This window comes from Stenella coeruleoalba, assembly GCF_951394435.1.
Source record: "Stenella coeruleoalba genome assembly, chromosome: 6".
NCBI classification, from domain to species: Eukaryota; Metazoa; Chordata; class Mammalia; order Artiodactyla; family Delphinidae; genus Stenella; species Stenella coeruleoalba.
In genome coordinates this window covers 117,137,290-117,425,647 of record NC_137151.1, presented here as the reverse complement: position 1 = coordinate 117,425,647, position 288,358 = coordinate 117,137,290, and the positions used below count along the sequence as shown (strand labels likewise).

General features: G+C 38.9%; 2 protein-coding genes across 8 annotated transcripts; one reads left to right on the top strand and one right to left on the bottom strand.

Moving 5' to 3' along the window:
* Positions 1–62,112: 62,112 nt before the first annotated feature.
* Positions 62,113–190,944, top strand: SPHKAP (SPHK1 interactor, AKAP domain containing; the record flags this gene model as incomplete). Of its 3 annotated transcripts, none has more annotated exons than XM_079924947.1 (12): positions 62,113–62,144; positions 95,499–95,604; positions 114,676–114,783; positions 150,585–150,644; positions 152,618–152,752; positions 156,853–157,108; positions 159,051–162,819; positions 177,264–177,449; positions 179,260–179,346; positions 181,582–181,634; positions 181,722–181,906; positions 190,801–190,944. In XM_079924947.1, the coding sequence occupies 12 exons, from the start codon at positions 62,113–62,115 to the stop codon at positions 190,942–190,944; spliced, it is 5,121 nt and encodes a 1,706-aa protein (XP_079781073.1). The 3 variants fall into 3 exon arrangements, with proteins under 3 accessions (XP_079781073.1, XP_079781074.1, XP_079781072.1); XM_079924946.1 differs by lacking the exon at positions 62,113–62,144 and adding an exon at positions 82,185–82,261; XM_079924948.1 differs by lacking the exon at positions 179,260–179,346.
* A 33,492-nt stretch (positions 190,945–224,436) lies between these two features.
* Positions 224,437–286,279, bottom strand: DAW1 (dynein assembly factor with WD repeats 1; the record flags this gene model as incomplete). Of its 5 annotated transcripts, XM_079924093.1 has the most annotated exons (14): positions 286,264–286,279; positions 279,162–279,227; positions 250,704–250,776; positions 248,782–248,926; positions 247,358–247,416; positions 244,914–245,036; positions 244,188–244,287; positions 240,275–240,382; positions 238,647–238,753; positions 237,634–237,736; positions 236,721–236,835; positions 229,265–229,341; positions 227,009–227,171; positions 224,437–224,816 (listed from the first exon to the last, which is right to left on the bottom strand). In XM_079924093.1, exons 3-14 carry the CDS (start codon positions 250,769–250,771, stop codon positions 224,782–224,784), a joined length of 1,203 nt encoding a protein of 400 aa, XP_079780219.1. In that variant the 5' UTR covers positions 250,772–250,776; positions 279,162–279,227; positions 286,264–286,279. The 5 variants fall into 5 exon arrangements, with proteins under 5 accessions (XP_079780219.1, XP_079780217.1, XP_079780218.1 ...); XM_079924091.1 differs by lacking the exons at positions 279,162–279,227; positions 286,264–286,279 and adding an exon at positions 255,430–255,836; XM_079924092.1 differs by lacking the exons at positions 279,162–279,227; positions 286,264–286,279 and adding an exon at positions 255,430–255,836 and having other exon boundaries at positions 224,437–224,812.
* Positions 286,280–288,358: the final 2,079 nt, after the last annotated feature.

Sequence of the window (288,358 nt, the reverse complement as noted above, 5' to 3'; positions counted from 1 at the left end):
ATTTGCCCTTTTCAATCTCTTGAGACAGAGCCAATAATTTTTCCTCTCTTCTCCCATAATACATATGTTACTTCCCTGCTTAAAAACCTGCCTTTATTTGTAAATATTTTCTCCCATTCTGTGGGTTGTCTTTTCCTCTTGTTTATGGTTTCCTTTGTTGTGCAAAAGCTTTTAAGTTTCATTAAGTCCCATTTCTTTACTTTTGCTTTTAGTGCCATTTCTATAGGAGGTGGGTCAAAAAGGACCTGCTGTGATTTATGTCAAAGAGTATTCTTCCTATGTTTTCCTCTAAGGGTTTAATAGTGTCTGGTCTTACATTTAGGTCTTTAACCCATTTTGAGTTTATTTTTGTGTATGGTGTTAGGAAGTGTTCTAATTTCATTCTTTTACATGTAGCTGTCCAGTTTTCCCAGCACCACTTATTGAAGAGGCTGTCTTTTCTCCATTGTATATTCTTGTCTCTTTTATTAAAGATAAGGTGACCATATGTGCGTGGGTTTATCTCTGGGCTTTCTAACTGAAAAAGGATTAACCTCCAAAATATACAAGCAACTCAAACAGCTCAGTATCAAAGAAAGAAACAACCCAATCCAAAAGTGGGCAGAAGACCTAAATAGACAATTCTCCAAAGAAGACATATAGATTGCCAAAAAACACATGAAAGGATGTTCAACATCACTAATCATTAGAGAAATGCAAATCAAAACTACAATGAGGTATCACCTCACACCAGTCAGAATGGCCATCATCAAAAAATCTGGGGCTTCCCTGGTGGCGCAGTGGTTAAGAGTCTGCCTGCCGATTCAGGGGACACGGGTTCGTGCCCCAGTCCGGGAAGATTCCACATGCCACAGAGCGGCTGGGCCCGTGAGCCATGGCCGCTGAGCCTGTGTGTCCGCAGCCTGTGCTCAGCAACGGGAGAGGCCACAACAGTGAGAGGCCCACGTACCACAAAAATAAATAAATAAAAATCTAGAAACAGTAAATGCTGGAGAGGGTGTGGAGAAAAGAGAACCCTCTTGCACTGTTGGTGGGAATGTAAATTGATACAGCCACTACGGAGAACAGTATGGAGGTTCCTTAAAAAACTAAAAATAGAACTACCATATGACCCAGGAATCCCACTACTGGGCATATACTCTGAGAAAACCATAGTTCACAAAGAGTCATGTACCACAATGTTCATTGCAGCACTATTTACAATAGCCAGGACATGGAAGCAACCTAAGTGTCTATCGACAGGTGAATGGATAAAGAAGATGTGGCACATGTATACAATGGAGTATTACTCAACCATAAAAAGAAACGAAGTTGAGTTATTTGTAGTGAGGTGGTTGGACCTAGAGTCTGTCATGCAGAGTGAAGTAAGTCAGAAAGAGAAAAACAAATGTCCTATGCTAACACATATATATGGAATCTAAAAAAAAAAGGTTCTGATGAACCTAGGGACAGGACAGGAATAAAGATGCAGATGCAGAGAATGGACTTGAGGACACGGGGAAGGGGAAGGGGAAGTTGGGATGAAGTGAGAGAGTTACATTGACATGTATACACTACCAAATGTAAAATAGCTAGTGGGAAGTAGCTGCATAGCACAGGGAGATCAGCTCAATGCTTTGTGACCACCTAGAGGGGTGGGATAGGGAGGGGGGGAGGGAGGGAGATGCAAGATGGAGGAGATATGGGGATATATGTATATGTATAGCTGATTCACTTTGTTACACAGCAGAAACTAACACACCATTGTAAAGCAATTTTACTCCAAAAAAGGTGTTTAAAAAAAAAAAACTTGCCTTTACAACCCACTGCACTTAAGATTCCATTGCCTCATGAATACCTACCTAGTCCCTCCCCAACCTCATCTCAGTTCCCTTGTTCCCTTGCCCACTGGAATTCAGCCATATTCTGCATCCCAGAAGAGAGTCATGCATTACATCTACTCACCAGATGGGCCTGCTTCTCTCCTCCATTCTCCTATTGCCTTCACAAATGTACTGCTCTGCCACAGCCCTAAAATCTGTTTAATCTGAAGCACAGTTAGAAAAGGTGGGCATTGAATATTAAAATTAATCTCCAAATCTGGATGCTTTCTTCATAATTATTTATGAGCCATAAGAGATCTAAAACTAAATTCAGCTGGCAATCCCTTTATGAACTGCTGCCATTGGTATGATGTCTGCCAAAATGTCAGCATTCACAGTTTTTATCAGTTAAGATTTGTTGACTGAAAATGAAGGAACACCTGACTCTCCGTGGCTTAAACCATAAGGAGAGTATATCTTACCTACCATGAACTCTGGGCCAGGTGGTTTCCAGGTTTCTGAGGAGCTCTACAGTATCAGGCCACTGAGCTGGTACTTCTGCATTTCTCTTAGCCTTCCCTTTTTAGCTGCAATTAGGCAGCTGCTATCCCAGACACAACTATATTCATGCAGAAAGCAGGGGGTAGGTGATGTGTTGGTGGTTAAAATAGCTTTTTCTTCACAGGGCTGACTCTCGCTTTTATCAGGGAGTAGAGTCTTTCGCACAAGAGAACAGTCAGCTTATTTTATAATGCATTGGCTAAAAGTAGTTAGTCCCCTACGACAATCCTGCCAAAGATAAGTAGCATGCACAAGAGTGGCTTAGACCAGTCAGGACTTGTCTCAATGCCTGGAGGAAAGGCCTGAGCCTGTTGCTACTGAACAAAGTAGGAATTACATTAGCAGTAAATGTTGGGCAGGTCAGTTGTTCGGACACCATCTGCTTCATGATAGTCATCTGGAGTACTGATTAAAATACAGATCTTGGGCCTTAATCCCCAGAGTTTCTGCTTCAGAAGGTCTGATGTGGAACCAGAGAACCTGCATTTCTAACTACTTCCCAGGTGATGCTGCTGTGGCTGCTCTGGGGACCACACTTTGAGAACTACCGAAGAAGACGAACATCAGCTTCTACCACAAAACTCCATACGTTCCAGGTGACGTCAAGTTTGACTGCTGGCTTATTTACAGTCATAGGTAAGCATTAATGCTGATCTCATTTGTAGATGTAGACAAGGTTTATCACTGGCCTCACCTACAGTTGTAGACAAGGGTTGATACTGGCCTCACATTCAGAGTAGAAACATGCATTGAATCAATGCCAATCTTCATAATTTTAAAATCAATTTTTTGATGTGTTTCATCATGTCAAATGTATAGGGAAACAAATTATAAAGTAACAAACACTTTATTTGTGTAAAACACATCAACTTTAACTCAAAATGCTGGCCAGCCCAGATCATTCAAAAAATCAAGAATTACTTTAAGAAATGTAAATGCAATAAAATATTGCATTTTCCCAAACTCCTGAATATGTAAAATGAGAAGGATAATAATGTTTTACATTTTCTAAAAATATTACATCCTGGAAAATAGAATCTTAGCATGGATTAACAATCTCAAAGCAATTACAGGAGTAGAAAAATCAGTTTAGTGAATACACTTTTATGGGTAGAGTTTAGGGAAATTGAAAGAACATGTCTAAGAGACTATATAACCTATGCAAATAATGATTTGGATAAGTTTTTTTATTATAATAGGCAGATATGAAAGTGGTAGGTAACATTATTAACGAATGTCTATTAATACCATAGACTATCATCATGTATTTGTTGATTATGTATTATGTATTATCCAGTGTGGCAATAATGTCCTGTTATGTGTGTGTCTGGACAGTCTATAGAGGCAAGAAGGTTTACCCACATGAAGTGTCTAAGCAACAAGCAAAGTTACAACAAACAGATATTTCAATGGCCATAGGCCCAAGTACTATGATAAAGGGTATGCACATCCCTTGTAGTAGATGGAGAAGTCTTCACAGAGGAAAATTTTGCCTTAGATGGGATAGAATATTTAGAGTTAAGGGCAAGAGAGGAAATACCAAGTTAGGACAACAGAGAGGCGTAAAAGTATGCCCAAAAAAATGCAAGAAGAAACCACTTTCTCTGGATAATAAGGATGAAGTTTGGCTGATTCGAGGATGAGAATTATAGTTATTAAGAGCACACTGGTTTTTGAACACAGTGCTTATCATGGTGAGCTACATATGTGAGTAAACAAACCTATGGTGAAAATCTATTCAACTAAGCATTGTCACAGAGTAAATTTCTAAGGTTAAAATTCACAATGAAGGAGCAATTAAATGTGAAAATAAGTTCTATATAAAATAGAGATATTCTTTTCCGTGCCATAAGGGATTATCTTATAAACACACATCACATTTTACATGGGTTATAGGAGCCAAGTAGTCCCATCTGTGCTCCAGATATTATTAACCATGTTAGAAAGAACTCAAGTTCTGCCTGAGCCCTATATTTGGATAAACACTTATGATCCCATGTAACTAATTGCTCTTTTGTCATGGATACTTTTATCTTCCTCCTTATAAGTCCCATACTTTTGTTAATTTTTACTAGCACTTCCTACACATTGCCTGTATTCTTTACTTAAGAAATCTAGGCTAATATTATAAAATTGGTTTACATCTTATCATTTCAAAAGTAAAGAATCGTTGGAGGAGTGAGAGCAAGGGAAGTAGGGCTTTCTCTTTTCACTTTATGCATCTCTGTATTGTTGGGAAATTTTAACAAGCATTTACTATTTTTGAAATTTTTAAAAATATTATCATTTAACTGCGGTAAAATGTACATAACATAAAATTTATTATTTAACCATTTTTCATAGTACGATTCATTGCCATTAAGTACATTCACATTGTTGTGCAACCATCATTACTCTCCATATCCAGAACTTTTTCATCACTGCGTACTGAAACGCTATACCCATTAAACAACACCACTTCATCCCCTTTCCCCTCACCTGTTAGAAACCATTATTCTACTTTCTGTCTCTATGACTTTGACCACTCTAGGTACCACAGATAAGTGGAATTGTACTGTATTTCTATTTTTGTGTCTGGTTTATTTCTCTTATCATAGTACTTTCAAGATTCATCTATGTTGTAGCATGTATCAGAATTTCACTCCTTTTTAAGGTTGAATATTCCATTTTATTCCTACACCACATTTTGTTTATCAATTCTTCCATCAATGGACACTTGGGCTGCTTCCACCTCTTTGGCTATTGTAAATAATGTTATTAACATGGATATACAAATATATGTTTACATCCTTGCTTTCAATTCCTTTGAATATATATATTTAGCAGTGGAATATCTGGATCATATGGTAATTCTATGTTTAATTTTTTTCAGGAACCACCATACTGTTTTCTATAACAGACACACTATTTTACATCCCCACCAGTAGTGCCAAGGGTTCCAATTTTTCCACATCCTTCCTCATCAACACTTGTTATTTTCTGTTTTATTTTTTTTAAATAGTAGCCTTTCTATTGGGTGTGAGGTGATTTTATTGTGGGTTTGATTTTCACTTTCCTAACCATTAGTGATGCTGAGCATCTTTTCAAGTGTGTATAGAGCCATTTATACACCTTCTTTGGAAAAATGTCTATTTAAATTCTTTGTAAATTTTTTAATTGGATTGTTATTTTGTTGGTCTTCATTCTTTTGCGTATGGATATCCAGTTTTCTCAACACTGTTTGTTGAAAAGATTGCCCTTTCCTCACTGATTGGTCTTGACAGCCTTGTCAAAAAACATTTGACCACACATGCAAAGGTTTATTTCTGTTCTCTCTATTCTATTGAGCTATATATCTTTCCTCATGCCATTATCACACCATTGTGATTACTGTAGCTTTGTAGTAAATTTTGAAATCAGGAAGTTTGAGTCCTCTTACTTTATCCTTTTTCAAGATTGTTTTGGAAAGTAATTACTTCTGTATTTTGCTATTTGTTTTCTATATACCTTACAGAATTTTTTGTCCCTCATTTCTTGCATTACTGTCTTATTAATGTTTATTCGATTTTTTATCATGAAATTTTAGAATTCTCTTCTCATTTCCTTTTTCTGTATCTTCTCTAGCTATTTTCTTTGTGGTTACTATGGGAATGACACAACAGCCTAAAGTTTTAACACTCTTATTTGAATTTATACCAGCTTGATGTCAATCACATACAAAAGAACTGTACTCCTGTACAGCTCTACCCAACTCCCTTTCAGCTGTCAAAGTCATAAGATTCCACCTTTATGCTTTGTGTGTCTAAAACAGATACAGTAATTTTTTTAATGTATTAAGTCTCTTTAATTATGTATAAAACAAAAAGTAGTTAAACCAGAATTACACTAATTCTAGGGATGTACTAGTTGACCCTAATATTTATGCTGAGGATAACTATGTCAGCACTTATAAACTTTTTGACCTAGAAAATATGGTATGAGTATGTTGCAGTTAAATATGAAATGGCAGCTGAAATTTATAGTTATTTAAACATTGAATTATTCCCTCACTTGAAATCACATACTTAGTCAAAAAATTTTTAAATGTATTTAGAGGGCTTCCCTGGTGGCACAGTGGTTAAGAACCTGCCTGCCAAGATAGGAGACACGGATTCGAGCCCTGGTTCGGGAAGATCTCACATGCCGCGGAGCAACTAAGCCCATGCACCACAACTACTGAGCCTGTGCTCTAGAGCACACGAGCCACAGCTACTGAAGCCTGCGCGCCTAGAGCCAGTGCTCTGAGACAAGAGAAGCCACCGCAATGAGAAGCCCATGCACCACAACGAAGAGTAGCCCCGGCTCGCCACAACTAGAGAAAGCCCGAGCACAGAAATGAAGACCCAAAGCAGCCAAAAAAGAAAAAAATGTATTTAGAATATTTCCTTAGAAAAATGTACTTTTATTTCCATACAAATAATGGTTAGGTCAAGTCACTCTAGCAAAGTAAATAGCTATACCTTAGTTTTAAATCTCTTCTCATAAAATGATTAGATTTTATCTTTAAAATTCAATAGTAATTTAAGACTTGCAAAATGTTTTCAATTTTATGATAAATGTTTTCAATATGTCTTGTGGTCTTAAGATCAAATTATAGGAAAATATATTAAATAAAAGTCACACACTGAACTATATATCACATTTGGGCTAGAATTCAGAAGGACAGTTCTGCTTCAAATGAATATTTTTCCACCTAAGAGTTACAGTGAGCAGTTCTTTGTTCATCAGTCTCCAGCTTTAATTACTTGCACCTGTTAAAAAGCTAATTCATTTCACAGTTTCCTTCTTCACTGTATTTCAAAACATAGGACAATATCAATAACTTAAGGTGTTTTTATGAGACTTCTGGTTTAAGTATGTTCATTTACACAGTTTTTATTTCAGAAAATTGCATATTTTGGGGGCAAGTAGAGAATCGCGTCCTGATTTTTAATTTAAGCATTCCTTACATGAGTATAAATGGAAAGTAGACTAGGAAGAAAAATCCTAAACCAGGATTAAAGAGTATTGTGTCCTAAAGGGAAATGCATCACTAAATTGAAATACAAAAGTCAAAAAGCAGCTACCAAAGTCACATAATTTTCATAGATAGTATTGAAATATAATAAGATTAATTTCAAAAACTCTTGCATTCCAGAAATTTTAGATCAGCAACACTTATGGCACATAAAAGAGATTGTTTTCAAGGCCCACCATTAAAGACAGTAATGGTATGCCAGCCATAGCCACAACCCCTTTTCTTCTGAAAGCTGTGTTATACATGGAGGGGGAGATGCACAAAGGTGGTACTGCATAGTGTTGAAGAGCAAGCACCAGGAGCCAATGCCAGGTATGAGCCTTTCTTGCTCTATGACCTTGATCAAAGTTCGTAACCTCTCTGTGCCTTAGTTTTCTCCTTTGTCAACTGAGCATAACAATAGCGCCTACCTCAATGGCGGTAACAGTTAATTGGTCGCCATACGTAACACACTTACAAGAGTGCTTATTACATAATAGGTATTTTTAAAATGTAAGTTATTGTTATAGTTATTATTATTAATTATTATTATGTCTGAGGCAGGGGAGAAACACTTAAGAAAGGAAGGATGTCGACTGTAATGGGTTGAATTCTGTTCCCTAAAAATTCATATGAAAGTCCTAACCCCCATAGCTCAGAATGTGAACTTATATAGAAACAGCATTACTGCAGATATAATTAACGAAGTTGAGTTCGTATTGGAGTGGAGTTGGCCCCTAATTCACTGTAACTAGAGTCATGAAAAGGAGAAATTTGGACACACATATGCATACAGGGAGAATGCCATGTGAAGGTGGAGGCAGAGATTCAGTGATGGTCTACAAGCCAAGTCAGCCCAAAAATTGCCAGCAAAGCGTCAGAAGCCGGGAAAGAGACATGGAACACATTCTCTCCCACAGCCCTGCTAACATTTTGATCTTAGACTTTTGGCCTCCAAAACTGTGAGACAATAAATTTATGTAGTTTAAGCCACCGAGTTTGTAGCACTGTGTTATGACAGTTCTAGCAAACTAATATGCTGTTCTAAAACTAGTAATATATAAATCCATCCATATTCTTAATTTTCAAAAGTAGAGGTATAGAGGGAAAAGGAAGACGTTCCCTGCTGTACTCCTGCAGTTTTACTGTTTGGTAAGTGGTTGCACACGCCATTTTGCTTTGTGAACCTTACCCAAGCTAGTGAGAGGGCCTCCAAGTGAACCCTTGAGAGAGACTGGGGTTACCACTGGGCATGGAAGAGGAGCCTTTGTCCACCAGGTGGAATCTTGAAGGGCTCCAGAAACTCATATCCACCACTTGAGGCTACCATGGACAGAGCCCTGGGTGTGAGCCCTTCTGAAAAGCCCATACACACCTCCTGGGGTTTGAGGATGCTCATGAGCTCTACACTGGCACCTCCCTCTCTGGAGAATCCCAAGATGTTTGACTACTTTGACTTGTTTCTTAGGAAATATATAACAATGTTTTAAAAAAGCTGGCTCTGGAGTCACATTACCCAGGTTGAAACAATTGTTTCACTTCACCCCACTTACTAGAGATGTCCTTTGGGCAAGATATTTAATGTTACTGTGTATCATTTTCCACATTTTGTTAAAGTTGGAATGATAATAATTGTACTTCTTTTATAAGTTTGCTGGAGAAATTAACTATAATGAAAGTGTGTAGGATAGTGTCTGGCATACAGGAAGCATTCAATAAATTCTAATTATTATTATTATACTGTAATATAATTTTCTAAACATACCTGTATTCACTGAAATGTGGAAAAACCATCGAAGCTTGCTCAAATAATTCTCATGTATATCTTTTGTGTTCAATAGTATGGCTGAATAGAGATATAGTCTTATGGCAGAAAATATATGTCTACATAGTTTCAAAAGAAGTAAGGAATTTCACCCCCAATCCTTCTCCTCACTTTATCACACAAGATTTATTTTTCTAATGTGATCTGGAATCAGATCAAGTAGCTGGGACTGAGCAGTGAACAGTGAGGGAAGAAGGGTTCTATTTAGGGCAGAGGCCAGCAGTGACTCAGTTAAGGAAGATGAAAACTGAGCCTTCAGAGGCAGGTTGTAAAAAATCTGAGCCTGAGAATCCCATAATGAGTCACAGTGGGGAGGGAGGTGGAAAAAGACCCATATTGGGGATGTCCCTTGGCTATTGACAAAGCTGGGGCAAACCCTCTTTAGAAAAAAGTTATCCCAATTAAAGCATAATGATCTTCCACAAATGAGGTCCAAGCAATAAGTCTGCAAACGTCAACAAGCACCAAAAAAACCATGAGACCCAATACATGAGAGAGCCAACAGCAATATAAAATGATATTCTTATTTCTTCAAGGATCAAAGGTATTGGAATTGTCAGGTCCAGGATATCAAACAGCTATGTGTGCAAGTATTACAGAAATAAAGGGTTCGAAGATGAGCATGCAATAAGAGATCATAAGAACAGATAGAATTACTTAAAAATAGAATATTTAGTGACATAAAAAATAAACGTTTGAATTAAAAAATTCAGTAGATATCCTAAATATCAGTTTAGAAATAGTTGAACCATTTAGTGAAATAGAGGATATAGAAGATATATCAGAAATTACAGAGAGAAAGATAAACATTGTATAATCTCTCTTATATATGAAATCTAAACAAACAAAAACTCATGGATACAGACAACAAATTGGTGGTTGCCAGAAGTGTGGGGTGGGAGTGAGAGAAATGGATTAAGAGGGTCAAAAGGTAAAAAGAAAAAAAAAACATAGTAGATGGAATAGAAACTTAACTACGGACAGCACGCAGCTAACGTGATATTTACTGATGTAAAAGTAGTATTTCCACAAAGACAGGGAAAACAGGGCGTTATCTTCTACCTCTGCTATCATTCTAAGGTATACTAAAAGTCTTACTAAATCAATAAAGTAGTAGAGAGACTGAAAGGAAGGACTCAACTGTCATTATTTTTAAACAATATGATCATCTGAATAGAAAATGCAAGAAAGTCAAATGAAAAATTGTCAGAAATTACTAGACTTATAAGAAAGATACAAAATCAATTCACCAGGATTCTATTCATTATTGCCACACATACAAAAATAATAGTATACTTAGACATAAATATTATCAGAAATATGTAAGATATAAATAAAATTGTAAAAGTTTATCGAAGGACACAAAAGAAGAACAAAAGAAGTGGAAAGACATTCTAGCTGTTGAGAAGGTTTGTTACTGTATAGATGTCAATTTTGCCTCAAATTAATCTATAAATTCAACTCAATATTAATCAAATTTTTATTGAATTATTTGATTATTAATTGAATTCTTAATAAACTTATTTTAAACTTCATATGTATGGACTATTTCTAGAAGGGCAGAAGAAGCTGGTAACATCAGTCACTTCTTGAGACAGAACTGAATGATAGGTTATAGGAGAGACTTATTTACTCATTGTTTACCTTCCTGTGTCTTTTGCATATAGCACCAAGCGTATTTGTTCCCTAGACAACAAACTAAATAAAATTAAAACATAGGTTTCATATGGGGAAGGTCTACTTAAAAAAAAAAGATGTTTTTTAAAAAAAGTGTAATGATATCAAATAGAAAAATATCCAATAAAAAAACTCATAACAAAGGCTTTGGTATTGAGGCAGAAATAGTTGACACATAAGTGGAGCAGAATAGAGAGTTAAAAACAGAACTGATGTATATATGGAAATTCAGTTTATGTTAAAGGTGGCATTTTAAATCAATGGGTTAAAGAATGGACTATTGAATAAATACTGAGCAGCATTCTTGGGAGGATTAATTGAAACAATGTTTAAAAAAAACAGAAATTATACAGAACGTATCACATACAGAGTGGGGAAAATGGCAAATGTGAACAAACTTTAAGAGATATGAAGGCTAGAATGAGAATGGGGTATGTATATCTGAGGTTTCTTAAGAAAAGAGAAAAATGAGGCAGTATTTGAAAATATAAAAACTGCAAATATTCTAAACTGATGAAAAACATGACATATATTTATATATATATATATACATATATATATATATATATGCTAAAACCCACCCATGAAGATAAATTAAATCCTCAAACTAAAAGCATAAACATTGGAAAAAACAACTGGAAGCTAAGTAAACTTTTAATCTGCAGATGATATGATTATGTACATAAAACCCCACAAAAATCTACAAATTAGTAAAATAGTAAAGATCATTTAGAAACATGGCTGGACATAGGATGGATATACAAAATTCAATTGCATTTCTAAATGCAGCAACAAACAGAAATTTTAAAAAATATATACCCTTTATAATAAACAAATATTGAAATATGTCAAAGCATTCATCTAATAAAAGATAAGCATCACCTATATCAAGAAAGTTATACGGTACTGATGAACCTAGTGACAGGACAGGAATAAAGACACAGACATAGAGAAAGGACTTGAGAACACAGCGGGAGAAGGGGAAGCTGGGATGAAGTGAGAAAGTAGCATTGATATACATACACTACCAAATGTAAAATGGATGGCTAGTGAGAAACTGCTGCATAGCACAGGGAGATCAACTCAATGCTTTGTGATGACCTAGGGGGTGGGATAGGGAGGGTGGGAGGGAGGCTGAAGAGGGAGAGATATGGGGATATATGTATGCATATGGCTGATTCACTTTGTTGTATAGCAGAAACTAACACAACATTGTAAAGCAATTATACTCCAATAAAGATGTGAAAAAAAGTTATATAGTTTTATTTAAATATATTGTAAGACCTTAACAAATAGGTATTTTATTTTATTAGAGAGGTAGAATCATTTTTCCATTCTCCATAATTTGATCTGAATATGCAATATAATTTCAGTAAAAATCCCAATAGCATTTTATGTGAAATTTGACAAAATTATTTGAAAATTTATTTGGAAAAGCAAAGGGCAAAAGTATACTCAAAACATTCCTAAATTAAAAAAAAAAGAATAAAATGTGGCTCTGTCTATCAGAAATAAAAGCTTATAAAACTATAATAATTAATGTAGTTAATTTTGGTATAGGAATTCCCAAATAGTTCAAACACAGAGTCTAGAAACAATAATTATGATATATGATAGAAATAGCATTGAAGATCATTAAGAAATGGAACAATTATTCAACACATGAAAATTAGATAATAGGTTGCACAACAGAAAAATGCACAAAAGACATGAAAAAAGCTTTATACAGAAGAGTAAATAGATATGGCTGACATATGAAAAGACATTCAATCTCATTAGTACACTAAGAAATGTGAGTCAAGATCACAATGAGATATGGTTTTACGTTCATTAGATTGACAAATACTTAGAAACCTGACAATGCTGATAAGGACAATGGAGCAGCAAAAACACAGGTACTCGTGGAGGTTGTAATCAGTACAACCACTTTGGAAAACACCTCATTTTCCATTTTGTAGCTGTGAAGACATGTATATACGTGGCCCAGGAAATTCCTATCCTAAGGAAAATCCTGAATATGTTCGCCATAAGAAGGGTACAAGAGTGCTCCAAATGCTTAGGTGGCAAAAGCCCATCCACAGGGAAAAGAAGCAAATAAATTTTGTATAATCACCATGGAGTACTACACGGTGGTAAAAATGAATGGGTCTCATGTACAAATGACTTAGAGGAATTTTAGAAATATCATACTGAGTTAAAAATGCAAATCATGGGAGACTACATATGACTCATTAAAAAAAGAAAAATTAATTGTCATATTGTTAGGCATAATTATATATATGATAAAATTATTTTTAAAAGCTGGGAATGGATAAATGTAAAATTAACGATATTGCTTACAGCTAAGAAAGAGGCAGGGGGAGAAGATGAGGAACCCATGCACAGGTGAAAGTTGTTGTTCAAGGAGCTAAATTATATAATTACAAGGAAAGAAACCCTCTCACTTAAGAAACCTACATATTGGATTCCCATCCCTAAACACAGAAAAATTGAGCTAGTGGTTGGTTTCCATTAGGCATATTGGTAAACTCAGCTAAATGCTATAAAAATAAGAAATTATCCCTGGAAGTAGACATATCTGACTAGCCTCATGCTCTACCACATGACATAACAGTATAAAAATGCCAGTAAAATTCAGGGAAAAAAGACTTGCCTTCCCAGAAAACCTACTTAAAATGATAGTATTTTCCTAGTGTTTTAGCTGGCTTTTTAATGGAAGGCCACATGGTTTCAAAGGGCAGCTAGTCCACTAAAAGTATGCTGGCTCAAGGCTGCCATTATAAAGGATTGCTTTAGAATATGCACACTGTGATGAAAGTCAAATACAAAAAACATGTGATGACTCACTGGGTTGGCTAGAAACATCTGTCACTGAAATAATAGAATGTGGAAAGATGGAGTTCCTCCAAAGATAAAATAAAACTTTCTGTGGCCTTAAACAGGAATGTGTTCAGAATGCAATTGAAATGTCAGAATTTTTATGAGCAAATCTGCTAAAGCAACCTATAAATCATTTCCCAGGTTCAAGATTAACATTAAAAAACTTGAACTGCAGAAAGAGAAAGGGAACAAGGGAGTAAGTATTTACTTGCTAGGGGTCACTGGTTAAACTATCTTCTTTGTTATTTCTCTCAGATTTAGGTCAATGTTTTTTCTCCTGTTTTTGCTCAGAAAATCATAGGAAATTATCCTTAATCTACCAGACCTGGGATCATGACTATTCTTTTCTCCAAAAATATTTATTTTAAATCACTTAGTGAAAATCCAGGCAGGTATTTTATTAGGCAAATAAGCATAATAAAAAAGTATTATTAGTCTCAAAAAAAGCACAAAATTCTGAACAAAAGTCAGAAGTCATTTTAATTTTTAACTGTATATATATATGTATGTGTGTGTATATATATATATATATATATATATATATATATAATTTAAATCTTTTATGTTATCAATTAGCTCCAGTGAGAGTTCCAGTGCGCTCAATGCTACTAAAAGACCATACAGAATCTGTGATGGAAATCTCTGCAGAAAATACATCAATTTCCTTCCAGTTTTAAAAGTCAGCAGGTTATGGGCATTTATTGACTTCATAGGTCAAAACATAACCATGAACATAGAGACCACATTTTGAGAAGTTATTTATGTTAGGCAGGCTACATAGGCTGATTTTTTGTCTATAAAACAACGCTTAAGTATCATTGTTATTAAGCCCACTTACAGATTAGGAAGCCCAAGCTCAGAAAGCTAAACAATTTACATGTACAGAATCTATGAGTATAAGCATGTAGATTCAAACCAAGACTGGCCTTATCTCAAGGCCAATACCAACTGAAGGGGTAGGAGGTGGCTCTGGAGTTATAAAGGTTGGGTTTGGAATCAGAGCTCTGCCATTCACGAGCTGTGCAAACTTGAACAATTAGCTGAACCTTTGCATGTTTGTTTCCTCAACTCTAAAACAAGACAATAATAATAACACTCAATTTCTTGTAAAAATTAGAAAAAATCATATAAAGTGTCAGACATACAGGAGATATGCAAACAGTACGACTACTATTATTATTTTTACTCTCCCTAAACTTTCCAGTCATGTACCTAAAACTTCCTCTAACATAGCAGAACATCATTATCCACTCAGGTAAAGGAAGAAAATCATAACACAACAAAATAGTTTCAATATAGAATTTTCATCTGGGGGAATGTATACCTAAAAGGAATTTAAATTATAAATAAACGTTTCCTGAACATTTTTCCTTTTACGTACTGAAAAACATGATAAATACTTTTGAAGTCAGTTATTATCTTTTGAAAAATGTAAGAGCTCAAGTTAAGTGGATTTTGTTCTTTTATTTGGTTAGTCATTAGTCTCCACTGGGTCACCTTCAAACTATGATGTGGAGCCTAGACCTCCCTCTTTGCTCTTGCCAGGAATCCTCACAATTGGACTCTCACTGAAATCACCCACAGAGCTTTAAAAACTACTGGTGTCTGGGTCCTCATTCCCAGAGATTCTGTTTAATTGTCTGAGATTAAACCCTAAAATCAGAATTTTTAAAGAGGTTCTATGTGCAGTCAGGGTTGAGATTCACCACCTTGCCCATCCCTAAATAGCTTCATGATACACTTGCCATTGACTAATTAAAATTCCATGTGTATGTTAGAGTAGAAAAGAAAATTAGTCAACTGTACACTATAACTGAGGAAATTAACAGAATGTAGCACAAAAAGAGAGAAGGAAAAAATGAATGCAAGACTAAGAAACACAAAGGATAGAATGACAGGTTCGACATGCTCTATATTTCAGAATAAAAAGAAAAAGATGTTAAGGCAGGCATCAATATGGTTAAGAATTGTTGATTCTTGAAAGAAAATTAAAAATCTGCAGTTTGAAGAAGCACATCAAGTTGGGAGGGAGAATATGCTCTAAAGGACAGGATTTGACATCCTAAGATACATGTATACCCCAAAGGGGTCAAGATTTAGATAATAGATGGAATTTAAAAATATATATAGTTAACTTACAATATTTAGTTTCAGGTGTACTACATATAAGTGGAATATGTTTGCAGTTTAGTTACAAATAGATAAAATACCATTAAATGCAGTAATAAAATGGTAACATCTGTACCAACCACTACATTAGGTATTTATATTTTCACGTCTGTTAAAAACCCTACAATAATATCATTGTTATCCCCATTTACAGTTGAGGGCACTGAGATTAAGCAGCATTAAGTGTAGGTGATAGAGGTTGAACATGGCCGAGGCATAATTTGAACCTAGATATATATGGCTACGGCAGCAAATGAGCCAAAGAATTAACTTTACTCTGAGTCAATGAGTGAAGAATGTCCTTTGAGAGATCACTGGTTATATAAAACAAAGAGAAATTGGATTTCTCTTTAAGTCACCAGTGCAACTCTTTGTTAAACTAGTGGAAAAGCAAACTTCTGCTCTTCTTTTCACGTGTGCTAATCTCACATATGATTGCTTAAAAGCTCTTTCATGGAAGAGCACACATCAGGCAGATAATTTCGGGAGAGAGTAAAGTTGAGATTACGTCATCTTACTCTGCTTATTTACTAGAAAGTTACATAACATTCAGGAAACACATGTGGGTTTTATTATGATTTTTTGGCAATATTTGTAAGGAAGGTGAGAGGCAATAAAATGGTTTCATTTTAATAGACCAAAAAGAGTTGAAAGTGAAGCGTGAAAAAATATTCTCAACAAAAAAATACAAAAAATAATTCAAAACATTACTGGGAGCCTTGCCATTAGTTTGTAGCAGTGCGTGTAGAATGGTTTTATTTAGTTAGTTACTTTTGAGAATTCATTGCACCTGGACACTTGGCATCTTGTAGTCCTGAAAACTGGATGGCATACATAAATGCTTCTGTAGGTATTAAAGTAAATTACATGCGTTGACGTTTCCTGGCAGTAGCAATTGCTAATTATGTGTGCATTCAGAATGGATAAATGGGTCAACGGCAAACAATGATGGGTATGGAAAAGATGCCCTCAGTAGCCAGATGAGATTTCCCTTGCAACAAAGATCTCTCTGCCTCATTTCCTTGGGTCTGGAAGTAACCCGGTGCTCTTCCCCCTTCTTCATCCCCTGTCCCAGGTAGGCTGCATTACACAGCCCAGAGGGCGCCATTCACAGTTGAGTTGTGCTCCAGCGGTGCCATTTATATAAACCATAATGTGCAAGGTCCTTCCTGCAATCATGCCACTTTGTGACCCTGACCGAGCTTCCTGCTCACCTTCCCAGCCTCTTCTGGCACCACGCTGGCTCTTCACATTCTCACCATATTGGCCTCTTTTCAGGTCCCCAAACGTGCCATGCTTGCTCTGCCCTAGAAGCTCTGCATTTAAGCTCCTAACTTCATTCATTTAACAAACATTTAAAACAGGTGGTTGCTGGAGGGTAGGAGGGGTGGGGAGGATAAGAGAAACAGGTGAGGGAGATTAAGAGGTGCAAACTTCGTTATAAAATAAATGAGTAACGGGGATGAAATGAACAGTGTGGGGAATACAGTCAAGAATAATGTAATATCTTTGTATGTTGACAGACGGTAACTAGATTTATTGTGGTGAACATTTTGTAATGTTATAGAAATAGTGAATCCGTATGTGGTGCACCAGGAACTAACATAATGTTGTAGGTAAATTGTACTTCAAAATCAAGCAAACAAACTTGTAGAAAAAGAGATTAGATTTGTGGTTACCAGAAGCAGGGCATGATGGGAGGGGAAATTGGATAAAGGTATTCAAGGGGTACAGACTTTCAGTTGTAAGATAAATAAGTACTGGGATGTAATGTACACCATGATAATATATTTGACACTACTGTATGTTATATATGAAAGTTGTTGAGAGTAAATCCTGAGTTCTCATCACAAGAAAAATATTTTTTTCTATTCCTTTAATTTTGTATTGTGTGTCCAGATGTCATCATCCACATCTGTGGTAGCTCAGCTGCTGAAGGTCCTGTTGGGGGCTTATCATCAACAGATGAATTGATAAAGAAGATGTGGTATGTATACACTGTGGAATATTACTCAGCCATAAAAAAGAATGAAATAATGCCATTTGCAGCAACATGGAAGGACCTAGAGATTATCATACTAAGTCAAGTAAATCAGTAAGAGAAAGACAAATACCATATGATATCACTTATATGTGGAATCTAAAAAAATGATACAAATGAACTTATTTATAAAACGGAAATAGAATCACTGACATAGAAAACAAACTTATGGTTACCAAAGGGGAAAAAGGGGAGGGATAAATTAGGTGTTTCGGATTAACAGACACATACTACTATATGTAAAATAGATAAACAACCAGGACTTACTGTATAGTACAGAGAACTATATCATATATGCAAATATATAACTGAATCACTTTGCTGTATACCTGAAACTAACACAACACTGTAAATCAACTATACTTCAATAAAAAAATAAATATATATATATTTTTACCAAAAATAACATGAAGAAGCAACTATGGTGAGGAGACCCAGCATATTTTATATTTATTTATAATAGAAATATTATTTAAATTAGGCTATAAATAATTTTATTTATATATACAATAAATATACATCATTCTTTCCTATAAATACCCGGAGTTGCTAGGACAATCTGAGAGTGGCCAATCTGGGCAAGGCCACCCTTTGCTGATCTAAACAGCTCTCTAAAAACCTTGCATTAGCTCCCGCCGTGGTAAAAGTGACTCTTTTACCAGCAGTGGTGAAAGCTGTGCAGCAGCCCCATGAACCATGAAGATCACCTTGCCAGTCAATGCCCATGTCATTGTTCCTTAGCAACTTTCTCTAGCGACAGAAGGCTCTTCACTTTCCTTTCCCGACAGCTGGATGTCAGCTTTTAGTTGGTTAAGCTGCCTCTCCCTAGTCTCAACTCATATAAAGATACACCTCGAATTCAATTTGGGCTGTATTCCTTTCATCTTCCTTTGCCTGGAACAATAATAGCATAACTAATCTATTATTTGTTTGGAGTATGTTATTTCATTATGGCTTAAGGACCATCATTCTGTATGCTACTGGCTTGTGAAATTATTATAATTCCTTCAGTGAACCTGTGTTAAATAAATTATTGGCAAGAACAATCTCAGTCTCTGAGAATGTGTGTGTGTGTGTGTGTGTGTGTGTGTGTGTGTGTGTGTGCGCGCGCGCGCGCGCGCGCGCGCGTGCGTGTTTAGGTTCAGAAGTTCAGCACCTGGTACGAACTATAGTCTGATCCTTGCCATTTTTTGACATGAAAAGTAAACAACTTTGTTTTTTCATTTAATTCTATTTCAAAGTTATCTCAGAACTCAGACCAGTAGCTAGATAAAGTGAATTCTTGTTAAAAAGAATGCTTTGTCTTAGAAAAGGAATCTCATAAACAAATGCTCTGCATCTATTTATGTATATAATATAATTGTTGATTCATCAAGTCTCAGTAGCAGGTAGATCAAAATAATCAGAAGGTGATTGAAATAATCACCTTCAACAAAATGAAAAAATACTGAAGTACTTGCATTAAAGAATTTTTTTGCACATCTCAAACTTACAACTAGAAAAGCACATATGAATATAGGTTGAAGAAAGGTAAGAACTAAAAAGGAAATGAGGAGGAACAAGCAGTAAGGAAAATTTATTGGAAGATAGGTAATTATTTTCTGATTCTTCCAAAATATATTCAAATATGTTCAGCTGCAGCATTAAAAAAATTTGCATTTCAAATTTGAAAATCTATGAAAGGAAATATATTTCTTTTTTCATACACAATTTTTGATTAGTTCAAATACAGGTGTTTTCATTAACCATGAGACAAGACTTAATGGGCATTTAATGGAACTGTGATGACCCAGAATTGGTACTCAGTAGCATTAAGTGAACTGAAATGGGAGCAATCTAATGGTCATAATAAATAAAAATACTCAGAGGAAAATTCAAAAGAATAAGACTGCACTTGGACAAATGTTTAAAATCTTAAATATTTGCTTAATAATTAGACAAATGTTTATCATCATTCACAAATAGGAGCAGTGATAGCTGTAGTTTCAACAATCAGCTCTATTCTCAAATCAACATGTGTCTAAAACTATTATATTTGGATATTCAAACTACATTTTACAAGCTTTCTTACTGTGCAATGAAACTGTATTCAGATACCCTTAATTTTTGTCTTTAAAATAGTGGTCATTGCTTAAATGTCAAGAACAACATTTTAAATCCCCTAGTAGAAATATAGATGAATATCTTTTAGATTTCGGGTAAAGAAAGATTTTTTTAAATATGACACAAAAACATTCACTGAGTGGGAATAGCAATCAATTGTTTGCATTAAAATTAATTTTGTGCATCAAAAATGCTTTAAAGAAAATAAAAAACATGACTTACAAGCTTGTACACACAACCAGAAAAGGACTAACTCCAAGAACTTTAAGAACACTAAAACTCAATTTTAAAAGCACAAATAACACAATAAAAAGAAAAGTATTTCTAAAAAAAATCAGTTCCAGGAAAAAATAATTCCATTAAGCTAAGAAACATCTCTAAGAAGAGATGTTTAACATCATTAGTGAAAAACTACATTATGAACACAATGACTTGTTATCATTTCATGAGATATAAGTACATACCATTCAGTTGGTAAATTTTAAGGCTGACAAAGCCAAAGATTGAATGGGATTTTGAATCACAGAATCTTCTGTGCATTGCTACTAGAAGTGATAATTGGTGCAAGTACTTTGGAAAATATCATGTCAATATCTCCTAAAGTTGAATATTCATATACCTGAGGCCCAGTAATTTCACTGTTGGGAATACACTAAGAGAAATTCTTGCACAAGAGCCAGAGGAGTCAATAACAGTATATCAATAACATTACTGTTCACAACGATAAAAACTTCGAGACAACCCAAGTGTCCACCCAAAGAGAGTAAATGAATTAACTGTTCATACTCTGGAATGCTGCATAATGGTCAACATTTATGAACTGTAATGACATGCGACAACAAGGAAGAATCTTAGAAAAATAAAAGTGAGTGAAAAAAAGAATCTGAAAAGATCAAAAGATTACATACCACATACTATTTTTATAAATTAAAAACAACTAAAATAAAATATACTAACTTTTTCAGAAGTATATATAGATGTACTAAATCTAGACAAAAGTGGAAGCAAAGGAATGATGGATTTTAGACTCAAGATGATGTTCATATCAGGTGGGTGGAAGCAGGATGGACTAGAAGGTTAGATGTATCAACCGTTACATCAAGAACTTCACTTTTGAGTGATCAGCTTAAGGGTGCTCATTATACCATTAGAAGTAACTGATTAAATAAATACAAGGAGGCCATACATTGGCCAAATGAAGACAGTGTGCCATGACCATGAAATTTATAATTACCCAATTCTTGTGCACCTCAATTCCAAAGAAGAAACACTATGATCCTTGTAGGGACTGAGGGAACTAAGACTCAAAACAAAGAAATGGAGTAGGGTGTTTCAAACTGAGGACAACGTAAGGTATTGAAGATGGTTCTTTGGGATTTTCTACAGTAACATTACCAGCTAGCTTTCCTCCACCCCCAGGACCTCTGAGGTACCAGACACACTGATAGATGTGTTTACATGCATTATCCGATTTAATCCTTGTTACTTGATACATATCACTTTTTCCATTGGACAGACTAGAAAACTGACATTCAAAGAGTTTATTTTGCCTAAGAATCCAGCCCAGAATGTAGCAGAGATGACATCTAAGGGGAAGACAGAATAGCTATAACTGAGAGACCTTTAGGCAGTCAGATCAGGGGTCTTATAAAGGGATTGCTGAAAGGGAACAAAAGGCATTGCATTAATCAGAGTCCCAGCAGGAGACAGAAGATGTTTTCAGCTGAGATCGTGGCTCAACCTTAAGGAATGGAGTATTAAAAGAGTTATGGGCAAGCTCAAAGAAATCAACGTGGGATGCTGAGAAAGCTCCCTGGGTCAAAGCAGGGCCATGGGATCTGGATAAGTTGATATGTTTGGGTCAGTCTCCTTGGGGCACTGACCAGGGCAGAGAAGGATGGAGAATAGATCTCAGGGAGGGGGGACAACAAATGGAGAGTAAACAGCACAGGCACCTTTAAAAGTTGCTGAAGACAACTTGGTTAGAGATTCCTTATCAGATAACTATTATAAAAATACATATTGTTTACCGATAAATCAGTCATTGGTCAATCAATCTTGCTCCTTCTCTTCTTTTTTTCTCCCAGGCACATACATAAATATTATGGTCCATTATTTGAAAATACATACTCAGTTTATGGTGCACATTAAGCAATACTTTCCCCTTTTACTTTTGATCCTGACCCTAAAGATCTAGAAAGCTCTCTAAGTTCTGTACTTATATCTTATTATTAGGCAACCATACGATGATGATTTAATAGTATGGAATTAAGAATGGGAATACTAACATTCCAGTTAACATTATTGATGTTTTAATTTTGACATTTATTTTATGCTTCCTGTGGGTAGAATAATTGATATAGGATTAGAAAATACTTTGCAACTCTAGAAAATAGTATAGTTTTGTAATCATTTTATTGAATAATAATAATTCACAGGAAAAGCCTTCATTTTTTCCCTTTCACTACATGCATCACTGCTCTATTGTAACTTTCTTCTCTATCTCTTGAATACATCTCAGGTAGATGTTATAGCTTTTTGATCACTCTAAGTTATAGTAGTCTCATTTTTGTGCTAATGCCAAATCTCAGATATAAAAGGTGCATTTATCTAAGTCAAAACTTCCTTTACACATCCAGTCCAAATCCTCCACCACCTGCAGCTCAAGCTCAATCCAGCACTGGGACCAGTAGTGAGCTGAGGCAGTGAAATACTTTGATCAAGGAGATGAGAACAGTATGCCCAGGATGCAGGCAATAACACAACCAATGAAAATTCAGTTTTCTAATCACCGTCAATAAGCAATTTTAAACAATACCAGTAATTAAATATTCCTGTCCCCAAAAAATCTACCAACATGTAAACACTTGCCAAGGTTACTGGCAAGTTTTAATAATACACATATAAGCTTCAAATGAGCACATGTGTCTTACTTTCCTTTAGTGAATATGGTATTAATAAATGTAGTATTCTACGCGGAAGCTAACTTGGGGAACTTTCAGTTATGGCGTCGACTCCTAACACACACAGCCTCAGAGACGCACATTCGTTACAAGAGTAAGTTAGGGAAGTTTTGCCAGCTCGATTAGGCACAGTTCACGTCTCCAAACCCTACATATTCTTGGGTGTGAGCAGGAGATTCAGTATAGTGGTAGCTGTATACTACCATAAGTGGTAGCTTCGATTTTTTTTCTAAGTTATTTTTTCTTCCAATGTGACGTTTTAGATGAGGCTATTCAGACACAAATTTGCAAACAGCCAGAATCAAACTTGAACAATGTACAGTGATACATTGGGCTTTAAAAATGTTCCTTGTGGAGAATGTCACTGACTATGTAACAAGAAAATGTAAGGAAACAGAATTTATATACAGAAAATAATTTCCAAAAATGCCTGGAGAAATGACAAAAGGTGCTGGCCTTGCATTGCCAGAGATATCAAAGAGACAATGTTTAAATGCTTTGATCATTTTCACTAAAACTGGACACTTGTTCTCAATCAATGAACCAAGTAAAGTCATTTAGCCATTTATTCTGCCTTTTGCAGGAGAAAGAACAGGTGGAGGTTTCTTCCAAATATAACAGAAGTGTAAAATGAATTTTTGGCTAAGATATTTTAGTGGAAATGTTTCAACTATAGAGATATTCGATTGCTTCTAGAATTGACTCTGATGAAATAAAGATCTAAATAGCGTTGCGATTTCTGGAATTTTTATGAATTTCTGTCAAACATACTTATGTTTAAGACTTTTGTTAACTATTTTTAGATGTGTTGCTATGTGTGAAAGAAACATTTCATAATTAAAGTGATAAAATGCATTCATCAATCAGATATGAGCATATCTATGCAAAGAATAATTTTAACAGTCATTGAAAATTTGGAGAAAACTGAAATTATAATATTATTCATTACGGTGATAGACTAACATATTGGTGTAGGTTTTTTTCTTTTTAAAAATACAGTAATGTAATTTAAATGTATCAATCCATTACTTTTTCCTCTTTTGTATCTTAACATTTATTTTATTTTTAATTTCTTTATATTTTTTAATTGGCATGATTATGTACATATATATGAAATTCAATTAAAGAATATTTTCACTTTCTGCATTTCTTTTCTTGCCATATAATTTTTTTCAAAAGTATTATTACTGAAAACAACGTTTTCATTTGGAGGATGGTGTTAAAAAACGGATCTGATCCAAGTGTCACTATCAGTTATATCATAGACAAAAATGTGCCTCTTTTTTCTTGAATTATTCCTCCTTGTTCTGTACTTCTTCTTCCATCTCATTACTTCTAGTACCTCCAAGGGGCGAGAAACAAGGTTAAAGAAAAGGACCAAAATTCCCTGCTTCCTGTCCACCTGTTGGAGTCTGTGCTTGATGTTTGATATCCTCTGGGAAACAATGATGTTTCATGGGCTCCAGGACTAAGTTCCTTTGAGAAGCTCTTCTGGAGCTCTGATCTGGACAATTTTCTGATGTGGCCGACGTGATCTGTGACCATTATTTTATCACTCTCCCACCTTGACTTGTATTTGGAAGTATATACCACAGCCTTCCAAGCTGGAGTCTCCTTATGCTGGCAGACAACCCTCTTGGGTAGGGAACCAGCTGTAATTTTTGTGTCCACTAAGACCAAGGAAAATCCATGAATTTTTGCCATCACAAATAGCAGGAATATGGGCTGCCTGAATGCTATTTGCTCTTCCTCTCCTGCTTACGGAATTCTCCAGAGTATCAGGTACCTGTCTTGGTGTTCATGTACGCCCCAACTCCAGGATGTGCCTATGAGGCTCTCCCCAAATTCCATGCACAGCACTTCGCCCCACAGCAGGCCCAAATATGCATGGGTGATTTTCTACAGCATGTTTCTATCCAGTAGTACAGGACTGGTCTCTTATTCTTGCTTGGAATCTCAGTCTTGCTCGGGGTTTTTCGTTTTTTTAGGGGGGTTCATCGTTAGGCTGTTTGTTCTCTACTGGTTAAGTCTACTGGTTAGGCCAGTAGGGTGGCGAGTCTCAGAACTGGTATGATCAACTTGTAGTATGCCGTGGGGTGAGCTCTTATATGGTCACATTAGCAGAGAGGAAAACTTCTCACCTTTTTTAGCATTGGAAGGAGGAGAGAGGCTTGTCCCATAGGGACAAGAGTGGCAGTGACTGTTGGACAAGTATGAACTCAGGAAGACTTTTAGGATGTTTAGGCAGGAATGGAGAGAGCTCCAGTTTCATGATTTCTGTTCTCTCTGTGGAGTAAAAGATGAGACTTTCTATGAAGGGTACAAGTGGAGATGGGAATGGGTGGTAGATTTAAGGAGAATGAAGAAGTTTTGAAAAAGTTTTTTTTTTTTTTTTGGTAAAATGTGTAAAGATTGGGAGAGCAAGTTTATATGGGAGAACACATCTAATTATACAACTTGCTGAGCATCTATGTACAAAATACTACCTCCAAAGAAGGAGGGTGCACAGGCTGAAGGGCTGACAAAGACGAACCTCAATTACCCAACAATGTCACTTTAGCTGGGCTGAGTGTTTATAGTTAGATACATGAAATTCCTGAGATTTTTCATTCAAATTATCCCAGACACTTCATTTTTGAAATTAGAAGGGTAGAAAAGAACATGATATGGACAATAAAATGAAGATATAGTTGCTTGTATTTAATGCACGTGTTCTTTATATTTTGATAATAATATGGCCTCTTAGACATCTTTATATATGTATGTGTGTATATATATATATACACATATATTCATATATATTTGTACATTAATATATGTTTATATATACATAGATATTTATTTATATTTATATATGGTTTTCCTATACTGCTTTTAAAAACTAAAGCTATCAATTACGGTTTAAGGAGCCTATCAAGTCTCTTGAAAACATAGGTTAAGTATATCTCAGGTAGATAATTTGAAGGAAATGTTCTAATTTTTCAAGTCCAAGTAATCAATTTTCAGACAGACCTTCCTTTCTATTGTTTCTATTTACAGACCACATCATGATCTCTTCTTAAATGCAGAGCATCACCTCTGCTATTTTTAATCTCCTAATTCTCGTTTCAATTGCTCAGTCCACAGCTTGACACATCTTTGGAAATGATCCCCTTGGTGGGCTTAGTATATTTTATAAAGGAGCAAAAAAAAAAGGCCTTTTATTTTCACACTTCATGTGTGTTTCCCACTCCTAGCTTCACAGTAAATAACAACCACTTCGTGTGCTATGAATGTAATCGATAGTCAAAGTTTTCCTCATTTGCTTTTCATCAACAAGCAGCAGTGCACGTTTGCAACAGCAGAAATATCTGATTTTCACGCATAGGGAGGACAGGCAGAACTTTCATGTTGCTTGCTTTAGTGACATGCTACTATTATAGAAAATCTATTTGTTTCTGGTTGACTTCATTTGGTTTGCGGGGAGAATTTTCCTTTGTGAGTCATCTAATATGACTCGCACATTACTTTCATTTGACATCTCATGTAAAAGACTGTAATTCCCATTTTCATGGAGGAATAATTTGCAGAGCAGCTTCCTGATGGTAGGTCAGCAGTTCCATTCTAACCCTCCTGCCTACAGGTATATTTTCGTTTATGTTTGGCAGAAATATCACCTCAATTACCCATCGCTGCCCTATCTAAACTTGTCTGTTATATGTGTCTCCAAACAAAAAAAGATAAAATGAGGGAGCTTATCTCCTTTTTTAATTTTTTTTATTTATTTATTTTTTTGGTGCGTGGGCCTCTCACTGTTGGGGCCTCTCCCGTTGCGGAGCACAGGCTCTGGACGCGCAGGCTCAGCGGCCATGGTCACGGACCACTCCGCGGCATGTGGGATCTTCTTGGACCGGGTTACGAACCCGCGTCCCCTGCATCAGCAGGTGGACTCTCAACCACTGAGCCACGAGGGAAGCATGGGAGCTCACCTCCTTTTAAGCAATAGGGTAACCAGGGTTATTACTCCATGTGGTTCTCAGAAACCTACATTCAAGCACTGAGTTCAAGTCCAAGAGAGGACAGTGGGAAGGCTCAAAGATTAAAATGTGTCCTATATTTTACACCGTGATTTAAGAGGTGGTTAGATGCGTGTGTATACATTTGCCAAAATCCATTGAATTTTACCCTTTAAAGGAGTGTTATATTATCTATCTGTTAGATCTCAATAAAGGTAAGTTTTAAAGTTAAGAAAATTATTAGCTATAAAGATGACAGATTCTATGGAATATGCTTGTGTTATTTTATGAAATTTATTGGGGTTTTTTTACCTTTAAAATAAAAAAGTGTGGCTGAAAATAATTGTGCCTGAAAAAATACCACATTCCTGATGTAACCTAGAGTAATATAATTATCTTTTTGTAATTAAAAGAATTAATATTAAGATTTTTTTTTAAAAAAAGAAAAACTAATGCTTGGCTCCAGTTCTGGTATCACCATTAAGGTTAATTTCTCTTTCTTTCCTCATCCATAAAATAGGAATTATATCTGTTTTACTAAGATCGCAAAATGGTAGTGAACATCACAAGAAATCATACGTATGAAACAACTTTATAAAATGACTCATAAATGTTCAAATCTTTAACTCATTTAATGATCTAATTAGATTATAAACCCTTTCTTGTCTTGGACTGTATCTTATTCACATCGTAGTTTCCAGCAACTCTAATAACACAGTGAGTATATACTAGATGCTCAATAAATATCTGTTGACTGAATAAAGAAACTGACCCCCCCCATCTTTTTACCACAGAATGCAATTTGAAGGAACCCCTTAGTTACATCTGCCTTTAGAAATGTATAAAATTTTTTATTAAAGTTTGCATATCAATCAGAATTTTTTTCTGTAAACCAGTGGGAACGTTTGTTCATTTCTCTGACTTCTTTCTATATAAACTAAAATGCATCCTTATTACCAAGAAACTATCTAGCAGCAGTGCCCAGGCTTAGCTGTGATATGAGCAGACCTTTCAATGTGGAGCACAAATGTTTGTATGCTGGTCTTCCAACAAAGAAGTGCAGGGTATGAAGTTTTATCACTGTTGACTCAACAGACTACCATCTGTACTAAAAGCTATTTTATGTTGGTCAGCAGGTTGTGTTTCTGAGACATCCTATTCATGTCACCACAGATATTAGGAATATCTGAGAGCTACTGAAAAATCTGAAACTGCATTCAAGATGAGGGTGGATCCACCTGCCTCATGGAAATCAGCCTTCTGAGTCATCTTGTTCTTTAGCCGTAGAAGACAGTTTGATGCCCTGGTGAGTATTGCTTTGCCAAAAAAAAAAAAGAAAAAAAAATCTAAATCCGGGATTTTACAGGTTGTTCTTTGAAGCAAAACTAAGTTGTGAATTAGGGAATGAAAGTAGTTTACAAATATACTAGAGCTGGCATTGACCTTCAAGTTTCCAATCTGGGACACTGGGCTTTATGTTTCCCATGGGTGCATCTGCACATCTTCAGTAAACATAAATGGCTCAGTTAAAATGCTCCCCAGTCAGTGCTTAGACTAACAAGAGTTTCTGCTTGAGTGAAGTAGCGCAACGTCTACAGACCTCTATTCCCATGTAACTCTGCTATTCATTGAGATTAATTCCTGCATTTTGTAAAGAAATCTGGCATGATCAGTCAGAGGATGTTTTAAAGTGTCAAATATGGTGATTTACAAGCACTATCCACTTAAAATCTCCTCTTCATCACCCCCAAATCGCCAACAAAAGACACGATGGCAAAAGTGAATGCTTATTGGCCATGTGACAATTTCCTGGGAGTAAATTTGTTTTGGTTAAAAGCTCATGAAGCTGAAAGTTGCACACAATGAAATAGTTTTTCAAACTAGGCCAGAAATCTTTCAAGGACAGGTTTTTGGAAAGGTCTCTCACATTTCCAGATTTGAATTGGGAAAATCTTGACAGGCAACCCTTAAGCTCAGCATCATATGTAAGAACAGTGCATTGTACTCTTTCCTCCCCTGTGGAGTCCAGGTTGGTTTATAGACAAGTATATGAATTTCAGAGTGAGCAACACATTCTGCTACCTTCACTGTCTGAGAATAATGCTTTCACTCAGTGTTCCAGTCTGAAGACTTGAACTGTTTAATAGATAATATCTCATCAATTTCCTTTGAGGGGGAAACCATTTAAAGGAATTTGTGGGTAGTGCCTATTGTACTAATTTGAGGGGGAGAAAGAATTGAAAAAAAGTATTGTGCTAAGCGTTCGCTGAGACTCTTGTTGTCTCCATGACTCTTTCTAGTCTATTCCTGTGCTGGATAGTCTAACAATAATCCCAACTCAAGCATTTATCTCACAGGAATGTCTCTAAACTCTTTCAGATCATCCTTACGTCACTGACCCCTTAGCTATACAGTACAGTGTCATGGAAATAGCATTAGATTTAAGGTGAAAAGACTTATTTTCTTATCCCCACCATTTACCAGATGCCAGACCCTATGCAGTTCACCTAAATGCTCTGGTATTCAGTATTCTCATTGATTCACTTATTGAACAAATATTCTTTGAGTGTCTTCTCCAGGCTCCGTACAGTGCTGGGTACTAACAATACAATGATTACCCTAAACAGATTATGGTAGCTGGTCTTCAAGATAGCCATCATCAGTCTCTTCCCTCCCCACACGTTCATTTTCCCCATTGCAAGATGGAATCAATTTCCCCTCCCCTTGAATATAAATAAGCTCTAAATAATTGCCCAACAGAATATAATAAAATTGATATGGTGACAGATTCTGGGCCCAGGCTTTAAGAGACTGAAGACTTCTGCTTCCTGCCTGTTGGACCACTGGCTTATGGAATCTTGAGCCCATCATGTAAGAATTCCAACTATCCTGAGGTTCCCATTCTTGAGGAAGCCCAAAGCTAGCCATGTGTAGAAACCATGGGAAGAGAGAAACAGAGAAGGGCAGGGATGGGGGTGGCAGGGGTCAGCCTTGGTCAGTCTCTGGCTACCCTAGCACCAGCACCATACTGTGTGAAGATGTCTTCAGATGAGTCTGTCTCACATGACATTTGACTTCAACTATACGAAGGGCCCAAAGCATGACTTTCCCAGTGGAATCCATCAATTCCCCAGACTACAGGGAATAGTAGTAAATTGGTCTTCTATGCAACTAAGCATTCAGAGGATATTTCCACAGCAATAGATGATGGAATACATACTTGCTGCCCTCCTGGAGCTTAAAGTTTAGTGAGGACAGTGGGAGACCAAGCAAATGATCGCAAAAATGAGTGTCATTGAGGGAAGGTGTATGGGCCTGGAACATACAAGAGGGGATCGGGACCAAGTTTGGGGTAAAATGTGTTACAGAAAAAGTAAAGCAACACTACAAGTAAAAACATTTTCTTTAATAATGTTTTCTATTTGGTATGGTATAGCCAAAAGCATAGGGAATTAGAGGTCAGAAATTGTGAGTTGTTGTGTCACTAATTAGCCCTGTAACCCTGGGCCCGTCTTTTGGGCTCTATAGATGTCAGTTTCCCATCTGAAAATGAAGAGATTATACTAACTGGTCTCTTTCCAGTTCTATGATTTAAATTGTATCTATTGCCTATAAAATTATTCCATGTTTAAGGATATGTGAATATATGAAGGGAAAAGGTATGTATCATATTTTTTAAATTTATGAAAAATCTTAAGCCAAAATTGTATATTCATGACATTCTTTGCAGTAATTTATCAGTCATGAACTATGTGTCTTTCAAAGACTAACAGACCATTCTTGGCAAAGTTACCAGGTATTTTGTTCTTTAATTTTCTAGGCAATATGTAAGAACAACTGATCACTCTGAGTCTTATCAGAATAAACTGTTAATACATTCTATAAAAGGTTGATTAGTTCCATTGAAACTAACTCACTGTCAGTTTCTGAGCTTCATTTCAAAAAAGGGCCTTAAAGTAATTATTGTTTTACACCTACTTATATGCAACTTCTATCCATCCTATTTAGAGATCTTTTCCTGAAGGAAGATGAATGTTATCAAGCCACATTATGTAAGGTTTTGTAGCCTCAGTTTAGGTAAAATTTCAGGCTCACCTAGATCCAACCATTATTAGAATTTACACGGATACGTATGAATAAATAGAAATGGATTTCTGCAGCACCATCTAATTTAAAGTCTTCTTGCTAGATGAAAGTGAGATACATATGAATAACACTTGGTGTCTATCTCAAGTAGTCTGCAGTTCACTGAAAATTCAAAACACTTATTCAAATAAGTATTTTGTAAATCTGGTAGTATTATATCATGAAAAGAATGAAGTGGGTTTCCCAGCAAGATGGCATAGTAATGGTAAAGTTCCAAATCCCATTTCCCAGGCATCAACTGTGAGACATAGCTTCAGGTTTAAACAAATGAAATCAGATTGAAGGAAATTATCAGAGGGGATAAAACAGCATATCAAGGTGGTAAAAAAAAAAGCACACAAGTTTTGTATTCATATACAATTAGGTTAGTGTTCACATTTTATATCCGTGATAATAATAGCAAGTTATATAAATCTTCTGTGTCTGGTCCACATCTGTAAAATGAGAATGATATATACCTTCTTCACTGAGTTATTTGCAAATAGTGTTGTTGAGAAAATATCTGCATCATAGTTATCCTAATGCCTAGAATGTAGTACTATATAGATATTACCTACCAGGAAGATAATGTTGGTAACATTTCTAAATGATGAAAATTAACCTATGGTGGTGTCTGCAGCATTACACATAGGCAGCTATACATAAATAATCATGTCTTACGGACAAACCCAACATCTCTGTTCATTGGACAGAAGAGACCTCTTGAAGTAGAAATTCACCAGTAAATTATGAAATAGTGAAGATTGCATTCTGGAGTCATCACCTGACTGATTTGGTAAAAAATTTTCTTCCAGTAGTCAGAGAACTAGTCCACCATTCTCTGATGTCCAGTATCTTCACACTAGTTCTCCTTTTCTCCAATTAAAGCTTACTCTCAGGTACAAAATAAAGAATTTTAGCACATATAGAGCTACCTTCCCACAGAGATTTCCATTTTAAATATCCCAAAATTCTAAAAGACATGAGCAAATCTCATGTAGGCACCAGTTATTGAGCAAATAAAGAATTGTCAATGCTGAGAGGAAGGGACATTCTTCCCCACACACCCTGAAAATTACATCTAATCATCTATAATTAAAACCAAACTTACTTCGAGACTTGTGTTTACAATAACTAAAAAATAAACTGTCAATATAGTATGAAATATAAAGACCACTTAAGTTAATTAATGTGTAGTTAATGTATAATATTGTCTAGTTAATAAATTTTCATTGATAATGCTTCTGTTATTACAAGGTGAGCTCTTAGTTGAAGGGAAACAATTATGCAAGTAGTACATGTTTCCTGATTCTAAAACTAATCTAAAGATAGAAATTCCAAAACCTTCTGGAACTTTTGTCTTATAGTACACATTTTGCATCATTAAAGAGATGAAGTCCAAAAAGCTATACAATAGGTGTTGGATTTCACATCTCTCTTCTTTTTAAAAGCCTAACTTTTATAGAAGTGACAACTGTGTCTTCAAATGCTGGAAAGAAGATGTAAATGTGTGTACATGCATGCTAAGTCATTGATCTCACGAAGAACAAAACCTGAGTGTTGATACGTGTGTGTGCATGCACACAGAGCTGCGAGTAAATGTGCACAAGTGATTGCTAACCTGATGGTTATAACAATAGGAAACATGCCATTTATCCATTCCCTAATGGTTAACTGCACTACGTTAGCTTTTTTGCACACATTCTTTCTCTAATTTACAAACCACCTGGAGAGGCAGATATTATCTAGAAGGAAACTGAGAATAAGAGAAATTAATGAACTCCCCCCAGAATCACACAGTAATGAGTTGCATATCTATGACTTAAATCCAGTGTCTGAGTTAGGGCTGCTATAAGAAATACCATAGACCAGGTGGCTTAAGCAACAAACACTTATTTCTCACAGTTGTAGAAGCTGGGAAGTCCAAGATCAAGGAGCTGGCAGATTCAGTTTCTGGTGAATACTCTCTTCCTCATTTGCAAGTGGCCACCTTCTCACTATGTCCTCACACGGTCAGGGGTAGAAGGGCTCAAGGTGGTGTCTCTTCTTATAAAGGCATTAGTCCCATTCATGAGGGCTCAACCCTCATGACGTACCTAGAGGCCTCACCTCCAAATATTTCACGTTGGGGATTAGGGCTTCAGCATATGAATTTTCAGGAGTAGGGGGAGACATAAACATTCAGTCCATAGCACGCAGGTTTGACTAATTCCACAGACGTCCTTCTCACTCTGCCATACCCTTTCTCATTATTCCCTTCTGTTAATTAGTTTGATTATAACAAAAACAATTATATATTTTTTCATTTAGAAAAATATACATTCCTCATAATTGTTTTTTGATATCTTAATGATAAGATTTCACCTTGCTGTAGTTTTAAAAAGCCAAGTATGATTTCCATTTATCTAGAAACCATGCTAATGCTGACATTAAGAATCTGCCTTATATTCCCAGTTAACTTTCAGTACTTTGTATTTTGTCATTAAAGATCAGTCTGAAAACCATTGCATGGGAAAAAAAAATGCAGAAGTAGACTTATTGACTTAATACAGTGAGAGAGGACACTCCAGGAAAACCTCAGTGTTACCCAAGACAAAAGAGGGAAGGAGGTATTTTTTGTAAAGTTTGAGTTCCCCTGAAAGAGTCAGAAGGAGAGCAGGATCCATTCTTGATTCATTGTTTTTTTCACTCATTAGGTCTGACGTTGATTAAGTGCCCACTGCATGGTTTAATATTGGATGAGACTTAAATTTTTTAAAGGCAAAGTTAGAGCAGCAATTGCATAATGTCCCATCGCAAATATGATAGCAATTTCAATCACACCATATAATTTTTAAATTTTTCTACTCTGTTTTGGGAATATAATTGCTATATATCACATTGGATTAGTTTTAGATGTACAACATAATGAATTGATACATGTATATATAGAGAAATTTCAATATATACAATATGGCAATAAGTCTAGTTACCATCCATCACCACACATAGTTAGAAAATTTTTTCTTGTGATAAGAACTTTTAAGATCTGCTCTCTTAGCAACTTTCAAATATACAATAAAGCATGGCTAGCTATAGTCATCATGCTGCATGTCACAACTCCAGGGCTTATTTAGCTTATAACTGGAAGTTTGTACCTTTTGCTGGTTACTATTTCTGAGGCAGCAATAGATGCGGTTCTAATTAGGAATTGGATACCAACATGTGAGAGAAGTTTAGCAATGGTATTCTAGTAATTATGGGAAAGTAAAGCAGGTCTGGGGGCATCATTGACAAGAAAATAGACCCCCAAGAGAAGTTTAGCAATGGTATTCTAGTAATTATGGGAAAGCAAAGCAGGTCTGGGGGTATCATTGACAAGAAAATAGACCCCAAGAGGGGGTCATCATGGCATTTCACAGTTGATGCATGACCCGTGAGAAACCATGTTTCTTGTTAACTTTGCAGCTGGCTTTATCTACATCTGTCCTTTGTAGCTGGCTTTATCTACATCTGTCCTTTGCAGCTGGCTTTATCTACATCTGTCCTTCGTCCATCCAACCTGATTTTCACTCTTTTAATATAATATAGGTATTTGTTCTTTCTGATTGTTGAGGTTATAGATTGTTTCTATTATATTGCTCTATACCTTTTTTAGCATGTTCCATATTTTGTACAATTGCTTTTAGGATTGGGAGAAATCCAAAAAGTCTTTGTGAAGGAATAGTTAACCAGCAGTAATGAGCATAAAATGAATTTTCAATCAGCGCTCCAGAAAAATAACTGTATTTACATTTATTAGTTATTCAGGTCTGCTGTTTGCACTATTGAGTAATAAATTTACATTTTAGATAATGTTTGATATGAACTGAATGGTTCATATATTTCGATCAGAACATTTTTCTAGGTTATTTCATTCAAAGAATCCAAATATTTAAAAGGAAGATGAAAAAGAGGAAAGAATGTAAAATAATAAGGTATAATGCTTTGCTTATTAGCACAGAGATGGTGTGACTCAAGAGCCATCATGGTGTATTTTGTCAATAAGTCCAACGTAAAAGACTTCTGCATAGCACAGTCCACAATCCACCTCTTGTTACTCATGACAATCAGTAACCTTAAGTATTTAGCAGCACATTCCAAATATCAGGGTGACTGCAACTACATTTTGAGGAATTCCCAAAAGATGTATAATCCAACTTTCTTTCTGGATGTTAAAAAAAAAAAATGGACAGAAGCAAATCTGTTTTCTGTATTAGTGACTAATAAATTGACTTAAAATTCAATTTGGTTGTTTTAGGTCCTGAACAGAGCACTGAAATGTCTGGGGTATCTGGTGTGTCCATGTGCTGAGTAGACCTGTGAGTTCTGGTGGGCAATTCTTCTTATGCTATGTGTGGTGTCAGCAGGCAAAACTCTGCACCATCAACTGCTTGATGTCACCAACACCATCACTGATTTAATACCACCAGCTAAAAGACAGGACCCCGTTTGTTTTCCATGACAAAGCAAAGCTAAAATTGCCCTCTTTAGTGTGTTAAACCATCACTCTCTTTTCTTTCATCTATTTTCTCAAATGTTTGATGTATGAAGTAAATTCTGACTGCGGGGCTTTCAAGAGTTAAGAAAATGACACAAATCTTGTTACCAAGATATTTATCTAACTGGCAACTTGGCAGGAATACATAAAGTCCCAGTTCTTTAACTCCAAGATTTAGGACGAGGAAACGTAAACTTAACTATTTTTTATTACAAACTTCAGAGATGGACTCAGGCTTATTTTCTTCATAATATAATATTATATTCCTCTTTATATTCATATGCCTGTCAATAATGAAGACTTCTTTCATACTAATCCATTTAACTTTGAATCTTTGTTTGAAGAGGTTATTTATCTTATGGGTTCCTGTGTTAGAAATGTCTTGCTCTCTTCATCTTCATAAATGCATTCTGTGTTTTCTAACACTATAGAATATATACAGAGGTCTTGCCATTCTGAAATCTTTTATTTACTTTGCATGTTTCAGAAACAACTCCTAATATCAGTCTTCCAAAAATAACAAAAAAGAATTATTCTCCCTTTCATGTCAATCTGCTGCATCTTCCTTAGAATCAATTTAAAGTTTGCATCCATTCTAGAAATTCTAGTTCACCGTTGAAAGTCACCTTCAAGTATTTCCTATTTCCACTATTGTTTTTGTTCTGTTTCATGTTCTATTCAGTTTTTATTCTTCCTAGAGACAGTCTTAGAATGCTATTTTTCTCTCACCATTTTCTGTACCTTAAGGAATTAGATTTGAGTTAGAGAAACTTCCAAGCTTTATCAAATGAGTTGTTTTGGAAATAGATAAGAATTTTAAACATTAACTTCCTATTCCTTTCATGGCATCACCTTAGACTCCTTCAGCTATTAATAGCAGAAGGTTTATTTGTACTTAGCCGATGCACACACTAGTGCAAGCAAACTCAAGTCGTTCCAATGGTACCCTGTCTTCTTTCACTAGCTAGCACACTCACTACTGGTTTCAGAGAAAAGAAAACTGAAATCCTAGATAAGGAAAAGCATTGAGTTTTTACCTAAGCTATCTCCTTCATTTAAAGCTATTTGTTAAAACCCCAATTTTTTACTTCAAAGTTAAACTGGCATGGGCTCAATATTTTAAAATATATTGTCATAGTTGTTAATTCGCTATCTAACAGAACTTCAGCCTATTCTCCATTGTCTTCACTTTAGAAGGAGCGATAGAGGCAGCTAAGAGTAGAGGTAAAAGAAATACAGAATAGTTAGAGAGGTGGAGGAAATAATAAGAACAAGAGGTGAGAATGGGAAAACCAAACATGACTTAGCCACAATTTGCCCTAGACTGATTGGAAGGTGTTAACTGCAATAATATGACTTACTTTATACACTTTTATAAAGTAGTGAAACCATCAAAACATTTTCTTTGAGCAGAGAAACAACAACAAATCATTTCTCCGGAGCAACCCTGATTTTCCTGCTGTCATATATTGATACAAAATGATTTAATCCCATTCAAATCAGTTGTTCCTGGTCAAGCACCTCCTCCACTAGGAGCCTTGAGGAGAGGAAGAAACAACAAATAGGGGCTGCAAAATCCCACTTGCTCTGTGGGATTTTGAGGATTTAACGATCTCTAATGTCTCTTTTTCATACTTAATCTTTTACTGTCTGATTTGTTGGTTTTGACCAGCATGCTTTGACTCCCACCTATTAACAGTAAAACAGTCAATGATCTTATTCTACTTCTCCCTTCACTTTCCCTTTTCCTCCTATGTTTTACTGCATTCATTCCACTTTTTCAGAACATGTATTTACCTGGCTGTCTCCCAAACATGTCACCAACCTCACTGTAGTCATAATTCTACAACTATGTATATTAAATCCTTTCCATTTGTCTTTTAGCTGAAGTTTCTGCAGTTATTTCTTGGTAGGATGAAACTCACCATATAGTAGAATCCTTGGAAAAGGCTGATGTGTTTAGTATTCCTTGAGTTACTGAATATTTAAAGCTGCCTTTCTATAGCCTCAGTATTTCAAATACAGCTTTACTGGTATGACATTGTTGGCTCATGCTCTTTTTCTCTGTGTATCTTAAAAATGCTGCTCAGGGCTTCCCTGGTGGTGCAGTGGTTGGGAGTCTGCCTGCCGATGCAGGGGACGTGGGTTCGTGCCCCGGTCAGGGAGGATCCCACGTGCCACAGAGCGGCTAGGCCCGTGAGCCATGGCCGCTGAGCCTGCGCGTCCGGAGCCTGTTGCTCCGCAACGGGAGAGGCCACAACAGTGAGAGGCCCGCGTATCGCAAAAAAAAAAAAAAAAAAAAAAAAAAAAAAATGCTGCTCTACTGTTCCTTTGTCTTGTATTCAGTTCTTGAGAAACCTAATGCCAGCCTAATTTTTTTTTTTTTTTTACTTTATGAGTAGTTTGATCTTTCTGTCTTAGGCCCTGAGGATTCTTTATGCTTTGCTCTTAAAGACTATGAGCTTTACTAAGAAAAGTCTTAGAGTTTATTTTCTCCAAGTCAATTTTCTCAAATGAGCTCTTTCAATATTTTATTTCCAAAACAAGTTTTATTGGATTATAGTTTTGAATATTAGTTCTGGTTTATTTTTTTTATTTATTTGCTTTTGCTTTTTTTCCTCAAGGATTCCAATTTCATGTATGTTGGAACTTCTTTTCCTGGCTTCCATTTTAACCACTTTTTTTCTGAACTTTTTTGTTTCTCTCTTTAATTTTCATTCTTCTGGCTCTTTTTCTATGTTTCTTTGATATACCTTATTAAATTTTCCTTGGAACCTGTTTTTCTTTGAGCCTTATGTTTCTGATATAGTTTGCTTTCTTTTAATCTTTTTTCAAATTATTCCTTACAGGCACTCTAAGTGATAGGGACAGAGTAAAGGGACAAAGTTGGTGATTAAATAGTTAATCCCACTAAGGCATCATAAGGAAAAAGTATGGGAGACCCCTGTAAGTTAATGATCACTCAAGAAAGCAGGTTTGCTTAACCACAACACCAAGCAGGCTTGCTTAGCAACAAAACCATGCAACAGAAGCATGAGACATGCCCCAGAACATATTGTTCCACGTGGTGGAATGAGACCCACGTCCTGCCCAGTGAGCTTAGTAAGTTAGTTTCCCAGGACATGCTCCTCTGTGCACAATAAAAACAAAAATATAAGGAAAAGGTGACATTGTACTGAAACCTGAAATGATTTACCATATTTTACTATATGTTGCCACCTTTTTGCTCATTTCCATCATGCCATGACAGTCCCAGTTTAACCATGTAGGGACAGGAAAACTCCCAGGCCTGACTTGGAGGAGGAACTAATGATGTAAGCCTTGATGTCTACTCAAGAATGAGGACAAAGGCGGTCTTCCCCTCCCCACTTTTCCTTTGATCATAAAACTGTAGCCCTTGGGGCTTCCCTGGTGGTGTCGTGGTTGAGGGTGCGCCTGCCGATGTAGGGGACGCGGGTTCGTGCCCCGGTCCAGGAGGGTCCCACGTGCCGCAGAGCGGCTGGGCCCGTGAGCCATGGCCGCTGAGCCTGCGCATCCAGAGCCTGTGCTCCGCAACGGGAGAGGCCACAACAGTGAGGGGCCCGCGTACCGCAAAAAAAAAAAAAGAAAAATCTGTAGCCCACTAAGTTCTTGGGATGACACTTCCTTGTCCGCCCACTTGTAAGCCTCACAGCATCCTATTCTAATAAATCACTTCTTATCTATCACTTTACCTCTTGTTGGATTCTTTCTGCACAGAGATAAAAAGAACCAGAGCTCCTTGGAGCACCCCCACCGTGAGACGCATTTCTGTGGCTTCATAAGGACCCCCTGAAACAAAGGGAAATGTAAAAGAAAGGTAGCTAGAGTGGAGAGAAATAGAAGGCAATACATTGCAGTTAAATATTTTACTTTTACTTATTTTATCCCAAATATGACGTCATAAATCTCTACAAGGATGTGAAAAGGACCACTAATTAGCGGAGACCTGAAGGCTAAGATTTACTAACACCACAGTAATTCCACCTCTGGTGACAGCTGGTTGTCAACCACATGCAAAGTGCTTTGCATACATTCTCTCATCCGATAATTCTACATAAGAGAACAATCGTTTGGATACATAGGGTTATAATCCTCATTTTAGGATGAGGAAAATGAGGCAACTAGTGGTAAATCCCAAGTGCTAAACTTTGGCTTAGAATGCAATACCCCATTACTGGAAGATATGTGTGTCTTCAGCCGCTCTTCTCTGATGCCTCACTGAAGTAGACACGAAATCACCCCCACTCTATCCATTTATACCTCATTCAGCTTTTTCTGCCCTATTTGTTTCCAACTTTCACAGATTCTCCATCAATACTTTTTAAAAAAATCCTTTCTAGATACATGCATTGATTGGTCTGCCTCTGGTTCTAGTTCAATGTCTTGCTTACTCATTTTGTTGCAATACATTAGAACGGAAAACACATAGGACTTTTTCCACCTTCACAGCCTTCATCATCATATTAAATATTCCTAGAACACATAGTAGAGCTGTAAGAGATTATTAAAATGGCATAGGAGCCAGCAACTCTTCAGCATCTCTCCCTGTCCTGAACCACCTTGCCAACTTACTGCCCCCTCTCCATGAATATAGAGGCTAAAAAAATAGAGGGAGAGGGAAAAGGATCAAGGATGATGATTAAATTGTTATTTCAAACTACTGGGTAACTTTAGTATTATTTTCTGAGAAGTGGAAGTTTGGAGAAGGTGACTGGGGTGTTGGAAATCTCTTAATGCCAGCACCTTCTCTTTAAAATGGAAACATCAAAAAGGAAGCTAAAAGTTAAGACAGGTATCTTGCAAGAATTAATACTTACAGCAAGATTTAATTTCATGCTTAATGGATGAAACAAAAAGAATTAAGGGAATTTTAATGCTTTCAATAATCCTAGCAACTTAATATTTTTTAACCAGGGAGAACATGGCAAAGGAATTTTAATCATATAACTTTTATCAATATATTTATTTGTACATAGAGACACTTATTTGATCATAATTGGTGTTGGTTTGTTTGTTTGTCTGCCTCCCAAACTAGGACATATGTTCCATAGAGAAATGAATCATGATTTCTTTGTTTACTGATGTATCCACAATACTAACTGCAATGCATCTGCATGTATTAGTCACTGTTAACTTATATTGAATGAGACTAAAACAATAACTTCAGCTATTACATGTTATAATGAATATAAAATGTTTGTCAAAAATACATTGGATTCTGGATTATTTTAATATTGAAATCAGTAAGCACTTTTTTTTAATTAAATTTTATTTTTTTAACATCTTTATTGGGGTATAATTGCTTTACAATGGTGTGTTAGTTTCTGCTTTATAACAAAGTGAATCAGTTATACATATACATATATCCCCATATCTCCTCCCTCTTGCATCTCCCTCCCACCTTCACTATCTGACCCCTAGTAAGCACTTTTATTGCTGAAATTAACATTTAAATTTAAAAGTCCATTTTTCAGAAAAAAGTTATTCTTTTCTATGTCTCCCTTTATACTTACATAAAATGCAAATTAAGAGAGGCTTCTGAACTGCTTGGTGACTAGAGTGAGCAAAGGTCTACTTACAAGTGAGGGTTGAAAAATTACTTTCTTAGCATTATAGAATATGTGTTTGTACCACTTATTTCTACCTCTTGAAAAATCTGTGAGCCATTCTGGGCTGGGAAGTGGATTTATTCAACCAATGGCTCTACAACAGTGAAAAGTTGCCAGCTTCTTAGTGGTATTTCAGGTGTTCACCATACTCCTCTCTTCTTCAAACACATATCCTATAATGCCAAGAAAGCAATTTTTCCACCCTCACCTGGTACTTTTTTCCTGAGAATGTCCTGTAAGTAGACCTTTGCTCACTTAGCCTACCATTAATTTCTAGCAGTATCTAATTTCTTTTTCTTACAGTATTTATTTCTTCATCAGTTGTGTTATACACACAATTGGGATGAAAATTAAAACCTATCCTGACAGTTATATCTAAGAAAGAAGTACACTCAGCTTGCCAGATCACAATAACTTTTAAACATTAAAGTTCCTGAATCTGAAGTGTTTCAGGCAATATTGTGATTTATTGGTATATTATATTCCTACGACTACTGTAACAAACAACATGAATTTATCTTACAGTCTGGGAGTCAGAAGTCCAAAATGGGTCTCACTGGGCTAAAATCAAGACCTGGAAGGGCTATGTTCCTTCTGGAGGCTTTAGGGGAGAATCCATTTGCTTGCCTTTTCCAGATTCTAAAGGGCACCTTCATTCCTTGGCTCAAGACCCCTTCCCCCACCTCCAAAACCAGCATTTTAGCATCTTCCAGTCTCTCTCTTTCCTTTCTGCCTCCCTCTTCCACTTGTAAGGGTCCATGTGATTACACTGGATCCACTGGGATAATCCAGGGTCATTTATCCATCTCCAAGTTAGATTATTAGCAACCTTAATTCCATTGCAAACTTAATTCTCCTTTGCTGTATAACCTAACATATTCACTGTTTCAAGGGATTAAGACATGGGCATCTTCTCTGAGGAGGGGATCATTATTCTGCCTATCAGAATTGATAAGAATATTTACTGGAATTTTAGTCATATCCTGACACTACTTAGCTGTAGAAACTTTGAAAAGCTAGTCCTTTTTTGTCCCATATGGGAAATTAAGAGTTCTGAACTAGCAACTCTTCTGGATGAAGCAGTGAAAGATCTATTTGTATTTGAAAGATGTAAAAAATCTAAAATAGATTCCATGCTATAAGCAAAATCTGTTTGGGGGAAAAGTCAGTTTCCAAAATATTCTGAAATCCTACAAGGGACAGTTTACTTATAACTAAAAGTCTAGAAGAATTCTCTTCTGAATAAAGGCTTCTCTGAAAATGTGAAAAACACATCCGTTCATACTAATAGCCAATATCTTTTAAGCTATGTTATTTCAAGTAGTCAACAATAAAAACAATAACTAAATTATTCACAAGTTACAGTCATTGTTCATTTGTCAGCATGCAAATTATTTTCCAAATCAGAGGGGGTTAAAAACACTACACAGAGTCTTTTTCAGAACTACTCCATAAAAGCAAACAGCAAGGCTATATAAATTTCTTTCTCTCTCTGTCTCTCTATAAAATCTCTCTGAACACCTACCTCAGAGTATTGTTACCAGGGTTATATTTGTCCAAGGTCACCCAGCTAGCAAGCAGTAAAGGAATGAAGCTCGAGCTTCGACCTTCAGAACAACACTGTTTTCCCCACAACAACGTCCCAAACATATTTCACTCTTTCATTAAAAAATGGAGAGAAAAAATCTAAAAGAATAAAAACAGGTGTCCATTGCCTTGATCGGTTAGGAGAGGGCCTCATCTGACCATTTCATTGATTATGAATCTTCATTTTGTTTATGGATTTCTGCCTCTATTTTAAGCCTTAGTCACTCATTTCTATCATCTGCACAACTTGTACAAAAAGGCTGGTAAGGGGCTTCCCTGGTGGCGCAGTGGTTGAGAGTCCACCTGCCGATGCAGGGGACGCGGGTTCGTGCCCCGGTCCGGGAAGATTCCACATGCCGCGGAGCGGCTGGGCCCGTGAGACATGGCCGCTGAGCCTGCGCGTCCGGAGCCTGTGCTCCGCAATGGGAGAGGCCACAACAGTGAGAGGCCCGCATACGGCAAAAAAAAAAAAAGGCTGGTAAGGAATGATGAGAATATACTTCACCAAGAGCTTTTTAATGGGTTGAGAGGTTCTTTGATTCACATCCGCAAATGAGTTTGTGTTGATATGAGAACTCAGTTTACTAGGCCAATATATAAAGTTGTATAAAAAGATAGTAAACAGGATGTAGTAGATGAGGAATGTAAGAACTCATATGAGATTTTAGCCCCATGAAGCTTCTTTCTTTATAAATAGACTTGACCAAAAAAAAAAAAAAAGGAAAGAAAAAATAAACTAGGGAATAATTTTTAAAGAAGTTATTTGATTCCTGAAATTTATTTTATTGTAAATCAGTACATAAGAGTTGCTAGCCAAATTTTATAATAATGATATATTATGTTAATTAATCTTAAATTTTATCAATTAATAGTAAATAATAATTAAATTAAGCATACATTAAGTACATGAGGATCTCTGAGTAATGGCTTTATTTGTCTGAACATGGAGAAGGTATTCCAGAGATGTTGGGTCTTAGACCTGAATAATGACGGAAGTGATGCCTGGTAAAAACAAAAGGGGTAGAGGATGGGAGGGTCACAGAGGCATGGAAGTAAATGAAAAAATTGCCAGACGCGTATTATTTTGTGTCATCTTGGCCTGCTGTGCTTGTCGATCAAGCATCTCCCAATTTGCTGCCTCCCAAGTTGGCCTCCAGGACTTAACTCAACTTAACCAGGAGGAAACTGACCCAAGTACAACCCATGCTTCCAGGGCATGGCAATCACTAGCCTTGGGGTAGGGAGAAGACAGCTGCTCAGTTTTAAAACACCCAGACTGCATGGTTAGCTAACCAGTACATCTAGGAGCCAAAATTTGACTCATCCTGTAAAATAAATTCACAATCTCTTATTTATAATTTTCTTTATTTTTGCATTAAAATAATGTTTCTTAGTCTTTTCTGATTAGAAAAAAATTTAGAAGGTACAGATCAACACATAGCAAAATAAGTTGCCTATAATCCCACTACCCAGAAACAACCATTGTTAGCATTTGTATATAAATCATTCTAGTTTTCAGACATATTATTTCTTTAGAAAATAATAGTAGGTTTTGTTTTTTTTCACCTTGGGATGTAGCAAGCTGAAAATGTCCTCATTCCCACTATAAAGACAACAACAAAAGCAGTGAAATAGCAAGTTTATAACTTTCATTAAACCCATCAGAGATCTAGAGCATTGGGTAACCAACTAGCCTAAAATCTAGGAAGAGACAGGTGCCTCAGAAATATACAGGGAAAAAGTATTTGTTTACCTGAGGCAGAAGCTGCCAGACACTAGTAGGAAAAATCCAGCTGGAATAGTTAAGGCATTGGTGGAGGCCAAGTGAGGTCTGGCAAGAGAGTGTATAGCCCCAAGAATTGTAGCTGTGTTGAGAGTTCTCACCCTCTTGCAGGCTATTCTCTATGGATCCCACAAAAATGTTTTGTAAGAGTCTGGAAAAATGTCCCTGTGGTACAGGCCTGGGGGAGAGGAACAACAGATGTCTGCATAAAAGGCATGAAACCCACCACACCTGACTCAGAGAACAAAAATCTTAATATTGAGGGGAAGGAAGGAGGACAAACCTGCTCTAACCTTATGCCCTATTGTAACCCATTGCAGCTGGAGAAATGAACAGAAAAAGTTTCCACCCCTGAGGGAGGAGCAGGAATACCATGATGGGTCTCAGAACTACAGCTGGGGGAGGGAGCCATGACAAAGTCACAGCCAGGAGACCCAGGGCCACAATGCGTGCTTGAGTCTGAGGCTTAATCAGAAGTGAAAGAACACCCCCTGCCCCTCCCTTCACCACCAGAATAACAAGTGTAGAGTACCAAGGAATGTGAAATACTGCTGGGGTAATTGCAGTAGCAAAGAAGCAGGTCAGTAGGAAGACAGAATAAAGGGAAGATGTAAAGGTGAAGGTGGAAGAGGCACCGAGTAAAGCCACCTGATAAACCAGCCCTCGCCCTAAACACAAGGCATCATCACAGGCATTTGAAGACGGATGCTCCAGCAAGCAGGGTGCAGAGGAAGGGGAAGGGTCTGCAGGACAGGGCCAGCTCTCTCCTCACCTGACAAGTTCCCTCATGGAACTTGGAGACGTATAAGAACCTGGCCTCCAAGGCATTATGAAAATACTTTAATCAAATATAGAGATAAAAACCTGTTTTATTTAAAGCTTCTTAAGTTACTTACTATTGGAACACAGGGCCTGGGGGCCTCCACTGGGGCACTGTCACAGGTACAGCATATGTCAGCAGTGTGCCTGGGCGGAAGGTGGCCTTACATAGGCTCATTCATCATGTTAGACAGAGAAAGACAAGATCTCCCAGCTTTGATCTTTTGGGTTTTGTTCTGTACTTTTTCTACAACACCATTCACTCTCCCAAAATTCACCTCATCTATTTTCAATACAAGTAGAATGCATGGTTTTCTTTCAAGGCATCTTTCCAAAGGGAAGATTTGAAAAATCAACAAAGGCCAATATTTTTCACATGACATATGAAACTTCTGTAAAATAGTGCACTAAATCTAACAAAGAGACGATAAAAGACAAGTGTCCAATTGTTGAACTTTCACCAGAGCAGTTTTAATTATTTTGTATAAATAAAAAATACGATTTCATAAACACACAAGTATTTTTCACCATATTTTCTGTATATATCAATATCAAGCCCTGCACATTTTTTCTGAGTTGGTCCATAATATCATGTGGTAATGATTTCACAGATATGGGGGCTTTGTTACTCACTGCCAAAAGCCACCTTAGCTATTCCACATGTATATGTTTTTCTAATACTTGGAAGTTATAAAGAATTAAACATTCAAAGTACATTTATCTCTGGTATAAGAAATACAATATTCCAGAAGGTAAGAAAACAACATCTTCCTTATGAGAATGAGTAATTCAAAACCATATTCCCCGAACTGATTTATAAATTCAGTGCAATCCTAATTATAATTCCAGCAAAATTTCTTGTAGATATCTGTTATGGACTGAGTGCATACGTCTTCTCAAAATTTATATGTTGAATCGCCAGCCCCAATGTGACTATTTGGAGATATGGGTCTTTGTGCAGGTAGTTAAGGTTACATGAGGTCATAAGAGTTGGACTTTGATTCAACAGAACTAGTGTCCTTACAAGGAGAGATAAGAGATATCGCTCTCCTTTTCTCTCTCGTGCCATATAAGAGCACAAATGAGCTGGCACCTTGATCTGGACTTTCTCGTCTCCAGAACTGTGATAAATAAATTTCCATTGTTTAAACCATGCAGTTTTTGATACTTTGTTATGGCAGCCTGAGCCGACTAACATACGAGTAATAGCTGACTCTAAAAATTTGTATGGAAAGCAAAGAAACTAGAATAGAATAGCCAAAGCACTTTTGATAATGAAAAGCAGTGTTAAAGGGTACACAGTATACTTATTATTTTAAGACTTATTATGACTTACAGTAATCCAGACTGTATAGTACTGACAAAAGGACAGATACATAGATCAATGGAGCAGAGCAGAAAGTACAAACATAGATGTACACAAATATGGTCAACTGTTGACAAAGGTACAAAGGCAACTCAATGGAGAAAGGACAATCTTTCAAACATGTTGTGTTGGAACAATTAGAAATCATTACTGAAAAACTTAACATTGACCAATAGCTTATTCTTTATACAAAAATTAACTCAAAATATGGTTATAGACCTAAATGTAAAACATTTAATTAGGAAACTTTCAGGAAAAAAAAATTTAAAATTGGGTTAGGGAAACTGTTCTTAAATATGACTCCAAAATCATGGCTCATCAAATTTAAAAGATTGATAAATTATACTTTATGAAAATGAAAAACTATCTGTAAAAGATTCTGTTAAAAGAACAAAATACAACCTATAAACTGGGATAAAATATTCATTAATCATACCTCTAACAAAGTATTACATCCAGAATGTGTGTATGTGTTTATACAAATGCAACAACATTCCAATAAAAAACAAACCAACAAACAAAAATGGGCCAAGATTTGAACAGACACTTCATTTAAGTGGTGTGGACGGCAGTGAAGCACAGGAAAGCTGTTTAACACCACTTCACTAGTTAAATGCAAATTAAAACCGTGTTGACATAACATTACACACTCATTAGAATGGCTAAAATAAAGCAAAACTGACCCCACCAAGTATTGATGAGAATGTGGAGAAATAGAACTCTCAAACATTTCTGGTAGGCATGCAAAATGGTGTGATGGGTCTGAAAAACAGTTTTCAGTTGCTTATAAGGTTAAACATAAGCACACCCATATGATCCAGAAATCCCCCTCCCAGGTATTTACTCTAGAGAGATGAAAACTTATATTCACAGAAAAAGTGGTGTGCCCATTTTATAACAGCACTATTCTTATTCTTCAAAAAAAGGGAAACAGACTAAATGTTCCTAAGTGAGTAAATAAACTGGGGTACATTCATACAATGGAATATTACTCAGCAATAAAAAGTAGTGAATTAATGATACATGCAATCACATGGGTGAACCTCAAGTACATAATACTAAGAGAAGGAAGTCAGACAAGTGATTAACATACCACTTCCATTTATGTGACATTCTGGAAAAAGAAAAACTTGGGAGATGGAGACGAGGTCAGTGGTTGCCAGGCATTCGGTTTGGGAGGAAGGTTTGACTACAAAGGTCTGAAGTAAAGGAAGTTTGGGGGTGGGGGTAGGAAAATGTTCTGTATCCTGATCGAGGTGGTTGTTACCTGACTTGATACATTTGTCAAAACTCATGGAACTGTACACCCTCAAAAGAAAGGGAATTTTACTGTATATACATTTAAAAAACAAATTTTAGAACTGTACCTAAAATCAAACCAACCAAATCACAAAATATAGTCAGAATCCCCCTATTTCTCACCATTGCATTGCTACCACCATAAATCAGGCAACTGCTTTCTTTCTTGCCCCTCTAGACTCTATTCCCACATCACAGACAGAATAAACTTTCAGAAACGTAAGTCAGATGTCACTCCTCTGCTCAAAACCCTCCAAAGACTCCCCATTTCATTCAGACTAAAATCAAAGTACTTAAAATGGCCTACGAGGGATTTTTTATGATTTGCTCTTCCACACTTCCTCTCCTAAGATGCTCCTGTGTCCTATCCTACTCGGGTTTCACTGACTTCCTTACTGACTCGTCTTCAACACACACACTCTCTGGCCATGGGGCCTTTGCCCTTTTTCCTCCAAATATTCACTCTCCAAATATTCACTCCCATTCAGGCTTTCTTCAATGATCACCATCTCAATAGGGCCAAATTTGAACACTTATTTAATGCTAGAAGGTGCCCCTACCCAGTAACTGCAATTCCCCTGTTCAATGATTTTTCCCCTAGCACTTATCATCTTCCATTAAACGAATTTATTTCCTTCTAAACTAATTTATTTCTAAACTAATTGATTTATTTCTGTTTATTTCTATGTGTCAATCGTCTGTATCCTAATACTAAAATGTAAGCACCAAGAGGCAAGAGTTTGGGTACTTTTTATTTACTGACGTAACCTAAGTATCTAAAAAAGATTCTGCCATTTCATAGGAGCTTCATAAATATTTGTGGAACAAATAAATAATTGAAAGCTATGGAAGTTTGTAAGACTTACTGGGAACTCTTAAGAATGTATAAAAGAATATGACCCATTATACTATGTAATGACTTATATGGGAAAAGAATCTTAAAAAGAGTGGATATATGTACATGTATAACTGATGCACTTTGCTGTACAGCAGAAACTAACACAACATTGTAAATCAACTAGACTCCAATAAAAATTAAAAAAAGAAGAATATGACCCATTAAAAGCAAAATTATATTTGTTCTACATGACCTGGCACTTTCACTAGCACTATCATGGCTTTCTCAAATGACAAGCTTTAGAACAATTCTATTCTAAGCCTGGCTCTATATCTAACTCATTATGAAAACTTAAGCAAGTCATTTTCTCCCTAGACCTGTTTTCTGTTCTACAAAATAAGGTGTTTGGAAAAAAGCTTTTCAAGAGCTGCTGTAGAGTTAGTAAAAATTCTTATAGACTTAGCACATTAGAATCATATCAGAAACTTCTATAAAATGCAGATGCCTGGGAAGGCGTCATCTCCAAATGTTCTAATATAATTGATCTTTGTGGAGCTTAAGCATAGAGGTACAGCCAGGATTGGAAGCCACTGACCCAAAGCTCATGGTTCAACCATGTTCAAGAACAGTCTTCCATGGATATGTTAGTGTGTTCAGGTTAAAGTTAAATGTGCATCACATTAAGTTGATCATATTGAGATGCATCTTGCTGAGTTGATCAATATCACCAATGCTGCTGCAGACACCAGGGAGGGATACTAAGAGGCTGCACAGACAAGAGTGGCTGAAGCTGGGCTCTATGGGGGTGTCTTCCCATTTTACTGCTGCCTCTCCAAACTCCTTAAGCTGCTAAATACACCTCACATCTCACTTGCTTCCCTTCTAAACCTATATCCTTAAAGCTAAGTAGGTTGCTTGCTTATGCCAACACAGGTGGATATTCGTTATTTTCATGCACTCTTAGGAACTGTGCAGAACTTGAACAAAATCCTTTCAAGTTCTATGACTACCATGGATCGAATCTTGAATCTGAAACTTCAGAATCCTCACAATTAGCTGCTCAGACTTGTTGCAGAAATCTGAACCAAACCAACTGATTTCTGAATGTGTTTTGAGACCACGTTAAAAGAACAGCGCCTGGCGCCCTCCTACACCCTCAGGAGCTCAAATTCTGATAGCCATCATCCAGCATCATATGCCTAATTGCACCTCGTTTTTCTTGCTCTCAAAATTGGTAGAAGCCTACATTTTGGAGAGCAGTGCCTCAGGCACCAGAATTGAGAACACTGGCAAAGCTAAGAAACTGGAAATGAAAATTTCAGCCAAACTAATGTTTTTGAGGTTTCCATGATGCCATATCTTCCATTTACATTTTTTTTTAATATAAACTGCCCAACTATTTGTTTTAACAGGATGCACAAAAAGTTACAAATATCCCCCATTAATTATTTTGGAACTTCATTGCTTAGTTGTTGTTGTTGTTTTTTAATTGCTTTACAATGGTGTGTAAGTTTCTGCTTTATAACAAAGTGAATCAGTTATACATATACATATGTTCCCATATCTCTTCCCTCTTGCGTCTCCCTCCCTCCCACCCTCCCTATCTCACCCCTCCAGGCGGTCACAAAGCACCGAGGTGATCTCTCTGTGCTATGCGGCTGCTTCCCACTAGCTATCTACCTTACGTTTGGTAGTGTATATATGTCCATGCCTCTCTCTCACTTCTTCCCAGCTTACCCTTCCCCCTCCCCATATCCTCAAGTCCATTCTCTAGTAGGTTTGTGTCTTTATTCCTTTCTTACCCTTAGGTTCTTCATGACATTTTTTTTTTCTTAAATTCCATATATATGTGTTAGCATACGGTATTTGTCTTTCTCTTTCTGACTTACTCCACTCTGTATGACAGACTCTAGGTCCATCCACCTCATTACAAATATCTCGATTTCATTTCTTTTTATGGCTGAGTAATATTCCATTGTATATATGTGCCACATCTTCTTTATCCATTCATCCAATGATGGACACTTAGGTTGTTTCCATCTCTGGGCTATTGTAAATAGAGCTGCAATGAACATTTTGGTACATGACTCTTTTTGAATTATGGTTTTCTCAGGGTATATGCCCAGTAGTGGGATTGCTGGGTCATATGGTAGTTCTATTTGTAGTTTTTTAAGGAACCTCCATACTGTTCTCCATAGTGGCTGTACCAATTCACATTCCCACCAGCAGTGCAAGAGTGTTCCCTTTTCTCCACACCCTCTCCAGCATTTATTGTTTCTAGATTTTTTGATGATGGCCATTCTGACTGGTGTGAGATGATATCTCATTGTAGTTTTGATTTGCATTTCTCTAATGATAATGATGTTGAGCATTCTTTCATGTGTTTGTTCGCAGTCTGTATATCTCCTTTGGAGAAATGTCTATTTAGGTCTTCTGCCCATTTTTGGATTGGATTGTCAGATGCCATGATCACTTGCAATTGCAAAGCAGGAGAATGATGTTCTCCTTTGTTTTACAAATTAAGACTCTGAGTCTCAGTAATCAAGAAATTTTTAGGACTTTGAATGCACATAGATATTTTCTTTGTCTCTGAACAAGTTCTATACCCTAATGTGGGACATACAAATTACACACTGAACCACTTCCCTACAACAGTGATCTCTTTCCTGATACTTTAACTTTTTCTTTTCTCTTTATTTTTAAATGGAGAAATGTATATCATGCTTGTCACGTATCTTGGAAGAAAAGCCTCAATGTTAGTCAGTCAGTAATAAGTACAATCATTACAGATATTCATGCAGACGTGAGGAGACTCAGAGGAGAGTGGGGGGAAGAGGATGCTCACTTCTCAGATTTTGCCTTTGCCTTTGTACTCAACCTGGGAATGAATTGTGAAGTGCAAGATTTAGCGGGGCAAATCCTGCCTAGGGAAGAGGGAAAGTCATCACAATGAAGAAAATGTGCTCCAACTTTCTTTGTACTCCCAAGCCACTAAGTTCATTGTCATATTGGGACTGGGTCAGGAACAATGTCAGTAACAGTTCCCTCTGCCTCTTGCCCAAGCTCTTCCTCCTAGATCTCTGTACGTCTGACTCCTTCTGGTCTTGTATGAGCTTAATTGTTCCCTTTTCAGAATTATGTTCTCCAACCATTCAATCCAAAATTACCTTGATTAATTTATACTGTGTATCATTATCTAAAAGTTTCTCATTTAGTCTGCCTCCTCCTTCAGAATATAACCTCCACAAGAGCAAGCAGTAACCTTGATATTCCTGTTACTCCTGAAGACGTACATTACCTATAATAGTACCTGGTTCACAGGGTATGCACGGTGGGTTTTTACTGATTAATGGGAACGTGAATTGTCAGAGGAAAGAGTGAAAGTGTGTCAATAAGTACAGTCCCTTAGAATCTCCATAATAGGGAGGGGCGGGGGCAGAGACAACCTGGGGATCACTGTAATAGTAAATCATGTCTCAGAAAGGAAGAACCTGGCAAGCCACTGCATTTGAGATGCATTTCCCGACCCACCACTCCAGCCCACCAAAACAGCTGATTATGGTAGGCAGAATAACAACCTTCCAAAGATGTTCGTGCCCCAATCCCCAAAAACCTGTGAACGTGTTACCTTACAAGGTCAAAAAGACTTTAGAGATGTGATTATGTTGAGGGTTTTGAGTTGAGATTATCCTGGGTTATCCACATGGCTCGATCTAATCGTGTGTGTCCTTAGAATTGGAAGAGCAGTGCAGAAGAGTGGGCCAGAGAGACGGCATGTAAGAAACACTTGACCCAGCATTACTGGCTTTTACCCTCCTTTTATGATGGAGGGACAGAGCCACAAGCCAAGAAATGTGGCAACCTCTAGAATTAGAAACACCCTTGAGTTTCCAGCAGAAAGAAAATGGAGACATTGGCCCTCTGACCATAAGGAACCGAATAACTGAATTCTACAAATAAGCTGAATCACCAGGAAATAGATTCTCCCTTAGAATCTCCAGAAAGGAGCAAAGCCTGCCAACACTTTAACTTTAGTTTAGCCTGATGAGATCAACATCTAACCTCTAACCTCCAGAACCGTGAACAGGTTTTTTGTTGTTTTGTGATATTTTGCGATAATATTTTACAGCAGCAATAGAAAACTGATCACAACAGCCCTAAATCTGAAAAATATGGCAGAATGAGGTGCAAGTGAAGTAAGTGTACGCATGTGGTGGTGGAGTGCAGACACTTAGCCCCTCATCCATTCCTCTGATGTGTCCTTTGATCTGTGTTTCAAGTTACATGGAGCTGATCTTTCAGAGACCTTCTTCAACAAAATATTCCAAAATTATTTTATTCAAGTTTTATTTTAAAGCATTGAAAGAATTTAAAGAGCAAAGCCATGATAGCACATCTCTTTATTCCACTGTGGTTAAGAGGGTCTCTCTCTCTCTCATCTCTATCTCTTTCTGTCTCTTACTCTTGCATTGCCATTGATTATGGACACTGAGAAGGCAATTTTTTTCTTTCTTTAATGGAGACAGTAAAATCTAGAGGAAAAGTCTAAATTTCCCTATAGGATCTATAGTAGTTACTCCATGTAATGTACCAGTTGATAATATTAAAACAATATTTTCTAGAATTACCATACGACCCAGCAGTCCCACTACTGGGCATATATCCCGAGAAAACCATAATTCAAAATGACACATGCACCCCAGTGTTCATAGCAGCACTATTTACAATAGCCAGGACATAGAAGCAACCTAAATGTCCATCAGCAGAGGAATGGATAAAGAAGATGTGGTACATATATACAATGAAATATTACTCAGCCATAAAAAGGAATGAAATTGGGCCATTTGTAGAGATGTGGATGGTCCTAGAGAGTGTCATACAGAGTGACATAAATCAGAAAGGGAAAAACAAATATAGTATATTAATGCATATATGTGGAATCTAGAAAAATGGTATAGATGACCTTATTTGCAAAGCAGAAATAAGAGACACAGATGTAGAGAACAAATGTATGGATACCAAGGGGAAAAGGGGGGTGGTGGGAGGAATTGGGAGCTTGGGATTGACATATATACACTACTGATACTATGTATAAAATAAACAACTGAGGGGAACATACTGTATAGCACAGGGAACTCTACTTAATACACTGTGGTGTCCTAAATGGGAGGGAACTCCAAAATGGAGGGGATATATGTATATGTATGGCTGATTCATTTTGCTGTGCATTAGAAGCTAAAACAGCATTGTAAAGCAACTATATTCCAATAAAAATTAATTTAAAAAAACAATATTTTATTTTGTTAATTAAATTTTTATGTTTATATAACTGTAGCTTCACATAGAGTGGTAAGAAAGAAAAGAGAGTTATCCCATATACTCTTTATCCAATGTTTGGTTCACATCCTCCAGAGCTTCCCAGATGAAATCTGAAACTGGCCCCTACACACAGGGCAAGGAGAGACAGAGGAAGGAGGCAGACCGTTATAGATTGGTAGGTGGCAGTGTTAATAAGCAAAGGAAATTACATATGAGAATTGTTTTGGGTGGGCTCAAGACTAGATCTCTGCACCTTACCTCCAGAATCTTAAAACTTTATACAGAAGCCTTAACTGGGTTCATTCACATATTCAGTCCAGATGGTCTCAACAATACCTTTCTCTCTCAAGGCCACATCCTTCAAAGGCTTTCACTGTGACATCAGTGGGCAGAGTATACATTCCAAGGACAGGGGAGGGGGTGAGGAGGGTTCGATTGCCCAGGTCAAGTTCTCAGGTTAACCGAAGGTCAGGTCTTTTTGATAACCTCCTCCAACACCAATTTACTCCAATGGTAACATCTTGTAAAAACTATTGTTGGATATCACAACTAGAATATTGACATATATACAGTAAAGATATACAATATTTCCATAACATCAAGGATCTCTCATGTTGCCTTTTTATATCCACACCCACTTCCCTACTGCTCCCATCTCCTCCCTGGCAACCATTAACCCACTCTCCATTTCTATAGTTTTGTTATTTCAAGTATGTTATATAAATACAGTCATACAAAAATGTAACCATTGTGATCGCTTTATTCACTCAGCATAATTCTCTGGAGTTTTATCCGGGTTATTGTCTATATTGATAGATTGTCCTTTTTTAATTTCTAAGTATTATTTCATGGTATGGATATACCAGTTTGTTTAGCCATTTACCCACTGAAGGACATCTGTGTTGTTTCTAGTTTTCAATTATTATGAACAAAGCTGCTACAAACATTCAAGTAAGGATGTTGTGTGAACCTAAGCCTTCATTTCTCTGAGATGAATGCTCAGGACTGAAATTGCTGGGTCCTGTGACTCTAGCATGTTTAGTTTTTCTAAGAAGCTGCCAGACTTCTTCCAGAGTGATTTCTTACAATTTGCATTCCTACCAGTAACGGATGAGTGATGAGTGACTTGCTTTGTCTGCATCCTCACCAACACTTTGTCTTGTCACTCTTTTTTATTTTAGTCATTCTGATAGGTATATAGTGAAATACCATTGTGGTTTTAAATTGCATTTCTTTAACGGATAGTAAGATTGAACATCTTTTCATGAGCTCATTTGTTATCTGTAAATTCTCTTCAGTGAAACACCTGCTTCTGTTTTTTGCCCATGTTCTAGTTGAATTGTCTATTTTTTTTAAAGTTGAATTTTGAGAGATTTAAAAATGTATTCTAGACACTAGTCTTTTGTCTGATATCTGGTTTGAAAATATTTTCTTCCAATGTGTAGCTGATCTTTGTATCCTCTTAACAGGGTCATTCACAGAACAAAAAGTTTTAAAAGTCTAAGAACTTTTGCCTAGCCCTAGATCCCAAAAATTTCCTCCGACGTTTTGTACTAAAAGTGTTAAATAGTTTTATATTTTACATGTCAGTCTGAGATTTGTTATGAGTTAATTTTTGCATGTTGTGTGAAACTTGGTCAAGGTCCATTTTTTTTTTTAACATACGAATGTCCAATTGCTCCAACATTATTTGTTGAAAAGTCAGTCTTTCCTCTATTGAATTACTTTTGCAGCTTTGTTAAACATCATTTGGCCATATTTGTGTGGGTATATTTCTGGGTTCTCTGTTCTATTCCATTGATTTATCTATCTATTTTTCCACCCATACTACAGTCTTAATTAATATAGTAACATGCTAATTCTTGAAATCAAGTAGACTGATTTCTACCACTTTATTCTTCTTTCTCTAAATTGTTATAGCTGTTTAATTCCTTTCCCTTTCTATATAAATTAGAATAATTTTGTCTATATCTACAAAAAGAAACCTGCTGGGATTTTGATAGGAATTGTGTTAAGCTTACATATGAATTTGGGGTGAATTGACCTTTTTACTATATTGAGTCTTCTAATTCATGAGCAAAGTATGTCTCTCAATTTATTTAGAGTTCTCCTGATTTCTTTCATCTGTATTTTGACTTTTCAGCTACTATTCCTGTATATGTTTTGTTAGATTTATAGCTCAGTGTTCCATTTTTTTGAGTAAATTTAAATGGCATTGCATTTTTAATTTCAATGTCCATGTGCTCATTACCAGTAAATAGAAATATAATTTGTTTCTGCATGTATCCTGCAACCTTGCAAGTTTTTATCTCTAGGCTTTTCAAATTTTATTATCATAAATTCCTTGAGATTTTTTACATAGACAAATTAGGTATTCTGCAAGTAGGATCAGTTTTATTTCTTCCTTTCCAATCTATATGCCTTTTATCTCCTTTTCCTGTCTATTGCACTGGCCAGAATTTTCAGTGCTATGTTGAATAGGTATGGCAAGAGTTGACATCTTTGCCTTGTTTTTTTATCTTAGGGAGAAAGAATTCAGTCTCCCATCGTTAGACATAGGGTTTTGGCATTCATTTTTATTCAAGTTGAGGAAGTCCTTCTCTATTCCTATTTCTCTCCAATATTTTTTATCATAAATGGGTGCTCAATTTTGTCCAATGCTTTTTCTGCATCTGTTGATATGATCATGTGTTTTTTCTTTTTACTTGTTAATATGGTGGATTACATTGATTGATTTTCCAATACTGAACCACCCTTGCAACCCTGAAATAATCCCCACTTGGTCATCAGTGTGTAATTCTGTTTACTTGTTGCTGAATTCTGTTTGCTAATATTTTGTTAAGGATTTCCACATCTATATTCATGTGCTATGTTAGTTCATAGTTTTATTTGTGTCCCTCTGATATGGGTATCAAGGCATACCAACCTCATAAAATAAATTGAGACATATTTACTCCTCTCCTATTTTCTGGGAGAGATTATGTTTAATTAGTGTTATTTTTTTTTTCTTTAAGTGTTTGTAGAATTCTTCAGTGAAACCATCTGGGCCTGAAGATTTTTTAGGGAGGGATTTCTTCTATTATAAATTCAATTTCCTTAACATTTATAGGGCTATTCAAATTATTTGTTTCATATTGGGTCAGTTTAGGTAATGTATTAGTTTCCTATGCCCCCCATAAAAGAATACCATGAACTGGGTGGCTTAGAATCACAGAATTATTGCCTTCAGGTTCTGGAAACTAGAAGTCCAAAATTAAGGTGTCGGCAAAGTCATGTTCCTTCTAAAACCTGTAGGAGAAGGATCCTTGACTTTCTCAGCCTCTGGTAGTCCCAGACATTCCTTGGCTTGTGACCATGTAATTCCAGTCTCTGTTCCCATCATCACATGGCATTCTTCCTGTGTCTGTTCACATCATCTTTGCTCTGTGTGTCTGTGTCCACATTTCTCATTGTTATAGGGACATCAGTTATATTGGATTAGGGCCCACCCCAATGACCTTATCTTAACTTGCTTAAACCCACTAAGACTCTATTCCCTAATAAATTCACATTGTGAAACACTGGGGTTAGCACTTCAACATATCTTTTTGGAGAGGAGGCAATTCAAACATAATAAGTAGTTTCAGTTTGGGGAGGAATTAGTCAATTTCATCTAAGCTGTCAAATAAAATGTGTGCAGAGTTTTTCATAGTATTTCCTTATTAATCTTTTGATGATTGCAGGATCTGTGGTGATATTCCATATGGTGACTGGGATTGGTAATTTGTACCATCTCCATTTTTCTGTCTATCTTGCTATAAATTTGTCAATTTACTGATCTTTTCAAAGATGTAACTCTTCATTTCACTGATTTTTTCTACATTTTGTTTCAATTTCATCGATTTGTACTCTTATCTTTATTATTTCCTTCCTTTTTCTTACTCTAGGTTTATTCTGCCATTTTTTTTCTAAGTGCTTGAAGTGGGAGCTTAGATTATTGACTTGAGAATTTTCTACTTTTCTAATATATACATTTATCATGATAAGTTTTCCCATCAGGACTGGTTAATTATCTCTCACAAATACTGATATGTTGTATTTTCATCTTCATTGAATTCATTGTGTTTTTTAACTTTCCTTGAGACTTCCTCTTTGAGCCATGGATTATTTAAAAGTATCCTGTTTAGTTTCCAAAGGTTTGGATGTTTTCCTTTTATCTTTCTGTTCTTGATATCTTTGTTTCCATTTTGGTTGGGGAATGCTCTGTGTGTGATTTCAATTCTTTTACATTTGTTGAGGTTTGCTTTGTGCTTCAGATCTATCTTGGTATATGTTTAATGAACACTTTAAAATATATATATTCTGCTGCTTTTAGGTGGAGTGTTCTGTAAATGTTCATTAGATCCTGTTGGTTTATGGTGTTGTTAAGTCATTCTATATCCTTTATGGTTTTCTGTCTAGTTGTTTTATCAGTTGTTGAGACAAAGTGGTTAAAGTCAGCAACTATAACTGTAGATTTGTCTATTTCTCCAGTCTGTTCTATGAGTTTGTTTCTTCACAGGTTTTGAAGCTGTTTTTTGTCATGTACACATTTAGAGTACCTATGTCATCTTGGTAGATTGACCTTTTTATCACTGTGTAACCTCCCTCTCTGTCTCTAGTAATTTTCTTTGCTCTGAGGTCTACTGTATCTGATATTAATATAGCCACTCATGATTTCTTTTGAATAATACTAGCATGATATATCCTTTTCTAACTTTCTTATATAGCTATATTTGAAATGAATTTCTTATATACAGCATATAATTGAGTCATGTTTTTAATCCACTCTGCCTATTTTTGTCTCTTAACTGTTGTATTTAGACCATTTAAATTTAATGTAATCATTGATATATTAGAACTTAAAACTGACTTTTTTTGTTTTTTATTTGTTTTATCTTTTTTGTTTCTATTTCCTTTCTCCCTGCCCTACCATGTGTTACTTAACATTATTTATTTCAATTTGATTTATCTATAATATTTTGAGCATATCTATTTGTATAGCTTTTCTTAGTGATTTTTCTACATATTGCATTAAATACATGTAACTTATCAAAGTCTTCTGGTGGTATTAATTTACCAGTTTGAGCAAAGTGCAGAAACTTCATGTCTCTTATGTCCCTGTATCTTCTGTCCTTTATAATACAACTGTCTTAAATATTTCCTCTACATATATTTAGAAGTACATCAGACAATGTTATAATTTTTACTTTAACTGTCAAATATGATTTAGAAAACTCAAGAGGAGAAAGGAAACCTATTGTTTTATCATATTACTGCTCATCGTGTTTTGTTTTGTTTTGTTCCTGATAGTCCAAGATTCCTTCCTTATAGTTTCTTTTCTGTTTGGAGAACCACCTTTAGCCATTCTTTTAGGGTAAGTTTACTGACGACAAATTTTCTTACTTTCCCTTCATCTGAGAATGTCTTGATTTCACCTCCATTTCTGAACAATATTCTCACTGGATACTTGATTCTGTGTTGATAGTTCTTTTCCTCAGCAATGTAAAAATGTTACATCACTTCTTGCCTCCATGGTTTCTGATGAGAAATCTGCTATTATTTGTACTGCTTTCCCTTATAGGTAAGGTGATGCTTCTCTACAATTGCTTTCAGCATTTTGTCTTTGTCTTTAATTTTTAGACATTTGACTATGATATGTCTTTGTGTGGATTTCTTTGGGTTTATTATGTTGGGATTTTGCTCAGCTTCTTGAACCTATAGCTTTAAGTCTTTTGACAAATTTGGGGATTTTTTTCAGCCATTTTTCTTCACATGTTCTTGGGACTGTGTTCTTTTCCTTTCCTACTCTTTTTTTTCTTTCTAACATATATTCTCTCCTTTGTTCATATTGGATTATCTATATTGCTTATATTCCAGTTCACTGATTTTTCTTCTCTGTTCACTTTATTATGTTATTGAAATCATCCATTAGTGTTGTATTTTGATTACTGTATTTTCCAATTCTAAAATTTCCATTTTTTTCTTTATGCATTCTATTTACTTGTTAAGACTTTTTTCTTCCTTTTTTCCTTCTTCCCTTTCTTTCTTTCTTTTTCTATTTCACATTTGTTTCAAGTGTGCTTTTAATTGCTCATTGAAGCATTTTTATTATGACTACTTTAAAATCTTTGTCAGAAATTTGTGACATCTTTGTCATCTTAGTTTATTGATTTTTAAAAAATTCCATTTGAAATCTTCCTTGTTCTTGGTAGGATAAGTAATTTTCTGTAAAGCCTGCACATTTAGGGTACTATGTTAGGAGACTGTGAATCACATTTGTTTTTGTTGGCTTTGGTGACACCAAGGTAGGGAGGGAAGGCTGATACTTCCTGCTGGAGTTTTCACTGATACCACCTGGGCTGGGGGTTTGGGATACCTCCTAAGAGCCTAGAAATGGTATTAATAGAATGAATCTAGGTACCTCACTTGGCCTTTGATGGCATGGGTTGAGTGGGGCCACAGGACTTTTTTATTTGATGTTCTGCCAGACTGAAGCTGTTATTTTCTGCAGAGTGTCTATCTTTCTGAGCTGTCCCTTTCCTGGTCCTTTGGCTAAAGAGAAGAGGCTTTTTTTGTCTGCATTCTCAGACATTTCTGGCTTTGTCAGCTCCAAGTCTGGGACATCTGAGGCCAAAAGAAAACCCCAGGAACTCACTATCTTGTCACTCTTGGGTCCCAAGGTCTCTAGCTTGCCCACCTTCTTCTGTCCATCCTTCTGTCTTCTTATGCTTGTTTTACAATCTCCAGAGCTTTTTACCAGGAGGAATTACCAGGAGGAATAGGGCCAAGTGCATGTCCTCCATCTTCCCATTTGTGGAAGTCCCATAGTTTTCTTTAAATTTTATTTTTATTGAATAAAAAAAGATCATAATCAACAGCACCCTCATCTTAACAGTCATTTGCTATTATCAATGTCTTCCTTCTAAAAACAATTGTCATTTTTGCCCAAGGAGACACTGAAGCAGAAAATACAGATTTTTTTGTGACAGCCCTTCCTTCCAGGGCCTGGTGCTGGCCTCTGATGGATGACCACTGTCATAGGTTCTGAAATCTCTGTGCACACAGGCTTCTAACAGATGAGGTATGAGTAAGTCACAATTAAGCAAAATGAGTTTGTTGCAGAATTGTGAGAACAGAATCTAGTCCAAGCAAAGGCAAAATAGTTGGCAGATCAAAGAGCATTGCTCTGAGTGATGAACCATTACATGGTAGAAGACAAATAAAAATAAAATTGAGGGAGGCAGCCAAAGGGGTGGTGCACGACCAGTGGGGAATGTACGCATTGCCAGGAGTAGAGCCTGAATGTGGGAAAGTGGGTGAACAACTTCAGGGTTCAGACTGCTTTCCCAGAGAGAGAGACAGAGATAGAGAGAAGGGGACGAGACTTTGAGGCGGGGAGAGAGAAATTCTGTCGGAGTCACCTCTGCTGGGCACCGGGAGAAACAAGGAAAACTCAGAAGGGGCCACTGGCAACGAAGACTGGAGTTGCCTTGGAGGAGGGCAGGAGCCGGGTAGAAGGGTTGGAGCTTTGGCCAAGCGCACTCGCAAGATCAGAGCGGACTCCTGGGAGGAGACTATCTGGCGGTCGCAGGGTGCAACGCTTCCCCGCCCGGGAGGAGCGAGGCTCAGACAGCACCTTGCCGCGGTGGTCCCAGCCTGCGCGCCTCCGTGCCCGCGCGCGTCTGTCTCTGCGCTCTGGGAACCGGGTCCTAGCACCGAAGACTTCCCATCCCTCGCCCGCACTTTCAGTCTTTCTTCTCAACGCGCCCATAGACAATGGATGGCAACTCCCTGCTCTCCACACCCAGGTAAGACCTGCTTCCCCCTCTGCCCAACCCAATGCCCATCAATCTCCGTTCTCTGCTATCAGTCGCTCGCGAACTTGCCCTGCGGGCGCCGCGGTCTGTGCGGGGCTCGCGAGGAAACCGAGGACTCTGAACTTACAATTAAGTCCGGCCGCGGCTGTGCGAGGAGCTCTAGGGAGATCGAGGGCCCTGTCAACTGGCCCACAGGGAGCGGTGCTGGGTGAGCCTGCGAGCCAGAGCAGCACAGGGTGGGAGAGAGCTCGTGTCGGTCTCTAGGGCGGGGGTGCTGGGGAAGCCTGGAGCTTGGACTTTCTGTGGACCCAGCCTGGAGAGGTTTCGCGCCTTGTAGAGAGACAGGTTCCAAGGTAGAGATGAAAATAGGAGGGAGCAGGACCAGGATAAAGTACCCCTACATCCCGTCCCTCTGGACCTGGGCGAGTGTCTGCGGTTGCTGGGCTGGGGAGACAGAGATGAGAGCGATTGCCCCTAACGCCCTACCGACCGGAGACCCTGGATAGAAAAGACCTCTGTCTGCCCCAGTCCCACCCGCCTCAGCTGCCCCCAACCTCCTGCCAGGCTGCGAGTTCCTCCTTAGCATCTCTGGCCTCCAGCGTTCCCTGACCACACCAGCCCTGGGGTCCGCACACGGGGGAGTCAGGCCCGCCACCTTAGACGCTGCCAGGGGGCAGCAACATGTTTTCCCTGCTTTGCGTTTCGTCCTGTCTCCTTTCCCTTTGCCTCTACTCCGCGGTCCTTCCAACTCAGTCCTTTGCGAATTGAAGAAACAGATTTTAATATTTCTACCCGCATAAACCTCAGGGGTGAATTGAGGCGATCACTGGTTGGGTTCCGCCAGCCGGGCAGGTGGCTTTTGCGCCCTTTGTGCTCTGCGCGGAGCGTGCGCACCTGAGAGCACAGGATGCTGCTGCCCAGCGGTGAAGGTGTCTCACTGCCGCCTGCACAGCCCCACCTTTCCTAGGCAAAAGGGACTTCGTGTTGGCCGTTCTTTTCCCCAAGCAAATGTTTAGGCAGCTTCCAGCCGCGAATCAGGCACTGGGATAAACATATGAAGCTCGAATTCTTGGAGAGCACTTAAATCCAACATCCACAGGCTGAAGCACACACGGAGCTGATACTATTCTGCCGAGTAGTCGAGCTGGCGGTGGGACTGAAGTGGGGAGTGGTAGAGGAGGATGGACACCGCTTATCAACCCTGTTAAAGACTGCCATCTAGAGGCTTGAAGTATTTATACTCCGTAAGGAAATAGAGCTTTCCCAACTCCACAGGCATTTCCTCTTTGAGCATCCCTTCCCTGGCGGGCTAGCAAAGGGCTCTAAAAAGATTTCTAAGCATGGCCTGAAGCTGCTCAAATCTCTGTGAAGCCAAACACGGTCAAACTACCACTAAGTCATTCCATTCCATCCTAATGTATGAAAAGGACAATAAGAACCACAGGAATACTTCTTAAAACTTCAGATAGATGGATACATAGATGATAGATAGATAGATAGATAGATAGATAGATGATAGATAGATAGATAGATAGATAGACAGTCATTATTTTTAGTTTAAAGTGTGAGGCATTTGAAAGTCAAGCAAACTGGGGGTTCACTTTCTGCACTGTCTGTTCTACAGCCTGAGGTCTTTAGTATTGAAATGGTGAGCTGTGTGGTACCAACATCCCAATAGAGACATTTTCGATAGGAGAGTGCTTGCTCTAAATCCAGTTTTGCTGATCAATACTGTCGTGCTCGAATCGGGATTATATATCTATTCAAATGCTGAGACATTTTCTAAAATATTAGAAACACATTATGCCAATAACTCCTTAAAATTATTTCTATTGCAGTACTCTAAAATGACCTTCTAAGGAGAAAACCAACGGCAATGAAATTGCTCTGTATCTTGGAGTAGCCTGTAAAAATGTTAATATAGAATTAACATCAGCTGCAGCAAATTAAACCTTTTGAATATTACTATTTATTCACCAAGACATGTCACATTTCTACAACTCAGTGTAATAATTCAGCTACTTTATTAGGGTCCTTAGTCATATAAAATGATTCAGTTCATTTTATCGCCTATTTCATTGACTACAAGAAATCCAATTTTCTTTCTATAATATTTAATTGGTATGCCAAAAATGAACTAGAATTTTAAAAAAGTAGAAATATTATATTCATTGTACCACTTGTCCACAAAACTTTGAAATTTAGATAATTGATGACGATACTTTATACAAACTTTTCAAGAAAATGGCAGTCAAGGGGAAAATCAAATTGTTATAAATCAATATCTGTGCTGTCTAAATCTGAAATGTTTTCAGTATCTAATAAAATTAAGCTGGTGATTATAGATCACTGTTTCTCTTAAGAATTATAAAATAATTTGACACTCTAACAGTTGGGCAGATATGACAACATGATTTTGTAATATATCAAGTTAATTATGGAATATATTTTTGTGTTGGATTTTAGATTTTAAATTTTTTAATGAATCAAAGATATAAATTACTGAAATTTTAATCACAGTATTCTGTGGAGATTGATCTTATAATTTTATTTGATTCATATACTTTAGAAATTTTGAAGGATGGTTTTTTAAAAAGGAATTATTTATGTTTTTTTGAGTTATCCCACTATATTACCTTACCTCTGTGAAGGCTCCAATGAGGTTTTACTTTGAATATTTTCATCTTTAAATGTGCAATGTTATGTGGATTACATTACAGATTTCTTAAAACCACTGTTTATCAAAGCTGGAAGGTGTCTCAAAGAAGGAAGCTGAGCTGTGGAAGGATGAAATTTTCCTGTGTTAGTTGCATTGTAGACCCAGAACCCAAATGTTTTCTGACTAGTAGTCTAGTTCAAGGAAGAAAAAAAAAAGAGGGATTTTTTTTTTTGTTTTGTTTTTTTAGATCTAAAAGTTTGGGTAAAGATTCTTTAGTCATCTCTTTTACAAAAAGTTTATTTGATTTGCTAAGGTTACATAACTGGGAATTATGAAAATAAAACAGAATCCAGGATTCTCACCCAGTGTGTTCTATTGCTGTAGTACATTGTACTACAATACATAGTTACCTCTTACAAAAGGAAAGTCGATCTCACTTACATTGGTAACTAGTGTGTGGATAGTAAAGTTGGTATTTTATTAAGTGTTATACAGTATATTAAATTATTTGATCATCACATCCCTGTGCGTTAATTATGACAGACATAATTGTCTCCACTTTCTTGTTGAAAAAACTTAAGTAAGAGGAAATTAAATGAAGAAAATAATTAGATTTTAAATCTACACAGTAGTATGCAGCAGATCTAGGTTGTCTACAAAGTTCTTCTGACTTCAAGTTCAGTTTTCTTTTTTGTATTGATTGAAAATCCACACTTTATTTTAAATGGGGGTAGAGGGGAAGAGATCCTGGTGCACAGTTTGGACAAACACTGATATCATTAGAACACATGGGGGCAGTCTAAAAGCCAGATCTTCCTTTAAAGCCAGCAAATGCTGAAAATACCATTTTTGCAAACAGAAATAATTTGTCACCTTGACCATATCTAAGCTTGAATTTGAAATTTAAGAAAGAAGTGATTTATTTTCTAAATCACTTGCATTTTTTATAATTTAGTTTTGTTCTTTTTATTCTGTTTGGCTTACTGGATTCTATTTCAGTAATAATGTCAGGCTTTTTATTGGAGAATAGGTGATTTACAACGTTGTGTTAGTTTCAGGTGTATAGCAAAGTGATTCAGTTATACATATACATATATCCATTCTTTTTCAGATACTTTTCCCACTTAGGTTATTGCAGAATATTGAGTAGAATTCCCTGTGCTGTACAGTAAGTCCTTGTTGATTATCTATTTTATATATAGTAGTGTGTATATATGCTAATCCCAAACACCTAATTTCCCCCCACCATGGCACTCTGAATGAAAAACACATTAAAGACAGACTTTTGAAAAATAGCTATTTTGATTTAAATTTCCCATCAGTGGATTTTAACCAAGCCTAGGTGTAACCTAGCAATAAAGCTAAAGCCCATCAGAATCAAAATTTTGTCTCTAAGAATGTTAGTTTTATGGGAAAAAAACAAACAATTTTTTTAATGGGGCAAGCAACCCAATGCTATAAACTAGACTAAAGTCCTCCATCAACAACTTTTTATTGAAAGATTATCTGTTTTCAAGTTTAAATAAACAGAGAAATTCAAGAAATACATTTACATTTCTATTTATCAGAAACTCTCAGAAAAAAATTAATCTATCACTCTTAGCAAGTTGGGGATCAGGGACAAATATCAGATTCTGTCTTAAATCTAAACTTGAGATTATTCTCTATCTTGGAATGCATGTTCTTTACAAACTCAGGGCTGATGTGGCCACATTCCCCAATTTCTAATTCTCAGGGCAACACTGCCCAGGAGGTGTTATTTATTATAGAGAAAGAAACTAGAAATTAGAAAGTCCTGGCGCTCAGGACTCTGAGATCCTACATTGCTGAAGGTTAATAAACATCTGAAGAAGAGATGGAAACTGTAAAGGCAGTTTCCCATAGAAACATTATAAGAAGTCTTGAAACCCACCATGTATGCTACTTTTCACACCCTGACACTTTTAGGGGCCCCTGATCTCCATCCCTGTGGTTCCTTTAGTAAAATGTGTATCTGCTGCCAGACACTCAATTTGCAAATGAACTATTAGAACTCATCTCATTCACAAAGGGCACCTTCATCTCGTATTATTCATTTGAAGGGAGTTTTACTCTGTGATTGAAGGTTACGGCTATAAGGAATTGTAAAGAGGGGAAGAGGAAAAACTGGTGTATTGGATATTCGGAGACCATTGGGAGATGTAGTGATTAATTCTGTTCTGAACTTAACGGTTGTGACTGTGGAATTAATTGCTTGACTTGTTGATTCTCCACCTCCTCCTGTTTACAATAACGTATGCCCTACACATACTGACCTTCCGGGTCCCTTTCACTTCTAACCGCCTAGAATGCCATGACCTTTATTGTGGCAGTGACTCTCAACTGGGCATGATACGGATGAGCATCTCATTCTCCTGAAATATACAGGCAAAATCAAGGCATTAAAAAAAAAACAAACGGGGCTTCCCTGGTGGCGCAGTGGTTGAGAGTCCGCCTGCCGATGCAGGGGACACGGGTTCGTGCCCCGGTCCGGGAAGATCCCACATGCCGCGGAGCGGCTGGGCCCGTGAGCCATGGCCGCTGAGCCTGCACGTCCTGAGCCTGTGCTCCCCAATGGGAGAGGCCACAACAATGAGAGGCCCTCGTACCGCAAAAAAAAAAAAAAAAAAAAAAAAAACCGAAGCAACACTCACCCATCCAAAAGAAAGCCCAGTTCAGAGAATGGGTTAGTTTGTTTTTAAATCCCCATCAACCTGAGTTTCAGAATGAGCACAGCGTGGAGCACAGCCCTCAGCCAATCCATGATGGACACACTGGATGAGAAAGAAATAGACCTTTGTCATTTTAATCCCCTGGGATTTTGGAGTTGTTTGATTCTGCTGCATCAGCTAGCCCACTGTGCCTTAGCCTGTCACCTTCAGTGTTGAAATGGTAGGTGGTCTGATGGGCTGCTGACTCGCTTGTGAAGGTTTCCAAAGGATCTCACAGCTTCTCTTCTTGCTCTGAACTTCAAAAATCCTCATCACTATCTAACAGTATGTTCCTGGTATAGTGATATAAGGATGGGGTTGGAGAAAGGGAGGAATGGAATTCACCCTAATTGTTGAATCAGTCAGGAACCAGGCCTTATAGACCAGTTCTAGGCAATAACAATAAATACAGTGACCTGTAGGTCTCCCCTCCTAAGGACATGGAGTGTGAACTAGGAACCTCACTCATCCTGATATCAATTCACACACCACCCAGTTCACAGCCTCACACAGCTGCTGCTATTTAAGCACATAGTAGGGCATCATCTACACATTTAACTTGTGCAAATTCAATACTACACGTTCAATTTCCTTTTTTATTCTTCCATTTCTCTGCCTCTCTTTCATTATTAAAAATATGGTAAGCTTACGTTTAACTTGTATTTCTATCACATATAGAAATCTATATAGTATGCACACACCAAAAAACAAAACTTTATTAGACTTTTTCACAAAATCCAACATGCCATGATTTCTAAGCTTCTTAAAGGATTTTCAAAGGTTATTTTGACTCCACACAATTTTCAAGATAGACTATGACATTAGACCTGAAATCCCACATTAGCTGCTTCTCTGTTTCATAGTGATTGTCAAAACACTGATTTTGGTAATATGTCTCCATGAGAAGAGGAGGACTGGAGAGTCAGTCAGGCAGCACTCCTGACACCTTCATGATTCTGGGATAGAGGAAGACCCAGTTCCTGCCCTCCTTGCATATCATCTTTGTGGCAGTTGGGCTTTGTGAGGAAGGAGACATACTAGGAAGTTGATACCCAGCACCCCACGACTAGATTCTCTTTTCATTTCCTGAGTGACCTCTCTCAGGCTAACCAAACTGATCAGTTCTCTTTCTGATTCTCAGCGCATTGACATGAAGGAGAGTTGACCCCTAACTTCTTAAAACAAGTTTTCCCTAATGAGAAATTTGCCTACAAGATACGCCCTTTGAAATATCACATCCCTTTCTCTCTGTGCTGAGGAAATGGGAACCCATCGAGCATGGGATGTTGGAGCTCCAGAGGACATTGGTAACGGCCACCTTGCTCAGCCCTTTTCCTTTACAGATTAAAAAACTGAAGTCAAAAAATGTTAAACGAATTAATCAAATCATACACATATTTATAGATGGGGCCAAGAATGAAATCCTGACCTCCTGATTCCTATACTTACCACTGCATTGGGTTTATTTAAAATAATAATAATAGTTAGCTCCAAAAAGTAGTTGGAAGCTCTTGGAATTTGGGGGTACAATAGAACTCGTTAATCACCTATGTCTAAATACCTTCCTTATTTTTCCTTAAGAAAAATAATATTTTTATGATTGCTCATGTCTCCATTTCACTTCAGCTGCCAGAAATGCCAGAAACAAGTTAAAAGTTTAATTATGACAACAGTGTAGGGGTTTACAACTTAAATATCTATGCTGTTTTTCACCATGATACTAACCTCTTGCCATAATGTCTATTTTCCTTAGCCCTGAGTTTTAACTTACGTTCGACCATTTTATTGTGTTTGTATTTTCTGTCAGCTGTCATAATTTTTTAGTGGAACAAGATGGATATCCATTATTAAACCCATCATGCAGTCAATCAATCAGTTTCTTTCTAAGCAATGCAAAAGAATAATGTTCCTCTGTATTAGAAGAATTAAATTGATCGTGACAAATTGGAATTCATAGGGATCAATGGTCTATTCATATTTAATTAGACTTTCTTTGATGACAGACTGTATCTGAAAAGTCATAAGCAGTTTCTTCAAAGTGATTATTAAATTATTAACATTAAAGTAAAACCAGCTGTTTTAGAATAAATGTAAAATAAAATGTGAAAGTTTTGAGGGATGTAATTCTCAATTACTTATTAAACATGATGTTACACATTTATTTGAAATGTATGTGGATACGTCATGAATATCAATTTGTATCAAGGGTATTATTACCTAAAAGTGCCATTTTTAGTTTGTACATTTTACATTTCGGACTACTTTGCTCAGGTATTAAAATGCATTAAATAAAATAATAGGAATTTTAAAATATTTAGTTTTGCTTCCAAAGATACAAGGAGAATTGATCATTTTCTCCCATACTTCAGTATTAACATAAGTTAAACAACACACTTAGTTGTTTCTGTCCTAAAAATCTATAATTTTGAACATAATAAAAAGAACAGAATAAGAATTCAATAAATGACTTCTGATACATTGTGCCTATGGATAGATTATCTGTTCAATTACAGTTTGATCAGCCAGTTCTTCCACTTAATTTATGCAGACAAAAAATTTCAATCATTTATCTGGGTAATTCAGACCAAAAATCATATAAAAATAAAAAATACTTGTTTACTTGAAAGGAAAGAATGAAACCTAGTGACTTGAATGCCATTTCATCATGTGAGGATAATTGGAACCTGGAAAAGGGCACATAAATTTCCTACAAAGAAGACTAAATGTCATTAAATAGTGAACAAAATATGTTTGATTAGAAATTTATCTTTAAGAATAATAAAATTTATAAAAATCAGTTCAATTTATCAATATTTTAAAAATAGAAAGTGTGAATTATGTAGTAAACAAATAATGAATCTGGTGTTGATCGTATTGGAAGATCATAATTTTTCCTTTAAAGTTGTATGTTAACGGGGCATTTTCTGTCACAATATCATAAAGAATGTCAGTTCTGTAAATATATTCAGTAGTCTCATCAGTTGTGCCAATTGGTTTGTTGGTTTTTTTTTTTTTTTTTTTTGCGGTACGCGGGCCTCTCACTGTTGTGGCCTCCCCCGTTGCGGAGCAACAGGCTCCGGACGCGCAGGCTCAGCGGCCATGGCTCACGGGCCCAGCGGCTCCGCGGCACGTGGGATCTTCCCGGACCGGGGCACAAACCCGTGTCCCCTGCATCGGCAGGCGGACTCTCAACCACCGCGCCACCAGGGAAGCCCCCAATTGTTCTTTTAAGTCTGATTCTCAAATCAGTCCCCTGTGAACTATCTGTCATGTCACGAACCTCACTGATTTTCTCTTCTTCCGATTTTAACTGATCTCACTCAGACAGACTCTCATCTGCCGACAGTTTGATATGTGATAAAGAGTTCTCCCACATCATATTCTTCTCCTTTCTGAAATCCTGCATTTTATACGAGATTTGCCATTTTGATTTATTAATGTTTTATTTAAATAAAACTCACAACATCTTAAATCACCAACAGGCAACTACCAAAGACGTTGATGCCATGGGCAGAGATAAACACTCATGTTAGGCGGGGAGGGATCCTCGCTGGAGAGTAATTGTGAGCTGTCAGTCCATTCGTTAATGAAACTTTTGCTTTCTTATACAAACTTTTAACTGAAAAGACTGGAAAATGAATAACAAGGACACCTGATCTTCGGGGGGACAATTTCCAATGACTTTAAATTTACCAGATTTTCTCCAGTGAAGGCACTGCTGAAAATCTTTTCCATTTTTCCAAATATTATCTTATAGATGAGTAAATTTTCTAATGAAGCAATGCAGGTAGAATTGACTATTTCAAAAACCTGAAACAATCTGCTGGAAAATTATCCACTGTAGTTAAGACTGAAGAGGTCTTTCTGTTTCCAAAATATCTCACAATTATTAGTCCATTTTTAATATACAGGAAGTAATTTAAGTTGAATGAATGAAAAACACCAAACAGTGTTCCAGGATAAATGTCAATCCTTTTCTTCTCCCTTTCTATAAGACTACCGTGTTGATTAAAGTCTAAAAGGCAACAAGTATATCAATTGGATTAAAACCATGTGGTAGGTCTTCTGATGGTGTCTGTGGTGACCAAGGCTTGGATGAAACAGATCCACATCTAATCCCTCACAATCACCGAATCACTAATCCCTATAATGGGTCCCTTTATGCCTCTGAGGAGGGCAAAAAAATGCTACCACAGAAACAAGCTTTTCTTGTGGAGGATTAGAGTCAAATGTAAGACAGATATAAGCCTTTAAAAACAAAATACATTCATTAATGTATTTATTTAGTACAGACAGTCCACTGTCTGCATCTGTGGCTACTGCACCCTCAAATTCAATCAACTGCACATCCTGTACTATGTTTATGATCCAAAGCCTGTTGAATCTGTGGATGCAGAACCCACAGATAAGGAAGACCAACCCTGGGACCTGAGCATCTGTGGATTTTGGTATCTGAAGTGGGTCTTGGAACCATTCCCCCCTCGGATAACGAGAGACAACTGCATTGTATATTTGAAAATTGCTGAAAGAGTAGATCTTAAAAGTTCTCGCCACACACACACACACACACACACACACACACACACACAAAATGGTAATTATGTAAACTGACGGACGTGTTAACTAACCTTATGGTGGTAACTATTTGTCAACATGTGCATATATCAAATCACATTACATTGTACATCTTAAATTTACACATTGTTATATACCAATTATATTTCAGAAAAGCTGGAAAAAAATACTGCCCACATTTGAAAGCACTCATGATGACTGATTATATGCATTATAATTAGGTATAGTTGTCTGTTCAGTATCTCTTATTCAATAAAGGAAGGAGAGGGGTATAAACAGAGAGAGAGAAGAAACAAATGTAAAAAATGGGGAGGGGCAGTTAGAATATGTCACTTAGGTACCTTAAGCTGCATCTTACATGGTGGGCACAAAAGCTGATGGAATTCAATCAAAAATATTTTGCCCCTAACATGTGCTAAGTGTACAATAAATACAATTTTCTTTGTTTTTTAAAAAATTCAATCCCTATCTATCTAGTCTCCATATGACTCAATCAGCTTAATAATCAATCTCAGTCATTAAAGGGACTCTCTTCCCCTCTCTATGATCTCACAAGAATCCAAACCTACCAGAAAAAATTGGGTAGTGTCTGTAATTCCCCAATCTCTCATTGTTTCTGATGATATCTTGTTTTCCACTGACATGCAATCACTTTCTGTGCACTTTAAAAGTGGGACAACAGGATCTTTGCTTTATCTCTGAGCCCTAATACTTAATGACTCAGTTTCTGTCAGCTCAACATAGCCATTCCTTCCAGAGTTCTACCACATTCTCATGACACTTACTCTAAGAAAGGCTGGGTTCCCTCTCTCTGTGGTTTCTACCAACCTCTATACCCTTCCTAACTCCTGTTGCTTCTCAAAGTCAAGTTAGTATAGAAATACGTGATATATGTGTGCAACGCAATCCCCGTTGTCAATATTAACAGTAAACAACTATTTTATTGAATTCTTTCCACTAAATATTGACAACTTTTGAGTGGTTGCGTGAATATAATTTATTAAAAATGGCCCATTTAGTGGTCTTGTTCAAGCTTAAACTAAGATAAAACTTACTAGTAGATAATCAAGGGGAAGAATCTGACTGATTTGGTCAATTAGTATAATTCAAATCTAAGAGACTTTTCCATAAAGTAGTACCTATGTCATAATTAATTACTGAAATTCACCTAAATTCTCCAACTGAACTCTTCTGATTCTCAAATGCAATTTTTAAAAGGCAACAAGCATGAAAAGAGTTTCTCATTCTGGGGACCTACTTTTTTCCCCTAACCTCATCTGTTTGGAATTAAAGTGCATAGAAACAGCCAATCCCAGGCTCTGAAGAGTCTGCCTGACCCTACATGGCTCAAGAGTAATTTCTTAAAGAAAGAATATGAATGGTTTACAACCAAAGTCTATCAAAAATAAAAACAGAATTCTGAGTAATTTTTAAACATCTTTCATCTTCTACTGACTCCTTCCCCTGGCTCACCATTTTTGTTCACGGATTGTACTTCTGAAGGAATATGAGTTTGAACCATGCTCTGATTTAATACAACACAGTAAATAGCAAACCCAGAATCATTTCTGCCTATGGTACTCGCTACCCTACAAACAAGACATTGCAACTGATGAACACATACTTAATAGAAGGACACAAAAGCTTGGAGGTAAAGGTGGCAAGAACAAAGAATCAAAGGTTCTAATCAGGTGAAGTTTGTAAAATTGGATTAGGTGCCATGAGGATTTGTGCTTCTGAGCAAATATCTCCTAAACCTTTTTTGTTCTCGTTGATGGCTGAAATTCATGTAGCAGGTGACAATTCAATCACTATCATTCGGAAGCAAAATAGCATTGTTTCTAGATTGGACCAATTCAGTAGCCTCTCACTTACATCTACTGAGAATGCCGACCGTGTCTCACATAGACTCACCCTTACCTTCCTATCCAATCTTTCCTTGGCTTACATTCTCCCTCACTGTCTAAGCACCAGCTGCGTTGATCTACTTCTGGTCATTCCTACACACCAGGTCTCTTTGCCTGGATGCCTTCCTCTTCTTTACCTGATTAATTCCTAGTCATTCTTTAGAAGCCAGATTCTCAGTGAAGCTTTCCCTGGGCTCCCTTTACTAACTCAAACCTTCCTCTAACGATCACAGTTTACACTATAGTCTATTAAGCGTGCGGTAGCATTATGTCTAAAACAACAATGTACACACCTTAATTTAAAAACACTATTGCTAAAAATGCTAACCATCATCTGAGGCTTCATTGAGTCATCATCTTTTTGCAAGAGTAAAATCAAAGATCACTGATCATAGATCACCATAACAAATATATTAATGATTTAAAAGTTTGGAAGATTGCAAGAATTACCAAAATTTTACAGAGACAAGAAGCGAGCAAGTGCTGTTAGAAAAATGACACCAATAGACTTGCTTGACATAGGACTGTCACAAACCTTCAATTTGTAAAAAAATAAATAAAATAAAATAAAAAGCAATATATGCAAAGTGCAATAAAATGAGTATGCCTGTATATTACAATATTTCATTTAGAAGGTTCACACAGATCCAGCTAAAGACCATTTGAATGTCATGATTATGGAGAAAACTAACATGATTAATACAGTATTCCACCTCCCCTACTTCCAAGCCCACAGATTCCACTGACAGTATCAACTCTCAGATTCATTCAAAACATCACACTAAGCTGAATTTCCTCCTCTCCAATCTATATTTTGACTCATTTCTGTCTTCCCTAAAATCATGTTTTTCATTAAAAGCCTTATCTTGCAGCTGAAGGTAGTGAATGTCACTTCCCTTTGCTTCCTTTCCTAATGAACAGGACTCTAATGGCTTCAGGCTCCTAGCTCCAGAACACATTCCCAGCAGCAGTCTCGAGAGAGATTTTAAACGCACACTTATTTGGAAATTATTTCCTCAGATATAGTGAGGATGGCATAGAAGTGAGGCACACGGTCTGTGATGAGAAATAAGGATGGAGAAGAAGCCAAGAGCTCGACGATGAAAGACCCACAGTCCATTGACCAAGATGGACTTAACATTTCCCTCATCTTGACTAAACTTTAGTCATCATCTTTCTGACTCCAAGACCAGACTTATCTTTCCTTAGAGGTTTTTTTTTCTAGATAAATTATACTTTTAAATTCTTTCTCTGCCCCTCTGAGATATAAATCTTTTCAAAAGCCTCTTGCCAGTTTTACAACCCAGGAATGTCTTTCTTAAGGACCTGGAAGACTTCTGTTTGAAATATAAACTTCATGGGACATAACATGTCTATCTTCCAATTTCTTTGGGAGGGTAGGAGCCTGAATTCTGTGGGTACCTTGCTCCAAGTTATAAAACTATCCCATGTCACGGAGATATGAGAGTTTCTTTTTCCTTTGGGTAAGGATGATTAACAAAAATGATGGCCTATGCTCCCCCCACCAACCACCACCATCCCTGTTCTTAAAAAATCTCCACGCTTTGTTTCAATGGAATTGAGTTCACACTGAATTCTGGTCTCTCTCCCCTATTGTAATCACCTTGAATAAAGTCTTTCTTACCTGTTTAACTTTGGTACAAATTTGCTTTGAGATTATGCTTAGGAATCTTGATTATGTCTAAGTTGTTAGTAGGACAGTGGTGGAGAGCTCAGACTTGGCGGTCCTACAACCTAGACTAGAATTCTGACTCTTCCACTGCTCATTTGTAAATTACTTCACCCCTCAGTCTGTTTCTTCATCTATGACACACGAGAAGGCATTGAATTCTTTCAGAGATAATAAGACTGGAAAGAAGGGGATAGGATGCAAGAGGTATCTAGAGAGTAAAATTGGAAGGATTTGATAATCGATTAGATATGAGGGGTGAGAGGAAAAGGATTCAGAGATAAATTCCAGGTTGTTTTAGCTTGGAAATTTGGGGTTGATTGTAACAGAAAAAGCTGAGCTGAAAATTCATGGGGAAAGGCAGATCAGGTAGAAATAAGTTGACCTTGAGATAGGTGCAGAACATATCGATGGAGATATCCCACAGGCTGCTGAGTATTCAAATCTGAAGCTCGAGGAGAAGTCTGGAGTGAGAGAATGAATCTAGACCAATGTATCAGAGGCATGAGATCTCTTGGGTGAATTGGTTAGGTAAGAATAGCTCTCCTTTTCTCACTCCCAATTCTCATCCTCCTGAATTTTGAATATCTTGTTAAATATATATACTTTAATTTTCCTGGTGGGCCCCAGTTTCACACTATAGAAATGGCAATAGAATTCAGTCTCTTGGACTGACTTTTCATGTTACTTAGGACATACCTTAAATTGGCCTCTGGTTCTTCCCACTCCTGGCTACTCTCACCACCTCCAGACCGGGACTGACTGTGTTTGATCTCTTGGTCCTATTTTAAGGGGTAAAATAATACAGATTATGCTGGAAAAGAAGGAAGTAAAATACAATCACAATGATCTTACTTGTGCATATTTTATTTCCACATAGCCATCTGAAGTCTGAAAAAGAAGAAAGTAGGTGAAGAATGTAGTTAGTGGACAATCTGGACAATAAATAGGAAGTTGCCTGGCTAATCAACACTGAACATTAGCACTGATGAACAGTCTCCCTGTTGCTTTGCCTTTGTGCAGTCACAGACAAATCCGTGGGTGTGTTGTCCATCCTATCGCATAACTCCTGACCTTTTGCAAGCACATCAGTCATAATTAGTTTCAGTAAGTTTGGCATTTTATTGTGCCCTTGGCATTTCCACATCAGTCTTGTGCATTTTGCAGCAGATTAATAACTATGGCTTAAAAAAAGGCAGCTCTATTTAAAATTCGGTTTCTCGTTTTTCTTGGCAATTTTACTTTCCTTTCAAGAATCATAACTATTCAACCTAGACAAAACAACTACTGCCCATCTGTGACCATCTAAATAGTCTGTGAAAATGTTTCAGCCTATGTGTTTAATTCCAAGCCTACCCAATGAAGCTGTCCTAGCAATTGTAAAACAACCAAACTCACCCAAATTCCAAGGGTCTCTGTTGGCTATCCCTGTCCTTACATACATATACTCCTCCTGAGCTTTCTTCCATTGCCTTCCCCCCAAGTAATACCTCCTTATCCCCCATATTAATAGGCCTATGTAATAGAAGCATATGCAATGAGGCAAATAAACTCAGAAATCCTCTGAAAGCAATTTCCATTAAAAAAAATGTGAAAAGAGGATAACAGGTGTTTTATTGCAAGTTATCCAGCTGCTTTATTCTTTTCTCATTGTCCAGCTTTCTTTGAGACAGTGAGTGGAGAGCCCTGAAATATTCAGATATATATTCAATTGTTCAGTTCATTTGGCTATTCTCTTTCCATGATATTCAGTACACAACTCTTTGTGAACATTTAATTTACTTTTTTGTTGTTGTTGCTGTGTAGACAATGCTTCATAATGGAAAAATCCCAAGGTGTGGAATTGGAAGACTTGGAGTTAAGAGCATATTCTTTGATATACTGTGTGACTTCGGCAAAATTGTTTAACTATCCTGAACTTGTGTATTAATGTTTCCTGAATCACTTCTCATTATTTGTGTGCAGAAAAAAAAAAAAAAACTAGGCAAGCTGTGTGAAAATATTCACTATATAAAAGTAATATTCAAGTGTGATTTTTTCAGTCTCTTACATATTTTTACTTCTATATATTGCTATTTTTTTTTTGTCTTTCTCCTCCAATACAGCATAAACCCCAAGGTGGTGAGGAGTCTTGTATGTTTTATTCACTGCTGTATCTTGAGCACTTCTCACAGTTCTTGGTGCTCAGCAGCTATTTGTTGAAAGAATAAAAACAAGCGAATGCAGATTTGTACTTAGTTTTTTAATTGTTCAGAATGAATATGTTCCTTCTGCTTTTTCTGCTTACAAAGTGGCTAATGGAACTGTTAACATATCATTAGAAAGAAATCTCATTTTGATTGAATTTCAGAAGAAATTAAATGTTTGTGTGTTTCTAGAAGATCTTACCTTAGAAAATGAGAACTTCCGAAGTAAATCTGAGTCAATGACCAGAAGGTCTGGAATAGATAACTATAAGTGTTTATTGATGTTAATTAGCTCTTGCGCTTGTAATTTTGGTTGGTGGGATAAGCTTAAGTCCATGTGCAGTGGAGAAGAATATATCAGGAATACCAATATGAGTAAAGCTTCTTCATAATTCCCATTTGCAGTTCTCTCACAATCGACATGTAGCTACATTTGAGACATGCATGTCAGATTCTTTGGGAAATCATACTGTAGACTCTATGACAGCACAGATAAAAGAGAGTAATCTTATTTCAAAGTAGGTCTTGAGGGGGAAAAAGAAGTCTTATTCTCTTAGTTGGCATATCTTAGCTTAATTCTTTCACAAGGGAAGACATTCCTCGCCGTGGTGATCTTCTATATAGGACACGCTCAGTTCTGCTCTGTCAGGAAACTGACTGATGAACTGGATGGCTTGCTGAGTTCCCTCCCTGAGCTACAATGAACAAGTGCTCCTAAACTTTGAGCCTTTGCTTCGCCCTCTTTGCGTGTACCACATAGAAGTCCTATTTCCTGTCTGCAACTAGAATTTGCTATGAATATTAAATTTACAGGATTTCTCTCAGAAATATGTTTATAGCACTCTTGAACACTTTAGAAATAGGGACTAATTGTTTTAAGCCCCTAAGCAGCCTGGACGTCTCTTTACATAACCTCTCTAGCTGGATTTGCTCACTGTCTGCTCTCAGCTCACTTTTCTCAGTGGCATCTAACGAAGCAATAGTATAAATCTACTGTGCCAATGGCTATATTGTCCTAATAATGAGGAAACTTGTTCATCTGCTCAGCTTCACTAGAATTCTGTGCTCCACTTCCCCTAGAAAGGATGAAATGTGATTTCTAAGAACAAGCCACACTTTCTTGAATCTTGGTTATTTGAGCATCTACAGAGTTATAAAATCTGAAATGCATATTTGTATATATATCATATTTTATGGTCTTTTTAGTGAACAACCTTTTTATGCTGCTATAATTCATATGTGGCCTAATATTTGAGGTTCTCATTAATAATAGTTGCATATAGGTTATAGCTATTTAATAATTTGTGTTCCAACTGCTTTATTCTCATCATCTACTTTTAGAAAGCAAAAAATTTTACTCTTACCAAGTTTTATCTCAGAAATAGCTACCGCTGAATGACTGAGAAGAGTATTCACTGCTAACCTTCAAACAGAGATGCTGGTATAATTGGCTTCAAATTTTATCTATAAATTGTGCAAAGATATAATTTAGCCAGTAATATCTGTTATTACAATTTCTGAAGTGTTGCTTAAATTAAAACTTTAACTAAAAATTTCCTCTTAAATATAAAAGCTTAGAGGTATACTATCAAAATCTCCCTAATATTCTTTGCACATTGAGAATGGTTTACATGTCGCTTGGCTCACATACTATTTTTCATGAAGTGGAAAATGTAGACATATTTTTTTCTCTTGAAATCTCAATGTATTTAAGCATTATAGCTTGGGACCTAATATAATGAGCTTCATTTTTCTGTTTATATTATTTCATTCACTATTATTTTAGTTGAATGAACCCATGAGAAAAGAGAAAATAGATGTTTGATTATTTCCTCCATTTTTACATCTCATTCTAAAACCTGATGATTTTGAAGTTGCTTTTTTAAACTGAACTAGAGTGAAGAGCCACCTCTAATATGCTGGGCTGTGCTACTCAGCTTCCATTCGGGTAAAAACGTTTTTGTGGGGAAAGCAATTCAGATCTGGCGGGGAGGCCTCATGCATGCTACTTGAATTTTGTATGTGAGTCACTTTATTAAGGTTTTTCTGCAAAAAGAAATCTACAAACACAATGACAAAGTATTGTTATAATGAATTTATAACACAAAAAAATAAGATTTAATAAGATTATTAATAAATTCACATATTGTGTTTTCTCTGCCTGAGCAGTTTGATATATCGTGTAGAAGTAAACCTCTAAAGTATGCTTGCTTTCCAAGAAAGAGATTGTGTGCTATTCATAACTATATATAAGTACCATGTTTTTCAAACTAAGAATCAAGACACCTACTCTACCAAGTATGTGGTTTTGAAGTACAGTTCAGCAAATGATTTGAAATCAGGTCCATCTTGAAAAACGGAAGCCATTTTAGCTATACACAACTTTATTTTAAAATGAAGATGGTTTTATTTAACTTCTGAGGGGAACATATAATTATTATTACCTAATTATAGTATTATATATTAATTATCCGTGGTAATAATTATTACCATTGTTGTTATTTTTATTGCTACAGCTTGTTGCTATCGCGTGAAATGTTTAACTGAGTAAGTAGGTACATTTGGGTCACTTAATTATCTACTTCCTTCTCCATCCAACTGCTTCTAATTCTTTATGAAAAGCTTTTCAGGAGATAGGTCAGTTTTTCCTAATTTGATCTTCTCGTCTGCTCACAAACATTATTAGATCTCTCTTGTCCCACTCTCATGTTTCTCAACCTTGAAATCTCTTGGTAATACTTTTCTTTCTCTGTGTCTTTCCCAACACCATGAGATAATTTTCAAGGCCTATCAGTTTTTTTTTTTTTTTTTTTTTTTGCGGTACGCGGGCCTCTCACTGTCGTTGCGGAGCACAGGCTCAGCGGCCACGGCCCACGGGCCCACGGGCCCAGCCGCTCCGCGGCATGTGGGATCTTCCCGGACCGGAGCACGAACCCGTGTACCCTGCATTGGCAGGCGGACTCTCAACCACTGCGCCACCTGGGAAGCCCAAGGCCTATCAGTTTTAACTCCAGTGATATTTTTAAAATTATTCATCATTGCTCTTACTTAAAATGACTAAAATCGCTTTAAAATTTATTAAAGAATTGAAGAGTAGATAACTTAATAAATTATTAGCTAAATATCAACAGGCCATCAAAGATAGACAGAAAATCTTAAAAGCAGGCAGAAAAGAAGATACAATGCCTTTAAATGAAATTGACAATTAGATTGACAGCTGACTTCACAAAAGCATAACTGGGATTCCCAAGATAATGAAGTGATAGCTTTGATATATAAAGGAAAATAATGGCCAGTTTAGAATTCTATATTCAGTGAAAATATCCTGCAAGAATAAATACAAATATTTTCTTACAGACAAAAACTGGTAATGCTATTTCTCACTAAAAGGAAAATTGTAGTGCATTTTAAATATATCAAGCAGTTACATTAAAAGCGGGATGGGGGCGTCCAAGAGGGAGGGCGTAACTCATTCACGCCTTTTACCCCATGCCCCCAAATCAGGTGTCTCCTGCTGTGATATCTTTGATGTTTTACCGCCTTTGTTCTCTGGCATCCTCATCCACACAGGAAAATTTCCTTGAATTCTAATTATGTACCAGTAACTACCAGCAATGGAGATGTGACGATAATTTCACCGACTCCTTCTGGTTTATTTTGTGCTCCAACATATAGTGATATTATTGGTTTTTTCATAGTTATAATGGCTTTATAGCCTTTGAGATTTGAGGTAATATACTATTCATTTTGACTGAAAAACAAAGAGCTAGAGCATGCCTACAGGTAAGCATTGTACAGAAAATTAATTACAAGGCTTTCAATGAAGCTGTAACAAATGTCCATAAAAATCTGTTGCCCCACTATTCTCTTAATATTAAAATAATAAGTTTGAGTAGCACAAACTGAGCTCCTCACCTATAGATACCCATAAACCAGGTTGGAAGTCTCTGAAAGTCTTATCTACAAGATTAATTTACCTTTTGGTTCATCCAAGATGTGGAGCCCAATCTCAGACACACATCCAGGGTATTACCCAGGACAGACACTACCTGAAAATATGCATGCAACCTTTGAACCCTTTTCTGAGTTTCTAAAAATTATTACAACTTCATCATCTAGCTATTTTTGTTCTTTTTAAAGACAGCTTGCTCTGCTGTGTCTTTCCCCTTCAATGATACTAAAACTGGCTTCTTTTCCCCCCCCATCCTTCTCCTCTCCTGCTTCCTCTCCAAATCTGCTCCTGTTTGTAACTCCTTTATTGTGGGTGTGGTCCTCTCCATCAGCCATGTGGGTAGTTGAACCAAACTCACCCACCTACCTCTCTGCTGCCTTGTCTGCCAGGAGACACTCCCAGGAATCCAGGTTGGTTGTGGGGGGTGGTGTCCAGGAGGACATACAGCCAAGTCATGACCGGGGCCTCTTCTTTCATGCCAGCATTCCATCCGCCCCCTGGGCTCCCAACCCTCAGATTTTGACCAGTACTTTGCAGGCTTCCTGGTCCATGGTGCCAAACTGCAAATTGTGCTGTGCACCTGACCTCTTTTTTAACATCAAATTTCACCCTTTCTGTGCCCCATCCCTTTGGGTTCTTGCTATGCTCTTCTAGTTTAAATGACTGACTCCAAGTCATTAGTAGGGATTCCATCATCAAGATTAGACAGGTGGTGGATATTTTCAGTTGGACAGTTTTCCTCATCCCTCCACTCACAAAAGGGGGATGTTTTTCTATTTCATTTTCAGGGAGGTCTAGGCCTGGTAGTGTGTTTGGTGATGTTCTCTATGATTCAAGTCCCCCTCTTCCCTCAAGAGGACCATCCATCCAGTCTGGTGCAGCAGCGCATCTCCTCCTGCAAACCCTCACCCCTGTCCGCATTGCTCTTCTCTGGACCCCAGGGTCCCCATGAAATGAGAGCACCCTGAAAAAACACAGTTCTCAAGGAAGTTAGCATGTGACCAAAGCAAGCGGCACCATGTGAAGACATCAGGCCTCGGGGAAAGAGCACAGACTGGGGTCAGGTTCATCTAGGCTTGGATCCCAAATTATGCCACTTAACTCTGTTACTCTGAGCAAACTCCGAACCTCTTTGTCTCAGTCTTCTTATGAATACAATAGGGTAATAACACTTCCCCTACTCTGAAGATATGAAGTGACAAATGTAAAGGTCCTGTCACAACAACTGGGATAGAATGGGTGCTCAGACAAGTGTACCTATTAATATTGACTGAGATTTTCTCCTTTCATTAATAGCAAACCTTGTACAGTAAAGTAAATAATATTAGTCCCATTTAACAGATGAGAAAACTGAGGCTCAGAGAGATTAAGTAACTTTCCCAAGATAAAGCTAGTAAAGTGACAGTTGAGACCCAAATTCAAGTTTTCCAACTTCCAGCACATAGTAGTATTTTCACTACCTCACATGTCATAAGGATATTTTTTTTAATTTTGACATATATATTTATATTAATCACAAATCTTCTCATATAGCGTATTGTTTAGTGTGTGGATGTTCTTATATGTTTCTTCATTCTCTTGGTTTCAAATATTGCAATTATAATTTACATGAATTTTTTCTTGATAAAAATATGACAGTTCCACTTATGGTGTATATCCATTATTTCTAGCTAAATGTTAGTTTTACTAACATTTGTATTTCAGGACTATAGACTCTCACAGACAAAAGCATAGAGATAGAATTAAAAGATCATGTTCACCTTTATCTGACAATTGGGGATAAATCACCAAAGTTTTGGGGGTGCATTTATTGATCCTGTCATACTATTGAGTGCTGATTAATTGGCAGACATGGTGCTAAGTATTTTGTAGGGTTCCATAGTGACTTAGATGTATAAATCCTATTGTGCTTACCACATGTCCGAGAGCAGGAATGTTCCGGGAAGTGTTATCCCCCCTGCCCCTTTGAAAGGAATGTTATTCAACCTCATTCTAACACATGAGATGCTTCCTACAGGCTTTGGATATTTTAAAAGATAATCTAATATACCCAAAAAAGACCTCAATAAAAATTCTTTAAACTATTAAGATAGTTTCAGAAAGATGAAGCCATTAGCATTGGCTGTCCTTACGCATTAGGAGAGCAGGAGCTACTCCTTTTGAGGTGATCGGTATGTTGGCGTGATGATGCTATTTTAAACTGTGCAGGTCGTGCCATCCAGCAGCTTCCAGGATCTTCTGCTCCTGATCTAAGTAAAATCTCATTATCCAGAATCAGCACTTGCTCCATAGGACTGTCGAAGTTTAATTTCATTTGGCCAGTTGCTTATACAGCCAACTATGAAGCCGTTCAACAGCCTTATCCCCCAGAGATATAAGGAAAACCAGATGTAGGCTCATATACAGCAGACCATGACAAAGGACTCTTCAGCATAAAAGCTTTGCCATGGAGGTTACCTTTGGTTAAAGGCAGCATTTGCTTGTTTTGTTGTTTTATTACTTCTAACAGTCACATTAATCCATTTTCACTGTAGTAGCTTTGGTGGAACCCATGAGAACTCATCACTAAAATGGTAACCTATATGTTAAGATGGCAAATTTCATTTGATTTTGAAGGAAAAGAATTATTTAATAATCGGGGAAATTCCTTATGACTGTAAGTATAATAGATTTTGCATTTCCAATTTTTTTCATAAGCGCTAGATTTTCAGAGTTTACAGAGATCACACATTTTAAAATAAAGAATTATTTTGAGTCACACACACACACACACACACACACACACACACACACACACGTGTGAAGAATGTAAAGAATTTAGAAAATGTAGAAAAGAACAAGAAAGAAAATGTCACAAGTAATCCCTTTACCCAAAGATAAGTTCTGTTAACATTTTCATATGTTTCTATGCGTATGAAACTATGTATACATTTGTTTTAATTAGCTCATTGATTTAACAAACATTTACTGAGCTCCTACTATATGCCAGGTATTATGTTTGGCCTGAGAATGCCTCATGAAAAACCGAAAAAGATCCCCACATTTTTGGAGTTTATACCCAGCAGGTAATAAACCTGCAGGGGAGCGCAGGGAGGAGAGACCCACAATAAATAATAAACATAGTAAATAAATACATCCTATAGAATGTTAGAAGATGATGTTGATAATGAGAAAAATAAGGCAGGGTAGGAGAGATGGAAACGCCAGGGATGGGGGGCCTGGGTGACAACAGGATGATCAGTAAAAGCCGCAGTGAGAAGGGGCATTTGGGAAAGACCTGAAGGAGGTAATACGAAGGGATTTTGCAGACAAAGAGCAGAGGGGCAGCAGTGTGTCTGTCCTGTTCTAGGACTAGCAAGAAGGCCAGTGTAGCCAGAGTGGAGAGAGGCAGGAAGAGTGTGAAGGGCACAAGGTCTCAGAGGTCATGGGATTTCAAGCATATAGAGCCTTGTAGTCCGTGGCAACGACTTACAATTGTACTCGAAGTGAAGTGCAAACCCATGGCAAGGTTTTAAGCATAGAAATGACCGGATTAATCTTACATTTTAAAAGGATGCCACCTACGTCAGGAGTCATACTGTATAACATTTTGTGTTCAACTGTATTCATTCAACAGGGGAGCATTTTCCCAAGTCATTTTGTATTTATGGGGAAGAGGCATCATCTTAATATCTGCATACTAATTCCACCAATGTACCTATTAGTGAATGTATTATTTATTTTCAGTTTTTCTCTACTTATGATATTGAGTTGAACATCCGGTACGTGAGTCTTTATCTCAGTGCCTGTTCTTTAGAATACATTCTTGTAAGGGGCGGTACTGAGTAACATGTATGAATAAGAGTTGTGAAACATATGTCCAGATTGTTTTTCAAAAAAGCTACGTACATTTATACCCTCAGAAGCAACATGTAAAATATGACATATTATCTTGATTGACAGAATAGTACGCGAGTTTTCCTAACTTAGGAGACCAACAAAACTCATTCACTCACTTATTTATCAACAAAGACTTCTTAAAATCTATACTGTACAACAATCACTAGACACATCAGAATGACACAGGCCCATATTTTTCACACACAGCTACATTTCTTATCTTTCTTCTTTCACTCCTTTTTTCTTCATTAACCCACTTTCATATAACTGACTTTGAATGTAAAGGACCAAGATGCATGGCTCAAGCCAGGATACATCCCTTTTCCTCCCTCTCTTAACATTTCTTATATCAGTTCCTCAATGTGATTTTTGATGATACCTGAAGCAGAGGCTTCACAGAAGCCTAACTCCCAGCATCTCAGAAGAAAGGGTTTGCCAAGCAAATGAAGGGGGCAAACAGAAACACAGAGGAAAATATATATTAAACGCTTTAGAAAAATCATTCTTATGTATTTATTAGTCTTATTACATTTTTTCAATTAAAGTAGCATTTAAGCAATACAACTTCTTTCCTCAGGAAACACTTTCAATTCAAATTTTCACTGAAGTCAGACTAGTCCTCTGTAAGCTTTGGGGCTTTGCTTCAATGATCTGAATATTTCCCCATGTTGACAAACATAAGACTGTGTGTCTGAACAGGCCATATATTTGTACAGCCTTAGACTAATTGAATGAATTTTATGTTCTCTTGGATTTAAAAAAGTTTCATCATTCTTTATTTTATAACCTCATGGTAATAGTCAAGAGTCAGCATAAGTATATATATATTTTCGAAACTCAGAACTGAGAACAGAGAAATGTCACTATAACAAGTATTTATGCATTTATTCAAAAGGCCTGCATGTATTATGTTTAACTTACTATCAAAATGTACTTAAAATCTAATAAGGAGACTCTTAAGAGTAAGTAAATGTACAGGGCTTAGCACGGTATCATTTCCCAATTTAATAGTGAGTGCTTTCCCTATGCCAACACTATGCTACTGCTTTACAAGAAGAACCCCATTTAACTACCAGAACAGTTCCATGACACAGCTTGCATTATAATCTGCATCTTACAGATGAGGAAACGAATGCTCAGAGAGGTTTAAGTCACATGTCTAATTTCATCCAGCTAACAAGTGGTAAAAAATAGAAACTTGAACCTACGTTTCTCGAATACTAAAGCACTAGAATTTGGCTACTTCGGGACTCATTTAGAGGTCATGGTCATAGAAGCAAAGGATTAGAAGGAAAATTAGAAGTTACAATGGAAAAAGCATGGTGTAGAGATAAGAGAAGAAGGGCAAGTCTCAGATCACTTATTTACCAGTGAAATAAACTTGGATTACATTTACCTCTAATCCTTGATTTCCCATCTATAAAACAGATATAATTAAAAGACTGTGTAAAACACTCCATAGATGCTAAGCCCCTGCTACATTAAATGATGGTAATGTGTTCAGAAGTAACATAGAGAAGATTGCATAACAGAATGAGGCACTTGCCCAGGTGGTTTGGTGGAAGAACAGAAATTAGCTGGGAGTGGAGGTGGTTACTGTAACATATATTATTAAGTATCTGAACTAAACTCTAGATGCAGCAGACTGCAGTGACATATATGATGTGTTTTGACCCTCCAAACAAATATCACCTAAATCATTTTTTTAGAAATAAAGCACTTTGGGATAAATATATCAATAGTAAGCGTCTAATGGTCTTCATGTATAAATGCATGTTCATGCAACACTAACTTAGCAACACTTTTTGTCTGACATTAAAATAATATTTTTGCACACACCATTTGTAGGGCATATGTTTTCAAAAGTCTCCCCCTAGCCCTCATTAACAGAAGGGGGGAAAAAAGCTAAGCTATCTTGTTCTTTCACTTGGCTTGATCCTCTTTTCTGAACAACGAGTTATATTTCAAAATTATTTCTTGGGCGTCTTGGTGAAGGCTGAGATTGTGAAACCACCTTTTAAGGTACAAAAATAAGCTCCTAAGGTCGTGATTAAATTCTTGAGGCCAGGGCTTCCCTGGTGGCGCAGTGGTTGAGAGTCCGCCTGCAGATGCAGGGGACACGGGTTCGTGCCCCGGTCCACATGCCGCGGAGCATCGGGATCGGGGCCCGTGAGCCATGGCCGCTGAGCCTGCGCACCCGGAGCCTGTGCTCCGCAACGGGAGAGGCCACAACAGTGAGAGGCCCGCATACCGCAAAAAAAAAAAAAAATTCTTGAGGCCATTATTTGTTGTCACCTATTTACTCAGAGATAATATATGAATTTGCAAAGCACAGTATTCTGACCCACAGAATATTGTTCAGTTGAGCCCCTTGTTTTATGATTAATAATAAATGATCTGTTTATACTCTTTTTATTGTCATTTTTTAATAGTACCTCACAAAAAGTACACAAACTCAGGTCTGCCACATTTTCACTGATCTGAGGACAAAAAAATTATAGTGAAGTTTGTCAACCATCTTTTCTTAAAAAGAAATATTCTTCATTCTTAGATAATGTATCATAGTATCGTTACATTGTTTAAATGTCCCTTCTTTGAAGAATGAATGTGAGAGAGAGGTAGTAAAGGATTTTCTTTAAAGGTCCTTATTTGGGAAAATAAAAGCTTGGTTGCTTTATAATATTATTGTTGTTGTTATTGTTATTTTACTGGTCCAGGAGATCAAAAAAGTCTGGAATTCACCATTCTACAGTTCTTTGGTCACCTTTAAAAATTAAAACAGGGCATAATGGTGGTTTTAAAATATTTTCAGGGTTGAATAGTCATTTCCTGTAATACTTTTAGTAAAATCCTACAAAATTAATGAGGAGTTTGTAGGTCTGCTAGTCACTGATAAGCTGGTGACATATTTAATTCTCATGGATGACATGATGAGAAAGCCATGCTCTGATGTCTCCAACCCAGAAAAGAAAAACATGAGTACAGAAGGAAAAACATGTGAATTTCTTACCAGAGATGGAACAGAAGGTTACACGGCGTAGAAGAAAAACCTTGCACCAGACACTTGTTAGAAATGCAAGACATTTTATTTGAGCTACTGCAGTAGGGGAGAGAGATAACTCTTTATAGAACTGAGCTCAGCTCCAAATACAATGGGGACAATTGGGGATTTATAACAATTGCGCAGGGTGGGGGTTCATTGGATAGAAAATTACTAAGAGGAGATATCAACGGGAGGTGGATCCTTGCTAAAATGGCCTGCCAGGATTCTTGCTAGAGTCTGACCAAGGACTTAGATATTGAGGGTGAAGGATGAGGAACTTAAGTAGATATTAAGGGTGAAGGATGAGGAACTTAAGTAGATATCAAGGGGGGAGAATTTTACTAAACTGACTTAGCAGGATTCTTTGCTAAAACTGGGCTCAGCAGACTAAGGTCAAAATCTAGTTGAAAAGATGGTTCAGAGGAACTTGACTAGAGTTTGGTCAAGGAGGGAGTGTTTGTCAATAGATTGGTCAGAAGATGAAGGTAAAAGAAACTAACATATGTGATTTTTAATACAAATCATTTTTTAATTAAATTTATTTAAAATTTAAAAAACAAAAACAGTTCACCTATTTCTCCCACCTACCTCTCCCTCTTGTTTTATAGATAAAGATATAAATATAGATATAGATATACACGCACATATGTATATGTTTTTAGATTCCACATATAAGAGAGATTGTACAGTATTTGTCTTTCTTTGTCTCACTTATTTCACTTAGCATAATGCGCTCAAGGTCCAGCCATGTTGTTGCAAATGGCAAGATTTCATTCATTTCTATGGCTGAATAATATTCCAGTGTGTGTGGGTGTGTGAGTGTGCGTATCCACCCATCCATTGATGGACATTTAGGATGTTTCTATGTCTTAGCTATTGTAAATAATGCTGCAATGAACATGAGGTGCACATATCTTTTCAAACGAGTGGTTTTGGTTTCTTTGGAGAAATACCCAGAAGTGGAATCGCTGGATTGTATGATAGTTGTATTTTTAATTTTTGAGGAGCCACTAAACTGTTTTCCATAGTGACTGTACTAATTTACATTCCCACCAACAGTGCACAAGTGTTCCCTTTTCTCCACATTCTCTCCAACACTTGTTATTTTGTCTTTTTACTAATAGTCATTCTAACAGGCATGTGGTTATAGCTCATCATTGTTTTGATTTGCATTTCCCTGATGATTAATGATGTAGCGCATCTTTTCATGTACCATCTTTTCATTGGCCATCAGTATTCAGATCTTCTGCCCACTTTTTAATTGGGCTGTTCAGTTTCTTACTATTGAGTTGTATGGGTTCTTTGCATACTTAGGATATTAGCCCCTTATCAGATACATGATTTGAAAATATTTTCTCGCATTCAGTAGTTTGTCTTTCCATTCTGTTGATGGTTTCCTTTGCTGTGCAGAATCATTTTAGTTTGACACAGTCCCATTTGTTTGTTTTTGCTTTTTTTGCTTTTGTTTTCGGTGTCAGATTTTTAAAATTATCTGTGAGCTTACTGCCTATATTTTCTTCTAGGAGTTTTATGGTTTCAGGTCTTATGTTCAAGCCTTTAATCTATTTTGAGTTAATTTTGTGTATGGTGGAAGGTTGTGGTCCAGTTTCATTCTTTGGCATGTGGCTGCTCAATTTTCCCAACACCATTTACTGAAGAGACTGTCTTTTCCCCATTGTATATTCTTGGCTCCTTTGTCATAAATTAATTGACCCTATATGTGTGCATTTATTTCTGACTCTATTCTATTCCAATGATCTATGTGTCTGTTTTTATGCCAGTATCACACGATTTTGTAGGTTTGTAATATAGTTTGAAATCAGGGAGTGTGATGCCTCCAGCTTTGTTCTTCTTTCTCAAGATTCTTGTGGGTTTTCAGAGTTCTTTTATGTTTCCAAAAACAAATCAGTTTTTGAAAGACTAACCTAAACCCCTGAGCTTCATCTAACAAGTTAATCCCTTTAGCTGAGGGTAAAAGAAGGACATTCACTTTAGCAAATTTTCATTTTGAACCACACAAATGTGTATTTTAAAATCCTCTAAATTCTAGGTTGTGACACATTGTTAAACTGGCTTTAACAAGAGCAACTTGATTCTTTGCTCAAAATTCCTTCTGACAGATGTGAGCTTTTATTTTTTTTCCGAGTGTCGCAATTAGAGGATTTAGTATTAAAGCTCAAGAGTGGATATCCTTAACAGAACTGAGACAGTCAAACCAATTACTATATTTCACTGAAAGCATTCTTTAACTGGGGAAGAAGATAAGAAATCTTACCTTTTAGAATCTTACAATTGTCTAACTTTCACTGTGTTTACTAGACTCTCGCAACAATAGCAGCAGGACCCCTTTTCGTTAGAATTATCCTGGGAAATACTTTAGGTTATCTTCTCAGGTGTGGCTTATCTCACCATATGTCACCACTGCAGAAAATTAAGCATTGAATTCAAACACTCTTTTGTGCATAATCTTTTGAGGTCAAACAGGATGCTCAGAAAGATAAGAAAAAACAACATTAATAAATACTAATTGAGCACCCATCACTGCACCAGACACTTGTTAGAAATGCAAGACATTTGCACCGTCCTAGGTTGTAAGGGGTCCCTAATCCTTCAGTATTTACAGCCTAAAGGGGGATACAGACAAACATTACATAATTATATATCATTTTGACAAAGGCTAAAACAGGATAAGGTTCAGGGTGCTGTTGGGACACACAAGAAGAGTATCGATCTCATTTCTTGGGTTGGGTTGAGTGTTGGGAAGAGGGTGGGAAGAGGTGAGAGTGTATGTTTGTGTTTGTGCATTGGACAATGGAGGTTGGAGAGGAGTAGTGGCCTCTTTGGCAGAAAGAGGGAAGGGAGAAAGTGCAAGAAGTGATTTATAGACTGAGACTCAAATGATAGAGAAGGAATTATCCAGGAAGAAGAAAGGGGACTGAGAAGAGTGTTTCTAAAAGAAGTAATATCATATGCAATGGCTCAAGGGCAAAAAAGAATGTATATTTAACTTAATACATTAGATAAATGCTTCTCAAGCTTTAATGAGAATACGAATCACCTGAGTTTAATGTCAAGATACAGATCTTATTCAGAAGTTCTAGGGCAGGACCTGAGCTCCTGGGTATCTAACAAGCTTCCAAGAGATATCAATGCTGCTGGTTCATAGACCAAACTTTGAGTAGCAGCATATAAACAACTCAGTTTCCAGTAACTGGACACTTCACTCTGGTGAAATAACTGAATATTCCTTAAGCTATTTTCTGATGTGACCTACTTATTCACACTGCATGAATCATTAATGATTGCAGTGTGGTGACAGCTCAGGACTCGGGCAATTCATATATAACATTGCTCTACAAAGGAGTCTGCTTCTCTTCCTATAATATTTTTAAAGTCACTACTTTAAATTCTGCTTTTGTACCTTCTTTCCTACCTTCGTCTTCCTCCTCACTGAAATGTATTTAGCAGTTTCAGCACGAAACCAGTCTGAAAGGATGTGCTTAATAAATACTGTCAACACTTGTCAAAATCAAATGAAAATGTCCCAGGAAAGTATTTGCAGCCATACCCATTAGGAGCAAGGTATAAGGCTGTACTGTATCTTGATAGCAGTTCTTTTAATGTCAGTTTGAACTCATTTTAATAACTGCATGAGTTTCATGTTCTTGCCATCTCTGTCTCATCCTGTAGCAGCAAATGTTCTGCTTCTCTAGAGACAACATTTTTGCAAATACTCTAAAAATTCCATTTCCATTCCAAAGACATGGGAACAGATTGGGCTGTGTTGTAGCCACCTACTGGAAATTTACATCCATGTCACATGATTTAAAAGATATGCCTCTCTAGATATATTTTGGATATAGGTGTCAATAAATTGATTCATAATGTGTTTCAGGAGAGTGAAAGATGCATTGGCTTTGGTGCAAGGAGTTGCCTCACAGTTATTGTGAAGTAATGCACAGATTTTAGTCCCACTATGTGACTCTATTGCCTCATTTAATTCTTATAACAATAAACAAATATATATATATATATATATATATATATATTTTTTTTTTTTTAATGCTATACATGCTTAGCCTTAGAACAAATGGAGTGAACCCTACAGGCAAGCAACAGTTTCAAATTCCCTTCTTCACCTTCATCTCAGGCCAGGATCTCACAATCATCTTAAAGGCAGAAGGGCTTTCAGGATACATGTGGGTAGACTTGTCATTTCTTCTTCCCATTAGACTAGCTCAGCAGTTAAACTTTTATGTACATAGTAATTACTATAGCACCCGCGGCTACTTGCAGTCATATACATTGTGCTTCATGGGAAAACAAGGAACTTCCATGGGTGATCTTTCACTTTTCCCGATGTTCCCATTACTCCCTGATTTTGGAGCTACTCTCCCTAAGTTAGATGTGATCCCCCTTTAGAACGATCACAGATTGTTGAAGCTCTGTTTCTACTCTGTTTTATATCAGGCTTGTCTCCACCTTACTTCTCAGTCTGCCTACTTCCCACTCTCAGGACCGATAACCCTACAAAGAGACATGGGAGGTGTCCTAACAGTGAACCTAAGTCCTTTGGTGGCCTGGATGGAAGTGATCCACCAGCTCACCAGAGTTGCCTAAGGGACACAGTAGCAAACAGGACATGTAGCTTTGTAGATTCTTCAGCCTGAACTCCTGCACATGGAGCTTTGGCTCCTAGAAGAAATACAATTTCTCTGACTTATGGGCCAAGTTATTACAGCCCAAAGTTAGCTTGGTCTGTGGTCCTGTCTTCCACGTGAAAATGATTTGGAACCTCACCTGTTTGGTGTTTGTGTAAAAGCCAAACTTTCCTGTGGCCAAGAAAGCATTCAGAGGGACATCTGCAGTTGCGTTTGAGGGAGAATCACACTTAATAGCGTAAAAAGCTATAACCTCATGTATGGGAAGCCTGTAAAAATACGGCTGAAAACTCAGACTCTCTATGATATTTTGAAAGTGATGTCCATAGCTAGCAGGGACCACAGACTTTACTCCAAACATGTCATCTATAAAAGAAGAGACAGACCCTGAAAAGCTAGGCAGTATCCTGGCTAAGAAGTTATAGCCAGTATCGGGAGCCAGTTAGCTTTTGCATCCTTTCCCCCTCCCTCCCTCCCCTCACCTTCCTTCCTTTCCTTCCTTCCTTCCTTCCTTCCTTTTGCAACCTTTCACCAGTTCAACAAAAATAACATGGGTGCTATCTTTTCATTTAAATTATACTCATTCTATTCCTCAAGGTGGCAATTTCTCAGAAAATAATACCTAAAGTTTAAAATAAAGCAGATCTTACTTGAATTATTCTTTGAAATTTTTACCCAAATTTCTGATCTGTTACATAGCACCATCAGCAGTCATGTAAAAATGTTATAATTAATAATAGAAATACAAACAGACTACATACATGCAATATTTGACTTACGGTTAATTGCAATGCAGTGAAAGTTGACTAATTCAGAACTTAAAGCATGAGGGTTATATGTTATTCAGAAATACATTGTTTATTTAACTGATTTTCTATTGTGCTTCTCTTAAGAAAAAAATTCTATATTTTGGGTTGATAATTGCATAAAGAATCATTAGACAGTATTCCAAAAAATGTATTGCAATGAATTGTATATATTCTATGTGGCAAACAACCATGAAAATAAAATGTGTAGACGTGAGATAACATTTTTTTAAAAACCCAAATTTGCATATTTTCAGAAGAAAAATATTTAGCCTAATTTAAATACAAAACAACCCTCTGAATCTTAATATTTATAAATATTCTAAAAATATTTTCTAAAAATAATTTCAATTTATATCACATCTTGAGGCTGCAGAAATAATTTCAAATCTTTTAAAATATTTATACAGCCCCGTATATAGTCAAGCCCACCAAGATTCGACAGAAATAGGGGAAAAGGATATAAGTCTAGAATAATGGAGACAGAGAAGTTAAGATACCATCCCCAGCCACAGAGATTATAAAGAGATGACCTGTGTTTTCTAAAGCTCATGTTCGTTTCATAGTACCACCCTACCTCCCAGTTAAAATTATGTTTTTCCCTCATTTTAAAAAATAAAATGAGTTGGGTTTGTTTTTTCTTTTGTTTTGTTTTGTTTGTTTTGGTTTTGGTTTTTTTTGCGGTGCGCGGGCCTCTCACTGTTGTGGCCTCTCCCCTTGCGGAGCACAGGCTCCGGACGCGCAGGCTCAGCGGCCATGGCTCACGGGCCCAGCCGCTCCACGGCATGTGGGATCTTCCCGGACCGGGGCACAAACCCGTGTCCCCTGCATCGGCAGGCGGACTCTCAACCGCTGCGCCACCAGGGAAGCCCAAAATAAGTAATTTTTATGTGTCCATTTTGGCCGAGCAGAATTAATGTGAAAATTGAAAGGATATTACTTGGGTTTTAAAACTGCTTGCTTAAGAAAAGATGTCAACCCTGCTAGAAGTCATGCAGATGCACTGTGTCCATCCACCTACACTGGAAGGTGATGGGTCGCAATTTTATATTCACAATGGAATAGGTCATAGTGCTTCCACCAATTACAAAAGTGGAACCAACGAAGAGGCAAACATCAATGTCAGCAGGAGGGTTCGCAGTGTTCAGCACAATCTGAAAAGATGATTTTCCATAAAACCACATCATGCTTCTTTCTTTCTGAATATGGAGATGATTCACCAGAATGTGTTCTCTTTTGTGTTTTGGGGCACAAACAGCGAGTTGGAGTCACCCCTGATGTATGAGGTTCCGGAACTGCAGCAGGGCAGCGCCAGCGGCAGCTCGGGAAGTAGCTTGGGTAGCTCCATCACTGCGTGTAAGAAGGTAACACTGCTTAACACCACTCTCCTCTCACCGATTGAACTTGAACACTACTTTAGTTTGACTTTTCAAGCACTTCTTCTAAAGCAGGAACAGCAACAAAAACACACCACAAAATCACCCACAATTTGCTCCCCAGGACAACCCCCTGATGACATTCAAAAATCTAATTCATGGAAATGATCGGAAAACTCAAGCATTTCAGAAACGTCTGATTTAAAAATTCTAAGCCTCCAGTGCTTCACCACACCTCCAACTTTTTCTAGTAACTCTTTCCAAACATAGCCATGATTGACGGCTTCTTGGATCTCCTTGTAGAAAAATCTTCACAGGTTTTGAATGGCCCAACTTATTATATTAAGCTCCTAAGTCTATATCTAAGAAAAATTCATGGCTCCTCTCTTTTTGCTATTTTCTTAAAGGGAAGGGTATGCCTGATTATTTTATTAGGAACAGAATTGCATTTCCTGGAGTATAGATTTTAGAACTGATAAACAAGTCTTGCTTTAAGACACTTGCAGAAAGTTGTCATTTGAACAACATAAAATCATCTAATTTAATTGTCCGATTTTTCCAGCCAATCCAACTTCAGGCCCAGAAATTTAAAGCCAAATGCCCACTTCCTCATCTAATGCTTTTATCACTATTTGATGCTGAATTCCAGAGAAAAGTGTGTTCCTTTTCGTGAAAACTTAGAGGAAATTACACTGGATTAGTTCATTTATTGTTAAAACAAAGTTCAATTATAAAAAGTACTTATAGCTATAAATTAAGATAAATTCTTTTACTAATCATATGGTATAAGTATATATAATTACGTATACATAATGTGCATTATATATGTATATATATTTCAATTTATTGATTACTGTACCCAGTTAAGCAGCCTTATGTATTCTCTGCTTGTGTGATTTTGTATAGTTTTTAAGTACCAAAGAAAACAAATATCTTCATTAGAAAACATATATTGATTATAAAAAATGTAGCATTAAACATAATTTTACAAAATATTTTTATGCATATATTCATAACCAAATATAAAAATATACCTGCCTGATTAATTAAGGATTCTTATTATCATGTGTTATATGATCCTCATAAAATTCTTATAGAGGATTCCGTACTATGAATTCCAGTTTTTAATGTAGAAAACTGAGGCACTACAATTCAAAATGACTTTGAATTACTTATGAAAGAACTAAAGCAGCAGGTTTTCAAGCCCTAGGTATGGTCTATTCAACTCTGTAACTCTAAATTATAAAGTCTTCACTGGATGCTATGTCTTTCATAAGGCTAAATGATTTTTAATTTATTCTAATTTTTAAATAACTCTATTTCTACTGATTAGAATTCCAGCGGCATTTAAAAGAAAGATTGAAGCCAGACTGCCTGAATTTGACTCCCAGTTCTATAATTACTAGTTGTGTGATTTCAAGCAAATTACCTCTTCATGACTCAATTTGCTCATCTGAAAAAAGATAATATTACCCACTTCACAGGGTTGAGGTGCAGATTCAATGAGTTTATAGACGTGAAATGTTTAGAACAGTGCCTGGCATATTGTAAGCACTCAAAATGATTACCTACAACTAATATTATTCTAAAGAATGATTTTATCAACAAGTAAGCAGTGCCAGAAAAAAAATTCAATATTGGCATTACTGTGCTGAGAGAGTTAGTACTTTATTATCTGTTATCTCAATTATGCTTATTTCCCTAGAAAATAGGTAGTCATATTCATTTTTTAAAAATCTTGTCTGGAAGTTAATGAATTAATAGAACTGTTTGGGACTGGACAGCTACTAGAAAAAGTAAAATAAAAATTCAGTCATCTATTCTAAATGATTTCATATATATATATATACATATATATATATATATATATGAATTTAAAGTTTTAAATATAATTCTACTCATTCCACAATTATTTCTAGAACAACTAGTATTAGGTTGAACCATATGAAACTGACTTTTTTATGGATCAAAAATGATCAAATGGGGGCTTCCCTGGTGGCACAGTGGTTGAGAGTCCGCCTGCCGATGCAGGGGACACGGGTTCGTGCCCCGGTCCGGGAAGATCCCACATGCCGCGGAGCGGCTGGACCCGTGAGCCATGGCCGCTGAGCCTGTGCGTCCGGAGCCTGTGCTCCACAACAGAAGAGGCCACAACAGTGAGAGGCCCGCGTACCACAAAGAAAAAAAAAAATCAAATATGGGTAATTCCATACAGTCCAAGCCAAATACTTTTAAAACTTTGTTACATCCTGAGGAAAGATACAAGATCACAAATGGCCCCTGGTCTGGAAGAATTTACAGTCTAGTGTGGGAGATAATACTGGTTTCTCATGTGAAAAGTCAAACAGTAATTAATAAGTTAAATAATTATGTGAGGTAACTACACAGGCATATCTCAAGATAGACGAGTGCATCTTAATTTGGACTTTGAGGTACGATTAAGATTTGAATGAGTAAAGACATTATCCAACTAAATTTAGGAAGGATTGTTACAAATTAATGCAGAAGTCAATACTTTTGAGTACTGGCAATATTTTTCTAATATTCATAGCACATTCCTTTCATTTTAAATATTCTCTTAAGCTTACATACTAATTGCATTTTAAGACAATTTAGTAGCCATATATGCCACGTGTCATACACCATGTGGGCTATAGCTGTTTTCCTTGCCTTCAAAAAAGTAGCTCACCTGTGTTTCTTCTCTTCTTTGTATCAGGAACATGGGCCCTCAGTGAAAGGCATGAATATTGAGACTTAATTCCTTTATTTTATTATTATATATTACTGCAAGCTGATTTAAGTGATCATGATTATATTTTTAATTGCATTAATCACAGATAATGGGATTGGGGAAGTGAGGATCTATATGTTCACAAATGCACTATACAAAAGTGACAAAAAGAATAAGGGCAGCTCTGTCTTAGAAGTAGCAAGGCTGTCCAGCTGAATCACCACTCTTCACAGTCAGTCAACCTTCTATAAGAGAAATATGGATAATTGAAGTCTATTGGTAATTCCCCAAACTCATTTCATGTAATAGCTTCATCTTCTTCCCCATCAAACCTTCTTATCAGAACTGATATATTGTTAAATTAATCAGTGGAAGAAATGAAACAAGACTCCAGAAGATAATGCATTAGTTGAATAATCAGCCTCTGAAAAATTGCAAATTGACCGAATGTATTTCATGTGCCGTGTGCTTCACAGTGAATCTCTAAGGTTTTTGGGAATCCTACCCAGGTGCAATTTTCTTGTTAGGGAAAAATGGTCACTGGACACCATAGCAGTGAAAAAGCCATATCATCAGGAAAAAGACTTTGGTGGTCTTATTTGAAGGACTTATTAACTCCTTAATATATGTTTTTATCAGTAAGTCTTTCCCCAGAGCTAAGATTACCATATCATCTAGTCACAGTCTATATATACTCTCCTGGAATTTTGTGGATAGACTCCCCTTTTGCTCTCAAAAGTTCCCTGGTATGCACAATGTTATACCGTTATCCCAGCTCTAGCTTCAGAATTATTCTTTCTCTTCCTTCTCCCCTTCCTCTAAGCGCTAAGAAAGTTATCAGATAAATTCACACTGAGGTGTTAGTGATTGCTTAAAATAAAGCAAAAAAATCGCAATCACAATAAAATAGTGACTGCAAAAATAAAATCTATTTTTATTTAACTACTACTACTGCTAAACTAGTTCGATTGCCCCCTCCCTTAACTGACATTGACAACTGAGCTCATTGAGCCTGGACATGATTTCAGAATTCCATTCATCACAAAGCATCAATCCATCCAAGTTGGGATGTAAGCTAACCCCTATGTCACCCTAATTTAATGAGCACCAAGACCCAGGGGAAGTTTTAATATATGTAAAATAATGCATTTAAATGATAGTATTCCAAATATTGCCAGAAAAAAATTGAGAGAAAGAAAGAGCTGCTGGTGGAGAGGGAATACTGGAGCTCTCCGTGGCATCTCTTAAAATTGTATCTCACACGGACATTCCCTGATGTTTCCTCCTCTCATAGGACAATTCTTCCTTACAAGACAAATGCAACCACCTTTGTGAAACTGAATCATAGGGACTTTCCATTAAATGAGCTAAATTATTATAAATGTTATCCTTTTATGTCTGTTAAACACTAAGTGAAAGGTCCCTATATTGTCTCTATAATAAATCAAAATCTATCATCTAAAGGGAGGTAGTGAAATGTTGTGTAACAAAGCTGGACTTGGAATCCAAAGTCCTGAGTTAAATTCCAGGTTTCTCTTTTTACTGTGTGATCTTAGGCCAGTGATGTAACTTCTCTGAGTCAGATGTCTTAGGGTTGGTGTGACGTTTATATACAGAAAGTTTTGTGTAAGTCCTTGGCACATAGTTGGTGCTCAATAATTACTAGTTCCAAGTAAATAATCTTTATACAAGGGCAAAATTTATGTAAGTAAAATTTAAAAACGAATCTGAACGTAGCATGCATTGTGCCTTCATTGTGTTGAGTATCTGTTAGACTTTCCTCTAGTTTGAAAGCATTATAGTCAATGCCGTATTTCCACAATAGCTGACATTTTCAATGCATGCTTTACTTGATGGGCTGAAGATTTGTAACTTGGGCTATAGTGGAACCAAGTCTCTGAATAGGATTCATGTGAGGAAAGAATTGTTGGAGAAGAATCAATACCTCAAAAGCCTTCTCTTTTTATGTCATGTTAATTAAATCCACCTTAAACTTTGACTTATCAAAGGCAGCAGGCTGATAACATTTCAGTTTCCCAGAGGCAAAGTTTGATCTTAATATGACATCTGATCAGCTCTCTGAAGTTTCAAGAGCATTCTTTGGTGTGACTGACCTCCTTTAAACTGACTTAAATTTGCTGTCGGGCTTCCCTGGTGGCGCAGTGGTTGAGAGTCCGCCTGCCGATGCAGGGGACACGGGTTCGTGCCCCGGTCCGGGAAGATCCCACATGCCGTGGAGCGGCTGGGCCCGTGAGCCATGGCTGCTGAGCCTGCGCGTCCGGAGCCTGTGCTCCGCAACGGGAGAGGCCACAGCAGTGAGAGGCCTGCGTACCACAAAAAAAAAAAAAAAAAAAAAAAAATTTGCTGTCAACAGTGGCACAGATACATCTGAAGAACAGAATAGAAGCTCCTTGATGTTTCATCCTACTCTGTAATATACATTTTCATCTAAGCCCATATCATTTTGATGACATGTAATTAACAAAAGCAATTCAATTAATGTGTGCAGGCATGGGCATACAAACTGAGAAGCTTTTTCAGAATCTGATCCATATCTCTAAAGACATTTTTACTAGTCAGAATTATACTGCTCTTGGCCAAAAGGCTCAGTATTAATTCTAGGAAGTACATGATGGAAAATAGCTATAATATTCTGTATTTGTAGAAACTGTTTCTTTTTTTTTTTTTTTTTTGCGCTACGCGGGCCTCACTGTTGTGGCCTCTCCCGTTGCAGAGCACAGGTTCCAGACGCGCAGGCTCAGCGGCCATGGCTCACGGGTCCAGCTGCTCCGCGGCATGTGGGATCTTCCCGGACCGGGGCACGAACCCGTGTCCCCTGCATCGGCAGGCGGACTCAACCACTGCGCCACCAGGGAAGCCCTAGAAACTGTTTCTTTAAAGGAAGGAAGGGCTTTTAAAAATACATAACTAAATAAATAAAATTTAATACAAAGCCAGCATAATTGAGCCATAGCCACCTTTCTATAGAAGGAAGACACAAGGCTTTTCCCTCTGAAATGTAAATTACTCAGAGCTCTATAAATACTCTCTTCTGATCAAGCAACCTGGTAGTGTTTTTCAGGCTCAGATTTTTTTGTTTGTTTGTTTTGTTTTGTTTTTGTTTTTGTTTTTTTTTTTGCTGTACGTGGGCCTGCCTCTCACTGCTGTGGCCTCTCCCGCTGCGGAGCACAGGCTCTGGACGCGCAGGTTCAGCGGCCATGGCTCACGGTCCCAGCCGCTCCGCGGCATGTGGGATCCTCCCGGACCCGGGCACGAAACCGCGTCCCCTGCATCAGCAGGCGGACTCTCAACCACTCCGCCACCAGGGAAGCCCCAGGCTCAGATTTTGATACCAGAGAATGGCCTATCCAAATATTGTTAAACTGCTAGGTGTCTTGTTTTATTGCCCTCCTGCAGGAGTAATCAGGGGCATTGAATAAACAGGGAGATTTTTAAGAAAAGAATTAGACAGTATGGACTTCCCTGGAGGTCCAGTGGTTAAGACTCTGCACTTCCAATTCAGGGGTCGTGGGTTCGATCCCTGGTCATGGAACTGGGATCCCACATGCCACGTGGTGCTGGGGAAAAAAAATATGTATCTATTATATAATATGTATATATAATACATATATATACGTTTTTTAGAAAGAAAAGTGTGCATTGTCCAGCAATAAAACGACCTAAAAAAAAAAAAGAAATAGTTGTCTTACTAAAAGTGATATTTGAAGATGGTTAATATAGTAGTTCCAAAGATAATTCCTTAGAGCAAAGGGAGAGTGGAGTCTGGGATGCCAGGGGAAGCATAGCTGAAGTGGATAGGGAAGCAGGGAACAGAGAGGCAGAATCTGTATACAGGCAGTGGGAGGAGGGAAAAACGAACTCTGATGAGACACATTTGGAAGTCAAGGTCAATAGGTCTCCATGACATTGAGAGTTGAACAGAACCACGAACTCTGACTATTTGAACCAAGACGTCCATGAGTGGTGGTGTCATTGAGGTCATTAGGAAGAAGAGCTAAGAGACAAGGTAACGAGTTCACAGGTTCAGATTCAGCCAAGCTGCATCTAAAGAGCCAGCCACAGAATTCCCTCTGGGGGCCATTTCGCTGACTGCCTAAGGAAACTTCCTCATGTGCTGAGCCACACTGACATCCCGGAGGCTTCAAGGTTGCACTGAGGCCAGAACAAAGATGATGCGGGCCCTGGTGGGGACTAATTTCCTCTGCCTTCACCAAAAGCAGGTTGAAATGATGAATGTCTTCTCTTGCCTTTAAAGCAGGCTGGTCCACACTGAACTTTAGAGAGGTGGGGCTATATGTGCTACATGGCGAGTTTATTCTTTGGAAAATGTCAATTCAGTAATCTTACGTGGGAAACTTTATTGAAAACCAGCAATTATGGCTCACTTTGCAGTTTGAATATGATTCAGCTTCTTACTTCAAAAGTCAAGACTTCTATTCAGGACTCCACACCACCTCTCTTTCCTGCCAACAATTGCTATATAGAGTACTTGAGACTCCAATATGCTAGTCTTATTCTGTTCTCTACAGCTCCGTTCCTTGAGCGTCCTTTTTGCTGTGTGTGAAGAACTCCTGGAAGGATTTTGCAGTGCCTTTCCTTTTCTTTCTTTCTTTTTTTTTTTTAACCAAAAAGTAGGACTCTGAAAACCCAGAATAGCTGAAAACATTTTGTGGAATTGAGAGTGATGTTGCACTATTGAAACTAGGCAAGTGATCTTTTTTCCTGAATTATTGCAATTACACCAAACCTTTATATTAGGTATTCAATATCTCTATCCAAAACTGAGAGGGGATCTCAATTTTTTTAAATATCTAATCTGGCATTCAAAACTCTCTTTTCTCTCTGTGGGCCTTTAGAATATCTTACCATCCCAGGGTTCCCCGTCACTAGCCTTAAGGTTCTCATCTCTTTCCCTTCCATCCTCCATGTAAGCAACCCTCTCAGCCTTGTAGCCGGCAGTAAGCACCATGTTCCCCACCAGTCCTAACAGCATCCACCTTCCCTGTATCTGGCCAGGCTCACCCTTCTGATAAAAGTGCCCACTTTTCAATTCTGCCAGAATGGGACGGAAAGACTTGGCTCAGATAAACTTGAAGAGTCCTCCATAGGGGCCTTCTGGCTCATGAATCTCTGAAAACGAGCCCTGTCATGTGCATGCCCACATTTACCAGGCTTATCTCTACATGTTGAGAAGGAGACCTGCCCTAAAAGGTCCAGATGAGGGCTCACACGCTCCAGAATGAGGACTATCCAAGAAGCAGGTGTGAACCTTAGCAAATCATGTGTCCACATGCTGACATCTTAGAAGGTAGTTGTTCCCAGCAGCTTCTTCCAAGGAAGAGTAAAGACATGAGAAATGTCACTTTCTTATAATTGCCAAAGGCCAAAGGTACACATCAGTACTCAAGGGATAGGTGGCCAAATCCGCTGTCCCTTTGATGAACAGCAAAATCCGCGCTACTTACACTTTGCAGAAAAATCATACAAAGTCAATGGTAGGTCTAGATACACATCATGTGTTTTCCTATACGTGCGTTTTTTCTTATCCTTTGCTTCTCCTAACATTAAAAATCACATTTCCATCACTGGTCATATCAACGTGACAGCATTATACTGCATCTAAATAGCAATTAAATAGCAATTAATCAGCTGTCCTCCATGTATGTCTAATTTGACTCTCTTTAAATCAGACCATTCATAAATTATACTATAATAGCATTTCCTGAGTATATCTGTGTTTGAAACTCTTGTATTTTATACTTGAGACTCAAACTTGGTTTTCCTTTTCATGTGGAGAAAGCGCTGATCAACTTTCAAAGCATTCTTCAGCCAGCCAACTGGCTGAAGTGTGATGTGGCAGAAGTAAACAAGCATGGCTTGATACTGCTGAATTGCCCTCTGTGCTCTTATACCTTTCTTGTGATTGCATTGATATACAATGTAGCTTCCAGGACAGAGTAATTGTGTGGCACAAGAAAAGCAGGGAGAGATCTGAAACTGTCTACCTAGTTCATTTCTTGCCACATTAGGATAAACTCTGTGCCTGGTTAATATACAAAGTCTTCAGAGTACATACATGGGGACATTAATTTCAAAGAAGAGAGCCCTTTTGTTCGTGAAACATTTCCATTTTATACTCAGTTACTTGCATGTGTGACATTTGTCAGAAATATTTATAAATCAGTATATTTCATATTTATTTCCCAGAGGCAAGCTTAGTTCGACCAGGATTGCTAAAAGCATCCCATAGATAAGGACTCTCTCGCTATAAGAGTACAGTTTATCTTGAGGTTAGTATGTTTATAACGAGATATGAGAATGTCACCTTCTTTCTTCTCTGGGGGTATTCCCTCCCACCATTCTCCACAGTAAAGAGAGAAAGAATTGCAGATCCGCTGCTAAGCATTTCCTTCCCAAACTTCCAAACCATCTATGCCTTTGATCTGCTCCTTGACAGAGGAGAATTGCTAGTTCCAAGGCCTTAAAAGAACTCCATTGTTTTCCAATACTTTTGTAATAATCAATTACAAGATTTCCAAACTGTACTGGGTGTCATTCGTGTAATGCAAGAATGTTTCACATCCAACCAGATGATCATTGCAGAATATGTCCTATGAATAATCAAACATGATTATTCATACTTTGGAAACAGTTTCCCCCTTTTGTCAAAGGAGGCTAAATACATAAAACGTCAGGCAGTCAGCCAGAAGAATCATCATTAAAAGGAAAATGTTATCTTAACATTTAATTCAACCTTCTGAGAAACTGAGACGAAACCACTGAGTTTTCTATGCCACTTTTTTCCCTCCACACAATAATTTAATTTCCAGTTTGTTTCCTTGTCTCTTTTTAGGAGTTCAGTTTGCTTTAAATAAGCAATAGAGTTTCGCTGTGAGGTAGTGAAAAGGTATCATATCCCAGAGTGGAAAACAAAAGATTACAGAGTTCTCCAAAAAGTTCGCTAAGGCACAGATTAACTCAACATAAAATAAGTGTGTAAAATTACACAAAATGATCCTTTGTACTTCTGCAGTGTCCATTGTTACTTTTGAAAACGAAATGAAAAGTTACTTTTTCATTTCTAATTCTGTTGATTTGAGTCTTCTCCCTTTTTTTCTTGATGAGTCTGGCTAATGGTTTGTCAATTTTGTTTACCTTCACAAAGAACCAGCTTTTAGTTTTATTGATCTTTGTTATTGTTTCTTTCATTTTTTTTCATTTATTTCTGATCTGATTTTTATGATTTCTTTCCTTCTGCTAACTTTGGGGGTTTTTTTGTTCTTCTTTCTCTGATTGCTTTACATGTAAGGTTAGGTTGTTTATTTGAGATATTTCTTGTTTCTTGAGGTAGGATTGTATTGCTATAAACTTCCTTCTCAGAACTGCTTTGCTGCATCCCATAGATTTTGGGTCATCGTATTTTCATTGTCATTTGTGTCTAGGTATTTTCTGATTTCCTCTTTGATTTCTTCAGTGATCTCTTGGTTATTTAGTAGCGTATTATTTAGCCTCCATGTGTTTGTATTTTTTACAGATTTTTTCCTGTAATTGATAAAAGGGTGAATTTTATAGGGATGTGATATCTCTATGAAGAAAATGTTACCAGCAGTAGAGATGCCACTGTTTATTGCAGAGCAAATAGGTAATAATGTCTGATGAATAGCTGCCTTCGTTCTTCCCTAACATCATTCTTATCAACTCTCTGCCATCTTTACCACTCACTATGCAAATCTAATTGCCCTGCTCACATTACAATCTCTTTGTGTAAGAAAAATTTAATTGAGTTTCCTAGAAAACGGCTAGAACAGCAATAGGGGCCTGGAGATTCTTCTCTGAGGGTTGCTCAGAACTCTATTAATGCACTTTTCTGGCTTCCTTCATTTTATCGCTCCTCTTGCTTTTTCCTTCCTCATCTCCAGCACACATTCATGAAAATGAACTGCAACATTTGAAAGGATGATTTCTTTAGACGGTGTTTCCAAATCTTTTCCACATTATTATACGTATTTTTAAAAATAATATTTGTTTGGAACTCTTGAATAAGCAGATGGCCAGAGGCGCTTGCCCTGGAACGGACAACCCAGGTTCTCTCCAGCCTCCAGACAGCTGAGAGAGTCAATGTCTCAAAATCCCAACACATCTTAACTTCTCTGAGTCTACCTGTTTGGGGTTGGGGGAACAAAAAATCTCTGCTTTTGAAGAATGAGTTCATTGTTCTGATGACATTATTCAATTAATTTTAAGCACCATTCCATCATTAATCATGATACATACATTAGGCAAATGTAGCATTTTGTGTTTGAAATTTTTCTCTTTAAGGGCTTTGATGCTTCTTAACATCGTTATACTTACAATTATCAGAAAATAAAATCTGACAATATTTGATAGTACAGAAGTAGAAAATGGGAATTTGCTCAACATAAAAATTCTTTGTAACCTTTCCATAAAATCTCTGAGGAAAACAAAAGCCTTGCAGAAATAATACTCATATCATCTAATGGGAAGGACAAGACATGCATGCACATTCCAAAATTCTGAGATAAAAAATTGTTTTCATCATGAAGAAGAAACATTTGATAGGGAAAAGGGGTTGGTTTCAATTATATCTTGATAGCTGGGAAGGAACTTCTGGGAAAAAGTTCAGGGAGCTGGTGGAAAGATATGAGGAAAAGCATGTGCATTATAAAGTCTAGAAGTTGGAGCTCTTTTAGTAAGTGGGAGATTCTAGCAGAGGGTGTGTGCAGAGAAAGTATTGGCGACAAAGCCGGGAAAACACCTAAACTGGGCATAGTTCAGTATCCTGAGCATTGGAGCTTAATACCTATTCATGAAATGACTAACAGGTGGGAGCTGAATTAGGTTCTGTCTTGAATACTAGGCCATAGTTTGACAATAAGCCCATAAAATTTGGGGCTCACTGAGCAAATATGTCCTTCCTTGTTCCCCAGGGCCTGGTTTGGTTTCCAGTAGGAATAGATGGTACAATGCTAATGTTTATTGGGTCAATTAATCAATTGAGGTTAAGGGCTTGGGAGAGAATTACATAACAGCAGTAATCATATTTGTGATAATAATAGCTATTTATTATTCACTATTCACTGTTTGTGAACACCTAAAGTAGTCAGATACTGTGTGTGTTTCGTATTTTTTTTTTTTTTTTTTTTTTTTTTTTTTGCGGTACGCGGGCCTCTCACTGTTGTGGTCTCTCCCATTGCGGAGCACAGGCTCCGGACGCGCAGGCTCAGCGGCCATGGCTCACGGGCCCAGCCGCTCCGCGGCACGTGGGGTCCTCCCGGACCGGGGCACGAACCCGTGTCCCCTGCATCAGCAGGCGGACTCTTAACCACTGCGCCACCAGGGAAGCCCTGTTTCGTATTTTTAATGTCTACTAAAAAAATTCCTCATTGTGAGTGCAACACCGACCTCATTTTGTAGGTGGAAAAACTGAGTCTCAAAGAGGTTAAGTGACCGCCTTAGGTTGCACAGTTAATTAATGGAAAAACCGGAATTTGAAACCAGGTTTGTCTTCAAAGCCTAGAACTTATCTCTGATTCTGGTTTCAGTAAGCTAGATGGATTTGAGAGGCAAGGGGTGAAGGAGATAGAAGAGACAGACCATTATAACGTTAACAATTGTAATTGTTAAGGACCCTGTGGGTGTCCAGCCTTCCCTAATTGCCCTTCCCAAGTATCATCCCATCTCTTTTATTCTCTATCGCTCCACCATGTTGAATTTCTTTATACTACCTACCACGATTTATAATTAAAAGTGTATGAAGTGTATTTCAGTGCTCCTTTATTTACTGCTGGGTTTCCATGCCAGATTTTAAGTTCCATAAATGTGGAGATCGGGTCTGCATTATTCACTATTGTATTACCCAGAGACTAGTCTATAGCATGTACTTAAATGTTAAGTGAATTAAAGAAAAAATTAGAGCAAAATATAAGACTAGAAACAGATAAAGAGGCGTTCCAGATGGCACAGACGTTTCAAGCCAGGGTAGGAGAGAATTGTTCTTCCATTAACTGCAAATACAGAAGTCAGGGAGTCAGGTTTCTTTTAAGGGCTGGAATTGGGGTTTAGACACAAAGAGTCCAAGGTGACAGCAGGAGATCCAAGAAAAATAACTAACAGCTAGAACTGTGAAAAGCCAAGCTCTAGAGAAAGGTCAAAGATGAAGTCGTAGACCAGTGAGTCATCCCCCCAGGCGGGAATTAGTACCCAGAGAGTCAATAAGATCTCCGAGGAAAAGGGTTGTGAGGGGTGGAACGAGCAACACGCTGAGGCCCTATGCAGAGGGGATACTCCCTTTTAGGGCATCAGAGAGGAAAGCTAGTTAGAAAGAGAGATATGTTCTCCCAACCTTCTCCAACATCCCCAGACAACTCAGACGCATCTTTCAACTTGACATGAGGGTCAAGTGCACAGTCTCAACCTTCCACAGGTTGAACTGGCTACTCCATCCTGGGTGATCTCTGACACGGATCGTCCTGATCATAGCACCTGCTTTCTCTATCACGGGCCAGTCAGCGCTTGTTCTCCCCTCTTAGAGTTTAATTCCCAAGGCACAGCAGTCATTTCGTTCATCTTAATATTCCCAGTGTCAAACATCAAAAGAGTTCAATGAACCTCTGTTGACCGAATATTGAGTGAAGGAGGAGATGAGAGAAGCGAGAGGGGTAAAATACGAATGCAGCCCCACAAATACAAATGAAGAGAAACCGCCAGGTGCTGTGCGGAGATCAAGAAAATGCTAAGATGGAAAATGTGTTTTCTAAACTTTATTGCATTCTCATAATAAAAGCCATCCCCTATCAATTGCCTACTCGGGTAAGAGGGTAGATCCTTCATGAACCTTCTCTTATTTGAGACTGGGAATAACTTTTTGAAGTGCCTGTAATCATCCTCCTGTAATAAATGCAAAAACTAAGTCCTGCAGAAGCTAAATGACTTGCCCAAGATCACTCAGTAAGTGATGAGATGGAAGAGAATATCAGCTCTGCCTCCAAACCTCTGTGACTAACCTTAAATTACTGTCTTCTCCAATCTAATTACTATTATTTTTTTCTGCCCAGCAATGTTTAGAGCTGTGTCCAGGTTACCAGGAGTCCATTTTCCCCTCCCCATGCCATATCAATACTAAATTCCTACAACTTGCTTCTCTAGATAAAAGAGGAAAGTCACTGTAGAAGAGAGCAGAACACTCTTTCTCCATCGCTTAGGACACTCATGAAATTTTAAGAGAAAATGTGCCCTTGTTATTTCAAACTATTGAATGCACAGCTTGTTTGTTATTAGCTCTTCATCTGAAATAATTGAACCTGCAGCTAAAAATAGCAGATAAATGAATGAGCCATTGAGAGCCTGGTGAGTTTTTCTCTTTCCCTCCCCGCCATCAGAAAGTGACTGTCTCAGCAGGGAGATAATATTCATAAAGCTTCAAAATTATTAAATTCTCAAGCACATGTTCTTCTTTCAAGCATCCCTCTTTTTCTAATGGCTTGGCTAAACCATTACACCGAAAGCTTTTCACGGGTTAAAATTGCTTAACGTATGATTCTAAGTGGTTTATTGAAACCTGCATTTTTATTTTCTTTGCTTATTTGGCTCTTAATGTATTTGGGAGTTGGAACAGCAGAAGGAATGAAAGGAGTATGAAGGCAGAGAATTACTGAAGTTCCATGTAGAATATGGCCCTTCAGATCACAGGATTTAATTGTATACAAAGGACAAACGGAGGCTGGGAGCTGCTGGGTAGCCTGACCACACAGACAGTAGGGTCAGGCTGGAGCTCAAAGCTCCTGACCACCCAGTCCAGGCCCGTGAGGGAGAGGTGGATAAATGCATAGACATGTTTGGTAGAATCCAAGGATGAGAAATTATGTGATTTTACCACCTTGCAATGGAGCCATGCCTAATGGGGGCTTTGGGACCAGAGGGCCTGGCTCAAATGCTAGCTCTCCACTAACAAGAAAATTATTGACCCCTCTAAGTCTGGGCAAACAGAATAATAATTTTTATAATAGCAAATGTTTATTGAACACTTGCTATATGCCAAGCACTGTTTTAAGCGCATTTCACATATTAGCCCTCAAATTCTACCTCGTAAGTCTAGCAGTTTAATTCAGATAACATCTATTAGGGCCTTAGCCCAGAGAGTTCTCAATTAAATGTATTATTTTTTGGTCAATAATGAAGGAATATAAGTATTAAATAATTAATAATCTCTAAATATCAATGAAATGTATTTTAATTATTGATAAGATCAAATAAACTATTTTTTAAATTATGATGAATAAAATTCACATTTTAAAATTACACCGTGAATGAATATTCTCACGAAAGATGTTCTCCTCAAAACATTTGTTCTTAAGCAATTGAAAGATTTAGGTGGCACTTTAAATTTCACTTCCTCGCTCTGACATTTCTGTTTCCTCTAAAGCAAAGATGGACCTTTGAGAAGACACTCAGGATCCAAAGGATATGGAATAGCCAAGTGGGAAGTCTTTCTAGCATTTTCCACTGAGTAAGCAGGTCCATAAAGCTGTCGACTTTTCCCCCCTCTTAGGATAGGGCAGAACAAGATCTTTGTATATGTTTAGTTATTATTTATGTTTAAAATAGGTGCCAAAAATGCCCTTATAGTAGAAGACTCAACATATTAATCTTTCTGTGCTATTTCCCTATATCAGAGAAGTTCAACACGGGAGAAATCTGTTAGGTAGCTGACAGTTCTCTCAGTCAGCCTCACCATGAGACAGTCTTTTTCATGGCCTTGGGAATCTTGCAGTGTGGAAGTGTCAGGGTGATGCCTTTCGGCATTTGCATCTCTGACTCTCTGCGTTTCACCTGGAAAATATGCCAGTCCAGCCCACCACTTTTCTGGAAGACCTAAGTGAATTGTGTCTGAACTCTGCCCCCCCTTGGGGCTGACTTAAGACAGGAATAATTCATAAGCTCCGATCAGGGGCAGTTGTTTTCTCCTGTTGACACACAGGTTGTTGCAACCATGCTACATGTGCCTTGAATACGTTAGAATACAGAAAAGGTCCAGGGCCTAATTTCTGTGGAGTGAGCTTTGAAATGGCTAAGAAGGGATTTTTAGTCAGAGGAGTTATTAAACTGCATTGCAAAGTATTCTTAACTGGTATGTTCATTTGATGCTTCCATTTAAAATCTCTAACATTATTATGATGCAGAGTAAACGTAGTTATGTTTACAAAAATTAGAGGCACATGACGCTTCAGAAACATACCCCAAATCACACCCATCTGTAGCGGTTATGCAAGGCAACATTGTTAAATGATTTCACTCACAGACTTGGTACCTTCAAAACCGAATTCAAAGTCCAGCTCTGAGCAGCTTGGGGCAGGAACTCAAATCTCTCTAAACCTCAAGGTCTTCATCTGCAAAATGACAATTGCCATGAAGATCCTTCTCTTTAATTCCTACCTTATAGTACTGCACTAAGGACTAAATTTAAAGGTAATAGATAAATATATGAAAAATTTAACACATTTCCCAGCACATTCTAACCACACAAAAAATAGTAGCTGCAACCAATAATACTACAAAATGTTGAACTGAAGTTACACCTTAGGTCAGAATATTTGCTGAAGAAAATTTGTCTTCATCCATCTGAAATGCTTTCAATCCACTAATTTCAGGCAAAGGCTTCCAATTTTCTATTTTCCTTTGAAGTTCGTATCAAATAGTAACAATGAGAACCATGTATTGAGAGGATGACTTGTCATCTTGCATGCTGAAGTGTTTGACACTTGTCATCTCACTGAATACCCCAATGATCCCACCACCAGGTGGGTGTTACTCTCTCCATTCACGGGTGTAGAAACCTAGACTCAAGATTTTAGGCAACCACCTAAGGTCTTCCTGCTACTAATGACCAGGTTTAGATTTCAACGCAGTTAGATCACTAATGTCCAGTCTCTTAAATTCTATTCTAAATATGCTGAAAGTAAAAGTGAATGGCAGTGGAGGAGGTGGACTGAGAAGCTTTTTCTTCTTTAAATAAAGTTAGTCTAGATCAATGGTTCTCAATTTTATTTTTTTGGAATCAAAATTCCTTTGCACTCTAAAAATGTTGGGGGACCTCATGAAGCTTCTGATTGTAGGGTTTATACTTATTGATATTTTCCATATTATAAATTAAAGCTAAGAAAATTTCCACACGTACACGATATCATATGATATTTGTCTTTGTCTGACTTACTTGCAGAATCAAAAAAAAAATGATACAAATAAACTTATTTGCAAAACAGAAACAGACTTAGAGAACAAACTTATGGTTACCAAAGGGGAAAGGTGGCAGGGAAGGATAAATTGGGAGTTTGGGGTTGACATATCAATACTCTGTAATAACATAAATGGGAAAATAAGTTGAAAAAGAATAGATACATGTAAACTGAATCACTTTTTTGTACACCTGAAACTAACACAGCATTGTTAATCAAGTATACGTCAATATAAAATAAAAATTATAAAAAACAGCTTTTGCTATATACTAAATTGTATTTTCAGCATATTTTGATGAAGTCTGAAGCCACATAGAAAGAAATGAAAATACTGAAACTTAAAGAAGCTATATAAAGTTATAATTCATAGAAAAAAAGCTAAGAAAATTCTAAATATGTGTAATTTTAAAATAACAGTAACAATTTAAATAACCATAATTTATTATTTTAAAATTATTTTAAAATAACAAACACATTACATGTTAACATACATATTTTTATGGAAAATATCTATGTTTTCCAAAACAAAACACTTTAATGAGAAGAGTAATTTCATCTTACATTTTTAGCAAATCTTCTTAATATCTGACTTAAAAGAAGACAGCTAGACTCTCCTATTTGCTTCTGCAGTCAGCCTGTTACACCATCACACCTCGTGTGGACCCTGGAGAACTCCACTGAGTACTCGTGAGATAATTCGAATGAAAAGGGTGAATAAAATCTTAGTATTATAATAAGTATAGTTTGACTTCTGGACTCTCTGAAAGATCTCAGTGACCCCTAGGGGGTCCCAGCTCACACTTTAAGAACCACAGTTTAGATAAAATCTTGGCATTGCCAACTTGAGTCTGCACTGATAACTGAAGTTCGTCATTCAATTACCTTCTCATCAAAGTGTCTCTTTGTACTGTTCTGGAAAAGAATGATGAAAATTTGTCATCTCCAGGAATAATAAACATTGAGTGGGAAAAATATTTTAAAAGTAATAATATCACTTAGCTGAAACAAAAATGTTATAGAAAAATGTGTCAGACATATTTGGTTAACTCAACATGCAGAGACAAAAATTAATGTACTTTTATCTTTATAGAACAAAAGAAGACAATCCTTCACTGTGCAAATGAAATGTAATTGAAGTGTCATTCTATTTTTGTGGCATTAACCAAACTGATTAAATGTGTTATATTAATTAAGTGAAGGTAGTTGTCAAATAGTAGCGGACATGTACCTTAATAAAGCAGAGGGTACCAGGAGAGCATTGGAGATCTTATATAAGATGAGAAAAATCCTATACAATATTTGAATAGAGTTAAGGCACATCAGAAGTTGAGTCATTTGTTTGTTTATGAGATTGAATCTTCAGAATGTTTTGGCTCAGAAATGCAATTTTTCTTCATTGCTTTAAAATCAAAGCCCAGAAACAAGGCATTTGTAAATCACAGTCGGTGTTGTTCATTTATGTATTGAAATTGATTTTGCTTTACCATACTGCTTCTACAAGGGAAAGGGTTGTTGTAAGACACTTACTTATTCCCAATCATTTTAAAATTTAATATAGTATCCTAAGTGCTCTAGAAGAGCTGTGCCCTATTTCACAGATATATTATCAAAGCTGAAGAACTAAAGAATCATAATTTCGGTAACAGTATTGCACCAAATGGAGAAACTACATTTTTTAATCGAAAATGTTCATATTGTAGAATGTAAAAGAGTTCCAACACTTCAATGAAGTTTGATTCCCTATTGCCAATTGAACCATACCCCAAAAAAATCACTTGACTGCAAATTATGCAAAAGTCACAGGTACACTGAAGTTTCCAGATGTTGAATTAGATGAGAGAAGAAACAACAGTATTCACTTCAATGTATCCCTCTAAACTGGATTCCTGGTTGAATATTTTACACCTTCTAGAGGTGCTGTTATCCTGGAAGTTTTTTCTAATATCCAGATGCTCTGAGGCAAACAAAACACTTACAGATTCTTCAGACAAGAGTTCCTCGTTTAAATAGAAAATCTTGCCAATAACACTGAGAAGTTTGTCTTGGTTCCCTCAGGTTCTCCGCAGCAACAGCCTGCTGGAATCTACAGACTACTGGCTGCAGAATCAGAGGACGCCCTGTCAAATTGGTTTTGTGGAAGACAAGTCTGAAAACTGCGCTTCTGTAAGTAAACACAACTCTGGGGATGCGGGCTGAGAAAGTGGGGAGTCGGGCGTATGTACTCCTACCAAGGACGTAATCATTAAGTACAAGATTTGGAAAGCATCCTTTTGAAAATACATAACTGGTTTATACAGTGTTAACAAAATAACAGGCAGAAGCTCATGATTCTTCTGTTTTGCTCATTTCAACAGGTAAATTAATCTTATCATTTCTCTGAAAAGGAAAAACGATGTTTTCATTTTCAAAACTGACTGTGTAAAAGATTCAGAAATAGCATCATATGATGAGAAATAAAAGCCTATTCAAGAGCGCTCTTGGATTCTTTTCAATATATTTTATAACTCCTACTAGTAGGTATTTTTCAACATGAAAACTGTGTAAAAATGTTCTACCATTCTTATAAGTTATAGTCATTATTTGAAAACATTTTCAACATAAGAAATATACAGGCATGCTTTTTAATGTTATATACTGGATCTGAGCTTTACGTATAAAACCCTCCTTTTCAAGGGAAGAGACGTCCTTATAGATAAATATTTCTTGTGGCTTAGAACGTAAGGGCGTATTGTTGATATGAGAAATCAACAACGCGATTTCTCCTTCCTATATGAAGTAGTCTGCTTCCTATATGTTCTACAAAACTATATGTTTCATTTTAACTGCAATCGCCTAGCTCTTATGGGGTCATGATTACAGAGACTGGGGGAGAATATTTCCAAAGAGGAGAGAAATGTAATTCTCATGACTAAGTTGAGAGCATCAGCTCTGAGCTATTCCTGGAGTAAGTTGCATGCCAGCATTTCTGTTAAAAGAAAAAAAAATAGGGCTTCCATGGTGGCGCAGTGGTTGAGAGTCCGCCTGCCGATGCAGGGGATGCGGGTTCGAGCCCCGGTCTGGGAAGATCCCACAGGCCACGGAGCGGCTGGGCCCGTGAGCCATGGCCGCCGAGCCTGCGCGTCCGGAGCCTGTGCTCCGCAACGGGAGAGGCCACAACAGTGAGAGGCCCACGTACCGCAAAAAAGAAAAAGAAAAAGAAAAAGAGAAAAAAGGAAGCTGAAAATGCGATGGAGGAGCTTTTTATATATAATGAGCAGAACCAGAACTGGCAGACAGAGGATGTATAACATTTCACACTGCAGTCTCATAGCACAAGGAAAGCAGAGTCCATTCAACAGACTTAATTCAATCTCTTTGTTTAGGCAAAATGATTTTGATCCTGCTATTTTGGGGACTTTTCAATCCCTTGTCCAGAAAACCAGTTGATGCTTAAAAATCTTTGGCGAAAAACGAAAAAGGATTTAGGTGGCAAGTAATTTAACAGCGATACCTTCTTTGCAAATTCAATTCTGAGACGAGGTGGAAAATTCAGGCATTTGCTGATATGGATCTCTAATTACACAGCTTTGAATTGTAAAAGGAAGAGAAATGGAGAGTAAAAGCTATCAGCATCTACACTCTAGTCAAAGTTGTCATCAAAGCGGCTCCTGTATTAAGGAGTCTGCCGTTTGGAGAAGGCACCAAAGTTGGGGCACAAAAAATGGTGTAATAAAGGGCAAAGAGGTCTTTTCTAAACTTTTTATTTTTGGAATCTATATTGCAGATCTACAATTAGAAATGGTAAATTTATAGCCAAATTTAAGATTACCATTGGATTTTCCTAAGTATAAGAAAACTCTACTCACACGCCCCCAATCCCAATGAACTCAAATTTGAACTTAAAACTGTATGACTTTCTTCCTTAATTCTTTGTCCCTTTATAGTTTCAGATGACATCAGTGAGCTTGAGCTAGCGGATTCATACTGCCCTTATGGTTCTTTCTATACTTCCCCAAAGGGGAAAAATCTAAACACAAGTAAAAGGCATACTGGAAGGTTAGTTTTCCTGCAAGAGTTTATAATAAATGAAACTGACACAAATGTTAAAAATTGTCTATGACTCTAAACTAAAAAAATTTCAGAATCCCTATGAAAAATGAACACCAATCTCTCAAAAAGTATCTTGTAGTTACTTTTTCTTAGTTTCTGAGTCCTTTCTCTCTTTCTTACTTGGCACAGATTTCTAGGGTGAGGAGAAGAAACAGAATCCAGAGCTGGACATTGCTGAGGGGAAGCTATTATCTAGAGGAAAATAGAGTTGATCAACAGCAATGCTTGACAGGACAAGGATCTCTTGATCAAAATAGCCAAACACAAGGAAGGAGTCACTAAAATGGTCAGGGAAAAAGTGCTTAATTCCTTTTCAAAACAAATTATCCGCAAAAGGATAACAATGAAGTTGTAATTTAAATTTAAAAAAATAGAACTGTATTTTAAAATAATATCTTCATTAAAGTTTAATTTAAAAAATTAGTCTTAGGAAATAATCCCAAATCTAAATCTATTAACAAAAAATCACAACAGATTCTGAGGAAACTGTAGCAAAGCTTTCCCATATTTTATTGCTTTATACTCTATTCATAACTCTGGGGTACCCCACTCTATGTTCATTGTTGCTTCTTTAACTCATTTCTTCCTGATCAAACTTAGTAGCCAACTTTTTTATATCCAATTTTGATTGGCTTGGTATCCATCATGCTGAACTCCAAGTATCTGGATTTGCAGTTTCTTAGAACTAAGTGCCTCCGAGGACCAATGTTTTCTGAATTCAAGATGTTCATTTAGAATTTTTATTGAGGGACAATCTCAGGCATAGAAACCCTTCAGGGTGTTATGGGCATGGGTCAGTACAGCTGTTTGTTCTCAAGCATCAAACAAGCTTCAAAAATAACTTTTGGTCATTATCTCAATAAAGAACTGCTTTCATTTCACAGGTAAAATGAGGTGTCTTAGTGAAGAGCAGTTTGAAGCTGTCAGAAATGGGCACTCTGTAATGGCCTGTATGGGAAAGAATCTAAAAAAGCATGGATATATGTATATGTATAACTGATTCACTTTGCTGTACAGCAGAAACTAACACAACATTTTTACGCGGGCCCCTCACTGCTGTGGCCTCTTCCGCTGCGGAGCACAGGCTCCGGACGCGCAGGCTCAGCGGCCATGGCTCACGGGCCCAGCCACTCCACGGCATGTAGGATCCTCCCAGACCGGGGCACGAACCCGTGTCCCCTGCATCGGCAGGCGGACTCTCAACCACTGCGTCACCAGGGAAGCCCTAACACAACATTTTTAATCAACTATACTCCTATAAAAAATTTTTTAAAATAATAAAATTTTTAAAAAAGAAATGCTATAGGCCAGCCAAACATGAAGTCTGACTTAGAAGGCCCCTGAAATTTACCCTTAAATTTTTTTCAAAAGATATCAAATATGAAAACTGTGGTTTTGTTTTTGTAAATAGAGTTCTCCAATCAAACTATACAATTTTATTTCTGATTTGCCATTCTGAGAAAAAAATCATATACCAACCTTCACCGTGTTCTTTTTTTAACCTAATTATTTAAAAGGGAAATGTGGAGGAGGATAATGAAATTGGAAGCCATTGTTCAAACCCAACAGCAGAAGCATTATCTTAGTAGAGGTCCTTAACATGAGTGGTAGGATTTGGACTTTTCAGGACCCTTGACTTTTTTAAATTAAAAACTAATTTAGGGCTTCCCTGGTGGTGCAGCGGTTGAGAATCCGCCTGCCGATGCAGGGGATATGGGTTCGTGCCCCAGTCCGGGAAGATCCCACATGACGCGGAGTGGCCGGGCCCGTGAGCCATGGCCGCTGAGCCTGCGCGTCCGGAGCCTGTGCTCCGCAACGGGAGAAGCCACAACAGAGAGAGACGTGTATACCGCAAGAAAAAAAAAACAAAACTAATATAATTACTTTTTAAGCCCCTATTGCTCTTTACCAGAATTTAATTTTTTATATTTCAAGAACCATCTTTTGGTTTAATGCTTCATTAAAATTACCTTGACAATTCACATTCTTTCTTTTTTTTTCTTTAATTTGAACAGACATATTTTAAAAAGAAATTGAACATATAGTTTTCTTTTTTTTAAAATTGGGGTATAGTTACTATTCATAGTTACAGTCAGACTCTTTCCTTACTGATCATTTTAAGACTTTTGGCTGTCATCACCCCACAAGTAAATTATAGCCTCTAGACTGCATTTTAATCGATGAATCATGGCATTTGAAAATGTGTTACATTTACCATAAATTTGTAAGTAAATGAATCAGATTCTCAAGCAGCCTTCAACATTCCATACATGATATTGTAAAACTACGAAGATATTTGACAGCTGTTCAGTGGGACCTAGTCTATTCTGAAACATAATAGAAAAGTTAAAGAAGAGACAAACACCCCACTTGATAAGCTGGTCTATGGAAAAATTTAGATTTACATGATTAAGGAAATATATAATTATAGAACTGTGAAGAGACATTTACATTATCTAGTCCAGATATTTACCAAGTTTTCAAACAACTTTTAAAGTTTTTTTCCTTAAAAAATCAACTTTTCTACTTATTTTTTAATTCTTTAGACTTACAGAAAAATTGCATGAAGAGGGCAAAGAATTCCCAGATTCCCTAAATGCTCAAATATTACTGCATTAGCTTTACCCTCTCCTTTGTGCATGTATTCATTGATATATCTGTGTGTAAACACACATATATGATTCCTCTCTAAAACTTTTGAGAATGACATGATACCCCTTTATCTCTACATACTTCAATGTGAAATGTAAATATTTTAAACTCAGGTTGAGCCCAGAGTTGCAGAAACCCTTGTTTAGGCTACTAATTCAGTTCATTGACTTTGTTTACTGCCTCAAGGAACTACAATGTAGATCTAAGCAATATTCTTTAAATATTTATTCAACGATTTTCAAAGAGAAGCTAAATGCTGCCTGCATAAAAGTGAAAAATCAAACAATGGTGGCAGAGTCAGCCAGATTGAACAAAACAGAAGCTCTAGATAAAACAGACAAAGCAAGTCTGCACTGAGGCAGTAGAGCTGGTCCATGTGACCTCATCTCACCCTGGGCAGTAGCTCTGGACACATTTTAAAAATCCAAGAGTTCCAGAGAAAACTTTTGAGTCTCAGTCAAATGAGAGTTCCACTGAACCTTCCCAAGCTTCTAGAAGCCAATAAATTAGAAAGGACACTTTATTGGGAAGCATGACACAGAGGGATGGTAGAGCAAAGAGTCTGCCACCAAAGAAACTAGGTGGCTCTATATCCATGAAAGCCATATGGAAGAAACCAAAACCTAGAAAAGTGATCAATAAAACTGAGAAGGAGCTTTTGATAAATAATTTGAGGGCTGAACCTAAAGTGTGTGGACAAATAGTACAGTAGTAATTTGGAGGTAGGTCTTAGACCTAGTCCATAACATTTATCAATGTCTTAGATCCTGAAACTATTAAAGAGAAACATTTTATAAGTTTATTTTGATTGAAAATTGAGTCCAAATTCTATCTTATAAGTTGTAGGTAAAATGTTACATAATAAAAATTAAGATCATTGACTTTGTTTACTGTCTCAAGGAATTACAACGTATATCTAAGCATTAAGTAAGTGGATTGAGACTTCCAACAATTTATAATAGAAATGAAAGCTCACAATGTAATTATTAATTTAAAATATGCTTCAAAACTGTACATATTGTATATTAAACAGGACATGTTCTTAGAGGAAAACATAGGCAGAACACTCTATGACATAAATCACAGCAAGATCCTTTTTGACCCACCTCCTAGAAAAATGGAAATAAAACCAAAAATAAACAAATGGGACCTAATGAAATTTAAAAGCTTTTGCACAGCAAAGGAAACCATAAACAAGACAAAGACAACCCTCAGAATGGGAGAAAGTATTTGCAAACAAAGCAACTGACAAAGGATTAATCTCCAAAATATACAAGTGGCTCATGTAGCTCAATATCGAAAAACAAAAACCCAATCCAAAAATGGGCAGAAGACCTAAACAGACATTTCTCAAAAGAAGATATACAGATTGCCAAGAGGCATATGAAAGGATGCTCAACATCACTAATCATTAGAGAAATGCAAATCAAAACTACAATGAGGTATCACCTCACACCAGTCAGAATGGCCATCATGAAAAAATCTAGAAACAATAAATGCTGGAGAAGGTGGGGAGAAAGGGAACACTCTTTCACTGTTGGTGGGAATGTAAATTGATACAGCTACTATGGAGAGCAGTATGAAGGTTCCTTAAAAAACTAAAAGTAGCACTACCATATGACCCAGCAATCCCACTACTGGGTATATACCCAGAGAAAACCATAATTCAAAAAGTCATGTACCGCAATGTTCATTGCAGCTCTATTTACAACAGCCAGGACATGGAAGCAAGCAACCTAAGTGTCCGTCGACAGATGAATGGATAAAGAAGACGTGGCACATATATACAATGGAATATTACTCAGCCATAAAAAGAAACAAAATTGAGTCATTTGTAGTGAAGTGGATGGACCTAGAGTCTGTCATACAGAGTGAAGTAACTCAGAAAGAGAAAAACAAATACCGTATGCTAGCACATATATATGGAATCTAAAAAAAAAAAAAAAAAAAAAAGCGGTTCTAATGAACCTAGGGGCAGGACAAGAATAAAGACACAGACATAGAGAATGGACTTGAGGACATGGGGAGGGGGAAGGGTAAGCTGGGACAAAGTGAGAGAGTGGCATGGACATATATACACCACCAAATATAAAATAGGTAGCTAGTGGGAAGCAGCTGCACAGCACAGGGAGATCAGCTCGGTGCTTTGTGACAACCCAGAGGGGTGGGATGGGGGGGTGGGATAGGGAGGGTGGGAGGGAGATGCAAGAGGGAGGGGATATAGGGATATATGTATATGTATAGCTGATTCACTTTGTTGTACAGCAGAAACTAACACACCATTGGAAAGCAATTATACTCCAATAAAGATGTTTAGAAAAACAAAACAAAACAGGACATGTTAATGGATTGAATGAAGGAAAGATAAGTCAAGGATAAGTCCTACGATTTTGGCATAAGCTCCTAGGTGGATGGAAGTTTCATTTACTGTGATGGGGAAGACTGAGGAGGGGGGGAACTGGTTGGAGGTAGGAGGAGGGGGTGATGCTGGGTGTCTCTCACTCATTCAAGTGGAAATCCAGCCTGGTAGCTGGATTACAAGTGGGAGTTTTTGGCAAGATCAGGAGGAGGGAGAAGAGATTTGAGGGTCTTCAAGGTGACCCTCAGAAAGTAGAGAAGATCAGTCACACCAGGAAGAATGTGTGGATGAAGAAAGGAGCTTCGGTGCTTTGTGACCGCCTGGAGGGGTGCGATAGGGAGGGCGGGAGGGAGGGAGACGCAAGAGGGAAGAGATATGGGAACATATGTATATACATAACTGATTCATTTTGTTGTAAAGCAGAAACTAACACACCATTGTAAAACAATTATACTCCAATAAAGATGTTAAAAATATATATATTATTAGAAAAAAATTATACTTCAATTTTTTTTAATTTAAATAAATAAATATTTAGTAAATATATGTATATCTTTGCACATTTTCAAGTTAACATAAATATTTTATCAAATGTTTGATTATTTTTGCAAGAGGTAGGATTTCTAGTATATTGCAAAAATTGGCATTAAAACAATCTCCTATCTCAAATGTTTAAAAAAAAAAAAAAGAAAGGAGCTTATAACTGAGAGCTGGGGTTCTGATAAGCGCACATACAGGGATCTCTATCTTTCAGGGTCCCCTCAAAAGCAAGAGATTATTTGTTAAGCGCGTGAGTCGAGTTTCAAGTACACAATGAAGTATTTTAGTGGTATTTTTGCCACTAAAAGTACAGACAGATGAATAGACCTGAGTGTAATTTTAAACCTGGGTGTTCAAACCATTTTTCAAATTTTTTAAAATTCCTTTTGACAGAAGAATGCATTATTATAATAGCTCAGATTTGGTTTGAGTTTCCATTTTCATACAATTTCTGCAATTACGGCAAATTTCCTTTGAGTTGAAAGCCAATCAGTCGAGAAAAACCAACAGCAATAAACAGTGTTTCTCATTAAAGTACCTTTAAGCTTCAAGGATGTTGACTACATAATTTAGATATCTTTTTAGCAGAATTGTTTGGTTTAACTTGTCTTTCTTAATCCATTTTTCCAAAGTCCCAGGAAAACTAGTTAGAAGTAATAGCGTTAATTTTTTTTTCATAACTTAGAGACTGAAGTTTAAAAACAAATAAATAAGAGGAAGAAATACAAAAGTGGGCCTGGCTAATGACCACCATAGGATGTCTGTTTTCAGTTCCAAGCCTCTGGAGTACTATTTCCTCTCTTTTATAACAATGAGACAAGCTCACCCTAAGCCTTTATTAGGAAATGAGAAGTGTTGCAAGCAGAATTCCTGCCCTTCCATCCTTGGATATTACACTCTTTTGAAGGCCAGAGACAGCCCTCACTGTATATTCCAGACAGTACCTGGCATGTCCGCTGGTCCATAGCATCTGTGATGTTGGTGGAATTTAATTGGATTATCTGGAGTCATTCAATGTACTTGCCAGAAGCATCTGAATTGGCTGAAACGAGTGAAGGAAACTTAGCCCATTGCTAAGTTATGCCTCAGGCTTGCTTTAATAGTATACAATGTGTTTAGCAGACAGTCTGTCAGCAGTGAGTAGGATAGTTTTGCTAAGTACCCAGGGATGAATTCTTCTGGGAGGGTCTCTCAACCTTCAGCACCATTGCCCGATTAAGCTGGATAATTCTTTGTCGCAGGGGCTTTCCTGTTCATCATAGGCTATTTAGCAACATCCCTGGCCTCTACCCACTAGAGGCCAGTAGCACCTACTCTCCAGTTGTAACAACCAAAAATGTCTCCAGGTATCACCAACTTCCCCTGGCTGGGGAAGGTGGGCAAGGGGCAGCATCACACCCAGTTGCAACTGCTGCTCTCAAGTTTCTGAAATTTTAATCTCTAGTCTCCCCTAAGGTACCTCCTATTCATGTGTTTCAAACTGAGCTGCCGCCTCACTCTTGCACAGACATGGAAAGGAAACAGCCTCTGCTTCCCCCAAAAGATCCCAGTCCTCTTGTAGCTCTCATCAAAGGCCATGTGCACTAGGAGGAAAGACTGAAAGTGAAAGGCTCACGAGACAGTCAAAGCCGCTTCAGGACACCTGCCTGTAGGTCAAGATCAATTAGTTTATGGCCCTAGCTTCTACCACAAAACAGAATTCAGTACCACTTGGACGTCCCAGGCAACCAGTTTTTAGACTGGGATGTATCATTTTTACTTATAACTTATTTTCTTTCTTTTATCAAATATAATGCAATTTCAAAACAGAACATTTGAGAGCAGTAAGAAAGAAAAGCTCCCTAACTCTACTAGTTAAAGGATCTACTCTTGACACTGGTTATTTCCTTCCACACTTTTCCCCACAAGCTAAAAAGATCAGGCATGTCAATTCACCTTGATTTCAAATGCTAATACAGGTCTTGTGTTGAAGATCTTCTAATATTTCAAAATAAGTCAGAAATCTAGTTTTCTACAGGAAATCTGATTTCTAAATGTTGGCCAGCAATAAAATTTTCTTTCAAAACAGACCACCCGTATCAGATGGAATCAGCTCGTGGGACTCGTTTCTGACATCTGTCATTTCACCTTGTGTCCACCTGGCCTCATTCTTGTTACCTGCTAACTTCTATTTGCATTTGAATTTAGGATCCCTGTCACTAAACAATCTCTTAAGTGCTTTCCAGCTCAAAAATTGTATGAGTCCAGGACCAAGTACATTACTAGAACTTCCTTTCTCATTACCTGAATTAGCTTATCCAAAATGTTACCACTCTCCACAAGCAGACAATACCACCCTCTGTGGCCTTATTCTCAGAGGATGATTTAGAAAATACAGTCTTACCTAACCTGGAATATAAAGGACAGTGGACATGAATTATACCAATTTATTTATATGTGTATATAAATATATAATGTGTATTCTATTGAAATATATATATAAATACACATTACATATATACACTATATACACATTATATATATAATATATATATATATATATATTTCTGTTGAAATGTTGTTCTGGTAAGTAAGCAATTGACTTCATGAAGACCTAACAAAGAAAAAATGGTCCAAAAGATAAAAATCAATCCTGTAAGTACATTTGCACCCAAACATCCAATTCAAGGTCCTCCACCGTCTGCCCTTTCCAAATTTGCCTCTCAGTCAGCCCTCACTTTCCCTCACCACCCTTTCCCTGGGTTCATTAGAATACTTGCCATTCTTCAAACACCTATGTCCCTTTGCCCATTCTGTTTCTGTACCCCAGGCTGCCCTGGAACCAGCCTGCTGCCTCAAAAATTCTTACAGACTTGTCAGTCAATCTGTGTTTATACAAAACAGTCATTTCAAATTTTTTGTCAACTTTTAATCATTACTTATTCAGGACAATTTGGGGAAAAATATTGCATTATGTCTTTCAGATTAATTCCTGGGGGACTTAACTGTAATTTCCTGCATTACTGACTTCACTGGGAACTGACAGTTAGTTTGTCAATTATTTCAATATTGTATTCCTTCAAAACTGCTTTGTCTTAAAAGAGAACAAATTGTCATCATTCTTAATGAAAGTACTCTTCTCCACAGCATTCTTACGTGTACACATATATTTACATATATACTTCTCCTCCTTTCTTAAAAATACTTATGTTACTCCAAATCCTCTTTAAAAAGCAAATATTAAAACAAGCAAAACACTTCTTTTGACCCTAGCTCCCTGTGAAACCACTCACCCTATGTTCCTTCTTCTCTTGACCACCAGACTTAAAAACTAACAAAAAGTGTATTGTCCCTGGCTAGTATCTGGCTACTATCTGGCTACTATCTGGCTATCTTACCTTTCTGTTGAAATTGCTTTTATTTGTGACAGCAAATCCACTAACATGTTGTCACTGCTTATGTTCCTAAGGTTTGAGCAGAACACTAACTAAACATATACACCCCCAGCTTCTGAAGACTGGCTATTTTTTCCATGGCTTCAGGAACATCATTCTCTCTTTTAATTATTTCCTTACCTCTAGGATCATTTCTTCTTTGTCCTATTCCTGGACTTCTGCTCCCCACAACCTTGCACTTAAATGTGGCTTTTCCCAAAGGTCTTTGCAAAAGCCTCTCACTGGATCATTCATCCTTACCTCATGGCTTCAGCCACATTTTTATACCAATGACCACCATCTGAGGACTACAGACTTATTTCTAAGTGCCTGTTAGATACACCCACCTGAAAATCTAAAAAATAACCCATAGTCAACATAACTTGGGTATTATCCAAAAATATGTTCCTCCTCCCAAAATTTCTATTGATGGGTTTGTAATCTACACCTTTTCCCAAGCTATAATCCTCCGAATCACACTCATCTTATTTTTCTCCCTCACGCTTCATCTCTAACTGGTTATCAAAAGTTGCTTTTGGGCTTCCCTGGTGGCGCAGTGGTTGAGAGTCCGCCTGCTGATGCAGGGGACACGGGTTCGTGCCCCGGTCCGGGAAGATCCCACATGCCGCGGAGCGGCTGGGCCCTTGAGCCATGGCCGCTGAGCCTGCGCGTCCGGAGCCTGTGCTCTGCAGCGGGAGAGGCCACAGCAGTGAGAGGCCCGCGTACCACAAAAAAAAAAAAGTTGCTTTTATTTTTCAGTTCTGGCTGTGCCTTTTCAGCCCCACTGTCACTATTCTATTGTTTAATGCCCCACATGTTTCTTCTAAATATTTAATGTGCAAAAATCTAAAGCAAACACGAAAGCAAAAATCAAAAAAACAAAGAAGTCCTTAGCAGCCTTAAAGGTCCACTGACAACTTGGTATCTTTTTCTCCTGAATTCCTTTGTAGCGTCAAATGTCTAGACTTACTTTAAGGTTCCAGTGGTACAAATAATTACATTACCAGTCCCCTACTCCCACCCTCAGCGTCATATAATTCCTCCAGGGACTGCTGAGTCAATTCAGTAGCTAATTCAAGACCATGACTCTAATTTTTAATTGAATTAAAGATGAATTCCAAGGGAATATGAATATGATCCACCACTGTTATCCTAGTTTTTAAAGTACTATGCTAAATGACAGGCCAATGAAGAAGCACTTTGACGCCGGTACTATTTGACGCTGGGAACACAATCACAGTAAGGATTTGACAGAGCCTAGCGGTAGCACCAAAATAAAATAGCTCTCGGTGAGTGTATTTACATCACATGTTAAACAAACAAAATGTACTAGAGTTCTCCTATTCTGCCAAGCTAAGTGACTAAAGTTCCATTGGTGAAATTGCAGAGCCCAAGAGCTGGAATAAACCTGAGAGGATATATTGTTCACTCCATTCACTTTTCAGGTGAGAAAACAAAATAGCAATGAGGAGGAAGATTGCTTAAAGCCACAGATTAAATTAATAGCAAAGCCAGGGCTTCCCTGGTGGCGCAGTGGTTGAGAGTGCGCCTGCCGATGCAGGGAACACGGGTTTATGCCCCGGTCCGGGAAGATCCCACATGCCGCGGAGCGGCTGGGCCCGTGAGCCATGCCCGCTGAGCCTGCGCGTCCGGAGCCTGTGCTCCGCAACGGGAGAGGCCACAGCAGTGAGAGGCCCGTGTACAGCAAAGAACCAAAAAAAACCAAAACAAACAAAAAAAAGCTTGTTAAATAGCATTGATTTTTCAACTTTAAGGAATATAATTTCATCAGCAGCCCACAAAATAGACCGTGAAATGTTACCGTTGATACTGCATGAATTGATTCACAATATAGTTGCTGGCTGGAAGCTACTTAGACATTAAATGAGGTCTGGCAAAGGATGATAAATGTCAAATAGCTAAAACTGAGTCGTTCTCTCTAGTACTGACTGCATAGCAAACCCAGTTGTCTATTTATGTCACTCATTTGTTCCAATAAATTATATTATCAACCTACAAGAGTATTTAGTCATGTATCCTTGAAATCACCAGAATTTTGTGTATTTTCTATCATGGATAGATATATCTATATCAAAGAAAATTCTCTGGTCCCTGCAATTTTCATCTAATAACATTAATAATATGAGGCTGGTGCAGGCTACAAAAACTGATATTAAAATTAAGGGCCATACTTTACTTATCACAACAAATTCTCAAGTGACTTGCCTATGTGACCTCAAAGGTTCCTTCCAATTTTGAAGCCTCTTTTCAAATGCTTATTCATTGTTCTTGACAGTCCAGTATTGGAAGAAAGTGATATTTTGCTTGATTAGTGAAAGCAGCATAGTTTTCCTAACTTTACTTTTTTGCACTGACCTTCAGTGTGGTGTTCTATTAACTCAGCAGAGTGTTGCTGTTCTAACGTTTTAGTCTGTGAAAGCACATTCCGGCTGAATTTCTTAAGAGGCAAAGAACTAGGGAGGTATATTTGGTTTACGTTAGTAACTGCAAAGGGAATTCGTCAATCAGTGTCACAGGCTTTGAGCTATTCTTATGACAACTCAATTTTACTATTTTTTTTTCCTTCAGTAACTTTGTCTTAAAGATGCCCTCTTCCCTCTATCCATCACAACCCTTTCTCACGCTTCTTATGGGCAGAGATCTCTTTGATCTAAAGAGAAGTTATTCAAAAGTGGGAAAGCAAAGAATTGGACTTGAGCCCTGTTCATGTGCCTGGAAACTGAAGGGAGAATTGATTTGCTTAGGCAAAGTCCACTTAGGTTTTTCGTTTATGAAAGCACTTTTCACAACTAATCAATGGTGAACATTTTAGAAACTCCCTAAAATGAAGCCCCACAAGACATTTCAGATGACACAAAAATATGAATTCCTGTGGTGCATGAAAATTTACATCACATCATTTGTTTGAAAACAAAACCAAAAATATGAGTAGCTTATAATTAATAATATTTATGTATGAATATTTTAAAAATGTGATACTAACAGACTGATGTTTTCTTTTTTTATTTATTTTTTAATAGATCTTTACTGGAGTATAATTGCTTCACTATACTGTGTTAGTTTCTGTGGTATAACAAAGCGAATCAGCCATATGCATACACATGTCCCCATATCCCCTCCCTCTTGAGCCTCCCTCCCAGCCTCCCTATCCCAACCCCGTAGGTCAAAGACTGACATTTTCTTAGTGTGTTGATGGTTACGAGAAAAATTCATGCAGGCTTTAAGCCCCTTTCAAATCAGCTGTGCAGACATTTACTTGCCTTCTTATTTGTAGTCCTACTATTATTAACGTCATCTCTTGTTTAAATTTTTTTTATTTTTAATACTAATTATCCATGCCAGGAAGCCATTAATAATACACGCTGCCCATGCAAGATGAAAAGGGCAAATAATAATATTTCACCGAGTTTTTACAGAAACCCTATGAAATAGCCAGAGTAGGTATTATAAGTAAAGAGAGGTGTGTGAGTGTCGAAAGGTTAAATGTTTGTCCAGGAACATAGAGTGATGGAGTTATTGCCTGAAATCAGGTCTTCCAATTACATTTGCCAAGCAACAATTAACTGGGAAAGTAAAGTCTTATGATTTCATATCCTTAATTTTCTAGAGAAGCAATTGACAAAATACAGTCCTCAAGCCAAATCTGGCCCACTGTCTGTTTTTGTAAATAATTTTATTGAGACACAGTCACGTCCATTCTTTTATGTATTGTCTATGGCTGTTTCCCCACCATCACAGAAGAGGTGAGGAAATGCAGCAAAGACTTTTGCAAGATAAATACTGCTGCTTTGCATTATTGGTTTAGTACGGATAAAAACAAGACTATTTCTGTTCTATCTGAGGAATCTCTCAGGTCTGTTATACATCAAGTATTTGAAGGATATTACTTTTCACCATCAAGACTTTAATTCATTGATCTCTGCTTCCCATTACTTAAAACCATGAAATGTTCTGAAATTTTTATCAAAATGACATTTCCATGACTGTTTCCCACAAACTCGCTTATTCTTGTTTCACTTTAGTGTAGCCTTTTTGTGCCTGACCTCTTAGTGGCTTCCAACTTGACTACTCAAAGTGTCCTAAGAAATTACATGTTTCATAGCATTTTCTCCTGACTTACATTTGAGAATTAGACAGAAATATTGCCTTTTCTTTTCCCTCTGAAGAGTAATCTGGCATCTTTTAGGAGAACAATATTGCTTCCTGCATAAATCTAGCTTTTGTTTTTCTCAAAGCTGTAGTTACTGATCATATTTTTAGTTCTGTAAACATTAATTTACCATCCCATTTTACTGTAGCCTGTTAATCACAACCTACCAGCAGTCACAAAAGCCATGGTCATGGTCTTTGAGAAATATTTGATGTGTGCTGGGCAATTCAGAAAAAAGAACAAACACTGGTCAGCTCTTTAGAAAAGGAAAGCAAGTCCTTGGTAATTCAAAGAGGGTGTGATCAGAGGATACATTTCCCTACTTCTGGGCCTCAGATTTCATGAAGTAAGTTAGCAGGGGCATACGCATACACACCTGAGCCCTACCTAAGTCATTATTAATTTGAAAACCAGACATATCTGTGTGTACCAAAAGACAATGTACTAAAAGGTTACTACATCCATGGCATAAGAGAAAAAATGCAGGTGTTATAGAAACCTTTTCACCTTTGAGATCCATTTTATTGATGATATTCTGTAATTTGAATTTACTTCCATAATTACGTGCTTCCTACCTTAATGAGCGTTGTGCTACTCCCTGGAACCACAGTGGTGACTGAGATAGACATAGTCTCTGCCCTCCTGGATCCAAAATTTTCTTGGCCTTGGAATAGAATGGCTTCATTTTTTATGATAACATGTGTTATAACATGCTGAACAGAAACTGACTGGCAGGAATACTTGTTGAAAGAAAGAGAAAGAGAGAAAGAGAAGGAAGGAAAGAAGGAGGGTTGGAAAGAAGGAAGGAAGGGAGGGAGGGAGGGAGAGAGAAAGGAAATAAAGCAGTCAGGCAGGCTCAAATAAAATGAAGGCAAAGTCATATACTATAGGGGGTACTTCTGAAGACGTCAATAACTCAAGATTAACTTCTCATGGACATTAACATAGAATATAGATAATGGATGTGAGATTATATCAATTACCCCATTATAGAACATTTTTTACATTTCAATACACTTTTTAATCACAGCATGTATTTACAGTAATTTTTGCATTGCTAACACCTCTTTTCAAACGGTCAAAAAATACCACCTGCCTCAGTGCAGACCGTTGCTTGGCTTGAGGTCATAGGGGCACATTATAGAAATTTCAGCCTTAAGGTTAATCTCCAGAAGTTTATCTTTGTCCAGCTGTAGCGTCATTTTTGCAAACTGAACAAGATGTCTGCCTTGATTTTTTTCCCTAGTTTTCTTAACATTGTCTCTACTATTTCATAGAGCTGTTCTCTCCTAAGTTAACTATACGTCACTGGAAATGGTCCTCTGGTCTTTCCCATGACACCACATCACTGTTAACTTCAGATTCAAAGGTATTAATTTTATGCAAAAAAAGAAAAAGATTTTAGATGATGGTAGGAGTACCTGCTAAAGTAACATATATCAGAATCACTCCCAGAGTGGCTGAGAATTATCTTCTCTGGTCGGTTTGTGTTATCATGAGAATTCATCGTGGCAGAACGGATCATTCTGTCGCTCCAGACAGCCCTACTAGCCGAGAGACATGCTCTCTTTTGCAAGGGTGCAGAAATGAGTGTGATTAGTCTCTGTCAGAGCAATGTGCAACCTAGAAACTAGAAATGGTGTGCTCATCACAGCCCTGGGATCTGAGTCTGCTGCCCGCGCACACTGTGGGACTCAGGGTGGCACCAGCTGGCCTGGAAGGCATTTTCTCTGGAAGGTGGAGGGGAACTTTGCATGGACAGATTCAAACAGGTTGACTGTGGTTTTAAGGGGACAGAGGGTCCCCTTGGATAACCTTTTTAAAAAAGGATAAACTTCCAAGAGACACAAATGATCATTTTCTAGAAAATGAATTACCTTGTGTCAAGGTGAGACCCACGGGAGAGAGACAAGAATGGAAGGTGCAAAAAGGATGCAACCTCTGCATGATGACGAGGTCAGCTGTGAGCATTGGGATCACAGTCTTGGAAGTTTCTGGACACAGGCATATTTCAGCTGGAGGTTAAACCATATTTCATTAGAAAATCAATTGGGGACAAAATGCAAGGGAAAACATGAGATAAATGAAAAAGAACCACTTGGAGCTTCTCTGGATTTTATTTAATTGCCTAATTACTAGAAAAAAATAGTTAAGCATACTTCTTTCCTTCTTTCTGGTACTACTACAGGTTTTTTTTTGTTCTTAGCCTCTAAAGGCATATTTAAGTTCTGCTGTGAATTATGCCCTTCCAACCTAAGCAGCAGGGGCCTCCTGGGATAAAGGATGCTATCTGAAGCTTCACGCCTCTGCTCCTGAGCCCCTCCAGCATGTATCATTCTGACTCAAAAGTCTTTACACAAACTAGTCACACTTCTCCAAACCCTCTCTCCCCTACTTTGGTGGCTAATAAGCTCTTCATTATTCATGTCTCAGCTTAGTCAGCGTCTATCTCTCTCTCCCTGAAAGGCTTCTGGAACTTTGAGGTCTGCAACTGTACCTTCTACACCCATGTATCGTCACCCAGTACTATTCCTGGTACTTAGTTGACTCACAGTGAGAATTTTGAGTGCAAGTAAGGAAGTCATCTCTATAGTCTGGGGTTGGTTTACTCAGGGACAGATTCCTCCTGAGGGTCCCCTGAGGCAGCTTTGCCACAGATCCAAAGAGCATTCCTTCCTCAAATCAATATACTGCCTCTCTCCGGAGAACTATTATAATAACCCTACTTGGGCTTCCCTGGTGGCGCAGTGGTTGAGAGTCCGCCTGCCGATGCAGGGGACACGGGTTCGTGCCCCGGTCCGGGAAGATCCCACATGCCGTGGAGCGGCTGGGCCCGTGAGCCATGGCCGCTGAGCCTGCACGTCCGGAGCCTGTGCTCCGCGACGGGAGAGGCCACAACAGTGAGAGGCCCACGTGCCGCAAAAAATAATAATAATAATAAAAATAACCCTACAATTACGCTATAACTAGAAAGTAAATGGTATCCCTTGGAATTATACTACAGGACACACTTGAACAACCATATCAACAGTCTTAACAGGAATCACAAACAAAATTAGGGGAGGGGGGCAAAATGAAATAACTGAAAAATCACTGCCAGAAATTAGAATTCTCCTTTGATCATATTTCTTCTTTTGGCAGTTAACCTCTGTACTCCCATTTGTAGCCAAACTTTTGAAATAGTTTAGACTCATCTCTTCAGCCCTCAGCACTCCATGGATAATGTTCTTTGCCAAGTTTATCAAGGACCAATAGACCATTTTCAGTATTTACCTTTCTTGAACTCTTGGCAATGCTGGTACCTCCTTTCTTGAATGAGTGTCTGTAAGGACTGTGAAAGCTGAGATTTTGTCCTACTTTCAAGCTGACTGTTACTGTTAAATGACTGCTTAGAAAAGACATGAGATTTCTGGGTCAGAGAAAAAGTACTTTATTACTCACAGCACAGCAGTAGCCAGAGTCAGTATGTTTATGTTTGTGTCAGTTTTTCTTTCTTTTTTTTTTTTGCGGTACACGGGCTTCTTACTGTTGTGGCCTCTCCCGTTGCGGAGCACAGGCTCCGGACGCGCAGGCTCAGCGGCCATGGCTCACGGGCCCAGCCGCTCCACAGCATGTGGGATCTTCCCGGACCGGGGCACGAACCCGTGTCCCCTGCATCAGCAGGCGGACTCTCAACCACTGCGCCACCAGGGAAGCCCTGTGTCAGTTTTTCTTGCCTCCCAAGAACCACAGGGACGACACAGGTGGGTCCCAGGTATATGCCATGCACACAGTGAGTTTGCATCACAACCAAGGTATGCTGAGCGTGGAGAATCCGCTGATTTTATAGTGAGCCGCAAGCAAGCTTACTCTTTGTTGGTGGGGAAGGGAGACATTACTTCATCTTTTGAGATTGCTTTCTACAAACACAAGACTGTGAAATGGCCCTGGGAAAGAGCATTCGGGGCCTTGCATTTTTGGTGTAGCCAGCAGGAGCGCACAAGGATGCTCAGGGCTCATGGTGGATCACCTCTGCCAACACTGTCTTCTGTCAAGCTCTGTAGCCCCACACTTTCCTGGTTCTCAGGCGACCCAGTTCTCTTACTCTCCCCCTATGTGAGCATTTTAATGAGTTCTCTGTTGGTCCCTCCTTTCTTCTTGTTCTGCATACTCTTCCTCTTCATGATTTCGTGCTTTAATTAACATCTGTATCAGGGAACACAAACTCAAATGCCTACAGGGGTGAGGCAGGTAATGTAAATGAGTGACACACACCAGGAGGAAAGCCAGCATCTGCCAGAAATAGAATCACCTGCCATTCATTTTTACTGAACAGAGAGAAAGATACTTAATACAAACAGGATTGATACTGAAAATAACTTTAAAGTCAAAATTTTTTAACTATATACTCTAAAAATAGAAACATTGCATTACTACATTTTTATATCGTAAGTTACTAGAACTTGATCTGAAACTAAAAATCTGAAACTTTTTCTTCTACACAAGATGTCAATGGCAGGCTTTACATTTCAGTTTACAATGTGCAAGACCAAGTTCAGTCATGGTTCCTCTAGCTGGGTGTGATATTTACTTTTATTGCTTTCCATAATGGAAAACAACTGTTCCCAAACACAGGTACTGCCAAGGCTGGATACACCTGTGCTTCTTATACTTTAGGTAATTCCATCTTGGAAAGATAGAATTACTGTGTCCCAAAGTCATCATTTTTAGATTCCAGTACTTATGATTTTATGATTCTGTATTTCAGTAATATCCAATTCTTCCTTCACAATTGGAAATATTAAGAAAGAGAAATTGAGCAAAATTAATTAAATTTACTTGCAGCTTAACATCAACCAGAGAAATCTTTTTAAACATCAGCCTTCAAAACCATGGTGTGAAGAATGTGGTTCCGTTTCATTTGGGAAACTGATTTTAGCATATAAAAGTGGGCCAGGGCTTCCCTGGTGGCGCAGTGGCTTAGAGTCCGCCTGCCGATGCAGGGGACACAGGCTCGTGAGCCGGTCCGGGAAGATCCCACATGCCACGGAGCGGCTGGGCCCATGAGCCATGGCCGCTGAGCCTGCACGTCCGGAGCCTGTGCTCCGCGACGGGAGAGGCCACGACAGTGAGAATCCCGCGTACCGCAAAAAAAAAAAAAGTGGGCCAGGTTATTCCTTCCCAAATGGCATCTGCAAATACCTACTTTCAGGATTACTGGAGCAGTGAAATCGTGCATTTTGGTAGCTATCCAGTGATTGGAAGAGTTGTACTGGCAACTTAAATGGCCAAATCTTTAACACAGTCATGAACCCATGAATAAGTCGATGTTTTGAACAGTTAAACTTCTCAGCACTTTGTCATATGAAGCCATCAGAACCATGTAGTACTGCATATCCAGTTCATTCAGAAATCTCATCTTGACTCAAGCAATGGGAGCTTATTGAGTTGATGGAGTTAATTGCAATGTTCATAACGTCATCTAGTGTTAACTTCTTAACCAAAACAGACAAACAAAAACTAGTTCATAATGTACTACATGAACTAAAATTCTACATTCTTGAAAAACGTTACCACCTGGTATGTTAGTTTTCTAATGTCTCACCAGTTTTGACTAGTCTACAATAAGCTGTTCAACTTCTCTCAGTAAAGTAGCTCATTTCCTGGTATTATGCCATCAGGAGAACTATATCCAAAAGTTCTCCGTAAAATCAAAATGATCAATACCGAGAACAAATAGAATTAACTGGTTGGTACTAAATAGACAGATAGATAGATACATAGACAGATAGATAGATAGATAGAAATCAATCTGTGCTTTGAGCAGATGCCACAAATAACTTTTTCCATGTAAATTATATAGTAAAATAGCTGTCCTTCAGCATGCCAAGCAACATTATTTCCAGCTAGACTTCTGTTTGTAAAACTTGTTTCTGTTCAGAACACATGATTTCTGCTACACTCAATAGACTATTTAATAAACCTGTCATCTGTAAAAAACAATTGCCCAGACAAGTTATTTCCCCTAATGCGTAACTAATTCCACAGAAGCATCAGTTATTTTACTCACATCCAAAGCAAATGCCTTAAAAATTTCAGTGCGTTTTAACAGATCACCAGTTGTTTCATCACGCATCTTTTTTTATACCTGTGTAGCTCTTTATGATGGATGTTTCATAATATTATTTTATCATTTTGTTTTGTTTCTTTTAAACACGGATATACTCTGCATATCAAACATGGATCTAGCACTAACTTTCACAAAGAAATGGGCTCTCTACCATTTTTCTGAAAACTCACAATCTTGGTATTTTTATTTCCCCACTTTTAATAAAGACATGGGTACAGAGATAATTTTCTCTACTCTTAAAAAAATTACCATGCAAAAACCAATGACATGGCGTTTACCATGCTACCTCACTGTTCAGGATACAATAGGAAGTGATGGAAGCCTCGCCACACTTAAAAGGATCTGGGGGAGACTGTCATATGGAAATGAAAGCTTTTGTCCCAGAGATTCTCTAGAGGTTGGAAATCCAGAGTTTTTAGGAGAAATCACTCAATTGTTTCGTGTTACCTTGAGTTCACTTAAAATACTACCAGTGCACACTAAACACATTTCCTGGCTATATTGTCTAATTCTGGAGTGAAAGTACCAGTTTGCAACGTGTGAACGGAATTGGGTGACACTCATTATACCAGGGCTAATAAGGCCAGAGTCTAGATTTGGTCACTATGAGATCCATTAGTTTTTCAAGGAGAATATTTTTTTTCTTTTCTTTTTCTTTTTTATAGAAGCCACAGCTAATACTCTTTTCCAAAAAATTCATGCCTTGGATATTCAGAATGTAAATACCTTGACCCAAATATCACAGCTATCGCCAAGCAAAAATCCTTGTTTGGATCACATATTGTAAACTTCTGTTTACCAGGTCAAGGGTAAAATTGAGACTCCAACTAGAAGTACTAATATTAATAAATAATAATAACACAATAATAAAGCTAATTGACTTAAGCTTTTATCCATGGAAATGTCTGCGTGAGAAGCTGCATAATGAAAGTGTCTGCTACCGCATTAGCTCTGAAGGTATCAGCTGGACACCTGTATAAATTGCTTAAAAAACTCTTTTTCTAATTAAGTTATGTCTAAGTATCAATGTTTGAAGCTCTGTAGAAATTTAATTCACCTTCTTCCTAAGAACTATTTTTATCATCAAAAAGGAAAACAGAAACCTTGGATGGGAGCAGTTTATCCCAGTGTCTCATACTATGTTGAATTAAAGTGGTGGGAGTGGGCATCCTTGTCTCATTCCTGATCCTAAAGGAAGTGCTCTCAGCTTTTTTCTTCATGGAGTATAATGTTGGCTGTGTGTTTGCCACATACGGTCTTTATTATGTTGAGGTATGTTCCCTCTATAACCATTTTGTTGAGAGTTTTTACCATAAGTAGATATTAAATAATGTCAAAAGTTTTTCCACATCTTTTGAGATGATCATATGATTTTTATTCTGCAGTGTGTTAATGTGGTATAGAGCATTGACGCCAGTAGGCTGTGGTCAGCATGCATTTAACTTCTTCTACCTGGTGGGGTTTCAGTATCTGCAAAACAACTCAAGGATATGCTCAGAAAATTACCTATAGACCTTGAGGAGGAACTAAAGGTCCTTGACTTTGTTTTATGACTAAACTGTTATTATTTTGTCTTGCTTGACTGTTTTCCTTTGTTTCTGCATTTTCTCACTTTTCTGATTAAATTTGCTCCTTGGAACTCTGGGAAGTTGTAAAAGGCTAAAGGTTTTCTATACACAGGATGCAGGGGACAAGGGGGTGGGTGGTTCCTGCTCAGTTTCTATAAGATAAAATTTACCATCCAGTCCATATAGTAGCACCTGAATGAATGTTCTTTGCTGTATTTTAAGTTTCATCTCATCTAACAACAAGAATTGGAGGATAAAGTAGCTAATAATGAACCCATGTTTCAGATTCTGCTTTTCACAAGAAAAAACTTTTCTTTTCTCTCCCAGCCTTTGCACTCACTGGCTGGAATACGTAGCCAGCACATGCAGTTTCTTTTGCAACACCATGATGGCAGTTCAGTCTTGCCACTTGTATAAATCAGTTTAGAAAATGCTTGGAGAAGATCATTTTTTCAGTCACATTAAAAAAATTGCAGAAGTGAATAAGCAAGGAATAAAATATGTTATAGTCACTGTGGAAAACAGTTTGGCCTCTTCTTAGAAGTTAAACATACACTTACCAGACAACCAAGTAATCCTGGACCTAGAGTCTGTCATACAGAGTGAAGTAAGTCAGAAAGAGAAAGACAAATACCGTAGGCTAACACATACATATGGAATTTAAGAAAAAAAAAAATGTCATGAAGAACCTAGGGGTAAGACAGGAATAAAGACACAGACCTACTAGAGAATGGACTTGAGGATATGGGGAGGGGGAAGGGTAAGCTGTGACAAAGTGAGAGAGTGGCATGGACGTATATACACTACCAGACGTAAAATAGATAGCTAGTGGGAAGCAGCCACATAGCACAGGGAGATCAGCTCGGTGCTTTGTGACCGCCTGGAGGGGTGAGATAGGGAGGGTGGGAGGGAGGGAGACACAAGAGGGAAGAGATATGGGAACATATGTATATGTATAACTGATTCACTTTATTATAAAACAGAAACTAACACACCATTGTAAAGCAATTATACTCCAATAAAGATGTAAAAAAAAAAAAAAAGTATCCCTGAAGTATCTTGGAGAGGTAAAGTTTGGAGTTATTTATTAGTTTGGTTTAATTATTTGCATTTTAAAATTAGGTTCACTATCATTTATTCCCAGTGATTTTAAGTGTTTAAATTGCCTTTCATCTACTCTAAAATAATTGAGCTACTAAGACTACAAACATCAATTTCTACACTTTTTACATTTTCTTTGTGCAAATATGTATGACTTTAAGAAGAGGAAAAAGGTAACTTTATTACTTTAAAGGTGAAAAATGAGAAATAATTTTATGGAAGTTTAGTTGAAGAGTTAAAACATAAAATTCTACAAAATTTAAAACCATGCAATATTTCAGTATACAATTCATGTTCAGTTTATCAAATCTATAGCATTTCATTCTAATGCCATAGTCAAAGTTGAACTGTCTCATCATGCCTGGAGGAAGATTTTTGTCAATTAACTAATTAACGTTTCAATACTGATGAAAAGCACATTCTCAACTGACTTTTTAAATGTTTTAAAATAAAGCTAAGCCATGTATCCTTTTTTACGCTGTACTGAGAAACTGAAATCATGCATTGGCTTCAAATGGTTGATCTGTATGTGTAAAAGTTTGTGTTTACTCATTCTCATTAAAGATCTTTATTTCTAAGAATAGAGGCTGTTTTCTCTCTAGATCTATAAGTTCTCTCAAACAGCACTATTCTTATTAAGGAACTAAATAAGCGATGATGATTAAGCAGTGGTTAATGTTTTTAACATGTCTACATTTCTGCTGTAAATTATAATTTTTTTTACTTTCATATTCATGAAATGGTTCCCTGTTTCATGTCTGTTGCAATCATCTACTGGTTTTATGACACATGATAACAACATCACCATAACAGTTGCAGGTATTCAGATGAATTAAGTCATAAACACCTCTGGGAACAAGAATGAAGGCATTTCTTAATTAAATGTTTTATAGTCCTGAAAAATAAGGTAACACACTGTACTTGTATATATTTGGTTCCAAACATAAGAAATAAAGGTTTAGAAAAATAATTTAATGTTTTTCATCAATAAATAATGTTTACATAATCGAACTAAAACAAACATTTATATCAAGTAAATAAGATTTGGGTAGCAGAGGAAGTAGCTACACGCAAGGAACCAAATTTTCATTGCTTCACACTCATAAATAGCTGTTTTTTATAAGTATTCTACCTCAAATTATTTAGGTTATTTAGGTTAGACCTTATGAAATTTTTTTTGTATGAAAAAAATTAAAGAGCAACAATTTCAAATAGTTCACCCTTACAGACTATAACACAGAAAGCAATAAAGTGTCATCCAGTTTGCTCCGATATTGTTTATTTTGTATTTCATCTAATCTTCACAGAAATTCTGCAAATCAGATATATTTTATTATCCCCATTTTTTCTATGGCTTATTAAGACTACAAACTGTTAAGGGGTGAAGCCAGGATTTGAAGCTAAGCTTGTCTGTAGGCAGAGCACATCCTCCTGTCATTTCTGCACTACTGTGCCTCAAAGATGAGAGAATGGTCCAGCCAGATATGGGGAGCACATTGTCCCATTTACTGTGTCTGGAATTTCCGCCATTGTTATTTGGTGAAACCTATAAAATTTTAAGATTCTGAACAATGACTGTGTCCTCTACATGAAAACAGGATTGTTTTGAAAGCTTTGAAAATTAGGTGGCTTTCTGCTGCATAGCTTACTTATTTCTTCAGTTCTTTGTTGTTAGTTCTTTTATTATGGCTGTTCATAGACTTTGAGGAACTGGTTTATTCCTGGCTTCCATGATTCAGGAACTGTCCTGCTCCCTCAATCATTCTTTTGCTTAGAGGATGCTTATCCAGATTAAGTAGAGTTACCTTTTGAACTGAAGGCATCCAAGAGAGTGGTAAGAACTTATTAAACAAAAAAACAGCAGTTTGAGCACAATGAATTTCAAAGAGTGAGATGTGTAGAACCATCATATTTAACTCGATTACAGGTAAGAATTTCATGTTCTAGTCATGTTTTAGGATCAGCAAACAGATCTCATCTCCCACCTCCTGAGGTGCTGTTCATCTATCAGAAGACATAAATCCTCTGACTACTCCCCTCCCCTACACATGCTCCATGTACCCCAGAAAAAAAGATTTTCCCTATTAAACATGCTAGTGATTGCTGTGTGACTCTCCGAAACTTGGCTTGATTACGGTAGGCAAAGTGAAGACTTGAGAAATCATCTTGGTCAGAAAGAAAACAGAAGTGTGCTGATGAGTAGAAGATACACCACCATCAACCAAGATGTCTATAATAATTCATCTACTTGATAGTTGATCAGCATTTGACTCTTCTTTGCCTGCATTATCCCAGGGCATGACTCCTGAGACTTCAGGAATGTATCTCAGCTCTTTGTGTATTAATAATCTAAATAACCTCTGTGAGAGAAGAAGTAAGCAAGATGGAACCAAGTCTAATGTATTCTTTGTCCTTTCAATCTGACATAAAAAAAGATAAAACTTCCAGATAAACCCTGTTCTAAGGGAAAGTTGACTCATCCCTGCCCCCACCATCTTTGGGCATCATTTTTCCTTAAGATCACTCCTTTTTATTCGGAAGACGTGACAGGAGAAAGTTCTCATCGCCAAGATGAGAGATGAAAAAATTACAGTCAAAAATCATCTTATCTTATGATTCCCAAGTCCTCAGTTACCAGGGGAGATTGTGAAAAATTCATATTTCCTTGGAAACAACCCAAATATCCATAAACTGATAAATGAATAAATAAAATGCAATATATATATGTGTATATATGTATATATACACACAATGGAATATTATCCAACAATAAAAAGCAAACTATTTTTACATACGATGACATGAATGGACTTTAAAAACATTATGTTGATCAGTCACCAACAAATATATATTTTGTTTCTAAAACACATGATTCTTGTTACACTAAATGTCCAAAACAGGCAAATATATAGAAATAGAAAGTAGATGACTGGTTGTCTAGGGCTAGAGAGAGGGTATTTGGGGAGAAGTAGAGATTGACTGCTAATAATACATTTTCTTTTGTGGATGATAAAAATATTCTAAAATTTATTGTGGTGGTGGTTGCACAACTCTGTTGATATATTAAAAACTATAGAAGTGGGACTTCCCTGGTGGTAGTGGTTAAGAATCCACCTGCCAATGCAGGGGACACGGGTTCAATCCCTAGTCTGGGAAGATCCCACATGCCGCGGAGCAACTAAGCCTGTGCGCCACAACTACTGAGCCTGCTCTCTAGAGTCCACGAGCCACAACTACTGGAGCCCCCATGCCACAACTACTGAAGCCCGTGGGTCTAAAGCACATGCTCCACAACAAAGAGAAGCCACTGCAATGAGAAGCCTGTTCACCGCAACGAAGAGTAGCCCCCTCTCGCCACAACTAGAGAAAGCCCACGTGCAGCAACGAAGACCCAACACAACCAAAAATTAATTAATTAATTAAAAAAAAACATAGAAGCATACACTTTAAATGGGTAAGTCATATGGTATATGAATTTTATCTCAATAAAGAGTATCTTTAAAATGGAAATTTAAAACAAATACCATATGTTCTTTATCTGGTAAATGTATATCAGATATTGCATATCAGTTTATCCTCTTGCTCCAAAAGCAATGTCTTTTAAAACAACAAAAATTGTGGGAAAATAAACAATTAATCTTGAGTAGCATCCTTATTTTTAATTTTTTAGGTTAGCAATAAAATTGGCTTGATGTATGGCTAGTTAAAATATCTGTCACTGTTCAGAAATCTCTATGCCTTTTCCTGTGTCTCTTATCACAAACTGCTTGAATAGCTACCCCCAAACAGCATTTCAAATTTATTTTTAAAAAATATTGACAGTGAAAAAAGCAGAAAGGTTTGACTGTCTCAAGTGTAAATAAAACTTCATATTTCATTTTGTGTGATTACTTCAATCATTTCAAAGCAATAATAACTGGATACCAAAGCAGTATCATTCCAAATAGTCAAGTCTGTCCCAAAATGTCTGACAGCTCTGTGACATAACAACATTGATGTATAAATTGTCATTTTAGTTATCATCAGCCTAAAGTACTAATAGGGAAAAAGCCATATTCTTGAAAAGATGCTTTTGGTCCTGGATCTAGCTGAAGACTTTTGGTTGGGGGAAGAAAGGAAGCAATTTTTACTTTGAAAGATTTGTGGATCAGTATTTTAATACCACCAAATTAAGAGATCTTATCATTGCCACATGGCCAGATGGTTGCATTGTTAGAAGCTGCAGAAATAAGGAATTGGTTTTCTTCTAAGATAATACATATGTATATATTGGTCATAGTAAACATTCAAATGCCTAGATGCCAAAGGCAATTTGACATCATGTTTTTTAACATTTTCTAAGCAGGATCTCCATAAGAATAATTTCCTTAATAGATTTTAGCTGAATTCAGGAGAGATGAAAACATACCTGGGAAAGAAAATCAAAGGTCCCACATCCTGGGCTAAAACTCCATTGTCATATATCCTTTTGCACAGGATTTGCCTTTAGTGAGTGCATCATGTAATGGCATTTCTCGACTGTTGCATTTGACTCTCTGAACAATCCAAAATGTTGACTGAAATGAAAACATGATAAAATAAAACTGTCCACATACAATGTAAGTTTGAGTCTGACAATCATCACCAGTTCTTTTTCTGTGGGTCAATTCAAAGAGTCAAACATGAATTTTTTACGTTACATATAGTATTGTTTTTGTTTGACTTAATTTGTATTGAAATAAAACCATTAAATACAGTTAACTTACAAAAGTTGTTATGAATTACAATCCACTTAAAATTATTGTTTCTTATTTTAATAAGGTTAACCTCTTTCTCATAGTAGTTTTTTACCAAAATATATCTTATATCACTAATAAACCGTCATAGTAAAATTTTATTTTTAAACAGGTCTACGTGGTCCTCCATTTATGAAACTAGACTTATAGGTAAAATAAACAATTGAGATTCCTTGACTAAATAATCTATAAAAACTAAACAGAGAAAACAATGTATTGCCTACAAACATTAAAATGTTAACTATTTATGAATACCTTTGAAGAATATTTTATTAGATTATTTAAAAGTCAAAATTATAAAGTGGCATCATTTTCTCAGTGATTCTTATTCCGATAACATTTCATTTTAAAACCATAATAATGACAGAAGAGAGGCTTTGAATTTAAAAGTTATGGACAACCACAAAATTAGCCTTTAGGCAAGAAAAGAGATGTTTGTGTTCTCTCGGTGATGATGTTGTGTTTTCATCTGCTACGGCTGAATATGTTTGCAGATGCTCTAAACAAGGTCGTGTGCAGACACAGAGTGGAATGTACTTTATATGAAGAGAAAGGAACTTTCAGTCCAAGAAAAACGTTACTATCTTTTATGTGTATTTATTACCAATTATGGTTCTCAACTTTTTGCCTATTTCTATTTTTTTTAGCAAATCCTTATTCACGGGATAAAGAAGCCAATCTAAGCACTTTAAACAATATCAATAGCTGGATTAATATTAGCCCAGTTAATTATCCGATAACTTCTCTATTTAATCCCTTGCATACTTGTTGGAAGAAAACTATGTAATAAATAAGGAAAATATTTATTTAAAATAACTTATTACTTATGTAATAAAATTATTACACCTATCACCTGTGACAGTGCTTTCACTTCATTCATGCATGTACATTTATCAGCAAGGATTTATTGAGCACCTATCAAGTGCCAAGTTATGCTAAGCACTAAGAATACAGTAATGACCAGGACCTGCCCTCATGAGCTAATAATCCAGTCAAGGCTGAAGGAAATGAACTGTGTTTAAAAGCAAAGGTAATTAAACAAACATGCCTACTTTAAAAAAAAATCTTTCCCTGTATCATTTGACATATTTGGATTTGCACATTCAGGCATTTTACAGTTAACTCAATAACATCACTCCAAATTGAGACAGAGTCAACACAGAGTAGTTACGTCTTATTCCTAATTGGCTGATGTCTCAGACATACAGCCTCAACCTCCCTGCCCACGGTGCTCTTTCCAGACCCTGAGGGACCCCTTTCAATACTCAGCCCATTAAACCGTAATGAATAATGTCCCAGGCTTTAATATTTTAATCACACATAACACTCACCCTAAGCCTCTAGAAATTTTAACTTCCCATTACCAAGTTTCCTTATATCCTCCTGTAATAACATGGAAGCGGCCTCGTTTGTAAGAAAGGAAATACCTAACTCTAACCCACAGGTCTCCCTCAATTCTTACTGCACAGGAACTGTATCACAAAATTATGACTTCCTCTTTCATTTGACTCTTTTTAAAAAGTCTGCTATTATTACCAGAGTCTTTTATTGTGCAGAAAGAAAGGCATTTTGTCCACCCACTTTGATCACACTCTGGAGTTTCTCAAGGAAGCTTCTCTCGCCTTGGACTTCACAGCCTCTGTCTTCTCCCTCTACTCAGCCTGTGCTTAAAACAGAGCCTCTTAGCATTACCCAGCAGGTGCTGATCAGGGGAAAACCATCCATGCACTGTTTGTGTCATTTTCCCTCTTCTGCTTTTAAATGTGTCCTACCTGCCTTCCAAGCTTACTTCAAATCCAGCTTCTCTGAGATGCCATTGTGATGGGTCCCCTTTTCCCAACTTCCTTTACCAGCACACAGGCCTGTCACTTCTGTACCACTTCATGTTCATCGTGTTAGGGATGTGTTCTGCTTTCAGCAGACCATAACTCCCTGAGAGAAAGAAAAATACTTGTTTGTCTTCTCAGCACCTGACACCAAGCCATAAACCTCGGAGACGTAGAGCACGTAGTCCCCTCATCAACCTACACAACCGCTACCCCATACCCACCATTCCCCAGCCCTTCTGGACAGAGTCTTGTCTTATACTCTCCACTTGGAGTTCAGCAACAGAAGATGGCTAAATCTCAAGTAAACAGCCCACGGTCATAGAGGGTGAGCATAAGCTAAGAGCATTCTCATCACAGAGAACATTTCACCATGAAGTGCACTTACTGTAAAACTATCAAAGCTTAAAATTTAGGACTCCTTGGTTGCATAGAACCCACTCCCAGGTACTCACATGGTTGTATGTTTGTGTGATTTTCAAAGTGAAGACATTTTAACTGCAACTGTCTCCTCCCATTCAGACTCTCACTACATCTTATCTCTTCTCATGTGGAGGGTCATCAGAGTGACCACAGACATGTGTGTGGTCTAGCTTAAGGGAAATTGAGTAGATTAGTGTTTACATGAGATATATTTATGTTGCTTGAGATCACTTTCATGTATAGTTAAGTGACTGCTAGCCATCCACATGTAGGAATGGCTTCCTGAATGCCCCCATCATGGACTCAGCCAGACATTGCTGCTTGAAGATTTTAGATCAGAGACAGTTTCACAATATGAGGTGTCCTACCATCCCCAATACCAGAAACATAAAATAGTGAAGAGAAAAGAAGGTTTATGTGCCAGAAGCTAGTCTGTGGAGAACTCTTCCAGTCACCAAACATGTAAAATTATAAATACGAGACGGGGTTCTCTTTGGTGCCTAGAAAACACAGAAGTCCTTTCCTGGTGGGAAATTGGATAATACAGCATTGAAAATTATAAATGAACCATGAACTTTTTTTTTCTTTTTTAACAGGACTCAAACAAAAGAGAATTTATCCAAATTTTTATGTTTGTAGAGCACAAACTTGTAATGGTATTAAAATGAATGAATATATAACAAGCCATATAGGAAAGAAATTATGTAGTGGTTTCTCACTAAATTTGACAACACCTGGAAAATGTATAAGATATTATCAATAAAAGTTTGCGAAGTTGAAAAAACTTAAATCAACAGTATTAAAGACTAAATTATCTTTCGATTCTCTTTAGAGAAAATGATGTCGTAAAACTGCTTTTATGTGAAGAGATGATCAGAGTATGGGGCCAAAAATGTAGAGAAAAAGGATCATGGAGGTGCACTGGGCAGTTTACTAATTAAAATATCATTTTTCTGAAAGCTCTCATGTTTGTGGTATTTGTCAGTCTATTTTTATTTTTTAATTAAATTTTTATTGGAGTGTAGTTGCTTTACAATTTTTTTAACGTTTTTATTGGAGTATAATTGCTTTACAATGGTGTGTTAGTTTCTACTTTATACTGAAATGAATCTGTTATACATATACATATATCCGTATATCTCTTCCCTCTTGCGTCTCCCTCCCACCCTCCCTATCCTACCCCTCTAGCTGGTCACAAAGCACCGAGCTGATCTCCCTGTGCTATGCGACTGCTTCCCACTAGCTGTTTTACATCTGGTAGTGTATATATGTCCATGCCACTCTCTCACTTCGTCCCAGCTTACCCTTCCCTCTCCCTGTGTCCTCAAGTCCATTTTCTAGTAGGTCTGCGTGTTTATTCCCGTCTTGCCCCTAGGTTCTTCGTGACTTTTTTTTTTTTTTAGATTCCATATATATGTGTTAGCATATGGTATTTGTTTTTCTCCTTCTGACTTACTTCAATCTTTTTGACAGACTCTAGGTCCATCCACCTCACTACAAATAACTCAATTTCGTTCCTTTTTATGGCTGAGTAATATTCCATTGTATATATGTGCCACATCTTCTTTATCCAGTCATCCGTCGATAGACACTTAGGTTGCTTCCATGTCCTGGCTATTGTAAATAGAGCTGCAATGAACATTTTGGTACGTGACTCTTTTTGAATTATGGTTTTCTCAGGGTATATGCCCAGTAGTGGGATTCCTGGGTCATATGGTAGTTCTATTTGTAGTTTTTTAAGTAACCTCCAAACTGTTCTCCACAGTGGCTGTATCGATTTACATTCCCACCAACAGTGCAAGAGGGTTCCCTTTTCTCCACACCCTCTCCAGCATTTATTGTTTGTAGATTTTTTGATGATGGCCATTCTGTGAGGTGTGAGGTGACATCACATTGTAATTTTGATTTGCGTTTCTCTCATGATTAATGATGTTGAGCATCCTTTCATGTGTTTGTTGGCAATCTGTATATCTTCTTTGGAGAAATGTCTATTTAGGTCTTCTGCCCATTTTTGGATTGGGTTGTTTGTTTTTTTGATATTGAGCTGCATGAGCTGCTTATAAATTTTGGAGATTAAGCCTTTGTCAGTTGCTTCATTGTCAAATATTTTCTCCCATTTTGAGGGTTGTCTTTTGGTCTTGTTTATGGTTTCCTTTGCTGCGCAAAACTTTTAAGTTTCATTAGGTCCCATTTGTTTATTTTTGTTTTTATTTCCATTACTTTAGGGGGTGGGTCCAAAAGGATCTTGCTGTGATTTATGTCATAGAGTGTTCTGCCTATGTTTTCCTCTAAGAGTTTGATAGTGTCTGGCCTTACATTTAGGTCTTTAATCCATTTTGAGTTTATTTTTGTGTATGGTGTTAGGGAGTGTTCTAATTTCATTCTTTTACATGTAACTGTCCAGTTTTCCCAGCACCACTTATTGAAGAGGCTATCTTTTCTCCATTGTATATTCTTGCCTCCTTTCTCAAAGATAAGGTAACCATATGTGTGTGGGTTTATCTCTGGGCTTTCTATTGTCAGTCTTTTTAAATTTGAGATTTTTTTGTGATTTCTTTTCTCCTTCTAAATAAATAAATATTCACGTTCACATCTAATTTAGAATTTTGAATTTCATCATTCTTTTTCTAAAAGAAGGTCTCCTAAAATTGGATGTACATCAGGCCCTAAAAACCTCCCCTACCACCAAGCTGCAGAAATATATACAAACTAAATAAAAGCAAGTGGTTGGTTTATGTCTTGCTTTGTTTTGGTCTTGGCCCAGCTAGCAAGTATGGACGGTTTCCTCCGAATATAGGTAGAGTTTCACATTGTAGCAGAAAATTAATGAAAAAATTGTTCATCTTCAGAAACTAAAGACAATATTGGAGGGCAGATAAGTGGTTATTATAGATGCTTTTCTTTGGTCTCTCTGCTTTGCCCTCTCCCACTGGGAAATAAGATAATAGAGCTTTGTGATGCCCAGGGGCCAGGTAATGCAACTTTCTTTAAGGTGAATGGAAAATTGTCTAATCAATTCAATAACTGTCATCCCAGCTGCATGTGAAGAAAAGTCCCTGAGTACTAATGGATATTGAACCAGTTTTCCAAGGGCAAAGTAACTATCATTATATGAATATTCTCAAACTCCTCTAGATCATGAACCCCTTCCAAGCATCACCTACTATTTATGCTTCCATTTGCATTGTCTGCAAAAGGACTCAGGCCTGAATCTTCCCTGTTTACCCATCTTATTAACCCAAAAGAAGAGAACCTCTGAATGAGAGTGAGGGTGGCATTTCATGCCCTTCCTTGCCCCAAATGCCCATTGAGTTATTCTTAAGAAGAAATACTGTAGGATGCACTGCGAAGATATTTTGAGCCCAGGAAACTTGAAGAAATCTCCCAATACTTGGGATAAAGACAGTAGAGATCTTTACACTTCAGCAGTATATAACCATTTTAGTTTTTAAGGCCTTTCCCAAAATCTTTCAATTATTGTTCTTTTTCCCTCAAAAAGAAAAAGAATGGACTCTAAGAAACCATGACCTCAAACGACTAACTGAAATCAGAAACCCCCATATACTTGCAGGCATCTACTTAAGTCCAAACGTCTGACTAAATACCCAGATAATTAATGTTCTCATCCAGTTTTGTATGATCAAATCGACATGTTAGGAATAAAAACCTTTGAATGATTTTTAGTAAAATATTTTAAAACTTCATTTGCATGACCTCATTTAACATGAACCTTCCAAGACCTTATTTCTAACACTTTTCTTATCCAGGACTTTGCTGCAACCAGACTCCCTCCCTGCTTCTTTACAGGGCATTGCTCTTTCCTACCTCCAAATATTACTCATACTATCTGACCTCCCAGGGACGTCAGCCTCTTTCCTTACCCACCAAAATCCTATTCATCTCTCAATAACGTATCTCGTCTCTTTGCAAATTTTCTTAAAATTTTCTTCTCACCGTTCCCATCTGAATGCCCATGGTGGTTTGTTTAATCTATGTGATGTGTTTAAATTGTACAATTCTTTTACTGTTGCTCTGAATTATTATTTAATCTTGTAGCTGTTGTTTTCATACTCTTACGTATTCAAACATTTATTTAAGATAGCTACAGAAGAGGTAAACTCTACAACAAGATGAAATACATTAAAATTAACTAAAACAATGAGACAGAGAAATCCATTAATCGTACATGATATGAACAGTGGTGGAGAAAGGGAGCAGGAAATAAGAGGAAAGATGGAAACAGCAAGAAGTGTTTGTTGCAATTATAAACAGAGGTTGAGAGTATTACAAATCTTTTTCCTATTTCATGAGATTTGACAACACTTTATAAACCTGAAGATTTTCTTGGGACTGTTACACTGGTTCCATACAAAGGGACTTTGTTTTGTTTGTCGGGCCATGAAAGACGGAGGGCATTTGGTGGGATCAGTTGGAACTATGAGTAGGAATTGGGTGCAGACGCCCAAAGGTAAGATGGCTGTCTCTAGGCCAGATCAACTACGCAAGATATGTACGACTCTCTAATCATTTGCCCCAAACTAATTCCTGCTTTCTTCAAAAATGACTGTCATGGGGCTTCCCTGGTGGCGCAGTGGTTGAGAATCTGCCTGCTAATGCAGGGGACACGGGTTCGAGCTCTGGTCTGGGAGGATCCCACATGCTGCGGAGCAACTAAGCTCGTGAGCCACAACTACTGAGCCTGCGCGTCTGGAGCCTGTGCTCCGCAACAGGAGAGGCCACCATAGTGAGAGGCCCGTGCACCGCGATGAAGAGCGGCCTCAGCTTGCCACAACTAGAGAGAGCTCTTGCACAGAAACGAAGATGCAGCACAGCAAAAATTAATTAATTAATTAATAAACTTCTACCCCCAACATCTTTTAAAAAAAAAAAAAATGACTGTCATGTTTTTCACTTGACAATATTTGCCCTCTTTCCCAGGTCTGCTTTGTGAACCTGGACGTGAACAAGGATGCATGCAGTACAGAGCACCTGCAGCAGGTAGCACTGGGAACTGGGCTCTCTGGGAACTCACTTCAAGGACTGGCTGTACTGATGAGAGAACTAACATGACTCCACTTAAATGATGCTCACTTTGTAGGAGACTCTTTAATTAGGTGGTTTCATCACAGCCCATCTCCCTGACCCCTTTCCTGTCACTTTCCTACACAGCTTGCCCTCCTTATATTTGTGAAACTTGCTTTCCCCAGTAGACAGATGCTTTCTCCTGCCTGCCAGTGCCTAGGTGTGGCTTTTCTACTCTTCCCTTCTCCACTCTCAAACACTCTGTCTGTGATGACTTTTCCAAGGTTTTTGCAAAACCCGCTTGATACCAGCTAGCTCTTCCCTCTGCTTTGTCCTTCCTGCTGCTTTCATCAAATGTTTTATATCTAACCTCAGTTTCCTAGCCCTACACTCATCTAGGACTCAAACTTTTTGCACTCTGCAGCAGCTAAATGTTCCAAGCTCATCCAAGGTTGTAAGATCCTGATGTAAATCCTTGACAGCATGCAACAACTTGAAGGCCCACTCAATCCTTCGGAACTAGAGCCTGTGGTTACAGTGGGAAGGATTCATTCCCAAAGATGAAGATGGTTTGATTTCACTATTTGGTGTAACACTCTTTAATGAATAAAAGCACACCATTTGCCACTTGATTATCACACTATGGTAGACCTGCAGTTACTCAGTTACTCCCGCAATGTTCTCTTCTTGATGATGTTGCACCTGAAGTTCTCCAGCTCAATTGCCCATACAGATTATTTATTATTGACTTCCACTGAGCTCCAAAATAGCACTCATCAGTGTAGTACTGGAGAGATCTTCAAAAGAAATTGTACATATAATTTCATTTGATGGAATTATGGTGCAGAGTACATCAAAGAGAGAGCAGGAAGGACCAAAGCAATTGACATCTTAAGAACTGTGTTTCCATCAAACTTTATGACATAGAAAAGACACATTATAACTTAACAACATTTTTTCCTACTCATTTCTCTGATTAATGTGATCTTCATGAAAACAAAACTGTTTCAGCAGTGATCTTTGGGACAGCTATTACAGTATTTAAATATGCAAATAGATTACAGATATTAATTTTTAAATATATGTGAAATGGAAATTTGGTAATATTATGGAAATCACATTTTTAGAATCTATAAAATGCATATGTAGATGTGTATTTCTAATTAATCTGTGCTGTGTATGAATCTCTTAGTATTCCCTGCTTGTGTTCTCAGGTTTTGATATTCTTTTGTTTGATATGTAAAAGAAAATTAAGTATATATGTCTACCACAATAAAAGACTAAAGCAAAAAGAAATAAAAAGAACATTGTATTTAACGCACTTAGGTGTGATTTGAGACCACCTTCTGCTATGCCTAAGGGTATACATAAACTGAATAAGCTACATAAAGGTGTTCAAGGAACTCATCTCATCTTCTCTGGATCTGAGGCTACTTATGAGTGAAAGGAAAGTAATAGTGGTACAATCCATATAGGGGTGTTGCAGTGATTGAAGATAGTAATGTAACATATGTACAGTCCTTAATGGTGCCTTGTAATCAATACATACAGAAAAATCAATGTTAGTAATTATTTTATTATTAATATTATTGTTGACTTTATTAGAACACATCATTATTAGTTAACGGGTTTCTTATTCAAGGATTTAAAGGAAAAAGTTCCCAAACTATCATGTATAACTGTGGTGTCACAATAATCATTAAGTGTTTACTTCGGAAAACTTAGAAGTAAAAATGTTTAAATCTTTATGTTTAGGAAATTTTCTATTCCCGTCTAAACCTTATGCTTCAATTTTATACAATCTCTTCTAGTAATAATCTTAATAGATTAAGTAATCTATATTATGCATTGTTACTGAGTATATTATTTTTGCAAGTAAAATAATTTTGGGGTAGTATTTTGGAAGTGAAAATAAAACATCTAAGCTAATAAAGATTCTTGTTCTACAGAAATTGGTCAATGTCTCACCAGATCTTCCAAAACTTATCAGCTCCATGAACGTCCAAAAGCCAAAAGAAAATGAAATTGTCCTCCTAAGTGGGTTAACATCTGGAAATCTCCAGGCAGATTTTGAAGTTTCGCAGGTAAGAAATATAAACTCTTGATAACCTATTCACTAGTAATAAGTTATCTGTGGTCAGCTCTTGACACAAATCAGTACAAGGCCCAAATAGATGCTATACATAGACTCTCATAGCATAAGAATCAAAAATGTCCTTGTATTCAAGAATAGGCTTTACTTGTATTTCTCTTAAATATTGCCCCTCATAGCTTGACAGAGTTTTCCTTACATCAACTCCTGACATGTGTTATCTTCTCAAGTTTATGGTGCTGAGTTGCACTTAAACTAAAGCAGACACACTAGGCATTGGTTAGTTAGCTTGGTTTTCTACAAATCTACCGGATAATCAAAAACAGAATTGTCTTCTGTTTCAGGAACAATAGCCAAATTCTAATTCATACCTTGTGGTCCTAGAATCGCACAATTTCTTCTTTCCAGATACTATTTATTTCTTAGGATATATCATACCAGCCAAGCTAATAAATATAGGATAGGGCTTCCCTGGTGGCGCAGTGGTTGAGAGTCCGCCTGCCGATGCAGGGGATGCGGGTTCGTGCCCCTGTCCGGGAGGATCCCACATGCCGCGGAGCGGCTGGGCCCGTGAGCCATGGCCGCTGAGCCTGCACGTCCGGAGCCTGTCCGCAACGGGAGAGGCCACAACAGTGAGAGGCCCGCGTACCGCAAAAAAAAAAAAAAAAAAAAAAAAAAAAATAGCAGCCCCAAAGATGGAAATGGAGTTTCCTAGGCCCAGAAATGAAGTTCCCAGAATAAAAGAAGATTACTGAAAATAAAGTAGAATTTAAAATACTATTATTATCATTCAATCTACTAATGTTCATTATTAGATATATCATTATAACACTGAAGAAAACTTTAAAATTTTAAATTGGTTAACCAATTTACAGAAAAACACATGAAAGATTTCTAAAGACATACTGTATAAAAGATCGCAAATTTTCTCAAATAAGGTATGTTGATAGTGATAGCTCCAGTTTAAAATAATGAGCATGTGTTTTCCTCTAACAAATTTCTCTTCCTTGTGTTTTAGTTTTGCTGGAACGTTTTTAAATCTTCTTTTATTCTTTAATCCTTCAAAATATCAAAAAATTCAGAGGTCCATCCACTATTTCTTGCCGTACTCCAGATACTTAATGAAAATCTACACACAGCCTGTTACAATTTGCTCATCAAGCCTAGAACAAAATTCTTCCTCGTCAATCTAATGACACATTTCCTTAGTGAGAAAAATGAATTGTTGGAAAAGAGAATAAACAGCTCTAAGTATCCTCTCTTTGTACTAGGCAAAACCATGATAACCAAAAGCAATTTTCAAAGCTTAGTTTTAAGAGTGGTTTCGGCACCAGGCCTGTCAGTAACGATTTCTAATTAAACTCTCCGTGAGGAGAGTTGGAAAGAACACAGGAATTGGAGTCCAGCAGACCTGGATTGCATTGCTGGCTCTTCCACGTTATATTTCTGTGACTTTGAAAGGATCGGTCAGCCTTTCTGTGCTTCTGATTTCTCATCTGTAACAGAGCAGTAGCAACAGACACCTCATAGAAAATTGTTCGCATTAAAGGTCATAAGGTATGCAGACACCTAGTAGACTATCATAAAAATTATATAATAATATCCGCCATTATTTTACAGGCTCCATTGTTTGCCATCATTTACCTAAGACTCTCAGGATGGTTATTTACTTTCAAGAAGATTGTAAAGAAAATACATTTTCTTCCTAAGGGTACCACAGCGGTGTAACATTGAATGTTTAATAACAACCTCCTTTCCCTAAGCCTATCTTGAAGTATTATTTAACTGCTCATATTGCTTTCTTAACATTTCTTTTGATTCCTACCCCATTTCACTTTGTTATTTATATTTAGGCTAAATGATAGGAAATGACAATATGCAATAATCTTGACCTGCAAATCTGACAACTTCTTACGGTTCAACTTTATTTTTATTCATGTCTGATCTACTGGGAGTATGTTATGCTCCAACCCCTAGAGTAATTATTTGATTCATGTTTGTACCTCCCAGCATACCTTGCATATAATAGGCACTCAGACAGTATCTATCAAATTTCACTTTAGTATATTATGTCTGAATTCAGTGGAAAGAAAATTAATCAAGCCAGCTCTCATTACTCTATAGCAGTGGGTCCTCACCATTTAGGGGAGCACAGATCCTTCGTGAATTTCATAAAAGATATAGACCAATACTTCTCAAATGTTAATGCATGTTGGAATCACCAAAAGATTCCTTGAAAATGCAGATTCTGATTTAGTAGGTCTGGGGTGGAGTCTGAGATTATACATTTGTAACAAGCTCCCATGTGTTGCTGAGGCTGCTAGTACACTACCCACACTTTGAAAGGCAAGATTATGGACCACCTTCCTTGAGAACAGACCTAATCACATAAGCACAGAGATAAGTTCTATTTCTGAGCCCCCTAGGGATCCCTGGACCCTTAGAGAATTACTGAATTTTTCATTTTATAATCATCTATCCTAGAATTACTCTAATTATAATATGCAATCAAAGAGATTGATAAATGATATTTATGTCAGAAAAAGATAAGCTCCAGAAATACAGTATAAATGTCTACGTGTATGTGTTCCTCTGCATATACACATCCTCACCGCTCACACACACACATACATTCAGACTCAAGGATTCTAAAATGTCAAGTTAACCAGGATGAGACCTAAGTAACTCCAACCACAGTCAGCATGTTTTAAATAATCCCATTTAGGACATAAAATATTTCCAAACATTTTGAATTCCATTTGAGATAAGTTTATTTCGCTTCCCTTTGTCCACTAACTGTTGTTTCCATTCAGATAATTTTCTCTTAAAAATTACTATAAATAAGCATATTGTTCCTCTTACAGGAACATTTTCATTTTTGTAATGCACAAGACATGTCTGTGATTTACTAGTAATCTGTGCGTGGGCAATCGAAACTTTTTTTTACTGCTATTCTAATGAATAACACTACGAAGAGTGAAAATGTGTCGCAGAGAATAGGGAGAGGGTCTGTAACCCTGGAACTGAACAGAATTAACAGGTCTCGGTGGGACACCAGCCAATGATTTGACCTCCTTCACTGCTGTCCCCATATGCCCATCCTTTAGACAGAATTCGTTCACTTCCAGGGGATTTCTTTAAATCTCATTTTGGCTACTTCTTCAAATGAACAATACAAATTATAAAGTTTAACTGTAATTGAGAAAATACTTGCTATCCGTCTGAAATACTGGCAGAAGTTGTATTGACTATCACCAAGGCAGAAAAAGATATTGATCTGAGAACCTGGGATTCAATTTAATCAAGAGGGGTGCCCAAGACAGCCTGAACTTTCCCCTCAGCTTGGTTAAACTTTAGACAGCCTTCCTCCTGACTCCAGGCCCTAAACCTCCCTTTTCTCAGAACATTTACTTTAGAAAACATCGTTATAAATTAGTTCTCTGCCCCATTGAGATGTAAATTGTTTTAAAAGCCTTTTGCCAGTTTTACAACCCAAGAATGTCTTTCTGAAGGACCTAGGACCCATCTCTTTGAAATGTAACCATCAGCAAAGCTAGTGTCCCTGTCTCTGTGGAAGGGTGGGAGCCTGACTTCTGTGGGCACTTTGCTCCAATTTGCAAGACTACTTTCAGCATGAAGATACAAGAAAGTTTACTTTTCCTTACCAAACACAGATGGATGTCAATCTTCCTATGCCAGCTCTTAAAAACCCAATTGCCTTTTGTTTCAGTGGAGTTGTGGTCCAACTCTGTTCTGGCCTCTCTCTCCTATTTTAATAACTTTGAGTAAGGTCTTCAGTGCCTGGTAAATGTTGCCCAGGGCAATTTTTGCTTTGACAGGAGAGAACAAAAATATGTGATATAATTAGTCTATTTTCCACTAAGTCAAACTTTCTCCTGGGTACCCTGTGTTCCCCAAGCACCACTTGAATTTTTTTCAAGCAGTTCATCAATAAAAGCCCAGAAAATATTCCAAATATTTTAAAGGTCCCCATTCCTTCTAACAGGAGAGACTGATAGAAGAAGAAAGGTCAGAGGGAATGGTTTTATATTTTCTCTTTTAACAAATGCCTTTTTCTCTCTCTGCTTTCAGTGTCCTTGGTTGTCAGATATCTGTTTGGTCCAGTGTGCAAGAGGGAACAGACCAAACAGTACCAATTGCATCATCTTTGAAATCAACAAATTTTTGATTGGTCTGGAACTGGTGCAGGAGCGGCAGCTCCACCTGGAAACAAACATCTTAAAAGTGGAGGATGACACAAACTGTTCCTTGTCTTCAATTGAAGAAGACTTTCTTACCGCATCCGAGCACTTGGAGGAGGAAAGCGATGTGGAAGAATATAGGAACGGTGAGAAATTTCCAATAAAACGAATGTGCATCCTGAAATTAGTCACCCTATAAAAATGTCTGGGTTAAATTTCAGAAAAGTTTCAGGCCACATCAGTTTGGCTGACACATCACAACCTTCACTTAAGGAGTGTAAAGAGGGAGAGAGAGTAAGAAAACACTAGTGGGGATGCTGACAGAGGCACTTTAACAGATTTAATGGTTAGATGGCCTCATTCTCCCTAAAGATGCCTTAGGGATGCTGAAGGAAATCTATGTGTTTTCAAACAAAATCCTCCTGCCTGCCAAGAGATGGAGACTATCACTTGGAGGAAAGTTAACGTCCCTAAATTTTCCATTAAAACCATGTATTAGTTGAAACTGAGTTAGATTGACCTGAATCCTAGCACTGCCTCTTTGAGGCTGTGAAACCTGGGGCCAGTTATCCCGTCTTTTTGAGCCCGTTTCCTTGTCCACAATTTGGGAGTATAGCAGTGCTCTTAGCACTATTATATTTAACCATATGTTTGTTATATATATATATATCATTTAACCATACATATTTATTATATTTAACTATTATTGTTGTCAGTACAGAAGGAAATAACCCAGGAAGGTGCTTAGCTTTCATTTATTCATTCTTTTTCTTTAATTAGAGTATAATTGCTTTACAATGTTGTATTAGTTTCTGCTGTACAATGAAATGAATCAGCTATATGTATACACGTGTACCCTCCTTTTTGGACCTCCCTCCCACCCACCCCATCCCACTCATTTAGGTGGTCACAGAGCACCAAGCTGAGCTCCCTGTGCTTTATAGCATGTTCCCACTAGCTATCTATTTTACACATGGTAGTGTAATATGTCAATCCTAATCTCTCAATTCGTCCTACCCTCCCCTTCCCCTCCGTGTCCACAGGTCCATTCTCTACGTCTATGTCTGTAGCTCAGTGAACAATGGGTTCCTCTTCCCACAGAGGAAGGGATACCCCATATGCTGTTGCCACTGTCCTTGGGGCAAATCCTGTGCCAACTTTAGAATAACTCTTTCAACAAGGCCATGATTTAGGTGACCTGAACGTCCTCCCTTCTCCTCCTGTACCCACTGGGAAGCTTCAAGACACAATTGTCTGTGTTACTTTCTCCCTGAAACATGGTGACCAGCCCTCAGCTCCCAAATGCCCTCCCGCACTCTAGCTAGCACTTGCATTTGTACCCCGCATTGAAAGCCACTTTGTTGAGTGGCAGTCCACAATGAAACTCAAAAGACTTTTCGGATTCATTTTTCTTAAAGAAACATTCAAAATGCTATTTAAAAAAAAATAAAGATACCTGATTCTGTAAAGCATCTTTAGGAACTAAATGTTATTTTAGACTCATGGAAACCTGCTATCTAAAATGTAATAGCAGGTATATTATACAGCACTTAAAAGAAACAAGCTATTCATGAAAAGATAGGAAGGAAAATTAAATGCATATTAGTAAATGAAATAAGCCAATCTGAAAAGCCTGTATTCTAGATAAAGCAAAACTATGGATACAGTAAAAAAGATCAGTGGTTGCCAGGAGTTTGGCAAGGGTGCAGATGGTAGTCGAAGGGATGAATCGGTGGAGCACAGAGGATTTTTTGGCCAGTGAAACCAGTACAACACCGTAATGATGGATATATGCCATTATACATGTCTAAACCCATAGAATGTACAGCACCAAGAATGAACCCTAAGGTAACTGTGGACTCTGGGTGATTCTGATGTGTTATTATGGGTTTTTCAATTGTAACAAATGTACCACTCTTGCGGGAGGAGCTCATAATAGAGAAATCTACACACGTGTGGAGGCAGGGGATATATGAGAAATCTCTGTATATTGTCTCAATTTTAACCTAAAACTGCTCTTAAAAAAATGAAGTCTTAAAAAAGAAAATAAATAAAAAGTAATAGTGGCCCTCATTTTCTCTTCACTAGGTTATGAAAATATAAATGTCTCAGACAATGCTTTGGAAAATAAAAAGCCAAAGGAAGCCACTCAGGAGGAATGGAATTACAAAAAGGAAAAGTTACTTCATGCTTTGGAAGATAAATATGTTAGCAAATATCATACACCATTGATTACAACAGAAGGATCTCTGGGAAACGTGGCAGAAGATACAAGTTTGCAGAGTCTAGATCCCTCAACCAAGCCATCAGAGTGGAAAGGTGAAGTTGTGGGGAATGATAAGCCAACCACAAATGATTATTATTCAGAAAATTTTAAAGGTCAAGAGGGAGAATCACAGGCACTATGTATTCCAGGCAATGCTTATTTCTCAAGGATGGTTAAGAGAGATGGACCTTCTGCATGTGGTACTTTCTCTGAGCATGACAGCAGTTTAGACCCAGGAGACCATGAAGACGGGACAAACTCTATTCTTCCCATAAAAGATGGAGAAGCCACAACCGGCGAGTATGCTACGAATTTAGCAGAATCTGTGCTGCAAGATGCTTTTATTCGATTATCTCAGTCTCAGCCTGCGCTGCCCCAGGACTCTGCAGTCAGTGTTTCTCTAGGAAGTGCACTGCTCCCCAGTGGCTGCTCCACAGAAGATATCGTGGTCCCTCGGTCATGGAATGAACTCCCCAAAATTGTCATTGTTCAGAGTTCAGAAGGCAGCGTTGCTGGCCCTGAGCCAGGTATCTCCTCAGGGCCCAAGACACAAGTCTCACTTGAAACTTCAGGCATCCTCTCTGGAGAGAGCTCCAGCAAACACCCCCAGAGTGCTCTAGAAGTAGCATTAGCTTGTGCGGCCACTGTGATTGGAACCATCTCCAGTCCACAGGCCACAGAAAGATTCAAAATGGAGCAAGAATCCCTGGTTTCAAACCATCCACTGGGAGGAAATGAACCGGTGCAAACTCAGTCATCTCAAGTATTCAAGGAACACTCCATCAGCAAATATTCCTTCCCATCTGCTCTGTGTGGCATGACTCAGGTGGTAAGTGCTGTTGCTGTCTGTGGCCTGGGTGAAGCAGGAGAGGCGAAGTGCCCTATGGCTTCAAGTGGCTTCTTGTCTGCAGCTGAGGTGTCTGCAGCAGTCCCCCCACTTTGTGGTTCAGTGACCGGGAAGAGCATGGAGCTGGGGAATGAAGCCATTGCAGAGGCATTGCTCAAGGAGGCCACTCTGGTCTTAACAAGACCTGATGCCTACAGCAGCATTGGAGACCTCATGCAATCAATGCATAGGAGAATCACAGAAACTGTTTCAAAGCCTCAGACCTTGTGCTCAGAAAATGTCCTTGGGAATGAACTGGCACAGACCCTGTCTAATGTTATCCTGAAGCATTGCATTGATGAAGTTCACCAGAAGAATAAAATAATCGACCCCAGCAATGGCAGGCACTCATCTGAAACCCTGGACGCCTTAATGGAAAGTACAAATCAGCTGCTCTTCAATGTGATATGCGTCACTTTCAAGAAGATGAGCCGCCTTGTACAGCTTGGTGAATGTCCCACCATCCTTTCTAAGGAGACCGTCAGAGGGAGGGAAACCGAACTAGACTCTCAGCCAACTGATCAGGCCACTTGTCAAGCATGGACAAAGGCCACTGACTACGCCAGCAGCCATCCACTTAGCAACCTGCAGAGCACCAGTCTTGTTATCAATGATCTTGTAGATGATGAGCGTCCAAAGCAAGAAAGCAAGAGCCCAGAGAAGCCAGGCCTCTTCCAGAACCCCACACTGCAACCTGAATTGTCCTGTATTCCCAGAGAGTCTGTTAAAACATCCCCCAAGGAGATATATCTGAAGGGAGTGGTGGAAGAGGATACAAAAATCCCTCATCAACAATCCAGTCACAATGAGAATGAATGCAGAGCCCCTTCAGAGGGAGAAATGACACCGAGCGTCAGCAAGTACATCAGTTCCCAGGACGTTGAGGACAGCATCAATCCAAATGCTCCAGAAAAGTACAGTTGTGCCTCACCTCTAAACAATGAAGTTCAAGGTAACCTGTCTTTGTTAGGGAACGATTTGCTGCTTCCTGCTCAATCCCTGCTACCGGCAAAACACCCAGACATATACTGCATTGCAGACTTTGCAGAAGAATTAGCAGAGACCATTGTTTCCATGGCAACTGAAATAGCAGCGATTTGCCTTGACAACTCCAATGGAAAACAACCCTGGTTCTGTGCATGGAAAAGAGGGAATGAGTTTCTGGTTACCCCCAACGTATCCTGCCGATCCTTGAAGAGGAAGAAAGAGAGCCAGGCCGGTGGGGCCACTGTGAGGAAACACAAGCCACCACGACTCAGCGAGATCAAGAGGAAAACAGATGAGTACCCGGAACTTAAAGAGAAGCTGATGAACAGGGTTGTGGACGAGTCGATGAACCTTGAGGACGTCCCAGATTCTGTAAACACTTTTGCAGACGAAGTGGCAGCCAAGATCGTGAACCTCACAGAGTTCTGTATGGTGGACGGTGTCTGGCAAGCCCAGAGCTATCCTCGGAGTCGGTTACTCAGTGGAGACAGGTGGAACCGGCTGAAGGCCTCCAGCTGTGAGAGCATTCCAGAGGAGGACTCTAACGCCGGGGCGTATGTGAATAGCCTGGGTTTAATGAGTACCCTAAGCCAGCCGGTTAGCAGGGCCAGCTCCGTCTCCAAGCAGTCGAGCTGTGAGAGCATCACCGATGAGTTTTCCAGGTTCATGGTGAACCAGATGGAAAATGAAGGAAGAGGGTTTGAGTTACTGCTGGATTACTACGCAGGCAAGAATGCCAGCAGTATCCTGAACTCAGCTATGCAACAGGCCTGCCGGAAAAATGACCACCTCAGTGTGAGGCCAAGCTGTCCCTCAAAGCAGTCCAGCACCGAGAGCATCACCGAGGAGTTCTACAGGTACATGTTGAGAGACATTGAACGAGAGAACAAAGACGGTGCCTCCTCCGGACGAAGCAGCCAGGACTGGACGACTGGCTTGCTGTCGCCTTCTCTGCGATCCCCGGTGTGTTACAGACAGTCATCCGTGCCCAACAGCAGATCCCTGGGCGCCCGGCTGACGGTGAACGTGCCCATCAAAGCCAACTCCTTAGACGGCTTTGCTCAAAACAGCCAGCAAGATTTCCTCAGCGTACAGCAGGTCAGTAGCTCTTCCTCATCGGGTCTCTGCAAATCTGACTCTTGCTTGTATCGGAGAGGTGGGGCCGACCAGATCACAGACATGTTAATTCACGAGACGTGGGCAAACTCAATCGAAGCCCTCATGCGGAAGAACAAAATTATAGTGGATGACGCCCGGGCAGCTGATGCTGAGCCTGCTTCCGGTGACTCTTCCTTGCAGGTGGAGAAGTGTGCAAGCAGATTGGCTTCGAGCAGAGTGCAAAGTGGGCCAGCTCTGCTTGTTCAGGAACCTGTTGATTGCCCGAGGAAAAACTCCATTACTGAAAGCAAACATCCCCCACTGTCGTCTCCAAGCAAAGCTGCGCCTCTTGCAAATCACAACAGTTTAGATTCTAGAAAGGAAACACCCTCGTGCCAGGATGCTGTCCTTCTAAGCCACACCAGGCGATCACTTTGCTCAAGGGAAGTGCCTTTAATTCAGATTGAAATAGATCAGAGAGAAGAATGTGTTGGAGAACCTGAACACGTCCTTTCCAAACACAGCCCCCTAGAGGAAGCAGAAGAGTGTTTGAAAGAAGAAAAGGTCCCACATGTGGCGAGGAGTGGAGACACTACTGTGAATTCCTGCCAAAACCCTAGGTGAGTCAATGACCTCTTAGATGAGGTAGGGTGCATGGGACTGGAGTTTGCATCTTAATTAGTATTTATTCTAAATCTTAGGGGCTTACTGACACAAGAACTGAATTTCTGAGATGGTAATTGACCTCCCTGGGTTACTATGCACTTATAATAGAAAGATGTAAGGTTTTTTAAATAATCTCTAAAACAAATTTGATTTATGTATATAACAGAAGAAATGAGGTATCATTCTCCCCATTACAATTAATCTCCCATAGAATGCTACCTTCTGAAATTAATTCATGGCAGTTTTCAAGCAAAATAAGAAAATTCCATCAACTTGTCCATTTAAAAAGAGTTAAATGTAAATAAATTTTAATATTGGAATCTGACATTAAATATTTTGGTATCATTTTTCTCCAGGGTCTCTCAAGTTTTTCTTTTTTGTCTTATTCTAAAGGTCTTTGCAAGGACACCATGTCCCAGAGTGCTGGCCCTTTAGATGCATGGTATACCATGGTAGCATAAGTGCAAAACAACATCGTCAGCCTTAGAAATTTGAGAGCTGAATCTTTTTCCAAAACATAAGGACTAAGTATTGAATATACTTTTCTTTGTGGAGCAATATAAAGAATTGTTATGAAACATGATCTCCACTAAATAACCTTGAAACCATCACTCTAAGTAATTTTGCTGATCTCTGCCTCAGTTTACTCACCTGTTGGGGGGAATAATAGTAATAATTACATCATAAGAAGATTCTTAAGGTTTAAATAAAGAAATGTACACAAGCCCTTACCTCAGTGCCTAGGCCATTATAAACACTCAATAAATGTTTACTTTATGGTTGTTGTTGTTTGGGGTTAAGGTATATGGTTGCCTTTATTCCAGGAGATCTTTTTCCCAAGAGAAACCTGTTACGAACGCCGTGAGAATTTTATTAAAACTACAGAATTCTCAGGATTTGCAAAAGGGGAAATTAGTTATATTTAGATCACATTTTCTAAGCTCAGAGTTGTTATCAGGGGATGTGACACGTCAAAATAGCTAAACATGGAACTCAATTCCCTGTGAAAGCCTTCCTACCCTCTTATACACAAGAGAGAGGGAAATGATACAGGCACTCTTGATTGTTTGGAAGTGGGGAGGTGTCATGTCCTGAAGATATTTTTAGGCTATTCTCTGAGGGACATTTTCATAATTCTTACTAAAAACTTCATAAAATCTCAACATGATGAAATAAAAATCACATTCTTACTTTTTTGTTATTTGAAACAGAATTCAGAATTCCTCATGGCAGGCCCAAATAAAAATACCTATTATATTTTAGGCTAGCACATTTGTCCAAGTACCAAATTATATCAATTATAAAGAGCTTAAGGGTGATTTAGGATAACCCAGTTCTTGATTTGGGGGAAAATATTATCCTACTGGTGAGCAGCGATGTGTTCTTAACTCAGCCACCGTCTCTGAGATTTTTGAAAAGCACTTACCTAACTTTTTGATAATTTGAGACCACAAGGTAATAAACACCAGACTGAGAATTTTGGGCATTCCCATGTTGCACTCACAGACCTAACATAATTTTTTTAGAAATATATTTTATGTCGTGTATTCATTTATATTTGCTTCAAGAAAAATAATTATTCATCCAACAAATATTTGCATGCTCACCTGTGATACGCACTGCCCTTGGGGCTGCAAGCACAGAAGAAAATAGAGATTTAGTGTCTGTTTCCATGGCTTCTGCACACCAGTGCGAGAGACAGACAAGATGCATGGAAAAACCCTTTGGGAAAAGTGTGTGATGTAGAGTGTGATGAGAGGAGAATAAAAAGAGGAATGTGGTAGAGAGTTACCTTTTGGGGGAAGTGGCCACTTAAGACAGGATGTTGGCATTTGAGACGAGACCTAAAGGAAGAGACAAAGGGTGCCAACGAAATGAAGAATTGAACTGAAGGACTTGTATCTCTAGCATTGTGGTGTTCTAGCTAGAAACTAGTCCACCCACCAGAAAAAGGACATGATAAGAAAACATATCTTTCTGAGCAGAGCTCAGAGTAGAAGAGAAATTCCCCTGAGCATTTATAAACAAAGCTTGCCTTAATGCATGTTTGGGGTTCTAATTTGCACCATCTGCGTGATGTAGGAAACCACAAACTGGTAAATTACCTTAAAGCAATCTTAGGTTAACAACACTGTGAGACCTTGGCAGAGGCAAAAATAAATCTCTTGATATTTAATCCCAAGTCTCAAAGGATTTCGATAGATAATGCCTATCAAATATAGGCTCAGAACTTCAAATTTCAAGATACACAGGAATCAAGGCACTATAAGAAAGACTCACAAATATCAAAGTAGAATTATCGCTAGCAAAGATTGCAGATGAGGGGATGCTCAGATACAGAATATAACATATTTTAAATATTTGAAAAATTAAGGTATACAAAACAGGAGTGGGAAAAACTGCAATCAAAATAGAATGAGGTAGAGTTGGGCTTCCCTGGTGGCGCAGTGGTTGAGAGTCCGCCTGCCGATGCAGGGGACACGGCTTTGTGCCCCGGTCCGGGAAGATCCCACATGCCGCAGAGCGGCTGGGCCCGTGAGCCATGGCCGCTGAGCCTGCGCGTCCGGAGCCTGTGCTCCGCAACGGGAGAGGCCACAACAGTGAGAGGCCCGTGTACCGCAAAAAAAAAAAAAGAAAATAGAATGAGGTAGAGTTAAAAGTCAGTTAATTACTACAAGAGATAAGTATAATCATTGAAATTAAACATTGCTAGATATAAACATAATTATTTAACATTAGATTATTGGAATCAAAACTTTAATGGCATATCTGCAGAGAAAACTATAACAAAAGATAAATGTGAAAGGACTACTGTTTCCACCCATGATGGAGTAATTGAAGCTGAACTTGTTCTCCCTCTGTAAATAACTAGAAAAGTGGACAAAATATATGAAACAACTGTTGTCAGACATTTCATAACAAGCAGCATTCTGAGATAAGGAAAACAAACATGGTGAGCTTTATAATAGTCCAACTTTCTGCCTGGATTCCCTTTTTTTTTTTTTTGCGGTACGCGGGCCTCTCACTGTTGTGGCCTCTCCCGTTGCGGAGCACAGGCTCCGGACGCGCAGGCTCAGCGGCCATGGCTCATGGGCGCAGCCGCTCTGCGGCATGTGGGATCTTCCCAGACCGGGGCACGAATCCACGTCCCCTGCATCGGCAGGCGGACTCTCAACCACTGCGCCACCAGGGAAGCCCCTGGATTCCCTTTTCAGACAGAAGTACAAAGAGGACAAATCTGAGCAGAACTCAGTGGTCACTCAGCTGAAGATTGAGAGATTGGAGGGCGCTATCAGAGAAAGAACTCCAGAAGTCTGTAGAGGGCTCCCCTCGAGTCTGTTACTGAACCCTAAGCCATGCATGTATAGGTGAAACCCCATGAAGCTAGAAAGCTGTAAGCTAACAATGCCACAGGCTCACACAGGACTAGGAAAAGTTTAGTTCCAACCAGCCACAGTGGAGAAACCATGTTAAACATATGCAGGATTTAGCAGAGACCCTGAAAGAAATCATACCGTAGAATTAGGGCTAAACTATCCCTGAAAAATAAAAACTGATCTGAACTTGCCTTAACAAAACTTGAAGAGAAACATTGAAAAATCAGGCTGAACTGAAGCTAATTTAACCTAGAATGAGTCCAATAGTCTTTAAAGAAAGACAACAAAATTCAGCACTCAACAATATAAATTTTCAGCTTAACGTCCAGTTAAGCTGAAAGATTTTACACATTCAAAGAAGCAGAAAAATGTCACCCATAACTGAGACAATAATTATTCAATATAAATATACCTAGAAATTACAGAGATGATGAAATTAACCAACACTTTAAATAACTATTATAAATATGCTTCAAATTTTAAAGTACACATGATTATGAAAGTTGATGAAAATGATAAACTTATAAATCAGGAAGTACAGCGAACTCTAAGCAGAACAGACAAAAAGAAAACCACATCAGTGTACATCACAATCAAATTATTAAAAACCAGTGATAAAGGAATAGTCTTAAAAGCAGCCTAAGGAAGAAGAAACCTTACATACTGGAGAACAAAAATAAAAGTTGCAGCTTTCTACCGCAAAAAATATAAACTAAAAGACAAACAATGACATTTTTACTGTGCTGAAGGAAAAAAAAAACTCCCAACCTAGTGCTTTTTACCTAGTAAAAAATAAAGGTTATTCATGAATATTGTCAAGATGCCAATTCTTTCTAATCTGATCTATAGATTCAATGCAGTCCCATTCAAAATCCCAGCAACTTATTTTGTGGATGTTGATAAAATGATTCTGAAGTGTATGCAGAGAGGCAGAAGACCCCGCATAACCAGAATATTAAAGGAGAAAAACAAAATCAGGCTGACACTACCTGACATCAAGACTTACTACAAAGCTTACAGTAATCAAGACTGTGATACTGGTAAAAGGGTAAATAAATAGGTCAGTGGAACAGAATACAGAGCTCAGAGATAGACCCACAGAAATATAGCCAACCGATCTTTGGTAAAAGATCAAAGGCAATACAACAGAAAATAGATAGTTTTTTCAACAAACAGTGCTGGAACAACTGGACATCCACACGCAAAGAATGAATCTAGACACAACTCTAACACCATTAGCAAAAATTAACTCAAAATAGATCATAGACCTACATGTAAAAGGCAAAACTATACAACTCCTAGAAAGGAACGTAAGAGAAAATTTAGGTTACCTTGCTTTTGGCAATGACTTTTTAGATACAACACCAAAGATATGACCTATAGAAATAATTGATAAACTGGACTTCATTAAAATTAGAAACTTCTTGTCGGTGAAAGACACTGTCAAGGAGACCAGAAGACAAGCTGTGGACTGGGAGAAAATGTTCCCCAAGACCATCTCTGACAAAGGACTGTCATCCAAAATTTACAGTGGCAAAAGACTTGAACAGAATCCCCATCAAAGAAGATATACAGATGGCAAATAAGTATATGAAAAGATGCTCAATATCATATGTCATTAGGCAATTGCAAATTAAAACAAAAATAAGATACAACTACACATCTATGAGAATGGCCAAAATCCAAAACGCTGACAGCACAAAATGCTGGTGAGTATGTGAAGTAACGGGGACTCACAGTCATTGCTGGTGGGAATGCAAAAATGGTACCGCTACTGTGGATTACAGCCTGGCTGTTTCTTACAAAAATAAACATACTCTTACTATATGATCCAGCAATCATGATTCTTGGTATTTACCCAAATGAGTTGAAAACATATGCCCACACAAAACACCTGCACACAAGATTTCATAGCAGGTTTATTCATAATTGCCAAAACTTGAGAACAACCAAGACCTCCTTGAGTAGTTCAATAGATGAATAAGCTCTGGAACATCCAGACAGTGGAATGTTAGTCAGCACTAAAAATAAATAAGCTATTAAGCCATGAAAAGACATAGGGGAAACTTAAATACACATTATTAAGTGAAAGAATCCAATCTGAAAAAGCTACCTACTATATGATTCCAACTATACGACGTTCTGGGAAAAGGCAAAACTGTGGAGCCAGTGAAAAGATCAGTGGCTGCGAGGGGTTTAGGAGGGAGAAAAGGATGAATAGGTAGAGCACAGAGGATTTTTAAGGCAGTGAATCTATTCTGTATGATACTATAATGGTGGATACGTGTCATTATACATTTGTCCAAATCCATAAAATGTACACCACCAAAGTGAGCCCTAATGTAAATGGTGAACTTTGGGTGAAAATGGTGCATTGATTTCGGTTTATTAGTTGTGACAAATGCACCTGGTACAGGATGTTGATAGTGGGGGAGGCTATTATGTACACGTGTGGGCAGGGGACATGGAAACTCTCTGTTCTTCCTGCTTAACTTTACTGTTAACCTAAAACTGCTTGAAAAAAAATAAAGCCTATTTTAAAAAATAAAGCTAACTAGTAATTTTTATACAACAGAATTTTAGAGAATATGCCAATAGCAGATTTGCACAATAAGAAGTGTTAGCGGAAGTTCTTAGGCTGAAGGAAAATAATGCTGATTGGAACTTGGATGTACACAAAGAAACAAAGAATCCCACAAATAGTAAATACAAAATATTTTGTTAGTTTTAAAATTTCTTTAAGAGATAATTATTTAAAACAAAAAATATTGCTTTATGACATGAGGGACTGAAATACATGTCAATTACGGCACAAAGGATAGGAAGAGGAAATGGAAGTGTAAAACTCTTCCTGTCTAAGTGAATTTGTATAATGTAATCTGAAAATTGACTGTAACAAATTGACGATGCATACTGTAAACCCTGAGATAACTACTAAAAAAGTAAAACAAAAAGCCAATAAGTCAATACTGGAGATAAAATGGAATGGTAGAAATTACTTAGTTAATCCAGAGAAATGCAGGAAAAGAGCGAAAAAGTAACAAAGAATAAATGGGACCAATAGATAATAATTTAAACCCAGGTATATTGATAATTATATTAATTTTTTAATGATCAAAACACTCCAATAAGAAGCAGAGATTGTCAGGCTGAATAAAAAGGCAAAACCCTACCATAAACCATCTATAAGAAATGTGTTTCCAATATAAAATAACCAATAGGTTAAAAGTAAAAGAATGGAAAAAGAAATATCGTAAGAATGATGGAGTAGCTATATTAATATCAGATAGAATCAACTTCAGGATAAGGAATTTTGTCAGGGGAATTTTATCAGGAGTAAAGAGGGATATTTTATAATGATAGAGGTGACAATTCATCATGAAGACATGGAAAATGTATATATGTAATCACCTAAATAATAGAACTCCAAACTACATGAAACAAAATCTGATCGAGCTGGAAGGAGAAATAGACAAATCCACAGTTACAGTTGGAAATTTCACACTCTTCTCTCAGTAACTGATAGAATAGTAGACAGAAAGTCAATAAGGATATACTACAAGACTTGAGTAACATTCTCCATCAACTTGACCTAATTAACATGTATTAAGGACGCCACCAAATGGCAAAATATACATTTTTTTTCAAGTACACTTGAAACATTCACCAAGATGGATCATTAGGCCATAAAACAAGTCTTAATAAATTTAAAAAGAATTAAACTCATATAGAATATGTTGTCTGACCACATGGAATTAAAATAAAAATCAATAACAAAAAGGTGCCTGGGAAATCCACACACCCAAAAAATTTGAAAATTTTCTAAATTATAAGTTGGTCAAAGAATGTCACAAGGGAAATTAAAATCAATTTTTAATTGAATGAAAAGGAAAACATACCATATAAAAATTTATGTATACAGCTAAAGTGCTTAGGAAAGAAATTTACCTTTATTTTTTATTATTTTTTATTTGTTTAACATCTTTATTGGTGTATCATTGCTTTACAATGGGTGTGTTAGTTTCTGCTGTACAACAAAGTGAATCAGCTATATGTATACATTTATCCCCATATCCCCTTCCTCTTGCATCTCCCTCCCACCCTCCTTCGAGGTGGTCACAAAGCACTGAGCTGATCTCCCTGTGCTATGTGGCTGCTTCCCACTAGCTATCTATTTTACATTTGGTAGTATACATAAGCTTATGCCACTCTCTCACTTCATCCCAGCTTATCCTTCCCCCTCTCCATGTCCTCAAGTCTATTTTCTATGTCTGTAACTTTATTCCTGTCCTGTCTCTACGTTCTTCAGAACTTTTTTTTTTAGATTCCATATATATGTGTTAGCGTACGATATTTGTTTTTCTCTTCTGACTTACTTCATTGTGTATGACAGACTCTAGGTCCATCCACCTCACTACAAATAAGTCAATTTCGTTTATTTTTAAGGCTGAGTAATATTCCACTGTATATATGTGCCACATCTTCTTTATCCATTCATCTGTCTATGGACACTTAGGTTGCTTCCACGTCCTGGCTATTGTAAATAGTGCTGCAATGAACATTGTGGAACGTGACTCTCTTTGAATTATGGTTTTCTCAGGGTATATGCTCAGTAGTGGGATTGCTGGGTCATATGGTAGTTCTATTTTTAGTTTTTTAAGGAACGTCCAAACTGTTCTCCATAGTGGCTGTATCGATTTACATTCCCACCAACAGTGTAAGAGGGTTCCCTTTTCTGCACACCCTCTCCAGCATTTATTGTTTGTCAATTTTTTGATGATGGCCATTCTGACCTGTGTGAGGTGACACCTCATTGTAGTTTTGATTGGCATTTCTCTAATGATTAGTGATGTTGAGCATTCCTTCATGTGCTTGTTGGCAATCTTATATCTTCTTTGGAGAAATGTCTATTTAATTCTTCTGCCCATTTTTGTATTGGGTTGTTTGTTTTTTTGATATTGAGCTGCATGAGCTGCTTGTAAATTCTGGAGATTAAGCCTTTGTCAGTTGCTTCATTTGCAAATATTTTCTCCCATTCTGAGGGTTGTCTTTTCATCTTGTTATGGTTTCCTTTGCTGTGCAAAAGCTTTTAAGTTTCATTCGGTCCCATTTGTTTATTTTTGTTTTTATTTCCATTGTTCTAGGAGGTGGGTCAAAAGGATCTTGCTATGATTTATGTCATAGAGTGTTCTGCCTATGTTTTCCTCTAAGAGTTTGATAGTGTTTGGCCTTACATTAAGTCTTTAATCCATTTTGAGTTTATTTTTGTGTATGGTGTTAGGGAGTGTTCTAATTTCATTCTTTTACATGTAGCAGTCCAGTTTTCCCATTACCACTTATTGAAGAGATTATCTTTTCTCCATTGTATATTCTTGCCTCCTTAATCAAAGATAAGATGACCATATGTGTGTGGGTTTATCTCTGGGCATTCTATACTGTTCCATTGACCTATATTTCTGTTTTTGTGCCAGCACTCTACTGTGTTGATTACTGCAGCTTTGTAGTATAGTTGAAGTCAGGGAGCCTGATTCCTCCAGCTCCATTTTTCTTTCTCAAGATTGCTTTGGCTATTTGGGGTCTTTTGTGTTTCCATACAAATTGTGAATTCTTTTGTTCTAGTTCTGTGAAAAATGCCATTGGTAGTTTGATAGGGATTGCATTGAATCTGTTGATTGCTTTGGGTAGTATAGTCATTTTCACAATGTTGATTCTTCCAATCCAAGAACATGGTATATCTCTCCATCTGTTTGTACCGTCTTTAATTTCTTTCATCAGTGTCTATAGTTTTCTGCATACAGGTCTTCTGTCTCCTTAGGTAGGTTTTTTCCTAGGTATTTTATTCTTTCTGTTACAATGGTAAATGGGAGTGTTTCCTTAATTTGTCTTTCAGATTTTTCATCATTAGTGTATAGGAATTCAAGAGATTTCTGTGCATTAAGTTTGTATCCTGCTACTTTACCAAGTTCATTGATTAACTCTACTAGTTTTCTAGTAACATCTTTAGGATTCTCTATGTATAGCATCATGTCATCTGAAAATAGGGACAGCTTTACTTCTTTTCTGATTTGGATTCCTTTTATTTCTTTTTCTTCTCTGATTGTTGTGGCTAAAATTTCCAAAGCTATGTTGAATAATAGTGGTGAGAGTGGACAACCTTGTCTTGTTCCTGATCTTAGTGGAAATGGTTTCAGTTTTTCACCATTGAGAACAATCTTGGCTGTGGTTTTTTCATATATGGCCTTTATGTTGTTGAGGTAAGTTCCCTCTATGCCTGCTTTCTGGAGGGTTTTTATCATAAATGGGTGTTGAATTTTGTGGAAAGCTTTTTCTGCATCTATTGAGATGATCATATGGTTTTTCTCCTTCAATTTGTTAATATGGTTTATCACATTGATTGATTTTCGTATATTGAAGAATCCTTGCATTCCTGTGATAAATCCCACTTGATCATGGTGTATGATCCTTTTAATGTGCTGTTGGATTCTGTTTGCTAGGATTTTGTTGAGGATTTTTGCATCTATGTTCATCAGTGATATTGGCCTGTAGTATTCTTTCTTTGTGACATCTTTGTCTGGTTTTGGATTCAGGGTGATGTTGGCCTCATAGAATGAGTTTGGGAGTATTCCTCCCTCTGCTATATTTTGGAAGAATTTGAGAAGGATAGGTATTAGCTCTTCTCTAAATGTTTGATAGAATTCTCCTGTGAAGCCATCTGGTCCTGGGCTTTTATTTGTTGGAAGATTTTTAATCACAGCCTCAAATTCAGTGCTTGTGAGTGGTCTGTTTTTATTTTCTGTTTCCTCCTGGTTCAGTCTGGGAAAAATGAGCAAACCTATAAATTTCTCTCAAAAGAAAATGGAAACTAGTGTTTTAGATATAATCACTATTCATTCTGAATCCCTAGTTATGTGACATGGGGTATGAGATTTACTGTAAATAGAGTGGGAAATTGAGACAAAATAAAATATACTGACAGATTCATTTTTAAGCTGGATGTTTAATGTCAATCACTGAGATTTAACTTTGATTTAGTAAGAAATATCCTATAATGAATTTTTTTAATAACATAAGGTCCTAATTCAGTAAGGAATTAGTCCAGGAAATTATTTTTTAACCAAGTAAACAAATGGTTTAGGAGCCCTCCCCTTTGTGCTGAGTATTTGCCTCATTTCCACTTTGGGGAATATGTATATTGTTTCTATTTGTCATCAGTGAACTAACTTATCTTTCATTTGAATTTAGTTAAATTCAGTGAATGTTCCTTTGGCTACATCCATTCTTCCCCTTTCTATCTGCTCAATTTAGAAAAATCTCAACATTTTTGAAAGAAAAATCAAGCTTATTAAGGATCTCTTTTCACCAAATGTTAGCAACAGATCACACTAGAAACAGCCACACCTCAAAACGACACCTGTACAGATACTTTGAGAAGGAATCTTAGGGACAATATTTGGTGTGCTATTACCTATGTAATTCATTCACATATCAAGGGGATATTTAATCATACCAAAAAAATTATACATTTGAAACTTTACACTCTATACTAGAACTCATTTTAGCAAATATTGTAAAAAGTACAACCATTTTTGGAGAAAGGATAACAGCACTAATTCTAAGATTGAGGAAAATTATGTAAATCTTTCTGTAACCGATCAAGTGTTTTGCATAAAAGTGATCAAGTGTCTTAAGTTGTATTTCCTGGGAACAGACCTTGAGAAGGAGAGCTCAGGCAAATATATATAATTTGTTAAGGAGTGCTCGCCAGAGAAAAGTGTACATACATGGGTAAGAAGGAAGGAAAGACAAGAGTGGACAGAGGGAGATGGTCCCCCCCAAATATGTTTGCACCTGAGGGCACAGCGCATCCTATAGGAAACCCTGAAGCTGGGATGGTCTGTCATGTTTAGTGCAAATTGAGGCAAGGGTGGACTTTTATATCTCTGTGTCAGCTGGTCATTGGGGTGCTCACTGGGATAGGGTATAACCCTGGCAAGGCAATTCCCAATCTGAGGACAGCTCTCAGTGTGGACTGGCAGCTGCCCTTACTTTCTACAGCCAGTGCACAAGGGCCAAGAAAAGCATTCCAGTCTCCACTCACCGAGTTACCATATTTTTCATTGTCAACTGAGAAATACACTCTTGCTTTTTGTTTGCAAACATTAATGTCCTTCTCTTTATGCTATTAGTTTTTGATGAGCTTATGGAGAAAAGTCTCCATGAATCTGTTCACATTTCTGTACATTTGGCTTTCTGAGCAAAGAGCACTGGCACCTGGACTGAAGGTTGATCAAATACTAACCCTGAAGATAGAGGCTTCTAAAGAGATACAGTGATGCATTTCCCTGGAGCTGTTTAATTATATTCCAGGGTAGTGACATCTCCTCCTCTCCACAGAAAAGATTTGAATGTGTTTCTAATCTAGAGCAAAGTGCTCTCTCCTCCATCATGTCTCTCTCTTTCCCTTCTCTCCCTGGAGAAAAAGAGAGGCAGATGTGTCCAGGCATGATAATTTTGAGGTTCCTCTCCTGTGGTGCAAACCTCACTACAGGTGCAGTGTGCAGTAAGGAATTGGGGCACAGAGAATGAATGCAAGCTGCTCTGTGAGAAAAGAAGTGGTCTGATCTCTAATCCAGAGCAAACAAATGGAAAGTCAAGCTTATTAAAAACCTGCTTTCACCAAATGTTAGCAGTAGAGTGTGATAGAAACTGCCACACCTCAATACCGTAGTTATTCAGAATGCTGTTAGCGTGTAAGAAAGATCTTTCTCATATCTTTCCACATAAGACTTAACAGGTAGGGCTATCTAAATTTGAATATGGCTGTACTTATGAAGCTAGGCAATTTTAACAATAACATATTCATCTAAAAAATATTTAATGTGTTCACAGCCCTACTCCAAATACATAAAAAAGTAAAAAAGCTCTTAATAATGTATGGTATATACACTAGACTGCAAACTAGGAAGCATTAAGTGCTACCAAAAAGAAAGAAAGACAGACTAATTGCTTTGATCATTCAAGAGAGAGATGGCCCTAGTGAGAGAGATTAAGGACGACTTCAGGGAGGTGAGAGCATCTTGGCTAAGGAATAGTAAGAAACAAGGATCAGGAAAGAATGTTATTAGACATATGATTCTTAATGAATTATATAATTTACTAATAAAGAATAATATATACTTACATACCAAGCACTAAGATAAATGCATTAAATGATTTTATTTTCTAGCTTATTTCTTCCAAAAACCATTATGAGGTTAGTATTCTTATTTTTCTTGGAAAGTTTTATTAACTTGTCCAAGTTGAATAGACGACACGTGGTAGAAGTGGAAGCTACAGCACTGGACTGCAGGAACAGTGCTCAAAGCACCCTGGTCTCCAGCATTTGGTCAGAGGAAGCAACGGGGCAAAGGTCAAGAGGCAGGAAATGTATGGCACATTTGAGGAGAAGCAGAGAGTCTGCTTTTACTCAGTAATGAACTAGAGTCAGACAGATAAAACTGGATAGGCAAGGCAAGACCGTGAAGGAAAGAGTTAAGCTTTAGGAAGTTCTTGAAGGTTTTTGACAAGAAAGGCCAAAGATATGCCTTGAGAACGTTAATTAACATTAACCTGGCATATGTGTGAAGAAGGTTTTGAAAGAGGAAGAATAGTCATGGCTGAACTGTTAGGAGGCTGACACAATATAGTCCAGGCAAGAAATCAAGGTTCAGTGCCCAGGAGTCTCAAAACTTGAGATCCGATGTCTGGTACCAACTCTTGTTGTAACTTCAGGTAAATCATTCCACCTCACTGGGCTTTGGCATCCTAATCTACAGGAAATCTGTGAGGTTCCTTCCAAATCGAAATTCTAGAAATTTAGGAAGACCTCAATTAACATAACTACCTGAGCACAGAGACAGAGATAAGTATGTGAGAGAAACTTTAGAGATGGGACTGAAAACATAGCAAATGATTGAATGTAAAGGTCAAGGAAAAATCAGAAGTTTTCTGCAAGATTTTAAGCCCGGACACTCAGAAAAGTCAATGAAATAAGAAATACAGGAAGAGGATGGGAGGCCAATTAGAATTTGTTTTACATAGGTCGATTCTGAGATGTTAGTGAGACAGATTGGAGATGTTCCGAAGACCAACTGAGGAAAAGAGCCCCAGAATCAGGAAGAGGGGCCCTGCCTGGAGCTCAGATTTGGAAGCTATTTTCACAGGCAGAATAGATGAGACTGCATAGGGACAGACTGGAAAGGAGGGCACTGAATCAATCAGAGCTGTCTATACTATGTTTAAAGGACAAAGAGAGAACCAGGTTCCAGGCATGGAGTGTCCAGAAAGGCAGAAATTCATGGGAAGCCAACGAGGAAAGGTTTCAAAGAAAAAAGCTTGTCAGATCAAAGGTTAAATGCTTGATATAAAAAGGTGCTCATCCAGAAAAGTGATGCTGACATAAATCAGAGGTTTCAGAGGGAGAGGATGGGGTTTAAAAAAAAAAAAAAAAAGGCGGCTGCAAGTACAAAATACGTATAGAGGCATTTACAGGCAAAATGGTTTTGTAAACCACTAGAACTGGACTGGGTGTTGTTCTCCCAACATCGTCCATATGGAACTTGCATTAGAATCACCTGGGGTGGTTGTTTAAAATGCAGGTTTCTGGGCCTTCCTGCAGAACCCCTGAATCGTAATCTCAGGGGAAGGATGCTCTGGGTATATTTATTTTAAACACCACTGCCCTTCAATAATTCTTATGTATGCAGGCCAGGTTGCTTCAACATGTTTTTTAAATGAATGGAGGGAGTCAGTAGAAAGAGATCAAATGAAGAAATAAGAAAGCTGATAGAGAGTAATCCTGAAAAGGCAAAGTGGGACCTAGGGCATCGGCAGAGGATTAGCCTAAAAGAAAGTTTCCATCTATGTCCTAGGACATCCTGCTGACTATGGCAGAGATCCATGCTCAACAGAGCATGCAGTGAGGTTCCTCTGAAAAGGTCAGTCTTGTGCCTGCACTCTTAGTAATATCTTACCCTCTACAGTGACAGCCCTGATGCCAGAGATGTACCAGAGGCTGAAGTCTCAACAGAAGGCAGAGCCCCCGATGAGTTCTCCAGCCCTCCCGGCAGCAGTGGAGAGAGCACGGACAGCTGGTCCCAGCTCGCCAATGAGGAAGAAAACCCAGATGACACCAGCAGCTTCCTGCAGCTCAGTGAGCGATCCATGAGGTACCTGCTCTTTAAATGACTTACCAGGGAAACAGGTCTCAACACAGATTCCAGAAATGCATTTTAAGCATTCTCTGCAAAGGGTCCCTAATAGAGCAAAAAGGAAAGACTGCCCGTCATAATTTGTGCTGAGAGCTATCTTAATATCCAGTTATGGTTTCAACTAGCTTGGCCAAGGTTGAGAGTCATCTGTGTTCCGTTCTCTGCAAGCTCCAGCTAGTGCATTCAATGGTGACAACTGTGAGTTTTTAAAGAAGAGCTGCTATTACACCTGGTGTGCGTGATACTTTCTTTCTGGTTCATTTGTATTTCAGATGCAAGACAGGCTGGGTTTACATGAGGCGTTTCCATACTGTGTTGTGTTGTTTGACCTGACTGTTCCTCCCCTCTGTATTGTTGCTCTAGAAAAGCTAGAGAGGTGCTAAAGAGAGATCAGATTTGGGAGGACCTGAGCCAATCAGGAGACATAAACTAAAAACTAGTCCTTTGTGAGGTGAGAATGAAAAGAATCTTCATGTTTCTACCCAAAATCTTATTTGATACTGGGCCAACAAGTCCACAGACTTTCCAGAAAGGCCAGTTGGAAAGTGGGTTTCCGATGCATCTGGCTGTATGGCTCCTTGAAAATGTTACTTCTGACAGTTCAGTCTGTTTAGACTTAGGAAAATTTCACAATGTTAAGCGATTTATCTAAAATTTCAAAAACTGGTGGGAAATGTTATCCTATAGAGATAGAAAGCAAAGAGAATTTGAATCTCTGGACTTAGCATAAGTTTATACAGTTCATTACCTCCAGAGCAATGTTTGAGTCATCAGATTTCAATCAGTGAAGACATTCAGTACCCCACACGAAAACCAAGACAGGAATTTGAAATGAGGGGATTTAGTTGCTTATTCATGGAACTCCTGACGGAAGACTGTCCCATTACACGACATCCCAGCACTCACTCTTTGAAAACCTTACTTGAAGAGACGTCATTGGAAAATAGAGAAGGTATGAGAAAATATAGTGAGTTTGGTGAAATTGGATGCATTCCATTTTGCAAGAACCTAAAAATGGGCTCAACTCTTCTGTGTTTCAGTAAACAAATTCCAGGCTAGTAACTAGACCATATGTTGACTGTGCATCCTACAAAAATGTTGCAATATGTGATCCCTCCTTCTCTACAACACACACAGCATCAGGTGTTGCTACTTCTCAACGATTTTAAGATAGAGTTATAAAACTCTGGCATTGCCCAACTTTGTACTTGTAAATTCTGTAGTCCCTCAGGGAAAAAAATGAGACAAATGCATGTCCTATGGAATATCCCTGACAAAAATCCCCCGAATGGCAAAGGGAAAAGAGAACATGCATCGCTGGTTTCTGTCAAAAACCAAGAAGCAGGCAGATAAGCATTCCCGTATCTTCCCCCTCAGCCAGCGTTCTCAGAAGTATCTTAGTCTCTGGAGGTATACTCAAGGTGTCTCTTGCTGATGGATAGACATGCTTACTGTCACTAGGATGGGGAAGAAAGGAGTCATGCTGATTGTCACCCACTAGGTGTGGTCCACCAGGTATGACCACTGCAGAAATTACAAAACGTTGATGATGATGATGATGATGATGCTTGGCTTGAGCCAAAAATGTCTTTTGTTGTGTTTTCCCCTGATTTGGTCAGAAATAAAGATCAATTCAGGAGTCCTAGACACTAAGCAGTATTCTTCTGGGGACCAAAGGAAGAACCTCTTAGAATGGTGGAGCAGCAGTGTCAGCAGTGTGGCCAGGTGGTGGACACCGGCATTAATGTGTAAACTTTTGCTTTGTCAGCAATGGCAACAGTAGTGCCACTAGCAGTCTTGGCATTATGGACCTGGACATTTATCAGGAAAGCATGCCATCTTCTCCCATGATTAAGTAAGTAGCCACTGAGATGCAGTGATTGTGAGACCACTACTCCGATTCCATCTGGCCATCCATTTTGATCATTCAAGTTGTTCCCGACCACTGGTTTCATCATGTCTGTCCTGCTGAGGTTCCCAGACATGTATGGTTTCATGTCACTGGAGTAAGAACTCAGGTCTGCAGTAGTCTCACCCTTCCCACCACCTGCCTTCTGGATTTCAATTCTGCCTCCTATAATATAATCGTTAATATATATATATATAAACGTATATATAATATAATATAATCATTTTGGATAAAGCTTATCCATATAATCAGATATGTCCATTATATGGACATATATCCATATAATGTCATTTTACCTAGTTGGTCACAGAGAAACAAAAATCCATTTAAATTGTACTATGCCAACCAGCAAAGACTATTGTTCAATAGAATATAGTGTGAATGGCTTTTCCTTTACTTGTAGACACCTGGGATTATTGCCACTAATGAGTCTAATACCAAATGGCACCGTGGTGGAACGTGTCATTTTAATATATGCTCCCCACAATATGAGGACCTTCTAAAAGACCAAGGAAAAAAAGTACAATATGTGTGTCCTAAAATATGGTGCATAAAGGGAGGGCAACATGAGGTCAGGGCTATATCTAGAGTTTGTGATTGTCCTGGAAAATTAAATGAATTGAAACCTATTTTTGACCATTATGACTTATTATTTGGAGATTTCTGAAATTTCAGAAAAATGAAAATGAAGTATAGGACTAAAGTTGCTCCCTGATCTATTTTTTCAATTATTATCTATAGCTAAATCATTTTTATTTCACTACTTAATCAGGTATCCTGCCTGCGGGAATATTTCTCAGTGATTAAAGGTTGCAGTGCATTCTTTATTGTTCCACACAGCCATCATTCACAGGTAGAGATGAACATAAACATTATCTTGGGTTTGATTTGTTTTTTAAAGGAGGCAAAACAAACAAAAACACTTTGGGGTAAATTTATTTTTCTCCTACAGGAAACATTTGTTTAGATATTTTGTCCATCTTTCTCCCCAGTATGAGCCTAGGACCCCACAGACTACAGATAGAGAAAACCAAGACCACCTCTACGCATATCAGCATTCTGCAGCTCCATAGTAGTAGAAATTGTACCTACCATATGTCATTTCACTTATGTCACTTGGATAGAGATCTAGCAGAAAATCTAGACCCTTGGGAAATTGGCCATTCTTCTACAAATAATTAGGTGTTCATGAAAGAACAATTACACTTTCTCTCGACATCAGGAATACAATGGGATTAGCCAGATCTTAGCAGTAACAGAGAATATAAGGGAGAATCCTCTCGCATAGAGACACATTTTTAAGAGCACCTGCAGTTTAATTTCTAGACCAGACAAAAATACAGAACAACCATGGGCTTCCCAAGATGGTCACTTCCTTTCAGCTGTTGGGTCATATACTCTTATTTTAAAAGCATTAACTGAGTCCTCCCACTATTTACAAATCTCCCTAATAAGTACTCACTATGTGAAAGCACTTCAGATGTTGAACATGACTATATTTAATGAAATCCTCACTTCCATTATGAGTATCTAGTTCTAAACCACCCCCAGCCTACTACATCTTCCCAGTAAAAAGAAAGAAAAAGAAAATTTTCAACTAATTGAGATATTTTGTCACCCTTCTTAAGTTCTAAAGTTTGTGATTGTCTTTTCCCTTATTTCAGGTCAAAGAGCCAAGTATAGGTAGAAAAATATTTTCCTAAATGAAAATGCAAGTTTATGTTGCTATCATAGTATAGAAAAATATCATTGTCTCAAGATGGAAATATATGGTTCTGTAAATGACAAGCAAATACAGAAGAAGGATAAATCCTCAAATCTGATCTAGATACCTGCAAAATCCTTCCTTGGCTGTTCAAACCTGTGAAGGTTTATGGAAAGGAGGTCAAGAAGAAGAAAAGATTGCATCTCTCAGAGTCTCCCACACCAATTATCCCAACTAAAACCATGCAGTTTATCTAGCCTTTATTTTAAGGGTAGTGTTATTCATTGCAGACCCAGTAGTCCTACGTAATAGCCACGTTGGTATTTCCCTAGTATTGGTTTAGTTTATTCCACAAAAACAATAAATATATGAAACTTCAGAAGCTTTTAGATCAATAAGACCCATCACCTCATCTAGCACTTACAGCTTGCTCTTCCTAAACATTACCAACTATATATTGTTGTTTCCTCCCAAAGTGAATTAGTAGAAGAAAACGAGATTCTTAAAGGACAGTCAGAAAACATAGAGGGTAAGCCACGTTCCCATAATTTTGAGACACAATTTGCCTGTGATCTTCGTATGGAAAGTATAGTAAGGCAGTTGTGTCTGTATTCAGAACGTGCCTCTGGAATGCCAGTGGGAAAGGCCAGCCGCCAGGGGAGCCTGCTGGTGATCAACTTTGACCTGGAGCCAGAATGTCCTGACACTGAGCTTCGAGCCACTCTGCAGTGGATAGCTGCCTCTGAACTCGGGATCCCCACTATCTACTTTAAGAAATCTCAAGAAAACAGAATCGAAAAGGTACCGTGTTCCCCGTTTGTATATCATTAAGGCTTTGTGTTTTATCCCTGCTTAAAACTCAGTAAATGCCCAGTTAATCCATTTAAATTTTTTCCTTGACTTTTCACCTTAAAATTGTGATTAGAACTTTGAAACCTTCCACCTGCATAAATATAATCATGATAATTCTTTGACTGTCAGTTTGTCTTAGCTAGTTGGTGATGATGAAAAAGTAAATTGAGGAGACAGGATAGTTTTCTAAGAGTCTTATTTTTGTGTGTGTTTCCTCACTCTGGAAACAACCTCTTCATAACATTCATTTAAATAAAAAGTAGAGAAGGAAAGGCAAAAAGGATTCTTCAGTTAATTTTAAGTCAATCAAAAGGGAGGCTATCTGGTGAACCTAATCTAATTGAATGAACCCATTAAAAGCAGAGAGTTTTCTCTGGCTAGTGGCAGAAGTAAGAGAGACTGACAGCATGAGAGCATGAAGGGACCGCATGACAAGAAATTGGGCAGCTTCTAGAAGCTGAGAGTGGACCTCAGCCAATAATCAGCAATGTGAGGCCGTCCTGATAATTAAACTATGGCATGGCGTCAAAGAGAAGGCATTTTTAATTCCCTATGGGACAGATTTGCATTGGATGGGCTTTCTCATTATTTTCTCCACCTAGAAATATAAAGCTAAGAAATAGATCCCTAGCCAACATCTAAATTAATAGCAACTCTCACTCTAACTCCCTTTCTCTAAGACCAGACATTTACTCTTGTAGAATCTCAGTTATTAAGATTAAAGCAAGAATCCATCTACCAATGTCTTCAAGCTCAATTTTCCATAATTTAAAAGTATGTTTTTAAAAAATTCAAATTAATAATAATGTTGCTATATTGGTTTTCTATTTCTGTGTAACAAACTGTCACAAATTTACTAACTTAAAACAACAATACCCAGCTCTGTTGTCAGAAGTTTGGGCGACTTCCACGCTCTCTACTGAGGGACTTACAAGGCAGAAATCAACATGTCAGCCTGTCTGGGCACTTATCTGGAAACTGTAGAGAGAAATGAGCTTCCGAGTTTGTTAGGGTTGTTGTCCTAACTGAGTTCCTGTGGTTGTCGGACTTAAGTCCCCATTTCCTTGCTGACTATTGGCTGAGGTCCACTCTCAGCTTCTAGAAGCTGCCCAATTTCTTGTCACACAGTCCCTTCATGCTCTCATGCTGTCAGTCTCTCTTACTTCTTCTGCCACTAGCCAGAGAAAACTCTCTGCTTTTAATGGATTCATTTAGATTAGGTTCACCAGATAGCCTCCCTTTTGATTGACTCAAAATTAACTGAAGAGTCCCTTTTGCCATTTAAGATAACATAATAAGGGCATAATTATCTCATTCTATTCATGGTACTGAGGATAAGGGCAGAAAATCTTGGAAGCTGCTTCAGGATACTGCCTATCTCTGCCACTGTGCCTTTTTTAATGTCTTATAGTCACTTCCACATACTCATTATACTTGTTTGTCAACAACGCTGTGAAAAGAGCAGAATGGATATTATTGTCCCTTTTTTACTGATGAGCAACTCAGTACTCAAAAGCTAGTCCATGAGAGAGTCCTCAGATAGTGATATTTGAGCTTAGTGGTAGAACCCCACTTTCTCCACAGATACCTGTCAGTAGTGCGTCTCTCTCAAGTTAGACTGCCTTTGAGTTACAATCTAGATTTTTAAAATGTGTAACTGCATTTTAACCCTCACTGCCAGAATCCTACAGCCTGAAATTAAAGGTCCTCTACCTTTTGCTCAGGCACATGGTAATTAGATCAGCGTACCTATGTCTGCATCCCCAGCCAATGGGATTGGCTACTGAAAAAAATCGAGAAGGAGACCTAGTTTATTTTCCATGCCCTCTTCCACTTCAGCCTCTCTCTCTAGCCAGTAATTCATATTTCTCTTCAGGCCTAGAACTGCCTACAGCTCTACGCTCTCTGGATCTAGATACGATCCTATGCTTGGCATAACTTTATTTGCAAGGTGATGAGTGGTTTGCTATTTAATAAGTTCTCCTTCCACCTTACCATCCAGCCTGCCTAGTGCAAAGGATGCAGTGAAAGAGCACTTCACTTTTGACCCCTCCCTCCTGCCATACACAATCCCAAGACCCCCTGCCATGGGGAGGAGAACAAGAACATTCTCAGCCAGAGTACATTCTCAGTTTCCTGGAAAAATGAAAGGCAGTTTGGTTTCCAAATTTATCTCAAGCCTCTCCCTGAATAAAAGCATTACCTGGTGCATTTTCAGATGGTCTCTTAATGGAGTAGATTTTTATACAATCCACCATTTTGAAGAAACAACATAACACTCTATGTGAATATATGTCTCATAAATCCCCCTTAGATGAAAGGACAAGGAGTATGTCATTAACACCTTAATTATGTACATGATGTTTTGACACAATATTTATTTATCCCCACTGATTTTCAGTTCTCAAAGAGGATGCCTGTCTTTGCTCATAACTATTTTTCTGAGAATATAAATGTTCCACTAGTGTTATCAAGATAAACATTAATGATGTTTCACTCCTGTTTAGCATCAGTTCAAGGAGGTTATTTCCAAGTAATGTAATTTTATGGACTGAATCTTCTAACAGTTTTTTTCCGAGTCAGTTAGGGTTCTCTACACATAGTGGCTTCTCCGTAAAAGGGCACTTGCCTGTGCCCAGTTCTATGACAGAACTGGTGAAACAAAGCAAACCGTTATGTAAAATTTTGACATCCTTTCTTTTACCGATAACGCATTTGAAGACCTCATTCTGATTGTTTTTAAATTAGCCAGGAAGTTAAGTGGCCATTTTCAAGTGGTGTGGAAGAGAGATTGTGGCTTCCTACCGAGGAGGCTGTGTCACTTGAGAGCAGCAGTGTCTCATTAGCTCCTCATTGGCTTGGAGAAGATTAAAGAAATGTCTCTGTTAAGTTCAGCAATACATTCCCCCACTGTCACTAGAGTATGAAACACCGTTCACAGATACATACCCTGAGTCCCTATCTGTGTAAATTCTGAATTTTTTGGATAAACTAATTTAGCCAACACACCTCCCTTGATGGTGGTCTCAAGCATGAACTAAAATGACAGGATATCATGAATGAATACTGAAGCAGCTCATCCTTCCCACCACTGCCGGTGAACTTAGCCTTGGAGTTGAAGGGCACTTAATGTCAGCTTATAACTACTTCCAGCCTTATTTCTATTCAAAAGGCAAATTCCAAACATTCTGGGTCCCCACTGTACTGTCACTCCTCTCCGATAAATGACACCTTTTCAAGCTTTCTCTTTTAGTGTTCTGTCTAATCATTAAAATTCCAAGTCCACTTGAATGTCGTACATTCGGAACATTCATGAAAAGTTTATCGAATATGTACAATATTCTAGCCACTGTTCTAGGCTCTGGGGACACAGGGAACAAGAGAGACAAAATATCCTACCCTTTTGGAGTTCACATTCCAGTCTAGGAAGGACCCAAGGTAGGGAGAACATAAACCAAGAGGCTCAGGTTGTAAAGACCAAATGTGAAAGTGATGGGAGCTTATTCTGGACAAGGAAAACGAGAAGCACACTGAAAAGGTACTTCTCACCCTGTGACCATGAGCCAAACGCACAGAGTCACCTGGGACCCTTATTTACAATTCATATTCCTAGACCCCCTTCTTGGAACTTACTTTCTAAGAGTGGGGCCCAGAGATATGCATTTTTAACAACTTTGCTCAAGTACAGTGATGCTAATGAACACCAAAATTTGAGACTCCCTTCCATAAGAAATATCTTGAAGGAGTGGCAGAATTTGAGGAGGCTTTAAAGTATGCTAAATTCCAGAGGAAAGACTGCTGAGAATTCCAACACCTTGAAATCTAAAACAGTTTGTGAATTTAATTCACAATGACCTTGACATCAATTAAATTTAATCTACTTAATTCAAAGCAGGGATGGGGGGGAATGTTGAGAGCAATTGTTTTTAAAAACAGATATCAACTAGCTAATTGTTCTGCTTTTTTTTTTTGCGGCACGTGGGCCTCTCACTGTTGTGGCCTCTCCCGTTGTGGGGCACAGGCTCCGGACGCGCAGGCTCAGCGGCCATGGCTCCCGGGCCCAGCCGCTCCGCGGCATGTGGGATCTCCCCGGACCGGGGCACGAACCCGTGTCCCCTGCATCGGCAGGCGGACTCCCAACCACTGCGCCACCAGGGAAGCCCTGTTCTGCTTTTTTGAAGCCAAAGCATTATTTTCTCTAGCTCTTTTACTTCTGTTTAAATTCAATGAGCTTCTGTGAGCTAGAATGGGCTGATGACTGGCCTTGCAATAAATCAGGTGCCTTTCTCATCTTTAAGCTCATTTTGAGAATTACTTCCTTTTCTTGAAGGCAGTGCATAGAACAGAATGTGCAAAGAGGAAACAGATGTAAACTTACCTTCCTAAGAAAGTGGGAGTCAGGAGAGGAGTGGCCTCGCCTTTAATTTCTTATTCTTTTCCATATGCAAAGCAGTGGGAAGAGAATGAGAGAGAAAACATTGATGGCATTTACTGTTAACCTAACTTTCCCCAAAATACTACACTTTAAGTCTCAGTTTTGAAAAAAAATACATGACAAAGGAAGGAAAAATAAGGAAGAATTAGATACTGTCTTAGCTCAGGCTGCTCTAACAAAACACCATAGAGAATGGCTTGAACTGCAGCCATTTTATTTCTCACAGTTCTGAAGGCTAGGAAGTCTGAGATCAAGGTGCCAGCAGATGCATTTCCTGGTGATGGGCTTCCTCCTCTCTGTGCCCTCATGTGGCAGAGAGAGAGCTCTGGCATCTCTTCCTCTTCTTATAAGGGCATAAATCCCACCATGGGAGCTCCATCCCCATGACCTTATCTAAATCTAATTATCTCCCAAAGGCCCCCACCTCTTAATGCCACCATATTTGTGTCTTAGGGCTTCAATCTATGAATGGGAGTGGGGAAGGGGGGGGACACAAACATTCAGTCCATAACAGATATTGTCTCTTCGTTTGTGAATGTAAGAAACTGTCTGCCTTGAACTGAATATTTTGTCATTGTTCTCAAATTCAGTGTGTGCGAGAATCACCTGGGGAGCTTTTATAGACCCCAGCGGGTGAGCCAATTAAATCAGACTCTCCTCTCGGGATGAAACCCAGGCTTTGGGGTTTTCTCGAGGTCCCTGTGGGTTCTAGGGTACAACCAAGGCTGAGAATCACGACTCTACAGGCCATAATTGCAGGAGCAATATAAAGACCAGCTCACTCGTGCTTAATCAAGTGGAATTCACCTTGGAGCAAAAGAAGGTGTCTGCTTTCAGAAATCTAAGTTGAATGTTTTCAAAAATCCATACGACTTGCAACAGCTCCCATAGATTCCACCATATGATTTGGTAAACAATTAATCTAATTTAGTAAATGCACCTGAGAATATACAAGGCATCTACCATGTGATACTTTTCTTCAAATGAGTCTACCAGTGATATACCATCACAGGATACAAATTCTTCTAGTTACCTAAGACGAAACATTTGTTCATGGAAATGCCAACTATGATACACAGGAAGGGAACATAATTATTATTGATTGTGAAATAGCAGGAAATGAAAATTGGAAATTGGAAAGAAAAACTCAGATCTCTGACACACTAAAGCTGATTATGAAATTCCCAAGTCAAAAACATGGACAGATACAGTGAAAGATCTAGAACCAGCTGCTACATAGAATGCAGTTTTTCAAGGCTGTAGTAATGAGCTGGAAATGTCCTTTTCTGATTTCTTCACAATCTTAGCTTCGTTTTTGTCTAGAATTTTTTTTAAATGAAGGAAGAAAAGAAAGTGTAAGACCTTATCATCAGCCCCACAGATGGTTCAAGGTCTCGATGTCTGAGATGAAGTCATCACGGCCTAAAAGCATGCTATATTTAGTGGGGCCAGATCATTTTTGAAAATTGCTTTATTGGGATATTGGCCTGGATTTAGAAATCATGAGACAGATTCTAGCGTGTGACCATTCGACCTAGGTGATGGGGCACTTTGACGACTTTGGCCAGTCAAAAACATGTTATGGTCATCACCACAGTGGGAGACCCTGCTTCAGCAAGCCCCAAATAGATGGAAAGTAGCTAATCTTGGGCTTCCAGAAAGGTCTGAAGCAGACAGCCTTCTGGGAAAGGTTTAGCCAGTATTGGCATCGGCTCTAGAATTTTGATTCTTTCTCAGAGCAATACCTGAGAGATAAAAGTTGGGAATAAGATGGTAGCCCAGTGAACCAGTGTGTATAGAAAGAAAAAAGAAAAGAGCTAAGGCTAATTTTCTATTTCTGTTTACTTTATATTGACTGTTTCTTTTATAAGACATGTTAAGGAAGAGCAAATACCCTCAAGGGATGAGTCTAGCCTAAGACCACTTATGACCCTGGAGGGAAATCTTGAAGCCAATGAATTATGAGCCTCTCTCAGTGAGACCTCAGAAACTTGATGTTCAAGTCCTCTCCACTAGGAGCATCTAATTTCTAGACTTCCAGTAAGAGCTGGGAAAGTCTGATTAACCAAATCATGCAAAGACATCCTAGCCTTTCTCCCCCTTTCCCTGAGGACTTATGTTTTTACCACTTTGTCCAATAGAAAACATGCCTGGGATCTTTCATACACACCAAGAAACAAGTAACAGCTCACAAAATTATTTTTACGCCTCTCCGTAAATTACTAGTAATCACCTGTAATGTTCCCCTTTCTGAGGGTATTTGTGTTTTGAGCAAAGCCTTAACCTAAAGGATTAAGCTGTCTAAAATTTCAGATCTAACAGACAGAAAGCTAGGCAGAATTTTGAGGGAAACCAGACAACTAATAGTCTCTGAAATTCTATCACTGAGACTGATGGAGCTGATTGGCACTAACCTTGCATGGCTGTCACAGTGACCAGTGAAGAGAGGTCCTAGGCACCTTACCCCCACAATATACATGCCCACTCCCAGGCACAGTGTGATGAGACACCTGTCGCATGACCAGCTTTGACTCTCCTCCTTGCCTACTACCATTGCACCAGACTAGGCTCTGCCCAGCCTTTGCCTAGATCCATGGCCCCCCAGTCATCTTTTTGGAGCATCCTATCAGTAGAAAATTATTGAGTAAGAAGCCCCAAGATGTGCATGCTAATTTTTAACTATATATGTGCAAATACATTATATAAAACTCAAGAATGAATATTTAGACAAGGTTCGTCTTCAATGATTCTGGATGTCACTCCATATTTCAAATAGCTTTCTGATCATTTTGAATGCATTTGATGCAATTGACTCACATTTGGTTGTTCATCCCTTTTGTCATTCTGCAAATATTTATTGAGCCCCTATTAGGTGCAGACACTAGACATAAAGAGGTGGCTAAGACGATGTCCTTTCCTGGGACATTTACTCTCTGTAATACAGTTGCCATCGGCTTCCCATTGGTCTCCTTTTTTACATCATCTTTTAGATGATGTTTATGTTTCCATGTATTAAAAGTTAAGCGTTTTATTTTCCAGCCTAGAGAATTGCTTTGTTCTGATTAAGCCAACACAAGGCGAGTGAGTACAATAAAGCACTGATTTCTGTAACTGTGCAGTAGTTGGTGCCGCCACAGCTGGGAGAAGACACGTAATTTAGTAGTAGCTCTCTATAAGACAACGTCTCAGCAATGGAAATGAATTAGCAAATGCAAACTGAAGAGCGGGGAGGAAAAGACCAGAAAAAAGTTAGCATTCCACTTTCCGGCTGATCTTGAGAGTCTGAACAAATGCGAAATGAGCAGAGGAAAGACATTCTAGAAGGAAACATTGAAGAAATAGTAACTAAACTACAGCCCTCATCTTTTTTAACAAATAGGTTTTTCTTCCTCATTAAACGATACCGGATTCCCAGCTTATCCTTTCTCCCAGTGTTCCAAATAAATATCAATGGCTTATTCTCTTACGACCAAAATGCATGTGGTGCAATAGTAGAAAGAGCTTGGGCTGGAGTGTTAGAAGACCGTGCATCCTACTGCCAACTTTTCATCTCACAAACCCACAGTTTTTCATCTTTAAATGCCTGCTTTACAGGGTTGTTGACCGAATTAAATGAGATAGCATGCATGAAAGTAGATACTTCCTGCAGGTTTGGGCTCTTATAATCATTAGTTTGCTTTATACGTATCTGACTAAGGAGTTTGAGAAGCCTTCATTCTGGGCTTCATCCCACGGTTTCACGAAGGGAACCATCTATAATGCTTTTCCCACCTTCCCACCCCCAACTCACAATGCACCTGTAGTCATAAACTTTCTACGTTGTGGCCAGCTGAAGCTGGTACCATTCACCAGGTGACGAATCTAAGATGTTTCCTCAATCTGTGCTTTTCCTGTTCCAATGGAAAGCCAGTGTCTCTCGAAACTTGATGAAGAGGGAGGGAAATGTTCAAGATGGACTGAGGAACCGGTAAATAACCCTACCCAAAAGTGTAACACAGTTTATTTGGCCTAAATGTATACATCCAATGAGAACTTATCTGTGACACCGACAGAAGGGACTGGGAACCATGCTCTACAGTCCTGTTAGAGAGAGTCCAACCCCGAGGAAAGCAGATCTGAGGAAACTCTTCAAATATCTAAAAGATAGACCGTGGCAAGAAGAATTCCATGTAGTCTCCCAAAATCGAAAGATGGCAACTGCTGTGAGGAACACTTCAGTTCAGTTGAAAGAACTCGCTAATTATCTGAACTGTCTAAAAAGAAAATAGACTGTCCTAGAATATAGTGTGCTGTCACTAGAGATATTAAAAAATAACCTGGAGAGCCACTGGCTTTGGAAGAGCGTTTGAACGATATAACTTTGAGGACCCTCTGTGATATGTGAGCCTAACCCTGTGCTTTACTTTAGTTTCTAGATGTCGTGCAGCTGGTTCATCAGAAGGCCTGGAAAGTGGGAGATATCTTTCATGCAGTTGTTCAGTACTACAAAATGCGTGAGGAGCAGAAGGATGGGACCCCGAGTCTCTTTGACTGGCTCTTGGAACTGGGATAAGGCGGCTCTGCCTTTAGGGTACCCCTTCCTTCATTCCAGCTTAGATCACAGTGGTTTGCTCTAAATTTTCTCAAAACATCACATCACATTAACAGAGCTATGAAAAAATCTGCTGTTCAAGTCTGCTGCACAGCAAATAAATCTGAGGAAAAGCAAAATACCAGTCTGTACAAATCAATACAACCGGTGGGTGAGTTCAAAGGAGCTTGTATTAGAATGGCTGGAAAAAAACAGAATTTTAATGGGCCCAAATGAAAAACTTATAACTAGGCCCAAACTCCAGGAAAGTTGCACTTACATATTTTTAATAATATAAAATGTTATGTAATGTCTCCAATTATGTGAATCGACTGGAAACAAAGTCACTGGTCAAAATCATTTTATAAACTCTGCTGTAATGTTTATTTTACTCTTTTGAGCAGATTAAGGGGTCTGTCAGCCCAGGTAAATACTTAAGATATGGACAAGACATTTCCAAAACTTTGATATAAAAGCTTTCCAGCTTCAGACCATTATCAGTGGTTATTAACAGAAATGCAAGAGTATTATCAGTGTCCTCTACCAAGGTGATTTCATTTATCCACTACAGCCCACTGATAAATATTCCACATCTCCCAGTAATATCTGGGTTCCTAGCTAATCAGAAAACGATTGGTGTTCAGCTGAGAGAGAGAAAGATCAAAGATTGTCTTGTTTCCTTCTATATATTACATGAGTAAAATGATTACAGAACTCTTACCCAAAGGGAAGAAGCTTTCTTACAAAAGAGCATCTTTTGAGATTAAATCTGCTTGTATATTAAATTATATAAAATCTAAACTTTCATTTTATTTTTATTGTAAATTATGAAGAGATTGTTATCTTAAATAATATATTGAGCTAACCTTAAGAGGTTCATAAAATATGAAGAGATTATTGTCTTAAGTCATATATTGACTCTTGAGCTCTGTGGTTTCATTATAAAAGTACTCGTATGGCAGACTTGCTAGTCTTATGACATTTATAATGATGGATGCAGGATTCGACATAACCAGTTAGGATCATAGACTTCCTGATTTAAGGATACTAGCATTTAATTTGAGAGAAAGAAAATATTATCACATTTAAGTATTTTAAAAACAGGGATTTACTCTTTTGAAAAATAAAGGTATCTAACTTCTCCCCAGTAAGTCTTCTTTCCCTTCAACTAAATGAGCTAGACTGGCTTTTATCTTCTTGATCAAAGAAAGTGTTTATTAAAGATTTCCTGAGATACTATGCTCTTACACTATTTTTAAGATTGTGAAGTAATTTTAAATGTGAACAAGACCCCACCCCATCAATGCTGGCCTTGTGTGTCATCCACATTGACAAGAAATTGACATTTCTTGAAATGTCAAGAAAGCTTCATTGGAAACTCTATTTCCTCCCTACCACCCACGCCAGGAATCCTTTCCAGGACTCTTTAGACATTTATTATTAAAAATAGTCCAAATTTAGATTGTATGTTTAATTTGACACATTAAACAAATGTCAAATCTTAACATTTATCCACCATCTCAAACTGAAAGTTCTTCATGGTATTAAATGGAAAAGGATATGTTTATTTTTTACACAACCCCAGAATATTCTGTGTAGATTTTTGTTGTGCTCAAATGAATGTTTACTTATCCTACAAAGCACAAATACTGAATTGTAATCATGTGATGAAATTATATTTGTTGTACCTAAAGTTGCAAACTAATCAATAAATTTTTGTTGCCAAATGGTTGATCATTTTTTCTCCAAGAGCTTAAGCGCCTCAGAGAAAAAAATAGTCACAATGAAATTGGGTGAAGGTAGATTTATCCCTTAGACAAGTGTTACAGTTCCACTTTCAATTTTTGAATAAGAAAATATTCTTTGAATGGCCATCATCAAAAAATCTACAAACAATAATGCTGGAGAGGGTGTGGAGAAACGGGAACCCTCTTGCACTGTTGGTGGGAATGTAAATTGATACAGCCACTATGGAGAACAGTATGGAGGTTCCTTAAAAAACTAAAAATAGAACTACCATACAACCCAGAAATCCCACTATCAGGCATATACGTTGAGAAAACCATAATTCAAAAAGAGTCATGTACCACAGTCGTCATTGTGGCTCTATTTACAATAGCCAGGACATGGAAGCAACCTAAGTGTCCATTGACAGATGAATGGATAAAGAAGATGTGGCACATATATACAATGGGATATTACTCAGCCATAAAAATAAATGAAATTGAGTCATTTGTAGTGAGGTGGATGGACCTAGAGTCTGTCATACAGAGTGAAGTAAGTCAGAAGGAGAAAAACAAATACCGTACGCTAACACCTATATATGGAATCTAAAACAAACAAAAAAATGGTTCTGAAGAACCTAGGGGCGGGACAAGAATAAAGACACAGATGCAGAGAATGGACTTGAGGACATGGGGAGGGGGAAGGGTAAGCTGGGACAAAGTGAGACAGTGGTATGGACATATATACACTACCAAATGTAAAATAGATAGCTAGTGGGAAGCAGCTGCATAGCACAGGGAGATCAGCTCCATGCTTTGTGACCACCTAGAGGGGTGGGATAGGGAGGGTGGGAGGGAGACGCAAGAGGGAGGAGATATGGGGATATATGTATATGTATAGCTGATTCACTTTGTTATAAAGCAGAAAGTAACACACCATTGTAAAGCAATTATACTCCAATAAAGATGTTAAAAAAAAAAAAGAGTAAGGCTAAGAGCTAAGAAGGGCCAAATTATTGGGAGCTTTGTAGATGGCTAAGTTACAGTTGAAGGTAGCAAAGGACTAATATTTTTTAAATTTGACTTTTAAAACTTACTTTTTCTGTTCTGTGGGCATTGGGTTATCTTGTGCAAAACTGATAGCAGGAACACCACTTAGCAGAATATTTCACCCCACTGTATTGAGGCATGCTACCACCTAGGCATAGTGGGTGAAGAAATTTAATTTTGTCCATTGTGTAAATAACGTGTATCCCAAGCATTTGGAAGAGTGTTTGGCACATAGTACTCAATAAATATTTGTTGAATGAATAATAAAGTGAACTAACAAATGAAAAAAGAAAATATTCTTTGACCAAGTTAGTTAGGATCAGTAATATTTATGTAAATCAGCATTTCTCAATCTTAGCACTACTGGCATGTGGGGCTGGATAATTCTTTGCTGTGGGGATCTGTCCTGAGCATTGTAGGATGTTTAGTAACTCCCCCTCACGGGTCTCTAAAATTCTCCTAATATAGCATTTCCTGTGGGGCAAAATCACCACAGGTTGAGGACCTTTAGTGTAAATAATGCCTTGAAGAGGCAGAGCCTGAGGCTCTAGGAGGAGTTAAGGTAAAGGACGAGGTCTCTGTAGCCCCTAGTGTGGAGAACCCCAGTAGGAACATGAGAACCAGGCATTCTCCCCCTACCCTCCCAAGACTGATGGTTTGTGGCCTTTACAGTAAGTCTTAACAACAGGAGAACGAGTCACAAGACAAAAAGGAGTCTACAGACCCGGGGTAAACCAACCTAGATGCAAGTAAACTAGAGGTAAATTTTCAGTCTTAGAAGTAAATGGACCAGTGCTCTTTGAACTCAATAGAATTTATTACGACAAGGATATATTGTATAGCAAAAAAAGAAAAAAAGGAATATTATTCAGGTAATTAACAGTAAGGATAATAACACATCTACTATTCTCAATAGTTTCATTAATTGCCATTTTTATGGTGATTTTCCAAAAGGGAGAACTAAAATACAGAGAACCTAAATCATCCCTACAATGCTTAAAACAATGAGTGGCAAAAGTGGAGTCTGTTTTCCTAATATCTATATGAAAACTGGACGATAGCGTAGACATAGCTGAACAATTGTGTCAATATTTTAATTACAATCTGATGTTTTCCAAGTACAAAGTCATATCCGGTAAAAATCACAATGCATCTCTTAAAATCAAAATTATTTTATTGAGATTAATTTATGTATGAGACTATAAGCATGTGTGTGTACTGATATTCAGAAACTTAGACAATAAAACAAATATATTTTCTTTTTTCTATAGGATAATTATGCTTGCAAACAGAAACACTCATTATAAACACCAGCCCACATAAATAAAAACATATTCAATCTCAAAAAGTATTAGATTTTATAGAAAGTATTGAGATTCCTGAGCACTTTATTTTATTCACTAATACGAAGGCTTGGATATGCTTAGGTAAAGGATTCTCCAGTCAGCCAGAGGACAATGTCAAATAAAAATAAGACTCTGGGAATTCCCTGGTGGTTCAGTGGTTTGATCCCTGGTCGGGGAAGCTGCATTGGCGCAGCCAGAAATAATAATAAATAAAAAGAAATAAACAAACTCTGGACATTAATAAGGAGAGACTTTATTGGAAAGCATTATTACAAGAAGGGGAAAGGGACTGTTGCAGCAGGAAGGAAGGAGGACTGGTGTCTATTGTAAAGATAAGCTCCAGCTGGGAGATCTAAGAGTGTCTCGGGGGTTGGCAAAAAAGCGGTTTTCTTTCACAGAGCAGAGTAAAGGACTAGAGAGAACCAGGTGTAGAAAGTGAGATGAACAAGGTGAACCAGTGCAGGTGGCGGGCACGATGGGACAGTAGATCAGAGAACATGTTATCCTGGGCTCAGCCTATTCCCAAAGGGGCTCTTTAAGGAGAGGCTGTATGCTGGACCGAGCTGAGGATGGGTTAAATTTCAGCAGCCTGGAGAAAGGGGAGAAACTTAACTAAAGTTTGGTTAACAAGCGTTTTGCTCTAGTTGACCAGTGGGTGCAAATATTTCAGCTAATCATTTATGAGACAAAGAATGGAAATTTGGAGGGTCTTTGTGAACAAAGGGGGCGTCCATGAGTCCGAGGCTCAGAGCTCAACTCCTAGGAGCCAGTCAAAGGCAAGACCTGAAAACAGACCTCTTTTAGGAAGAGGTGTGCAGGGTGTGAGCACCCAGGCCTCCCAGGTTAACCATTCCCTGTACTAGCACATCGCCATCTGCCTTCTAGCATGGTAAGCTGAATACTTGTGTCTCCATAGATGACTGTATGCTCTTTGAGGATGGAGCCATCTTTAACTCACCTGTGGATTTGGTCAGAGTCTCTATCACAATGCCTTGTCCAAGGCAGATGTCTAATTGAACTGATAAAGCTAATGGGCCTTGGGTAACTGAGGCTTTGGTTTACATCTAGTGATGTTCAACCATTAGTTCAAGAAATACAATTTTACTTTAATGTTCTCCTTAGTTTTCCAGAGACCTGGTTTATTAAGAGTCTCAAGACTTTTTATAAAATTACTTTTGGACTCATGCAAGTGAAACTTTCTAAAAATACTTGCCTTTTATTTTAGTTGCATTAGAACATTTGATCAGAGAAAGGAGAATGTTTTCCTTCTGTGGTTTGGGGATGAATTTAAGTGATATCCAGGACATTATCAGCAAGACTTGAAGGCCAATTGAGTGCAGACAGATCTGAACAAAATGCACAGGAGGAAGAATCTTTGGACCTCCCTTCCTATCAAGAAATACTGTCTGTGCTCAAACAAAAAAAAAGTGCTAATCCACTGTTATTGTTGCAAGAATCCTTTGACCACTTAAATTTTTCATTTTCTGAAATAATCCCCTCAGAAATGCCCCTTCAAAGCCTCATACCCAGTTTCACTTCTTTTCAGTTTTCATATCTCCTTCTTATTTCTTCCCCTTCTGTCCTTCAGAATGGCTTTTCATTTAATATGTATCAACAATTATTTGTTTGCCTTTGGAAGGTTCCCACTGCTTTGTTGAACTCTGTCCCGTTTTCTGCTTTACTCCCTGCTCTGCCTGTTTCTGGTACAGAATGCTGCAGGAACTCCAGATTCTACCATGATGCTCTGAGCGCCACAAAACCCAGGTGCAAAGATTGTTTCACAGCAGATTGTGTTGTGTCTGAGCTGAACCCCTGGCCCAAATCCTTATACACACACAACCCTTCCTTCTCTGTCACATCACAAACAGTAGCATGTGGCACAGATAACGTAGGAGCATACATTCTGTTTTCCTTCTTACAGAGGAAAGCAGAATGAATCAAATCACCATTTGTTGAGATAGAATAAAGATGGATGGTACCAGGAGGGCCTCTAGTTTTCAGTGCACTGGATTCTTCTCCATGGTCACGTATGCCATTTGTGAAGGTTACTCTCGCCTACTCTTTCAAACAACGGGACAATTAATTTAAACCTAGCAACATTTTTAGTGAAAAAGGCAGTAGACCACATATTGACCTTTCGTGACACCCACAGAGATGTCTAATAAAGCTTCACCAAATTAGTTCACTTATTTCCCTCTTTCTTAATTTTTGACATCAGCATCTCCTTTTAAAATTTGTTCTTTCTTTCTTTTGCGGTACACAGGCCTCTCCCTGTTGTGGCCTCTCCCGCTGCGGAGCACAGGCTCCGGACGCGCAGGCTCAGTGGCCATGGCTCACGGGCCCAGCCGCTCCGCGGCATGTGGGATCCTCCCAGACCGGGGCACGAACCTGTGTCCCCTGCATCGGCAGGCGGACTCTCAACCACTGCGCCACCAGGGAAGCCCTATTCTTAACATTTTTGTGGTACAGGCTTCTCTGAAAATCTGAGGAAAAGTGTACATACACAATGCATGAACGACCTGCACAGTTTGGGGGGATGCAGTTTTCATAATCCTGCTGTAGACTCCACATGTCTAGAAAGTAGAGCTCATGTCTTCTCCATTTGCTGTCAGCTTCTAGACCCTCCCTCTGGTGCCTAATCTATCATGGTGTCTAAGCAATCCTTAATACACGTTCATTTAAAGAAACCCCATCCTCTAGGAACTCATGTATTTTGAGAAAAAACCCATAAAAGACTCAGATTCTAACCTCAGAAAATGTTATTTAAAGACATTTTTTGTATGGAATATGTGCACGTTAAGGAAAGAAAGAAAGAAAAAGAGGAAGGGAGGGAAGGAAGGAAGGGAGGAAGGAAGAAGGAAGGGGAAAAGAAGGGGAAGGAAAGGAGAGAAAATGAATTTAAAAATCTATATAACTCTTTAAGAAATCTACTACTTTTAAAGTAGTAAAATTCTAAATCCAGCAGAAGTACAGAGTTGAGTTCACATAACATATGTCATGGCTAATACACAACAAGATAAATGTTCACACTGGCTGTTTAACGCTTCAGCGAAAACCCTGGGCCCCATTCATGGCTCCTAAAGAGGTGTCCATTCAACTCCAAGAGCTTCTAGTTTCTCCTCGGCTCCTACGGGATGATTGCCTGATGTTAATCCCTTAATCAAATCATGTGAATTTGTTCTTCCTTCATGTAGATTTGCTGAAAACAGTGATCACAGTTTTAACCACCTGCCACTCAAAGCAGATGTAATGTATTACTTTTCATTAAAAATGCACCAATTACAATTGTTAAGATAGTAAATTTAATATTTTTTACCATAATAAAAAAACCATTCAAAAAATGCATCAGTTACAACAGAACTCCTATTCATAGCTCTGAAAAAATAATAAGCTGTAACTTCTTATGCCCGTAACAGCCTCTTAGTATCGAACTAAGCATTTCTTGACATTCCATTATAGGCCTTTCTAGGCCCAGTGTCCAACTCACAGAAAAGAAAGCCAAGAAAAGAAATCCAGCAGAATGTCTGGCATTCTGATAGGTGTTCATTCCACAAACATTTATTTGGGACTAGACATGACACAAGGAAATGCAACAGAGAAAGACTAGTTCCTTGGCATTTTAGAATTTCCATTCTAGCAAGGATTACAGATGACAAGCCATAATAAAAATACAGTATATATTGGGACTTCCCTGGTGGCACAGTGGTTAAGGATCCCCCTGCCAATGCAGGGGACACGGGTTCGATCCCTGGTACGGGAAGATCCCACATGCTGCGGAGCAACTAAGCCTGTGCGCCACAACTACTGAGCCTGTGCTCTAGAGCCTGTGAGCCACAACTACTGAGCCCTCATGCACCACAGCTACTGAAGCCCGTGCGCCCTAGAGCCCGTGCTCTGCAACAAGAGAAACCACCGCAATCAGAAGCCCGAACACCGCAACAAAGAGTAGCTCCCGCTCGCCACAACTAGAGAAAGCCGGCACACAGCAACAAAGACCCAAAGCAGCCAAAAATTTTCTTAAAAAGAGGGCTTGCCTGGGGGCGCAGTGGTTGAGAGTCCGCCTGCTAATGCAGGGGACACGGGTTCGTGCCCCGGTCCGGGAAGATCCCACATGCTGCAGAGCGGCTGGGCCCGGGAGCCATGGCCACAGAGCCTGCGCGTCCGGAGCCTGTGCTCCACAATGGGAGAGGCCACAACAGTGAGAGGCCCACGTACCGCAAAAAAAAAAAAAAATAAAAAATAAGTATATAAAATAAATTTAATTGAGCGTATAACATCAGTGAAAAGTGCCAGAAAAACATAATTAAAAAGCAGAGTGAGAGTTAAAGAGTGATGGAAAGTATCCGTTTAGAGCATGCCTAACCCCAGAGGTTCCAAGTTCCTCTTTAGGTAAATTTGCAAGTTTTTAAAGAAGTTGAATATTATCACTTGAAATGTTTCCTCACCATTTATTTACTCACTGGTCAATATAAACACATAATTTTTGTACTAAGTAAGGAGGTTGTGACAAAGTCAGCTGTTGTCTACACTTCAGCAACTGAGAGATACTGAGCTAACCTGTCACCATCACAACGTTGACAAATGCCTCTACTGGGTGACGGTGAGAACAGGGTTGAAGAGTTAACTTTACTCCAAAGAGCAGAATTATTTACAAAACAGAAACAGACTCGCAGACACAGAAAACAAACTTATGGTTACCAAAGGGGATAGCATGGTGGTGAGAGGGGAGGAGAGATAAATTAGGAGTTTGGGATTAACATATACCACTACCATATATAAAATAGATGACCAACAAGGATCTACTGTATAGTACAGGGAACTATCCTCAATATCTTGCAATAACCTATAATGAAAAAGAATATATAGGGAATTCCCTGGAGGTCCAGTGGTTAGGACTCTGCATTCTCACTGCTGAGTGCTGAGGGCCCAGGTTCGATCCCTGGTTGGGGAACTAAAATCCCACCAGCCAGGTGGTACAGCCAAAAAAAAATTTTTTTAATAAAATTAAATTAAAAAAAATAAGAAGAATTAAAAAGAATATATATATACATATATATGTATAACTGAATCACTTTGCTGTAGGCCTGAATCTAACACATGGTAAGTCAACTCTATTTCAACAAAAATTTTAAAAATAAAATTTTTTTCTAAAAAAGAGGAGAAGTCTGACGGGAGCCAATATATCCCTATTCTTTGGGGAGTTTTTCCTCTCACCCCCATGTTTCTCAGACTACGATTTTTCCACTTTCAACTAAGATCTCAGTACATTCCACCCTGGCGTTTTCTGACCTGTGTCCAGCTCTTGCTGCGCCCACCCCCATCCCGGCATGTTGTATTTATTTGCCCTTCAGGAGCCCATGGGTGGATGACTCGTGAGCACACTGTTGCCTGAGGCATGGAGCCTCCTCTTTTAGAATGTCAAGGGCAATACCGTCATCCTCAGAACTCCCTGACTAATGAATATATAACATTTAAAAATAAATGAATTTATCCTTGGGAGAAAATAAATTTTCCAGACTCAACATTGGAGGTCTGGGTAAGCGCTTAAGTTGGAGGATAGACGTCCACTAGCATCTGACTGAAGTCTGAGCCTCAACTTATGATTCTCGAAACAGAGGGCAGCCTTGGCATTAAGCTCCCCGGTGCTAATTCACCAACATTTTACTAATGACTACTCCCTCTCTCTTTCTTGTTCAGGTCCATGTAAATCATTTGCGCATGGAAAAAAATTATGGCCCTAATTTTGCAGGTGAGAAAATTGAGATTCAGAGGTGTGAGGGGACCTAATCAAGGTATCAAAGAATAATAAGAAAAATAGCATTTGCTCCATGTGCCAGACACACATTAAGTGCTCTACGTATATTAACTTATTTAAGCTCCTCAACAGCCGTATGAAGTAGGTATTGTTATTATCATTTCGTTATTGAAGAATCTGGAACATGGAAAGAAGAATTAGCTTGTTTAATGTCACAGAACTAGAAACAGGATTCATCCCAGTCAGATTAACTCCAGAGCCTGCACTCAACTTCTGCTGCAAGGTTTTAAATTGGCATAAATTGCAGGCATGAGAAGTGAGAAAGGTCAAAAGACGGACAAGGCAGAGGGAAAAAGAAGCAGAGTCACAAACCACTAGTCATCCTTTGTCGGTTCAATCATATATTTTCTCAGCTACCATTATGCCCCCCAAATAAAGAGAGAACAAACGAACAAAACTCCGTGTTACTTACTTGACATTGACAGAAATTAAGGCTGGGAAAGTGGAGTTGATGACTATTCAAGAATCTGGGTTAACTATTTAGAGTACCCCATGCAAGGAGACTGTACTTCTAGATCATTCACACAAGCTTCCTCCAGGTAAAGACGTCACGTAACTGCAAAATGTAAAGATGTCCTCAATCTGGATAAACACCAGGTTATAAGATGTTTTCCAAAAGTTTAAAGTGGCAATAAAATTTTCTCTTCAACCACCAAAAAGCAAAACAAAAAGTATTTGGCTTCTCTCACAGCGCTTTCAGAAGCATTTTTTAAATGTTATGTTATAGCTAACTTTTTAAAATGTTATATTAAACATTCTCAACCAATAATGCCATACGATTCATCTGTTCAAAATAAAAGTTAGTGAGCTAACGAGCAGAATTGTTCAATGGAGCCCAGAGGAACTGCATGCCAGCCACATTTTCAGCATGGATAGAATGAACATCACAGAGACACACTGGGAGATGAATTTTTAATTCTGTTTTTAGAGCTTGACTCCAGAAGATGGCAAGAAAAAAAATAAGAGTGTTTTCAAAGAAACAGATGCCAAGGCTGACTCATGATGGGTCTGGGGGTTAGAGGAACCTCTCTTAACGCAGGCCGTGAGGAGAAGGGTAGGCATGATTGAGTGACCACAGCATACAGTCCTACTGGTCACCAATTACATGCCGGAAGTGACACCTGTCCTTTCCTTATCTGGGCATGAGCAACTTCCACTGACTGTGAGGAATGGAGGAGATCCTTGGCATGCAGCAGCCCAGAGAAAACTTGTCCACACCGCCCAGGGCAACCTGGGTCATCGCCAAATGGAAGGAGATGATTATCACATATGGTGGCCCCAATGTAGTGGAGAGTTTTGGTGGCCTAGTCAGCAGCCTTCCTCTCCTTCTTACCTGACCATATGCAGGAATTCATGTTCCTCCACATTCCACCCCAGGGCTTGGATGAATGCAAGCCTGACAGTCCATTGGGGCCAGCCTTCCCTTATTAGAATCCTTATCAGTTCAAGGGTAGATTTGGGACCTAAATTGCCTAAACTGAAGGGAAGCAATTGTATAGAGGGTTCTCTTTCTCTCTCTCTCTCTCTGTCTCTCTCTACCTTTCTCCAGCTCCCAAGAAAAACTGAACAGGAAAGCATTTCCCTGGCTGCTTCTGGCAGCCAACTTGCCGATGTGAATGGTTTATTAAACAATCTGAATTACATGAGACAAACAAAAACATGATGCATTTTTAAGTTTCTTCAACTACTAGGCCAACTGTGTTTTGTCAAATATCTTTTTGCCATCCTATTACAAATCTAGGGCAGATCCCACAGTCTCTGTTCTCTTTCATTACTAAAATCTCCAGCCAGTCTAATCCAATTTGTAGCCTGGCTCTTGTGTGTGATTTAAAGCTCTTATTCCCTTCTGCTAAGCCCCAGCTAGGCTTTGGCCTGAGGAGCTTGAATTTAGAAAACAGACAGTGTCTGCTATTTTTTTGTTCTTCCTCCCCTACTTTTTCTGGTTCTGTCTTTGCCAATGCTGGGCACTGGGGGATGGAAAGGAAGCAGGGCAAATGTTTCTCTCTTTATCTGGAGTTCAACTGCGATGCTCTGTTGACTATGATTGTTTCTCTAGTTAATATCACCCTATTGATAATACCCTTTTTGGGGCAGGAACACAAACATCTCCTCTCCCCATGGGATACATATGTGAGTGTTTTGGAGAGCCCTGTGGGGTCACTGTGAATATGCCTCTGAATAGAAGACACAACTATAATTTCAGCTTTACCTTTTCTCCCTGCAGCCAGTGGCCTTCCCCCATGTGGTCTGTCTGTCTCTCTCTCTCTCTCTCTCCCTCTCCCTCTCTCTTCCCGGCCCCCATCAAAGCCTCTTGCTCTTGGTTCCCAATACCTCTTACCCAATAGACAACCCCATGGGTAGGGTACCATCAAAACAGCTCAAGCACAGTCACCTACCACTATGTCTGCAATAAACTTAGGCGAACTCATCATGCCGAACAGTAAGAACCTTATCTGCACCGAAGCTGTTCCTCTTCCTCTCTCATCTAAGCTGAGTCTTTTCTGGAATTTTCTTCTTCATTCAGATGTGCTTTGGGTAAAATCATCTAATCAGCTTTCCAAACAGGCAGCCATTCAAAAGTAAGTAAATCAGAATCCCTTCCTTACAGGGTGATCTTGGTTAGTCTTGCTGCCCCCTCCTGTGATTTCAAGGAAAGGGAAGGAAAAATACCCCCCCCACACAAGTGGGACATCGAAAAAAGCACAGGCTGATGACCCATTAGTCATGCAGCCAAGAACAGAGGGGGGGTAGCTGAAGTGGCTTGAGGAATACAGCTCTGAAGCCATGTTCTTCTCATTTCTAGAGATCAATTTTTCTCATTTCTAGAGACAGGATTTCAAAATTGGCCAGTTAAGCAGGAGATGACTGTTCCTTTCCTTCTCCCTCCCTTCCACCAACTTGTTGGAATAATTAAAACCAAAGAAGCAGGACGAGCTACATAATTTGCAAGCCTCAGTGCAAACTGAAAATGCAGGGCACCTTGTTCAAAAATCGTTAAAAATTTCAAGATTGCAACAGCAGAGCCTTAAACCAAGTGCAAGTCCTTTCTAAGTGTGAGGCCTGTGTGACTGCCCAGGTTACATGATCCAGTGCATCCAGAGCCAGAGCATTAGGCCAAAGAGGATCATCCTTGAGCCTTAGTATCTCATGGGGTTTGCCTTGTTAAGTGTTGACCTTGCTTGGGACCCATCACGCCTTCCTTCTTTTTTATTTCCCCCTTTCGGAACAGAAATGTCTATACTATACAGGTCCCAACGTTGTGTTTTAGAACCATACAACTTGTCTGGTCTCACAGGTTCACAGCTGGAGAGGAATTTTGCCTCAGGATGAATCTTACCTCAAGTCTCATTCATATCTGATTTAGATGATATTTAGATGAGATATTAGTCTTTTGACTTTAAAGTTGATGCTGAAATGAGTTAAGACTTCTGGGTCTATTGGGATGGAATGGATATCTTTTTTCATGAGAAAAGGACATAAATTTGGGGACGCTACAGGCAAAATGCTACAGATTGAATATTTGTCCTCCCAAAATTCATACGTTGAAGCCTAAATCCCCAATGTGATGCTACTTGGAAGCAGGGCCTTTGGTAGCTAATTGGATCATGAGGATGAATCCTTCATGAATGGGATTAGTGTCTCTATAATGGAGACGTGAGAGAGATAATCTCTCTCTCTGCACTCAACCATGTGAAGATATAACAAGAAGATGGCCATCTGCCAACCAGGGAGCATCCCCTCACCAGACATCAGACCTGCTGGTGCCTTGATATCAGACTTTCAGCCTCCAGAATTTGAGAAACAAATATTTGTTGTTTAAGCCCCACAGGCTATGGTATTCTGTTACAACAGCCCAAGCTGACTAATACAACTTCAGAGAACTTTGATGCTCCCATCTGCCTTTCTATCATCACACTCACACACACATTTTGAGAAAGAGAGATAGCATTGGATAGGCATAGAGTTACAGTGAGATAGCTTGAGGGTTCAGCTGGAGAATAATGACTTTGAGGTTCCATGTGGCCTGTGCCTTAAATCCCAGATCAGATTTGGAAAAGCAGAAATGGAAGTGGTGTTGGGAAAATAATTTTAAGCAAAAGGAAGAGAGTAGGCAATGGGATGGGGTCTCAAAGTCAAGACAATATAGGACACAGAGATGGGTGAATGGAGTACTTATGATTTGGAAGTGGTTGGAGCCAAAAGTTGGAAGGTCTTGAATGTACAACTAAGATGTAGGATCCATTGAAGCAAGGTGGTGTTTTATGTGCATTTGTTCTGAAAGTAGGTTACTTGTATTTTCTATTATCCTAGTATTCTGATTATAGGCAAATTATTGCTGAAATTCCAGTTGCTTAAAGCAAGATATGGATTCTGTGATTCAAGTCATACTTTAATAAATGACAAGCTTCTGGTAATGCCTGCTTTATTCATGATAGGAAAGGGCAACAGCCAAAGGACTGCTGGATTTGGAATAAGGGAGTCTAGACTTGAGACTCATTTGTCACTGATCATCTGTGTATCTTTGGGAAAATCACTAACCTTTCTGAGCCTCAGTTTATTTGTCTATAAAATGAGCATCAATATACACTCACCACAAGGTTGTTGTAAATATTCAATTTGACAACACTCGCAAACACGCTTTGTAAGCAGCAAGGCTCTATCCAAGGTACAGTGTCAATGTAATTCCTGAATCCTTGATTCTATTTCGCAAAGGTCGCACCAATTGATGCCTGCTTGAAAATGACATAGAAGTCTGCTGAGACAGAGTTAAAACAGGCTAAAGTATTTATAAATCTAGTTTTCAGCTGGGCAAAGTATACTTTGACAGGTGATTCTCAGGGGAAGCTTTCAACTGTCAAGTCCATGGACCCATGAATAGAACCCGTAATTGAGGGTAGTCAACTTTAGCTTGAAGTACGGTTGCTAAGATCTTGGAGAGCATAAGTCTCCAAGTTTTTTTAATAAAACTTTTATGTAACATTTCTGCATTTATACTCTCCTATTCCCTATATTTTCCAAGTCTCATATCTCAGCTCCATGAAAATACAGGTTTCTGTTTTATTTTGAAAGGAAGTTGATAATGAAGCAGTTATGTAATCATCCTTCAGTGTGACACAGCTGTGGTCTGGTTCCTGTGGTTTTGTGGGCACGAATTTTTAGACACTATTTACTCCAGCCATAACAGTTCCTTTCCATTACCCCACAGGTGATCCATGATCTTAGAGAAGCTTACACCAGCTGTTTTCTCTGTTTGGAACATACATTCTCCCATCATGAATTCTTGATAGTGGATCTTCTAGCCTCTATTTTTCCCATGCCATTGACTCCCAATTTCCTTCCTTGTATCTGCTTGTTTAAAGGGAAACTAATACCTGCCCAGCCTCCAGGGGTTGGCATATGACCTAGGCTAAACCAATCACTGCTTTCTATTTCATCGGCACCAGTGGTTGAGTTAGGGGTTGAAATACAACTGAGCCTAGACAGTTAATCAAGGGTTGATTGACTATTAAGGTCTAACTACTCTAGATGTATCAGGATAAATGGGCTTATTTGCTTTTATTTTTCCATTTTTCTAGCTTGTTCACTAAGCATTTGTTTCTTGCTCTGTCAGACTTCTAAGTCTTTCAGTCCAGCCTGCCTTAAGTTCACTTTGTATCTTATCCATTTCTTTTTATTTATTTCAGTGGTGGTTTTGTTCAAACTACCCAGCTCACCATTACCTAAATCATAAATTCAGGGGATGGTAGACTAAGAGAGGTCAGAATTCTCAAACTTTAAGACACATACAACTCATCTGGTACCCTGTTAAGTGGTGGGATTTTCAACAGGAATGCAGATTCTGGTTCAGTAGGCCTAGGGTAAGGACCAGAATTCTACATTTTAACAAGTTTCCAGATGATGGAGATGCTAAAATTTGAACAGAAAAAAGTTACATAACATGCGTAAAGCTGGATAGGAATATTGAGTGGGAGTTGGGAAGATTAAAACTCATAACTGAACATTCCAAATGTATTCTTTAAACAAGAAGCTGCCAAAATCAAACATAATTGAACCTTTCCTTTATAATATATTAGCTATACAGGTACTGGAGAAATTGGGGCATGTTCAACAGCACCTGATGCAGTAGTCCTCTCAGCAGTACTCTGATTTCAGTAAAAATGATCTGCAAGAAGTAAGAGGTTTATGAGTTGGTCTGAGAAAGAGAACAGAGAGTAGTATGATATCTGTCCGCACACTAAGCCCCACAATCAGATGTCGAAGCCTGTGGAGGGTGAGTCTGCAGATTAAAGTTGAAGGAACTGTTTCCACAGGGAACTATGTGAGGCGTGGGGATATAAGCAGAAGGCCATTTGTCATTATCAGGCCTCGCAGCTTTGGAAGCTCTGGGAAACCAACCTGTGACCTGTCCTCACTAATTGGTACCAAGGAGGCAGATTTGCGGAGTGGATGGCTCCCCTCAAGTTCAAGGACATATTCAAGGCAGTCCAGAACAGAACACCATGAGTAAATTCAGCTGGCAAGAAACACTTCCAGGGACTCCTAGAAATAATTAGGATAACTTTTAAATGGAGGTCACTCAAGATTCAAATGAAGATTAAAACTGCAGTGGAGGGACTTCCCGGGCGGTCCAGACGTTAAGACTTCGCGCTTCCACTGCAGGGGGTGCGGGTTCGATCCCTGGTTGGGGAGATAAGACCCCACATGCTGCACAGTGTGGCCAATAAATAAATAAATAATAAATGCAAGCTCTATATAAGATTTTTAAAAATGCAGTGGAATTTGAGCAATTACTATTAACACTGAGGTTTTTGAGATATCTCTATTTCTATATCTATCTATCTGAAACCTTTTTTAGCATCTAGAGGCCATATATATAAAATTTCAAAATGAGGGGTAATTCTTAACTAATGGGGGTAGTATGGTGTAATGGAAAGTATACAAGATTGTTAAGAAAGCCTTTTTTTTTTTTTTTTTTTTTTTGCGGTACGCGGGCCTCCGCGGTATGTGGGATCCTCCCGGACCGGGGCACGAACCCGTGTCCCCTGCATCGGCAGGCGGACTCTCAACCACTGCGCCACCAGGGAAGCCCAAGCAGGCCTTTCTGTGTTCAAATCCCTGTTCTGTCATTACTAGCAGGGTCATTTTGGGCCAGTTATTTAGCTTCATAAATTCCAGGGAGTCTGTAAAGACTAAAAGCAACAACCTTTACAAATTACTTGCCACATATTAGATATTTAATAACAATTTTAAATATCTTTATTTTTTTCCTTCCCTTATTACCAGTAACTTAAAAATATAGCTGAATCCCAATCACAATCCAATTAGGATTGTGATGATAGACGATCTGGAATATTTGGACAAGAGTTGCTCAGAAAATCGACAACACTATTGCATGAGAATTCAAAGCAATTGGAAATGTAAGTTCTCTTTCTTCTCTTCACTCCATTTTTAGAAAACTGATGCACCAGGCTGGGAGCAGTGACTTACTTGGTCACACCATTCCAAAGTTGACATAAACAGACTTGGGATAATTAACTAATAATTTTTTTTCTTATTTAATAACCAACGGAAAAGATAATCCTTCCATATCCTCAAAGTAGGTAATTCTCTGATTCTTTTTGATCAATTCATAATTGATCAAAAAGTTTTATTGTTTAGAGATGACACAAATGACAAAATATGAATATAATTTTCTCCTATATTCCCACTCTAACCAGTTCAGACATATTTATTAATAATCACTGGTGAAAACATAATTCACAAAACAAATCTTCCTAGAACAATAGTGCTTTAATTTACGTCTGCAATACCACATGTGGTGCTTGTCCGGCATCCCTGGAAATAGAATTAGAACTAGAATACACCTTAAATACTGAAAAATACATTTTTCAAGTTACCCTCTCAAAATGCCCTCAATTAATGAAATTCTGAACTCAAAGAAGAATGCTTTTTTATAATGGGAATTATTAATGTAGGCTTAGGAAAAATGTTTGATAACAGATACTCGGTTGAGTATACAAACATCTACAGCACCAGCATTTCCATATAGGATGGGTAGTTTCAAAGGAAAAAGAGTTTATCTTGAAGGGAAAACATACTATTAAATGACACCTCACACAGCTGGGTTTGAGACCTGCAGAAGCTTGCAGGTCACTGGTAAGATCCTAGAGAGGCCCTGACCTCAGGGCTATCTTCCCTTTCCCAGGTAAGCCTCCATTCTTCAGGGCTATGCAGATCTGGGACCTGCTCGGGAGAGGGCTGGCCAGTGGTATTTATCTGACTAGGGAACTGCATTGGTGATTCGCCACAGAACTTGGCCAGGTTATTTGCAAACTGACTTTTTAACTGGGTAATATCTGAAAGGTCCTTTTGCTTTTTTATTGGGTCTGAAGAGGTGAGGGTCAGTGGTACTCTGTGGTATCAAAGGAGCTTTTCTTTACTGATGTTATCATTGTGGTTGGAATTACAAAGCTCTCATGGCTGCAGATGTGGGTGTCCCAGCTCTGCTCCTACAACCCAGAAGTCACAAGTCCGTGGAGCTATAGACCTGCAGAGCTAATGAGCTGAGAAGCACCTGCCCAGATAGAAGGATTCGACCCACTACACACACACACACACACACACACACATTGAAAAACAAAGAAAACGTGGTATGTGAGTTCTCCAAACCATTTTTAAAGTCTTTGTTGAATTTGTTACAATATTGCTTCTGTTTTTCATGTTGTGCTGTTTGGCCACAAGGCATGTGGGATCTTGCCTCCCCGACCGGGGATCAAACCTGCACCCCCTGCATTGGAAGGTGAAGTCTTAACCACTGGACTGTCAGGGAAGTACCTCTCTGAATATTTAGTATGTCCTTACTATATGCCAGTTATTGGGCTCAGGGCAGAGATAGGAAACCAAATCGACTAGATCTTATTAATGAGCCATCCAAAGGGAACAGCTGCCCTGGAGAGTCACCTAGACCCATAGCAGACTTTGCATAAGTGAGAAATAAATCTCTGTTTTATTAACTTCCTGAGAAGTGAGGGGTTTTGTTTCATTGTAGCTCACCGGTATCAATTCTAATTAATGATTAACACATAATACTTGCCCTCAGTAGGCTTGCAGTCCAGGAAGGTGATGTCAAGTATTTCAGTGGCTTTAATAAGATCCCATTTTTTTAACTAAAATAATTATTTCTTTCTAATTTATTATTTCTACTTCCAAAAGTGATGAAAAGATCATTTCAATATCAAAACACATATAAAACAGGACAGCTAAAAAAGTCAAATCTATTTAGAGCAGTTTTTCTCAACTCCGGCCACATAGTAGAACCGCCTGGCAGGACATTTTCAAAACGTCAGTTCCAGGGCCCTAATCTCCAGAAATTCTGATTTAATTGGTCCATAGGAGGGCCCAGTCATTGGTATTTTTTAAAGAGCCTGAGTGTGGCACTCAAGAATTTGATAGTTGATTAAGCTCCTGGGGTAGGTTGTCTTTTAAGTTCAGCTTTAAAATTAAATATTAAATTGAAATCTAAGCTTCCAGCTAGACAAAGGAATATAGAAATTTTTTTTTCTCCTTCCTGAATCTTATCATGATACTTTTCAGTGATTTGTCTCCTGTTCTTTCCTGTGATGGTCCGTCAGTTTTATGTGTCATCTCGGCTTGGCAACAGTCCCCAGCTATTTAATCCAACACTATGTAGCAGTTGCTGTGAAGGTACTTTGTAGAAGTGATTAAAGACACAATCAGCTGACTTTGAGTATGGAATGTTATCCTAAATAATCTGAATGGGCCTGATTCAATCAGTTAGAAGACCCTAAGAGCAGAACTGATGCTTCTCAGAAGCAGCAGAAATTCTGCCTGTGAACAGCAGCTTCAGTTTGTGCCTGAGAGTTTCACCCTGATCATCCTATGCTCTGCCCTGAGGATGTCAGACTTACCACAATCATATAAGCCAATTCCCTGTAATAAATCTCTTCATATATATCTCCTACTGGTTGAACTGTGACTAATACACTCCCCAAGTCCCATTAAATTGTACATTCTACAGACAGAGGTATCTGTGTTATTCATTATGAATCCCAGCACCTAGCATCATGCTTGGTGCATAACAGGCACCAATGAACACTTGTTGAATGAATGAACAATATGGTTGGAGAAATAAAGCAGGCAACATAAAGAGTGGACCATGAAGCATAATAAAGGCTGTGGAATTCTGCCCAAGGAGCAGGAACATCCCGCCATGGAGATCAGGGAAGATGTGCAATGAGCTGATTTTGAAGGTTGGAGATCGGGGCAGCAAAAGTATAAAGACTGGAAATGGCATATTCAGATACATTGGATGAGCTGGACTAGACAAAGAATTCATGTAAGCAACAGATGAACATGAGCTTTGAAAAATAGATCATGACCAGATTTCCATGATTAAATGCAGAACTTTATTCTTTCAGCTGATGATCTCTCTCTCTCCCTTAAAGATTAGAAAACCTTTCTCCAAATGCACTTTACTTGTAGGCTAAAATCAGGAAGAAAAACAGTGGTTTTTAAAATTATTTTCCATTATGGTTTATTACAGGATATTAAATATAGTTCCCTGTGCTATACAGTAGGACCTCGTTGTTTAGCCATCCTATATATAACAGTTTGCATCTGCTAATCCCAAACTCCACGTCCATCCCTCCCCCACCTACTTCCCCCTTGGCAACCACAAGTCTGTTCTCTATGTGAGTCTGTTTTTTAATGAAAAAACAGACTGGTTACAGAAAGATGTGGAAGACAGGGTTTTGTGTGCCCAGCTCCTTGCTCACTGGCATGGATGCCTTTAAGGAACCTCTAAAGAACGACTAATGTTCCACAAACATCAACTGAAAATCAGTGTTAAAGTAATTGGCCATATCAGTCTTCATTCACTCTATTAATCAGTCAATGATCAATCAGTCATTAACTGTTTAGAGCACTCTACTACACCACATTCTGGAGAAGCAGTGCAGATTTCCTTTGCAATCTTGCTTGGTTGGCCAAAAAGGGCGTATGCGTTTTTTCCTGAATATATTCAGGAAAAAACGCATACGCCCTTTTCCGCCAAGTGCATAGTTGTTGACGTTCTGCCTCTTTTCCTATGCTTTAAATGCAATTCCAGTCTAGAGATATAAAGATACCATCGTATGATTAAGAATCGAAGTTATGATATTGGATGAGGTTGTCCAGGGAGTATAAGTAGAATTAGAATTAGTGGTGGACCACGCTTTGGTAGAAATTGATATTTAAGGGACTGGCAGACAAAGCAAAGTTCATAATGTAAATTAAAAAGAAAAAAAGACCAAAGAGGGAAAATCTAGACAAAATCGAGTTTCAAGCAGTAAAGTGTACTCAGGGGAAATTAAAGCAAATACAAAAAGGCAGTTCACGCCTACTTCCTGCATTAGTGGATGTAAAGTGCTTTCAACAGGGCTTGGCCTTTAGCATGTGCTCAACAAACATGGGCTACTGGCTATTATTCTACTGAATTGGATGCACAAACTTAACCATGAGGGAGCCCTCAATTTTTCCTCTTACCACCCCCTTGAATGTACCAACCCCAAAGTCCTGCCTTGAAACTCTCAAGATTCTCAGAGTTGAACACAGACCTGTCTTCTGGTGGTGGAAACAGCTTGAGATCTTTCCAGGCATGACTAAGGTCCTAAGAGGCAGCCTTCCAAGGACTTTGAGGTTTATTCCAAAAACAATCTGTCTCTGATAGAGACAGAGTTTTGTAAAAACTGTGGCTCTGTGCTTACTAGATTTTTCTCCTCCTTGAACTTGTACCAGAGCCCTGGGGAGAGGAGGCAAAAATAAAGTGCTCCGTCACAGAAATATCTAAAACACTGGGGCAATGGCAAAGCTGCTTCATAGCCCACGCTGCAAACTGCAACACAGAGGCAGTGCCAAAAGTTAGCATCTTCACGTGAAGTGGAACAGATTCTAAAAATGGGATATACAAGAATGTCATCTATCAGATGAGAGAAAGGTGAGAGTCATGGTGGCAGGAGTACTTGTTACCTTGCCTGCATCCTGTCTTGAAAGAGGCAGAAAGTCTGACAAATCCAAAATGGCCCAAGGAGACTTTAAAGTCTACTTGCTTGGTCTATTTTGAAGTGCAGGCTTTCCGCTTTTTTTCCCAACCCCTTCATTTCCAACACCCTGGACTCTTTCCAGCCAAAGATCTTCTCACTACCCAGAAGGTCTTCTACTAAGAAAGTCCTCTAAAAGACTTTCAGTTTTCTCTTCTCTTGGTGGTTAATTTCTTCATCGTCTGTCTTTATTTATTGCATTGCCCATACCTCACAGCAAACCAACACAATTATTTTCGCTTGCATTCTTGAGTTTGAACTCCTGTTCTTGTGTCCTGGTCTCTCTGCAAACCCCAGGCCAGGACCAGTTTAGGATGTGCCTTCTGCATACCTGTGCTGTGTGGCCAAGCACCAAGGGTGAGAATCACACAATCACAATGCAAATGGTTACAACAAATCCACCGTCTCCGACCTCGGCTTTCAGTGTTGCCCACCAGCCCTTTGTGAGTCTCTTCATTGATTATCCAAAAAAAAAAAAAATTGTCAACATCCATCTCTAAGCACCTCATTTTCAGCAGATGCCCTACAGGAACCAAGATCATTAGGCATTAATCAGCTAGGTCTTTGTGTTTCTACTGCCTGACACTCACAGCCAGGCCTTGTTGTTCTCATAAACAACTTCACAGAACATCGACATCGGAAAAGGCCACTCTGTGTTCAGGGTGGATCATGAAAAAAAACAAAACTACTCTGTTTTGTCTGAACACAGAAAAAATATGAGCATTGTTCAACCCACAAAAATGTGGTAAAAACCAAATGTCCCCTTCTCCTAGGTTATGTGAATGACAGCTGCTCCTTTACCAATTACAACTTTAGCCTTGCATAAAATTTATGAAGATATCCAATCATAGAATCACCCCACTTCCTGACAGCATCCAATCTAGAGAAAAGTCCCTTAACACTTCCCAAAAGAACCTAACACAGGCCAAATTTTATAATAAATCCTTTCTAACATTCTTTTCCTGAAACACTCCATGTTTCCCCACGGGAGTGCCTTCTCTCTCCAAGGAACAATCACCCCAAATTGTTCAAATACAGGCATATCCTTGCTGGTCTTTGTCATTGACAACAGTAATAAGATTTATTGTTATCACTTTTGTTAGTTTCTGTGCTAACATGTGCTTTACATGTGTGATCCCTTTAATTCTTTGATGACTGATGATTTTACCCACTGTAGACATGAAAACACTAAGACTGAATGAAATTTAAAAGCCATCCAGGTCATAGATCCAGCATAATGGGTAAGGAATTCAGGAGGAATTCAGGAGTCCGGCTCAGGAGCTCATACTCTCAAGGATTTTAGAAATGACAAACTACAAAGTTAGCAAAACCATCCTCTTTCCCACATCCTCTCCTCCAGTCTCAGAACAGGAGCTGGTTCTCCTTTCACTGTCAACACTTCCCTGTCTGTTCTTTGACCACCTCTTCTGTCTCCTTTGATACCTGGTTCCAGCAAATTTTCTTCTAATTTTTCAACCTTTCTTTCTCCGCTAGAATCATTTCCCCAGTCTAAAATCATGCATAAGCCTCCTTCATCCTAAAAGCAAGCCACAGTTACCTCCAATGATCCCATGGCCCCTTCATCTTTTTCATCTCCAGCACATGTTCTGGAAACTCTGGTCTTTATTTTCAAGAATAATGACTTAAAATTATAAAATAAACATGCATGAATCGAATTGGGAGGAAGATCTTTTCTACCTTGGAGGAGTGAAGGTGGGTAGGAAGAATAATTCAAGAAAAAAGAAAATATCTGGGGTATATATGAAGCATTGGAGGGAGGATTTCCAAGCTAGAGATACAGGAAGAGGAAGTTTAGGGTAGGTAGGTTCTGTAAGTTGAACGTTTGTGTCTCCCCAAAATTCGTGTATTGAAAACTAACCCCCAATGTGATTGGTATTAGGAAGTAAGTCCTTCAAGAGGTAATTAGATCATGAAGGTAGAACCCTTATTAATGAGATTAGTGCCCCTATAAAAGCAAACCCACAGAGGTCCCTTGCCCCTTCTGCCCTGTGAGGACACAGCAAGAGAACAGCCATCTGTGAACCAGGAAGCAGGTTCTCACCAGATACCTTATCTGCTGAGCCTTGAACTTGGACTTCCCAGACTCTAAAACTGTTAAAAAAATAAATTTCTGTTGTTTATAAGCCACCTAATCTATGGCATTCTCTTACAGCAGACCAAATGGGCTAAGACAGTAGGGGAAAGGAAAATCACAGGGAAAGGAAAGTCTGGCACGTCTATGAGACCTGATGAGTAGTCTAGTTATCCGCTGTATCAGTCTGCTCAGGCTACCACAACAAAACATCACAGACTGGGTGTTTTAAACAACAGAGAATTATTTCTCAACAGTTCTGGAGGCTGGAAGTCCAAGATTAGCATGCATATAACCATCTTCTTGTTGTGTCCTCACATGGTCTTTTCTCTGTGCACGAGCTGCGCTGGTATCTCTTTGTGTGTCCAAATTTCCTCTTTGGACACCAGTCAGATTGGATTAGGGACAATCCTAAAAACCTTAACTTCATCACCTCTTTAAAGGCTTTATCTCCAAATACAATTACATTCTGAAGTGGATTAGGACTTCAACATACAAATTTTGGGAGGACACAGCCCATAACACCCGGGGAATAGGGGAGCAGGGAAGATTAAGGCCAGAAATGTAGGTTAAGGCCAACTCACAGATGCCTTGGAACATAAGAACAAGAAACTGGAACTTCCAATTTTTACTCAGTGAACTATATGAATGCCTGACCTGATATCCTTACCTCACTGGACTGTTCAAAGTTGAAGGCGAAACCCACTAATATGACTCATTTACTAATAATTATTTCTATATATTATAAGGTATATTTTGTAGCAACTGAATTCCCTATAAAGAGGCTTGTTTTCAGACATATAGATTCATATACTTCTATTTATATCCTCCTCCTTCAAACCAAATGTAAAAAGACCCTAGAGATATTTAAAAGATTGTTTGAAACAAAATGTGGACGTATAGCCAATGCTTAAAAATGTTTTTGATTAATACTTGTAAGTAAGCATTAGCTCAAATGCTTAAGAAAGCAGCTGAGGCTATTCTAAATATAGGCCAACTGCCTTTCCCAAAGGAGTCAGTAAAACCTGAGTGAGTGGCTGAGAGAAGCACATTTAGAAGGGAAATCTCTGTGCTGCAATGTGGGCAAAGGGCCTTCACAAAGGCAGAGAGGCTGCCCTTGCTCTCACCAAGGACAACTCATGCAAGATCACTTTTTCCATCACACAAGGCAGCACTGATTCCATCTCTCAAAGGAGAAGTGGAAGGTCAAGGACACTTATTAACTGCCAACTATACCACAAGCCCTGGGCTAGTTTTTCTCCATGTGCATTATCTCATTTCATTCTATTATTTTCTTTCCATTTTATAGATGAGGAAACAAACTCAGAAAGGTAAAATGACTTGCTCATAAGAAGAGAATAACAAGTTGAACACTGTCTTATTCCAAAGTCCACTCTCTTTGCCACACACCATGTTAAGTGGGTTTTCTCTACCACGACCATGTAGGTTAAGGTATCATCAGCCTTTGTTTGAAGCCCACCACCTGCCCTCTGCAGGAGGACCCCAGGATGCGATAATGGTTGTGCGCCACTCTCAAGGATCTGTTTGAAGACACACCTGGACAAAAAAAAATCTCTCAACCTGCACATACACAGCAATTTATTAGGTTGAACCATATGAAATTACTTTTTGTAAATCAAAAGTTATCAAAATTTCATATGGTTCAAACTAATTGTTTATTCATGGTAATAACCCAAGAGGTAATAACTATAACCACTACTCTACTTAATGTTGGAGATTTTCTAGCCTAGGGAAGAATTGTTATTTTCTTCTTTTACATGTTCTTTTGCTCCAGACACACCTAGAAAACAAGTCTCCTCTTGCCTGGGGGAAAACACCCAGTGTCTTCCTCCACTCCAGGAATACGCACTTCTCTGGGAAAACAGGGAAAAAACCACATCTTCACTGAACAGAACTTCAGGCATTCCCCCTTGAATTGCTATTTCCATAATTAAGGATGAGAGTGTGTCCTAGAAATATTTGCAAATAACAAGGTGTATAAGATGAAAAAAAGTACTAGAGCAGGAACCACACCACAAAAGATTCCAAGGGAATCATTGCACGTGCAGCATAAACCCACACCCAAAATATTACAGGTCAACGCACTGGAGGTGCCGGTGGGAAGTGTGTCTGTGATCACCTTTAATGAAGGGGCGCTGGCTTCTTTGATCGACACTATGAGTAATTAAAATTCAAATTTAGGGTCATCTGTCAACTCCTCCAATATGTATGAATCACTGAAATTTTAATAAGCACGTCCGAACACCCTGGGGGAATATTTCCACTTTTAAGATATTTTTAAGAAAGAAGTATTTAATAAATTTCCTCTAATTTTTCTAATACAAACATCTTATCTTCCCAAATACTGAGAGGAGAGTTTCAAGAAGAATTTAGAAATTCCACTTAATTAATGGCATTTGCTTCTTCTTCCTCCTCAACAGTGACTCCTATGGCTGTGAATGCTGGATGAAACTTCACTTAGAAGTTTACAGCTTTGCAAAGAGGGAAAAATACTGAAAAACTGGGCTAATTCAGAGCCATGACCAATACATGTTTATCAAGCTGAACTAAAACTTTATTCTCATTCCTGAATCCGTAAGAATTTATGAGAGATGAACACTCAAAATATTTGCTGCATTTATTCTACTCCCCATCAGTTTCCTAGGAGAAGGTAAATTGGAAGATTTTTATATCTATTGCAGAGATGCCCCAAACCATAATAAATTTATGAGAAAATTTGCCTTGAATATGCAAATTCTTTCTTAAGTCCTTTAAATCCAAGTCACTGAAGCAGTGTCTACAGATAATGTTAGCTACCCATTAATTACATGTTCATGAGGTATCAGGTTCTTTATGTGTCTATTAACTTATTTAATCCTCACAAACTCCCCACACACTATTATTAGTCCCATTTTCTAGATGAGAAAACTGAGTCAAGGAGCGTTTGAATTCTCAAGGTCCCACATCCAAGTAGTTAAGCAGGATATTAAAACAAGCATTTTGATTGCAGTCTATGTTTTTAATCACCAAAATACTGTCACTCATGAGAAACTGGCTCTAATGGCAGCCACTCACCCCACCAAATAAGAACCTTTATGACAGTGTAATGGCAACAAAGCACCTGCTCCCCCAACATCTTCCAGGAAGTGGCCACCACAGAAAACCCTCCACCCGCAACACTGAGTAATCCTTCTTTCTTTGGACATGTCCCCAGACCGCTTTCTTGTCCCCTTTGCAGCTAACCAAGGGCTGCCAGATATACCTGAAGGCCAATTAGACAGTCACCCCATTTCCAAAGCTGCCACCTTAATGGAGCACTTGTCAACCAGAGACTATCTCAGTATTTCATCTTTCTACTCTGTGAAACTGACTCTCCTTTGAAACTTGGAACTCCTTCTGAAATGAAAGTGACAGCAGATGGTTTCCCGTCATTAATAATTAGCCTGTTAATTTAGTCTCAGACTTTTTTGTCTTTGATTACCAAACCAGTTTGACCCTTTTGATTTACAATTACATTAAAATAATAAAATTCAAAGTATTCACAATCCTTAGCCTCTTAACCCACTGAAATTACAATCAACTTTATTCAAACCTAAAACAATAGATCAAGTATTACTATCAAAAGACATAATTGAATGTTGGATTCCTTGATAGATTGTGTCATTATAAAATAAATAATTATAACTTGGTTTCCAATAGAGGGATCTATAGAGAAAAATAGAACTATCTTTTATTTATTATTACTGGTTGGTGTTCTCATAAATATATGGAAAACTGTCCCTACGCTGCATCAGGATCGATGAGCCATGTCACTTGCCTCAGATATGCCAACATGGTCCTAAGCTTTAAGCCACACCACACTCTGAGCATTGTCACATAGCCCCAAGTAACCTGATCTGTAAAGAACAAAGAATAAAAAGTTTACTTTTTACACTCTTCATTTGCAGCTAAAAGAACTTATTTGCCAAAAGATAAACACTGCCACCTGCTGAGATAAGAGAATACAAGTGTGTAAGCTTATACACTTTTAAAACTCAGCATTTCCTACTTTTCACTAGTGAGAGCAGTAGAAAGTGTGTTCTTCATTTCTCAGTAAAATACAAGGTCATCTGACTTGTGGTGATTACTTGATTAGATCTCACAGTCCCAAGAAAATACTAGTAAAGGCAACTTTTGTTCAGAGATTCATCCAACATTTCCTAAAAGGTAGAATAGATAAGTCTGTCCTCATTGTATTTACAGCTTCCATATAACTTTTCTAGGATTTCCATCTCTTGCATACTGCAGATAAGCTCATTTTTCAGTTCTAGGTAATACAGCCTAAAACTCCAAACTCCAGAGGAAATTTAGGAATAGAGAGAAACTGATGGTTTTGCCTTGCCTTGCAGAATTTAAGGAGCCCCCGACATGCATACGCACACACAAACACACACAACTTAATCATGTCCCCTCCATGTTCTAAGCCAGTATCCATCCTGGGGATTTCTTATAAAAACCAGGGTGTTTAAGAGGGAAGGAGAAGAAGGTGTGGGAGGGGAATAAAAAGGGGTAAAAGACTCAAAGTTATACCAGCTCCCTGGTGGAGCCTTCCAGATGTTATGATGACTTGACCTCAGAGGCCTGTGAAATTCCACTGGATTTACCCTAAAAGAGTAGGGAAATCCTAAAAGTGGCATTCCCAAACATAGACTACCCTCGTGTAACCAAACCAAAATCATGAAACATCAAGCCATAAATTTTCATGAGAAAATTTTTGAGAGCCTTTCTAATTTCAAGAGCATCAAATACAACTCCCTTTCTAGCTCAGATTTTATGTTATAGTAAGAGAGTGTTTTCCTATCATCATTCAATCATTATCATATGATCTTGGGGCAAGCCACCTTTTCCCTCTCCTAAACATGTGTTATCAGCTCTAAATTTAGGTTCTAATTATTCCTACTTTGTTCCTCATCAAGAAATGAACTGATTTTTGCAAAAGTCTTGTAAACTGTAAAACATATAAACATTTGGAATTTTTTCTGTCTATTTTAGAAAGGAATAATCTGATAGAGCAAAAGGAAGCCAATATCATTCAGAAGACTGTTTCAGTTTCTAGTGCAGGGGTAATGAGATTATAGATTACAGATTAAAATGGCAGTAAGACTGGAGAGCTAGGATTTGTTTTTTAATTGAGGAAAGTGTTTATGATTGGGTGGGTGGATAGAGAAAATAAAGGAGAAAAAGCGAGAGATGATTCCATCGGTAGCAGAAATAGAACTGCTAAGATGGTATCTAGCATGTGGAAATAACAGGGAGAGAAGTAAGAAGTTCTCTTCTGGATTTGATGAAATGAAAAGAGATAGCAAGATACTTAAACTAAGAAAATAGTGTCAGCCATCTGGCAACTAGGAAGAATACATAGGACAGACGCCAACCAGGATGGCAGAGGGGAAAGCCCCAAATGCCGGGTCCTCGTGTCATCATGTCACTGCACAGCCAACTAGGGGACTAACTAACCTTGTTTTAACCATGTGTTTTGTTACTTACAGACCAAACTGAGATAACCGTGAAGTTAAACAAAACATAAAATAATCTTGGTAAGATAACTAAAATTATTGTAGGAATTCTGAGTCAGTTTACAAACCTGTTTTTGAAAAGGAATATGTCTTTTAACATCGTAATAGCTTTTTTTTTTTACTTCAAATCTCATCCCTTTCGAGACCCAAGAAAGGTAACTTAAGAGTAACAGAAGCAGTGGAAAAACATAGGATAATAAATTCACTTGTAACTTAAAGATTATAGATGTGTTTTTAAGTGGCCATGTAAGACTTTCATGTATAAAGAGCATTGCTTAGTTCTAAAAGCATTTATTTTGCCTTTAAATAAGACATTATGCTAAATCATGAGCTACTGCAGTTTTAGATATGAGTTGTTAGAAAAGATATTCCATTTTTATGAGCACAATTCACTCATAAAATTCTATATGAAATCTAAACATATGAGGATAGATTAAGCCATAATCATCTATATTAATGATCGCACGTCTCGGCTCCTCTGTGTGAAAGAAAACCTCTACAAGTGTTAGCGCAACTTTGCGTGCCCAAGGCACAGCGAGACCAAACAAACCAAAACGTCGGAGTTTGGAGCCACGCGAGGAGACGGGTGGCTCATGCCCTACGAAGCCCTGAGCTCCCCGAAGGGTTTCAGCAAAGCACTTTTAAAAGCCAGGTTGTCTATTTCTAAAGTGCTGAACCATGTTACATTTCTCACGAGCAGTGAGTGAGAATTCCAGTTCCTCCATGTCTTTGCCAATACTTGGTATGGTCATCTTTTTATTTTTTTTTATTTTTTATTTTTTTTAATATGCTCCCATTTTCTTTGGGTTTACTCTGCTGTTTTTTTTTTTTAACATCTTTATTGGAGTATAATTGCTTTACAATGGTATGTTAGTTTCAGCTTCACAACAAAATGAATCAGTTATATATATACATATATTCCCATATCTCTTCCCGCTTGCGTCTCCCTCCCTCCCACCCTCCCATCCCACCCCTCCAGGCGGTCACAAAGCACCGAGCTGATCTCCCTGTGCTATGCGGCTGCTTCCCACTAGCTATCTACCTTACGTTTGGTAGTGTATATATGTCCATGCCTCTTTATTGCTTTGTCACCGTTTACCCTTCCCCCTCCCCATAGCCTCAAGTCCATTCTCTAGTAAGTCTGTGTCTTTATTCCTGTTTCACCCCTAGGTTTTTCATGACATTTCTTTTTTCTTAAATTCCATATATATGTGTTAGCATACGATATTTGTCTCTCTCTTTCTGACTTACTTCACTCTGTGTGACAGACTCTAGGTCTATCCACCTCATTACAAATAGCTCAATTTCGTCTCTTTTTATGGCTGAGTAATATTCCATTGTATATATGTGCCACAATAATTTTGCTGAGTGAAAGAAGTCAGACTAAAAAAACAAGTGTATACTGTATGATTCTATTTATATAAAATTCTAGAAAATGCAAACTAATCTACAGTGACAGAAGGCAGACCAACAGTTGCCTGGGTGTAGTGAGGGGCCGGTGGGAGAAGCTATAAAGTGGCTCAGGGAAACTGGGGGCGGGGGGTGATAGATATGTTCATTATCTTGAGTGTGGTGATGGCTTAACAGGTGTGTTCATAAGTCAAACGTTATCAAATTGTATACTTTAAATATGTGCAACTTACTGTCAGTTATACTCAATAAAACTGTTTAGAATTTTGGAGAATTAAAAAAAAAAAAAAAAAAAAGCCAGGTTGGGGCAGGGGCGGGTGTCGAAGCGTATGGGACCAGCTGGGCACAGTTCTCTGATTGGCTGACGGTGAGGTAACAGGGTGGTATCATAGGGGTTCACATGTTCGGTCCTTAGCCTCCAGGAGGCCTGGGGCTCTGTGCTCAAGTTCATCAAGTAGTTAATGTCTTCCATTTGGTGGAGGCGGGGAGAGGGAGGTGAGTCACATCTATAAAACAGCTCAGGAAATGTGCATCAAATACTGCTACCTAGGTACCGCAGAGAGGAGCTAAAGCAGAGGATGCGGGAGAAGGCCTGTCCTGGGAAGGCCCCATAGGGTCCTGCTTGGTTACAAAGGGACAATTATTCCAAGACTCTTAAGTGTTCATTGATAAAAATTTGATTTACAATCCTCCCTAAGATACCTCTAATACATTAAACAAGTTATATTTCAACTATGATTTCTGAGTAAACAACACTGTTCTTTCCTGAAAGACGTGTTTATATATGAAGCACAGTTTTTTTTAAAGATGATTGCTAAGTTATTGATCATAATAACAGGAAACATTATCCTCATGCTTGCCATGTGCCAGGTATTCCTAATCCTCAAGACAACAACTATCACTGTTACCACTTTCCAGATGAGAAACCTCAGAGTGGTGAGGCGACTTGTCCAAGAATGAAGAGTTGGAATGAGAATATGTACATAGACAATCTGACTCCAGACCCTACACACACTTCACTGTACCTTACGATACCCAGATGAAAGTAGAGCCCGTATAGGTAGTGAAAAGTGCCAGAAAAGCAGCTTTCGATTGCCAAGGCCTCCATTTCAAAGACATCCATCTCAAATAAATGTATTGCCAGCTGTACGGCACATACACTAGCTAAAAAACCCAGATCAGGGGCTTCCCTGGTGGCGCAGTGGTTGGGAGTCCGCCTGCCGATGCAGGGGACACAGGTTCGTGCCCCGGTCCGGGAGGATCCCACATGCCGCGGAGCGGCTGGGCCCGTGAGCCATGGCTGCTGAGCCTGTGCGTCAGGAGCCTGTGCTCTGCAACGGGAGAGGCCACAACAGTGAGAGGCCCGCGTACCGCAAAAAACAAAAAAACCCAGATCAGGAGCCAGGCCACCTCACCCATGGACTTCCTCTTTCAGAAAGCCCTGGGTGACCTAGAGAACGAAACACCTGAGTGACCCCGACTCTTCCCTTCCCGTGTCCTAATTCCCACCCTTATGTTTTAAATTCACCGATGAAGTGTGAACCCGTGAACCCCCATGCTTCCCTCCCTCCACCTGACCTCCTGTGTGGCCCTTGGGTGTGACTTGTACCCTACAGGACTTGTGTGTAATAAACCTTGTTTTTTTTTTCAAAGTTCCCTAATTATTGTTGCTGAGGTGCTCTTGCAATCATGTTACCAAGCGCAAGCTCGTTCAACAGGCCAGTAAATCAGGGGAGGAGGTGCTGGGGCAAGGAGTAATGGCTTAATTCAGAAAGCTGGAATCCAAGAAGATGGCTGCAGGAAAGAAGAAATTAACATATCACCTCCCCCAGTCTGGCAAAACCAGGAGATATTTGCAAAACTTATGGCCCTTTTTACTTTACCTCCTCACCTCCCCCTCTCCCTGTTCTGTAAAAGAAACTAGCATCCAGACCCTGGGATGATGCTTCTCTAGGACTCTAGTCTGCCACACACAAAATGGAATACTACTCAGCCATAAAAAAGAAAAAAATCTTGTCATTTGCCACCACATGGATGAGGCTTGAGGGCATTAGACTAAAATTAAATGTCAGACAGAGAAAGATACGTGCCATGTGATGTCACTTATATATGGGATCTAAACCAACGAACAAACGGAAAACACTGAACTCATATGGAGAACAGAGGCACAACGGGTGAAGGGGGTCAAAAGGTATAAAATTCCGGTTATAAAATAATTAAGTTGTTGGTATGTAATGCACAGCATGGTGACTATAGTTAATAAAACTGTACTGCATATTTGAAAGCCGCTGGAAGAGTAGATGTTAAAAGTTCTCGTCACAAGGAAGAAAACATACATTGTAAACATAGATATGCACAAAAAATTCACAAAACATTTTCTCCAAAAACTTTATTCAACAGAAATTATAATAATAGGCTTCAAAGTAGAATCTAGGAGACACGTTGTTACAGTACTCTTGTTTCATTTATCAGTATCGTGATGCTATCAAGAAAGAAAACTGAAATAACCAGTGACATTTGCCACACAGTATGCTTGTTCCTGTCATCTCTACCAAATAATATCAAGGAATGACATAAGTCCATCAGCTTTAATGGTCGTATCTGTGAAGCTAACGACAGTGTATGAAAGGTTGACTTGTGGACAAAGAGAAAACATGAACTCTCACAATAGCTTGCTGTCTGGCTGTGATGCCAAGCGGCAAGTTTCCTCATGGACTGGCTTTCTTCAATCAGCGCCATATCCTACAGGTATTATCCTTGCTACCTAATAAAGCAAATTTCACAAAGTTAGTTTTCTTTATTTTACTCACTTAACTCTCTCTGTTTTTACAGGTTGACATTTTCTGGGTCATTGTCGATGATCAGTATGTTTAATGCGCTAGAGCCTCGGTGCCCAGCTGGAGAGCCCCTCAGCAGCTCAGGCGTTTGGGGGGCGGGAATCTTTTTTTTTTTTTTTTGCATTTTTCCATGTCAGTCATAAATTGGGCAAGTTCACATTCTACCTACGCACCCCCGCGAGATTCATGGCATCTGAGAATTGGAGAGGACCGGAGAATGCAGCCCCATCGGCCGTCCCTCTGCTTATCTCCCCACCCCACCTTCACACATGGCCACCAGGTGGAAATATGGTGACTTTGAACATCTCCAGGTTTGAGTGACTAGCTTATGAGGGGGCAGCCCATCCCACTTTGGAACGTCTCAAAATGTCAACAGATTTTTCTCATCGTCGGTCAGAATGTGAAATTTGCATCCTCCCGCCCGCCCCACGACTATGATCGACACTCTTCCAAAGCAGCCTTGATACAACTCCTCCCCCAGGGATGCCATTCACATTCTGTCTGTGGGAATGACGGCCCTGGTACGGAGCAGTGCTGGGCGCTGCTGCTTCTCTCAACCTCAGCGGCCAGGCAGGTACCATCGATAGAGGAAGTGTGAGGGCTGCACGGATCGGGAAAGCCTGTGAACACCGCACATTCCCCGCAAAGGCACCTCGTTATTTTTAAAAGTGTCATGACCACACCAGACAGTTTCTTTCCATTTAGTGACTCTAAACCCTCAGGCAGTCCACTAAAAAATGCATGCAGTTAATCACACCGGGGTCTGACAAGAAATAGGGCAGATCAGTTCAAACCCAGTGCTCTGCTGAAGGCCAGGCAGACGTGTCACCCCCATTCTCATAAGCGCTGGCATCTAGTGGGTCAGTATTTAAGCATGTTGGTGCTTTGGGAAATACTAAATAAATCGATAATATCTTAAAAGAGCTCAGGCATTTGAAGGCCACCACTAAAACAAGGCACAATCAACACATATTCCTTCCCTAACTCTCAGGGTCTTCTGTGGTTGAGGGGAAGAGGTACTGCATAGCTGACCCGGCTTAACATGAACGGTGTAGACTAGGAAAGCCTGGCCCTCAGCTCCTGCGCTTCCTGTCACAATCTCCCACCTCCTTCCTCATTGTGAGAAAGGATCCAACATTCTTTATTATGGCCTTGCCTTAGGAGTACCTACGTTTTAGTAACACTCGCTAACCGTAAGCCCAAAGGAAGTAATCTGCAATTTTAGAAATTATCCATAATTAGGTGGAAAGGGGTGGTATTTCAGGGCAAAGGGGAGATTATTCTCAGCACCTCTAAAGTTATATGATTAGGAAGCTACCTAATCAGCCAATATATAAAGCCAACTTTGTATATGTGACATTTCACTTACTAGACTAGTTAAGCAATGTGAAAATCTTCTGGACACAATGAGAATCACTAAGAGTTAGGCAGATTCGCTCCTCTGTGCCCTCTGAGGGCATCCCTACCCAACACCACTGTAGCATCCCACTCCCTGCCAAGGTTTCCTCCAGAGGCAGTGCACTAACGTAGTGCCACATTCTTGTCATTTTTCCCCCTTTCCACAATCTAAATTAACCTGATCTCAATCCAGTTCTTATAAAATATCGCTAATATAATTTATTCACAATAAATTGTTAATCATTGAAAAATTGCTCAATATGTGTTCTTTTCCCCCAATATTAATGTGTCACGAGGGGACATCCAAGGAGAAAACAATTTCACTCAAAGAACAAATCTCTAATGGGCTGTAAATCCCACTGTGAAGAACTCAGGTCCTGACTTGTTTTAGTTACTAACATTTACTGCCGTCAACTGAGTATTGACCATCTGATGGACTGTGCCTGGGGAAATGTAGTAAACAGGAAGAAGGCAGGCTACTGAATTCTTACTTCGCCTGGAGCAACTGAAACTGAGAATTCATAAAGCCTTACAGTCAGTGGCAGAGCTCACTCCTGTGGTTCTGCAATGCAACTAAAATGAAATAAAGGACATAAAAGGCACCAAGATGAGCTAGGGACCCTGGTGGGGATGGGGGTGTCTCCTTTTGGTATCCAGCTTCGTAACTCTAACAGCCAATTTGAAAGGAAAACTAAGTCGATGGTGTTTATTTCTCCCCTACCTGTAATGATTATGTCACCTTTATAGTTGAAAGCACATGAAAAGATTTCATCTGTGTGTCCCTCAAGAACCTGGAAGCACTGACCCGTCTGAACATCCCAGATTCTAGCTGTTTTGTCAGAGCTGCCAGTGAGAAGACGGTTCCCTTGGGGGTTGAAAGAAATCTATAAGCAAGAAAGAAGAAAAGTGACCACAGGTTTGTGTAATTTGATTCCCACTATATTTTTAATCAGCAGAAAGGGGACATTACTAAGTACCTGTCACCTTCTCAGCCTGGTATTTATTCTTACATAGAACAGTTCCTTCAGGATGGGAAAAATATTGCAGGGACTAATACATGAAAATTAAAATCTAGACAGTAAAGTTTGATTGCCCACCCGTCACACACGGTTCTAAGGATAAAAACCAAAGCTCCGTCATACTTTGAGTGTTCCCCACCCAGCTTCCTTCCAAAGGCTCCTGATGCCAATCTCCCCACGCAAACCAAGAGGCAGAGCCCTGGTGTGGATGAGAACCCAAGCCAGGCATCTTCATACCCACACCTCGATGTCACCGCTGCAAACCAACTTTCTGTCATCACAAGCATAGGGATCGTCCCTCAATCTGTGGTACAGAATGTCAGGGCCACTAAGGGAGGACTTTCTGTCTGCTGCTACTTAAAGCACAGAACTTTCCATCAATGTGTCCTGAGAGCCCCTACATGCCAGGCATCGTCACATGGTATCTGAGCAGCAGAGAAAAGTGTTAGTCCTTGGTTCCTCTGGACATCATGCTTATAACCTTTTCTAAAGCATCAGAAGATGACAATTTGGGCCACTTCCTCTGTAACTGAAGGGTTGATGAGGGCAAGTCCCAAGGCCATGGCTTTTTTCATCACAGTGTCACTAGGGCCTAGCATAATGCCTAGCACAGTGGGAGCTTTCAAAAAGTATTTGCTGGGCTTCCCTGGTGGCTCAGTGGTTGAGAGTCCGCCTGCCGATGCAGGGGACACGGGTTCGTGCCCTGGTCTGGGAAGATCCCATGTGCCGCAGAGCGGCTGGGCCCGTGAGCCATGGCCGCTGAGACTGCGCGTCCGGAGCCTGTGCTCCGCAACGGGAGAGGCCACAACAGTGAGAGGCCCACATACCGCAAAAAAAAAAAAAAAAAAAAGTATTTGCTAAGTGAATGAACGAATGAATGAATGAATACCTTAGCTTGGCACCCCAGAGAAATGCCATCACTGGATGGCAATTCAATAGGTAATATATACTTAACAAGCATAAAATGCAGTAATAAAGTTTGAGAACTCTATTCACACACACACACACATACACACACACACAAACGTGCGCTTATTGAGTGTGACACACCAGACTCTCAGCAACATGGCCTGGGCTCCCTCTGTGGCCTGTCTCCCACGGTCACACATCCCATCCCTCTTCCTGCCAGTCCCCAAGGCCTCCCAGCCTGTGAAGAAGATGTGTCCTGCACAGTCTCAGAGACCAACCCTGATGGGCAAGGGGGCAGTGGCCACCAGCAGCAGGTGCAAAGGCAGGAGATGGGGAGACAGCACAGCAGCGGGGGGCCCCGGGCTCCAGCAGGAGCCTGCAGAGACTTGAAACCATCAAGCTGATAGTTTACAAGGAACGAGAAATCTATCTCAGGTATGAGACCAAAGAATTGGGCCAAACTAGGGGGTGAGAGTCACCAGTCCCAGCCTTCAATACAATATTCTGAGGACACATCTAAACCTCAGATCCCTGATTGGATGGCCCTGCTCTGTGCATAAGCTTTTGGGAGGAGCTGATATAAAATCCTAAACTACAGCTTTCAAGTTTCAAAATAGGTCATTTTTAACTTCGTTAAGTGTTAAATGTTTCCAGGAAATACTTCCTCAATTGCATCTAATCTACAGGACACTTGATATTTGCTGTGCAGCGTGTCTTTTGCGTAATATAAACTTGTGTGTTTACTAGAACCAGGAAAAATACTTTATTAGCTTCTTAATAGCTTTAATAAGTATTTTTAGCTAACAGAATCTTTTGCTCATGGCTGAGGAGAATGCTGTTTTATACTTTGTAAAAGGTTTTAGAAATCATTTATTACGCTGAGTTTCAGGACACTTTTAAAAATAAAGTCTTTAGGTAACTGATTTCTAGAAAATGTGAGATAACTGGCCAAACCTTGGTACCATCAGTGCCAATAGACCTATTTATACTAAGCCAGCTGCCTATTTTTTTGAAAATAAATAAATTGCTCCAATGAGAAAGCAACTCACCTTTGAAATTTCACCTACATGGCCTTCCAATTTGGTAATGCATTTTCTCGTGGCTGCACTGAAAACTCTTGCTGTTCCTTTTTGAGAGGAGTTGAGATATATATAAATTCATCTGAAACACAGAACTTTGACCACATGCCCTGAATCATCTAAATATCTATCCCTCTGACACACACACTCTGTGCTAAGTTTGTCTTCTTGCCTGCGGTGAGAACCAGCCACTTAATACTTAAAATGCAAGCTGGTTCCACTGCAGGAGAAGAGAGTGAAAAGGAGTCTCTCTAGCCCCAAGCTTATTAGAAGAGATACCGGGTTCCAAGGTAGATGGGAATGGGGAGACAGGAATCCAAAAAGAATAAAGTTTTTAAGAGAAAAAAGGGGAATTAAAACAAGTTCTGAGAGGCTGAGGATGAAATAAACAGCAAGACTAACATCACACACCAAATATGAGTCTAGGGTTACAGAAGATCGAGAGGCCTTCCTGAGAAGGAACAGCGTTCACTACTCAATGAATGAAGAACAGGCACTAAGAAACCCCTTTCAACAGAAAAGGCTAAGAGAATGGTTTGTTCCCTATCGGGTCCCCAATGCCCAGAAGTGCCAAACTCATAGTAAACACAATAAATAGATGTAGGATGGACGGATGGATGGAGGGTAGATGGATGGGTGGATGGATGGATACATGAAGTACAATAGTAGATACATTTCCTTAGAATTAAGGAATAGAGGAGTTGGGGCTTCCCTGATGGCACAGTGGTTGAGAATCTGCCTGCCAATGCAGGGGACACAGGTTCAATCCCTGGTCCGGGAAGATTCCACATGCTGCGGAGCAACTAAGCCCATGAGCACAACTACTGAGCCTGTGCTCTACAGCCCGTGAGCCACAACTACTGAGCCCGCGTGCCACAACTACTGAGGCCTGTGCGCCTAGAGCCCATGCTCCACAATAAGAGAAGCCACCACAATGAGAAGCCTGTGCACTGCAACGAAGAGTAGCCCCTGCTCGCCGCAACTAGGGAAAGCCCACACAGCAACAAAGACCCAACGCAGCCAAAAATAAATAAATAAATAAATGTATTTTAAAACAAAAAAAAAGGAATAGAGGAGTTAAATAAGCATAGAAGGAGAAAAACAGAAGTAGTAAAATTGCTGTCAGAAAAAAAATTAAAATTTATCTGCCCAGGTGAAGGATGCTGTCTCACCACAAATTATAGATTACATCAAGGTAAAATTAGCAAGGATAGGGAATTGTCAGACAAAAACTGTAGACAAAACAAAAATTGTAGACAAAACTGCTATGTTAGAATTAATATGATTAAAATATAAAACTTGCAACTTGGCTGGACATTTCAAAAGCCTTAAAGAAAAGTGATCCAACTGTTTTAAGAGTTTGTTAATAAGAGAGATTGGTTCAAGATAGCGGAGTAGAAGGACGTGTGCTCACTTCCTCTTGCAAGGGCACCGGAATCACAACTAACTGCTGAACTATCATCAAGAGGAAGACACTGAAACTCACCAAAAAAGACAGCCGACATCCAAAGACAAAGTAGAAGCTGCAATGAGATGGTAAGAGGGGCGCAATCACAATAAAATCAAATCCCATAACTGCTGGGAGGGTGACTCACAAACTGGAGAACAATTATACAACAGAAGTCCACCCACTATATTGATGATTCTGAGCCCCACATCAGGCTTCCCAAGCTGCGGGTCTGACAACAGGAGGAGGAATTCCCAGAGAATCAGACTTTGAAGGTTAGCAGAATTTGATTACAGAACTTCGACAGGACTGGGGGAAACAGAGACTCCACTCTTGGAGGGCACACACAAAGTAGTGTGTGCATGAGGACCTGGGAGAAGGAGCAGTGACCCCATAGGAGACTGAACCAGACCTACCTGCTAGTGTTGGAGGGTCTCCTGCAGAAGCGTGGGGTGGCTGTGGCTCACTGCAGAGACAAGGACACTGGCAGAAGAAGTTCTGGGAAGTACTCCTTGAGGTGAGCTCTCCCAGAGTCCGCCATTAGCCCCAACCAAGAGCCTGGTAGTCTCCAGCATCGGGTCGCCTCATGCCCAACAACCAAGAGGGAGGGAACCCAGCCCCACCCATGAGCAGACAAGTGGATTAAAGTTTTACTGAGCTCTGCCCACCAGAGCAACAGTCAGCTCTACCCACCACCAGTCCCTCCCATCAGGAAACTTGCACAAGCTTCTTAGACAGCCTCATCCACCAGAGGGCAGACAGCAGAAGCAAGAAGAACTACAATCCTGCAGCCTGTGGAACAAAAACCACATTCACAGAAAGATAGACAAAATGAAAAGGCAGAGGACTATGTACCAGATAAACGAACAAGATAAAACCCCAGAAAAACAACTAAATGAAGTGGAGATAGGCAACCTTCTGAAAAAGAATTGAGAAGAATGATAGTGAAGATGATCCAGGACCTCAGGAAAAGAAAGGAGGCAAAGATCGAGAAGATGCAAGAAATGTTTAACAAAGATCTAGAAGAATTAAAGAACAAACAAGCAGAGATAAACAATACAATAACTGAAATGAAAAATATACTAGAAGAATCAATAGCAGAATAACGGAGGCAGAAGAACAGATAAGTGACCTGGAAGACAGAATGCAGGAATTCATAGCCACGGAACAGAATAATAAAGAAAAAAGAATGAAAAGAAACGAAGACAGCCTAAGCGACCTCTGGGACAACATTAAATGCAACAACATTCACATTACAGGGGTCCCAGAAGGAGAAGAGAGAGAGAAGGACCCGAGAAAATATTTGAAGAGATTATAATTGAAAACTTCCCTAACATGGGAAAGGAAAGAGTCACCCAAGTCCAGGAAGCACAGAGAGTCCCAGGCACGATAGACCCAAGGAGAAACATGCCGAGACACAGTAATCAAACTGACAAAAATTAAAGGCAAAGAAAAATTATTAAAAGCAACAAGGGAAAAATGACAAATAACATACATAGGAAAACATAGGAAGAACACTCTTTGACAGAAATCACAGCAAGATCTTTTTTGACCCACCTTCTAGAGTAATGGAAATAAAAACAAAAATAAACAAATGGGACCTAATGAAACTTCAAAGCTTTTGCACAGCAAAGGAAACTCTATAAACAAGATGAAAAGAAAACCCTCAGAATGGGAGAAAATATTTGCAAACGAATCAAGGGACAAACGATTAATCTCCAAAACATATAAACAGCACATACAGCTCAATATTACAAAAAAACAAACAATCCAATCAAAACATGGGCAGAAGACCTAAATAGACATTTCTCCAAAGAAGATATACAGATTGCCAACAAACACATGAAAGGATGCTCAACATCAGTTTTATATTATTAGAGAAACGCAAATCAAAACTACAATGAGGCATCACCTCACACCATTTAAAATGTGCATCATCCGAAATCTACAAACAACAAATGCTGGAGAGGGTGTGGAGAAAAGGGAACCCTCTTGCACTGCTGGTGGGAATGTAAATTGATACAGCCACTATGGAGGACAGTATGGAGGTTCCTTAAAAAACTAAAAATAGAATTACCATAGGACCCAGCAATCCCACTACTGGGCATATACCCAGAGAAAGCCATAATTCAAAAAGACACATGCACCCCAATGGTCACTGCAGCACTATTTACAATAGCCAGGTCATGGAAGCAACCCAAATGCCCATCGACAGATGAATGGATAAAGAAGATGTAGTACATATATACAATGGAATATTACTCAGCCATAAAAAGGAATGAAATATGGGTCATTTGTAGAGACACGGGTGGACTTAGAGACTGTCATACAGAGTGAAGTAAGTCAGAAAGAGAAAAACAAATATCGTATATTAACGCATATATGTGGAATCTAGACAAATAGTACAGATCAACCGGTTTGCAGGGCAGAAATAGAGACACAGACGTAGAGAACAAACGTATGGACACTAAGGGGGGAGAGTGGGGTTGGTGGGGAGGTGGTGGTGGGATGAACTGGGAGATTGGGATTGTCCTATGTACACTAATATGTATAAAATAGATAACTAATAAAAAAATAAAATCTTTAAAAACTTTTTTTAAATAGAGAAAAAATTTTTAAAAAGAGTTTGTTAATAAGACAAAGAGATCCAGTATAGATTAGTACATTAAATTTTACAAAAGCATTTTTAAACTTCAGAAAACATAAAAATAATATAGCCTGAAATTGTAGTTTTTTATAAGATAGAAATATGAATAAGACACCAAAAATTTCAGCCTTGAGAGTAATTCCAGTGAAAATGAAGAAGGTGATAAATATAAAAAAACAGATTGTAGCTGCACAGGCAACTAACTCTGTTGAATGAGATCTAATTTTAAGAAGGGAATGAGGAGCAAAGACCAGAGATAAATAAAAAAAAAAAATTGCTCTAAACATCAAGACTTAGGAGGGACAGAAGGAGAAGAGGTTTACAAAACAAAGAAAAGAAAAAGAGTTTTTTGGAAGTAATGTGTTACCGAACAAGGAAAGAATCACTGCTAGGGAAAATAACAGATGATAGAAAGGACAAAACTAAAAGAATCAAGCTTATATATTATTCTCATCCATCCGTCAGCATCCTGATTCCTTGTCCCTGCTTGTTTCTTCCCTCATAGCACTGACCAACTCCTGGCATTCTATATAATCTAATATTCTATATAAAACACATGCACAGTATCATTTATTGTCCCCCTGTCTACAACTTAGCTCCAGGAGGAAAGAGATTCCCATCTCTTTTGTTCATTGATATATCCTATGCTCCTAAAACTATTCCTGGCACAAAGTAGGTACTCCATATATATTTAGTGAATAGATTTTTTGTATAAATGAGAATGATATTTAAAATGAAAAGGGCAGATTAATTATAGTTAAGGGATGATTTTTAAAAGGAAAGATCTGTGAGAAGATGAGAAAGTAAATAGTTTAAAAAATAAAATTCTCCAGATTCAGGGTGTTTATATTCCAGGATGTAAAAAGGACATGTACGTATGATTAAAGGACCATGTTTGAAAAGTCCTAGTGAGTAAGAGAACGAGCATGCAAATATAATTTTGAAAAGGGAGACAATAATAAAGACTGTAATTAAAATGAATCACTGGCAAAATTCTACAACTGATTATAACACAAAGTAACTACTTAAAAGTATGTTAGTCACCAGGAGCAAATATAGGCAAAGAACAAGTGAACAGATCATGCCTGGGAAAAGCATTCCATTTTTGCCAGAATCTCTTAAAGGGCTGTTAAGGAATTTACACAAGCACGATGTAAAGTCACATATGGTCATTAAGAGAATTAAACATATGTGTAGCATCATATGTGATTATCAGAGAGGTGACTTAGAGTGGAGGCTTGCTCATGTTGTCAGGGAAATGACACAGTCATACAGCAGCATGACATGCCTTCACAGGAGGTGACACAGACATAGCGTCACGTGTGGTTATCACAGAGATGATGCAGACATAGGCTGGCGTCAAGCATGGTCATGAGGGAGATGGCGCAAAGTCTAGGATCAAATGTGGTCATCAGAAAGATGATGAAGATAGAGTGTAGTATCGTATGTGTTCATCAGGGAGATGACCTAGACACAGCATAGTGTCTTACATTGTTGATGAGAAGATGACATGGACATAGTTTAGAATCAAGGAGATAGACATAGTGTCGCATGATACCTGACCATTGATAAGATGGTCCAGATGTAATGCAGGATCGTACACGGTAGTCAGAATGTTGATGTAGACACACTGTGCACTGTGTGAGGATATCGAAGAGATAATGCAGCCATAGTACAGCATGATGTGTGGTTCTCAGAAGATGAAAAGACATAGTGTAACATTGTACAGTAATACATCCCAGCAAGCAGATAATGGAGACATAGTGTGTAGTCATCTGTGGACTACAGGGCGGTGGCACATACAGAGTGTAACAACATATGTGGTTATCAGCAGGTGACACGGCTATACTGCAGCACCATACATGGCCATCATGGATATGAAACAAGCTATATCATCACACACAGTTGTCTAGGAGATGATGCAGAATAGGGAAGCACTCCACATGCTTGTGAAGGAAATGACATAGACATGGTATAGCATCACCTTTAGTTTTCAAGGAGATGACAGGCACACAGACATTCATAATACGGGATTATCAGAGAAAAATCTTATTTTAAATATCATACATAGTTATCCAAGAGATAATGCACCTAGAGTCTGTCATACAGAGTGAAGTAAGTCAGAAAGAGAAAGACAAATACCGTATGCTAACACATGTATATGGAATCTAAAAAAAAAAGAAAAGGTTCTGAGGAGCCTAGGGGCAGGACAGGAATAAAGACACAGATGCAGAGAATGGACTTGAGGAGACGGGGAGGGGGAAGGGTAAGCTGGGACAAAGTGACAGAGTGGCATGGATATATATACACTATCAAATGTAAAATAGATAGCTAGTGGGAAGCAGCCGCATAGCACAGGGAGATCAGCTCGGTGCTTTGTGACCACCTAGAGGGGTGGGATAGGGAGGGTGGGAGGGAGATGCAAGAGGGAAGAGATATGGGGATATATGTATATGTATAGCTGATTCACTTTGTTATAAAGTAGAAACTAACACACCATTGTAAAGAAATTATACTCCAATAAAGATGTTAAAAAAAAGAGATAATGCAGTCATAATACAGCATCACATGTGCCTGCCAGACAGACTTTGCATATATAGCACTGCATCATATGTGGTTGTAAAGGTGACAACACAGACATACTACGGCATCACATAGTGTCATCAGTGCGATAAACGATAGCATAACAACATACGTATTTACTTTAAAAGGATGTAGATATAGCGTAACTTCATTTGTTATTGTCAAGAAAATGATGCAAAGTATACAACTATACAGTGCTGTCAAGTAGACAATGAGACACAGTGTAGCATCAGACCGTGGTTACCAATAAGATCAGACAGACATGGTGTAGAATCCTAAGTGACATTCAGGAAAGTGATGTATAGCTCATTATATATGTTCATCATGATGATTCACTAGACATGTTAGAGCAGCGCATGTTATAAAGGAGACAATGCAGATTTATTACGGAACCATCAGTGGCAGTCAAGCTGATGAGAACAACATAGTGTAGCATAATGCATGGTCGTTAGGGGGAGATGACCCAAGATACACCAATATATATAGTTATCAAGGAGATGAAGATCTAGTTTAACATCATATGTGGCTGTCAAGGAGGTGATGCAGACATTCTATAGCATCACATGTGATTATCAAGAATATGATAGAGACCTAGTGTACTGACGTACATGGACATCATAGAGATGAGGCACATGTAGTTTCTATCATAGCTGGTCACCAGGGAGATGACCTACAGTGTAGAATCACACGTGTTTATCGAACAAAACATAAATCTCTCCATAAATTAAATGTACCGACAGATTACCTACCATCAGCCGAAGCCGTCGCAATAAGCTTTCCAGTGTAATCAAAACAGCTGTCTAGTATTTCATCACCATGGCCTGTCAATGTCGCCACACATTTTCCATCTGTAGCATCCCACAGCTGAAATTTTTTTTAAAAAGAAGAAGATGACAAAGACTATGACTTCCTATCTAAAGTGCAAAGGTGGCCAGAAGTAGTCTTCACGACATGTTTATGGCTGGCTAAATTAACTGTGCCGAAATCATGTGTATAGTTTTCACATGTTTGTTCATTTTACCTTGATTCATGACCGGAGACCACAGCCAACCATCTAACAAGGCACACTTTGGACACAGAGAAGACCAAGGACAGACATTTAGAACGGGTAGACAAATCTGCCACTACATTAGGAAAAAAATCTCCAAGTGCATGCTTCTCTGATTGGAATGGAAGCATCCTCTTTTCATGCAAAGGGCACCAAATGGTAAAGAGCTTGATCTAAAACTACAATACTAGAAAATGAAAAGCACATTAAGATTATAATACATTTGGTGTATAACCTATATATCTAATAATAATTCTAGAACATAAGCTCTTAGCAACAGAAACGTAAAGGCAGGGAGGCATTGTGTTGAGACTTCGTGAAGTTCACTCTAATCGAAGTTTAATAAAGGAATAGAGGGGCATTAAACAAAAATAACGCGCCTTTTAAAATAATAAGATCTTTCAACACATTTAAATCAACTAAAACTATTTTACATTATAATTTCTTCAAACTTGGAGGATCAGAAACTTGAAATTTAAAAACTACCAATTGTTGATAAATTAATATCTTAATTTTATAGCACCTTTAAAATTTGTTAATGTTGCAATGAATACCTGACACAGTATAAAGTACAGACGTAAGAATTATAAAGCAAAGATATTTCTTGAGCTCACCATGCAGGTTCTGTCCATAGAGCCAGTTAATATCAGAGAGCAATCCCAGTTGAATAAGGCACTGCTGATCTCAGCACAATGCCCGATTAAGGTGTACACCTTCCTACAAAACGGAAATGGTTCAGACTGGCGAAAGATTCCTCAGTCAAGAATGTGTACAAAGAATGATCTCAAGCCATTGGTGTAAGAGTCTGAATTTTACTTTTCACAAAACAGTATCTATGATGACCAATCAAAGATGGCTTAACTGTAGCTCCAAAAAGAGTCAACTAGGCTACTAATTTCATTTCAGCAAAAAATATACTTAAACTTTTAACAACCCAAGATAACAACATTACTTAAGACAACACTTCAGAAAGGCATGGATAAAAAATAATAAAGGTAATCTGAAGTTCTAGAACTATTTTTACACCAGAGAGGAGGACCCCTTGGTTGTTCAGAAACTACCCATCAGTCGTCTGAGAACCCTTCCTTCCCTCTCATTTCTTGTTGCAACCATGTTGATCGGTACCCCTGATAATTGGTCCCTCTATCAAAACGCAGACAAGTCCACGAGTGGAGTTTTCCAACAAAAGTAGGCTAATTTAGTTAACTTCTTAGCAACTAGAACCAAAAATAATTAGGAAGGAAGTTGAAGTTCTTGGACAAAATTAAATCTGGGTCATTAGCCATGATTTTATTTATTCATGATACCCATGCCTACCATAATGACAAGCCATTGAAATCTGATTACATAGTACATGGAATAAATAATAGCTGTGTAACCAGGCTATTGTTAACATTCTCCTTTTATGTTACTGTTTGGCATTATTTCCTCAGAATTCCAAGGAAGCATATATTTTTGGTGGATCAGAAAAATCATTAAAGAATGAATTAATTTGCTTTCAATGTGTCCCTATTCCTATGGAATCCAAGGTAAAGAATAGATTTAACATTAAGCTGATAAATAACAAAGACTATCTTCTTAATCTTCTGATGCAGGTTAAAAACAAATTCTTAAAAATCAAGAATACCTTCCAGTATCAGCATCCCACACTGTAACTGTATGATCGAAAGACCCCGTGATGATTCTGTTTCCTGAGGTGTTAAAGGACAAAGAGATGATTTCAGCTGAGTGTCCCTAGAAAAAGACCAGACATCATCATGCATACCTGTAGATGAAACGATTTCTACAAATGTATAACATAATAGTCTAAAAGAAAATGCTAAAAAAGGCAAAGCTCTATAGGGAGAAGAGAGATCAGTGGCTGGCTGGATAGGGAGAGACTGCAAACAAGCTGAAATACGTTTATGTGCTCAGAATTTTAATGTTCAGCTCCATTTAATTTTAATAAAGGACACGTGTAGAGCAGGACACGCACCTTCCAACGCTCTTAGGCATTTATCTGAAAGAAGAGGCAGTGAAGAAGCGTGACCCACAGAAGTGATGAGTACGAAGATCAGGAAAAGTATACTTGCATGAATAAAACGAGGCTCTCTGATTTAAGAAAGAAAAACTCTTGGTGTTAGTTAAAAACACTGATTTTCCTCTTTTTTTCTAGTCCATTTTAACTTTTTCTAGAAGGAGAACTTCTAGGAAAAGTTCTCCTAGAAAGTGGATCCTATTTTTTAAACCCATTTATAATCTGAAAGAATAAAATAATGTGATTTCCCATCCAATTGTCCCCACTGATTGCCACAGAGCATCACACTTTTTTGCTTGGTAGTTTTCGCTGAGGCGGGAAGAAGTGGAGGGTAGCAGTCATAGGATGGTTCTGGACGGACATGTGGTGGCGACAGACAGGGGCCCCTGCCGAACCACACCACCAGCATCCACTCTGCGGGCAGTGCCCTTTGGCCTTGTCACTTCCTGCCCCTTGCCCCTTATACTTCAGACTTTGTAATACCAGAGGCTTCTAAGGCTGAAGGTTAGAAAAGAAGGGAGTTTCTTTAAGAAATCTTCTGGCAGGTTCCTCCACTTCTGCCTCTTCCCAAAGGCCCCAGCCTCCATCTCCTTTGCTTTTAGCCAGGTAGGTGACCATAGGTTTTAAGCAATAGTTGGTACGGCTTACAGACTGAAGTTAGTCAAAATAAAAAGCCCATCTGGGCTTCCCCAGCACGTCCATTTAAGTCTTTGGGAATAGTCAGCAAACCAGCTGAAACACTCTTCTACTACAGTCTGAAAACCAATCGCTCAAAAACATCTTCTAACTTAAGAGTTCATTTTGTAATAAATATACAAATAAAAACAAACACAAGGGACTTCCCTGGTGGCGCAGTGGTTAAGAATCTGCCTGCCAATGCAGGGGACACGGGTTTGATCCCTGGTCTGGGAAGATCCCACATGCCGCGGAGCAACTAAGCCCGTGCGCCACAACTACAGAAGCCCGCGTGCCACAACTACTGAAGCCCGTGCGCCTAGAACCCGTGCTCTGCAACAAAAGAAGCCACTGCAATGAGAAGCCCGTGCACCGCAACGAAGAGTAGCCACCGCTCGCCACAACTAGAGAAAGCCCGCGCGCAGCAACGAAGACCCAACACAGCCAAAAATAAAAATTAATTAATTTATTTATTAAAAAAAAACCCACAAGTAAAAGGCTTACCCAAAGGAATAGCTAATGAAAATGTAAAACTCTTGATGTTATTAACATTAGTAACATACTGTGAGAGTGAACACTTCCTCTCCATTCTGAATGTCCCACAGTTTGGCCGTTGTGTCCATACTTCCAGTAGCCACCAATGTGCTTTGAGGATTAAACGATAAACACACCTGAATTACATGAAACGAGAGAGATGTTAGAAAGATAGAGTTTTACATTGTTAATTCTAATATAGAAAAGCTTGGAGACGTGACTCTCTCAGCAGATTCAGCCTAATTCTTTGTACAGATATGCAGCAAAATACCAGATACGAGTAGCCATTTATCTGCAGGTAGATCCTGACGCATTCTCCTCTTGAGAAGAGGCTGCTGTTCTCCCACATCACCCAGCTCAGGCTTGGAGAGGCACTGGCTCCCCTTAGTCACTTCCAGACCATAGGAGAACAAGAACAAAAGCAAAGCCCAGCTCCTTGGAGATTCATGCTATCTGGCTCCCATCTTTTTTTTTTTCGGCCACGACGCGGGGCATGTGGGACCTTAGTTGCCCAACCAGGGATCACTCCCACGGCAACACCCTTACCTTGATGTCACCTTTTCTAGAAGATTCACTACCAATACACCAGTCTCTAGTTACAATTTCCCAATACTTCTACCTTCTCTCTTCCTTACCAAGCCTCCCCTCCAACCTCCCCATAGGATACCTTCCATTTCATGTAAACCCCTCTCTTTTCTCCTGGCCCATTATCCCCCATTCAAATGACACCTGGAAGCATCACTCCTGCCAGCATCCCAAAACTCCAAGTCCCTGTCTTTTCACCTGCACTCTTCATATAACTCCTAAAAACTTGTATCAATCTGGGATTTTATCTCTCATTTGCCTGCCCTACCCTCAACCAAGGCAGTTGAAGAAAACAGTATAGCAGATACTAGTGATGTTCATTCATGTCTTCTGTCCTCAGCTGTGGCCTCAGTAGCTTTCCCTATTTTGTCTAACACGCCTCGGATTCAATATATTCTCCCATTCCCCATTTTTGCCTCCGCTCCCATCCTCATTCCTCCTCAGCAGATAACCTGGCCTCCTAATACTTCCCTGAAAAAACGTACCTATCAGTTGAGAACTTCCTCCCCTGGCCCCCACTTTCCTTTCCTCCAGTCTCAGATTCAGAGGGATCACTTTGCCATTTTAAGACACTATGTTCCCTGTACACCTAGGAGAGATGAGCCCACCAACTTCCCCTTCCCTCTAGCAGGAGCCGGATCCTTTCCAGTGGCCTATAAGTACGCTTGAGCTCTTCCCACATGAAAACAAATCCTCCCTTGACTCAACATATCCATTTTTTAACTACCTTTATTTCCCTTTACAACCAAATTCCTTGGAAAAATAGCCTACCATCACTCACTGCCCATCTTCCACTCTTCAACTCTACTGGAACTCCATGTCCAGTTGAGAGGCTTGTTGGTCTTGACCATCTCACTTAACATTCCTGAGGTTCTCGATATTTTCTTCCTTCTTGACTGCTTTGATAGTGCTCTGCTTTTCTTCTCTAACTTCTTGTCTCCTTTATTGTATCTTTTAAATTTTTCTCTTCTCCATCTTCCCAAGATCCCACCAGTTTTCTCCCTACAGTCTACCTTTCCCTTTGGGAAATTTCAATTGTTCGGTGGTTTCTACTGCCACCCAGATGCCGGTGACTCACACATCCACGTCTTTTGCCCAGATCTCACTGCTCGGTTCGGCCCCAAAGAGCCAACTGCCAAATGGATGCCTCTGTTTGGCCATCACACAGGGAGACCTTAATCACTCTGTCTAAGACATGCAAATCACACAAAGAATCCTGCTTCTCTCTTATGTACAGACTTGGCGAATGGCGCTGCCAGCTGCCTGAGTCTGAAATCAGGGAACCACCCTAAATGCTGTGTTTGCTTCATGCCTCGTGTCTACTTGGTGACCCAGTCCTCCTCCTTCCACCCCTGACCTCTCTCACATTCGCCTCACCAGCCTCACAACAGAGCTTTGTCATCTTTGCTTGGGTGGCTACAAGATCCCCACTGGCCCATATTTCTGATATTATCCGCTGCCCATTTCTCCTTCACAATGGCAAAAGAATGATCTTCCCAAAATGCAAAGCTGACCATGCATGTCCCTTCCCAGCTGAAAAGTCTCAACAGCATGGCAATATCTCCAGGATGAAGTCCCCATTCCTTAGCATAGCATTTAAGACCCTTTAGAAATCTACAAGAAGGCCTCCCCTGCCTCCCTCACTTCAATCACACAAAGGCTGGGATGTGGCTTTGCAGGGTTACAGGTGTGCCAGGCACTGGCACATTTAGCCCAGACAGCTGGGCAGCACCAGAGATCCCCGCCAGTCACCTCTAACTGTGGGAGCGGCTCTTCCCAGCGTGTGCATCTCCGTATGAGCACCTTCTGTGCGCGGAAGGCTGGGAAGCGCTGCCCTGGATGCTCAGAGCCACTTGAGTTCTAAGCACAAACCACGATTACACACCTCCTCTGGGCGTTTGCTGCTGCAGCTCCCTCTGCCTGGAACGCACCTGCCACCTCTCTGCAGAGTCTTTCCTGAATACCAGTCCTGGCCATGGAGGCTTGGCCACTCCCTCTGTGCCCTCACTGAACTCCCCGCCAACTTCTGGCCCACCTACAACACATCTCTAAACTTATCCATGGACACCTCTACTCCCTCTACAAGACCGCAAAATCCCTGGGGGACCAAGAACTACATCCGATTCTGTTTGGTACCCCACACACATAGGCCAGGGCTTCACACAGTCAATGCTTAGTAAACATTCATTGGATTGATGTTGTTGACTACGAAAAATACGAAACGTCTTCCTAGGAACTATAAATAAAGAAACCTTTTCAAAATTCCAAGAGAGTATGAAAACATGGCCACACTAGGAGAATGAGGATTCTGTCTTTCTTATGACCCTGGACAAATTACTTAAGCTCTCTATACCTCAGCATCCTTAACTGTAAAATGGGGAAATATCTACCCGTTACGGCTGTTATGAGAAACAACTAAGCTAATATATGTAAAGGGCTTAGGACGGTGCTTCAGGCATGTTGAGTACCACTAAAGGGTCAGTTACAATTTCTAACTGCAGTATCCCCAGTGTTTAGCAAAGTACCTTGAACATAGCGTGAGCTCTTGTTGGATGAACATACGATGAATTTGAAGGATGAATATAAATAAATTTTTATTCCTAAAATAAGTAGACTGTTTATTTTTAAAAGCTATCACTTGTTCTATAGGGTGCCAATTATCTCACTAATTGTTATAAGATGTAACACAGAATTGGCCAAGGACAAGGGCTTCCCAATAGTGAGAGCCATTTCGAGTATCAAACTATTTATGCAAATTTGAGTTCTAATTATATCCAGAAAACAATCAGCTTAGATATCTTACATGATATAAAAAAGTTATTTTAAAAGCTACTTTAAGAACTTCGTCAACCCTCATCACGTCAGTCCTCTAAAGACAAGTCAGTGAAAGAGGAAAAGTCAGGTTGGATACTGTGTTCATATACTTATCCCATCATTTACCTACTTAGTCAAAGCAGGATACGGGGCTTTTACAGCGTCGGCAAGATATTAAGACTAGTTTATAAATTATATCAATACCACCATACATGATACATAGAAACTGAAAATATCAGATAGGCTTTAAAATTAATTATAAAGGTATAGCCACTGCTTTTACAATGGAATTCTAAAAAGAAATAACAATGATGTGATGTGCCAGTGTAAGTTCATCAGTTGTAATATACGTACCACCCTGATGGGGATGCTGATGATGGAGCATGCCGCGGAGGGGAAAGGTGAGAAATCTTTGTACTTTTTACTCAATTTTCCTGTCAACCTAAAACTGCTCTAAAAAATAAGTTCTACTGAAAAAAGAGGAAAGTAAAACAAAACAAAAAGAATGACAACATAAAAATATAATAAAATAAATATACTCACTATTTCTGCTGTATGACCCCTAAAGGTATGGTAACAGTTTCCGGTTTCTACACTCCATAGTTTACAAGTCTTATCAAAGGATCCAGTGGCAATTTTGTCACTAAGATTTAAAAAGAATATATATGGAATTTGGAAGCAAATTCAACCACAGTATTTGATATACTGAATTAAGAGAAGAGATATTAATACATGGATCTCTATCTACTCAGAAGTTTATTTCACTTTTAAAATAATAACCTATCCAGTAAATCAACTATACTCCAATATAGAATAAAAATTTTTTAAAAATAAAATGAAACAACAAGCAATCTTATATCTATTTCAGTGAACTCTATAACAAAATAGAGTTCTAATTTTTGAATAGTATCAGTTTACATATTCAGCCCAGTGCTATAAACATCAGCAGGAACTTGCTGTCAGAGAGCTCCCAAGGGCAGAGAGTCAGCCCTGCAAAAGCCTGAACCCTTACTCACCTCTTTACTACTGTGTGAACCTGGGAAGGGTATCTGAACTTTATATACGTTATATGAAACCAGCAATACCTATCCCAAAGCTCCTTTAAGCACTGAAGAAGGTATTTAAGAGGTTTTCAAAGCACATGTCAGGCACTCAATAACTTTTAGTTCTTTGTCTTCCTCTTTTCCTTCCCCAATAGATAGAGGGAGACATGAATAAAAGAATGAATGGATTAATAAGGAATAACTGAACAAGTGAATGTCTTTTTACCCATAAGGATTGTTGAATGCTACGGCATAAACCACATTCCTGTGACCCTCCAGGGTGTGAAGTTCCTCTCCAGAGGCAGTGTCCCAGAGTTTGCATGTCCGATCATAGCTTCCTGTGATAAAGCTAACACAAGCAATATAAATACACCACAAGGTGAAACTAGCAATGTGTTAATAAAGACCTCATTGCTTTTGCCTGCAAAATTATAACCCCATTTACCTTGCTTTTTACAATGGAAGTTGTGAAGGCAGAACAAACAAATTGGGAGCAATATCTACCTTTGACCTGGAAACTTTCCAATTTTAACCCAAACCCAAAAAGGAGTTACTAGTTACTAAATAAAATAAAGAGTAATCCTTCCAATAATCATTCTTACAATATAAATAGTTATATCATTAAATAATGTTAATAATCAGTAACATTTTCTGAAACTCTAATATATCTCAACAAATAACATCATTCTTCCCGTTGGTCAGACCATAAAGTCTTAGCATCACCTTTGATGCCTCTCTTTCCCTCACATCCCACACACAATCTATCAGTAAATTCTATTAGCCCAGTCTCAGAATACATCCCTAGTACATCCCTTCTCACCAGCTCCATTGTCTCCATCTCTTGCCCAAACAAATAAAACCACCTTCTAATAGGGCTTGACTCACACATGTCCCTTACAAATCTATTTCCCTCACCAAAATTGGATTTATTTTGTTTAACCTTCCTCAGATGGCTTCCCAGTGATCTAGAGGAAAATTCAAACTTTGCTTGTGGTCCGCAAGGCCAGCAGTCCTGGCTACACCTGGGACCTCAACTTCTCCCGAGAGCACACCCTGATCAGCCATATTCCCCTTCCCACTAGTCTCTGAAGAACTGTATTGTTTCTTTCATACATGCTAGTTCTTCTACCCGCCTGGTTTACCACCATCATCCCTAGGCCCTGGAACATGACTGACACACTAAGTGTTCAACAAATATTTGTTTAATATTTAACAATCCTTTAACGTGACTATTCTACTATAGGACTCGTTAGTATCAATATATTGACCTCTAACAGCTTAAATTAAGAGTATCTGAGTTATTCCTTAAATACTCCATTAGGAAAAATATTTCCCAAGCACAGAACAAAAAGCACAAAATTGAAAAGCCAGTCTTAATGACAAGTGGTTATGATAAAAGGTGAAACAAATTCTGATCCGCACCCAGCTAAACAGCAAGGCTGACAAGGCAGTGTATCTGTGGTTCTCTTCTAGGCATTTTCCTCCTAGCTTCTTGGGGAATGTAAATTGGTATGGTCATTATGCAACAGAGGATGGTGGTTACCAAAAAAAATTAAAAATAGAACTACCATATGATCCAGCAATCTCATTTCTGGGTATATATCCAAAGGAAACAAAATCAGGATCTCATAGCGATACCTGCACTCCTATGTTCACTGCAGCATTATTCACTATAGCCGAGATATGGAAATAACCTGAATATCTGTCAAAGGATGAATAGGTGAAGAAAATATGGTGCATATATATGTTTACAATGAAATATCATTCGGCCATGAGAAAGAAGGACATCCTGCCATTTGCTACTGCATGGATGAACCTGAAGGACATGATGCTAAGTGAAATAAGCCAGACACAGAAGGACAAATACCATATGATCTCACTTATATGTGCAATCTAAACAACAACAAAGGTGAACTCACAGAAGCAGAGAGTAGAACAGCAGTTACCAGGGACTGGGGAGGAGAAATGGGAAGACATTGGTCAAAGGGTACAAAGTTGCAGTTACACAGAATGAATAAGCCTAGAGATCTAACGTACAGGCATGATGACTACAGTTAATAATACTGTATTGAATGCCGGAAATATGCTGAAAGAATAGATGTCAGGTGCCCTCATCACACACACAAAAGATGGTAACTATGGAGATGAGATGTTAATTAACTTGACTGTAGTTATCATTTCACTATGTATATTTATATCAAATCATCCTGTTGTATTCCTTACATGTATACTTTTATTTTAAAACTTTTATCCCTTGATTATTAAAAATTAGAAATAAAGAATAGAAATAGACAGAGACTTACACATAGAAATAAAGAACCAGAACACAGAGGATTTTAGGGCAGTGAAACTGCTCTGTGTGATCCCACAACAGTGGGTATATGTCATTATACATTTGCCAACCTGCAGAATGTACAAAACCAAGAGTCAACCCTAATGTAAACTATGAACTTTTCGTGATAATGATGTGTCGCTATCAATATCGGCTACAACTGTAACAGATGCAGGTCTTGGTGGGGGACGCTGATGGTGAGGGAAGCTGTGTGCAGGGGCACAAGGCAGACGCTTTATAGGAAACCTCTGTACCTTCTGCTCAGTTTTGCTGTGAACCTAAAGCTGCTCTAAAAAATAAAGTCTAATAAACTGTTTTAAATAAACAGAGAACCTTACCATGAGCCTGATTTATTAAGTGCAACGTTAGTCAATGGCAGTATATGTGCTCTGAGAACCTTCAATGAAAGAAAACACCACTTATTTTAAACTCAAACAAAATTTTTCAGTTCATTCATTTTAACTGCAAACCAATGAAGACACTCAAATGTGTCTTAATTGTACATAATAAATGAACAATATCAAATATCTGAACAAATGAGAAAACTACATTGGACCTTCTATTATTAAGACTACTAACACATTTGGTGGTTACAACTAATTACAGAAACATAATAGGATCTGTGTTTTCCATCAATTTACCTTTAGATAGATTATGGCTATAAAATACCAAATAGCACTAATTTATATTTTCTTTCACATATTGCACATGGTTTTGTATATATGCATAAACAGTGTATATAGGAAATAAACTCAATATGTTTCAAATACAGATTTACAATGTAGCATTACTTTTTGAATCTTAAAGCTCCTTCAGAGTCAGGATACGTTGGGTTATTTATCTTTCCATCCCTACATTGTCTAGCACATAGGGGACGCTTAATATTTATTGAATGAATATACTTAAATTGGATCGTCTGTTTATGGACAGAGTGATTGGCTAGACTGGGACGGTCCCAGTTATGTCTACTGCCAGAGTGTAACTATTAATAGTGTCCTCTTTCACTATCAAAAATGTTCCCTTTGGTGGATAAATTACAAGGTCATGCGTTAGAGAGCTCATATTTGAAGTTAAATAGTGCCACCTACTGGACAAAGAACTATTACAAGAATAACCATCCTCTCGTGAATGGAACAGATGAATACAGATTGCCTGAATATTTTGCATCAGACAAAATAAGCTGAGTATTTAATAATAAGTCTACTTAAGTCATAACAAATAAAATCAGTGTAATATAAAGCAATTCTAGAATAAATCATTAAATTTTGTTAAATAATAAAGAAAAAAATAAAAGCTGTTCTTGAATAAATGACTACATTTGTTTTAATTTAGTCACCAAAATACTACAGGAAAATAAGCATATTTTCATTGAATTAAATTATGCAATCCATGTCAATAAATAATTTGCTAAAATATAGTTTAGTTCACATGGAAGTAGAAAATTTGAAATATTGATCCACCATGAAACATGTCTTAATATTACTCTAACTGGAAAAAATTTTAATTATTCAATAACTTAGATTATCCTTTAGATTATCATTATAAAGAAAAGTTAAAGTTACTAGTACAAATCTTTATTGAAACTGTTAAGAAGTAAATTTTTGAATTTCATTCATTCATTCAACGAACATTTATTAAGACTTAGCAAAAATATATGAGGAACTGAGGAAAAGAGAAAACATGATTTGTACTTGACCTCAGATTAATAGAACACCAATTAATTCATTGAAGTTCTACTTAGTATCTTTAAAACAGACATTACCTTAAAAAGATAGAATTTGTGGTTGCTGTACTGTCCGAGTTTATTTTGTAACCTCTGTATTAAAAGTTTGACCTGGTTTGCTCGTGAAGCTGTGATTAGAGGTTCTGCTTTCTGTATCTCTTGTACTAAGGCATTGACATCTGTACTGAAATTCACCAAGAACAAAAAAGTTATTTTTGTCTTTGTCAAAAATTGCAAATACATTTATTACATAAAGGATTATATAGCTTTATGACGCATAAGATTTATAAAATGTCAACAACACCATCATTTTTACCAAGAGATTTCTGGGGGAAAAAAAAAACACAGAAATCACTGAAGAGCACTGTGTCACAGATGAAAGCTGCTTGGGTTCTCTCCAATGCCTTTCCATGAACTGAGATTTCTCCTGAGGAAGGTGTACAAAGATTCTCACTTGCTTACCTAAGAAGGCCAAGTGCATACTGCTTCTGAACAAGAGCTCTTTTTATTTATTTTTTTCCTGCTTCTTTTTTCTTTTAAATGAACATATATTAAATGTGCCCACTCCTACTATACTTTGCACCTTACATATGTTCTGTCATTTAATCCTATAACAACCCTCTAATTTAACACGTTTTCACAACTATTTTAGTGATGAAGAAACTGAGGCTCAGAAAGGTTAGGTTTGCAATATTTTTAGGGAAAGAGAAAGTACCTAACCAAAAACAAACATTCAAAGAATTACTATTATTATTATTATTGGATTTCTTATGGGCTATAACATTATGTCCCTGAAAGAGAACTGGTGTGAAAAGTACAGGTTCAAGTTTTCCCCAGTATTCAAATAATCTACAGCAATCATGGTAAATTTTGCTAGTCCAGAATAATATTAATTCAAGACAAATATTAACGTCTGTATACCACAAAACATCCAAAATAGGGTCATTTTGCAAAACATGTCACAAATGCGTATCGAGAAAGGACTCGGGGCCCAGCTGCCGTGAGGGAGGTGGTGGTTGGCTGACAGCCTCCAGCTGCAGCTTCTTCAGGATCCATGTTAGTGTCTGAGCCCACGGCTTGCTCTTACCCACAGCCCTTGGCCGCTGGCTAGGCAAGGGGGCCGCGCAAGAGCCTGGCCACTTCTGCCCCGTAAGGGGGTCCTCAAACCCACAAGCTTTGTTCCGAGCTCCCCCACGGGCTGGAGAGACTCTTGTCAAACCTGCATCATCATCAAGGTTGATGTCTCCTCCTGCCCAGACGTGCCTCATCCTCTGATCTGTCCCAGGTGTCACTTCCCAGTAACCTTGTACCCACCTACTTCTGTTTCAGCATCTGCTTCCCAGAAATGTGAAATCTGATAAGCATCCTCCTTCTGTTCACAAATAAACACAGGCTGAGCTCCAGTTTTGTGCAAGGCACTGAGCTAGGAGACCATTCATTCAACTAACATTTATTACCTACCATAGGTTGAGTCCTGGGAGTGTCAGGGTACGGTCCCAGCTCTCAAGAAACACAGTCTTTCAGAATAAAAGTGAATATTTGGAATGGAAATGAATCAGAGATGTTTCACAATGATGACTTTGAAAAACTCAGTTGTCAAAACAGTTATACTTACATAAGAATTAAAAAGATAATAATGCCTCTTGGAAAGGTTTCCAACAAATGTTATGAATCAAAACAGATTTCCAAACTAAAAGGTTTATTTTTTTTCTTTTTAAATATGGTTGGTTTGGGAAGAAGAAGAAGAAAGATTGATGATCCTTTTTCTACTTCCTCCTCATTCAGCAAGACATTCAAATAAAATTCAACAAAACAAACAGGAAATAATATACCCCGGAACAATTTAATTAGTAATGCATTGTCTGTAGCTTACGCAGCTCATCCACACACCACCCTATGTCAGGGTCTCCCCATCACAATTTTGGATATGAAATACATATTGCATTATATAGCTAACTTACCTGGTACGGAGATCGAGCAGATCTATGGATTTGGTCTTTAGTTGTCCACTTTCTTCATATTCCAACATAATTCCTAAGAAATAAACAAATATTAAGTTATAAAACACTTATGATCACAGCCTATGCCAAAAGTTAACCTACTTTGACATAATTTTTTCATTTTTGTTTTTCCATTTTTCTACATAAAACATATGCAGTGATGTCTGATTTCAAAACAAGATGGTGTAGACCCACTTTTCCTTGGTCTGTCCTCTAAATACACTTGAATTCAGCAGGCAATGCTAAAATAATTGAAAGTTGGATAGAAAAAGGTGGATGGATAGGGGCCTCAGGATTTGAGGAATGACAACACGGTGAGTTCCCTGGGTTTTCTTTTCATTTCACATGTATCCCAACAGTGGGGACCAAAAGGACTGGCAGCCTGAAACCACCGAAAAGCACAGATATCAAAACATCAAAAAACAACAAAAAAGCTTGCTTTCTGTGGCCAACGGACAAGGAAAAGAGAAGTCAGACAAAGTACTGATGAGGAACCCTGAACTGCTCCACCACGGGGGCCCCTGCAGGCAGTCCCACCCACCAGTGGAAGCCCTGGGCTGTCCCAGTCCCCACTGCAAAGCTCGGCCCCAGTGCAATCTCATCTGCCTGCAACAGCTGGAGCAGCAAAGCCACAGACCTTCACATATCCCTGCTCCTCAGCTGCTGTCTGAGGGGGCCATCTGATCTGCCTACAGCAGCATCAGCGAAGTCCCAGGACCTCCCAGACCCCATTCCACAGCAAAGCACCAAAGCAGCGTCTCCCTGCCTTTCAACCAGTGGCACAACCAGGCCCAGGGGCTTGTCCTCCACCCCCCGAAGGTCACACAGTGAGAACAGGCACACTGGGGACATACCTTCTGCCCCTGCAGGTGGCACCAGAGAAGACTGAGCAGGAGTCTTGCTAAGACAAAGCAAAGCAGGAGTCTTACACCAGAAAAACAAATTAGACCAGAATAACATGGCAAAAGCTCAGAAAACTAAAGTATCACTGTAATTAAAGCCCACAGAAGCAGACCAGAACCTATGTACTAAACCTAAACATGGTGACGGCATGCCAAAATAGATGTAGGTGGGATCAAGAGTCTCCAGGATACAATAAACAGTCACTCAGGGCTTCCCTGGTGGCGCAGTGGTTGAGAGTCCGCCTGCCGATGCAGGGGATGCGGGTTCGTGCCCCGGTCCGGGAAGATCCCACATGCCGCGGAGCGGCTGGGCCCGTGAGCCATGGCCACTGAGCCTGCGCGTCCGGAGCCTGTGCTCCACAACGGGAGAGGCCACAACAGTGAGAGGCCCGCGTACCGCAAAAAAAAAAAAAAAAAAAAAAAAAAAAAGTCACTCTTCACAATAAGAACCAGAGAAAGACAATCAATAAATGCCAATATGGAGATGAATCAGATACTGGAACTAATGACAAGGATTTCAAAGGAGGTATCATAAAAATGCTTCAGGGGCTTCCCTGGCTTTCCAGTGGTTAAGACTCCACACTTCCAATGCAGCGGGCGTGGGTTCAATCCCTGGTCAGGGAACTAAGATCCCACAAGCCACACGGCACGGCCAGAAAAAAAAAAAAAAAAAAAAAAATGCTTCAGCAGTCGTTTACAGATTCACGTGAAACAAATAAATGAAAAATCTCAGAAAATAAATAGAAGTTATTGAAATAAATCAAATGGGAATTATGGTATTATGAAAAATACAGTAACCAAAATGGAAAACATGCTGAATAGGCTCAGTAGTAGAGCAGAGATGACAAAGCATAGAATCAGTGAACTTGAAGACTAATCAACAGAATATATTCAAGCTGAACAACAGAGAGATAACAGACTGAAAAAAATGTGAACAGAGCCTCTATCATACCACCTCTATGGATATGGACCAGCGGACTTGAAATGTTTTGGCCTCAGGACTAATTTACACGTTTTTAATTATTGGGAATTGGGGGTTTTCTAATACTTTCTACATTAAAATTGAAATTTTAAAAACATATTTACTAAATTGTTGTAAAATAGCAATAATAAATTCATAGCATGTTAATATAAATAGCATATTTTATTGAAATAACTATATTTACTCCCCTCACCCAAAAAAATGTAAGAAAAGTAGCATTGTTTTACACTTTTGCAGATCTCTTTAATATCTAGCTTAACTAAAGACGGCTGGATTCTCATCTCTGCTTCTGCATTTAAGCTGTTGCTATAGGTTGTTTTAAATATAATATAAGAAAAAATCTGGGTCATACACAGATACGTAGTTGGAAAATGGAGGAATATTTTAATCAGTTTTTTGTGTAATTTTGGATATTCTTCTTCGATACTACTTTAAAACTCAACAAATGGTAGTTTTTATAAAGACTGGTTGCAATTCCGAGTCTGAAACCACATCAATGAACTCTTCAGACCCGGTTACATTAAAACCCATTGGTCTATCTCACGCTTTCAATTTCTTTTACCACGTGTGGTTTACAACATCATGCGTCAGATATTTGAAAAATATTAGTTTACTGAGTTCTAAATGTGCGCATATTTCATCATACAATATCCAAAAAATCACATTTGTTAATACCAATATCTATCATCAGAAAACTCTTTTACTGTTGGTAAGTTGTTAAGCTTATGATTTAGATACAAATTTCCTGGTGTTCTAATTCTCGCTCTGAAAGCTCAAATTTTATCACTGGCAAGAAATATTGACAGTTTTGCTTGAAAATTTCAGACTCACTTTGTTCATTTTCAAGAAAATGTCTGCCATACATACAAGTCTGAAAACCATGTTTATTTCTGTCTTTCACGTAAAAACGGTGTTCCATGAAAAAAATGGCTAGTTCATCTTTCAGCTCAAACACGTGCACAAGCACATTCCTCAAGATAAGGATCGTACATCACTTTGCAGCAGAAGCACCTCAGGAGAACTTTCTACTTCATCACCCAGAAAACACGTACCCACATGTCAGTATTTCACTACGTTAATAAGTGTTATTGCTTCACCAAGGACATTCTTAAGTAAAACTAAGGGCTTCTGGGTGTTTGTGTGTTTGTCTGTTTCTCCTATTGCAAGTGTGTCAGTGAGGAATACAATGGCCATTGTTAGAGTTCGGTGCCACTGCTAGATTTGTAGTCAGGCACCAGCAGTTTCACCTGCCATTGCTTTTGCACCACTAGGGCAAATATCTACACCGTGAAAAAAAGAAAATGATATCTTAGTGTTATTACAAAAAGAGATTTGACATTGAGGCCCCCAATGAAAGGATCTGAGGGCCCCAAGAGTCCCCTTACACTTTGAGAATCACTGCAACAGACTATAATTTGACGTAATAGACATGATTCCAGCAGCATTTCGGATCAAGAGAGAACAGGAAACTCTGTCAAAACACTGTATTTAGGGGCTTCCCTGGTGGCGCAGTGGTTGAGAGTTCACTTGCCGAAGCAAAGGACGCGGGTTCGTGCCCCGGTCCGGGAAGATCCCACATGCCACGGAGCGGCTGGGCCCGTGAGCCATGGCCCCTGAGCCTGCGCGTCTGGAGCCTGTGCTCCGCAACGGGAGAGGCCACAACAGTGAGAGGCCCGCGTACCGCAAAGTCCCATGACAAGGAGCACAAAGTGTGTACAGAGTAGACCTTGAGTAAATGTGCTGATTGATTGATACGTACAGTCTGGAATTCAGTCACTAAGGTAATATGCTTATTAAGTATGCATTTTTCTTTTTATACTCAACACACCTTGACTTATTCTGGTGCGTTTAAAATAAAAATCAATGTGGTCCTTGTCGGTGTCTTCCCTTCCAGAAACCAATATTCCACCACATCACTAATCACCTCCTATCCCTCCCCGTTCACTTCATTCCTAAGTAACCAGAAAGCATTATGACTCAGCAATTTAAAAGTTTAAAGACTTCCTGAGGGCTTCCCGGGTGGCGCAGTGGTTGAGAGTCCGCCTGCCAATGCGGGGGACACGGGTTCGTGCCCTGGTCCGGGAGGATCCCACATGCCGCGGAGCGGCTGGGCCCGTGAACCATGGCCGCTGGGCCTGCGCGTCCGGAGCCTGTGCTCCGCAACGGGAGAGACCACGTCGGTGAGAGGCCCGCGTACCGCAGAAAAAAAAAAAAAAATCAATGTGGTCCTTGTCGGTGTCTTCCCTTCCAGAAACCAATATTCCACCACTAATCACCCCCTATCCCTCCCCGTTCACTTCATTCCTAAGTAACCAGAAAGCATTATGACTCAGCAATTTAAAAGTTTAAAGACTTCCTGAGGGCTTCCCGGGTGGCGCAGTGGTTGAGAGTCCGCCTACCAAAGCAGGGGACGCGGGTTCGTGCCCCCGTCCGGGAGGAACACACATACCTCGGAGCGGCTGGGCCCGTGAGCCGCGGAGTGGCTGGGCCCGTGAGCCATGGCCGCTGGGCCTGCGCGTCCGGAGCCTGTGCTCCGCAACGGGAGAGGCCACGCCGGTGAGAGGCCCAAGTACCGCAAAAAAAAAACAAACAAAAAAAAACTGAAAGAGTCTTTTTAAAACTTTTGAGGAACAGAGTCCAGCATCCGAAGCAGTGAGGGGCCCAAGTTAGGAAGCACCAGGCTTCCCGTCCCACAGGGATCACTCGTTCTGGACCCCACCTCTCGGGTTCCCGCACCCTCCTCTGCCCCAGACCCTCCTGGTGCAGGTTCTCACAAGAGGGCAGAGCGGGGCCCGGCCTGTACCTGGCGGGTAATACCGGAGCAGGAGGCCCTTGAGCTTCATTCTCTCGCCGGGGAACCACCGGCCGACTGACTTGGTCGTCATGGAAACGGCCAAACAGCGGAAGGCGCCGGCGCGCATGCGCGCGCGCCGCAGAAAGCTCCCGGGACTCGGGGCCTAGAGCCCAAGATCTTGGGGTGCATCCTGAAGCTCAGGCGTCCCGGGGCTGGCGGGGGGGTAGGGGGTCCGGGATATGCTCGGGCGCAGAGCGCGCCCTGCCCTCCCCCCCACCTACATCTGCCTCGGGGTTCCCGAGGGCGGGCGCCGGGTTCCGGGAGCCGCTCAAGGAGTGCGCTCCTGCCCGCGCCGCGGCCACCGGAATCTACACCCTTTGGTGTCTGGGGTGGGTGGGACGAGGGCCACTCGTGTCTTCAGTAAGGGAGACCTCACAAGGGGCGAGGCGCGGCCGAGGACCAAGGGCCTCAGCTACAGTCTGGGCCACACGCACTTTAACCCATTGGGTTTCCAATACTGAAGGGTGGGAGAAATATCCCGCGCTCGGTTACTGTTCTCTGCCCCTCATGCCCTGTCCCTGTCCTCACAAAAGAAAAATGACCTCGACGTAATCGCCTACATTTCCAGTGCCATGCACTGCGCCAAGCGCTCTATCCGGTATACTCACAGTGCACCCAAGGTCACAGAGAAGCAGGTGGGAAGGCAGACGTGTCAGAAGCCTATACCTGGAAGCCTCCACCTATGGAGGCTGCACCTATGCTCCTAACCCTGGGTTTAAGGCTTTGGAGGCCTTCTTTTGACTTGTTCTGCTTCTTGCCAGCATGGGTTCTTTGCCTGGCATGTTGAGTTTCCATCAGGAAGACTGTGGACGGGAAGAGTCAGCTAACCAGATTGTCAATTTCCTTTAAGGAATTTGGCCTAAATCCCTAAATTAGAATTTCCCAAATTTAAGCAATTCCTGAGTTACGTTCATAGCCTTGGGCCACAGCGCCTTATCAGCTGCATACCTAAGGGTTTTCTTTAAGTTCTTACAATTTCTCTGAACTGGCTCACTTGTTCCACTTCACATTTTTTAAGGTAATTTAAAAGAAAACTGTTGTCAATACTGTGAATTAAAATTTTGTATAATTCTTAATGAGGAGCAGCAGGTAACTATAAAAATAAATTCAATTTTTAAAAATACTATTGAATCACACCGGTCAGAATGGCCATCATCAAAAAATCTAGAAACAATAAATGCTGGAGAGGGGGTGGAGAAAAGGGAACACTCTTGCACTGCTGGTGGGAATGTAAATTGATACAGCCACTATGGAGAACAGTATGGAGGTTCCTTAAAAAACTAAAAATAGAACTACCATACGACCCAGCAATCCCACTACTGGGCATATACCCTGAGAAAACCATAATTCAAAAAGAGTCATGTACCACAATGTTCATTGCAGCTCTATTTACAATAGCCAGGACACGGAAGAAACCTAAGTGTCCATCATCGGATGAATGGATAAAGAAGATGCGGCACATATATACAATGGAATATTACTCAGCCATAAAAAGAAATGAAATTGAGTTATTTGTAGTGAGGTGGAAGGACCTAGAGTCTGTCATACAGAGTGAAGTAAGTCAGAAAGAGAAAAACAAACACTGTATGCTAACACGTATATGGAATCTAAGGGGAAAAAAAAAAAAGGTCATGAAGAGCCTAGGGGTAAGATGGGAATAAAGACACAGACATACTAGAGAATGGACTTGAGGATATGGAGAGGGGGAAGGATAAACTGTGACAAAGTGAGAGAGTGGCATGGACATATATATATACACTACCAGACGTAACATAGATAGCTAGTGGGAAGCAGCCGCATAGCACAGGGAGATCAGCTCGGTGCTTTGTGACCACCTAGAGGGGTGGGATAGGGAGGGTGGGAGGGAGACGCAAGAGGGAAGAGATATGGGAACATATGTATATGTATAACTGATTCACTTTGTTATAAAGCAGAAACTAACACACCACTGTAAAGCAATTATACTCCAATAAAGATGTTAAAAAAAATACTATTGAAATACTTTATGCTATTGCCTGCCAGACTGCAAAAAAAAGGCCTTTCCTTTCTTTCTTTTTTTTTTAAAGGGAAAAATTAGCAACTATTTGAAATTTTCAAGACAAGCTAGCACACAACTGAACCTTTTTACTTCATGTACTTGGAATGTTGGAGAGATATTGAAATTAGAAAGCCTCTGCTGCTAAGTGATACAATTAAACCTAATACAAACGGACAGCACATAAAAGTCCCCGCATCCCACCAGCAGTGATACAATTAAACCTAATACAAACGGACAGCACATAAAAGTCCCCGCATCCCACCAGCAGTAAGCATCCGACACTTGGGAAGCGGGGAAGCAGATGAAATCTAAGACACCTTCTAGCTCAAACTTTCCCCTCATGATTAAGACTCTGGAAAGGGTTTAAGTAGGGAAAGGCAAAGAGCTCATCTGTAGAAATGAGGGGTTCTCCAGTAGATTTCGTTCACCCATGTTATTGCTTATGCTTGTGCCATTTAAAATGAGGCCTTTGGAAAAATAATAACTTTAGAGAAATCTGGTAGACACCCTTTAACCACTTGATCAAAGCTAACGTCACCAATATTGGGACAAACTGACATCTGTATCTCCATTACAATGCACTGCAAAGGACAGAGCAATTCTCTGGAATTTCTGCCCACGATGCATTGCCTGCCTCTAATCATGAGGAAACATCAGAACAACCAAAAACTGAAGAAATTGTACAAAATAACTGTCAAGGTCAAGAAAGAAAAAGGTAGACTGAAAAACTACTCCAGATTCATGCACACTAAAGAAGTTGAACAACTAAATGCACTGAGTGACCCTGGATCCTAGACCAGAAAAAAAATACTTATAAAGGACATGATTGGGACCACTGGATGAAATTTGAATAGGGATTGAGGTTTAGAGTATATTTTATTAATATTATATCAATATTATTTCCTAATTTGATCATTGTACTGTGGTTATGTAAGAGAATGTCCTTGTTCTTAGGAAAAACCCACTGACTTATTTAGGGATCAAGGGGTATGATACCTGCAATCAACTCTCAAATGGTTTTGAAAACTTATGTGTAAGTATAGACGTGTGTTGATAGAGCCAATGAGCAAAATGTTGAATCTAGGCGAAGGGTTCCTTTTGGGGTATTCCTTGAGTACTCTTGTAACTTCTCCATAAATTTGAAATTATTGCAAAATAAAAAGAGGCCTTTGTTTCCCACAGGCCAAGCCAGCTTCAGAACATTCTGGGATATCAGTGGCAATCACAGAACTATTTGGCTCCACTTTTGTTCTGTTAAGAGAGTCCAAGTTCAAGTACACTCCCTGTTTCACCCCTAATTCCACCTCCATCTTCCTCTAATTATAGGACCCAAAGCCTCCATCATTGTTGCCTACCCTTCACCACTCCCTCCATTTTCACGAGTTCCTGTCCTCCCTAAGTGGCTCTTTTCTTCCTGTTCCAGGTGAAAGATTTTCCCTACTTCCTCGAACCAAACTTTTAAGTGTTGTCCTTTGCTTTTTTAAAAAAAATTCCAGCTCTGCAGCTTTTGACATCTCTCCCTTTGCTCAAGGAGCATAAGCAAAGTTCTCCCACATAAGAGGTTAGAGAACCTCCTAATCATCCCCCGTCCCATGATATCCAGAGCTCAGAGCACAGTTCCTTGGAAATGACGTCCATTCTTCCCATAGCCCATGCCCACCGCAGCCCTCACCTCCATCTTTGCTTGAGTGTCATTTATCTGGATGTCCAAGCACCCTGACTGTCCATTCAGTTTCCAAAGTTCTTCTCACAATTTCTCCCAAGGACCTCTCTGCTAATAAGACTCCTAGTATTCTGACTTAACAGCCCAGAATCCTGGTACCGAATATGTCCCCATCCCCCTTTCTAGGAAGGCAGTAGGGTTATATGCAAATGAGGTGGTGATCCAAAGAGAAGTCATCAAAGGTCCTGAGCGCAGGCAGATTTCTCTTTTGGCCTTGGCAGAAGAAGGGGTTAAAGCTGTGCTTAATTGACTCACCATCTACTCATTCCTGGAAGCTCCTGCATGAATCTCTCAGCCTGAGGAAATAACTGTTGCACTTTAAATCACCCCCAGGGGAGGGCCATTAGTCTCAAATGATGTACAAAATTTTGCAAAAACAAAACTCCTACATTATCCTGGTGATGGGAGCGTATCCCGGTGTGTAGAGCACTTGGTAGGACTTTCTCACAGGGCTTTTAGAGGCCGCCCTAAAAGTTGTAAAATACTTTTAATCAATTCATGGCATCCTGTGTTGATCTGAACGTTGACTCATAGATCAACAATTGCAATTCATATGGATTTGTACGTATGAATGTAATATTGACCCTGGGTTTCTTCCCACTGACACCTGCCTTGACCAATCAGAAACTGAAAAGTTAGCATTAATGTTATTCACCCAAATCACTTCAGTCCAATGCATGGAAGCCATGCTGAACTTCAGTTCTCACAGTGTGTCCCCAGACCAGCAGCAGTAGCATTACCTGGGAACTCGCTAGAAATGCAAATTCCTGCCCTACCTCACACCGCCTACAGAATCAGAAGTGCTGGTAGTGAGGCTCAGCAGTTCATGTTTGGATAAGTTTTCCTGGTGATGCTGATGAATGATGAAGTTTGAAAGCCACTGCACAAGTGTAATAGGTTCCATTGGCTTGGCCAGGCCTGATTGAAATTGGATACCCTCTCCCTGCAATTAGGCCCTTTGTGTATTCTGAACAGTCTTCCCTGATTGTCAGGGACAGTAAACTGGTTGCTCAGATGATGTGAATAAGACCCAGAAACAACATGGGAAGAGACTGGAATTCTTTGCATACTTGTGTTTCAGGTGCTCCAGTGCACTGAGAGAGACCAATGGACATCAGACTAGGGTGGGAGAAGAAGGCTCCTGGGAGGGAAGATGGGGAGAGAAGAGGATCCCTACGCATGGGAGAGGGAGAGAAGCAGGGGGAGAAGGATGACGGGAGGGAGGCGGGAGGCGGTCTGGGGGATCCAGATTCAGCACTGACAAAGGACAGGTGGTGCAGGAGGGGTTCCAGTTACCTGCCCCAGCAAGCCCCCAAGCAAGGAGCTGCACCAGGGCAGAGACACACTGATGACACATCCCTTTTTATTTTCTTCCCATCCTGCCTCCATCCCACTGAAGGGTTCACAAAGCCTCTGACCTTACTTGGGACCAGAAAACTGGTGGGCCAAGGTCTACTGACTGAATCATTCAATCAGTATGTGTTGAGGACCTATGAGTCCCAGGCATGTTCCAAGTACAAGGGATCTAATTCTGAAAAACTATTTCAGGGGACTCATTCATAGAAAGAATCAGACTTCAGGTGGGTTTGAAACTATTGCGTTTTTGGAGAGGGGGCACGTCTCTAGGTGAGACCACATTTACATTCACAGAAAGGCTACTAGTGAGACACGCAGATCGCACCAGCAGGGCTGATTGACATAGATTTGCCACTTGTAATTCCTTAGAGCAGACTGCCTGACTGGAAGCCTGGCTCTGCCATCTACCAGCCGTGTGCTCTTGGGCAAGGTCTGTAAACTCTATGGCTCCAGTTTCATCACCGGAAAGATAGGAATGATCACAGTATCGAATAATAGAGCTGTTCTCGCTGAGTCTGGCTCAATCAAAAACACTCCTTAAGTATCAAGGGTGGTAATGCTAACAATAAGCATTTATTATCCTACAATGTTTCAAACTGGGGAAAGGGTGTGTCCATAGTGTTCTTATTGGACCTGATCATTTGGATCGACAATTATTCTGATAATCACTTACATTCAACTTGGAGTCCTTTGTATGATAGTTAACAACAGGTATACCTTACGACTTATGTTAATTAGTATTAGTATAGTTGGTATAAATATTAAAACTAGCTCACGTTTCTTAAGATGTAACTACTTTCTCTGTAGACCCAAATAGATTTGTCTTCTTAAAGAAACGGCTGGTGGGGATTCAATAGAAGCATGGAGAGGGTTCTATACCTTAACAAGTCTGGAGATAGTCCAGGCTTGGACTGAACAGAACAATGGACAACAGATGTTAAAGGACCTGAGAATGTCCGGAACATGAACAAGGAGACCTGTGGTGGGCATGATGCTACCTTCCATGTCTGGCACATAGTAGGTCCTCCATTAATGCTTGATGCTCAAGAATCTGGAGGATGCATTTGGAAGAGGAATGAGCTGATTAAGTGCACGTGGAGGGTAGGGCTAAAAGAGCCGGATGCGCAAAGGCAAATTTCAGCTCAATATAAAGAATTTTGTGCCAGGGGGTCCAGTAATGTGTCCTAAAGTACTGAGAATTTCCCAGCACGGGAAGTGTTCTAGCTGAGGCAGTTTGTCCAGCTGCCAGAATTATTGTAGAACACAGTGCTAAATTAGCTGAGGGACAGGGCTAGATAAGAGAGGTCTGATTTCCCTTAGGATGCTACGATTCCATGATTTTGTGCTGTCTGTGTTTTTAGAAGAGAATAAATGTGGAAAGGTGAACAACAGTGGATTGCTAGTTGGAAGACAGAAGTTCCAACCCTGGCCTTCACATCAATGACCTACCTTTAAGAAAGTCAGTTGTCCTTCCAACCCTTGGTTACTCATTTGTAAATCACTCTCTTTCATTCCACGCAGCTTCAGCGTACCACGACTAGCTTATTCATGCTCGGAGCTTTTATTCTTGTCATTCTTTCCACCTGATAAGCCTCCCACATCCTCTGTTCTGAAATCTTACCAGGCTAGAATCACCTTCTCCACAGGCTCAATTCAATTCAATACAACAGTGTGTGGTAAGGAAAGGTTTCACAACACAGACTCTGAATTATTCCTACCAGGCAATTCCTGCCTTAAGCCCCCATTCAGAAGGCTGCATCTGGACACTCTCAGGTAAATTCATATGACCCCAGTAATTCCTCAATCATTTCATGTTTAAAACAATGTTACCTTCGGAGCTGTTGTTTTTTCTTCCTCCAATGGAGTTTATTCTAAACTAGTGAGGGGTCTTGCACAATAGCCACATTTTATGGATTGATGGAGAAAAGGCCTGAAATTCTCAGTCTTGGTTATCCCTGGTCCTGGGCTCCTAGTTGCCTTTATAACCCTCCCCCTGCTTGTCAGTGTGCCCCCTGCCACCCTGATGAAGCCAATTGCCGAGATGTAACCATGTCCCGCTTTGGGCCCCAGCTGGACCGCCCACTGCATATCACCTTTGTATTTCCTCCTCTAGGCCAGGGGACCTAGAAGTCTCTCTAGCTCTTTGTTAATTTCCACGCATCACTAAGGGGTCCTGCAAACTTTCAGTTATCTAAAATCACCAGATTGACCAGGAGAAGCTGGGGGGCTCTCTCCAGTCTGCATCGAGAGGCCATTTCTACCCAATTTCCACCCATTTCTGTGATTCGTGAAAGCTCCTTGCTTGTAGGATTCCAGTGTCATTTCAGGGAAGCTTGGCATTATTCTGCTTGGCTACCGGAACTCCAAAGACGCTCCTCTCTCACCCCCCCACCTCTCACCATAAGGAACTCTCTCCATTCTTCCTCTCTTTACCCAAATGAAAGGGTCATTTTCTAAATATGCTGGTGAGAGTGGTGCTGGGCGTTCGGGGGTGGGACTGGTTTACAGTCAGTTTGCTGCTGCCCTCTGCCTGCCTGAGAAAAAGGCCTCTGTTAGTCTTGGGAATTATTGGCAAGCAGGTAAACACATCGAGCAGAGCTTTATTTAGTGCCAGCGCCAGCAAAAGCCATGCCTTTGGACAAATTATAACAAGGGGTCACCTCTGGCTTGGAGGTTTATAAAGGTATCTCTTCACCGGTCCTGAGCCTCTAAGGCCAGGCTTAAAGGGGCACTCCCACAGCTGGCAGACCCAAGATGAGCATGGGCCAGGTTTCCCCCCAACTCATGGTTCCTGGCAGGGCTTAGTGGGCTGTCCAGACTGCCTGCAGTCCTCCACTCATGCCCAGGGGAGTGTTGGTCCTTACAGCCGAGCTCACACAAAAGCCTTGACCCCTCTAAACCTCCCTACGTGGCGCGTTCTCTACTGCAGTGCATTTGCGTGCAAGCTCCTTTTCAATGCAGAAGAAAGTGGAGAAGATAGCATGCCACACGGTTCAGTTAGACTTGCCAAGAGTCACACTTTCGTTGAACATAGTTGGTGACACTGTTCTCTTCAGGGAGACTTCGTGGCCTAGAAAAGAGGCAAACAGGAGCCAGAGGATTTTGAAGACTGAATGGTAGTTCTGCCACTTATTAGCTGAGTAGCTTTTCAAACCCCAGTTTTTTCACTTACAGCGGGGATAGTAATAGTACCCGCCTCATGGGACTCTTGCAGAGATTCAATGAAGTGCACTGTGTACCTCTTTAAATTGGTAGGCACCTAAATGTTTTTAAACCTCATGCTGCAGCTATCTGCCTCTATAACTGAATTATCTAACTCCGGAATACTTACATGCGCGATATATCTAACCATCTGTTCAAAATAAAATATCACTTTGAGGGATTTTTTACAATCCTGTTATGGTTATTTAGCGGCTAAGCAACCCATTGGCAGCAGGGGGCAGCAGTGTACATATGTTATAGATGAGCAGTTTCGCTTGTCTCCTTTCAAAGTTCAGAGCCAGGGTCCAACCAGAGGGTAAGGTGTGTGCCGAGAACACACCTTTCTCCTGTCTTCACGAAACCTGTCTTGAGAGTCATTCCCTGGATATACCAAAACAGTCCAGAAGACAGATTCTTATTTCTTTTATCTTTTTACAATTTTGTATTTATTTGTTGAGGTTTTGTAATTGGAAAGTGTTCTTTTTGTTTTGAGAGCATATTCAAGATTGGTGAGGTAGATTTTGTTGTTGTTGTTTTCTATTGCATTTAACTTTCCTTATGTGTCACTGCGGTATTCTTAATCATAATTTAATATATTTGAGAGTGACAAGAAAACATAATTTTTGAATGTATAATAAAATAATGATAATTTTAGGCGGCATAGCTATAAGAAGTCAAAACGTGTAATTTGAATAGCCATGCTAATGACATGCAAATATGTTAGCAATGGCAACAATAATAGTTAACATTTACTGAGTACCTATTTTATGCCAGGCACTGGGTTAAGTGTATCACGCAAATTATTACCTGATTTAATCTTCACAAAACCTCTATGAAGTAAGGACGATGCCCATTTTACAGATGAGAAACTGAGGTTCTGAGAGGATACGATAGTTTGAGATTCCTTCTCCCTGTTTCTGGCCTTTATAAGTAGTTCTTTTATTTGACCAACTCTTTTGCTTGCCTTCTAGTCTAAAATTTTTATTTAAAAAAACACTAAAATTATATTTTCTCCTGCCTCTCTTTTTTACGAATGTAGCACTTTTATCGTGAATAAAGAACTGCTTATAATACTGCTTTCCCGAGATGAGTCTGTGTCAACTCAAGAGCCACTGTTCCTGCAGGGCTCATGGTACAGTGGCTAACAGACTCCATGACCGTGAGAGCGCGGCTGCCTCTCAACTAAGATTTTGACTTCACATGCGCCTATTGAATTGAATACACGGTTGCTAAAAAGTAATACTTTAAAACAGAAAGAGAATCAAACTGCTCTTATTTTGTTTTGTTTTCCATGGGAATATATACAAAAACACTTTTGAAAATAAAAACTTGTGAGACCTATGGTGCTATTCTTCTTTTTTTTATGGTGCTATTATTCTTTTTTTTTTATGGTGTTATTATTATTTTTTTTTATGGTGCTATTATTCTTTTCTTTTCTTTTTTTATGGTGCTATTATTCTTGCTGTCATTGCTGTTGTTATCTTTTTTCCCAGGACTTAAATCTCCTTCCCAGCATCTCAGTGTAGCAATAATTGTGGGTAATTCTGGGAAGGTATAGCTGACTATCTCAGCTGATCTGCTATAGGTGGGGCTCCACATCTTTTGTCTCTCACTTCTCTTTCTCTGACCCCATTGACACTTCCTTCTCGAAGCTTCTTTTGCTTCCTCCTGCATTTCTGATCTATTTCTCTCTCTCTCATGTTTTAGTCCCACATTGCCATCTCCAACACAGCCTACGTAACAGCATCCTTGTCCCAAACCATCTCCTTTGCAGAGACTTCCTGTTCTCTTTTTTCTCATATTTAATCAGCTGATAAGTCCTTTTGTTTCCGAAACTCTTACTTGGCCACTTTGGCAGAGCTGACATCTTGGCTCACTCAGTTCTCTTTTCTCTTACTGGTAGGATGGAGAGGACAGAAACTTGCCCTCAGTGAAAAAGACCCTGATGCTGGATAAGAATTCTCCCTCTCTGCCTACCACGCTCCCTCCTGCCACACCGTCTGCCTCATGCATTGCTGTAGGTTGAATATGTGTGTCCTCCCAAAATGCATCTGTTGAAATCCTAATGCCAAGTGTGATGGTATTAAGAGGTGGAAACTTTGGGAGGTGATTAGGTCATGAGAGTGAGCCCTTACGAGTGAGATTAATGTCCTTTAAAAGGAAGTCAGAGAGAGAGCTCCCTAGCCCCTCCTCCCATGTGAGGACACAGCAAAAAGCTGGAAGGGGGCCCTCACTCAACCATGTTGGCACTCTAGTCTCACACTTCCACCCTCCAGCTCCGTAAGGAATACATTTCTGTTGTTTATAAGCTGCCCAGTCTGTGGTATTTTGTTACAGTAGCACAAACAGACTAAGACATGCATCATCACGATATTCAAACAATGCTGCTACTGAGCACAGCACCATGTACATGCTCAAGAATTAAGGCGGTCAGAATTCCCTGGCAGTCCAGTGGTTAGGACTCGCGCTTTCACTGCCGTGGGCCTGGGGTTCAATCTCTGGTTGGGGAACTAAGATTCTGCAAGCTGCGTGGTGCAGCCAGAAAAAAATTAAAAATAAATAAATAAATAAACAAATAAGTTGACTATTATTTCCCTTTTTAAAAAAGAAAAGAATTAAGGTGGTCAAAGAGTTCTCAGCTCTTCTTACCATAACCTGACCACCTGGAAGCCACTGGCCTACAGAGCACTTAGTTCCAGGGCCAGGTGGAAAGCAGTACTTGGTGAGATTGTGGTGTTTGCCCCTGATGTGGTTATTTGCCCTGAACCAGCAGACATACTGGGTACTGATTTTCCCATAGCTAGAATCCATTGTTCTGGGATCCAAAGGTTGGAAATTAGAGTGGCATCTCTTAATATTCCACCTACTAATTCACTCATAAAAGTTTGATTATCATCTTTTCAAGTGTGGTTTTGCTGATTTAGATGTCTGAATTCCTGGGACAAAATTGTTCCATTAGACACAACGATGTTCCCATAGCTAAGAGCTGCCCTTTGGCCATTTCAGATTCCTGTGTCCCTGGATAAACAGGTAAGAAAGGAGGGTGACCACATTTACTGGGGAGATTAGATCAGTTATCAAGGAGAAATGGAACTCCTGCTAAATTAGGCAGGCAATGGGAAAATATTCCTCAAACCAAGAAATTCTATGGGGACCCCACTTCATGCCACGTCAAGTGGTAAAAATCCATGGAAGACCATGAGAACCAATATAACAAGGACCTCCATGATTCATACCCTTCAGGATTGAAGGTTTGGGTTACCCACTGAATAAAGAACCCTAAACTGATGAGGGGCTGGCTGAAGACAAAGGCAACATAGAACGGGCAGAGGAGTAAGAAAGATACAAGTAACAAATACTCATGATCAGTTGCAAAAAAGGTACATTGTTGTAGCTAACATATTCCTTCTCTCCATTTTATGTCGTATTTTTATCTTTTCTCTCCTTTTTTTCTACTGTTCTACATGGGGCTTAGTTTTCCCACATGTTATAGTATAGCAACCAATACTGTGGTTAAACTAAAGGGGGAAAGACTGACACCCAGAGGTGAACGCTGCATGTGATAACATTTGGAGTCTCTGCTTTGGGGGGAAGTTGAATGTATTCTCATCTGCACAAGGGATGGTTTCATTACAATAATGGGCACATTTTTTGCTGCAGTTGTTGCGATTTGAAAGTTTGTGAGGGAAGAAGGGAATTCATGGGTATCACCAATAGCCAAAGATGTCATCTATGGCAAGAATTGGATATTGGCTCCAGCAAGTGCATCAAGGGGAAATGGAACTCCTGCTAAATTAGGCAGACAATGGGAAAATATTCCTCAACTCAAGAAATTCCAATCCCCTTGTATTGGTGGTATGAGGACTTACTGCAAGCTGGAGCTGAGAAACCCGAGACTACATTTCCCAGGCATCTTTCTACCTCAGGTTTCTCAGAGGACCTTGCCACCCTAGCGGTCTGTAAAAAAGAATGGAGAAAGAAGTGCTTAAACCCAGTCTTGGGCTATGTTCTCAGCTATGATAGAAAGTTTGGAGACAGAGTCAGAAAGATGGGAGTTTGAAGCCCTACTCAGCTACCGCATCCTATGGGAATGTGGGCAATTTCCTGACCTTCTCAGCATCCCGTGGGTATAATGATAACCCCTCCCTGGGAAAACTACCGTGAGACGTAAGGGAGATCATGAGTGTAAACCACCTAGTACAGTACCTGGCACACACACCAAAGCTTGGTTCCTCATCCCCTAACAACTGACAGATCTGTTTGGCAGTTTGGCAACTGGTCATATCTTTTCCCCCAGATACGATGAGTAAAAAATGGGCAACATTTCAGGAAGGAAAAGAAAAGCATCTATGATAGTATCTAACTGGGCATAAAGCCAGGGAAAACATCACTCCAACAAGGATCTGATTTCTTTTTTTCTTTTTATTTCTTTTTAGAAGTAGAAAGTTATCTGGACAAAAGATGCCATTAGAAACTAGGGCCAATAACATGTTAAGACGTTGGACCACATCGCTCTCTAACCAGACGTGCTAGTTAAGTGTTTTATAAGGGGTAGGGCTGTGTTTTGCTGCAGCCCACACCCCTGCTGCCCCGATTCCTCTAACACCTTGACTTACTCCTCTCTTGGAGCAGGAAGGTGCTACTTAATACCTAGCGATAGCCTAGAGTGATCTATTTTTTTAGTACTTTCCAGGGCAAAGTTCCTAAAATATGTTGTTACATGCTCTTCACTTTCATGCTAAAGCAGAACTGTTTGAATTGCTTGTTCTCAGAATTCACCCATGACTTAAACCTACAGAGGTGAAAAGAATAAAAATTCAAACTGTGTTTCTTCACAATGGAAACCACCACTTCTGAAACAATAAAGTGAATTTAGCTTTCAGGGCTGGCTGTCTTGCTCAGGCTATTGTTCTATAAATGTTTTGTATCTGATAATCCAGAGCAGAACAAGAAAGCTATTCACTATCAGGGAACAAAATACACAATGCGTGATAAATCTTCTGTTATAAACTGCTCAGTACTTCCCATGCTCAAGGTGAAGGGAGGAAGTTCACGTTTGAGAACTGGTTTGGAGGAGAGAAGGAACTTATTGTCTCTTTTATTAAAATACTTCATGAACCTAATTAAAGTTGTGTGTCATACTTAAATATTTGCAGACTACATTCATTTGACTCTTCTAATATAACCAGGAATACTGAAACAATGAACTGATATTTAGGTATATATCTATGTAAGTATAGTACTTAGATATTGTTTAATAAATGTAATAATTCCACCTGTTTATTAATGGGGGATATGAAGGAGGTAAAGGGAAGAATGGTGGACAAAAGAGAAAAAGAATAACTAAGACAGATGGTTAAAGAGGAGGAAAAGAGGGGCTTCCCTGGTGGCGCAGTGGTTGAGAGTCCACCTGCCGATGCAGGGGACACGGGTTCGTGCCCCGGTCTGGGAAGATCCCACATGCCGCGGAGTGGCTGGGCCCGTGAGCCATGGCCACTGAGCCTGCGCGTCCGGAGCCTGTGCTCCGCAACGGGAGAGGCCACAACAGTGAGAGGCCTGCGTACCGCAAAAAACAAAAACAAAAAAAAGAAGACAAAGAAAATTGATACAGCCACTATGGTGAACAGTACGGAGGTTCCTTAAAAAACTAAAAATAGAACTACCATACGACCCAGCAATCCCACTACTAGGCATATACCCTGAGAAAACCATAATTCAAAAAGAGTCATGTACCACAATGTTCATTGCAGCTCTATTCACAATAGCCAGGACATGGAAGCAACCTAAGTGTCCATCAACAGATGAATGGATAAAGAAGATGTGGCACATTTATATAGTGGAATATTACTCAGCCATAAAAAGAAACGAAATTGAGTTATTTGTAGTGAGGTGGATGGACTTAGAGTCTGTCATACAGAGTGAAGTAAGTCAGAAAGAGGAAAACAAATACCGTATGCTAACACATATATATGGAATCTAAAAAAAAAAAAATGGTTCTGAAGAACCTAGGGGCAGGACAGGAATAAAGATGCAGATGGAGCGAATGGACTTGAGGACACGAGGAAGGGGAAGGGTAAACTGGGACAAAGTGAGAGAGTGGCATGGACTTATATACAGTACCAAATGTAAAATTGATAGCTAGTGGGAAGCAGCCATATAGCCAGGGAGATCAGTTTGGTGCTTTGTGACCACCTAGAGGGGTGGGATAGGGAGGGTGGGAGGGAGACGCAAGAGGGAAGAGATATGGGGATATATGTATATGTATAGCTGATTCACTTTGTTATACAGCAGAAACTAACACACCATTGTAAAGCAATTATACTCCAATAAAGATGTTAAAAAAATAAAGAAAAAAGAAAAGCAGACAAAGAGGAAGAGGAAAAATATAAAGCATTTGAACAAAGCCAGGGGGAGAGAGAGAGAGAGAGAGAGAGAGAGAGAGAGAGAGAGAGAGAGAGATGGTAGGTCTAAAATATAGTAGGAAACACAGTGCTAAATAATCTGAATTCCAATTCTAGGTTTTGGGAGCAAGTGATCATAAGTGTAGGAGTGAAGCTGTCTATTTCTCTTCCCCCCCTGCTTTCCTAGTGTGTGTGTGAACCATTGTATCCCTCGTGCCTAGCCCAAGGACAATAAGCCCTGTTCAGTCATTGAATGAGGATGGGGAATCATCCCAGAACAACAGAAGGTCAGTTGCAAAGACATTGACAGGTACCCCCCCTCCCTAGTCGTTGTACAGCCTATCTTGGTTCCTTCTGGTAATAAAAAATACATTTCTTGGGGCAGTTAGGGTGAACTTTCTTCTAATAGGATAAATTCTCAGCCGGTGTCCACCACCAGCCCTTGAGACTGGACCCAGCAAATCGAAGTCATCTTCCATAGGAAAGTCCAGCAGAAGCTGGCCGTACGTGACCACCGTGCAACCCGACTGCTTCCTCACACCACTCTCCAGTTCCCTCTTCATGATGACCCTGCCCTCTGAAAACATTTTTCTCTTCTTCTTCTTTTCAAAGTATGGCTCATCCTCTTGGTGTGGTCTGAGTAGCGCAAAGGAAAGGGACTGTTATGTCCCTCGTTCTAGAGACCACAAACCTCATGCTGTACCTTCAATTCAAATGTCTTCCCTTTGGGCACCACATGGGGATAGGAAAAGCTCACCACTGAAGAGCAGTTTACAGTTTACACGCCTCACACGAGGAGCAGTTTCCCTCCCCTTCTCTGGATACAAAGCTCTGGGAAGTTGTTGAAACAGGACGAGGACGTTTGTTTTCAGCTGTCTCAGCTCCCTTCACTCACCAATTCTCCTTCCCACCAGGGATATTCTCAGTGTTCTCTTCCTTCAGCGTCTGCCATTTGCAAGGGTCTTTCTGGACTCACTCCAGCTGCCAGCCTGTCACAAGCCTCTACATTAGCTGCCCTCCTTAATAATCTGCCTCCAAACCCTTTCCCAGCCAAACGGCTTCCTCCTGCACAGCATTCTGGCAAAGCGGATGGATGCTGAGCTAGGCTGCGTCAAGACCCAGCTGCATGAATCCAGGCAACCGAGTTCACTTCCATTCCTCCTCCTGGAAAGTCAGGAGAATAATGGTGCCAACTTGCTGGTATCCTCGTGAGACACAGCAATACGTGTAAACCCCCAGAGCAAGGCCAGGCACTCGGGAGCATTAGCTACTATTACAAACTTACCCTGCCTCTGCTTCCCAAGAAAGCCCATGAGATTTACAAAGTCACGCCAAGGAGGGGCTGACTCTTGGCTCCAAAGCGTCAACGGCAAGATTCCCTAATAGCGGACTCCTGCAATGGTATGCAAAATTATATGGATACAAACAATTTTTTTCCTGAAATTCTCAACCTTGGTTACACACTAGAATCATCTGCAAAGTTTTTAAAGATGACTAATGCCCAGGCTGTCCCTCCTCTATCAGATATTCTGGTATACGTAGCCTGGGGTAGGGCCCAGGAATTGCTCCCCAAATAAGTAGAATGGGCGTCCATGGGTGAGAATCAGTAATGCATAGCAAGTTTCTTAATGAGGGTGGGCATCAGATCACTTGTGCGGTTTTATATGTGTGTGCGTGTGTGTGTGTGTGCGTGTGTGTGTGTGTGTGTGTGTGTGTATACACCAAGACATCACTCCCAGAAATTCTGATCCCATAGGTTTCAAGTGGGACCAAGTAACTCTATGCTTCTAAAGCTATACAGGTGATTCTGATGTGCTTTGGAAAACCATTGACCAGCAAGTTTTCATCACCTTTCCAAAGGTGATGAAGAAAAAAGTTGGCTCCCAGACAGTAGTCTGAGCTGTGGTATCTGTGAGGGATGACGTTTTCCCCAGTCCAGACTCCTCTCATCTGGACCCAGATGCTCTCACTCAGCTCCCGGTGGGGCCAGCCCTGCAAGGAAGTGCTACCAGGAAGGGCAGAGCCCTGAAGCCTCTGGCTCTTTCCTTCTCAATCAGGAAAATCACCAACCAGGGCAGGTTCTGTCACTGAGAGTGAGAAAGCCGGGAGAAATGGTTGGCACCACGAGGTCCCTTCTTTATATTTATCCCAAACATTTTAGATTGAGTAAATAACCTTAAGAAAGTTGTGTTTATTTCTGTCAATATTTGCATGTGAGAACAGATTTTCAACAATAACCGATAAAGGTTAAATCCAAGAAGAAGTAGGATATTGTCACTTCATTTCACACCACACAAAATATAGATGTGCAAATTGACAAGCTTGTATAAAACAAAGTACACTAAAATCAAGTAAGATAAACTGTCATGTAGCTATTTATTTTTATCTATCTAAATTCTTTAATATATTCCTTTTTTAAAAAAAGACATTTAGGTATCAACATAACTTTACTTCCTATGTTTCTTAAGATGAATTTCCCATTATTCTGAAATTGTTCTTCCCATGCTTAAGATGTGAAAATAGCCTTTCTTTAATGAAATGATGGTGTATTTGCTCGTTGCTTTTAATGACTTTGCTTTGAAAAACAATGGATTGGTAACTCCGTTCATCAACCTCCCTTCACTGTGCATCTCCCACACCTTTTTCTAAAAATTTTTTTGGAGTATAGTTGATTTACAATGTTGTGTTAGCATAGTGAATGTTATACATATACGTGTATGTATAACTGATTCACTATGCTGTACATCTGAATGTATATTCATATATAATACATATATCCACTCTCAATTTTTTTAGACTCTTTTCCCACATAGACCATTACAGAGTATTGAGTAGAGTTCCCTGTGCTGTACAGCAGGTTCTTATTACCTTATTATCTATTTTATATATAGTAGTGTGTATATGTCAATCCCAATCTCCCAACTTATCCCCTCCCACCCCTCCCCGCAACACACACCTTTTTCAAAAGTGATCTGTGAAATCCCAGAGTCTTTGAAAAAGGTAGCCTCTGCAAAGTGCTTTTCAAAGTACAGATCTTCCTCAACTTATGATGGGGTTATGTCCCAATAAACTCATTTGAAAATATCAGAAGTCAAAAATTCTTTTAATACACCTAACCTACCAAACATCCTAACTTAGCCTTGCCTACCTTAAATGTGCTCAGAACACTTACATTAGCCTAGAGGTGGGCAAAGTTGTCCAACACAAAGCCTATTTTATAATAAAGTGTTGAATATCTCATGCAGTTTATGCAATACTGAAAGTACTGAAAGTGAAAAGCAAATTGGTAGTCTGGGTCCAGAAAGGCTGTAAGTGTGTTGGTTGTTTCCCCCCATGATCGCATGGCTGGTGGGGAGCTGAGACTCACTGCCACTGCCCAGCATCACGAGAGAGGACTGTACCACACATTTCACTAGCCCAGGAAAAGACCAAAATTCCATTCGAAGTACAGTCTCCACTGAATGTGTATCGCACCATTGTAAAGTCGAAAAATCTCAAGTCAACCATCATTAAGTCATGGACCTTCTGTATTTAAACAATATACAAATATATGAAGTACTTAAACAGTATACAAATACATGTATACAAAATTGAGTGTCTCCAAAATATTGGCATCTTAACAAGTGCCCCAGATGTTTCTTGCCTATGAAAACTCAACAACCAAAGTAAAGATACTGCGTTTTTAAAAAGGAAGTTTCTTTACTCAGATGGATCTATAACTAGTAACACATCAAAATGACTAAGTATTTGGGGGAAGCAGGGATTCATGAATTTGAAAAGTGTTTGTTTGGAATAATGAACAAAGCAGGGAAGAGAATGTTGGATGGATGGATGGATGGATGGATGGATCGATGGATCGATGGATAGAAGGATGGAAAGTTGGACGGATGGAGTTTGGATAACTGATGGAGAAAAGGAAGGGGGCTGGAAATAGGAAGACTAGAAAGAATTGGGAAGAGGGAGATAATTAGATGAGGAGAAGAAAGAGGAAGAGAAATATAAGAGAGTAGATAGATGTAGATAGCATCGAGGGAAAAAATGCTGAGAGTTACTATGCAAGTGGATTAAATGGTGATTTTGTCCTCGGTTCCCTCCTCTGAAAACAAGCAAATTGATTTTGATGATCTCCAATGTCCTTTCCATTTCTGACATTCTTTGTGTCTATGGGGTACACAAAGAAGAAGAAAAAGGAAAAAAAAAAAAGAGATGAAAAGAGGTTCAGTAATTCCAAAGTATTAGACTATGTATTTTCTTACTGTGGTCACAGTAACAAATTACCACCGCCTTCCTGGCTTAAAGCACAAATTTTTTCTCTTACAGTTCTGGAGGTTGGAAGTCCTAAAATCTAGGTAGCCCTCCTGTGCAGTTGTCATGTAGGCTTAGATTCAGAGATGCATTTGATTCAGGGACCCAGGCTTTTTCCATCTTTTGACTGTATCTTCTTCTACTTGTGGCTGCCAAGACTGCCTTCAGGATACAATTGCCAGATTTAGCCAATGAAAATACAGGACACCCCATTAATTTTGAATATCAGATAAAGCGCACATAATACTTTTAGTATAAGTATGCTCCAAATATTGCACGAGACATAATAATGCTTAAAAAAGTGTGTTGCTTATCTGAAATTCAAAATTAACTGGGTATCCTCTATTTTACCTGGCAAACTTCCTTGGGGATCATACCCATTCCAACCAGCCAGATGGCAAAAAGAGCGTGGATAATCATTCTCTAAGGGGCTTTTGTGGTTCAGGCCAGGATGAAAGTCTGCTCACCAATGAACAGCATCACATACTAGCTCTACACTCAGGACAATTTCTCCCATGTCACTCCGCCAGCCACTCTAGCCCCTTCCTAATCTGCTTCAAAATGCTAATCTGTGCACAGTGCCACTCTTTTTATAATCCTCCCAAACACGTTTACATTGCTTAGGAATCCCGGCCCCTAACCTATTTCCGCAGCCCCACTTATGACTCACTCCACACTTCCCAACTCCTGCCACACTGTCTTCCTTCAGCACCTCATATAAATCTTTGAGCCAAAATGAAACTCAACTGGACCTCCATAATTGCTCAGAAAAAGAGAAATGTCAGGGCTAAAATGAGCCAAGTGTCATATAAATTAACACCCAGGGCCATACAAAGAGGGGCTGTGAGTAAGTCTTCCTACTGTTGAATATTTTATGAAATCCCAGGTTTCTTTTCAGTCCTTTCTGGATTTAGCGGCCAGGGCCTTCAGCTGGCTCAAGCAGCTTTTGTTAACATTTCCAAAAAGATAGAACTAAGAAACTGAACATAGAAAATAGTGCAAAATATGAATTTGTTTAAAGGAGGGTGGTTTTTAGGCTTCCGTTTAAAAAAATGGTCTGACCCAGTTTTCAACTAGGTCAAGATGTGGTAGACTGAGTTAAATCATGAAAGGCACAAATTACCCCAGAGCAGAGGAAGATTTTCATGAAGTCACTTCCTAACTGCTCCCTTAGCTTGAGTGGAACTTGACTTTCCAGCTGAGGGAGTGTCGCACCCCCAAGGAAAAGTGAACTCATGATTTTGACATCCCTCTACTTTTATATTCCCATCCTTCTCCCAGCTTTCACCAGGTTGCCCATTCCTTCCTGCAATGGTTGACTTTCCCCTGTTTTAATGACTTGGAGCGACTCAAAAGGGATGGCTTTGTGGTGTTTTTCATCCTTTCCTTCCATTTTGCTTTTACTTTTATTAGAGTAAATGCAAAGAGACCTGAAATTTAGAAAATCTAACAGTTTTTACCCTTTTTTCTTCTTCTATATTTTCACTTGCATCATAAATTAAAAATTTTTTGCTCCTTTCACCCGATTATTTCCCTTAACATCTTTATATGATTGAACTATTAGGATTGTTTTTTTCCTCTTATGCCTTTCTTGTTTCTTTTCTAAAGGTTTTTCCATTACTTGGTTTTGTTGATCTTTGGGCCTTCTTGGTTTTCTATAGATATTGTTCTTTGAAAAATAAGCCTCATTTTATTCTTGCCTTGTGAACTTTTAATTTTCACATTCCCATTAGACATTTCTGATCAATTTCTCTTTTGTTTTTTGTGCTAAAACTTTGTTTCTCGCTTCTCTTTCATTTATTTTCCCCCTTTCTTCACCTGAGAGGGATATGGTCTTAACAACCCATCTTCTCAGATCTTCTTTGTTTCCTTCTTCCCTTTTTCACTCTAGCTCTTGCCTATATTTTTAGTTTTTATGTCTTTGATATCTTTCTCTCTGTCTTCCTCCTGACTCATTCCCTACTCTCTCTTCTCCTTTCTATTTGTGCCTCAGTTTTCCCTTCTAAGTTTTCCTTATTCCTCTTCTTTTCTTTAGGTCTTCCTGTTTTGGTTTCATAAAAAGAAAAAAAAAGAAATGTCCTCAGGGGAGAAGGAGGGCGTGGGATGGATTGGGAAATTGGGATTGACATATATACACTACTATGTATAAAATAGATAACTAATGAGAACCGACTGTATAGCACAGGGAACTCTCCTCAATGCTCTGTGGTGACCTAAATGGGAAGGAATCCAAGGAAGAGAGGATGTATGTATACGTGTGGCTGATTCACTTTGCTGTACAGCAGAAACTAACACAACATTGTAAAGCAGCTATACTCAATAAAAATAAATAGATACATAAATAAAAATAAAATAAATAAAGAAAAGCAATCCCATCATTATAGAATGCCACAGTTCTCCCACTTATATCACCTTCTCACCTCATAGGTTTAACCTCAATCAAAATTCAAAGCAGAATTGTAAATTTAACCTTAAAAAAACAAGTCAGATATAACAACATATGAAAGGAATGCATAAAACAAATGTATAGGGCACTGAACAAATATTTATAAAAATTCACAGAACCTCCACCCAGGTTAGACTCCCCAAAAGCCCACAGTGCCCTATTTTGGTCACATTCTCCTTACTCTCTCCTGAAAATAAGTGTACTCTTTGCCTTTATGCTAACCATTTCCTCACTTTTCTTTAGTTTTACCACCTTTGCATGCATTCCTAAACAGTAAGGTTGAATTTTTTCCTGTTTCTGAATTTTATAAAAATGGGATCTGTAGATAGATCCTATATATCGCTCTCTCTTGTCCTTTTTATTTCACTCAATGCTATGTTCAAAAGTCTAGGCTATTCAATAAAAAAAGAATGAAATAATGCCATTTGCAGCAACATGGATGGACCTAGAGATTATCATACTAAGTGAAGTAAGTCAGACAGAGAAAGACAAATATCATATGATATCACTTATATATGGAGTCATTAAAAAAATGATACAAATGAACTTATTTACAAAGCAGAATCAGACTCACAGACTTAGAAAACAAACTTACTGTTACCAAAGGGGAAAGGTCGGGGGAAGGGATAAATTAGGAGCTTGGGATTAACATATACACACTACTATATATAAAATAAAAAATCAACAAGGACCTACTGTATAGCACAGGGAACTCTACTCAATATTCTGTAATAACCTAAATGGGGAAAGAATCTGAAAAAGAATAGATATATGTATATGTATAACTGAATCACTTTGCTGTACACCTGAAAGTAACACAACATTGTGAATCAAGCACACTCCAATATAAAATAAAAAATTTTTTTAAAAATTCTAAGCTGTTGCTGCGTTTAGATCTCCACTGCATGCGATATTCCACGGTTTATCCATTCTAAAGTTGATGAACCAGTTTGCAGCTACTATAAACAGTGCTGCTGAGAACATTCTTGTACAAGAATCTTGGCACGTGTGTGCCCACGTATCTCCAGGGTATGAATGGGACAGCACTGCTGAGTCACAGTGTGTGCTTATGTTCGGGTTTTGTAAAAAATGCCAAGCTGTTTTCCAAAGAGGTGGTAACAATTTACATTCCAACTCGCAGTCTACAGGAATTCCTTTTGCTCCACAGCCTCTCTAAACTTGGCCCATCCAATGGGCAGGGATGGGCATCTTCATCTCTGTATGCCCGGAGCTATCCAGTTGACTGATGCTCCCGGGCTTCCCTGGTGGCGCAGTGCTTGAGAGTCCGCCTGCCGATGCAGGGGACACGGGTTCGTACCCCGGTCCGGGAAGATCCCACATGCCGCGGAGCGGCTGGGCCCGTGAGCCATGGCCGCTGAGCCTGCGCATCCAGAACCTGTGCTCCGCAACGGGAGAGGCCACAACAGTGAGAGGCCTACGTACCGCAAAAAAAAAAAAAAAATCTCCCTAGGTAGAGCCTACGATATATTTTTTAAATCTCCCCCAGGTGATTATGATGCAACCTGCCTAGCATGGAAGTCCACACACAGGTACATAGGATTTTAAGGTTTAAAGGCTTGCAGAGGTCATGAGACCTAATCTGCCATGTGATGCAGGAATCTCAATGCTGACATTTTGATATTTCCCAGTCTTCCTCTCCTGCAGATTACGTTATCGTCTGCAGTAATTTACCACCCTAGCAGAAACTCTCTATTAAGAAAAGCCACTTCACAATGAAATAACTTCTTCCAAAATTATGCGATAAAGGAAATGCCCAAGTTACATTGTGACTTGAAAAATCCACATTTTACTTTACAGAATGTATATTAAACTTTAATGGTATGGGATATACTACTAAACTCTTTAAGAATATTTTTATCAGCTTAAAGCACATTCTATATAGTAATACGCCAGAACAGGAGCTCAAAGTAGTATCTCCCAGAACCATGGAATTGCTGGATACAAGATTAGACGTAATCTTAAAGATAATTGTTCTAAAACAGGGACCTGTTTTAGAGTAGGAGGCACAACATAAAAACCATGGCATTGAAAAAAAGTGACTCCAGAGGCCCTGATGTTGGTCTTTTACTCAGTTGTTGGCTGAGCAAAGAACACTGTGTTTAACATAGCATTCGGGATTCTTTTCAAATAAATGCCAATTTATGTTCACTTCCCTACTTAATCACTCCTTAATTTTCACTGGGGTCTTACCTCAAGATGCTTGTTAACTTCACCCCTTCTGTGGATCCAACTCAACATAAACAGTGGGAGAGTTGACTGAAGATAGACAAGAAAACAGAACAAAATAAAGTAACAAAAAAATAACAAAAATCTGTAATTTTGAAAGAGCCCAGTGATTATGGATAGGTAAACAATGAGCCCAAATTGGAAAGCAAAGGTGGAGGGGCAAATTTCTTCCAATATCACCTTTGAGAACCTGAAAAATAATTGGGAATGAAAGCCAAACACTCCAAGGTTCTGACTTTGATAGTGACACTGAGTGTTGCTTTCAACTGGTGATGGATTGGTGACAGAGGTAGACGACAGCTGTACCCAAATTCCTTTTAATTTCTCATCCCGCTTTTGGATATCCACTACACTGTTTTCCGAAAATTGTAAATCCAAGTGGCTAAATGATAGTTAAATATCGTAGAAAGAGTCTGATCTGATGTTTAGGGTAGAGAATTTACATTAGTAAATAAATAAACATGAGATTCATCTGGGTCTGTTCAGAAGTAAGTTCATGGTTAACAACTTCATATATATTCTGCATCTAATAAATAGGCTAGCAGGATCTCAGAGTTTGATATAGATCCTAGCCTTTCAACGTTATCCAAAGAGCACCTTCTAGGTACAAAGTCCTATGTTAGGCACTGCAAAAAATTCAAAGAGGTAGAAGCAGTGTAATGCTTTTTTCATAAAACAGAGCCCAGCATTGTGCACAGATGAAGCACGTGTGGAAGGTACAATTCAGGGGAGAACAAGGTGAACACTCCATCACTGGGAGAGACACAACATGCTACACATGCTCAGAAGGATGAGGGCATAGCTTGGACTGGACTGATCTGGGAATGGTCCATGAAGGAGGAAGCACATGAAGGGGGTCTTGATCTAGATGGGGATGAGGGCAGCATTCTAAATGAAGCTGTAGAGAGAGATGTGAAAACAGAAAATGACAGAGTTTGCCTAAGCCATGGAAAGGAAGTCAGTGTGCCCGCAGTGTGTAGAACACAAGTTACCCCAAGAGGCAGGAAGGGACTGGATCGTGGAGGGCCCTGAGTCCCAGGCTGGGGACTTGATAGGTAATGGGAACCCAGGAGAAATGTATAACCCAATTATAATGGTAAAACTCAATTCTTGAGGATAAATATGGCAATGAATGCAAGGTGTGTTCCCATGGGAAGAGATTAGAGGCTGGAAAATCTCTTAGGTGGTGAAAGCAGCAGAAAGAAGGTAAGGGCAGTGAGAACAAACACCCTGTGGCAGCTCCCAAACAAGCCCCAGCCTGGAGTCCACACCAGGGAGAAGCTGCTGAGTTCACCTAAAAGGGAGCACTTGACCATGAGCTAAGACGGCCTTACCATTCCCCCATCTCCGCCAGTCTGACCAAACTTTAGACCTCTTCCTCCCTCTAGGTCCCTGACCTCCCTTTCCTTAGAGCATCTATCACAGAAAACTTGTCATTATAAATTCTTTCTCTGGCCCTTTGAAATTTAAATCATTTTTAAAAGTCTTTTGCCAGTTTTACAACTCAGGAGTGTCTTTCTCAAGCACCTGGGAACCATCCCTGTGAAATATAATCATCAAAGAAAATAGTGCCACTACCTCCCAGACTCTGGGAAGAATGGAAGCCTAACCCCAGTGGGCACCTTGCACCAAGTCACAAAACTGCTTTATGCAATGAAGATACAAGAAAGTTTACTTTTTTTTTTGTCATGGGAGTGGTAGGTAAAGCCAATTAGCAAACACAGAAGGACTATGGTAGCCTACCCCGGCTCTGAAAAACCCTCCTGCCCTTTGTTTCAGGGGAATTAGGTCCAGACTTTAGTTCTGGCCTCTCTCCCCTATTGCAATAGCCTTGAACAAAGTCATCTTTGCTTATTTAACTTTGTGCAGTGCCATTTTTGCTTTGACAGTCATAGTGAAAGCCCAGTTGATTTCAAAAACCATGAATTTGCAATAGCACCAGACTATAGGTGGTAGAACTCTGCCACCAGGGCTTAGCCATCTGCAAATTAAGAATAAGAAGGGCTGGACTGAACCCCACATGCAGTGTTGTAGCTTGGATGTGGACAAGGAAGCAAAAGGACAAGGATGTCGGCAGGAGAATTATTTTGGTCGCACATCATGGGGTTTAGGCTGGCTGGGGTAATAATTGGAGCCTGAGATAGATGGAAAGAAAAGGGAGGAATCAAGAAATTAGAGGACTGTGTGGGATTTTAAAATGAAGCAAAGCAGATGTACGGAAATGGGAGCAGTAGCAAGAAGAGAGGCAGCTGTCCTCAGAGAGGAGTCAGCTCAGTCTGACCATGTCACTCCTTGCTGGAATCCCTTTGCTGATTTCTCATTGTCTTCATGTGACTACTGTCTCTTCCACTCTCCTCTCCAGCCACTTCTGCAGCATACATACACACGCAGACAGAAGCAAGTGTGTGTTTGTGCACATATGTCCTTCTCCCCACCTGAAACATGTCCTCACACACCGCTCAGCTCCTGTGTTTCTTGATCTCAGATGCCTTCTGCAAGTCCCAGGCAGAACCCATGTTGGTCCCTTAACCTCCATAGCATTTCTATCACACAGTGATTTTTACGGGTTAAAAAAAAAAAAAAAAAAAAAGCCTCTTCCTCAATTGTAGGTTCAAATGTGCAATTTAGGTTTTTTGTTGTCGGAGTTTCTTTTACTTTCGGTAGGAGACAATATTTTTACCCCCATAATTGTAAAAGGGAAAACATCCCTTTACTCCAGCTGACATTTCCACGTGGGCTAACTCATCTGCAGGCTGGTTTTGCATTTAGAGATTGTGAGCCGATTTTTCCAGTGGAGCAGAGAGGAGTGGAGGGCCGGTCAGGCCCAGACAAAGTCAGAGCTGAGTGAGCAGGGAGGTGGTGGCTGGAAGAGGCAGCAGGGAGCCCTGAGGGTGGAAGCTGAGGAGACGGAATCCCTGCCGCAAATGGAATCCAGGCCAGATGAAACCGCACCAGATGTGCTGAATCCAGGGAGCCATGAACAGGGTGAGGGAAGGTCAAGGCATTCACTGCAATTGCCTAAGACTCGATTTACTAAAGGAGACAGATGCCACCTGAGCTATCTATTTGGAGCCTCTATCCAACATGTATTGAACCAAGGGCAGGCGGTTGGAGTCTGTGATGAAGAAAAAAGAGCTTCCTGACTCTCCTGTTATTGGGGGCAGAGTTGGGGGGACTCAGTGATAACCTTCCCTTTTTCACAGAACAACTGTGTGTCAGCTTCTGCCTTGAGAGTTGAATCAATCACTGCCAGGTAGTTCAGATCAGATGGGAACCTTCATTTATTAAGTTTTGCCAGTACTTTTCCTCGCAATGAACGTAGTCCCATCCCAATAACATGGCTGAGATAGATGTGAGAAAACTTCTGTGACAGAAGACGTCACCTAAGGAACTGAAGATCTTGTGTGAAAACCTATTTATGCACCACGCTGAGTGAATTTATCAACACCTGTGATAAATCCCAAAGTTCTCAGGATCAGCTTCCATTCGCTCTCTTTCACCTCCCTATCCATCTATCAGGGCTGCTGGAACAAATACCGCAGGCTGGGAGGCTTGAACAGCATAAGTTAATTTTCTCACAGTCCTAGAGGCTGGAACTCCAAGATCAAGGTGCCAGCAGGACGGTTTCTTCTGAGGCCTCTTTCCTTGGCTTGTAGATGGCCATCATCTTGCTGTGTGTTTACGTGGTCTTCCTCTGTGCATATTTGTGTCCAAGTGTCCCCTTCCTATAACGACACCACTCATATTGGATTAAGGCCCACCCCTATGACCTTTTTTAACCTTAATTACCTCCTTAAAGACCCTATTTCCAAATACGGTCACACCTGAGGCAGTGGAGGTCAGGACTTCAACATATGCGTTTTGGGGGTGGGTGACACAGTTCAGCCCATAACAGCCCTTCACCTTGGATCCTGTATCTACCTGGGTCAGGCTCTAGACTTCATCCCTTAGGAATCCAGAAGTTCTCTTCTTCCCCAGATTTGGGCCTCTAAAGCACTGAACTCGTTATGACCTGAGTCTGAATGAATCTAAATCCAACACTTTCCTCATCACCTGGAATTCAGGTGAATTTAAACTTAATATATTCCTGTTTTTTGATGTTGAGCTGCTTGTAAATTTTGGAGATTAATCCTTTGTCAATTGTTTCATTTGCATATATTTTCTCCCATTCTGAGGGTTGTCTTCTCATCTTGTTTATGGTTTCCTTTGCTGTGCAAAAGCTTTGAAGTTTCATTAGGTCCCATTTGTTTATTTTTGTTTTTATTTCCATTTCTATAGGAGGTGGGTCAAAAAGGATCTTGCTCTGATTGACGTCATTGAGTGTTCTGCCTATGTTTTCCTCTAAGAGTTTTATAGTGTCTGGCCTTACATTTAGGTCTTTAATCCATTTTGAGTTTATTTTTGTGTATGGTGTTAGGGAGTGTTCTAATTTCATTCTTTTCCATGTAGCTGTCCAGTTTTCCCAGCACCATTTATTGAAGAGGCTGTCTTTTCTCCACTGTATATTCTTGCCTCCTTTATCAAAAATAAGGTGACCATATGTGCATGGGTTTATCTCTGGGCTTTCTATCCTGTTCCATTGATCTATATTTCTGTTTTTGTACCAGTACCATACTGTCTTGATGACTGTAGCTTTGTAGGATAGTCTGAAGTCTGGGAGCCTGATTCCTCCAGCTCCGTTTTTCTTTCTCAAGATTGCTTTGGCTATTCGGGGTCTTTTGTGTTTCCATACAGATTGTGAAATTTTTTGTTCTATTTTGTGAAAAATGCCATTGGTAGTTTGATAAGGATTGCATTGACTCTGTAGATTGCTTTGGGTAGTATAGTCATTTTCACAGTGTTGATTCCTCCAATGCAAGAACATGGTATATCCCTCCATCTGTTTGTATCATCTTTAATTTGTTTAACCAGTGTCTTACAGTTTTCTGCATACAGGTCTTTTGTCTCCTTAGGTAGGTTTATTCCTAGGTATTTTATTCTTTTTATTGCAATGGTAAATGGGAGTGTTTCCTTAATTTCTCTTTCAGATTTCTCCTCATTAGTGTATAGGATTGCAAGAGATTTCTGTGCATTAATTTTGTATCCTGCTACTTTACCAAATTCATTGATTAGCTCTAGTAGTTTTCTGGTAGAGCCTTTAGGATTCTCTATGTATAGTATCATGTCATCTGCAAACAGTGACAGCTTTACTTCTTCTTTTCCAATTTGGATTCCTTTTTCTTCTCTGATTGCTGTGGCTAAAACTTCCAAAACTATATTGAATAATAGTTGTAAGAGTGGACAAACTTGTCTTGTTCCTGATCTTGGAGGAAATGCTTTCAGTTTTTCACCATTGAGAACTATGTTGGCTGTGGGTTAATTGATACATCCACTATGGAGAACAGTATGGAAGTTCCTTAAAAAACTAAAAATAGAACTACCATATGACCCAGCAATCCCACTAGTGGACATATACCCTGAGAAAACCATAATTCAAAAAGAGTCATGTACCACAATGTTCAACGCAGCTCTGTTTACAATAGCCAGGACATGGAAGCAACCTAAGTGTCCATCGACAGATGAATGGATAAAGAAGATGTAGCACATATATACAATGGAATATTACTCAACCATAAAAAGAAACAAAATTGAGTTATTCGTAGTGAGGTGGATGGACCTAGAGCCTGTCATACAGAGTGAAGTAAGTCAGAAAGAGAAAAATAAATACTGTATGCTAACACATATATATGGAATCTAAAAAAATAAAAAATGGTTCTGAAGAACCTAGGGGCAGGACAGGAGTAAAGACATAGACGTAGAGAATGGACTTGAGAATACAGGGAGGGAGAAGTATAAGCTGGGATGATGTGAGAGAGTGTCATGGACTTATATATACTAACAAATGTAAAATAGATAGCTAATAGGAAGCAGCCGCATAGCACAGGGAGATCAGCTCAGTGCTTTGTGACCATCTAGAGGGGTGGGATAGGGAGGGTGGGAGGGAGATGCAAGAGGGAGGAAATATGGGGATATATATGTATGTATAGCTTATTCACTTTGTTATAAAGCAGAAACTAACACACCATTGTAAAGCAATTATACTCCAATAAAGATGTTAAAAAAACAACCTTAATATATTCCTGTTAAGATAACTGATATTCAAGTGAAGAAGGAGGACAGCAAGAACAAGAAACATGAAAAAAGTTTTCCATGTTAAGCCTTTCAAACGTGTGACCATTGACTATTAAAAATGCCTGGATTCTGGGATTCCCTGGTGGCTCAGTGGTTAAGAATCTGCCTGTCGAAGCAGGGGACACAGGTTCGAGCCCTGGTCTGGGAAGAGCCCACATGCCACGGAGCAACTAAGCCTGTGCGCCACAACTACTGAGCCTGCGTTCTAGTGCCCGTGAGCCACAACTACTGAGCCCAGGCGCCACAACTACTGAAGCCCACGTGCCTGGAGGCCGTGCTCCACAGCAAGAGAACCACCGCAATGAGAAGCCCACGCACCACAACGAAGAGTAGCCCCCCACACATACCACAACTAGAGAAAGCCCGTGTGCTGAAGCGAAGACCCAACACAGCTAAAAATAAGTAAATAAACAAAATAAATAAATTTATTTTTTTAAAAATGCCCAGATTCTAGTAATTAGAGGAATGGAGAATGTGTTGTACCATGCCAGAGCTTGGGCAGCATTTTCTATAACTACTTCATTGTACCGGATTTATTCATCAACCTTGTTTATCTGTTTCAGTTAAGTCAGAACCATAGAAAGAAAACAAATTTGCAGAATCACCAAAGTCTGTGGATATAAATGGTGCTTTGTGCTAATTCAATCACCAAACTGAGGCCATAGTTAAGTACCTGACGTTAGTCCCCAGTTGGAATCTTGACACTTGGTGGAAAAGTCAATACAATGAGGAATAGTTTACAGTCTGAGTAATTCGAATTTATGACCTATCCTTTCAGTCAGAAAAAGTCAGAGTAAGCCAAGGCCTAGTACAACAGTCCTCCATAGACCTTATTTCATCACAGAAAGTTAATAGTATACTCTTGGGTAGGTTTAATCACGTTTGTCTTTCTTACCTTATCTAGATTCCTTGCTCAGCCAAGAGGAAGACACAGGCCTTGCTTCTGAGAGAAAGAAAGTAAATTGTGACAGCTTCTTCACAGATATGGAGAAGTTCTACATCCCATCCCCATCCCCAAGTGCCTTTATTCTTCTTTCATATTATACATTTATTTGGTTATATGTTTTTTTCCTGTCTCTCCTTCCATAAATCACATGAAAGCAAGGACTTTGTCCTGCTCATTCTCAGTGACCAGAACGATGACTGACTCATAGTAGGTGCTCAATAAATAGCCGTTGACTGAAGGAATGAATGGGTGGAGAACACAGCTTTCACTCAATAAACCATTATTTAACCAGAAGGAAAAACCTGTGATACGTGCGTAGCACTGCTGGGGAAGAAGGTAACCAAATCACAACTGGAACTTACTCCTTGACAAGGCAAACTTTTTAAGTCTTTTTGATACCAAAGTAAGAAAGTCTAAAATGGTCTCTGTTCTAACACTCTGATACCATCTAAAATACCAGCGCATACAGATGATTATAAAGATGACAAAGAACCAACAAGAGAACCAACGTCAAGGAACATTAGACACCACAGGGCTGCCTTACTGACACAGAAACACCTTTATACCAGTCGCCTGGTCAGAAACTTGATACCAACTAATTCCATCATATCTCTAAAGACTGTGTGACCTTAGGTAAATTCCTTAGCTTCCTTGACCCTCAGTTTCTCTGTCCCCAAAATGGGCATAAAAATAGTACCTACCTCATGTTTAAATGAGATAATACATTAATGAACTTACAAGCGATATCAGCATATCACTTGCTGCTTACTAGTCTAGGTTTTATTAACGACGTGATTACTACCCAAACCCAAACACTTGCATGCATCTGTCCTTTCTCATATTTCTCATGCTTTCATCTGAATACTGCTGCATACCTCCAGCCCATTTCCATGATGTCCAGCTCTGGCCTTTCCTAACAATTCTTTCCTGTCCTTCCAGCTTTTGCTCCCCTATCTCCTTGTCTTGGTTGAAACTTGAGTCTATGGCAACAGCACTCCCCTTATGGTTCTCTGAAGATGTCCACAGAGCCAGAAGCAGGTAGAAACCAACATTCTTGCGCTTCCATGATAGCACTTCTTCATTTCTATACACCTCCCCATTCTTTGAAGTACACGTGTGTCATTAGACCATCTACTTCTCCTCTTCCTGGCTGTCAGTCGAAGGTCTTGATCAGTTCTTTACTTGCCTTGAAAAATTTGGCCCAAGTTCACTACATCCTCTTTCACTCCTCTGGCTAACCTCAGTCTAGGCAACCTTATAACCATGCGGCGCAATGCCACTTATAAAGTGGTCTGGTCCCATTCCCCAACCCAGCCTCTATTTACAACTAGGAGTCAGGGAACAAACTAAGTAACACCACGGGAATGCAACCACCAAAACCCAGAAGGTGGGAACTCAGAAGAAGTTTCCCGGTTTCTCCAAAACATAAATCACAAAGGAAAAAGAGAAGGATGGTAATGATAAGAAACATAGATTAAACTTAAAAAGGAACAAATCACACAAATGCAGTGTGTGGACCTTATGTGGAGCTTCATTCAAACATATCAACTGTAATAAATAAATAAATACAACCCTTTTTTGAAACAAACAGGGAAATTAGACCATTGACTGAATATTTGGTGATATTGGGGAATTAGTGTTGATCTTTAAATCTGTGATAATGAGATTGTTTGTGTCTTTTTAAAAGTCCCTGTTAAAAAAATACATATAACTATGTGTATGCATGTGTAAATATATATTTATATTCATATATAATAATTTGATATTGGGGAATTCCTTCAAAGTAAGTCAGGGTATATAAGTGGGGAGAAGTTGGGCAGAATATATGTAACCAGATGGCCATTGGTTGGTTGAAGCTGTTACTCTGGGGCTGGATGGATGTATGGGGGCATGAGGGAGCCATCTGAATAATCTTGAATGGCCCAGAGTCATCACACAGGCGTGTACGTATGCAAAAATTCAGCTAAGCTGTACACTTACAGACTTGTGCATTTTACTGTATGTAAATTATACCTTAATTAAAAAATTAAGTAGAAAATACCTT